The 223,947-nt window shown below is 40.4% G+C and overlaps 10 protein-coding genes across 14 annotated transcripts; 8 read left to right on the top strand and 2 right to left on the bottom strand.

Moving 5' to 3' along the window:
- Window positions 1–10,478: 10,478 nt before the first annotated feature.
- On the bottom strand, window positions 10,479–25,311 carry LOC311486011 (switch-associated protein 70-like). The gene is made up of 12 exons (XM_084541756.1): window positions 24,577–25,311; window positions 19,990–20,130; window positions 17,117–17,290; window positions 16,788–17,006; window positions 16,520–16,666; window positions 15,324–15,432; window positions 14,999–15,180; window positions 13,590–13,697; window positions 12,951–13,117; window positions 12,418–12,616; window positions 11,961–12,057; window positions 10,479–11,709 (listed from the first exon to the last, which is right to left on the bottom strand). The coding sequence occupies exons 1-12, from the start codon at window positions 24,670–24,672 to the stop codon at window positions 11,582–11,584; spliced, it is 1,767 nt and encodes a 588-aa protein (XP_084397882.1). The 5' UTR covers window positions 24,673–25,311; the 3' UTR covers window positions 10,479–11,581.
- A 963-nt stretch (window positions 25,312–26,274) lies between these two features.
- Window positions 26,275–39,920, bottom strand: ipo7 (importin 7). Its single transcript, XM_084541755.1, has 25 exons — window positions 39,644–39,920; window positions 37,115–37,196; window positions 34,553–34,706; window positions 34,304–34,462; window positions 34,049–34,205; window positions 33,831–33,920; window positions 33,623–33,717; window positions 33,452–33,536; window positions 33,201–33,335; window positions 32,782–32,881; window positions 32,614–32,690; window positions 32,388–32,504; window positions 32,184–32,273; window positions 31,914–32,079; window positions 31,637–31,797; window positions 31,076–31,204; window positions 30,474–30,540; window positions 30,202–30,327; window positions 29,984–30,081; window positions 29,783–29,878; window positions 29,452–29,672; window positions 29,026–29,234; window positions 28,711–28,920; window positions 28,461–28,577; window positions 26,275–27,755 (listed from the first exon to the last, which is right to left on the bottom strand). Exons 1-25 carry the CDS (start codon window positions 39,725–39,727, stop codon window positions 27,658–27,660), a joined length of 3,123 nt encoding a protein of 1,040 aa, XP_084397881.1. The 5' UTR covers window positions 39,728–39,920; the 3' UTR covers window positions 26,275–27,657.
- A 1,760-nt stretch (window positions 39,921–41,680) lies between these two features.
- Window positions 41,681–50,930, top strand: tmem41b (transmembrane protein 41B). The gene is made up of 7 exons (XM_084540992.1): window positions 41,681–42,203; window positions 44,125–44,242; window positions 45,316–45,444; window positions 46,270–46,363; window positions 47,485–47,589; window positions 48,118–48,256; window positions 48,344–50,930. Exons 1-7 carry the CDS (start codon window positions 42,107–42,109, stop codon window positions 48,511–48,513), a joined length of 852 nt encoding a protein of 283 aa, XP_084397118.1. The 5' UTR covers window positions 41,681–42,106; the 3' UTR covers window positions 48,514–50,930.
- Window positions 50,931–51,706: 776 nt separating this feature from the next.
- On the top strand, window positions 51,707–84,463 carry dennd5a (DENN/MADD domain containing 5A). 2 transcript variants are annotated; one of them, XM_084541554.1, is made up of 24 exons: window positions 51,707–52,045; window positions 62,745–62,816; window positions 63,617–63,726; window positions 63,970–64,654; window positions 68,267–68,454; window positions 69,410–69,721; window positions 71,133–71,348; window positions 71,436–71,670; window positions 72,081–72,170; window positions 73,387–73,537; window positions 74,205–74,298; window positions 75,155–75,286; window positions 75,878–76,030; window positions 76,146–76,224; window positions 76,312–76,399; window positions 78,607–78,735; window positions 79,195–79,316; window positions 79,415–79,560; window positions 80,030–80,148; window positions 80,236–80,417; window positions 80,621–80,703; window positions 81,499–81,622; window positions 82,160–82,328; window positions 83,025–84,463. In XM_084541554.1, the coding sequence occupies exons 1-24, from the start codon at window positions 51,946–51,948 to the stop codon at window positions 83,206–83,208; spliced, it is 3,963 nt and encodes a 1,320-aa protein (XP_084397680.1). In that variant the 5' UTR covers window positions 51,707–51,945; the 3' UTR covers window positions 83,209–84,463. The 2 variants fall into 2 exon arrangements, with proteins under 2 accessions (XP_084397680.1, XP_084397681.1); XM_084541555.1 differs by lacking the exon at window positions 72,081–72,170.
- A 527-nt stretch (window positions 84,464–84,990) lies between these two features.
- sinhcafl (SIN3-HDAC complex associated factor, like) lies at window positions 84,991–90,083 on the top strand. The gene is made up of 6 exons (XM_084540810.1): window positions 84,991–85,134; window positions 86,211–86,377; window positions 86,488–86,587; window positions 86,671–86,785; window positions 87,470–87,620; window positions 87,710–90,083. The coding sequence occupies exons 2-6, from the start codon at window positions 86,250–86,252 to the stop codon at window positions 87,891–87,893; spliced, it is 678 nt and encodes a 225-aa protein (XP_084396936.1). The 5' UTR covers window positions 84,991–85,134; window positions 86,211–86,249; the 3' UTR covers window positions 87,894–90,083.
- Window positions 90,084–90,693: 610 nt separating this feature from the next.
- Window positions 90,694–108,241, top strand: scube2 (signal peptide, CUB domain, EGF-like 2). The gene is made up of 23 exons (XM_084540838.1): window positions 90,694–90,930; window positions 91,371–91,487; window positions 92,104–92,229; window positions 92,511–92,645; window positions 93,390–93,515; window positions 93,631–93,747; window positions 94,852–94,941; window positions 95,587–95,703; window positions 95,805–95,927; window positions 96,296–96,412; window positions 96,577–96,699; window positions 97,031–97,147; window positions 98,005–98,094; window positions 98,230–98,352; window positions 98,934–99,101; window positions 99,423–99,626; window positions 103,538–103,708; window positions 104,640–104,807; window positions 105,170–105,331; window positions 105,453–105,650; window positions 106,022–106,174; window positions 106,283–106,362; window positions 107,272–108,241. The coding sequence occupies exons 1-23, from the start codon at window positions 90,843–90,845 to the stop codon at window positions 107,416–107,418; spliced, it is 3,060 nt and encodes a 1,019-aa protein (XP_084396964.1). The 5' UTR covers window positions 90,694–90,842; the 3' UTR covers window positions 107,419–108,241.
- An 898-nt stretch (window positions 108,242–109,139) lies between these two features.
- On the top strand, window positions 109,140–114,354 carry tmem9b (TMEM9 domain family, member B). Its single transcript, XM_084540766.1, has 5 exons — window positions 109,140–109,355; window positions 110,669–110,760; window positions 110,844–110,952; window positions 111,226–111,360; window positions 113,242–114,354. The coding sequence occupies exons 1-5, from the start codon at window positions 109,284–109,286 to the stop codon at window positions 113,395–113,397; spliced, it is 564 nt and encodes a 187-aa protein (XP_084396892.1). The 5' UTR covers window positions 109,140–109,283; the 3' UTR covers window positions 113,398–114,354.
- A 126-nt stretch (window positions 114,355–114,480) lies between these two features.
- Window positions 114,481–160,256, top strand: dennd2b (DENN domain containing 2B). 2 transcript variants are annotated; one of them, XM_084540765.1, is made up of 20 exons: window positions 114,481–115,363; window positions 129,630–129,728; window positions 134,367–135,650; window positions 136,863–137,008; window positions 141,031–141,152; window positions 142,016–142,231; window positions 142,621–142,717; window positions 142,892–142,936; window positions 143,317–143,501; window positions 144,260–144,369; window positions 144,851–144,920; window positions 146,755–146,832; window positions 147,924–148,064; window positions 148,196–148,344; window positions 155,181–155,358; window positions 157,292–157,333; window positions 157,737–157,848; window positions 158,597–158,836; window positions 159,097–159,183; window positions 159,696–160,256. In XM_084540765.1, exons 2-20 carry the CDS (start codon window positions 129,655–129,657, stop codon window positions 159,728–159,730), a joined length of 3,411 nt encoding a protein of 1,136 aa, XP_084396891.1. In that variant the 5' UTR covers window positions 114,481–115,363; window positions 129,630–129,654; the 3' UTR covers window positions 159,731–160,256. The 2 variants fall into 2 exon arrangements, with proteins under 2 accessions (XP_084396891.1, XP_084396890.1); XM_084540764.1 differs by lacking the exon at window positions 114,481–115,363 and adding an exon at window positions 120,433–120,553.
- Window positions 160,257–165,621: 5,365 nt separating this feature from the next.
- Window positions 165,622–180,285, top strand: trim66 (tripartite motif containing 66). The gene is made up of 17 exons (XM_084540763.1): window positions 165,622–165,634; window positions 166,274–166,487; window positions 167,978–168,107; window positions 168,429–168,545; window positions 168,706–168,820; window positions 169,116–169,262; window positions 170,056–170,173; window positions 170,418–171,229; window positions 173,778–173,984; window positions 174,865–174,994; window positions 175,087–175,165; window positions 175,253–175,421; window positions 176,292–177,196; window positions 177,296–177,419; window positions 177,514–177,588; window positions 178,466–178,618; window positions 178,733–180,285. Exons 1-17 carry the CDS (start codon window positions 165,626–165,628, stop codon window positions 178,967–178,969), a joined length of 3,741 nt encoding a protein of 1,246 aa, XP_084396889.1. The 5' UTR covers window positions 165,622–165,625; the 3' UTR covers window positions 178,970–180,285.
- Window positions 180,286–187,670: 7,385 nt separating this feature from the next.
- Window positions 187,671–201,302, top strand: stk33 (serine/threonine kinase 33). 3 transcript variants are annotated; one of them, XM_084540881.1, is made up of 14 exons: window positions 187,671–187,734; window positions 191,522–191,591; window positions 192,080–192,193; window positions 192,299–192,403; window positions 192,563–192,701; window positions 194,539–194,621; window positions 195,340–195,427; window positions 196,221–196,296; window positions 196,384–196,496; window positions 196,616–196,701; window positions 196,789–196,861; window positions 197,385–197,506; window positions 198,259–198,345; window positions 199,178–201,302. In XM_084540881.1, exons 2-14 carry the CDS (start codon window positions 191,547–191,549, stop codon window positions 199,412–199,414), a joined length of 1,368 nt encoding a protein of 455 aa, XP_084397007.1. In that variant the 5' UTR covers window positions 187,671–187,734; window positions 191,522–191,546; the 3' UTR covers window positions 199,415–201,302. The 3 variants fall into 3 exon arrangements, with proteins under 3 accessions (XP_084397007.1, XP_084397005.1, XP_084397006.1); XM_084540879.1 differs by having other exon boundaries at window positions 197,385–197,563; XM_084540880.1 differs by lacking the exon at window positions 187,671–187,734 and having other exon boundaries at window positions 189,137–191,591; window positions 197,385–197,563.
- The last annotated feature ends 22,645 nt before the right edge of the window (window positions 201,303–223,947 follow it).

Here is a 223,947-nt window from a genome sequence, read left to right as displayed (position 1 = left end):
CACCTGATGCCACTTGGTCGTCAAGTAAAGAGAACATAAAGGCAGAGAGGAAAGGGGACAGTTTGATTTTCTTATTCTATACCCTCTGTTTGGCTGGAACCCTTTGTGTTTCCCTGTATTTGTCATAATTTGTTTTAAATTAATGAAGAAGTTGACTGACTGGAAGGCCAGTTTCTCAGCTGGTTCAGCTTTAATTAAAAAAGTTATTTGTTTGAATCTGATTCTTAGTTCATTTTAGGGTTATAGCATTGTTTGTAGTTTTTCTGTTTTTCAGCTAACAAGTATTGTTTCAGTCTACAGTCAGTCTTTCAGAGTCAGTCGGCTGTAAAAGTGTTTCATTGTCCTATTTTACCCAGAAGATCTGTCCCCTCCGGTGAATGTGTGCTGTCGCTCTATTCCTTATCTCTCCCACACAATTGGCCTCACCTACTTGATGTCTCCTTATTGAACTGCATATGACAATAGACAAACCATCCATGACGTCACCAATAGGATTCACAAATAGTGGTTTCAAAGTGGTACTGGGCGACGCCATCTTAGCAGTGCCTGACTCCTCCCTAACTCCTGGCTAATTCAGAACTGGACAAAGAGGTGGAGTGGGAGTGGAGCTGAGGCGGGTGACTAATGAATAGGCTGACGCTGGCTACTTTATTTGTAACTCAAAGCAGCCATGACTTTAACTGTGCAAAACTTTGAACCTTGATGAATTTAAAGGAGTAAAGCTCACCCAGATTCGTTATTATAAAAAATAATAATCTGTGCCATGTGTGTATCCATTGTGGAGAGGGCACAGTCTGTCAGTGAGGCAGCAGCACCAGATAAAAACAACTGGGCAGCTTACTACTTTCAGTACTACTGTGTTTAAATCTCTCCTCCATCCTGCTGGTATAGTACAAAACTTTGCCTTTAATTTTATTTTATTGTATAGTTTTACATTCAGTAACATAACAAATACTGCTTACCAAATGGATGTTTATATTTAGACAGGGACTTTAGCTAGGCAGCTAGCAGAGTTACATGCTCCGCCTTATGCTAGCTAGCTAATAGTGAATCCTCCAAGCTAGAAATATGTAGCCATTATTTGTCACTTTTTGCCTGATTTAGTGTAAAGATGTACTGTTCCTTACCGAAGTTTACCATAAAAAATCAACTAAAATTGAATTATTGTATCAGTGGCTTGATTTACTACTTTTTTGTTTGACCCAACTTTTTTACTTTTGCTTTCCGAAAACATCAGCAAAGAACTTGTGAGCTCAGACCTCTCCAAAAACCTTCCAGTTTGTGAGAGGTTGTAAATACCACAAGAGGGGGCCAGTTCATGTGGAGTTAACTTTTGAATGCAATGCCTTTGTACGGAATTCATTACCAGACTCAAATTCTGATAAGAATGTAGCTTAAAATGTATCAGCTGTTATGTTGACGTGGCAGCTTAAATTTGGTTAAGTTATAATGTATTAAATGCTACATGTTTACAGCCACCTAACTGCCACCATAGTTTATCCCAAATGCCTGAAAAAGAAGAGATGAACAGGGGGCATTTGGTTGGTTGTATTGGTGTATTGGTGATTCTAAATTGGCCGTAGGTGTACATGAGTGTGTATGGTTGTCTGTCTCTCTGCGTTAGCCTTGCGATAGACTGGAGACCTGTCCAGGGTGTCCCCGCCTCTCGCCCGATGACAGCTGGGATAGGCTCCAGCAGACCCCGCGACCCTTCACAGGAACAAGCGGTTACAGAAGATGAATGAATGAATGAATGAATGACTGAACGGTCCCCATGAGATAAATTTCACTGATGTTGGTATTTGGACGGTCGCATCCTTTAGCCATTAACACATGCCGACCTTACAGTTTGGTACAGACATTCATGTTCCCCTCAAGATGAATCTTGATAATACTGGTCATCCTTTTCATTCACCATCATCAGGTCAATTTTGAATACCTTCAGTACTTTATGTTTAAAACTAATTATCTTCAAAACTAATCACATTCAGCCTCAGCTCTACTTGGGTTTTAGAGCTAATAAGTAGTATGAAACACGATAAACATAAATTCAGCAGTGAGTTGAATGCCAACATTGGTATGGACTCAGGGAGTTCCTAACGTGGCTGCAGTCTCTTAGTCTTGTTAGACAATGGGTCACATGATACAGGAAGAAAACTTAAACCTTTTGTAATTGCCACGTTTTTCTGGCCTCTTTTGAACACCTCATCTTTAATAAGGGTTTTCTCTCAATGAAAGGTAATCAGACACTGCTGCAACTCATGTTTTTTTCTTGGAGCTAACAACGAGGCTTGGAGAGGATGATGATGTGTGTCTCACTTGCCAGCAATGAATATGGGGACTGGGCAAGAGCCCCAGCTGAGGCTCAGTGGCGCCTGGTTGGCGGTGCTGAAAAGGACTCATGCGGTCCCTCGAAGCTTTGAGTCTGAGAGGAAACAGAGGTCAGAAAAATGAAAAAAATAAAAAATTAATAATTGCAGAGATGTGGTGGATGTTTGTCCCTCAGTGCAATCTCCCAGCTGGCTTGTAGCGGCAGCAGGTGCAGAGCAGCATTAGGCCAACATCTGGGCAGAGCCTCTGGCACTTCACTCCATTTTTAGCCCAATGCTTTGGGTACGGAGATTAGGAACTCTGCCCGTGAGCAGAGGGATGCAGCGGAAGTTCTCCAGCAGGACTGTGTGGAATGGTATGATAGGAATCATTTTCTCCAGAAATGGAAACGGTGGTTTCATTTAACAGCCATTTTATTCATTTGTTGAGTTCACATTGCTGCATTCCTGTGAGTGGATCACACCACATTTATATAATTAGCTCTATAAGTTCTAGGAGACGAAAGGTCGTTACATAACGTGGAGTTGGGGTACATTACAGCCTCTGCAAGTGAATCCTGCTCTAAAGTTTGAAACAAATTACTAATAGATAATAGATAAAAGACTATATTATCCTTGCAAACAGCATTGTATTAAAACTGTGGCTGTGTAACAGGATCTTGTGTAACTTGGCTATACTTCTTCTGAGTTCAGTGTGATTAGTCTTGGTTAGCTGGAAGCGTGCTGCTCTTAAATAAAAGGACAAATCAAAAGCGGTCTACAAATTAAAGATTTCACATAACTGTTGGTTTTGGATCCTGCACTCTTCATGTGCAGTCACAGCTGCAGTAAATGTTTTTTGTCTGATAAAACATCCTGAAAAATAAGATGATTGGCCTTCTGCAGGCCCCAAAAATACCCCAGTGACAGATGATACTGATTTATTTTATTGGTCCTCCAAATCCCATTATCCATGTAGGCCTGCGGCCGCAATGAATGCAGGCTATGTAGCAATTTCCATTTCCTGGGTGCCTCTAAAATGTAGGCGTGAGAGTTGATTCACTCCTGCTGGGGAGGGGGATGGGGGTGTGGGGTGGCTTTCTGTTTCAGAATCCCGTGGCCCCTCAGCAAGCACCTGCTCCGAAATTCAACAAAATTCCTCCAGACGCTAATCTCACACTAATCTTCAAGTCCCACCCTAGAAATCAGAGTGATGTCAGCTGCCGGCAGCACATGGGGGTCTACTTGGAAAACAATTAAATGCATGAATCACCTGAGCTCCAAATGATCTTATCCAGACACATTTGGCTCATCCACGAATAGAAAAGCACACAAACATTTGATTTGTAGCTTTAAGTAGTAGTTCTGAGTTTCTAAAGTTTGCATTTAGGTCTTTTTTGTTGGCCTCCTTCGAGGTGTTTATCTGAGGCCCTGATCTTTTTCACTTGTAAGTGACCCGCAGTTTCCCTGCACAGCTAAACCCCGAGTCCATTCAACCATGTGAAATGCTCAGGACTCTGAGGTCATCTAACCCAGACAACAGGCATCCTCCAGACATTTTTCACCAGCAGACAATGCCATAAAATGTTCCAGTTTCAAATCAGTTTTGATGAGCGTGTTCTGGACAGGAATCAGATGAATTGGTCATGGGCATTAGGATAGTTTGTCAGCGACATGTGGCGAGGGTGAGACAGCTAGAGATATCCTCATCGCTGGAATGTCGAGGGCTTGTGAAACTTTGCTACGGGGATGAAAAATTCTGAGAATAGTATTTGCAAAAAATAAAAAATAAAGGGGGGGGGGGGGGGGGGGGGGGCATCACTTCTTTCTCAGATTCTGGGATAAAAATACCTCCCATGGACGAAATATAAAAAGCAAATCAGTTTTTCACACACTAGACCACAATTCCTGACACAATTTGAACACAGTTTTAAAATCTTTCTTTATTACATCTATCTTTATTGCCTTCTTGGTGCCCTGCCAATAAAACAAAAATAAATGTCCATAAAAGGAGAATCTATGTGGATTACAAATACATTCCAGGTCACAGTATTTGGTAGAGATTTGGGTGATCTGTCTCTGTTTCTGATCTTATCACTAAGCCGCCGGTATAAAGAGACAAGCACGGTGCTGACTTTTCGATCGATGCATGAATGCAGGTCCTTATCTCATCTCCTGCTCTGACAGCTCTGAACTCAAAATGAACTCTCTCTTTCCTTCCATCTTCTCTCTCTTTCATAGGACAGAGTAAAGTGGGTTTCGAGCTTTTATACCTGAAAGACGCTCATTGTGCAGGCCAGGCTGGCAGACAAAAGAGTACCAACAGCCTACAGTTACACCCAGTTACAATGTTCCTGTAGTTTCATTGAAACATGAATGTGGGGAAGACAAAGGTGAGGTGTACGTGTGAGAACAGTGGTCCTTTGTTGCACAAACTGATTTGTTTTGACATGGAGACGCAGCAAAACTGAGACTTCACTGCTGCATGACACGTGCTTCAAGTGTGATTCATCTTGTTTTGAGGTTACTGGAACGGTGAAGTCATATTATAAGACATCAACAGACCTGTATATAGGACGTGCACTGATCCAAGTCTTTCTCTCTGATATTGATTCCAGTATCTGCCAATAAATAGTCTGATACCAGCTCACATTTCCCAACTTTAAAATTCTGTGCGGAGGTTCTTGGAGAAATGCTGTGTCTGATACTCGATCTTCTTAATCTGATCACAATCAGATTGACGTGTTCCCAGTGCAACACTTCTTAGAAATATGAATGAACCCTTCTCAATGGAAAGATAAGGCCTTAACCGTCACCAACTCAGCTGCTAACAACAACAATGTCCTGCTGCTTCATAACATCATTTGGCTAATTTGAAGTAGAATCTATAGAACAGCTTATTCTACAGGAGTGAGGACAAGCACAGGCAACACTGCTCCTTTCAGGCAAATTTGGCGATCAGCATCACCAGGTTAAAATCTGAAGCCGTCTTTAGTTGAGTGGATATGCTGATCATCCTAAAACATCCAGAAACATTCTTTGCGTTTCTTGCCCTTGTGTTTGTCTGGTTTCGTTGATGGAGGCTGTCGCATGAACAGCAGCACGGATGCTCCTCTCAGTTTGGATCATGTTCATATGGTGACACCTGGTGGACACTGCTCACAGACACACAGTCAGGTCCATGTTCATTTGAACGCAGACACATTTGTTGCTGTTTTAGCTGTTTGTGGAAATATTTTAAAGTTATGCCATGAATATTATATACTGCAGACTATAAGCTTTAACGTTAGCATACACACATCCAAATGATTGGAGGCCATCCTTAGGCTGCAAAAACAGAACAAATCAATCAGAGAGACAGCAGGGGCATTACAGTTTTTCGCTAAGAAGCGCTTACCCATACTTCAGATACTTTTTCTAAACTCTTAACACAGACTCACACCTACAAAACACAATTGGCCAAATGGATCATTTTCTTCTCAAAAACCCATTTTGTTAAATATATACTAACTCTTCATTTCAAAATAGAACACATCTTTCTCTGCACACACAAAGAATAACACTTGTTTTCACTTCACAAGGTACATGCAGTCAAAGTACACCAGGTTCCAAGATACTGGCTATTGTTGACATTACAAAAACTGCATAGATTTTTATGTTTCAGTTTTACAGGTATTTGCATGCAAAACATGCAAAAAAAAGCACTGTATCTAATCTCTGCCATCTTCAGGGTTAGGCCACATGTTTTCGTCAACATCGCATCTGATATTATCCAAGGTGATGCACCTGGGATAAAACCGCTTGGTATGTCGGATCCACCCTTGGCAATCATCAGCTGTGATGTCCCTGCAGCCAGCATCCATGGCTTCAAGGAGGGACATCTGGTCATGTGGCTAATGGTCATAAACCTTCCACCTCCATGCAGAAAAGAACTCCTCTATGGGGTTGAGGAAAGGTGAATAGGGTGGAAGGAAGAGACGTACCAGTCTTGGGTGGACTTCAAACCATGTTGTTATTGCTTGCGAATGATGGAAAGCCACATTGTCCCAGGTGATTACAAAGGTCCTCATGTTTTCACCCTCCTGATCTTGGTCTGGAACCAGGCGCTGGTGGAGATCATTGAGAAAGGCAAGGAGGCGCTCAGTATTGTAGGGCCAACCTGACATCTGTGAAGGAGTAATCCTGCATTTGCAATTGCTGCACACATGGTAATGTTTGCCCCTCTCTGTCCTGGCACATCAACTGTGGCCCTTTTTCCAATTACATTACGTCCACGTCCACGCCTTTTGGCCAGATTGAATCCTGCCTCATCTATGTATATGAATTCATGAGGGGCCTGGTTGGCCTCCAATTGAAAAAAACTGTATTACAGTTTTTTTCAATTGCTAAAAAAAAAAAAAAAACCTATTGTCTGAACCAAATGCTCAGTTGCCTGAACCCACTGATTGAATCAGTCACTCCTTTGGCAAAACCATAACCACTTTTCACCTGTTTAGACACAACTTGCCAACACATTTTCATTGTGATGCACCTGTGTTGCATAATGGTGAGCACAGGTGGCAAAAGTCAAACACAATTAAAACACTGGTGTCACCGGTTGAACACAACTCAAAATTGATTACACCTGTGGCTAATGATGTGAGGGAACATATATAAGCCAGTTCAGAGAGCGCTGGTTTGTGAGGCACTACAATGGATAGAAATCTGAGAGGAGTTTGTGTGAGAGGCGTAAATGCACAAGATTTGTTTATTGTACTTTTTTTTTTTTCGTTTTTTACTATGTACAAGTGCTAATGCACAGGTTTTTTGTTTTGCAACATGAACAATAAACATTCATTTCTACAGCTTCATGTCCTGAGCATTGTGTTTTCTATTTTTCTATGTAGTGTTTAGTGACTGCTCAGTAGTGTTTTTAATTTTGATTGACTCGGGGCACGATTTGACAACATAGTTCAGTTTCGAGCACAGATTAAAGTGTTTTGAGGTGAAAGTTTGGTTTTGCAAGAAGAGTCTGAGGTTTTGTGACTGTGGCTTGGAAACTCGGTTTTGTGTTCACAGTTTAGAGAAAAGGAGAGCTGCTTTCGAGAAATGTGTCTTAGCAATCAAGAAAAACTGTATCAGATGAGATATATTGTTTTTGAACTGATATCATTGCAGAAGCAGAGGTTTTTATACTGTATCTAAGGTTTGGAATATTGTTTTTGCTATTGTGGGATGTTGTGTGTCAACATTTGTAAATAATACAAAAACAATCCATAATTTTGTTGGGAAGTATAGCTTGTCTGTTAAGAAAATGTAAGCATTGTGGAAATGTGTTCACTGACTGCATATTGTGTGGAAACGACATGAAATGTGTGAATGGTATGGCCACAAAAGACCGATGCTGTGCTAATTGTGTTTAGAGTTTTGAAAATGTCACAACTGGTTGGACAAACGCTTGTTAGCGACTGAAAAAAAACTGTAAACAAAAGCGTTGCTTTGCACTTTAGTCGAAATTCTGCAACACACTTGCCCCCTTTCTGCAACACACTACACACTATTTCATACATAAGACACTTAGTTCAAAATTGAAATCTCAGGGTACCGTTGGGAAAACACATCTATTCAAAATACAACACACATTGGTTAATTGAAAGCACTTAGACACACACCTGAAAATACTTACTTAGAAAACTGAACACCATTCAGCCAGCTACAAAAAGACCTCAGTTAAGCCATTTTGAGAACTTTGCAAGCATGGAGGCAGGGAGAGCTAGAGGAAGAGGAAGACGGAGAGAGAGAGGAGGACGTGGTCGAAGAGGCCATGCAAGGACCATTATTTCGGATGACATAAGAGCAACTTTGGTGGACCATGTCATAAACCATGGCCTGACTGCGAGGGACTATGTGCCCTGACTATGGACAGAGAGTCCTAATCTAAGCCGTTTCATCCATAATAAGGACATTCCGACTGGAAAACAGGTATGTCCTCAACTCTCTACTCTACTCAGACTGTATCTAGAGTATTTAAAGTACTGTACCATATCACGTTACCGTATCACATGTACTGTACTGCAGGGTGGCTAATGCTCCTTTTTGAACAAAAGTGGTGGTTTTGTGAAACATACCCTGATAATGTGTTGAGATGTTTCAGTACTGTGTATGGTAAATACAGTACAGTATATTCAGTACTGTAAAAAAAAAAAAAAAGAAGCAATCAATAACAATTTGTGGTTGCATTTTTCTATAGAATGGCTAGAAGACCTACTGGGGTGGACACCAACAGACGGCAGGATCCATAAGCCCACTTGTGCAGAATTGTGTTTTTCTGCGTTTACAGTAATGTATTGTTTTATTTTTGCTTTAACTGAATTTACTGTACTGTAAAATACACTACTGTAATGTAATGATTTTGAGTATTTCACTTTTTGGTTGTTGTGAAAACTTTCCTTCTGTGGAACTGAATAAAAACAGTGAAAACAAAAGACTGCTGTGTTTTATATAAAGCAGACTAGTGTGTTGCTGCTGATCTGACAGTGTATTCATATGATGCATGTGGGTATCATTTTGTCATCAGAGTGACATTTTCAGGATTGTTAGGTTTTGATAGCAGAGTTTCAATTTGACATCGATGTGAATGGTTTATTTCCCAGTGTTGTGTCTTATTTTTTTTTGACACAGTGAGCCAAGTTTTGCAAAACGTGTTCATGCAATGGGCAAAAATTGTAAGAAAATGTAAGCATTGTGGAAATGTGTTCACTGACTGCATATTGTGTGAAAACGACATGAAATGTGTGAATAGTATGGCCACAAAAGACCGATGCTGTGCTAATTGTGTTTAGAGTTTTGAAAATGTGACAACTGGTTGGACAAACGCTTGTTAGCGACTGAGAAAAACTCTAAATTAGTTTTTTTCGGTTGTCACATTTTCAAAACACAATTAGCACAGCATCGGTCTTTTGTGGCCATACTATTCACACATTTCATGTCGTTTTCACACAATATGCAGTCAGTGAACACATTTCCACAATGCTTACATTTTCTTAACAGACAAGCTATACCTCCCAACAAAATTATGGATTGTTTTTGTATTATTTACGAATGTTAACACACAACATCCCACAATAGCAAAAACAATATTCCAAACCTTAGATACAGTATAAAAACCTCTGCTTCTGCAATGATATCAGTTCAAAAACAATATATCTCATCTGATAATAGTTTTTTTCAATTGGAGGCCAACCAGGCCCCTCATGAATTCATATACATAGATGAGGCAGGATTCAATCTGGCCAAAAGGCGTCGACATGGACGTAATGTAATTGGAAAAAGGGCCACAGTTGATGTGCCAGGACAGAGAGGGGCAAACATTACCATGTGTGCAGCAATTGCAAATGCAGGATTACTCCTTCACAGATGTCAGGTTGGCCCTACAATACCGAGCGCCTCCTTGCCTTTCTCAATGATCTCCACCAGCGCCTGGTTCCAGAGCAGGATCAGGAGGGTGAAAACATGAGGACCTTTGTAATCACCTGGGACAATGTGGCTTTCCATCATTCGCAAGCAGTAACAACATGGTTTGAAGTCCACCCAAGACTGGTACGTCTCTTCCTTCCACCCTATTCACCTTTCCTCAACCCCATAGAGGAGTTCTTTTCTGCATGGAGGTGGAAGGTTTATGACCATCAGCCACATGACCAGATGTCCCTCCTTGAAGCCATGGATGCTGGCTGCAGGGACATCACAGTTGATGACCGCCAAGGGTGGATCCGAAATACCAAGCGGTTTTAGGTGCATCGCCTTGGATAATATCAGATGCGATGTTGATGAAAACATGTGGCCTAACCCTGAAGATCGCAGAGATTAGATACAGTAATTTTGTGCTTTTTTTTTATCTGGGCTTTTTTCTGTTGTATTTTTTGTTCAGAATGTTCTTGTGTGTTTCATGGATATTTTGTTCACTGTAAGCAATATTGTAAAACTTTTTCTGTTCTATCATACTGTAAACAGTATTTCTACTGTGCCTCCTGTAGTAAACAGTAAAGGGAAAAAAAATGATTTTCTTTTTACTGGAATGCTTCTGAATGTGAACATTACATGTGGACATACAGTTCCCAACCAAGAATTTTAGTGTACAAACGGTGGATTGCATGTTTTGCATGCAAATACCTGTAAAACTGAAACATAAAAGTCCATGCAGTTTTTGTAATGTCAACAATAGCCAGTATTTTGAAACCTGGTGTACTTTGATTGACTGCATGTACCTTGTGAAGTGAAAACAAGTGTTATTCTTTGACAGAATAATTTCATTTTGAGTCAGATTTCCAGTGTTTTGGGTAAGCACTTGTTAGCGACTGAAAAAAACTGTAAATACTTTATTTTTGTCTAATTACTTTTGAGCCCCTGATAATAGGGGACTGTGTATATGAATGCGTTTTTCTTCAATTTGGATGTAAATACCCTCCAACTAAAGCCAAGAGACTGCACTTTATGCCCATATAACTGTAACTTTAAAATGTTTTCATAAACAACATTAATTATGTCAGTGTCCAAATACTGTACATGTGAATATGTAATGGTACGTGAGTCATGATGGCTTGACTGCAAGTTTGGAACCAATAAAATAGAAACGGTTGTTGGATTGTTTACATTTATGTGTCTTTATTCGTAAAAAGGCTTATGAATGGAATGGAAGAATTGAAATCACAGAAAGAACTGAACTGAATGTTAGTAAAATAATTCCCTTACTAGCTTTTACTCTGGGGCTTCGTGTCATGAACTCTTGTATGAAATTGTCACAGAGATGCTTCACAACAAATCATCCCCCGAACAGAATGGGAGAAGCTCCAAAAAAACTGATTATTTTCATATTTCAAGATTATTTTGTCAAACAAAACCACTTCTAGTGCCTGGATATGATTTGTTTGTTACAGAAGAAACTAAACTGAAATGCATTTAAACGCTGCACATTTTAAAGCAACCAAACAGGATTAGTTTTGCAACTGTTACGCGGCTCAGTCAGTTCAGCAACTATCATGCATGTTCCTCAGATGTTCACTATAGTCGGAGGCTGTGTCCGAAATCACTGCCTAGTCACTACACAGTGCACTACATTTACTGTTCGCCACTTAATCTGTGTGTGAAAATGAATCCTCTGTAGATGCAAAAAGTACAAGAGCTGACATACGTGTCAATTCACTGCTCACTACTGAGAGAACATACTGTATAATATCTGTGAGTGAACAAGGAGGTGATTTTGGATACAGGCAGAGTTTTCCCAAACAGGGATACATCTATGATGGCGACTGAGCCCGAGCTCCCTGGTTCTTGGTCTCCTGCCATGTTTTCTTCCTCACCTCTAGCTCGGCGTCAGTGAACGATGCTGGACCCCAGTTGGTTATCCGCTGAGGTGCTTTATCACCTAAAAAAAAAAATCAGGGCAAAAGAGAAGAGATAAATGTCAGCCAGTGCCACCATCTAAACTGGAGCGATAAGTCCTGACTGCAGCTAAGAGCACAGGGTGAAATCATAAATATTCCCTTTGCTGTATGTCGTCCCCCTCTTTCATCCCATCATTTCCTGACTTCCTTAACGTAAAGGCATAATAAAGGCCAAAAACAAAGAAAGAAACTAAAAAAAAAAACACCAAAGAGCAGCCAGCAATCCTCCTACCTGGCTGAATGAGACGCACCAGCCCCTCATGTTTGGCCACCTTGTCTTTCCAAGTCTTAGTCTTGTTGGATGCTCTCTCAAGTTTCCTCGACACCTCCTGTGTTTGAGGGTGAAAGACAGAGACAGATTCTGACCACATTCACTGATGTTAGCAGAAAACATATATGGATGAATGGGACATACTGAAACATTTTATCATTAACTTGTTTTGTTCCTTTTCAAGAAACCAGTCAGATTTAATGGACTCTGGTAAAATAGTATTTTTGCAATACTGTTTTGACAGAATTTAGTTTTGACTCAGCAGTGTTTTCAGTGTATTTTAAGATTTATATTGATTTATAGTGTATGGCTTTAGTGTAAACATTAAGTACGCACTTAGTTGGCTGACAGTTGGGGATTGTGTAAAGACAAACACTAAAAGCATTCAATTGTAGTTTTTATTTATTATATTCCTGACCTCATACTGCTGCAGAGCTCCACGCCGCTCCTGCTCCAGTTGCTCCAGGTGCTGCATGGCTGCGTGCAGGTCTCTTTCCTTGGCCAGCTGCACGGCCTTCAGCTCCTCTTTCTCAGCCTCTGTCTGAGACAGCGCCCTCTGCTGCTGCAGGTGGATCTGCTCCAGCTCTGCCCTCTTTGCTGCCTCTTCCTCCAGCAGCCTGCCACACAGCAGCACATAAAAACAACAATTTATTATATATAATTTATTTCAGAAACTTTTTTTACTCAGTTACCAGCTTCTTGTCTGGCTAGAGGGCAGAGAGGAGTTTGAGACTATAATTGTGGAAGACTTGGAAGTGTGTTCAGCTCAGTGGATAGCAGTGCAAGCACCAAGGCGCAAGCCCAAAATCTATATCTGCGCCACAGTTTCATAAATCAAGTCTGGTCTGTCTGGTCTGTTAATCTGGAGGGTAATCCGGGTTATTACTGCGTCTACTTCCAGTATTTATCCACATACTGTCCAGTGTAAGTGAGTGGGCGTGTTACTGAGACCTGGCCTGCAGCTTTCTCATGGCCTCCTCATCCTGCTTGGCCTGCCTCTCATCCTCTAAGGCCTCCTCTAGCCGGTGGTACATGTCCTCCAGCTCTCGGACGCGCTGCAGGTACTGCTCCAGTTCACTGGACTTCTGAGCCACCTGCTCCTCCATCTGCTGACGCACCTGAACGAGTGAACACACACACATGCATACATTCTCACATGACAGACTCTTTCACAAAGCGCCAGTTTCCTACAAGTCAAGTGTAAATCAGCATCAGCCTACGTGTTGCTGCAGTGGTGTAATGTAACTTGATAATCAACAATACTCAACAATAAAGTTTTTGTTATCCTATGAAGAGATCAATGAGTGTAGTCATTCAAAGGATGATTAATTAACATGCTCATCTGACATCAAATATGACTCCACATCATGGGAAATTTAATTCCATTTATTTATTTTTTTTCATTTTTAGTTCCTGTTTCCAGGAAAAGCAAAACCACAGGCTTGTCATGGTGACTTAATCAGAAACTAAAAGGTCAATAAAAAGACAGTTTACTGGAGAATTAGTTTCATTCTGTACTCATGACAAAGCCGTCACATTATTAATACAAAAGAGCAAAGCTGTGGGAGGGAGACTCAGCACAGTGGTTACCATTTTCTCTTTCTCCAAGTCCAGTCTGTAGCGATCCTGCAGGTCTAACTCTTTCTTCTTCCTCCTGAGCTCCTCTAATGAGGCTCTAGCTGCAGCCTCTTCCATTTTCTGTGACACACAATAGAGGAAAGGGCTGTTACTTATGTGTTCGCCTGTAGGCCACATCAGGGCGCAAGGAAATCCTTTTCAGACAAGTCTTAGTAAAGAAAGTTGGGCTTTGTTAAGAGAAATCTGTGGCTACTTTAAAAGAGTATTTCTAGATAAAATAACCAAGAACAATAGCGATGAGAGACTTTAGATGTTAAAGCCACCTGGCATATTGAAAAGAGAAGTGAAAAGTCACCAATATCGACAGCTTTTGAAATTAGTTCATGCGTCACCTTCACTAGACGCAGCTGTTGCTGACTGACACATCATGTCGTTTGCATAGCAAGTTTTGGTTCCCTGTTCTGTTGTATTGTGTGTGCGTTATTTTGGACTACAATACGTGAACATAAGCAGAAGTGGACAGCAACTCAGATCTTGGTCCAGGTTATTGAGTTACACTGAACTACTGCTTGCATAACCTCACATTATGTGGTCATCAATAACATATATTCAGACATATTTGTCCCTAACCAATGAGCCCACACAAAATCTACTAAATTTGCACTTTGTAAAACATGAAAAAAGCAAGAACTGACAGTAAAATTAAGGTCATTTACAAAACCACTCTTTACTTTTTACTTAATTTCATTTACTTTCAAGGAGACTCCTTATGCGTCTTACTCCATTTCTCAAAACAAACTACAGCGGGTTGAAATAATGCAGATATATAGCACTATAAAGCCATCCAGCAATGAAGAGCACATTTATGAGGTTTATCACATCAAGGAGGCCTTGATTTAATGGTGATTATGTTTAGTTAGTTTGTGGTCTTGTTATAGGGGATATATTTATTATATGGATTATATATGGATAGTGTTACCATGCTCTTACAAAATAAATGCTTAAAAAAATGTAAGGTCCAAAGACATGCTCGTTAGGTTCATTGGTGATTCTAAAATTGGCTGTAGGTGTACATGTGAGTGTGAATGGTTGTCTGTCTCTCTGTGTTAGCCCTGCAATAGACTGGAGACCTGTCCAGGGCGTACCCCGCCTCTCGCCCGATGACAGCTGGGATAGGCTCCAGCCCCCCCGCCACCCTTCACAGGACAAGTGGCTACAGAAGATGAATGAAAGAATGTAAAAAATGTAAGATATTGGATTCAATATTTCACCCAAGGATTCATTCAAAGGGGACCCCTACATTTGTTTGTGAACACAGTGTGACCTGATAGAAAACTCATTTTGACATTTGAGCAGTGCAAAACAAAATATTCCTAAGTCTTCCTTCTCCAAGTCAAGTTTTAAGAGAGTTAAGCACAAACCATCCTCATGGCCTCCAGCTGTCTCTGTTTGTTCTCATTGGCTGCCTGGAGCTGCTTCATCCTCTCCGCCAGGTCCTCCTCCTCCGCCTGCTGCTTCTGCCTGAGCTCCCTGCGTCTCAGTCGGGCCTCCCGGTGGGGAGACAGCATCCCCAGCCGCAGCAGCTGGATGCACGTTTGAATGGCTGGCACAAGACGGAGTGAGGGGGGAATCGTGACTGATTTAACAGACATACTCAAAATGACATTCAAAGATTCAAAAGGCAATGATGACGAGACTCTTTCTGAAGAGGAAGTCACAGAGCAGTGGAAAATGACTAGTCAGTACCTTGAATCCATTCCTGCTTCTTCTTTTTGTCTGATGCACTGATCTCAAAGCTTTTATCAAAGCACTTGATAATGAAAAGGCATTTTTTCCCTTCTTTGTCTGGTAGAGACTGTGGGAGAAAAATATCATGGCACTCACACTCACATGGCAATAATGTACAACACCAAACAGTCCTGACTAAATCAAATCCTCCCTTAAATGTCACATATAAGGTGGCGGAGAGAGCTCAACCAACTGCACTTAAGAAAACTTAGATAAAGTAGGAAAGCATCTTCATCACGACGATGCAACACAGGTAAATACAGAAACGCAATGCAAGTAGCACAAGCAGCAACGGAACTGTTTCCAGAGGACCTCAAAAATTGGTGTAAGGTGTTGGAATAAATGTTATTAGTGCCGTTAGTTGCTTATTTCATCTGATTATTTGAACTCTAAGGCTACTGTTACACAAAAGCCTTTGAAAAAAGGATCCAACACCACTGACGAGTAACAACGTCAATAACTCCAAGTGTCAAAAAGCTTTTAACAAGCATGTCCAGGCAACTTCCTCTGCTAACGAGGTGAAGGAAAGAAATATCAGAAAAATTAACCTCTTAACGCCTAGTGTTGCGAATTCGCGACGCACTGTTTCCGCTCAGACTGCAGCCGAAATAACGCATGTAATACTCCAACGTCGGTTTGTGCACATTCAAAAAATTCCTAGGAACCTTTTGCAAGCACTAGTTTCTCGAAGGACCAGTCGAAGTGGAAAGCAAAAACACAAATAATTAATTTCTTTATATAATTGAAAAATCAATTCAGGCATTAAGGGGTTAAGACATCAGGGTCATCATGAGCCTGATGAAGGCCACGAGCTGAAACGCGTCAGTCTAATAAATAAAGTTGTTCCAATTGCTGCTGGAGTCTTGATCTTTTCATGTCCCAGCCAGTTTTGGGCCACCTGAGAAGCATTTGCGTTTGCACGGCTTTGTATTGCGTTTCTGTATTTGTTTGAGTAGTGAATATTTGCAGCACATGATTTGTCAAACAGATGAAGATGTTTTCTTATTTTTTCTATTTGTATGCTTTTTCTTAAGTTGTAATGTGCTGAGCTCTCTCGGCCACCATACAGGTGTGATTTGGGGAATACCAACAGTTTAGTCAACATATCCTAGGAGTGTGACCTCATATTGTACATTATAAACAAGATGATTAACCTCCACGCAGCAGCTCTGGTCAAGAATTATATTTCCCTTCTTCTCCTCAAGGTCTTCGCTGACATAGTATGACAGGGAGGTGGGTCGAAGGACAAACCAGCGCTCGGTCCAGTTCTTCCTTCTGTGGCCCTTTTTCATCAGGTATTCCTTCAAAACACAGTGTGGAAGTAAACAAACTTCAGTCAGCCAGTTAGTCTGACACCATAATGTCAGATACAAGCGAGTGTCAAACTGAAACACCATAAACAAGATCATCATCCTGTCTGACCTGCTTGAGCACATCCATTATGAGCTCAGTGAAGACCTCATTGATGCCCATCGACAGGGTCTGACGGTTCACGCCCTTGCAGAAGTAACCCATGCCCACCAGTTCAATCAGCTCCCAGGCAGTCAGGCAGCTCTTGGTGTTCAGGTGCAGCTCTGCAAACCTCTCCTCGCTCCATCCAGTCCCCATGGCCTCCGTCAGCTTTCGCAGGAAGTACTCAATCTAACAAGATAAACTTGTATAAAAACCTTTGAAACCTTTGGTCCTAAAAACTTAGGACCGTGGTAGAGATCTAGATCACATATAGGGGGAGGTGCAACAAAATTTCTCACCTCTTCAGTGACGATGACTAGTGGGTATGTGTCTTCTGACAGAAAGTTGAATATGCACCAGACTTTGAAAGAATCTCTGTCTGAGATGAGTAGATTCTGAGTGTGTATATTTTTCTTGTAACACAGCGTCCAACACATCCTGTAGAACTCCAGAACATCGAAATCCTCCTGCACCTGTTAATGAAAAGGCTTCCTTTGGTCAGAGTCAAACTGGTCGGCACCACTGAGCAGTGTGTTTACAAATGCTAAGCAGGAGACTGGCGTTTGTTTGCTTTCAAATCCTCAAGTCTGCAGGATGTGAGGTACAAACATGATGCAATTGAAAGCCTCATTTTTATTCAAGTCAGAGCCTCAAGAGAAAGGCAAGAAAACTGCTTCCAAGTACAAAGAGTGAAACCGGAGCAGAGAAAAGAGAGTTTTCTAAAACTTCCAACTCATGTGTTTGTTGTTCTTTACACTGTGCTTATAAGGCTGCAAAGCAAAGAAACAAGAACACACTTTTTCAGAGTATAAAGATGTATTCACATTTATTATACTACCACATAAAATAGTAGACATAAAAACATTGTTACAACAGAGAAGTGCTTGAAACTGTTTCCTCTTCCACATACCAAACAGGTCACAATTACTCATCTTAGTCTGTATCATGCAGCTTTGAGCAGAAAATATGTGTTTTGCTAGGTTACTACTATTTTAATTTGTTGCATAACTGACCCCTTTTTCCTTGATTTTCAATTTACATTTACATAATTTTCATCATCTTGTTTGCATATTCGTTGAACAGAGCATTCCTGATTAAAAGTTAATTGTGTAGAGCTCTAGCACCCGTTTGCCTTGTGTATTCATTACAATAAAATGCTACAGTTGCTGAGTTGGATATTATTCCACGAGTTGGGTTCCCTTCTTTTCATTCACTACTCCCTTTATAATAAATGCTCTAATTTTTTCTCTGGGGTTGATATATAATCTAATAATATAACATCTCTATCTGTAAAATGTACTACATAGTTTCTGACACAACCACTGTCACTTTAAGTTGGGTTTCTGTCAAACCACCAGTTGGTTTCAGATGAACATTCTGTTGCTAGTACCAACCTCTAACTGACAAAATTCCCTCTGCCATTTTGTCAGAACCTAGACTGCTAAGTGCTAAAGCATTAGCAGTCTTTATTAACATTAGCACATTTTATCAGACTACTACCTAAATATAATAAATGGTCTTGTATTTATATAGCACTTGTGTCACAATGACACGTGCCATTCGCTCACACAAGCACACACATTCACGCACCAGTGGGAGAAACTGGGGGTTCAGTGCCTCGCTCAAGGATGCTTCGGCATGTGGTGTGTACCAGGAATCGACCCGCTAACACTCCAGTTAGCGGACAACCTGCTCTACCTACTGAGCCATAGCTGGCCTTGTTGGAATTAATCTCTAGATATTAGTTTATTGTTATATAAGTTTGTGACTGTTTTCTGATTTAGTTTTCCAGCCAGTTACTTTTTCACATTCAAACTGGCAGTGGCATCAAGCAGCTTGCTGTCTTACGTTAGCATCAGGGTAACCTTTTTAAATCGATGTAGCCATCAGCTAGTAATTGGTGAGCCTGTCTGTACTTTTGTGACCTTGTTTCCTTGTTCCTGTATTATTTTAGTTTCAATGCATACCTGGTTTTGACTCACTCTTGATTACAGATACTCATATTGTTCTGTTTTTTAATCACTTTTACAACTACTTTGAGTAAACACCGTCACTGAGACACGTTCTTGTTTCAGCCTCTACTAAAAGTATGGTCTACATTGCTGAGTGAGAAGAACTAAAGTACCAAAAAAACGAAAAACTCTTTGTCCCCACCTCGTTGGAAACAGACCAGTTGAAGTAAGGTGTGTAGCCCTCACTCTCTGTAGTAAATGTATAACCTTATATAAAACTGAAAGCACTGCATTGTGGGATTGTTAACTGAACACAGTGCAGTGAAGGTAACAGCAGAGCCCGTCTACGGAGAGCCTCGCCACTCTCTATTAAGTCCCATTGTAACGAACAGTTCAGAAGCCGGAAGTTCACTGAGAGTGGAACTTCTCCCCTTATTAGACATTCTCTGGTGATAGGCACTGTGTCTGTAAACCAACAGCTGGTTTCAGGTGAACATTCTGTTGCTAGTAGCAACCTCAAACTAACAGTGTGCCTTCCACCATTTTGTCAGAACTGAGATAAAGGAAATATTTGCACATTTTATCAAGCTACTATCCAAATATCCTTGTTGGGGATTATCTCAATGTGATGAAGTGTTTTGGGGCTGTTTTGTGATTTAGTTTTTCCAGCAAATTACTATTCAAAACATTACTTATCTTATAATTTTGTAAATATAGTGTATACTTTTTGTTCTTTTTTTAGTTCTCTATTTTTTTTTTTATAGTTGATTTTTAGCTTTTGTTATATTTATGTATGATTGAATGCCTGTATATTGCTGCTGCAACAGAGAAATTTCCCAGTTTGGGATTAATAAAAAAACTATCTATCCATCCATCTATTCAAAACAACAATGACATCATGTAGCTTGCTAATTAGGCTAACATGTTGCTAATAGCAGAAAAATTACTTTAGCATAAGGCCATTTAGTGATTATAAACAATAGTAACTGGTTTCTTTCTTACTGAGCTAATCTGTTTTATATCTTAATTAGTCTTGGCTAGCTCTTGATTATAGATACTCATTTCTATTATTTTGAGTTTGTTTCCAGAGGTCTTGTGTCTTCTCTGTTGCTTCCACTAAAGGACAAATTCTGGTCTGAACCTTTATTGGAGTCAGCATTACTGAGTGAGAACAGGAGAAAAAGATAATACTGAAGTATCGAAAAATGTTTTGTGCCCACCTTGTCGAGAATGAACTTGTTAAGGTAAGGCATGTAGCCCTGGTTGGACAGAGGCCCTTTATCGTCATCTTTGAAATGCTCTTCAAGGGCCACGGGGTCATGAGGGATCTTCATCACTGTGCACAAGTTGTGAGACAGCACCTACAAATGTACAATAATTTAATTAAAGACCATATCTTGAGTACTGCATGTGAAGTGACTAATATACAGTTAAAATGACACAGGAGAATAACACAGGATATATGAGGTTAACGCGGAACCCAAGTTTAGACTCACAGTTTTCAGGTTTTGCTGCCACACACGCAAAAACAATGTCTGACATTTAAAGCATCACTGACCAAGCGTCACATCAGTTCATGGAGTTGAACTTTACTCTTCAAACTTCAGGTTCTCGCTTGGTTAGTTCAGCTATCGTAATGCAACCACAATGTTTTATTTAGTGTTCAGCCCTGTAAGTTCATTCCAACAAGCCGATTCAAATTAACCTCCACTAAAGCAGTTTCCTCTGACAAACATTTATGCTTCCCCAAAAATAGGCCTTTTTATCATTTTCCTGGCCACTCTAGTGTGAAGAGAGCATATGTGAGAGATAAGGTTAAACATAGGTTAAAAAAAAGGTTTGGTTACCCAAAACTGAAAAATTCTCAGTTTTTCTCAGTTGCTAACAAGCGTTTGTCCAACCAGTTGTCACATTTTCAAAACTCTAAACACAATTAGCACAGCATCGGTCTTTTGTGGCCATACTATTCACACATTTCATGTCGTTTTCACACAATATGCAGTCAGTGAACACATTTCCACAATGCTTACATTTTCTTAACAGACAAGCTATACCGCCCAACAAAATTATGGATTGTTTTTGTATTATTTACGAATGTTAACACACAACATCCCACAATAGCAAAGACAATATTCCAAACCTTAGATACAGTATAAACCAGGCCCCTCATGAATTCATATACATAGATGAGGCAGGATTCAATCTGGCCAAAAGGCGTCGACGTGGACATAATGTAATTGGAAAAAGGGCCACAGTTGATGTGCCAGGACAGTGAGGGGCAAACATTACCATGTGTGCAGCAATTGCAAATGCAGGATTACTCCTTCACAGGTGTCAGGTTGGACCCTGCAGTACCGAGCGCCTCCTTGCCTTTCTCAATGATCTCCACCAGCGCCTGGTTCCAGAGCAGGATCAGGAGGGTGAAAACATGAGGACCTTTGTAATCACCTGGGACAATGTGGCTTTCCATCATTCGCAAGCAATAACAACATGGTTTGAAGTCCAGCCAAGACTGGTACGTCTCTTACAGTTTTTTCCGATTGCTTAAACACAATTTTGCAAACTAGGCTGGTTTTATCAAAATACTAACACAATTCACCAAACCACACACCCAAACTGCAAAATACCTCATATATCCCGCAAAATGAAGCACTGCAACCAAAATCAAACTTTTGGACCAGATGCCACACACTTCACTCGTATTACAGATTTTTGTCTAACCAACTACACACTGTTGGGCATAATGAAAAGCACTCTCATCTTTAGCATGCTTTGCCATAATACTAACATAGTTCAAACTGTAGAGAATTCTTCAGATTGTTCACAGAAATATTTGCAGATACACACATGTGCTATTGAAATATTTATTTTTTTATTTTTCACCAAACAAGTCAGTGCAACATATGCACAGCAGATATATTTACATTGGAGTGAACTAAAATATGCTCACAAAACAGTAAGCTGAAAAATACAATTGCAGAAAAAATGTGCAGAAAATAAATAAATAAATAAAGAGGAAAGCAAAATAATTAGACAATTAGGCCTGGCCACAACGCCCCGTCAACATCGCACTCTCACCCTCTCTCTTCCTCTTCCTCTTCCTCTCTCAGCAATGTCTTCCATTGTTGTTGTAAAAGAAAAAAAGATGCTCACCTGTGGTCTTTTATTGCTTACTTCATGATTGAAGTGTTAACAATTACATAACACCTATTTGGACAGGTAGCACATATAGTGGCCAATGAGCTCATGTAGTGCGTCATTTTAAATGGCAGTGTTTTCAAATCGTAAACATGTGACTTTATGTCAGATTGTTGTGTCTTATGCAGAGAACCGCGTTCAGTACACTTAAAAAGTGCCATTTCGAATTGCAAAATGTGTGTAAAGCAGAAAATTTGTTTAAAGTTTTGGAGATTTGAGATGAGGTTTTGCTCCCTATGTGTCAGTTTAAATATTTGCGCTATCCATGTCATTTTAGTGTGTTAGCAACTGGAAAAAAATTTAATTCCACCCTATTCACCTTTCCTCAACCCCATAGAGGAGTTCTTTTCTGCATGGAGGTGGAAGGTGCATCGCGTTGGATAATATCAGATGCAATGTTGATGAAAACATGTGGCCTAACCCTGAAGATCGCAGAGATTAGATACAGCAATTTTGTGCTTTTTTTAGCCCCCCCCCTTCAGAATGCTCTTGTGCGTTTCATGGATATTTTGTTCACTGTAAGCAATACTGTAAAACTTTTTCTGTTCTACCATACAGTCAACAGTATTTCTACTGTACCTCCTGTAGTAAACAGTAAAGGAAAAAAAATGATTTGCTTTTTACTGGAATGCTTTTGAATGTGAACATTACATGTGGACATACAGTTCCCAACCAAGAAATTTAGTGTACAAACAGTGGATTGCATGTTTTGCATGCAAATACCTGTAAAACTGAAACATAAAAGTCTATGCAGTTTTTGTAATGTCAACAATAGCCAGTATTTTGAAACCTGGTGTACTTTGATTGACTGCATGTACCTTGTGAAGTGAAAACAAGTGCTATTCTTTGACAGAATAATTTAATTTTGAGTCAGATTTCCAGTGTTTTGGTAAAGTTAGTGTGTGCAGAGAAAGATGTGTTCTATTTTGAAATGAAGAGTTAGTATGTATTTAACAAAATGTGTTTTTGAGAAGAAAATGATCCATTTGGCCAATTGTGTTTTGTAGGCGTGAGTCTGTGTTAAGAGTTTAGAAAAAGTATCTGAAGTATGGGTAAGCGCTTGCTAGCGACTGAAAAAAACTGTAAAGCTGTTCTGCAGCAATGAAGGTTGAATCAGCCTTGAAAGCTGGTGCTACTAATTCCTACAGGTTTTCCAACTTTTCTTGGTTATTTACAACCCCCTCTGTCTGCATAAAAGCAGTGTTGGAACACACTGTGGTACCAGACCCTCATGAGCATCAGGTGAACAGTATTGTACTGCAGAAAGTAGTGTGTTGCTACAAAAATGGCGAGAAAAAGGCAATTAACAATGGAAGAGAGACAGACCATCGTAACAGGACAAGTTTCTGAGAGTTAACAGCTTGCGTGATAGGTGGCTCACAGGACAACAGCTTCAAGTACAGCTTAGTAGTGGTCGTACTAAGCAAGTCTCGGTTTCAACTGTGAAGAGAAGACTTCGAGCTGCAGGTTTGACAGGACGAGTTGCAGCGAGAAAGCCATTGCTAAGATGTCAGACTAAGACAAAGAGGCTCGCCTGGACCATGAAACACCGCCATTGGACTACTGAAGACTGGAAGAAGGTATTATGGACTGATGAATCAAAATTTCAAATCTTCGGTTTATCACGCAGGATCTTTGTACGCCGTCGAGTAGGCGAGAGGATGGTTCCACAGTGTGTGACATCAACTGTCAAACATGGAGGAGGAAGTGTGATGGTCTGGGGCTGTTTTGCTGGATCCAGGGTCGGTGACTTGTACAGAGTAAGAGGCACCCTGAACCAAAATGGCTACCACAGTATTCTGCAGCGCCATGCGATACCCTCTGGTATGCCCCTAGTTGCTCAGAGGTTCATCCTACAGCAAGATAATGACCCAAAGTCCAAGCTATGCCAGAACTACCTCAGGAAAAAAGAACAAGATGGTGAGCTTGAAAACATGGAGAGGCCAGCACAGTCTCCAGACTTAAACCCCATCGAGCTGGTTTGGGATGAACTGGACAGAAGAGTGAAAGCCAAGCAACCTACAAGTGCCACACATTTATGGGAACTTCTGCAACAGACTTGGGAAGAACTTCCTGAAGAATATTTGATTTCTGTTGTAGAAAGAATGCCACGAGTGTGTTCAGCTGTTATATCTGACAAAGGTGGCTACTTTGATGAGTCAATAGTTTAGAATACATTTTGGTCTATAAATTGATTCCATGATTTCTTTTTCAACTCAAATTGCTTATTTGTTCTATGCTTTCATTTCAGAGTGCAATGAGACACTAAACTGAATAATTTTCAGTAAAAAACTGAAAAAAGTGTGGTGTTCTAAAACTTTTGACCGGTAGTGTGTATATAAATATATCATAAATTTATGAACATATTTACATGTTCTATAAGTGAAGCAATGCAAGCAAAATCCTCAATTTATATTTTACAACGCAAGAAAGTCTATTTTATGCAATAACAACTGAATAATTATTGACTGAACAGATTAAGCTGAATTAGCTGCTGTATTTTTGTACAGTTAAGAGTAATATGCGTGCACCCAAGACACTGTAACGCCATGCACGCAAGTTAGTTTTCTGGGGAAAAAACGACACAGAAAAATAGAACCAAAACGCACCTTTAACTGAGATTTGGAAACTTTTCCGCGATGATCCACGTCCAGGGCTGTGAATGCGTACCATACGGCTTTCAAAAGCTCCTCTCGAGACCCCATTTTGTTCCTCGACAGCACCAGAGGTCGGTCTGTCCGTTTGTCCGTCTGTCTGTCTGTCTGTTGGGTTGCGTTCAAGTCAAGTGTGTGCGATTTAAAACTATCCGCCCCTTAAACAAGCGCTGTACTGGAGATGCGGAAGGGAGAAGTGGCGATGGTGATGATGATGATGATGATGGCGCCACCTGATGTTCAGTAGTACACATAACTACACTCACCGGCCATTTTATTAGGTACACCTTGCTCGTACCGGGTTGGACCCCCTTTTGCCTTCAGAACTGCTTTAATCCTTCGTGGCATAGATTCAACAAGGTACTGGAAACATTCCTCAGAGAGTTTGGTCCATATTGACATGATAGCATCACGCAGTTGCTGCAGATTTGTTGGCTGCACATCCATGATGCGAATCTCCCGTTCCACCACATCCCAAAGGTGCTCTATTGGATTGAGATCTGGTGACTGTGGAGGCCATTTGAGTACAGTGAACTCATTGTCATGTTCAAGAAACCAGTCTGAGATGATTCGCGCTTTATGACATGGCGCGTTATCCTGCTGGAAGTAGCCATCAGAAGATGGGTACACTGTGGTCATAAAGGGATGGACATGGTCAGCAACAATACTCAGGTAGGCTGTGGCGCTGACACGATGCTCAGTTGGTACTAATGGGCCCGAAGTGTGCCAAGAAAATATCCCCCACACCATTACACCACCACCACCAGCCTGAACCGTTGATACAAGGCAGGATGGATCCATGCTTTCATGTTGTTGACGCCAAATTCTGACCCTACCATCCGAATGTCGCAGCAGAAATCGAGACTCATCAGACCAGGCAACGTTTTTCCAATCTTCTATTGTCCAATTTTGGTGAGCCTGTGCGAATTGTAGCCTCAGTTTCCTGTTCTTAGCTGACAGGAGTGGCACCCGGTGTGGTCTTCTGCTGCTGTAGCCCATCCGCCTCAAGGTTCGACGTGTTGTGCGTTCAGAGATGCTCTTCTGCATACCTCGGTTGTAACGAGTGGTTATTTGAGTTACTGTTGCCTTTCTATCAGCTCGAACCAGTCTGGCCATTCTCCTCTGACCTCTGGCATCAACAAGGAATTTGCGCCCACAGAACTGCCGCTCACTGGATATTTTCTCTTTTTCGGACCATTCTCTGTAAACCCTAGAGATGGTTGTGCGTGAAAATCCCAGTAGATCAGCAGTTTCTGAAATACTCAGACCAGCCCGTCTGGCACCAACAACCATGCCACGTTCAAAGTCACTTAAATCACCTTTCTTCCCCATTCTGATGCTCGGTTTGAACTGCAGCAGATCGTCTTGACCATGTCTACATGCCTAAATGCATTGAGTTGCTGCCATGTGATTGGCTGATTAGAAATTTAAGTTAACGAGCAGTTGGACAGGTGTACCTAATAAAGTGGCCGGTGAGTGTATATTATTATTCTATATATTATTTTTGTTTCTATCTCGCTGCCAAACGTTTACCTGAACTGCAAAAAGTAACTTTGAGGAGTAAAAACTGAATCAGTTTGGGCCTAAGCCGGTAGAGATGGCACCAAAAATAAGCTGCTGAGGCTCATTTCCTGGCTAATGTGTAATAGTTGTTATGCTACAAGACTTTCTGGACACAGACGTTTTCGGTTGTAATTTAATCATAGGCAACCCTTGAATATACAAAAACAAGTTCAAGACAGGAACACAGGTAATTAGCAGGGCCCATCCTAAAAGGCCCTTATCATTGTCTCTCCATGTTATGTTAAGGTGTAGTGGTACAAGTTCCACACAGTTTGAATTAAAACAAACCAGATGCCCTCCATGTAACCCCTGTATAATAAGGGACTCCTGCAGGCTGCATCAGTGACAGGATCAAATAATGATGTACTGACTGCAGGAAATGATTCCGTCATTGCTTGAGTGCACTGCTAAAAGTAAAGCCTACTGTAATTCATCAGCCGCTTAGAATATAAATTGACAGATATGTGTCGGTTTAAGGAAACACTCATGGTCATGAATTCCCTTAGCTTTTTTTTTTTTTTTTTTTAATATGTCGTTGTATATATAGATGGTTCATCCATACACCAACCAAAAGCTTGAGACCTTCACGATAAGTCCAATTGTACATGCTTCAATGATGTAGCCAATTGCACTTCCAGTGCTCACAAACACTTGTCCTGTACCCAGACTGAACACCAAGAGCATTCTCTTTTCCTGAAATTGATGTTTCCGCAGATCTACTCTGTAACCAGATGCGTTACAACCAGCCACTACAGAAGTCACTTGCAAAGTAACAAAGTTACAGCTGTTTTCATTTTAAATAGTCTTCAATTTAAAAAATTTGCAGTCTGATACAGAAGGCTAGGAGACCTGAACAATATGAAAGTGCTAGTCATTAATTTACAGAGATCAGGCATCACATAGTGCTATGAATTATCCAATATGCTACATATGAATACAGCTGTTGATACCTTACAAATGCCTCTGGTTGTTTTTCAAGGCTACTTGAAAAATTAATAACCTTGGCTTGTATGTACATAAACATGAGTGTTTGTTTATGCAGAAAATAATGTAGATTTCACCACTACCAGAGGTATAATCTTATTATGGCCATTTGGCCACAACAATGATAATGAAATATTAAGTCCCATTATCAATTCAAACTGTTAATCCCCTAATTTTGTTTCAGTGGGAAAAAAAAAACAAAACAAAAAGAGTTGCTGTCAATGTCTTCCCCTCCACCGTGGGCTCCAATAGACAGCGTTGTTCAGAGCTTCTTCTCTTGCATCGTGCTCAAGTTCTTGGTTTGTTTTCCCCAGCCATTGGTTGCATTTTGGTTGCTCTCCCACGTCTTCTGGTGCTATTTCCCATTTGACAGATTGAAGAATGACTGAGAAGAACCAGTTCTGGAACCACTACTTAAGGGAACAACACAAGCTTTTTTTTCACTTCACTACAATCAGTCACATAGTAATAAAAAGTAGAACAGACGACTCAATTCATTCCTGGAGCGGTGCCTCCGAAGTTGAAAGTAGATGGCACCACTGGTGCTGTGAACTTGTATCCGCCGTGTTTCTCGATCATCTTGGATTCTGTAATTAGACAATAAAACAGTCAAGTTTTACTGCTGCTCACCATTTATTTAGCATGCAGCTTATGCTAGGCAGCCGGACTCTTAAGATTTTCCAAGTGAGAATCCATCCTACCAAACTTCAACCTATGGACTTGTGGTAGGCCCACAAAGAGGTAACTATTCAAAAACCACAATGGCTGTTATTAAAGAGGCTAGTGTAGATGGACTGTAATATCAAAACTGGAGTGTATTTCGGCATTTGTTATTGATTCTCATGCTATGTCATATGGTTAGTTGAAGTTAGCCTGTGAAAGGTGATGACTGTCAGTGTCTGACCTTGTCCATTTGGTTTCAAAAGGTTCTGTGCAACAAACCACCCAGCACATAAGGTTATTTAACAGTGGAGATATATCAACAAATGAGAGAGACTTTCCAACTAGAGTCTGTGGTTCATTCTCATCCCTTAAATTCCCAGGACACTACTTTGGCTCACACACATTGTCAGAAGTCATGAAGGATGATTTCAAAGTGCTGAGTGTAAAGACTCTGGGGTACAGGCTATGAATGCAACAGTATTTTTTATTCCAGATAGAGATATTAAAAACAGTAAAAAAAAAATTAAAATAAAAAAAGTCCCATGTAGAAAAATTGCTTTATTGTCAGACTGAAGAGCAGCATCAGAGTTTAATGGGAAAATTCAGGCATTGTCTTGGCTGGTGCTCACCATGTGCTGCCCGTCTCTGGTCTGCAAGTGTGCCAATGTCCTGAAGCTGTTTGCCCTGTTCCTCGTCAAGGGCTTGTGTTAGTGCCTGGTACCACGCTGGGTCACGGCTCTGGATATCTGAATCACAGCGGAGGGAGATCAGTGAATGATGTCAACATTTTTTTCCCCCTCCCACCTTCTTTGCTGAGCCAATTATTTTTGATTGACAAGTGATTAACGCAAGCTTTCCATCGATAGCTTGTCATCTTACTCTGTAGTATGGCTTTGAAGATCTGATACTCGTCCACTAAGTTATCTTCATCATCTACAGCTGTAGTGTAGCCCTCGAGTGCCGTCTCTTCAGCATCATCCTCCTCCCAGTCTTCATCATCTCCGTCTTCTCCTGCCTGCTTTGCCAGCATCTCCAGGTACTCCTGACCTTCCTCATCAATATCATCTTCATCACTGCCGAGCTCAGCCGCTAAAAGTTCAAGAAAAACCTTTCAACAGCAGTCTTAGCTTGCCTGATAGTGTACTACTGAATTTGTCTCATGCAACGTGAAAACATCGAGCACTAGTGTCTTACCATTGTCCTCCTCATCTTCACCATCTTCGTCATCGTCCTCATCATCATTCTCATGCTCTGCTCGGCAGGCGTACGCCCTCTTGAGGCCGCTGAAGAGTAGGATGGCTGCTGGAAGAAGCTGGCCAGCCACCTGGTTGACAGCCTGAGGCCTGTGCTCGAGGTCGATGAGAGCACACAGTCCTAGAATACACATCTTCCTGTCATGGAGGCTGTGAAGAGAGCAAAAAGTTAGCAGGTATATTGATAAATACCATCACTACAATCACTAATGAGAATGACAACAGCTGAGTGAACAATATGCTGGAGGTTGCTACGAGGTTTTGTCAGGATTGTCATGTGGAAAATGGAGCACAGATGGGCTTCTTTCTATTAAAGAGCACCCTCAGCCTATGCTGTAATCTGCAATACTGAAAACCTAAATCTTACCCAAGGAAGCAGTCGACATCTTTCAGCCACTGGGTTATGAAGTGGTTAGTGATTGGCTCAGTGTTGTTGGGGAAGCGGAGATTCTCCAAAGTGTTGAGGAGAAGAGGGGGGCTGTAGTAAAGTGCAGCGATGGCCACCTGCAGGCACATGGTCCTCAGCTCGCTGGTCTTCACCTCCCGCGTCAAACGCTCCAGTGCGGCAGTCACAAACAAGGGCACAACCTGCAACAATAGTGGGTTCAGAGGTTTTAAAAAAATAAATAAATAAAAATTATAATAATAATTCTCTGCTGCAAACAAGAATTACAGAAATAGATTTATTAGACACCAACCTGATCAATGCCACGGCCTTTGCACTGCAGAATGATCACCTCTAACAACTTGGCTGCATGGCACTCTGGGTCCTCACCTGGATCTCCTGTCAGGACCTGTGCAAAGTCACAGTCAAAGGTAAATCTCCTAATGCACACTCAAATTATTTAGCTAGAATACACACATTTTTAAAATATCTAGTATTAGCAGCATCCTTTTACCTTCTTGCACATGCTATAGATAATCTCCAGGTATTTGGTGTCGGATAGGAGGGTGTCTGTATCAACTGTGACATAGTTGTGGAGAAGAGGCATCATATCTGAAACAGAAATGCAATATTATGCAATTTACCCACTGATCTCCACCGTTCATCCAATGTTAAAAAAAAAAAAAAAAAAAAGGCTCACTTTCTTTTATTATTTTCCCAATATACACATACCTGTGAAGTAATCAAATCCATCCTGCTGGAAGACTTCATACACAAGTGGAAGAAGCTGCCACATTTGTGGCGACACCTGCTGGCAGGTCAGGCTGTGGGCCAAGGACAAGATCTCCTCATAGAATTCTGGGTAAAGAGAAAAGGAGAAGTAAGGCACAAGCTAAACGCTGCATGTTTATCATCAATAGGACTCTCTTCAGCCAGCAGACAAAGAATTTTAGTGCAACACAAAGATGGAATGTGGACGCTCAAGAGGAACCAGTCTTACTCACCCAGTACATGTTGTTGCAGGACAGTGCCAATCACCTGCAGACAGATGCCCTCCAGCTGCTGAGTGATCTGAAACCACACACGTTGAAGGAAATGAAGATTTAATTATACATTACATAGCACAGACCAAGAATAAACTGATTTGTTTTAAGAGGAGTAATTCTTTTTTTCCCCCGTGTACATCATGAGTTGAACAGGTTAAATAAAAATAATTCCACTTCTCTGTAGGAAAGTGACGGTATAATGCGGCCTCGATGACCGAGCTGTTATGCAATCAAAAAATCCTCAATGCTTGGTCAAATGTAATGGCTTCAAGCAGCATCGGTGCCATGTTTTCCTTAGACATGATGGCACCATGCCCCGGCACTATTTCTAGCGTCTGCCTCAGCCTCTGAGTCATTCTGAACGCGGTGAGAACAGACCGTGTTCCCAGGAGTTGGTGGGTGGCTCAAGTGTGTTGGCAGGAATGCAGTAGCAGACCAGAGCTGCTTCGACAGAGGAAGTGGCACCGAGATGAGTGATCAGCCAGGAGAGACAGAGTGTGAGTGTGTGTGTGTGTGTGCGCGCGTGTGTAGGCAGCACAGTTAGCGGCTTCGGTGCTAACCTCTTTGTGGTCCTCCACCACACTTAGCAACGTGTCAATGGTGTTGAGGATGCCCATAGCAGTCACAGCCTTGTCATCCCCTCCCTCCTCATCAGGCCCCGTCTGAATCACCTGGTTGAACGTCATTGCCTGTCAAAGAGAGAGGGAACAGTTAGTCAGCTCAATGCTGGGACAAAACCTATACAATGTATCTTGTTTATAGCAGCCATGGCGTCGTAAAAATGACCTCCCATTTGGGAAATTGCATCATCCAAGGACCACATGAGCGCACCATTATAATCCTGGAAACCCAACTTGAATTTATACTTGAGCTTTGGTCAAGCACTTTAAAATTGATTATAATTAGACTCATTACTATCTCAAGTTACATGCACTCCATCTGAATCAAGTCAAAGTATCAGTAAATTCTTCATTACAATTCAAATATTTGTTTTTCTTGTGGGATCAAAGCTCTCCTGATTCGTAGCAATCAAAGCAGGGGGATTATTACTTGGCCACTCTGTGATGTGATCATGTTAAACAGTGAGATCAATGTGCAGACTCTACTTTGATTTCACTCACCAAGTGCTGTGTCATCTCCACTGCAATTGGAGTGACCTCCTCGCTGTATTCGCAGATCATCTTCTGAATGACATTGGTGAGGTCATCATTCTCCGTCTCCCTGACTATGTGCAGCAGTGCCTGCATCACTGGTCGGATGAAGGGGGTGATGTATTCTTTGGCTGAACGACACAAAACAAACTTTTAGTTATACAAGACTAGAATAAGACTTCATAAAAAAAAAAAAAAAAAAATTTTGATAAAACAAAGCATGAGGTCTACAACGTGTCTTGCTCACCTTTCTCCTGGTTGCTGATGAGAACCTGCAGGGCAATAGCAGCCTCGACCTTAACTGGCATCTCGTTGTCATTGATTAGACAGAGGCGGGTCAGCTCAAGAGCCGTCTGCAGATTCTGGTCACTTTTGAACTTCACCTCGCAGAAGTAATGCAGCACCCAGCAAGCCTATGTGAAAACAGAGAGCTTGAGAAGATGTGGCAGGACGTACTAAAGCCGCATGGCCAAGTGCAGCCTGATGTGTGTGTGTCTGTCAGTCGGTTATTCCTTACTCTGGCTCTCATGTAACCCAGTTCGCTGCGGAACAGGGGGAAGACGTGATTCTGCAGCATGAACTCCATCTGATCCTTGTATATCTTTTTCTGTGTCAGGATTGAAACAAAAAGGGTCAACTTCCTGTTTTGCTCAGTGAGAATGAAAACACGCACCTTTTAATCTGGTCAGAGAAGTAAACTAATCAGATGAAAGAAGTATACCTTCAGCAAGATTTCAGCCAAAGAGCCTATCATGTGCAGGGCGCCATCCTTTTTCCTGGGGTCAGAGGCCGGATCAGTGAGAATCTGGTAACAGAAGCCCATACTCTTTTGCAGCACCTATCCAGAGGAAGAATATAGGCACTGTTATTCACATGCAATGTGTCTGGGGAATCCCTTTTATTTTTCCATTTTGGGATAAATCTGCAAATAAATTACTCCAGCTCACCTCTTTCCTCTTGTTGCAGGCAGTGAAGAGGAGGGTCTGGGCAGCCGTTGTTGGAGAGATGAAGTCCTCGAATACATCTAAAGGGAGACAGCACAAATGAGTAACGGTTAGTCATCACACAAGCACTAGATTCCTTTAGGATTACAGGGACCAGCTTTCTCTGCTCACCAAACTTCATGCGGATGTATTCATATGGATCCTCCTGCCACAGTTCCTCGTCGCTATCGGTGTAGCACATGAGCGGGAAAACCACATCCTGAATGATGCCCTGAAAAACAGAAGTCACAATCGTGGTTAATATGGCAGATGTCAGGCAAGAACACTAATAATCTTTTTTTAAACTGAAACTAGTAGAGTTCATTAATTTGTTGTTCAGACAGCAAGCTAGTCATATATAAAAACTGCACTTCAAATAGTATTTCTACTTTCAGCAGTGGATAAAACAGGACCAGCCAGCAATGCCTTTACTTAATACTTCCTACAGTGACCATGATAAGACCAACAATGTTGACAATGCACAACTAATATATTGCTATACGGAGAGTTGTCAAATGTTTACAGGACATTTGAATGTTTTGTATTCGTACCTGGATGTGTGGTTTGAGGTTTTTCCACGTCAGAGCGTGTGCTATGCCCTGGTTGATGTAGTTGAGTGTCTGTTGGAGAACTCTGGGAGCCACGTATTGCTTTTCCTTGTACTGGTATAAGACTTTAAGCAGCACCTAGCCGGAAAATGCATAGGGGGGGGAAAAAAAAAATTGTGATGTTCACTTCAAAAACAAAGTCCTATCTGATTGGAGAATGGCTGCTTACATTTTGATCTTTTAAAAGTTCTTACCTGCTGTGCACCAACTGCATATTCTTTTAGGAAAAGGTCAGCAAACTCTGTGTACTCTTTGGTGGTGTTGCCTGGGCTTCCGTATCTGCAAACGGGGTTTAAGAAAAAGAATGTTAAACACGCATGTATGGTTTACTAAACAAGACACGAGAACAAAAGTTCGATTTTTACCTCTCAAAGAGCCGAGCCAGGATGTGAAGAGCCCACTTCTTACACTTCCACCATGGCAGCTCAGGCCGCTCGTCCTCGTCTATCTGCATCGTCTCCTGCACACAAAGAACAACATCGACGCGGTCAGCTTGAGGAGAAGTTAATTGTGCACATTTTGTAGAGCGGTTTGGCAATATTAAGCCAGTATGAATCATTTTTGTCTCCTTACTGGAGGCACATCTCTGTCCACTACTGTCTTCAGGATCTCCATCCACTCCGTCAGGTTCTGTCTGTTGATCAGCTCCAGAGGGAGATTGTACTGTGGAAAAGGACAAGAACATATTTTGAAAAGTCATATCTTACTGCAATACAACAAAGTATTTAGGTATGATCGTTCCACTGAATCGAATAGATTTTATTTAATAGACCTAAAGGGTGTGACAGTACCTGGAAGAGGGCATAAAGGATTTTGAAGATCTGTTTCTGTATGAGGACAGAGTCACTGGAGTGGTCAGGGAGCAGCTGGATAAAGCGTTCTTTCAGCATGGGCATGAAGATGTGCATGGCTGCCACGAGAGGTTGACGTTCTTCCGGTTTCTTATATCTGTTTCAGACAACAAGCCACACAAACACAACGTTAACCCTCATGCCATGTGCTACAAGACAATATTAAATAAACCAAGAATGAGAACTCTGGCTTACTCATAGTTTTTGACAAGCTGGTAAAGGCAGAGCAAGATTCCCAGCCATCCTGCACTGTTGTCTGACTGCAGGTAAAAGCCAATCTTGTCCACAATGGCCGTCCACTTGCCAGGGTAGTCGTGCTTGATCATGTGATGGATACATGTCGTCAGCTGAACCCTGACAAGTTTTTAAAAAAACAGAACGATTTAAGTGAAGTGGACAAGGGTAAGTAGAAGCACCCCTCAACCAGCCAGGGTTTATGGTTACCTGATGCGCTCGGGGGAGTGGATGATGGCCTCCACTATGTTGTCTCGGATAAACTGCCTGTCTTCCTCTGGGATGTTATTAATAGGCGTCTCTGTACCAGAACCGTCTCCATCACTCCAGTGCTGGGTTATCATGTTCTTCAGGTAAATCACGCCTAAACACAAAGGAGAAAAAAAAACAAACGTCAGCCCTTTATGAAAAACATCACAAAGATGATAAAATTACTAACATCAACATCAATCACTTGAGTTTTGTTAACCCTAAACCTATTTAAGATGAATAGGCATCTGTGACTATTACTTAATTGTTGTATATCATTTTATTATAAACCCCGATACCGTACTGTACACATTAGAAGGCTCTTCCTAACTACAAGTGATCCGAGCTGCTCTATTGTTTTAAAATGTGCGGACATATGCAACTTCCCGTCATACCGCCTGCATCTACATAATTATAGCTCTGTACAACACTGCAGTGTGAATTTAAAGCCACTTAAAGCCTAAGATACAGAAATAAATTCTTCCATCTGTAGTTCAGTAATTTTGAATGTGGCACCATGGTGTCAGCTGGGTTCACATCTACCAAGTGGGGCCCCACTCTGACTTCTGTGGCTCGCAGGGAGAGGCATCTGAGGGAGCGGAGCAGTGAGGGCCGGGGGGCAGACGTCAGACTGCTGACACAAATGTCTACACCACCGGCGAGGCAATCATAATCCAGCCTATCAACGCTGACACAGGATAACCCCCCACCCCACACCACCACTACACTCCCCTACGCCCATCACCACCAAACTTAACTACTGGCCAAAGCCGCAAAGCCACTAAGAATTTGCCACATAAATGAGATTCATGAGCAGGAGGAAAATTACTTCTTTAATGTCTGGATTAATAAAACAGCTCCAAGCTTAATCTATTTGCTCAAGTATCAAGCTTGCAAATGAAACAGGAAAACAAATATCGTAAAAATGCAACTTCAGGTGCGATGACAGATGCGCTGAGTTGCTGGCGGTGCAGAGACCGCATATGTTTTATATAACACACAAATACAAACCAATTATTTGTGGTTCTCATTTTTCGTTGCTTTCAGAACCACACAAACTTTCCTCTATCTACTTCGTGCAGTATAAGCTGTGGTTTGGGGATTTCTGTTACTAAATTAATACACTCAGCCATCACTAATTCAAATACAACTTTAACCCACATTCGTGGTATTAGAGACAGACTACTATTATTGCATTTGATATATTTCTTCAAAGAAGCTTTTTTGGTAAAAAATAAGAACATTAAAGAAGCAGAGTGAGAGCTTCTGGAGGAAAATCATGACAGTATTTTTCTACACAGGCCCGTCTACCAGCATCAAGCCAGACACGCTCTGAACAACAACAAAAAAAAAAACAAAAAAAAACTGGCGATCCTAAGTGAATGACTAAGTGCCAGCACAGTAAATGCACGTTTGTAATCAGCTTCACTTTTGAATTTATTCCAGCAGCTTCTGCGCAGTCTGGAGGAGCTGCTATCCAATTCTGCTCCCTACAGCTGGAAAAGTAATTCATTGCACTCAAGCACAGCTCTCCAACAGCTTAATTTGCTATGAATACTTGGGAGGTTGATACACAATGATTCAGACGCTATCTACAACAACTTTTGGTCAAGATTTTAACTTTGGTCATAGACTGTTTCCTCTTTATTAACACCTTCCACACAGAGCAGCATTTGACTAAAGCAAAACAAGCTATATTTAACCAACCCCTCGTGTGTACTTCACTTCAGCGTGGCACTTTAGCCTCACAAAAAAAAAAAAAAAAAAAAAAAGAGTGAATCACATATCTCTAAATGAGCCTTTTTTTTTAAAAAAAAAACTATTATATAACCAACCTGTTTAACTCAAGACCACAAAGAACATCTAGTCAACTTCACAGCTAATGCCGAGTCAGATGTAGGATAAAATGGTAAAGTCACGAAGTCAAGCACCCCTGTGTTAATCCAAAGGAACAGAAAGTAGAAGAGGATGCTTCCTAGGCCAGTGTTATTTTTCATATGCTCACAGGGGCTCCACTGTATTGATTCCGAGAGAAATTCGACATGATGTTGGATCAGTACAGCAACAGATTAAAAAAAAAAAAAAAAACACTATGTGAAAGTATATTTATGTAAGTACAAGATATATTATTTACTATAAGATACAGATTATACAAAAGGTTCCGGGTTCAAAGTGAAAGAGAGCTGTGAGCAGTCCATCTGTGCGCTATACCTATGTTATCCTGTAGAGGGTAATGGGGTAATAGAGCATATCTCAAGTGGCATTGGGTGAGAGGCAGGGTACACCCTGTACAGATCACCAGTGTTTAAAGGTCTGCAGTGAACCAGAGACTTGTAGTTCAGGGCACTTGTGACCACATGGTATGCACCTTGGGTCGAGTTTTATGTAAAATCCAATTCCTGACATTCACTTGGGATATTCAGTCTAAATCCATTTGGTTGAGTCAAGAATTAATAACACTGACAAAGATATTACTTTTGTTTTGTTTTAGGACTATTGTTACCCGTCACACTTTAGACTCACCTGCTTGCCTGACAGGCAAATCCAGCTGATCAGACATGGTGACGCGCAGCAGAGTGGACACAAAGTTTACCTGGGTGTGGCCCTGTAAATAAGAAATGACAACAGCCTATTTTAAACCTGTTAATAAACACACATAATAAACACACATGCACACAATATTTGTTGGATGCTGAGCATACAGTTTCCACACAAGCAGTCGTCAATGGCCTGCGGCCTCTCCCACTAATATGTCCACCTGCACAGCAGTTCCAGGCATTTTACAGTTAATGGGCTGCCCATTAGCACTTTAATAAAACCTAGTTAGAATGAGCAGCTATTATATTACAGGAGGTATATTTTCAAATTATTGTTCTTTGTCATTTATTGTATTTATTGATGTTTTTACTAAACATTTTCATCGGGAGAAACAGAATCATGCTTTTTATGTGTACAAATGGAAGCTGAATCATAAAGCAAAGACAAATAAACAGTTTTAAATAATGAAATTTCACTTTAAAAAAAAAAAAAACATGGCATGTAGTCAGCTTCAAGTAATTTTTCATTAAACCTTTGAACTGCCATCAAAGAAAACTCAGAAATTATTTGTTTTTTTTGACATAGTATGTTGCACAGGCATATATCAACACCAATGCTAGGCAACTGACAACAAAAACAGACAAAGACATGCAAGACTATGTATAATTTGAGTATTTGTGACAGGTTTACATAAAAAAGTTGTTTCATTTAAAAATAATAATAATCATAATTAGGCTCACATAGTAACTAAATGTAGTATTAAATCACAAGATGACTAACTCATACATCAGATGTTTGTACATGTACAGCCAGTCACTAATAAGTATATGACAAATACCAAACACCACACTGGTATGCAGAGCTCCACAACAAACAGCACTCTCTCCGGCTCTAATGTACCAGTACATTTTATTGTGTAATGTATTATCAGTCCTTGGACTCCTTTTCATTTGCCAATTTTCCATGAAAACAGAGTTAGAGGTTATGACTAAGCAAAGCACTGTATTTAAGAAGCACAGATTTACTCCATCCTCCTCCAGAAGTGGTCCAGCAGGCTGTGGTGTGAGAATGCTCTCTAAGCTGCACCGTTCAAAGTGAACCATCACTATCAAATCATATGTGGGTGTATATATATTTTTAATGTAAGCCCATTGCACTGCTAAAAATAAATGGAGAAAGTGCTACTCGATTGGAGCATAACATATTGAGCATTTGTGTTATGACTGGATTATTATTATGATGACGATGATAAAAGATAAATAAGCCTTTGTATGTTTTAGGTGTTTTACAGGGCTACATGTATGAAAGAACAGTGGTTGTTTATTGTGGCTTTTTGACAGTCCAATACCATCTCTCACACACAAGACGGACTCTGCAATAAATTTAAAATCCATAATGTTGCTCATGAAGACTTCACCTTAAAATAATTAATAAGTCATTATCTCCTGAAAAGGATGTTCAGAATGATAAGTTAGAGGTTTCAAGCTGTTTAATGCAGGACACCGTCAACATTAAAATCATTTTGGGGAATACTATTTATTATTTCCTACATGTAGTTAAGACTAAAGTAAAGTTATAGTGAAAATCATTTTAAATCTGAGTCACTTAATAGCTTTCCGTGGACATTGCGCAAATGAATCTAATATGAGGCGCCTGGATACATGATTAAAGGTCAAAAAGACAACAAATAACTGGTGAAAGAGGACAACTCCAACTACACGACTGCTGCTGCTTCAACCAGATAATACTGCTAAGTTGGTTAACATTAGCTCACATGGTACTCGGCTAATGTAAAACACGATTTTATCATACACTTTGTGAAATGGTTATAAAGTCGGGGTTCAGATATTAACTATAGCAAAGATAAACGCCACTGAAAGGCTGGAAAATGTCATTTTTACTCCGTTGTTAAACACTGTTCAGTTCGGGGCTTGTCACAGTGACACGTGAGCAGCAGCTATGTAGCCAAGCTATGTCAGCTCATCCAACAAGTAGGTAACTTAGCTAGCCGACATTAGCCACACGGCTAAACATCCGTATCCTGCTGTTAAATACCCCAACTAGGACATGTCCCACATTCACTAAGCTACACTTGTTATTTAAGCCGCCATCCGTTTTATTCTGATGCCGTGTCAACGCCGAAATTAGTCTAGACTGTATCGAAACAGTATGTGACGAGCTAAGAAATTTCTCTTGAGCCATGGTTAGCTTGTTTAGCATTAGCGACACAGCTGGCTCAAGATGAAGCTAACGTTGACGTTGGTTCCTGGCACAGGAGTGTGTCATAAATGTAACAAAAAAATGCGATTTTTTTTCTTGTGGCTCCAAATTAGTGACAAGAATAAGGACAGTAAGACACAGTGTAAGAGTCGAGCGAATTTTTTCGCCGGATCTGTCAAGGTAAAGGCAGCGGAGCCCAGCCTGCGTGATCGCACCATCTTGATGTTGTGAACGGCCGAGGCCGAGACCGCGCCACAACTGCCATCACCATTAACAGCTAATCTCAACTTTTACCTCGTTTAGCTGTCGCTCCGCGGCCTCCCGCAGATTGGGGTCCATCGTACCCCGAAGGGCCTCGACCAAAGAATCAGGATCCATCACGAAAACTCTGTTTACGGCTCGGATTTTAATATTTCACAGGTCTATCAATTCCCAGTCACTGCGCACATGGACGCACGGCTCTCCGGTTACCCGGCGCGAAAGGAAGCAGTGAATGAAGTACCCGGATAGATCAGCGCCAAATTTGTGCAACACGAACATCCGGTTACGACCGCAGGCCAATGGGAGTTGTAGTTCTTAGCAACCACCTTCTCTTATTATGTGTGGTTATTCTTTTATTGTTTTAAATATCCTAAACGTAAGTCATTCTCATGCATAAATCACACTAGGTCATCCAAATCAGCACATGAAATTTATACGTTCATATTTATAAATAATTTATGTTAGATTTCATTGTATACAATGACAGCTGCAAATCTCATCCATATAAGGCAGTATTTTTTGTACCGATGATGTGTATTACTGGTCTATCCCCCCTGCTAAAGACTTAGACTTAGACTTAGAATGTGCATCAGCAGTGCGCATTAGAATGAACATTTATTTACAGACATTTGTGTATAAAATGTATGTATATTGTTACAGAATCTGAATGTTCCACTGCAGACACTGTAAAACCTCTTCCCAGGGACTGGCAGGGAGAACAGTCCATGGTGGATTAGTGGGGTTTTGTTGTGTGCTTCTGCAGTACTGCAAATTTCTCCACAGACTAATAATGGATCATCTTATATTAAATTAAGCTAGGTCTCATTTAGTACTCAGCTGGACAGGTATTACTATGACAGCCATTAAATCCACCGGAGCATTTTGTAAGAAGGCCTCAAACACCTTCACACTGTGGTAGCAACCTTCAAATGACTGTCATATTAAATCAAACAGCATTTTAGACAAACACAGGAATATATAGAGTCCCGTGGGGGGAAACAAAATCACAGTCAAAAGAAGTGGTAAAAAAAGTAAACATGAAGTGAATTGGCCAGAATTGAGGTTGTATTAATACTGGTAATAAACTAAAATAGGGACGGCAGTTCAGCTTTTAGTGCAAAAATAATAGAGATTAAAGGTAACAGTCTGCGGCAGGTTCAGGTATTGACCCAATAATAACAAACGTTCTGGTAGAGAGATGTTTCTTTTACAATAGCTATTATAAGGTGTGTGTAAGGGGATGTGATGGAGGCTACTGCTTAGTTCCTTAGTCTGTTACTTAGTGCTTGGATAGTCCTGTATCTTTTTTCCAGAGGGCAAGATGACAAAAAGCTTATGGCCTGCGTGAGGCTGGTTTTTACTGATGCTGCTGGCTCTCGTGTGTAGGTGGCTAGCATACACAGTGTCCAGATCTGGGAATACAGTTACCACTATCCTCTGTGATGTTTTCACCACAACATGCCACAGTGACACAGGGCGTTTTTTCTAAGGTGCTTCTAGTTCATCAGCAGCTGAGGACGTTGAGACAAATACTGCTGGTGTCCGTCTACGGCTGCACTTTCGAGAGCATGCAAACTCCACCTGTACGTGGTTTGCCACCTGGACAGTAGCAGGGAGGAAACAACACAGGGTCGTCACCACCACCCGGAAGATCATCGGCTGTCCTTCCTCCTCCCTGGAAGACTGACACAGTTGAAAAAACAAACAAAAAAACAAAGACCCATCCCTTCAAGGACACTCTCTGTTTGAATTGCTGCTTTTTGGCCAAACATTACAGGACAATCAAAACACGAACAAACACACTTAAAAAACATTTTTCAATCACGAAATGCTGCTATATGTAAGAGTATAATTATTATTATTATTATTTTAAATAGTTTTTAATATTTTTAAAGGTTTGCTGTGTTCGCACTCTCAGGGTTTGTTATTGCAAACAGCGACAATAAAGGCACTGTATTCTATTCGATTTAATCTTATTTTGACCTGAGGAAGAAAAGCCTCTGTTGGAATTTCTTCAGAGAGGCTTCCGCTTTGAGAGGTGTTAAGAGCAGCTTGATTTTCAACTATCTAATATATTCAACTCTGCTTTTCTTAGGAGATGCAGTGAATTGTAAGATAAAATAAGATAGGCTAATCCTTTAATTTATCCCGCGGTGGGTTGAGCATTTTGGTCTAACGACAATGAGGCATGTCCATCCAATATGTGCATCATAAACAACAGAACCATATGACGTCCATGTTCCTGAATGACATAGAAGTTGTGTCTCTGACCAGATAAAGGCTTACCGTGGCCTTCACAGTTACGGCGCAGAATGCGTCTCTTCCCCGGCTGGGTGCGCTGTGGTGCGGTGTTGTCTGCTGGACGTGGAGGTGAAAGGTCAGCCTGTGTAACGTGTCATCAGGCTGTCACCACACCGGTGTCACTCCACCCGCCGGCTGTTGCCGCTACACAGAAACTCACCCGTCCCCATCCCGACCTCAACCATATTTTAGAAAATGGCCAGAAAGCGGAGAGAAACACGGGAGACTGACGGGCTGTCCTCGGCACAGGAGGAGCTGAAGGCGACGGCTGACGACTCTCAAGTAGTTAAAGGTATGTGAAATATGGTGGCTAACCGATAACATATAAGGACATGAAACTAAATAGTTGTAGGCGTTACAGAAAGATTGGGCAATACGACTTCTTGGCAACGTCCTGTTTTGCTTCGAGCTCTGTGAGGATTTGGGAGCTAACGTTAGCCTGCTAGCTAAAATTAGCCCACTACGACATCCATGGTTAGCTCAAAGCTAATGAAAAAGCTAAATTTAGTGGGCAGAATACAGAATATCCATCATAGCCAATGTTAAAAGCAAAGCATAACCTTCAATTTCTGATTCTTTAAACTCATCCAGTCTGATAAATGATTGGTCAACAAAGGCTGTCCTGTGACCAGCTGTGGGGGAGCGTTCAGATCATCTAGAAATATTTAATCAATTGTAAAAGGACGTATCGTCTCTAAAATTAATAAAATTAACAAAAATCAATGTTCTCATTACCGAAAAATACGCCCTTTGATTACATATTGCTGATACATAAACATGTAAATAGCATTTTGCTGTTGTAGTTGGTACAATTTCTATACACTATATATCATTTTGATTATTTATATTTTTAAAACCGAACTAAAAGTACAATGTTTACCTCATAAATGTATCAGAATAGATTAGTTAAATGGCATGGCTTACTCCAGTGATGTGTTTTTCCTTTTGAACTTTACTCTGTCTAGTTGTCAGAATGGCCAGTTCAGCCGCCCCAGATAAGACTGAGGCTGTGGACCAAAATGTCATGTATCTATATATAAAATGAAATAAGGTTACAAAGGTGAACAGGACAGCAGTGTATAAGAGACAGACAAAATAAACTTATTAGCTGATGGCAAAAGTTTGTTCAATAGCTGCACCAACCCACACACAAATTGTTAGATTAGATTACATGTACTATTTCTCATAAAGTACTAACTTGTTGGATTAAACTGGAAGTGTTTTATGTAATTTAAGATAAATATCCAAAGCACTGGTTAATTTAAATAACTCAGTATCTTGACATACATTTTACAACCTGGATGAATGTAAAAGTCGTGACGCTCCCAGCCGACAGTCGGCAGATTTCCGGCGCCAGTGTCTGTGGCCATGGTTTTTGCAGTGTGTGTTGGTATTGTCAGACCTCGGTTGGAAGCTATTTGGCATTGGCGGCAGATTCAGCTTTGTTTGCTTTTTGGTCCAGATATAGACACCTTAAGGGGATTTTACTGTTGGCCTTGTTGATGATAGTCCTCCAATGTCTGTTTGGCGTATACCTTGATGGCATGACAAAGATGTGTATGATTTAGTGACTTATAGTGCAGAGGTTGCAAGTGATTATACACCAATAAAAACACAGTTTAAATACTGTCGTCCTTTAATAGAGCACCCTAAATCCTTCATACTTGTCATTTAACTTGCCACAAGTATTCAATGGTAAACTGGCAATTCAGCGTATGCAATAATGTCACCACGTAACAAAGTTGTTACACGTGATTTTTCTTTTCCTCCTCCGCGCATCCTGGAAGCAGGTGATGTTCTGCCAGAAATCCCGATGGATTTTGTTAAGCAGTCATTAGTGTTAATTTATTATCCATAATTTACCTCTGGCTGCCTGGTTTGTTTCTCCTTCCTATTCTTAATGTGCTGCAGCTAGTTGTTAAGTAGGCAAATGTTTAAAAAATAATATTCCCTTCAGTGTAACATAACATCTGTAGCTGACACTTGAAATTGGTAGATGCTATGGTTTCCCCTTTCCAGTGTGTTTATTAAAAGCATAACTACAAAGACAGCAAGAGACTGTCTCATGGGGAAGACTTGGTTCCCTGTAGGGGCTTAAAAAGTGATGCAAAACACTTAAGGAAGTTACACAGGGCTCCCTGTTAGCCAGCTTCTCTGTTTTTGCCGTAAACACTTCATGTATTGAGTAAATAACTTATCCTCTTTCCCCACAGAGGCTCAACAGAATGTAGGGGGCTCGGCACGCATGTCTCTTCTGATTCTGGTGTCCATCTTTGCCTGCTCTGCTTCAGTAATGTACCTGGTCTACAGGAACTTCCCAGAGCTTTCCGAGTAAGTTTCTTTATTAAGCTGGGTTTGAGGGGTGACAATGTCCATCATTGGAAATTACAAAATGATTTGTATATGGTCCATTAAAGCAACCTGTTAATTTTGCATGAAACACTTGTCAGATCTGAAGAATTATTTTTATTTTTGCTGTTATGCATTCAGATCTGCTGTTTCCTACAAAGTGATACTTTCACAGCAGCAAGCCAGAAAACCTCACTTTATTTTAAAAAGGACAATGTCAGAGGTTGTGATGGAGGTAGTTTTCTACTGAAAGTAAAACTGTCATTATGAGTTGAGATTTTGTGTGAGCTTGTAATGTTTAGCCAGAAAAAAAAATCACTGAAGACAATTTAAATGTTAATAGGTCACCAAACACTGAAAGGTAGTCACTCGTGCAGCTTGCAAATAATGTTGGTAAAACCTTGTGATAGAGTTAAGTGGAGGGCACTCTCTCAAATCTTTGGGCTCAATGAGCTACTGATCTTGGCAGATACCGTAAAAGTCATATTTTGTATCTGCATTCACCAGTAACTAGGCTTATTGCCAAAACAATAAGTTGTCATTTATCAAAATGGAGACCAGGACATAACAGCACATGATTAGCTTTTAATTAAACATAAAAAACGTTTTGTTCGTCCATAATATTAAAAGCCATGTTTGTGCAGTTTAACAACTACACACCATGGACGGTATCCAAAGGACGACGACGAGAAAGCTTCTTAAAAGTTGTCTCAGTTCACGTAGTTCTCACTATGGTTACTATATCTTTGAAGTATTAATTTTTATGTTAAGTTTAGTTTAAAGTAGTTATCTCATGCTATATAAACAAGAAGTGAATTCATGATTAACTTTACTTTAGACAGTGAAAGGAGAGTGTATAAAATGTTATCCATTGTATACACCTCCCATTTCCAATAAGCATGTCTCACTAGTGTCAAAGGCAACACGGATTTTGAGCAGAAGCCTTTCTTAATAAATGTAGAAATTAGATTGGAAATAGTGAAATAAGGTCGAAAAAAAGGATTCTGTGGGATATAAATGACTGAAAATTTGCATTGCTTTTTCTTTTTTTGCAGTGATGAAATGGAGAAAATCAAGATCCCCAAAGACATGGATGATGCCAAAGCTTTGGGAACTGTGTTGTCCAAATACAAAGACACCTACTACACCGAGGTGTTGGTGGCCTACTTTGCAACATATGTTTTGTATCCTTGGAGAAAATGTCCATGTGTTTTCAAAGCTGAAACATTAACGTTAACCTCAGCAGTGACTGATTTGCTATTAACTCAGATCAGCATTTTACCATTGTATGTAAATTGTCAGTAGTATCACCTGAAGGTTCTTGATCCTTAGAGGCAACCTTGACAAACACTGACAGTCAGAGTTGATTAAAGCTTGATGAAGGGGTCAAAGGTTAAATAATGTGTGGTTTATGCTTCTACGTTAATTTGACGCTATAGCTACGACGACAGCCCAAACCCTATGCACACTCTAACACTGTAGACCCCAGAAATGTAGCGGTGCAGAGCTGTGATTGGTCCGTTTGGTAGTAGCATATTTCTGCTTTGGTCAGTCGCTGTTGTTGAAAGTGAAGCAGGAAATACGAGCAAAAATGAACACAACTGGCAAAAAAGACACAGCTCCGACATTGTGGGCAAACAAAACAGTAACATCTGAGTCTGCGAAATCTGCCAATTCATCTCAAGCTAACAATTCTTTGTCTTTTGCTTTCTCTCATGCAAAGAAGTGCATGTTCTACATTATGTGGCGTGTAGACAGACATTTCCACTGACAGTGATAATAGGAAGACGAGTATTGTATAGATCTAGTTGGGGGACATTTCAGGAAAATACTATTTTCATGTTGTCTGTTAGCTTTACATTCTGCAGATTCAACAGTAGATCCAACAGGACAGGGTGCTTTGTCTGCCTTTTGATATATTTATTAGTGATTGTTTGTTTTAAACATGCATATGTTTGTGTGATAACGGTGGGTTTTACTGCGATCGTTTACCTTGACTCATTTATCAGCCTTCAGACATTTGCGATCCCCGGATCAATCTTCCTCAGCATCCTGTCTGGATACCTTTACCCTTTCCCCTTGGCTCTTTTCTTAGTCTGCTTGGTGAGTAAAACAGTATGAAAAGATTTATTAAAAACAAATGGTACATTGTATAATGAACTGAGCACTGAGATCAGACTCTCTAAGGATTGAGTAAAACTCTTCTATAGTGAGGACCTCAAATCTTTTTACACAGATCAGACAATGCTCTTTGGTCTGCTCTGTCAATACTTATGTCTTTGTTGAAAAAACATGTTGAACAAGAGTCCTTTTGTTATGTTTTTTTTTTGTTTTTATAACAGCACTGTACTAGCTGAGGGTCACCAGTTTGACATCAACCGTGTACATCATATGATGTGATTGCATTGCATTATAGTCAGCTGTGGATAGTCTTAGAAGGATTTTTTCTTCTTTTGTGCAATCTTCGTTTGTTATTTTGACCGCAAGCACAAGATGTTCTTGTTCCGCCTAAAACATGATGTCTGTCCCACGACGACCACAAAATGTGATGATTAAAGAGTGGAACACCACAGTAATTGCTTCCAGTGTTTTCACCATACACCCTACCTCTGCTGCTAAAAAGATTAAATGGATATTTAAATATCTACGTATTTCTTCCATTGTTTACACCAAATTATGGGGTGGAAGAAGTATTCAAATGTATTGCATTAATATTACAGTTAAAACAACACTGACACGAGCTATTCAGTTTACGCTGATCAGCCACAGCATTAAAGCCACTGATTGGAGAAGTAAATACCATGGACCATCTTGTGACAATTCAGTGTTCTGCTGGGAAACTTTTGGACCTGGCATTCATGTGGATGTTACTTAGACATGTACCACCCACCTAGACCAGACCAGACCAGACACCCCCACCCCATAGCAATGGCACATTCTGTTGCCAGACACCACAGGACACCCTCAGAAGGCCCATGTCCATTCTCAGATGAGTCACAACTGTTTTGGAGGCACAAGGGAGCTTCACAATACTAGGAGTATTGGGGTCATAATGTTATGCCTGATCGGTGTATTACTGAGATTTTGATCATGATACTTTTGATTTTTTTGAATGTAGGATTTGGAGTAAATCAACAATTTATTATCTCACATGGGATGTAAATAGTGTTGTCTTTTATTATTATATGCTGCACCGAATCATCCTATGTTTTGTCTCTTGGCAGTGCTCTGGCCTGGGTGCTTCCTTCTGCTATATGCTGTCATATCTGGTTGGCAGACCCATGGTCTACAAATATCTCACTGAGAGAGCACAGAAATGGTCCCAGCAGGTGAGAAAAGACATTTGGTTTCAGCTGTCTTATTGATTTTGTTAATCTGCGATAATCTGTTGTTAAGATACATCTGTGCAATGCCCAAAGCTGGCTGGCATCTAATGATTATATTCATTACTGGCTAATGTGATTATTTTATCCGAATAATAGTGTAGAAATTATGATTAAAATCCTGTCCAGAAAATATATATGACAAAGAAACCTCATACAGGTCACACCTGAGAAGCAAAAGTTTGTATTTTTTGATGACAAGATGCATATTAATATTCTGATGAATTGATGAATGGCAGATTCAACAACTAACAACAAACAACAACCTGCTGCAGCTCTTTACAAACACATTGACTCTGTTTTATTCTGTAAAGCTGCCTTTAATGATGGTGTTGTATTTCTAAATTGAGTGTTGTTTTCTGATATTCCACAACATATTATTAAAAGCTGCACTGCTGGGATGCATTTGAGTTCTGTTGTATTGAATAACAGTTTTTTGCATTAGTGTAACTTCATGACTTCTTCTTCTGCCAGGTTGACAAACATAGAGATCATTTAATCAATTACATCATCTTCCTGAGGATAACCCCCTTTCTTCCCAATTGGTTCATCAACATCACCTCCCCCGTCATCAATGTGCCTTTGGGGGTTTTCTTCGTTGGTACTTTTCTTGGTGAGGTTGCATTTCTTCTCTTGTATTTTCTCTTTGGTATTATTTGTTGACTCTGACTCGCCTGTATTCATTCTGGCTGATCCACAGGAGTCGCGCCGCCGTCCTTCGTGGCCATCAACGCAGGCACAACACTGTACAAACTGACCACAGCTGGCGAAGCTGTGTCCTGGAACTCTCTTGCTGTGCTCGGTGTACTCGCCGTGCTCTCTATCTTGCCCGTGTGCTTCCAGAAAAAGCTGCAGCAGAAACTAGAGTAGCGCACGAAACACCTCAGCACCTCATCTGCTGGCTGATCCCGTCATCCCTTCCCTTTGGCTCAGGAACATGCAGCTGTCACTCAAGCTGCTCTGCATCGGTCTCAACTGCTAGTGTGCTGTTCGTAGAGGAACCTCTGAGCACTGGCACATCAAGCACTCATTGACCACAGAATGCATGCAGTGGTGGTTCCTGATGTTAAGTCAATAGTGGCACATCATGTAAATAGGAGAAACTGAGTTTTTTTTATTTAAGTCATTTCTCATTATTTTCTAATAATTTAAAGTGCTACTTGTAGGATGATTTTATAGAGGAGCTAACAGTTATTCCATATGGCCTACTGTGTTTCAGTTTTCTTGCTAGAAACTACTGAAAATTAAGTCATCAGTCATCATCCCACTTCTGTCTTTTAAATTACTGGAACTATTTTCTTCGGCAGTAGCATATCATTTACAACATCCATGTCGGTAACACCTTTAACTCCTACTCCCTTTTTAGTATTTATTTGAACATGCTTATGCCTAATTTCCTAATTAAATCTACCACCACAGCAATAACAGTCCCACTACTCCTTGTGTTTTGATACTTGGTGCTTTCTTTGGCAAACATATGCATGAGTGTGAGGGGTGAAAAATTAAAATGTGGGCTGACATGTGGCTGACTTCCCATGTTCTTTCTGAAAATGGTCCTGGATCCACTGCCACACAGCCTCTTGTCACTTGACTCTGTCCAGATTTATAGCCTAAAGCAGCACTCGCAAAGAACAGATTAAGTTGATGTAATATTTTCTCACAGGACATCCAAACTGCAGGATTTTAAACTCTTGTATTTTTTAATTAAAGTGTAGATTATTTAAATTCATTGATGTGTGTGTCAAGATGCCCGTGACCCAGGAAAAAAAAAAAGAAAAAATAATTATTCTGTTATTGGAATTAGAAAAATATTGGGGAGGAGTTGATAATGATGCAATTCTGTGTTTACTGTGATTGTGGGATTTGCTATGCTAGTACAAAACTTGTTATGATGTCCTCATGTGATACACCAGTTCCCTCAGTTAAGAGTGCCAACAGACTGTGAGATATCCAGGCCTTGCCTTGCTTTTACTGCTTCCATTTTTCACCAGAGGAAATGTATTATAATGCCTGATTTATGTAGCCAGCCTGCGTTCTTTCAGTTGTTGGGGACGGCTAACTCTGTGGCCTGTGATATGAAAGCTTACTGGGTTCGTTTAGATGTGTTGTCTCTGCTAGGGTAACTTGTTGCTGCTGCTTAAAAACCTTGTGGTTTTTAGACATCGATGCAGTGAATGTCCATGCAGGAATCAAATCTTAAACAAAAGACTTAAACCTCATTGTTGTGCATTTTGAGATTTCCTGTTTTTATTTTAATGTCTTAATACACAATGGATTTACTGTACTACTGCAGGATTATTATTGTCAGATTAGCTACGACTCCATAAACATCCAGTCATTAAAAACTAGGAAACAATGATGTTTCTATGGTTCTTGCTGTTTTATCTAGATTTTATTTTCTTTAGAAAATGGACCTTGAGTGGACGGTAAAATGCTACAAACGGAGTCCTAAAAATGTTGGTCTTTTTATTTAAATAGAAGCTGTGATTAACTTCTTGGTACTCTGTTATGCTAATTTTGCCAAGATTTTTGGTTTTGTGTTTGCTTAAACATGAAAACATAACAAATACTTTAACTTTCTCAACATAATGTAAACTCGAATATGCTTGTTTTCCTCCTTTAACTCAATCAAAGATCTGTGAACATTTCAAAAGGCAGTATTATTTTGTACTAAGCAGTGATGTATTGCAGTATGAAGTGTTTACAGGTTTTATTTATGTCCCATCTAAACAGATTTATTTTGTTGTGTTTTTTAAAATATATTTATTGAATCATTAAAGTGATCTTTACAGAATACGGGATTCTGAGAATGATCTGTAAAGAGCTCATGATTCATTCTAGATGATCCTCGCTATGATCCATTAGGTTGTGGATAAACTAGCTTCTCTTTCACTGTTTTTGGACAGAACAAGCAAGCATATCAGACAATTGCTAAACCAACGCTGACATCTTTGTATTTGTTATACTCAACAGAAATATCACATAATAACAGCAAAATAACAAAATCAGATCTCCTGAAAACAGAGTGAAGGGTTAGTACCACCAGGTGGTGCCATTGTAACATCGGATCATGTTCCAATTTACTGTGGCAAGTGTGAACACTTATAAAATATATTAATCTAGGGAATATTTTAGGAAGTGTAGTAAAAGTAAAATAAACAACAAAATACAAAGCACTGAAAATAGAGGATAACTGGATCCCTCTGTAGATATGTATGAAAGTAGCTTTATTTGATTTGATTACCTGCCTGTGAACTTTACTGCCTCAGACTGAAATTAAACCTACTTTGTGATTGTACAAGCCTGTTTGGTTTCTATTTTATTTTTTAACACATGAACTCGTCATTCAAGCTTGTTTTTCAAGGGCTGCTATGTGACTGTAGAAACAACACTAGTTGCTGTGATATAAAGTCTTCCTGTGTCAGTAGCCACTATTACAGTAAATACTGTCATGTTATTTTACTGATTAATTTTATCTGAACCTTTTCCACGAATGTTCACAAAATATTAATTTTCCTGTGTAATGTACTCAGGAACAAAAAAATATGTAAAATTTGAGGGCAAGGTTCTGATGCTTCACTAGAAATAAAACCTACAAGTAATCCATGGGGCTTATTTGCTGACAGTGGGTCAGAATAGAAAATAGATCTATTTTCAGAGCGCAGTAATAATCCTGAGCAGTTTAAGAATAATCCCTGCCATGCACAGACGATATCAAACACCTCAACCTTAAATCTAGAAATTACTGATTATTAAAATTACATTGGTAAATGAGGAAGATTACTCTCAACTCCTGGTCTCAATATTAAGTCACTGCATAAAAACTATGTTATTATGTTATTCTTCTCTTTAATGTGACATTTTAGTGTCAGTGTTATTTCTTTAGACGTTATTTTGTATTACTGTTTTCTTGAAACACTACAAAAATGTATAGTAGTGTAATAGTATATTTCACCTCACTCAATATTTTTCTACATACTGTTATGCAGTTTTATAATAAGTAATTTTTGTGTTTATTAAATCATTTGTATTTAGTTAATTAAATTAAATAACGGATGCGTACTTTGTTGCAAAAAAAAAAAAAGTTGTTGTTTTATTCTGAAAGACACTTTATTTTGAAGGACCCGGGCCGGATGTGTCGTGGCCGTTGCTGCTAGCTGAACAGGTTAGCTTGGTATCGGTTGTGATTTTCGAGCTTCGCAGAAACGTATCACCCCTAATGGCAGGGAGAAATCACTTCCCCGGGCTCCTTTAATATGCTCCCTGTTGAGGGGATAAGGGAACCACCGGACCAGTCTCAAAATGACCACCGGCTTCAGCTCCGGTTCCTGCCGGTTCGCAGATTATTTCGTGATCTGCGGACTCGACACCGAAAGCGGTCTGGAACCCGACGAACTGTCCGGTAAGCACATTAGCCGCTGGGGTAAATGTCGGGGCTGATGCAGGGGTAAAAAAAAAAAAAAAAAAACAACAAAACAAGGAATAGGGTGTTATAACATCCGGACAGCGTTATTATTTTGTCCTTTCTGTGTCTTAATGTGTGTACAGTTTATTAAGTCCTACATCATATGGTATTGGTTATTATGAAAAATACACAGCGAACATAACGTTAGGCCTAGCTCATCTTCTCTCAGCCCGATTATTTAAAATGCTCGGCGAGTAGCGAGAGGATTACTGGCTTGTAATGCCTCTTTAACACACTGACATTTAAATTAAAACATTGTCAACACAATTTTACACCTCATGTATATGTAAGTGATTTAAACTGGTGCTGAAATGTATGTTTTATGTGAGCAGTGCCCGCAGTTAATTGTGGCATTGGTGATGGTTAGTTGACTGACACTGATGTAGTTGAATATAACGAGTTTGTCACGGTGGCTGCTAGCTGTCACAGATATGTTGATATGTAGAGAAGATCAGGTATCAAGGTGGAAACGCACAAAAGCGGATTAACCTGTCAGATGCCCCAGGGGAAAAATGGCACCCTCCCTCTCGTTGGCATCCTCAGCATCCACCAGAGATCCACGATGTGAATGTAACACTTCCTCATGGGGCACACCCTTCACTCATATTAATAGCCTCAAAGATTTAATACAGTTGGCTGCGACGCACCTGGAGTCTCTTATGATCTGTACCTGCACGAGCATCTGTGCCTGTGTGTCAGCGTGTGAAAAAAAAAAATCTATGGCTACAGCCACAGTGAGAGATGACAGAAAGTGTTTGATATCACAAGGACACGTCTGCCCGTTTGTTCATATAAGCGCACACACATTCACACACCAGTGTCAAGCTCTGGGAGCTAATCAGGGTCCAGTGTCTTACTCAAGGACGCTTCGGCACGTGGTCCATGGTCGTAGTTCACGAGGTACACTAGTGAATATGAATGCATTCTAATATAGCAGTCCTGAACTAAATCTCCCTTCATGCCTATTATAATGTTCAAAAGGTGTTAATTCAACCGTATGATCATTCTGGAGGACGTACTTTGTGATGCTGTTAAACTGGATTGAATTAAACATAAAAGCGTTGTCATTAAGCCTAGCCTAAAATGAGGTAGTCAAAATAATACAACACGTGTGTAACACACATAACACAGTTCAAAAGTACTACAAACCACAGCCTCCAACATGAAAGCACAGTTGAATCATCAAATCTCACAGTCATTCTTAACCAAAGCTGAACGTCATAACTTTCATGAAGCTAAGATATTTATTAAGATATATTAATATTGCAGCACTGTTGAATTAGACCGTGTTTGTATTCACTAGTGTACCTAATGGCAACTGAGTATGTACTGAGAGAAAATACCAGTTTCTCTGTCACAGAGAGATACAGCATGTAGAAGATATTTTACCATGTTGTATTACCTGGTATTTTTTATTAATGTGATCTGATTTTGTGGTCTGAGATTTGTTACATTAAATACAAAAAAAAGGTAACGCATTTTCTAATGGAAATGCGTTAGTGTCATAATTGTTTTGGATTGTTTTAGAGCTGGCAATAGGTCGGAACAGTCTACCATTGGAGGGTTGCTAAACTGTGTTGCAGGTATTTTGCGCAAAAAACTAAAATCAAATATAGATACAGACATTTAAATATGAAGATGAAGCTGGTTTCATTTTAAGAGAAGAAAAATCAAATTGCTTACAGTAAATTGATTCTTTTAATGAGCAAAATCAGTCTGTGTGGGCATATATATTGGTCGTTGGCTGTTAAGACTTTCACTTCAACAAAACAACAAACATCTGCTTAAATACTGAAATGTATGAAGGCATGTACTGGCAGTGTTGTATATTATTTGTTTTCCTGTCTCTATTTGACGTTGGCAAGGCCTTGGTGTTTTTGAGGTTGTTTATCAAGAAGTGTGCTTCCACTTGGGGGAAGTTAAGGAAGTAATAATTAATACTCTTTGCCACATGGGGCTGACCCAAGATGTCTAGGTGGAGGTTATGTTTAGACTTTTGACATTGAAGGTTTGTGTCATTTGGAGACTATGGGCATTATCTGGCAGCTCCATCTTTTCCCTCATATAATGTCAGGGTTTTCTACAGAACCACCTCTGCTCACTAGATATTCTGGGGAAGCCCTGAATACTGAAAGAGCAAACAGTGTGGTCAACTTAAATGTCATTAAAATCTGAGCTGATGTATTACAAAATATTCAGCCAAAACTGTCCTCGTGCTACACTCAGACTCCTCCTCGTGGTTCTGTAGGTCATTTGAGTGTAAATCTACCGATGTGATCTACCGTTTAAGCTTGCTGGAGTCACTATAAGCTCTTGTTGACAAGGTCTATTCTACTTCTGGTTTCATAAATCCAGTTAGTTTAATTAGCCTAGTTAAAAAAAAAAAAAGTAATTTTTTTTCTATGACAGCCTGCAGAGCTGCTCTTACTGTTGAAAAAAAGTTCTTTCCTTCTTAAAGCAATTACCCAACTAAAAAATCATTTTACTTCTCAAAGACCCGGCCGCTATACTTCCTACTTTTACTTCCTTCAGTCAAGTTCCTGTTTGCAACTTAAGAACAAATTCACTTTGAACATGCACCGTTCTGCATGTAACTGAGAACAGACACTAAGGAAAAGTCCATAGTAATGCAGTTGCATCTGAATATAAAGCCTCGTCTCTTTGTTTTTAGCTGTCCATGCACAACAAGCTTTCGTTTTCTACTTTTCAAAATAAAGCTTTTACAAAATATTCAAGTGTGCGAACACCGTCAATATTAGTGTGGATAGAAATATTGGTGTGTTGTCAAATCACCTTTAAAGCTGGCTTAAAGGCATGAGGATGTATATTGTTTTTCTTGGCAAGTGACAAGGTTTCTTTTAAGTCTCTTTGACTTGACAGAAATGTAACCGACTGAAACTTTACACAGTCGCATAAACTGACACTCTGAGGTCAACCATCACTGGCGTTGCTCTACTTACTGCCTGTTGATGCTGTTTACTGTCGAAAGAGGTTAGGGGGTTGCCCTTATCGACTGCTTCAGTTATGAGTTGAAGAGAGGAAATGGTGTGGAAATTCCACTCTTACAGGTTACATATGATTATGTCAGCTAAACAGCTGCTGTTGGTATACCTAGAAATTTACTTGGTATTCATAAATAATGAAAGAAACTGGATAGAAGGGTCTCCTAGTATTGTCTTCACTGACAGCTCCAGTGTGTAATCAATATACAGTGAGTATTTCAAAATGCAGTAATGTTTCTGTTTATGTGTCCATGTGTTGAGAGTGGTAATAAATACGGCATCAAAGTCAACACTTTTAACTTCTAACTTTGTTACTGCAACCAATCACATGTATGTGCTTTTTCCAACTTAATGAATCTTCGAACTACACCGCTGTGTAGAAAGAAGTGAATTAATCTAACTATTAATCAACCAAGTGACAGACAATCAATCAAATATTCAAACAATTCTCAACTATTTTGATAATTTTTTAACGTGTAAACATTACCTGGTTACAGTTTCTCATATTTGAGTATTTGATGCTTTTTTTTTTCTGTCAAACTGAATATCTTTGGGCTTTGGAGATATAAACATAAAACAGACATAACATGATTTGTCAAATGTTCTTACTCGTTCACTGTTTTTGGTGAATTGGTTCCAGTTATTTTAAGTACTTATTTCCTTTGCCATATATGAAAGTATACTGAAAATCTAAATCTAAAATGGGTTTTGACTGATGGTCATCATTTAAAGAGAGAGAGATTCTGACCAGACAATTAGCCATTTAAACTGAGACAAAAACAACATATGAATCAATATTTCTATTTATAGGTTTACTATTTCCTGACTTTTTATGGACAAAATGGGTAAAATAGTAAATACAAATAATAAATACTGTAAATACTTCATTGCAACAGTTATTTCAAAACAAATTATTTATTCACTGAAATTTGAGATTTGGGCATAACAAAAGATGTTATGAAACATCTTCCTCTCCTAGACTAGAAAGACCAGATGGTAAGAACGGGTAACCTTGGAGCTTTACTCTCTTACTAATTATTGTAATTGCTGAACAGATTACAGCACATTATTTAGACATTACACACACAATGATTTAAGGGTTTTAAATTAGTTCAAGCCTAAATCTGACAGATCTGTTGACGGCAAAGATACTTTCTGCCATGAATGGAATGGGCCTAATCAAACTGTCCAGTGGTTTAACAGAACCGCAGTATGTTCCTCACTTTTAATATGATTCAGCGGTGACTCACGTACAGTGAAACACAAAGAAATGACCAAAACTTTCTTTCAGTGCAGTGTTTGGCAGCACAGCGCGGACCTGATTAGCATATGCATGACCCTGCAGCCTCACAGGCGGCTCTGGAAACACAGGGAGCTGAGGGACATAAGTACACTTGCAGACAGGCTCCACTTATTCAAATGCTAAACATCCTTTTGAATGTCCCAGGCAGCCTCTCTCCCCCAATCCTACTCAGCAAACAAATGAGGATGAATGGCTCAACATGACAGCTGGCTTTAAATGCAAAATGCGCTCTTTTCATATTTTCCCTGAGAGATGTTTACGTACAGACCTGTAGCAGGTCTGTTTTTTTTGGAAATTATCTGTGACAATTTGGATGCATTGAAGGTTTATTGGACATCTCACAGTCCTTGATGAGGGTCTATAGTGTCATGATCTTTACACTGTTAGAAACAGAGGACCTCGCTGGGCTCATAGAAGAACTGGCTTATGATGCGGTGACTAAAGATTTTCTTTATTATACACAAAAGTATTGTTTGTTAGTTAATCAGTTCATCAGAGTTTTTGAAGTTCCAGAAGGAAACGTCCAATTTCCCATGAAGACCATGAAGACAAAGGTACAAAGCTTCAGGCTTTGTCTTGAAAGCCAAAGATAAAGTATATATTAAATCCGGCTTTCATGTTGAGCCATTCATCCTCATTTGTTACACATAGGATTTTTGCTTCTTTAGAGAAGTTTACTACAACCGCCATGGTGCATTTAGCTAGAAATAACCAATCACAGAGCTTAAAATTCATGACACACGCCACTAAAGGCGGACAAGAGCTGAGGATTATAGCGTTGAGAAAACTGACAACACAATCTGCAGCTGCTTAACTCAATTTTGGATCAAATCGGCAGCTCATGGTTCTTCTCCATGGCAACAGCAGCTGAGACTTGTGGTTACTGTAGTGCCGTGCCAAATGATGGATGAAACACAAAACCTATATCTTGGGACGGCTATGCTCCAGTGATCATAATAGTTTGTCATGGTCTGGGGTTTTTATTTATTTAATTTATACACAATCTCCTACAGCAGGTTGTATTTTCATATTCATCTCTGATTGTGTAACTGCTTAATGTAGTTTCTAATGTGTTAGTTTGGGGTATTTATTTGACTGTATTCAAAGTTGCATGTGGTCTGATTTAACCTCTGTTTATGAGTTTGATTTCCCTACATAACGGAATAAATTCACTGTTAAGAAGTGCCATGAATGACAGGCTTTATGACGACTCTCAGGCTCCAGTGTGGATATCTTTTTCAATGGTGACAGTTTACATTCTTCCCGGTCATGGCAGAACAATTAAACCTGCACGGTCTTGTCTAAGAGACTGTATGTTGACTGCAGGTCAAGTTTCTCTGCAGTCCAATCCTCTGGCTGCTAACAGATGTTTTTTGACCTGAATCTTCAAGCCCTCTTGTTACGCCAAAGTATTGTAAGAGTTAAACATTTCTATTCAACAACATCTCCCTGTTAGCTGTAGACAACCGAGAAGAAGACGTCTAGCTGGTAGTTTTAATTCTCACTGGCACTGCTTCATATTAAAGGGCCAATCTGTATGTTTTGGTAATAAGGTTGATGAAGTTGAAAAAGGTTGACATATTAAATTTAGAAATTAAGCTATTTCGCCACAGTTGGTCTGCATCACAGGGCTTTTTAAGTTGACTTCTAATGCTGACTTCAAATTGAGTCGTGTTTACTGTGTTCAGGAGAGGAGACCGTCTTCTCATGGTGTTTATGGCCTTTAAATTTTTGACAAAGGTTTGGGTTGGAATATGTTGCTGATGTATTAGATATGGCAGAGGTGAATGGTAAGTTGATATATTGTAGTATATTTATATAGTTAGTAAAACCTTGTAGTTTTATTAAATGTATGAGTAAAATACAGATATCCCCCGTGTCCTCACCTTTTCGTTATGCCTTTACATTTTTGACATTAAGTTACCTGGTTGTTAGCTTGCTAACTTTTAGCCTCCGTGCCCTCAGGTTTGCAGCGGTTGCATTGCAGCTGTGGTCTCATGACTTACAGGCAATGTTACCACTTGTCAAGCCTTATGCATAGACAGCCTCCCATGTGGTAACCACAAGCTTGCGAGTTCCATTTGAAGGCAGAAAAAGTAAAGCACAGGGGGCATTAATACCAGAGATCACTACTGTATGATGTTTGGTTGAGGCAGTTCCAGGGCACTGGAGTTGGTTCAAGCATGCAAATGATTTACTGGGACAAGAAAGCATACTACCAAGCAGGCAAATTGTTTCCTAAAAAGACTACCGATGCAGGATGTATAATGTAAATAGAGTGTGTCAGTGTTGGACGATGGTGGTTTCGCTGTAGAGTTGGGATTACAATGCAGTACTTGTTCAAAGGAGCAGTATTAAATTTCAAAGTTTAATTACCGTACCTTTAACAAGGGACTTTGGCTGGTGTACGACTCTTATGTCTGCTTGCCGTTGCCAGCACATCCATACTTCTTGGTACAAAGTCAGAATTATTAGAGCTTTCTGAATAATTCAGAGTCAAAAGTTGATGACATGAACATTATTTACAAGTGGGAAGCTTTTAATTCCAGTAACTTTGACATGTCATAAATTGTAACAGAGCCAAAGTTACATTATTAGGTAAACCTGTTCTCTTTTTAGTGTGACGAAATGTCCAGGATGACAGTGTGGTGAAACTTATCACACTTAGAAATACTTATCACACAGTATATATGTCTTGGTCGTAGTAGTATCTTACGATATGTCTATTTTGATTAGGCTCAACATCTTTCTACACTGAACAGAGATTGTTGCCACAGTATTTGTACATTTGTAGCTTAAAGGTAGTGGTGAATGAATCTAAATAATCCAGTTATTATACATTCATTGATTTTTACTACTGAGCATGTACTTCTCTCTCTCTAGTGTAGTTTAGGTAATCACTTGACGTTTATTTAAACACCCTTAAACCAAAAACTACCCAGGAACCAATTTTGGAAGTTTGCCTATATTTCAGTGAGGTGCCAGCTTAGAAGCGTTCTTGTCGTGATAAGATTCTTTTCATTCAGCACAACCCACATTGTTTCGGCTGTGACTATGAGCTGAGCTGTGAAGACAGTGAGTTTAAGCTGTGAGCGAACTATCATGTTCTGTCATTGTCAGGTCCTCAAGGTGAATGAGCGTGGACGTTTTTTGCTGCCTAGCCGTTTGAAAGTCTGTATGCTACATTTTACTGTGGACAGTGGAGTTGAGTCATGGCTCGAATATAGCGTTCCGGTCAGATAGGCGCATTTATGTGTCGCCTGAAGGACCACGCTACAGTCTGAGCGAGGATGTAAGCTCAGGGGGGTGCAGAGCTGTGGGTGGTCCCTGGCTCACGAGACGAGGAGCCAGAACTCAGTGACGCTCCACTCCCACTACTACCGGTCCACACTGTCGTGGCATCACAGTCCATTTGTCGGAGAAATGAAATATTTACTCTGTAGAGTCCGTTAGTGCTCTCATCAGTAAGTGTCTTCTCCTCAAGGCGATGCAGTTAGCTCATATTTAGCCCTAATTATCAGGTGAAGATGTTGTTTGAAGGGAACACCTGTGTTGTCTCAGCCAACTGCACTTGAGTCTGATTCAAGATGTGACATGTCACCCAATTTGAAAAACAAGGAAAAGAGCAGGGAAAGAAGTGGAAGGGTGAAGAATAATTTTATCAGGATTAAAATGCAACTGAAGATGCTCCTGTGACGTGAGGAGCGTATTTGAAGCTCAGTGTGTCATCGCAAACTTTTCTTTGCCTGAGTCGGCCTAACCAAGGAATACAAAAATGACCAAAGAGGTCATCAGACAGCTAGGGACCTGTGAGGCTATGCATCTATCGCTCAAAAGTAGCCAAATGGATGAATGGAAAAATTAGCTAAAGAGGCTATAACCGACCAAAACCTAGCTGTAAACATGTTTGTTTCTGTTTTAAAGTTTAGCATTTTTACATCTATGGGGAATGGCTCGCTTTTGGAGCCAGTCTCAAGTTGAAATTTAAGGAACTGCAAGACAGTTCTTGGCACTTGCGCCTTGGACCTTGGTTTAAATGTAAACATTTGCATTCAAAAGTGCATGCTATAGTCTTTTCATTTAACTACAATAGAGACTTTTTTCCATTTTAGGATTTTACATTTTCATACTGTCTTTCTCTATTGCACATTTAATTATAGCCTGATTCTCCTGAATTGTACCTTATATACTGTATACTATACATACTATTTATCCTCCATAACATTATCCTCCATAAATATGCATGTTGTCATATATGTTTTTACAGAGAGCCCTTTCAAATCTGGTGACACAGTTTTGTACATGTACATGAATTTAAACCTTTTAAAACCCTGTTATTCAACAAAAATAACATGAATGTTTTTTATTTGCTTCTTGGGACGTCCTGCTGGTCATGCTGTGATAAATATCTCATGGGTTGTTTCGCAATCAACAAACTATATCCTGTAGTAGTGTAAACGTGATTGTGGCTGTGAATTACACAAACCATTTACACTGATTACGTTAAAATATCTGAAGGTGAGCCAGATGTTTCCAGGTGTTTGTTGTAATTCAGAAAGAGATTACAAATAATGTCGGTGAAATTGCCACACTTCAAGTCTTCAAGTGTTTTCAATAACTGCCTTGGAATTTGACCTACATTTACATGCCAACACCAACATCAGTTTGTTATTTCAGCTTTGCTGTGTTTTATACTTTATACTTTACTTTACTTTGTAAAATAGGTTTCTTAAATATATAGTTTAAACATTGATTCTCCAGAGATCACCAAGAACTGAATAGTCTTCCTCATCCCAAGTCATAATTATTTCACTGTCTGACCTATCTTTGGCTGCTGACGTTTTTGTAGTCTGAGTTGTGTTCCTGGCCTAGTTTCTTCCCTGTAGGCTTTTTGGATATGAAAGAAACCAACAGATTAATCCACTCAATCCTTAATACTTCTATTCCTTTGCCAGGGTTCATTTCACTGCACTCAAGACTTTATTGTGAACCACTGCATTGCTCCACTCAGCACTTCTATTACTGTTGAATTTGGAAAGAATAAGAAAATAGAATTAAGGGGATTGGGAGTCAAATATTTTCAATTTCCTACCTGATTTAAAAACACAACTTTCATCATCATTGTCAAAAGTTCAACTAAGTTGCAACAGACAGAATTGATGTAATCACCAGTCTTGAGAAAGTGACTGTTTCACGTGAGAGAGCTGCTCAGCACAGAGTCACATTATAAATGCAAAGAAAATGGATTCATAAAAAGTCATGTAAGAAAAGTCGTGGCCACGTGAGCCTGAGAGCAGCTTCAGTCTGAAGCCGACGTGAGGTCGCTAGAAAAGAGTCAATGGCATGTGTCACATAGCTTATTATCAGCCTTGACACGCTGCATGAATGTGTTTTTGTGCCAGCAGGACTGTTTCACTGGTGCTCTGCAAATGTCTTGCATGAAGAAGGCAGCAAATAGCATTGCCTCGCCGCAGAGGATACAAAGGGTCTTTTTAAAGTGAAACGTTAGATAACCTAACTGAGCTCCAGGGCTGCAGTGCAAGAGCAGTCATTCACTGTAGTGTAACCCATGACTCTGTACTGATGTGATCAGCATATTAGACCAATGAGCCACATCGTGAAATGTTTATCAGCATAAAATTAAAATGTTGGAAATACTGTATTTAATTTTTAAATACTTGTGCGTTACACACCTTGTGTTTTTTTTTTTATGTTAATGAGAGAATGTGTCAGCTCAATAATGTATTTTTATTTTATTATTTATTTATTTATTTTTGGATAACTATGAGCCAAACGAATGAGCTGTCAGGCTTTGGCTACGCAGACCATATCTGTTACATGATAGATTTGTTATGTTTAAATAAAATGGCAACACTTATGATGACATGTAAAAGAATATTCTAAATTATTCAGTTAACATGCAAAACAACTATTAGTATGCTAACATGCTAAATTGAGGTGGTCAATGAGGTAAACTATAAACTGCAGCAGTTATTGTGCCTGTTAGCTTGCACTGATAACCTTTTAGTTCAAAGTAATGCTGTGCCAATCAGAGATCTGAGATGCTAGCATAAGAAACATAAACTGAGCAAGATGGATTTGCATGATCTCTAAAAGAAAAGGAAACTGTGACACAAAGAAATGATGCATCCTTGTATCATAATCCCACCTGACAGAGGCATGATGATGTCCTGTGCGTGCGTGAAGCTTGTTCTCAGAGCAGAGCTTTGAGTGCAGAGCTGCCACGATGTGTTTGCACGAACTGAGAAGTGATGCGCTGCCCATCGAGAACAAGGCTTTTAATTATATTTTTGCTTTATTTGTTGTGTAGCTTTATGCCAGTATATAGAAGCTACTAAATTCAGAGATGGGGCCAGAGGAAAATTGGCGAGTGCAAATGAAGGTAACCCTTCCATCACACACACTCCTTTCCCTCCTAACTTGAGCTCAGCTTCAACCCTAAACCTTAAACCTGGCACACCATTTTTCTTTTCTTTTTTTTTTCTCAGCAGCCCTCATTTGTTACTTAAAGTCTGAGTTTTCTCAGTTATTTTCTGTGCGGGGACTTGCCATTTCTGTTTTGCGCACTCTTGATTTTTCTGGTTTCTCTTTTTTCCTCCTCCGTATCCCTCACCTCCTTCAGCAACAGCTGAACAATGAGCTGATGTTTGACAGTCACTGCTTCTGATTCTCACGCGCACACACAAGTCCAGTGCTGCCTGCGCTGGCATTGCTTGGTCAATGTTTACTCTCCCCCTTCACTCTGAATGACTTTTCAGTACTGCCTTGGTGTGTGCATCACTTCTGCTTTACTCTGGGTTTAAATCAACTCAATTTGTGCTTCTACGACTGATTATTTTTGTGTCCCTCTGTATTGCCATTAAAGCTGTCAGGAGGCATTAAGATCCATGAAGTTAAGTTAATTCTTTCCCCCTGATAAATGATCAGACGCTCAAGTTTGAATATATAATTTATTTTTCTTACTGGAGCAGGACGCAGATGACAGCTTTATATGATGCAATACAGAATTCCTCTCAAGACAAATATGCTGATTTGCTCTTTTCGCTGGAGTTGTGCCTGGCACTTTATGCCTGCCTCTGATGAGACTGTTCTTTTTTTCTCCCGCGTCTACACCTGCAACTCTGCGCTAACTGTTTTCCCCTTTGTTTGTTTTTGCACTCTCCCTATTTGTTTGACTTCCAGGTGAGAATTTTGAGCAGAGTCCACTGCGGAGAACCTTTAAATCCAAAGTCCTTGCACATTATCCAGACAATGTCGAGTGGAATCCATTTGACCAGGATGCGGTTGGCATGGTATGATCTCTATTATAACATAACAACTTTATATCTTTTAAGAATAATATAATGCCTGGTTAATGCCTGGTTTAAGTCTGTATTACAAATGTAAAACTTCAAATTAAAAATTTCTGCTTTGTATCATGGCAAAGGTTTGTAAAATACAGCGAACTGGACCAATAATTTAAATCTGTTTCCCTCTGATTCCAGTCTTCATTAGAAGGCTTCTCTTTGATTCCTTTTCTGTGTGTTCATCCGCAGCTCTGTATGCCAAAGGGTCTGGCATTCAGGACACAGGCTGACTCTCGGGAGCCTCAGTTCCACTCCTTTATCATCACCAGAGAGGATGGCTCTCGCACCTACGGTTTCGCCCTCACTTTCTTCGAGGAGGTGACCAGCAAGCAGATTTGCAGTGCCATGCAGACTCTTTACCACATGCACAACGCAGAGCAGTATGACATCTTGCACACTTCCACCTCCCCACATGGCCCCGAGGACCAGCGACACCAACACTCCCAGCCTCGTCCTGTGCTCCACGCTGCGCCCTCCATCTCCCGTCTGCAGCGCTTCAACTCGTATGACATCAGCCGCGACACGCTGTACGTGTCAAAGTGCATCTGCCTGATAACACCCATGGCCTTCGCCCAGGCCTGCAGGAAGGTGCTGCAGCAGCTTCACCAGGCTGTCACATCCCCTCAGCCTCCGCCCCTTCCGCTGGAGAGCTACATCTACAACATCCTCTACGAGGTTCCCCTTCCACCCTCCGGGCGTTCCCTCAAGTTCTCAGGCGTCTACGGGCCCATAGTGTGCCAGAGGCCGAGCACATCTGAGCTGCCGCTGTTTGACTTTGCCATCGGTGAAATGATTAATTTGCTGGGGGTGGAGAACATTCTTCAGCTCTTCACCTGTGCCCTGCTCGAGATGCAGATACTGCTCTACTCACAGCGTAAGTAGCTGGTCTGCTACTGTTACTCTCAGTTCTTTCATGTAACCTTTAGAATCCAGTCCCATGAGGTTGCATTGATTGAAGACCATCTGGCTCACAATGTAACCATCTTAAAAACACAGAGGCAAACAGTGAGGCCTGCTCCCAAATCATGTTTAGTATATACACACTTTAACAAAACAATAGATATTTTATAAAGCGCTGGAAGTGGGTGAGTAGGAGCAAATCATAATTTAACCATAGCAGCTGTTTCTTTGGGAATCATGAGGTCATGCGATCTGTTAGTAAAGGCAGTCTCAAGAGATTTCCCTGTCCCTGGGAGACATATCAGTGTCATGACATGAGACAAGATACTATCTGGGGACCTGGTTGTTACAGGCTGGTATAGCTTTAAGGGCATGTTCCCAATATTCCTTTCCCCAGTCTAACGTCAAAAAGTGTGTGTTCAGGGGGTTAGGGAGGCTGTTTGACCATCTGGTAAGCTCTTAGATTAGTATTAGATAACGTTCCTTGAGAAGTTTAGACCAGTTACATCCTTGGGAGAGCAATTTGTTCAAGAATATTTTTTATCTTGTGTTAATCCTTCCCTAGGTGCCACTGAAATACCTTGAGTGTGTTATGAACTGGTGCAGAATTAGTTTGTAGAAAAGGTGGCATTCGGGTCATTATTCATCAGTGGCAGAGAAGATGTGTGAAAGTAGAAAATCACTTAAAGAAGCAGGGTTTAGTGCTGTGATTGGATCCATTACAAATGCAAGAGAAGCCAAATGGTTTGAAAATCGGCAGGGGCCGGGGGGAGAAGCTCATAAGGGGGAAAGCTGTGGTGTTGCTAGGCAACCCGGAGACAGGGAGGATAGCTGTGATGCAGGATGATTATTATTGGTTGGAAGTGACATCATGCCTCCCTTCACCCCCGTGAGGCTCATCACTGCAGAACATGTGAAGGGTGTTGTGTAGAGTTAAGCCCCGGCAATCTTCCGCTGAAAAGAAATGAGGGGTTGCTACGAAAAGACGCCTAAACACACACGCTGAGGAGAGGGGACGCTCTGCAAACAAGGAGATGACTGTGTTTGCCGCGTCCTAAAAATAGCACCGGAATTCATAACCGAAAGAAGAAAGAAGTCCCTGGCCGGCATCTTTTTACATGAAGCCATGAAAGAAAAGACGCTGTCTGTCTCTCTGTCTCTTCTCCTGTCATTCTCAAACAGGAAGCTTGTCATATGTCAACGATTGTGACAGGCTACAATCAAGCCATGTTTTGTTGCAATTATTCCATGGGCATTTTCTGTATTAATGTAATTTTTGCAGTTGAGAGTGACAAGACAGTGACAAGATTGGGGCAGACAGAGGTGTGCGGGTGAGATCATTATTTGTGCCGCAGAGACAGATATCAAGGTTAAAAGCACACATTTGAGGTCGTTCCTGTGCGTGTTTGGCTGTGGCCTTAATACACACAATCAAACTGATGTTTCAGCCATCATCACTAGGGTAACACATCTTAATGATTCCAAATCAGAGGGAGTAATGTCAAGATAAGTTTTTTGTTTCATATCATTTTTTTACATAGGAAAATCTTAGCTGATGCTCTTTGATAGTGTGATGACCCTTATGCGCTATATCTGACATTTAAAAGATCTTTCTTTGTTGATTAAGAAAGTTATCCATAGGAAAATACCAGCAGGTAATTAAATAATTAAAACAATCATCAGGAAGCCCAAAACATATCGCTCCATTTTTCCGCTGTATTTCTAATCCAAATGAAATATTAATGGGTCAGAATCAGTATGTTGTTTTGATCAGAACAGCGCCTAGATGTAAGTTTCACTTCTGTGTGTCCACTGTATTTTTAGCATCCTAGACTGCATAATCTACACTCTGTATGTAAACTGAATACTCAAAGCATAACTTCCTGTCCAGACTGCTACCAGCTAAACATTTCTAAAATGTTCATTGCATTCAGCAGCCACACTCGGCCCGTTGTTTCTTGTTACGCTGGCCTACTTTAAAAGGAGACTGGTGATGTTAGTATTCTTGTCCCCATCCTGGGAGAGGAAGCCTGCTGAGAAGAGGGACGAGGGGGGAGGCCCAGGCTGGGGTGAGACTCTCTTCCCATGGGCCAGCACATGACCAAATGAAGGAATGGTATTTCCTTTGGCACCTTAATGGGAAAGGCTGAGCTGCAGCCGAATGTTCAGTAGGTGTCAATGGGATAGAGCAGGAATCTGGATGAAGTGGACTGGACACATATTTGCATGTAAACCAGTCAACACAAGTGCGAAACCCTGAACATGAAGGAGTGCTGCTGTGTGGTGTCATGATAAAGGAATTTAACGTTAGCCAGGAGGTCAGCTGACTGCGGTCTTCAGAGGGCTTGCTTCTCACTCAGGCCAAAGCTAATTGCGTGTTGAGGAAGCGAAGAATTTTAGAAATGTCCAAGTTTATCACCAGTACGGTGCCCTTAAAGCAGTCCATACAGCGTGAATACCAAGTGTAAACAGGGCCATGTTTAGTCCTACCAGATTGCGGCTTCCGTTCTCAGAGTTTCCAGTGTAAGTGGTGATATTTATAGTGTCATTACCACAACGTAAAAATGCTACTTTACCAAAATACCAAACATTATCCAGTGTACTGAGGGCTGCCAAAGATTACACTGACTCTGCCGTCCAAAGACTAGGGTTCCTTCAGCCATGTTTTGGTCTTTCAAATGGGACAGGCCCTGTCATTCTGGTACATTGTGTTTGATCCACAGATATTCACAGGATCCAGTTTCTAAATTTGGACATAGCTAATTCCTTTAAGGCTGGTCATCAATCCAGCTCCCCTCCTACATGTACTGAACACTGAGTGAAGAGTTTGTATTGTAGTAGGATTAGGTGTTGTCTTTTGTCATATCATGTTAGTCCTCTTTGTGTTCACAGGGTAAAATCTGCTCTCTTAATCCTGAATCTTGAATCGCACAGAACAGAAGACTGCTACTGTGCTGCTTTCTGTGCCTACAAGCAGTCAGTCATGTTGTTTGGCTTCAGCCAATCGGTGGCTCTGTGGCAAGTGGTTCCTGCCAATGGTTTATTTCCGTGTTAACTCATACATCCGAAGATGTAGTCGGCAACTCTTAATAACAAAGCAAATGCCAGTATCTTAGAAGAAGCCGCGTGGTTACGATACGTATCAGGGTTCACTATCATGTCATGTGGCGCAGCTGATACATTTCAAGCTCAAGAGAGCAAACAGAGAAGCAGGGGAATCAACAATGTAATCCCATTAAAAAAAACAGACAAGTTGCACAACTCCTCTGTCATGTGCTGTTTACTGGCTCAAGTGCTGTGCAGGGAGTAAAACACGAGGAAGGAGTTGTGCAACCTGTTTGCCTGTTCGGTAAATCTGTCACAGGTCACAACATCAAAAGAAAATTTACATTGACACGGATAATATATCGCTATGTTGCCTTGGGAACCAGTTGGGGCAGAAATGTTGGAACACAGTGAATGAATTATTACACTCACCAGTGTTTAAAAATTTGTTTTAAAATTTAGATTAGCAGATAAACCTGAACTGAGCCTCGCACATCTTTCCCCTGATAATGGTTGTCTTTTGTGTGTGTGTCTGAAACAGATTACCAGAGGCTGATGACAGTGGCAGAGAGCATCACAGCCTTAATGTTCCCCTTCCAGTGGCAGCATGTGTATGTTCCCATTCTCCCCGCCTCCCTCCTCCACTTCCTGGACGCTCCCGTGCCGTATCTCATGGGCCTCCACTCCAATGGACAGGATGACCGCACCAAGCTAGAGCTGCCACAGGAGGTGCAAACACACAGTCTTCTCTTCCTAAACTGAGTTTAAAATGTCTTCATGTATTCTATTGGTATATAATTAAATAGCTGCTTTGATGTTGATTGTCAGGGTAAAATTGCAGCTACATTTATTGTGTGAACTGCAGAGAGAGTAGAAGTAGAACTGGCCGACGGCTAAAGACAGGTCGCCGCAGAATATAAATTAAACTTCATGTCTGTACACAAACTTTCTTTTGACTCTTCGTGTGGTTAAAAAATATCAAACATGTGTCATTTAATTTTCTTGGACACACGCTTTTTACGTCTGTTGTTTCTGTCACAGTCAGGGCAAGATTGTTTACTGTTGTCATCTTTCTTAGGAATGACTTTTATTGTTTTATCTGACCCAAGTCATGGAGGACAGTTTTCCTTCTTGTTCCTCTTCTGGCTGCATTATTAAGCTGCTGACGCATCTAGTTACTTCAGATATTTTGAGGTTAATGCCCTCTGTGCATTGTGCAGTCTGCTATTGCTCTGGGAATAATGTGCAAGCTTAATGTCTCAGTCATCGGTCATCTTATCAGGAGCCAATGTTTTTTCTTCCCGTCTTTTGCACAGACGAGGGGAAAGCGTGATATCAGGGCGGCACTATAGCTCACCTGCTTGATGGGATGCCCCATAAACTGCGGCTATGGTCCTCAATGACAATGACACAGTGCATGACCAATTCAAGCCCGTGGCTTTTGCTGCTTGACGTCCCAACTGTCTCTTAATTATCACTTCCCATCTCTCTATACAAATAAATGGTCCGATAAAAGCAGCCAAAAAATAATTAGCAAAGAAATGTCATGTGATGTCGAAGAGATATAGTTTTTTTGGATTTGTAATGATGCTAATGTCAGGAGTTCTTGAGAATATCAATAATTTTTTGTGCATTTGTATTGCTGTGTTGACCTTACCTGTCTCTGTCCCTTGTCTTCATCCAGGCTAACTTGTGTTTTGTGGACATTGATAATCACTTCATTGAACTGCCGGAGGAGCTGCCCCAGTTTCCCAACAAGCTCGAGTTCATTCAGGAGATCTCAGAGGTGCTCATGTCTTTCGGTGTGTCTCCAGAGGGAAACATTCACTCCAGCGACAGCCAGCCCAAGTACCGGGGCTTCAGGTCTGTTGACATGGTCTCCGACAAACGTAACGGCAACCTGGCCTCGCCCCTCAACTCCTACCTGTTGAGAGAGAATGAAACGATCGCCAGACTGCAGGCTCTGGTGAAGAGGACGGGTGTCAGCCTGGACAAGGTGAGAAATAATGTAATCACATTAATTAAAAATGCTCAAATATTGTTGGATCACATACTGGGGCTTAAATTTAAACATCAGGTTGAATAATTAAATCTTACACGGGTGTGCAGTTTTATTCCAGATGTATGTATTCCATTGCAAGATGAATTTGTTATCACCTGGATTTTCATGTACTCTCACAGTAATTCAAAGTGTTGAACTGCAAAGTTGTGAACAGAAGTGGGACAGTAATCGATCGTCATGAATTGACATAACGCTACTGATATTATAATTTGTTTTATGCTCAGTTGTCACCATTATTGTAGTAGGGGACACTGAACTAAAGGGGGCGCCCCTCTTACACCACAGACTGAACTCCCATGCCTCAACATTGCAGAAAAGGAGGAACCAGATGTAGTTTGTATTTTTCACATTAAAATGTAAAACTGTATTATTTAGTGTTCATCCTTCATCATTAGGTACACTAGTAAAAACTAATTCTCTACAGGTTATGGTATTTAGCATTAGTATAAAATAACTGAGAGAGCTGTTGATTCACCTGCGTTTTCATTTCGGAGCCTGTGGTTTGTGTAGGACTACTGAATGGTACTGTGTTGTACTGAGACATGTTTCTATTATTTTGGCATCCCCGTTTCATCAAAACGATGACCTGTATACTGTAATTCAACATAAACTGAACATTACAACAGTAATTAAGGGGGTATTTACTGCAGGACTGTTATATTAGAAATCATTTGTTATCACTTGTGTACCTAATGAACTGGCAAGTACATCTCAGCCACACTAGTGTGATGTCTCGAAGATGTTTTGTTCTCCATCCAAGAGGCTTCATCAAATTAAAACATTGACTCCAGTTTCCTTGGAGGCTCTGCTGACCAATATATCACAGCGGGATGATAGAAACCCTTAATAGACATTGACATCAACAGATGTTGTTGACATCCATCTCATTTCCATTTGGCTTGATTAAATGTTGCGATGAAATACTCGCTCCAGACTGATAGATGGACAAACTAATTGGTACTCAGAGAAAGTTGCTATACATCCAGTCTAATCAGCTTATTCTCCAGCATTAGCTGGCCATTAATGGATTAGTGTGTGTAATCTGTGTGTAGTTTTCCAGTGACAAGGTCAGACCTTGCTGATAATTATTCTATCCTCACTGTTGAGTTTCTGTTAAAGTGACAAGCCAGTGATTTGGGTCATAACTCACAAAGCATGCCCTTGACTTTCTTTTCCATAGCCTCTCTGTTTCATCAGCAGCTCGAGATAAAAGTCAGATAAGATGACATGAAAAATATACGTTTTCCTGCTTCTCCCTTCCTGCATCCTTTTCCCTTCCCTTGTATTTGGTACTCCATCAAAATCAGCAATTACAAAGTGTCTTAAAAATGTTTGTACACATCAGCTGGAGGTGAGAGAAGATGCCAGCAGCAACAAGGACACACGGGTTCAGTGTGACGAGGAGGAGCTTAAGATGCACCAGCTCAACATCCAGGTGCGCGAGGTGTTTGCCAACCGCTTCACCCAGATGTTCGCAGACTATGAGGTGTTTGTCATCCAGCCAAGCCACGACAAAGAGTCCTGGTTCACCAATCGAGACCAGATGCAGAACTTCGACAAGGTAACGTTTTGCAGATTAAGTTTAGTGAAAGCTGTTATTTTCTAATAATGTTTGAATTTCATGCTTTAAATTTCTGTGTGTGTACAGGCCTCCTTCCTGTCTGACCAACCAGAACCCTACCTGCCCTTCTTGTCACGTTTCTTGGAGACCCAGATGTTTGCCTCCTTCATCGACTGTAAGATCCTCTGTCACGATGACGAGGAGAAGGAGCACACATTGAGGGTGTTTGACTCCCGCGTGGATAAGATTCGCATGCTGAATGTCCGCACACCCACTCTGCGTACCTCTATGTACCAGAAATGCACCAACATCGAAGAAGCAGGTAAGGACAAAAACCAATGCTGAAAATCCTTGAAAGCCTTGTGGATTTCAAAAAGATAATAAAAGGCTTTGGGGTCTTTTGAACATGATTGCATTGCTTGGGATAACCACCTCTCATCCTGAGGTAAAACTCTGTGATTAGACTTTACTTTGAAAGTTAATAGCATCACCATAGCATCCTGATTTGAGGCAGTAAAAACTAGATCTCTGTAATGTTAAGTATGACCCTGTGAAAAGCCAAAACATTTCAATTTAAAGTTTTGAGGAATGGAATTAACTCCTGTAAAACTCATTTACTTTGAAGCCCAAAGTGAGTGTTGTCGTGAGGTGATTTAATCGTGTGGACTTCTGACAGAGTTTTAGGTTCGCTCTGTTAAGTTTTCTACCTGGTGACTGCTGTCTTGTTTGCAGAGGACCTGTTTAAGAAGCGATATGAAAATGCCCAATTTGTCGCTCCCGGACCTCATGTCATAAGGCTGGAGAACAACAAGACAGACCTTCGTAATATTTGTTCTCATTACCTCAAACATCCCTGGGTGGCAGCTCCTTGTGTGTGCAATGCATTATTTTAGGTACACTCACAGAGGATTGATTACTTCGGCCAATATAACGTACCATGTATAATTATTTTATGCGGAAAACCTTCTAGGTTGGTGTCATTTTCACATATTACTATAAATCTAAGATTCTTCTGTGAGATCCTCTGTGCATTGCATACACAAGTTTTACAATTCTTGGTGGACCTGATCTGTTTTACAACTAGATCCGGAATCATTTATGGAGCATGTAGGTGAATGAATGATGATTAATTCTTTTAACTATCTGTGAATAGCAGCTTCAGCCAGTATTTTTCCAGCATTTTCCTGCTTAATTTTTAAACCTTCCGCACATCTCGCCATATCTGTGTTTGCATCACTCCGTGGACTGTATGAAGTACTCAATATTGAGGTTTTTTTTTTATTTCTCTCACCACGTTGGCACTTTTGTTGACATAGCCCCGCATGTGGGCGTGTTGTTAACCAGAAAATCTCTGTCTGAAGCTGCATTCATAGGGACTCTGGGGCTGATTCCTTTGAGGGAAAAGAACATCGGTTCTGGCGCGCTTTCTTTGTCAATTCTTTTGGTTTTGTGGGTGTTTGGGAGGAAGTGGGTTCTCTCTTTTTCTTTTTAACTTTCTTTCATCTGTCACTTGTCACTCAGTTTAAATGAAAAGTTCTTAGTCATAGTTATCCTGACTTCTTGACATGATTTTGCCGATTTATTAATTTTTTTACATAAATGATGAAAATGTTATTTAAAAAAAAAAATCCCAGTTTCTGACTGTCAAGTCAGGATATGACCATATTTTATACATCATTTATGTAAATGGCACAGATTTTCCTTTGTATGATGATTATGGGATACTTTCACATGAGAACAAGATATTCACCTGGTAAAACATGCAGAATTTCTTCCCTGATAACCATACATTACAATTCTTTCTTCACCTGTCCCGAATGATTAGATACACGCTTTTATAATTTGTCAATATATGCAATCTCATAAATTGTAATTGTTACTATTAAGATTTTGTCCCAACCCAAAGCATGTTGTTGTGCCAATGACATTTATCGCACATGTCTTAACAATCAAAGCACTGCAATAAACGAAAACGAACAAAACGAAAATTATGAACAACTCCTGTAATCTCACTGCTGACTTGTGCACATCTCCACAGAGAAAGCCATCGAAATGAGAGTTGTAAAGATCGACCACACTGCCTTGCACCCCCACCTGCTGGACATGAAGATCGGACAGGGCCGCTACGAGCAGGGTTTCTTTCCACGACTGCAGTCCGATGTGCTCTCCAGTGGGCCCACCAGCAACAAGTGAGTATTCCAGATCATTATCATTCACTATTTACATATACACCGATCAGCCACAACATTAAAACCACTAATAGGAGAAGGGAGAAGTAAATAACATTGACCATCTTGTGACAATACAATGTTCTGCTGGGAAACTTTTGGATCTGGCATTCATGTGGACTTAGACATGTACCACCCATCTAGACCAGACCAGGCACCCCCACCCCATAGCAATGACACTCCTCGATGGCAGCAGCCATCTCCAGCAGGATGCAGCCTGACACAGGCACAGACAAAAAAACAGTTTAGGAACAACTCAAAAAACATGAAGAACAGCACAAGGTGTTGACCTGGCCTCCAAATTCACTAGAACCCAAACTGATCAAGTATCTGTGGGATGATCCACAGAGGCCCCTCCCCTCAACCCATAGGACCCAAAAGCCCCCACTAACAACATTGTGTTACCAGACACCACAGGACACCCTCAGAAGGCCCATGTCTATTCTCTGATGAGTCACAACTGTTTTGGAGGCATAAGGGAGACCTACACAATATTAGGTCATAATGTTGTGGCTGATTGATGTATATTTATAGTAAATCTTTGTTGCCTGGATTGAATCTCTGCTTGACGACTGACAACGACATTTCTCTGTGAAGGTGATCAAAGATGTGTTGTTTTATGTCACAGATGGGCTAAAAGGAGTGCCCCAGCCCAGTGGAGGAGAAGGGATCGACAGAAGCAGCATGCTGAGCACCTTTATTTGGACAATGACCAGAGAGAGGTGAGAGGTCCCTGCGGTGTTTTCTTTTCTCAGCTCATTCATACAGACTGACTGCCTGTGCTTTGTTGTCTTGGTTCATTTTGCATGACCTGTTCTCTGTTTGCTTTATTTTGACTTGGCTCTCACCATCTTGTCTGTTCTCTCACCCTTACTCACACATCTGGTCGCTGTCTTTTTTTCCCTCTGTGTCTCTGCCTCTCTTGCACTCACGCTTGCACACTCTCAGCATGTAGAGTGTTTGTTTCCGGAGCTGCAGCTCCTGCTGTTTCTTGACTACTACTGGCTCTCGCAGTCCTTCAAGCCCTGTCTAAAGTCGGTGACTGTGGACGTGGTATGTGCTGGTAGTCACACAGGACCGCATGACCTGTCCACACATGTGGTCTTTACCTCCCTCTGCCTCTTTATCCTCCAGCAGCTGTTGCTTTCTATGCCATGTCATGTTTGGGATTAGGTGAGGTGGAACTAATAAACATGAAGTGATTTGAGTTCAGTTTATTTTATCTATTTTCTTCAAAACTGTTTTTTTTTTTTTAAATATTGTAACATATTTAAGTTTGATTGGATGGAGACTGTTATTAATCATTTTAGTTGTGTTGTGTCTGATTTTACTGTCATACATTGACCAACGGTTTTGTTTTTTTTATTTCAGTTGCTTTAACACAAATTGAGACTACTAAAATTATGTCAAAGAACATCCATTACACTCTGATAGTTATTCTAGTATTTCCCTATCAATGCTCTAGAGTGAGCTCAACTTTGTGATTAGACAAGTGTAGTATTTAATACATTTAATGACCCCCTCTCTAGTGACATGATGATTTCTCTGACTGACTGATTTTTCTCTGTCTTCTATCAGAAGTACATCCAGGAAGCAAGAAACTTGGGCACCACCATCAGGCAGCCCAAACTCTCCAACCTGTCGCCTTCTGTCATCGCTCAGACTAACTGGAAATTTGTTGAAGGATTGCTGAAGGAGTGCAGGAACAAGGTATGTGTATGACCGTCCTCTGGGTCATTAGTGTGTTTTTTTGATTGATTTGACTAATGATAATCTGCACACGTATAAAGTTTTTAGCATGGACGTTGTTTTGTGTAAAGAGTGACTACTGCAATGCAATAAAGTTAACAGATAGAATAAATGGTATTAGTAAGTTACTGCAAACTTTGTTACGCCCACGTGTAGTTTTAAAATATCAGGTTTATTCATTTATTTTTATGCATGAACATTTCTACTGTCTTGGCAAAGAACAATATCTTTAAAACCAATTTGACAAGCTACTTCCTGGTGTATGCTTACATTTGATTCTTGTGGTAATTACTGACAATAATTAGATTGTAATATGATCACACAGAGTGGCTGTGATTGGTTCATTGAAATAACAACAACCAAAGTAACAGAACCAACAGACACTGTGTATTCCTACAGTAGTCTTCTTCTTGTGAATCACTGTTCCTGCTGCACAAAAATGATTATCAAAACACAGCTAGGCTGTCCACAACCAGAGCACAAAATAGAATTATTAGTTTATTTGTGCATTTTTTTTGTTATAGTTTGTGTGTCTGTTGTGTTTCTTTGCAGACAAAGCGTATGCTTGTAGAGAAGATGGGTCGGGAGGCTGTGGAGTTGGGCCACGGAGAGGTCAGCATCACTGGTGTGGAGGAGAACACTCTGATTGCGAGTCTCTGTGACCTCCTGGAGAGGATCTGGAGCCACGGCCTGCAGGTTAAACAGGTCAGGAAAAAACAACTGATTACTGGCACAATGCATCCGACTGATCCCCAACTCCTGCTTGGTTTATAGTTCTCTCAGGACAAATGATAGCTAAAGAGTGTGTTTTGTCTTTCAGGGTAAATCTGCCCTGTGGTCCCACCTGTTGCACTACCAGGACAGCAAAGAGAAGACTCCACCTGGTCTAGGACCTCCAGGTAAATGCTGAAATCAGTTCACCTGATGAACAAAATCTATTATCAAACTGCTTTTGCCTCATTTAAACTTGGTTTATTTTCTACCAGGTTTCATTCATAACACTGAGAGACGTAAATCTGATGGTGGTGGCTCTGCCATGCCCCCTCTAAAAGTCTCCCTGATCCAGGACATGAGGTGAGGAAGACTGCAGTATTGAGTGAGAGAATACAAGCAGAATACAATCTATTTACATCAACCAGTGTACCAAAGACACTTTTACATCTAGTGTTTATCAGCTGCTGGCATATCAGCTATGTTGGAATAATACTGCCCCCCTGTGGTTGACTATTAAACAAAACCTACTTCGAGCATTATCAGTCTGTAGATCCTCCGGGTTCTTCAAAGGATTTACACTGGGTATGACTATGAGTAATAAATAAAGTTACCCCAATCAAGTCTCGCATAAAACCGACTGATTTTAATATAGGTTACATTATTAGATCAGCATCTCCATAGATATAGAGAAAACAATTTAATAGTGAAATTATGTCTTAGACAAAAGTAAAATTATGAGTTTTGTTCCAGTTTTGGTTTTGTGACTAAAACATTTGGGTGTCAGTTTTTCATAGATTCAATAAAATAAATATGCTGGTTCACTGTTAATTAGCTGTATTTAATTATTGTTTCCAGTAAAATAAGAGGCTCTTGCAGAATATATCTTCAGAAACTATTGTAGGCCTGACAATAAAAGTTTTCAAGAGTGACAATCCAGATTTAAAGTCTGAGATTTTTGGAAATGCCGTTCCATAGCGGCACTGTTGTTACAGAAAAAGTGCCTTCAAGCCTGAGCATCATGCCGGAGCCTTAGGTCAACCTGATGCCCCGGTATTCCCCAAATATTATACTCTGGTGTATTTTTATTCATTAAGACTATCAGTGACAACTTTTGTCGGAGCAGGAGAACGCTACCTACTATTTGCTACCCGTCCGAATGCAGGAGTCTGGGCTTGTGTTGTGTGAAGAAGACGCAGCATGAGTCTGTGTAACTGCGTGTTACTTCCAGCCTAATAAACAGACCCCCCGCCAGTCTGACTGGGAGAAGAAGAGGAGGTCAACCCAGGCCGCAAACACACAGCTCCACTCTGTACCGAGAGACTGACAGACAGACCCTCCTCCACACTCATGACAAATGTCTGATGGCACACTCGTAAACACACCCTATCACGCAACCGCCGGCCTCCAATAATTTATTTTAATAACTGATAATATAGTCTTAACTAGCAGTTAGTGTGATAACAGAATTCCTCGCATTTTAAAGCTCGTTAGATGTGATGGCAATGACTCTGCCGGGTCCAGTAATAGTAGATGTTTTCCAGTGTTGCCATGGAGATAACGAGCAGAGAAAACTGGGTTACTTGGTGTAAGTGAGGGTGGAGACAGGGAGCGGGGACGGAGGGGGGAGGAGGAGATGTGGAGCGCGTATGGCACAGGTGGAGTGGAAGGGAATGTGTCTGGACATGAAAGACATGATAGTGGCTCGGGGCGATGACATGGGACCGACTGGCACACTCAAGAGAGTCGGCCATGGTGAGGAGGACACCGCACAGAGGCAAACCGAGACAAATAACAAATACACTGAACAAATACACTTGTGCAGCTCTCAGGCTGTGTAAGCACTTGTCTTCAAGTTTGTCGGTTGATTCTCTGAAAACCTGTGTTCAATAAATGTGAATTAATTGCTGGTATTAATTTAGGTGCTCGTATAATGAAGGTGTACACTGATCAACCAAAACATTATGACTATGTGTAATCCCCTTTTTTTTTGAGTCCAGTTCTGATGCTCACGTTTTCTGCAGTAGACAGGGATCACCAAGAATACCCTGACTGGTCTCTGCTGTGCTAACCCCTTACAAACTGTGATGCGCTGTGTTCTGACACTATTCTATTAGAACCAGCATCAGCATGAACCTTTTCATCAGTTTGAGCTACAGTAGGTTGTCTGTTGGGTTGGATCACGCAGGGCAGCCTTTGCCGCTCAAGTGCATCTCTTGCCGGTTCAGTGCTTTTACTTCCTTGGACCGCTTCTGATCACTGCTCGCTCTGACCACTGCAGGACAAGACAAGAGCAGCGGTTTTACTGGAGACGCTCTGACCCAGTCCTCTAGCCATCAAAATTTGGCCCTTGTCAAAATTGCTCAAATCCTTACACATGTGTCCTGCTTACCTGACCGGTGGTAATATATGTTATTTACTTCATCTCTCGGCAGTCATTATGTTATGGCTGATCATTGGTTATGCCCATTCCGTGATGATAAGGAAACGCAACTGTTCAGATTTTTCCATGTGTCATTACTAGTTCCTCTCACCCCTACTGATCCCTGAACCTGTCATTTTATTTGCAGGCACATTCAGAACATTAGTGAGATCAAGACAGACGTGGGCAAGGCCAGAGCCTGGGTTCGCCTCTCTATGGAGAAGAAGCTGCTTTCCAGACACCTGAAGCAGCTGCTTTCTGACCACGAGCTTACAAAGTAAGCAAAACAGCACTCTCTGTACGCTTCTGTTACACTTTTAGTAGAGAACAACTGAAGACCACCGAGCATCCTTTCCTACCTCTCGTTTGTTCCCATGTTGACCTGATTTCTTTCTTTCTTTCTTGTGGAGGAATCTCCATCTCATATAAAAACAAGATGACCTTGCCATTTATAATACATTAACTCTTTCAAAATTGCAGAGCATCATACTGTAGTCGACTGCTGCATAAATTATTCACAGCCTTCTTCATAATTGATATCTGAGTGGTGAATTGGGTCAGGGGCAGAGGGGGTTCTGTTTGCTTTCATAACCTTACAGTGTCATTTGTTCTTCCTAATGCTAAACATTTTGTCATTCATTTGCCTTTACTGCTTTTGAGTAAAATAAATATCAGAAATCATTTATTTTTGTGGCTCCAAATATTAATATTTACTTTTCTCAAACAATCCTGTCAGAAAACTGTACAAGCGCTACGCCTTCCTGCGCTGTGATGATGAGAAGGAGCAGTTTCTTTACCACCTCCTGTCCTTTAATGCTGTGGATTACTTCTGTTTCACCAACGTCTTCACAACCATCAGTGAGTGCTGTTTTGATGCCAAAGCCATAAACTATCATTTTTTTTCAGTGGTTGATCAGAGTTCACTGTGTAACATTTGTTTTCTCTCTGTCTCTCAGTGATCCCCTACCATGTGGTGGTTGTTCCGAGCAAGAAGCTGGGTGGCTCCATGTTTACAGCCAACCCCTGGGTTTGTGTTTCTGGTGAACTGGCGGAGACCGGAGTACTGCAGGTCCCCAGAAATACACTGGAGATCACTTTTGAGGTTTGTATTGATCCTTAGATAAAGGACAATTCCACTGTTTTGTTACTTTAGTCAGCGTTTCTGATGATATATGAGCACTCACCCAATAAAGTGCTGCGACCACAGAATATGACTATATTGCTACAGTGTGGCATAACGCTGCGATTCACTTTTCAGCACCTTTTTGAATCATCTATGTCACCTGTGTCAGACAAACAGGCTTGTATATTAATCAGCACAACTGTCTTCACCTTTAGTATATATATCTTTGTGTGGGCTCAGATATCCATTATCTGTTATCCGGATATCCTCTGGCTTATCATCCGGATATCGTCTGTTTTCCCAGAGGCTGAGTCACAAGACTATGACTCCCCATATCGACAATTTATACAAATGATGACCAGAAGTCATAAACTGAGAATCTTCTTTAATATGACCTAATGTCTTTTGTTTTGAATGTAACCTTTGGTTTGACATTTTATTTACTCAGTGCCAAAACCTGGGCAAACTCACCACAGTGCAGATGGGTCACGATAACACAGGACTCTACGCAAAGTGGCTTGTGGAGTGTGTTGTAGTCCGCAACGAGATCACGGGGCACACGTACAAGTAAGAAAACCTCATGAAGAAACTGTTCCTAATATTTATTTGACCAGGTGGTTGTCAAAAGATGACCTTAATGTTTTTGTCGGACAGGTTTCCGTGTGGCCGGTGGTTGGGGAAAGGCGTGGATGACGGCAGTCTGGAGAGGATCCTGGTTGGAGAGCTGATGACACCCAGCACAGAGAACGACGAAAGGATGTGCCGCACTCCCCCAATGCAGCAGTCTCCCGGGATGATGAGGAGATTTGTTACCATCTCACCAAACAGCAAACCAAGTACGTTAATTAAGCTGTTATTTTAAAAGCATGTTCAACACATTTTTGGACTCACTGATGTTTGAAGCTTTGTTTGGGATACCTGCTCCGGTTAAAAACAAAATATGAAATGCACAAATGGGAAAATACAATGACAAATAGATAAAACCTGCATGGAAATTTTCACCCTTTTTGTGTTGTCTCAACGCATCTTTGTCATCCAGAGCTAAATACAGGTCAGATCCAGGAGGGAGTCGGCGAGGCTATCAACGGGATTGTTAAGCACTTCCACAAACCGGAGAAGGAGGTGAGAGACGGCAGTCTAGACAGGCCTGAACATGTAGTTCTATTATTCATCACAAATGAAGAAAAGCATCTGTCTGCTCTGGTGGCCCTTGAACCCCTCAGTAACTGCAGGCTATGGGGTACAGTTCAAAAATAATAAAGAAGAATTAAGGCTGGTGTTTGGAAAGTGACTTTGTTATTGATCACTTTTCATGAGACGATGCATGTTATTTTACCTTTTCTATAGGGATTAATATACGACACTGATAGTTGTTAGATACTAAAGCACATGTTGTGATAACCGCAACTCAAAGGAGACCCCTATTAAAGATTATCGTAACTTAACTGTTCTTTATAGGCTTTAAGAATCATCCATTGTAGTTGAATTACAAAGGATTTTACAGGGGAAATCCCTGCACTTGTGCTCCACCTCTTTAAAGTACTGAAAGAACAATGAAGAGTATTCTCTTGTGTGTGTGTGTGTGTGTGTGTGTGTGTGTGTGTGTGTGTGTGTGTGTGTGTGTGTGTGTGTGTGTGTGGGTGTTACTATTTAGCCAAATCTAAAAACAGTTCCCTCTCTTCAGGATGATTTAAAGGTCATATTTAATTTTTTTCTTGAATTTAAATTTGACCTGTGAGAGGGCTGTTCTTACAGTGCAGACCTTGTCCAGCAAGACATTTGGAATTTTTAAAGGATATTTAGACCTGAAGCTGTTAAGATGAGTGAAGACAGGTGCTCCATTAAATCGCCATTTGTAAGAGAACAACAGCCTTTAGTTTATCATCTCTAACTATGTCCATGTTTTACTCTCCACAGAGAGGCAGTCTGACCCTTCTCCTCTGCGGGGAGTACGGCCTCGTCTGGGCTCTGGAGCAAGTTTTCCAGCATGGTTTCAAATCACCCCGACTCTTTAAGAACGTCTTCATCTGGGACTTCTTGGGTAAGAATTTCTGCTCAGTCAAACACCCCCTAGACATGAAGGGTGAACAGTGAAAACTTTGTATCTTTATGAACAACTACGGCTATGGTCAGCTTACATTAAAGCCAGTTACCCTGAATGAAGCCTTAAAAAAACATCAATACACCCATTAAGTCATTTTCCAGAAACACAATCCAGTTTATGATCAATTAATCCATACAGCTGGACTATGGAGAATTGTATTTTGATCCAAGAATGGTTTTGAAAAAATCCATTTAATTCTCTCTTCTCAAAAACAGTTTTAATCTTTACATAACATTAGTTAACAACTAAGCCATGCCTATTTCACCTGAGGAAGGTCAGGAAGTCAGATTAAAAGCTCCACAAATGATGATGACGTCATTTAATGTGCGACATTTAGTTTTTTCTTCTAATCAGTGCAAACATTTTACAATCACCTGTCATGGCTGGTTTGTCAGTCTAAAAGATGTTTGGTCAATTATTCTTTGGTTTTGTGACAAACTGATAACTGATTCCTCTTTTAATCACCTTTAACAGAAAAGGCCCAGGTGTACTTTGAAAGTGCAGAGCAGCGGGAGGTGACTCCAGATGAAAACTGGCAAACCAGAGTGCGCCACTTCTGCCGCTTCATGCGCGCCATCAACAGCACGTCCAGAAACATTGGCAAAGACGGGAAGTTCCAGATGCTCGTTTGTCTGGGCGCAAGGTAGGCAGGCTGCGCTCAGAATATAAGACTAGTCAAGGACGTTCAGTGATCAGAGTGTAGTTAAAGTTGTCGTAGCACTTGTGACATAAATCAGTCTTTCCTGTTGCACTCTCTTTAGATAAGACTCTGAGTCAATGAAACAGCTGTGGATGCACTGCCCAATGTTTTTGATCCCTCATGGTGGCCTTCAATGAGTCAAGTTAAAAGTATTTCTGTTTTGAAGAGTCTTTAGTTCCTCCCTGTTGAAGGGTGTAGGTGTCTCCAAACCTCTTCAATGGGGATGACATACAAATCTTATTTTATTTTTTACTATTTATTCTGTGTAAAACATTAGTACTGTAACTTTTAATTCATGAAACATTAGGTTGATAGACCAACAAATTACACACAATTTTGTAAAAAAAAAATGTTTATAGATCAAAGAATGCTAAAAAGTGACTTCTTCCAGCTTCTTATGTTCTTATGTGGAGCTTTGCTCCTTTTCTTGGTTGTGTCTTTGACTTTGTCAGACAAGAAACAGACATATTTTGACGACATCACCTTAGGATTTTACTATTATGTTGTACAGACAAAACAGGACATATTATCTATAATAAAAATAATAATAGTGTAATGTGGTTTGCTTTTTCACACTTTTGAGTTACTATTGGGAAGTGATCTGTTGACTCCACATATGTCTGTGTCCTCCTCTATTAGGGACCATTTGCTGCATCACTGGATCGCTCTGCTCGCTGATTGCCCAATCACTGCTCAGATGTACGAGGATGCCGCACTGATTAAGGACCGTTCGTTGGTTAACTCCCTGATCAGAGTACTGCAGACTCTGCAGGAGTTCAACATCACCCTGGAGGCTTCACTTGTCAAAGGTGTTGGTATTTAACCGATTTCCCATCAGTTTCACCAGGACGATCACCAGGGACGACTAAAAAGAATAACCTTTTATATGCAGGAACAGACTTGAACAAAGGACACTTTTCTGGCTTATATTAAAGCTACTGTTACATTTGCCATATATTAAGTGCAATGAGCCTTTCAAGATATGTTGTTATTTTTATCCTCAATGGTGTTTCCATTAGATGTTAAAAATATGTTTTCTATTATAAACCATGATTTTCACATTATTGACAATGACCTACTTGTGCTATAATGTTTTACTGAAAGCTAAATATTTTCATTGTTATTGTGAACTGCTGACAATGGCTATATTTAAGGAAGAGTGAGGATCAAAACTGTTAATATATTTTCAGAGAATAACAGTATTATTTTGTTAAATCAGTCACGTTGCTTGCTCTGTTGTCAACTCCGATTACAATGTCATAACGCAGAGCTTAAAGCAAATGATGTAGAAGTATGCTTTATAAGTATGTGTATGACAGGGAGGTTTGTAAAGTAGATGATGATTCACTCACATAGGAATAAAGACGGTTGTTACATTTGGGCCTTTCCTGACAAAAGTATGCAAATCTTTTAAATGGAATCCCTTCAGTGGAGAAAATGATCCTGATTGCATGATAATAAGTTGGATAAAGGAAAATACCCCACGTTTTGTGTTTCAGACACAGGTCACAAGATGCTTTGCGCAAAGTGGATCACGACGACAGCCTTCATGTAAATACCTCTGACTAGCTCTTTCCCCTACCATCATCCCAACCCTTACACTACGTCTCTGAACAAAAACAATGTGATTAAATGAGTAGACTCCTTGTGATGAAGGTTGACCCCCTGCTTCCCATGTAAGGAGAAAAAGTGGCTGCTTTCTCTCCCCTCCTGATTTTATCATCATGGTTTCTTGCTATGCAATATCCACAAGAAAAAATTCAGCTCTCCACAAACTCCACATCGGGGTGTCTTGAGATATTACCGAGTCCTCCTCTGTCAAATAGGTCGGACTTTACTGTGCAGGACAAAAGATTTGATATGTGATGGACTTCTTTTCTGTGCCAACAATGTCTGGAATGACTGTGTTGTACTCATCTGTGTACAACCCACACATGAGCATCTTGGGAGATATATATTTTTGTTTTCCAACAAGGTTGTACATTTACTGACATAGCTGTGTAATGTAGTGTTTACTAAGTGAGCAACGGTGTACAGTGTAAAAATATATTAAGAATAAAGCATCTGTTATGCGTTCAAGTGGATTTAATTGTGTGTAACTCTTTTTTTTTTATTGTTTATATTATCTCCTGACAGTTTTCACTTCTTAAATGTAAATATTTATGGTTTTATTAGTTTCACTGATAGTAAGTACATGGTTTCTGGGCAAAATGTTGGTATGCAAATATTGGCTTTGGGAAATAACGATTTTTATAATAGTATCTTACGTCTAGAAAAATTGATTACTTAAATTATGATACAGATACATTGTTTATGAAAATAAATAGTAATAAAATATACTTTGTATATTTATATTCTCCGCTGAATACGTTTTCTCGGCCGAGGAAATGTAAACAAACTCTTTCGCGCCATGTCAAATGGCTGTTTTCTTTAAAGCCGTTGCCCAGGTGCTTTATGGGATTTTGAGTTTACAAGTAAGCCGTTAACAGTTGACGGCACAGCGGTCTCCCGCTCGTTCACTACGCCTCCCATCATTCATGCCTTGTAAACAGTATGTGAGGATTGCGGCGATTGGTTGAATCCAGGTTCAAACCCAACGGCTGCACTCCTTATATGGTCATTGTACGTACAGCCCTTTCATTCCGGCTTTCCATGTTAATGATATTCTAATGGCCAGCTGTATGCAGTAGTAGTAAGAGCATGCGCAGTAGGTGAAGAGAACACGGCGAAGATTCAAAGTTTTTGTTCAGTAAGTGCACTGTTATTTATTTATCTTTTACGCAAACTACACTTATGATATTTCACTGTTTTGTCATGTGCGATGAGACTGGTCGTAATGCTGCATAGCTGTAACCTGACGTGTGTGTTTCCAGTTGTTGCGAGCTTAACGTACAAAGACTTAACCGACAATGGGATAACGTGGAAGTGAACGAGAGCGTGGCGTGGTAATGGTAGCGGAGTCGGCTAGCTAGCATGCTAACAGCTAACAACAATAAGCCATATTTGGCGCTCTAGCGGGCAAAAGTTTGAATTTAAAGGGAAGGCTCTGGCTATCGCAACTTATTGTCTTTACTTAAAAATTTAACAGCATGCATTAATTGTTCCAAGACGATACGCATATGTTACTTAGACACGAGTAATTCAACGAATAGCCGGGTAGCTTTTTGTTTCTTGACTTCAGAAAGCCCTGCTGCCCGCTTTTTGTTTCGGATCTTCCCCGCGAGCAAATCCCCGGCTAGACATGGTCTAATAACATATATTTTCACGGTACTTGTGTTTGTGAAGATACAAAATGTCCCCTATATGCACCGGAGTTATAAAAAAATAACATTGACACCAATTGCTGATAGTAAAACGGTACTTCTGTTGTGGGTGTAACTGTGATTGTTCCCACGCTTAACCGTACGGAGTGTTTGAAACTTTAAGATGCCGATCCAGGACTTAACTTGATAGTTGCTTAAGTTTTGTTTATTTGTCAGCACTACCAGACACACCCGGTTATAATATTTGTGTAATGTCTGTTTTGTGATGTTTTGTTTCCGATATTTTTTTTTATTTTTTTTTTATTCCTTAAGATACTTCTGGCTTTACCCACATTTCTTAGGCTTAGTAGATGTTTTCACATAGTTTAATGCACGTTACCTAAGAGTAGTAGGTAGTGATATATAATTGTGGATTTAAACGGTTTGGTTTGTATGTGTATGTGTGTGCGTGTAGGGACCGCCCCCTTTCAACAGTAGAAAGCTCAACTGTCTGCACACATCCATGGACTGTTATTGCGGGGGACAGGGGCAATTACCGACCGTGTGTTTTTACATTTTTCAGGGGTTTTTTTTGCCATAACACTGACCAAACACAGAGACTATGTTTGGATTTCACAAGTCAAAGATCTACCGGAGTAACGACGGCTGTTGCATCTGCAAGACCAAGTCCTCCAGCTCACGCTTCACAGACAGCAGTCGATATGAAGAGACCTTCAGGCTGTGTTTTGGGTAAAAGCTCCCATTCATTAATACTGTGCAATTGTATCATGTTACTTTGTGTATTGTTACTATAGTGTATGAATGAGATTATATCCACACTTTTCAATTCATTTGTTAAGGCTCTCAGAGGAACGTGTTGGAGACATTTGTAATGCTTGTGTGTTACTGGTGAAGAGGTGGAAGAAGCTGCCCAATGGCTCCAAGAAGAACTGGAACCACGTAAGTGGTGTCTACTTCCATATTTGTCTGTGCACCAAAGCTTTAGATGTGCATTCTGACATGTTCTATGCGACTTGACTCAGGTGGTTGATGCCAGAGCTGGTCCAGGCTTAAAGATGACAAAACCTAAGAAGATCAAGAACAGTGACGGGAAAAAGAAAAGCAAGCTAAAGAAGCTGCACAAGTTAAAAAGGCAAAGTAAGTTGTTTAGAAATATTTCCTTTTTGTTATAAACACATTTGTACCTAGAATAAAATTAATTATTTTCTGTTGACTTTGTGGGAAAGTGTGGAGGATGCTCTGAGTTTTAATACTGCGCTTACACAGACACGCGCAGTTGCACTCTGCCAGTTTTTGGTTTGATTTTCCTTCTCAGCCTTAACTTACTGTCTGATATAAAAATGACTGTTTAGCAGCATCTTGTGGCCCATTGTGCTAGGACACACACCGTAACTGCAGTAGGATAAGGTTCGCATTAGGGCTGAAACGTATAGTCAACACTGAGCTTTTCATATTTGGTTTATGTTTGGGTTTTGGGCTCTTGGCTGGGCAAAGCAGATTAATATTTCTAAAACCAAAACACATTTACTGTAACATAATGAAGAGTATAAAAATCTTATATTGCACTTATAACCATAAATTGTAATGATTAACCAATAATTCAAATAGCTACTGGTTGATTTCCTGTAAATTGTCTAACAAATGAAATGGCTGATTTGTGCAGTTTCATTTGTTCTTTTTAATTGATAGTGAACAGCAATGATGTTCTTTGACTTAATGCTATTTTTTTTTCCATTATGAGTTTGCATTAAAAAGTGATTCAGCTGTGTCATGCTGGTGTTTAACTTTTTTTTTTTTTTTTTTTTTTCTTCCCCTGAGCAGACTCTGACGCCCACAGCACAACCTCCAGTGTATCTCCTGCCCAGTCTCCCAGTTACAGCAACCAGTCAGATGATGGTTCAGACATCGAGTCCAAACAAAGACGCTCAACTCCCTCCATCTTCTCTTTCTTGGACCGTTCCTACTGGAGAAGGCAAGCTACAGTGTTTAACTTCATGACAGAACTTATTAAACAATATCTTTTCAATATGATGAATAACTGTGGATTCTTTTTCTTTCTAGGCAAAAGGTGTGTTGCGGGATTGTGTACAAGGGTCGGTTTGGAGAGGTGATCATTGATCCCCGACTTTTCAAACCCTGCTGCAGTTCCAAAAAACAGAAGACACTGACGTCCACACAAGTGGCCACGCACTTGCCGGACACGCTCCCTCCACAGCTCCCAGAAGACATAAAAGAAACCTGGTGAATGCTTTCGTTGACTCTCGCTGTAGGGTTATCCATGGCATCCTCCTGGATTTGTCTCCAGTGGCAGACTTCTCATTTCCACTCTCCCACCTATTAGATCAGTTAGTTAGATGTTTCTTTGCTACGTTATGTTCCTTTTTATATGGGTATTTTTTTAACTTTTGTATAGAGTTGATTTTCTTTTTTTTATACAAAGCAAAAAGAAAAAAAAACATGGGCATTAGTATTATTTATAGGATGAGGAGACAAATTTTGACAAAGCTCCATTTGTGATTCTGAATTGTTTTGATTATTTTGTACTAAGTCATCAGCTTTTTGTAAATATTCTTGTCACTTTTTCATACATATCAGGACTGTTTTATGTTTTTTCCTTATTTGTCAAAATGTAATTGTGCATATGAAAGACACCAGCTATTTCCTAATGCCAGCTTTTTTCTGTGTTGGAGTGGCACTTCAACATGTTGCTGCAATGTTTTGTCCTATGTGTTTGCTCCATACATACAAATAAGTGAGTCTGTTTTGATTTTTAGTGCACAAATGGTTTGTGGTGACACCAGGGATTGATAGTACAATTGTCCTCTATGAATTTAATTATCTTTTAACGTGTGTATATAGATGCATTCTCTCAAACATGTACACAGCTTAAGCATGCCACACGTTTGAAACACTCCTTTTTAATTTGTTCAGAAGTGTGCGCACATTGACTCAGATTAGGTTAGACCATGCATGCAGTATACCCCTCTGCCTTTTGGAATGACAAAAGTAATTTATTTATTTCTTTTGTACAGACTCCAATGAAATGACAACACATGTATTCAAGCAAATGTTTTTTAAAAAATGGATTTTGTAAATACAGCATTTTTGGCTCTTGATACACGCAAGCCTTTTTAAATTACGGGAATGGGAAACCACTACATCTGTTTAAAAAAAAAAAAAATGTCTGGGTCTAGAAGGTGCTGAAAACATGTGCACTGGGCCAGTTTTATCACATTTTCACATCTCATTTTGTCAGACACATTTCTCTAATGGTATGCATTGCATATGCCTGTGCAGAAATGTGTAAACTGCAGGGACTAGTAGAAAGTGCAAGTTGAAATATTGTTTCTTTTTGAGTCCCATTGTCATACAGAAAACACATATGTTTTGCTTTAAAGTTACTAATAATTTTTAGCCAGAGAAATGTGTTTGTAATTGTCATTGCTGCAACTGTCAAAGTTCAAACTATGCAGACATTTTGAATGTGATCAGTGCTCTGGGTCTGTCTGTCACTTTTGCTATTCTAGTGGTAAAGTGATGGATCCTTATTCAACCAAATTGGCTTGTAAAAAGCATCCATTATTTCAGCAATAATGTTACATTTCCATAATAAGTCATTGTGTCATGTATGTCATATTCAAATAATGCTCAGATTGCACACTTTTTGCCACGGTGCATACTGTATCAAATTAATACTGCAGTGACAACGGTTGCTTTTCTATTTTATACATTTTTGTAACCAATCTAAAACTGAGTTGACAGGCAATTCTCTGTAAAGTTGCTTAATATATAAACTTTCTGCGGCAGGGTAGTTAAATGCTGAAGGCATTTGATTCTTACTAAAAGGAGAAAAGCTGCTTCCTTTTAAGCTGGAAAATAAGCTCATTTTTGTTTGTCCTTAGGGAGTTGCCATATTATTTTGCGAGGTACATTTTGGGATGTGAAATGTGCCTTAATGAACATGATCTTTCCATTATGATTCTTGTAATTTATATTTATTTATTACAAAACATTTTTTAACTGAAATTTTGAGATAACTGGTGTAGAACCTTTCAGAAAGTCTGTTTTTTAATTTTGTGCACTTCCTTTGAACATGCAATGTATTGATTTTTTATGCCTTTTTTTGTATACTGTAACACAAAGTAGATCTGTATAATAAAGAACAAAAAAAAAATGAAACCTAAGATAAAATAGTGCCTGTGATATTTATTTCAACCAGTAGGTGGTGGAAAAGAGCTACAGCGACGCGGTTACATAGCCTAGATAGAACATGTGGAAGAGTTTTGTATTTTTTTTTCTGGCCGCCTCTATTAAGCTTGGTTCTACAAGTGTTGGTTACAAACATTTAAATGAATGAACATTTGAATTCTGGGGTAAATCTGAATGAAGTGAGCCTCTCTGAAGACTTACGGACACATCCGACTGTGAAAAGGACTCCATAGGCATTCCCACTTTAACTCCGGGTATGTTTAACTTACACAATGTGACGTCGTAATGTTTGAAGTAATTTGAAATAAATATTTCGATGTACACACCGAAGAAAGGAGAAGAGGGGCCTTCTTTGTGCATTAACGATGTGACCCTAACGTTACACAGGTTAGTTGAAACTTAGACCTGGGAAATTGTGTGTTGCCTAGCAACCTAACTAACGGCGCTCTCGCCAGACTAGCCAGTTAGCTTAAAGGAAACTAAGTGAGCTAACCAGCTGTCGTTGAATAGGATGCTGCTCCTGCGCTGCTGTATATGTGCATTTTCTCTGCTAATCACAGAACTGTGTCACAGTCGAAATTGAAAAGCTTTGTTTTACAAAGCCGAGACCCCCTAATTTCACGTTTACCACAGAACTTCCGGACATTGTTTTCAAAATAAAGGCCTCTTCGGCGAAAAGTTGCTGTTAATGTTTTGCGCATACTCTCGACACTTCCGGCTTTTCATAGTCTTTCTGATTGTCTTGACGCAGCCCTTCTTCAAAAGCGTTTTCACCCCCACGTGTACGCGCACGCACACCCTCATTCTCGCTGCCTTTCACACACACACACACACACACACGCAGAGTCACACACTCCTTTCTCTTTTCAAAAGCCCCTTGTGAAGCAGATTGACAGGCTAGAATGAAAATGAGGCGGACGCTCGGTCACGACTTCAGTGCGTACGCGTCCTTTTGAGAAGACCTCTAAACTTGGATCATATCACCATGGGAGCTATTTGGGCTGCAAGGGACTTCTGTTTGTTTTTGCTCTTGTTAAATAGTCGCCAAAGCGCAGCGCTTCCAGAGATTCGAGGTGGGACTGTAGTGAGTGTGCGAGCATGTGTGTGTTGTGTTTTCCAGTCGTGGAGAGTGCTACTTTACGCACGCTTTCAGGAGTGCGCTCTTGTTGTTTCCCCAGCGCTGACTTTTACACTTTCCTTTAGTTTGTAGCTGTATAAAAAGAAAGACTGTTGCCTTGGCAGTTTGTGCCTTCCGTGTACACACAAGTTTGGAAGACTGATTTTGTTTGTAAATTATTAACTTTTAGGTTAGTGTTCTTTGGGACCTTTTTTTTCTAATTGCCTGCTATTACTATCGCCAGGGACGTTTACATTTTAGTGTTTGTGGTTTTCTTTCCAGTATATCCTCACATAAAAAGTCAGCTTAAAAGGGCATGTAAAGCACATGACACACAGTTTGACTTTTCCAGTGTGTTTTGGTAAAAATGAGTTATGATCATATGGATTTCAGCAGATCCGTGCGCAGAGGGAAGTGATGGCTGTCACATTGATGCCATTTGTCAGACTACCCAAGTCTCGTACAAGTGCACGTGTAAAGCAGGCTTTAAAGGAGATGGAAAACACTGTGAAGGTAATGTGTCTCCTTTTTGTTGAGCTGTTAGCCAATACCATAGGGATATCAGGTCAAATCATAAAGTCTGGATCCTTAGCCACACATTCAGATTCATGTTAATCTAGTACATGTTATTCTATCATAATATTCTTTAATGTACAGAGCAATTACTTCTGAATGTGGGCTTGAAGTTTTTAATATCTCTATGTATTTATTCTTTTCCCGGTTTTACTAGTGAACACGAATTCATTGAAATTTAACAGTCCATGAAGGTTATGGTATTCAGCATTTGTATATGATAACTGAGAGTATTGTTGATTAAACTGTGTTTTTATTTTGGAGGCTGTGGTTTGTGTAGAACTATTGAATTGTATTGTGTTGTTTCTATTATTTTGACACCATTTATTCACCATTTTTAGTGCTAGGCAGTACCACAAACTACATCCTCCAAAATGATCCTACAGTTGAATTATCACCTTTCAGACGCAGTTTCAGCATAAATTTCACATTATAACAGTTATTAAGCTAAGATTTAGCAAGCAAGCGTATATGTTACATATCTTCGTTTTGCAATCACTTCATACTTTTCAAAGACTACGTAGGTGAACATTCTTGTGTGTTGTTTACTTCTTAGATATTGATGAATGCGACTTGGAGTACAATGGTGGTTGTGTACATGAGTGCAACAATATACCCGGCAATTATCGCTGCACTTGTTATGATGGATTCAATTTGGCACACGACGGACATAACTGTCTAGGTAAGACCAGCTTTAAACCACATACTGAATTGCCTTCAGTTGTAGACAGAGATTTTGAATCATCAACTCTGTTAGTGCAAAGTACATGTTTGTGTGGGCCGAAGGTAAAGTTTTGTCAACCTCATTCAGACTTTAAAAGACATTAATTACATCTTCAGTGTTTGGAACAGTGGACAAAACAGCCTCATCTGTTTTTGAATAAGTTAAAAGCCCATTCATGACTGCGACAAATACATTTCCATCCTTCTGTTTGTTAATGCGATGAATCCACCGTCCCGTAGACGTTGATGAATGCAAGTTCAACAATGGCGGGTGCCAACACACTTGTGTCAACACCATGGGCAGTTACGAGTGCCGCTGCAAAGAAGGCTTCTTCCTCAGTGACAACCAGCACACATGTATCCACCGTTCTGTGGGTGAGTGTATAATATAGATATATAGTGTATATAAAAAGGGCCTATTTCAGTTAAGAATGAGAATTTGAGTCTGTGTTATCTGTATGTTTTTGTATGCTTGTATGTCCTAATTGTATGAATCCATGAAAAAGTGATGTAGCAAATTCTCCCCTAGTCACATACAAATCAGAGGTTGATGGCACAATAAAGGGTGACAGCTTCAAGCTGGCTCCCGTCACAAAGCTTTTATCTGCAGCAGCAACATGCTGTGGGAAAAGAGTCTCTGTGTCCCTGAGAACAAAATAAGTTAATAACTGCAACACTCTGGTCTATGTGGTCTGTGTCACAGATTAGTCTGAAGCGCCTTTGTTTTGTCTTCTTGACTGAAGTCAACTTAAATGCAAGTACTTTCCAGTCCATCGGTTCTTGACAACCCTTTTAAATCCCCTTGGAACTATCCACTCAGCTGTGACCCATCTATATAAATGGTCCTACATCTCATCTCAGTTTTCAGCTCAAAGCATTATGAAGTAGTTGTAAGTCCTAGAAGAGTTTGAGGAGCTTTTTTTTTCAGGGAATGAAAGTTTGACCAACTTCAGCTGTGATCATAGAATATTGGATGTTTTTGGATTGTGTAAGGCGTGAGAACAATCAGTGTCTTTGAGGATGCCAAACTAATCTCTCAGTGTGTGTGCCTTTGTGTGTAGCCGGTCAGTCACTGTAGGAGAGTTTCATTGTGTACCTCTCTCCCTCTTTCTATCCCAGAGGGCCTCAACTGTATGAATAAGGAGCACGGCTGCGCCCACATCTGCAAGGAGACACCCAAAGGAGGTGTGGCCTGTGAGTGTCGCCCAGGGTTTGAGCTGGCCAGGAACCAGAGAGGCTGCATCTGTACGTGCAAACGGCATGAAGCTAACCTCACACAATACACCTACTGAGCCGCACTTTTGGCTTCATGTGTTGAACTGATTATTTGCCTCATGGCTGCACATTGTTTACCCTGCAGTAACTTGTAACCATGGCAATGGAGGCTGCCAGCACACCTGCGAGGACACAGAGAACGGCCCCATATGCAGGTGTCACGTCAGATACACTCTGCAACCAGACAAGAGGTCTTGTGTAGGTAAGCACGCCGTTTGTAGACTGATAACTCGGGGAAGGTAAAAACATAACACTGCAGTCATTTTCCATCATCTTTCATATTCTCACTTCGATTTTGATAACATGTGTCCAAGTGGTGTTCAAGAAAGTTCAGTCATTTCAGACTCCAGCTTTGTTGCCAAACAGTGTTCAAACTCACACACAAGGAAATCCAAACGCTTCCAATGATACCAAACCAAGTTGGTCTAAATTTTGGAGAAACACAAATGATTCACAAAACCTGTGAAGTTTTTGTGAGTCTTAGATGAGCGGGAAAGTTCAGTGTTGACCTTGACAAAAGTAGACTTTAACACTAGATGTTAGAACATCTCACTAGCTGACTCTTCCTCAGTAATGACAACTGAACAATATTTTGAGATGTAGTTGTACACTGCCATGAAGAGCTTTAGCAAAGACTTATTTTTTAGCAGTTGGGGTTAGCTAGTGTGTGTGCACGTTTAGCAGCGGCGGAAAGAAGCAAATAGTGTACATTACGCTTTCTGAATGGGCGGAATATGAATTAAATCAATAAATGGCTAAGAAAATAAGAAAAAGGCTGTTTTTAGTAGATTTCCTGTGTGTCTGTCATTTTTCCTTTCATTCATTGGGCAATAAGAACATCATGAACTACTGTTTTACTGAATTCATTCCTACATGAATTAATTTCACAATATAACAAAACAAGATCTTGGCCCGAGGATTGCACATTCCTGTAGCAGCTTACAGTATGTTGGACTTTGTTTCTTTAGTATCTTGATGAATGGATGAAAACACAGTAATTGGAAGCATCCCACTCTATCAGTTCTCCTGTTAGGCAGTGTGCATTTTTCCACACAATGGTTGTGACGGATAAGGATCAGCTGTCAGATAGTGGGGTAATATCTCTCCCTCCAGCCGCAGTGTGTGTGAGGTCCAGGTGTATAACTGCAATGTTGTTTCCAGATCCACCTAACTGATGCGGTGTGTTATCTGACACACTCCAAGCCACTACAAGCTCAGTATCTCGAGAGTAAAAGTGCATTTGGTTTCTGAAAGGTGGAACAAACATTGTCTGTGTGCTTATTTACTTGTGTTTTGTGTGTCATAGAGCGAGATGAAGCCACCACAGAGTCTGCAGACCACAACTCCACGTCCTTTGCGGAGGTGGACAAACGGGTCAAGAGAAGACTCCTAATGGGTAACAGTGACACTCCTCACACACTAACAGCTTGAATATGGGTCCTGAGATCTGCCGGTGTGTTGAGCTGCCAGGAACCACTCTCTAGGAGAGAGGAGTAATGTCTAGTACGCTGATAAATTCCTCAGTCTTTTAAGCAAACTGTGAAATGACTGCACACTCACTTTCTCGCCCCCAGTTTCTCCACTGAAATATATGCATTTGTGACAGTGTGGTACATTTCACATTTTCCTTCCATTTGGGAAGGGCAGCATGTGAATCTTTTCTTGTGTAGTTAGTATTTATCAGTTATGTGATTCTGTGTCACTCTGTATATGTAAGGCATTGAATCTTTGGCATTTTATCAGGTACGTGGCTCACACATGAGCTCTGGATTCTTGTCGTGTGTTATACATAGAGCATGCTGTCAGTGTAACCCTATGCATCCACATGTACCTAACCAGTGTACCGATTCTTCATCCAGTTGTGCAACTGTGCACCACACAAATCAGGCATTAGAGCCTAATTTGTCTGCTTCCCTCGGCATTTATAGATCTTTAAACATGTTTTAACACAAATTGTATATTTATGATATTACATGGTGTCCACATTTTTTGAATTCATCTGTCATTGACATACAGTGACGTGGTGTGTTGTAAATTTCAGAAACCTGTGCAGTGAACAATGGGGGCTGTGACTGCACCTGCAAAGACACATCCACAGGCGTGCGCTGCAGCTGCCCCGTTGGCTTCACTCTGCAGCCGGACGGAAAAACATGCAAAGGTCAGACTTCTAGTTCACCAAGACAAACAAAGGCCGACAGATAGATTAGATGTTAGATTTTTGTAGGAAGTGTTGTCAGAATATGACCTGTTTTCCCACAGATATAGACGAGTGTGAGCTTCACAACGGCGGATGCGACCATTCTTGCAGGAACACCATAGGCAGCTTTGAGTGCAACTGCAGAAAAGGCTTTAAGTTGCTGTCGGATGAACGTTCTTGTCAAGGTAGAATTGTCTCCTGAGCTGTTTTCTTCACACTCAACCGGCAGTGATTAGAACAAATATTTTATCTGCATGAATGAAAGAAGAGGAAGATGTTACAAGGTGTTGCAACTCTATAATCACTTCTTATGCTTTTTTCAAGTATAAAGGCTTAACCTGTAATAAATACAGATAAATTTAAGTTATCTCAATGAACCACTGCTTTCTTTTTTTACCTGTAATTACTATCAAAAGCTGGCATTTTACCTGATGTAGCACAGACACATTTCACTGAGTAGGAAAATGTGTGTTTTTTGGGTGGGAAATTCCTGTTGATTAGGATTGCAACTGACTGCTCTGCTATTATGTCATCTACCTGATTTTGATTACAGATATAGATGAGTGTTTTTTTGAGCGTACATGTGATCACACGTGCGTGAACTCCCCCGGTGGTTTTCAGTGTCTGTGCAACAAAGGCTATACCATGTACGGACTGGCCCACTGCGGAGGTGAGACTAAGTTGGGTGGAGTGGCTTTCACATAGCAACTTGAGCAACACAAGGGCCCAATCTTAAGATGTGGTCTTCTAAATACCAATGCCAAACATACAAATCTTGCCCACTGATGTGTTGCAATTTGTAATTATAATAATGATTTTCTCTTTTCATCGCAGATATAAACGAGTGCAGTGTGAATAATGGCGGCTGTGAGCAGGGCTGCGAGAACACCATGGGTGGATTTGAATGTTTTTGCCGTCCTGGCTATAAGCTACACTGGAACAAAAAGGACTGTATTGGTAAGTCGGTGCCTTGTCTTGTATGCGAGGCACAACTGTGAAGCGTTCCCGTCCCGTCTCTCTGTTGAAAATGTGAAAATGACATCCCACATTTTAGACTTAAAGTTGGGGATCAAAAACAGGAGATACTTTGAATTGTTCTCTTTATTTCTCTTTAATCCTCTGTCATCTGATTTTCTTGTGCTTGAGTAAAACATCCAAAATGCGACGTTGCTTTTGATACTGTCAGGATTTTGGATTTTTGGTGCCTCATCTTCATGTGCGCCTTCCTCCTTGTTACGGTCAAACATGTTCTTTTTCACCTTTGAGTTTTGTTGTGGTTTTTATCTAGAGGCTGAGGGTTTACCACCTGCAAAACCCCCCTCTAAACCTACATTGAACTGTAGCAAGCAGGAGGGAGGGGACCGCTGCTTTCTGACCTGCCAGTCCCAAGTTCATATCAGCAGTGGTGAGTTGGTTGAGCCAGATATCTGTAGAGCATGATTTACTTGTGCATCTGCGCCGACTGCTCTTGTTTTTGACTGTTTTCGTCTCATGGCCTAAAGCTAAACTTAAAGCTAGACTACATTACATAAATAACATGGCAGTCACCGTCAATTTTATTTTATTCCTGTGCACTTTCCTGCTCTCGTAAAACAGATCATCATCACTGTGATCTCACTTTTTTGTAGTATGTTTTAGATGTTCAGGTGCAGAACACTCGAGATGTAGACTAACTCTTCAACTCTTAGCGGCTCACCTTTGTGTCTTTTCAAATGTCTCATCAAAATGCATTTTCAGTTGCTCCTGTGTTCCTTAAAATGTAACATGAAGATCATAGTTTAGTTCACATATTCTCTTTTCAACTCCAAATTTGAAGTGTACCCTCACATTTCAAAAGAGTCAATAGCCAGTATAAAGTGAGGAGGAGGATGCTGAAAGGCTGTCACTGGTGGTAATTTTCCACCTGATAGAAGTGACTCAGATTTTAAATCTGTATATATTGACATTCTTTGTTTCACATGTTGTAATGGAATAAATGAACCAACTTTATTGGAGCTTTGACAAAGCATATCAAACAATGGAGCTGTCGTATTTTATATGGTCAATACCAGTCATTTCTAAGATGGACAGTGAGGTGAAGGGTGGAAATGTAAATAATCAGTGAGTCAAGCCGTTCTGGTTGTGTGAACAACAGTTGACATCAGTTGACAGAGTGACTCTTCATGTTCCTACATGCTTCCTGTTTGCTCTCTTGCTTGGCTTTTGTGGCCCTAACTTTAGTCAGCATTGGTCTGTGTGTCATGGCCTCTTGTGTGTTTTCAGGGACGGAGGATTCCTACACGGTGACCTGTGGAATGCCTCTGCCCTGCTTGGCTGATGCACAAAAGAACAACTCTGGCTTGTATTGCTTAGGCGAGTACAAAACTTCACAGATCTATCTTTGCGATCTTCCACACAAAAACAGTAACTCAGGAATGACTTACGCTTTCCTTGTTCTCAGTTGATATAGATCAAAATGACGTGATTTTCTGTTCTTCTCTCCTGCAGGTCCAGAAATGCCCGTTGTTCCACGCATTAAGACCACAGCTACTTTTAAGTCTGGCACTGGCAAATGCAACTTAAAAAGAAGTCAGGAGAAACTCAGGGAGAGCTTAAACTCAGCGCACTCAGGTACAGAGGTTGCCACACAGGAAGCTGAACAATGCCTCAAAACACACGACTTAGATTACACATAAACAAGGATTAAAATTACAGCTCCTTCGTGTTACTGGTTAAAAAACATTTTGGGTTTACCGAGAACTGCCAGCATCTAACAAAGATAAAGCAGACCTGAAAGCCTCTTCAAAGAAAACCAAAACCAAGGGCAAATGTGAAAGAAATTTGTGTTGAAAGTGATGTGGTTTTGAGCGTCTTGAATGTCTCAGCGCAGCACTTTGTCTGGCAGTGACAGCGGAGGATGTAATTAGCCATAGCATGCCTTTCAGTTGAGTCTGACCTAGCCATCAATCAAACGGTTGTCTGATTGTAGGATTATTTTGCCTCTCCAAAGGAGTTCATCGTGGTCTTTACGTCCTTCGCAGTTACTGAAAGGGAACATATTTGTTTTGTGACATAAAGGACATTATTTCAGTGACATCCTGTCTTTTTCAGCATTCCAGTTTACATGACAAAAATTAGACAGTGTATGCAATGGCATCTGTTATCATGTTATTTACTTCACATAATAAGGGCTGTGATTTTGTCTTGCACAGGTAGCAGGTTTCTCTTCACTGAAAATGTCCAGTTCAGTTATGTGAGCCTGCGCTGCTCCTCGTCCGGACAACGAACACGCAGCCGCCACGGCAGGAAAGCTGCCGAAGAGGACAGCTCCTCGATCACAGCTGAGTTTGAGCTGGATGTGAACCTAGAGGAGGTAACAGGTTGGTCTCTCTGCGCTTCCTGCCTGCCTGTGACCTTCGCTTTTTACTCTCTTTTATCTGTCTTTCGCTGCTGTCTGTCTGTCACTAAACAAACCACACTGTTAAAGTATCTCCTGTTTTGACTTGGCTCTGGTGGTGGTGGGCTCTAGGTTTTTGGGCGAGGTGTATTTGTTTTACTTCTGTGATTTCTACGTGAATGCTCTCCAAGGGGGGTTTTATTTTCTTGTGAGGTGAGCATGCGGGAATCGAGCCATGGAATGACTATATGTGCGCACGATTTGCTCTGGAAACAGCTGTGGTATCAAGTGCTTCTCTCAGCAGAGAGTTGTGACCTGAACTGCGTGCGTCGACGTTCAGAGAAGAGGCTCAGGAAGACCATCCGGACCCTGAGGAAGTCCATCAACCGGGAGCAGTTCCACCTCCACTTTGCCGGGGCTGACTACGAGCTATCCAAGGGTGTGGGCCAGCCTTCAGAACTGCCAGGACACTGTGTGGCAGGACAGGTGCCGGTGGGCAGGAAATGTGGTAAGTAGGGTTAATATGTGTACTTATCATTCACGACCAAAACTATGTTAAAGGTCAGGGTGTGCACCGTCCAGCCAGGCGTAACGTCTACTGGAAATATTCCTGCTTTTCATCTTTCCAACCGCTTTGTTTTCAAGCAATGGCTGTGAGTATGCCACACACACACTGTAGACTCATAGCCATGTCTTTAAGTAATTGAAATACCCCATGCCAGTAAGATATATTTAGACAAGTTGGTTTAATGATTGAATTCGGAGCAGGTGTTGGCCAGATGAGTGCCATATTTGGTTTGCAGACATGCTGTAATGAGCTAGCTGGTGGAGAGAGCGAGTTTGTGTGGAAGAACAGAGGGACTGTTGTTGGCCCTGCAAGGTATGAGATCTTCCAGCATCTCTGTGGGATAAGAGCACAGCAATGGCAGTTCTCCTGGTAGCTGTTGCCTCACAGTGGAGATTTATATACAACCTGTGATGGAGAAAATGTTCATTATAAGAGACCGCACGCTGTCAGTGTTAGGGAGTGGAAAGCTGGTTTGTGTTTTCTCTGGCTGTTGCGACTGTGCGCCCCTACTTTCAGGCCTCGCCCTAAGTTTGCTGCCTGCTGCATTAGCGTCTTAATATCAGAGAGAGGGAACTGGTGCCTTTCGTCTAAATATTTATTCAGACAGTGTGGCTTTTTTTAATACCAAATATGTTGGATCTGCATCCGAAGCCATGATAAAAGTGTTACTCATCATCTTTGCTGTTTACCTTGGACCTAGAGCTATCCTGTAGCTTATTGAAGAAAAATATCTATTTTACTTTCCGTTCATCTCCTTGTTAGACCACAGTTTTTGGAGTTTTCATAAACATTTAGGCTGTTTCTGCTTTAAATCCGAGCTGACATGATTTAAACCCAAACTGCTCTTGTTCTTTATTTCCATCTTTCAGTAACACAGGTCTTAAGTGTCTTGATTCCTTAACTCCCCCGCTATGCTTTCAGGTCAACATTAAGCAGTCTATTGGCCATGGCAGGGGTGTAGACATGTAATTTGGGAGAGGATGGGGGGGTCTGAAAGGCATTCTTCTTAACCTCCAGCTCTTTAAAGGAGCTATATTTTTCCCCTCCTCCCCCACCTCCCGCTCTGGCTTAGCTCGGAGTGCAGTTTAGTCCTTTTCAGTTTGCCCACTCCATTGAAAAGCCCATTTGGGGCTCGTTCTCACTCCTTTTAAAAAAACGACAACTCAGCCTTCTGTGAATTTGGGGAAAATACTGTGCACTGCCTAAAACGTTGTCCCTCTGATTCTGTGGTTTGTTTGGGTTACTGCTTGAAGTGTAGTTTATAACCCAAGACGTGGTTTCTGCCTAAATAACTCTTGTGGCATTTTTGAATTAAGTCTTTTATCTTGATTTTTTTATTTGTTTGAACTGTAGGTTTGGGAAATTAGAAGATTTCTGGACATTGCAATGTATTGTGTGCACAAATACGTGGAACATGTCAATCAAGAGGGTCCCGAGATGCTGTGAATGGTGCACGTCCACGATTTCACGTCTATTTGAAATCGTAATCGACTTGTTTGCGTATTTGTTTTAACATTGAAGATGTTTAGGAAGTGCTGTTGATTCAAGCTGGCAGTTTGAGTGCTGTGTCCCCCCCTGCCCCCCAGCTGGGGCCACTTTGCATGACCCCCAGCCACTAAACTGCTAAAGAGAATTGACTTCAGCCACACCATGGGAATCAATTAGCATCAGCTGTTTGGGCCCCTGCTTGATGGGCGCGAGCAGCGATTGGGCCAAGCAGAATGGGGGGATTCAGAAACCTGACCCCTTTTATTGGGTTCAGCTCCTTACCACTGTGATACCGTAGTGTTTTCCTATGTCATCAAGTAGGCAAAAACTGGGGACTTGAATAGAGGTGAAAGGTCTTTTAAACCTCTTTGGGGCCATCAATTCGAGGACTCTATAGAACCGTCCTTTGCATTTGAAAGGCTTCAAGGTTTTTTTCTCTTTCACTCTCACTCTCTCTCTTCCCTCACTGCTTCCCTCTGTCAAATAAAAGCTGTTAGGGGACAATACAATGATGGCTCCTCATGGTCTTTCAGAATAAACAATAGGCTTCAAAAAATGAACTGCTCTTGAGAGAATTACATTTTCTTTCTTTGGCGGAAAATCTAACAATTTGCTGAGACACATATAATGGATCTATGTTAAAGCCTTTGTGTGTCGATCTTTTAAAGATAGCGGCTCTTTGCTTGCGGGCAGCTTAAAGGCTTCAACTGAGGCACATTTTGCACTAAAGAGTAAAACCAGGGATTTCATTGATTTATTCTTGTGTGAGATCAGCTTCAGTTTTCAAGTCGTGTTCGAGACTACAGACACAGTAATTCCCAAATTAATTACAGGCATCACTCTGAATGAGAAGAAACCAAAGCAAAACGGTGTTTTGGTCCCTTTAATCTAGACTTTGAGCTTTTGTGAGATAAAAGGGAAATACTTCCTTTGATTTGCCTGTGTGCGTCTGCTTTTAAAAGCAGTGAGGGTGCTTATGTTGGTTTTAAAATTTCCTCCCCGACTTACAGCCATGTTGGATCAAGTATTAGGACATGTCAGATGTAGGGCACAAAGGCAGTAAGGGAGAAGGCTGGTGCTCCTTTGTCTCTGTGATTTGGTTTAAGTTGGTTTGTTGAAGCATTTTAAGAGCTTAATGTTGTTTTTTTGCTCACAAAGCATGCATTTGCTTAAAAAGTTATGTGTGGGAGTGGTTTGAATGTACTAATGAGTGAATGGATGAATGAACTAATATTTTACTTTGCTTTATACTTGTGTGTAGAGGGCAGCTCTTTTGTGGTGGCAGTTTAATTAAGGCTGTTGCTATAGTAATTTTAGCAACAATTTGCTTGTAGTAAATATATATGTTTTTTAACTTATCCTTTCCAAGTTAGTTTGATTTGAATATACATATTTATCACAATTAAGCATTAAGCTGTAACTACAGCTGTATTCAAGGTTGCTGTCAAAGTATAAAAAGTAGTACATATTAAAAAATAAATGAGGTAAAAGTTTGTTCTATCATTAGTTTCATGTGTTTTTTTATATTAACAAGAATGACTTGTTATATAGTATACAGTATAGCAGATGTTATATATTTAATGGAGAGTTCAAAGCTTTACCAAACCATCAAGCACAGTGTGCCGCTCAGCTGTACAATAACAAGCTCAGTGGCACTTTTAGTGTTCATTACCATGTAAGCAAAAATCTGTCAACAGATTGATAGACTGAGGATCAACAAATGTCTGTGATGTGTTAAAAATGTTGAGTAGTTAATTCACTGCTCTTCACTGTGTTTATGCATTTCAAGTGTGCACATGGCCCTGTTTGATTACTCTTGAGAGGCAGCTGAAGCCTGGGTCGCTTTACTTCAATGGTCTCGTCATTCAGTTTAGCTGCTGTATTTATTGTGTATACCCACGCCGTGGTTAGGACTGTGTCATTATGTGCAGCCACAGGGCAAACTGCTGTATTTGTTGATTCATGTCTGCCTGTCTCATTGTCTTTCTTTGGTTTTTGGGCACGAGCGCTACTTGACACTGTTCCATCTGCCATATTGATGTGGATTACAAGTTCAGACATATTAGTCTGTTTTGGGTATCTTAGCTTAAGTGTTTGTTTTTAATTCAAGAGGAAAACCTTTGATTTTGGTCCTCTTGAACAACTAAATTGGTTTCATCTTCATATCACAGTATTGTTATGGAGAAAATAACACGTGTTCAAGAAAACATGGTATTATTTTGAAGGCAGGACTGTCGACTAGATACAACAAACATTGTGGGCTAAAAATCAGCTTTTCTTCAAGCGCCGTCAGTGTCTTACTACAAATAATCACTAGAATAACTTTTAATCTATATGGGTGTCATCCTCCACTCCTTTGTTAGTGAGCTGCAGTGTTGGGACGTTCTACGACGGCGATCAAGGCCGGTGTGTGCTGTGTCCAGCTGGAACGTATCAGGATGAGGAGGGACAGATGTCTTGTGAAGTTTGCCCTGGACCAGAAGGAAGAGAAGTCTCCAAAGTTGTTGGAGCTCGAAACATGTCAGAGTGTGGAGGTGAGACAAACCGAGGCTATCATCATAGTGTATCCAAAAAAATTAAATAAATTAAGAACACATAAACAAGATTGTCATAACATTTAGATTTTTATTATCTAAATAAACTGGCCGGTCTTTATCTAAAGGATTTATAATTAAGACAGGCATTTCAAAGGACTTGGCTGAATCTATAAATATTTGAATCAAGACGTGGTTGTAATATGGACAGCACAAAGCCCTATGCATACAGTTGAATGCAACTCTGGACACATTCCATATTTTTGTTGAGTTTTCAAGTGAAAAGAAGTAAATACAACCGCTGCAGCAAACACACATCAAGCATGAGTTCTTCTTGGAATGATTATGGATATATTTCCTTTTATCTCATGAACTAGCACAATACATCTTTGAATGAAACTTAAAAATAATAATAGACACTGTGCATATGAACCACACAGGAAGCAATGGTGCCTTGATACATATCGCTCCGTGGCAGATGTTCTGCTTTGTGTAAACCCAAAGAAGCTTGAGCTCAGATGTGAAAGATGCATTTGAATTCAAAAGGTGAACTCAGCCCCGAACAAAAGCTGAAGGAGCCACCATGTTTTGCTCTCCACCCTGTGCCGTTATCAGAGTCACTTTGTGGCTGAATCCCTGATCCCATCTCCCCTGACAGACTAAACAAGCGGAGCTATCAGCAGATCCCCCCTGGCATCCAGTTTGTATTAGTCACCCAGCAGTCACACTCTGTGAGCGGTAGAGATAAAACATGGCATAATTCCACTAACATTTGGCACCTATTATATTTCATATGAAACAATAAAAGTAAAAGCTTGAAATGAACTAAGCCAAGTGGTGTGTCTCTAACAGTGTTTTAAGCGAGTGGAGGAAAATTATGCCTCTGCTTTTTCCAACAGCTCACAGTCTAACTTGACGTGTGTGTATTCAGGTCAATGTTCCCCTGGTCAGTACTCCCAAGATGGCTTCACCCCCTGCCTGTCCTGTCCACTGGGAATGTACCAGCCAGAGGTGGGCCGCACTTCCTGCTTCCCTTGTGGAGGGAACCTGGTCACCAAACGCAGTGGAGCCGTCACCTTTCAGGAGTGTGAGACCAAAGGTGTGAAAGTCATCTGTTGCAGAACAAAAACCTAATAACCTTGTTAAATTATTGCTAGCACAAATTGACGGCGCAGATAATTATTTAGAGCCCGGGATGTTTATGAAGAACATGTTGCACAGACTCCTTTAAGGTGTTGACAAGAACTCTGCTGCCCTCTGCAGCTATTGTATGGTTTTACTTCAGGGGAAAACCACTTTACTTTGATAAGATTGTATTTTTATGTATTATATAAGTGTTTTTTTTAGCACAACATGGCAAACAATTTTCTAAAACTTTTCACTGACAAAATGACTGAAATCTTTAACCCTACTGTGGATATTGGTAGCATTATATCAGCTAACAGTCCTCTCTCACTACAGTCCAGTGCTCTCCAGGGCATTACTACAACACCAGCACACACCGCTGTATTCGCTGTCCCATGGGCACTTTTCAAGGGGAGTTTGGCCAGAACTACTGTGTCACTTGCCCCGGAAACACCACCACTGACTTTGATGGCTCGACTAACATCATGCAGTGCAAAAGTACGTTTGTCTGCACGCAATAATGACAGTGACAAAAAATTATGACAATTCAGCTTGATAAACCAAGAATAATAATAATAATAAAAAAACACATATTTGACACACCTGTGTTACTTTCTAGACCGACAGTGTGGGGGAGAGCTGGGAGATTTTACTGGCTACATCGAATCTCCCAACTACCCGGGCAACTATCCAGCCAATGTTGAGTGCACATGGATCATCAACCCACCGCCCAAACGCAGGATCCTTATTGTTGTCCCAGAAATCTTTCTGCCAATTGAGGATGAGTGTGGGGACTACTTAGTAATGAGAAAAAGCTGTGAGTTTTAACTGTGTGTGTGTATTAACTAACAAATACAAAATCACCAAGAGGTTATGCTTTATGTTTATGTAGCAATAGGATTAGTAGTTAGAGTTAAGATTATGATGAAGTTTATCCTTTTTAAAAGTAAGTGTAATCTTCAGAAGTGATATGAACAAGCGTGTTTATAGTCTCTGTGTGTAAAGTAGTATTAATGTAATTTTACAACAGAGTGACCAACATGGTCTAAAAATATTATCCACTTGAAGGAGATTATACAAAAGTGTCGATATCTTGTTCATCTTCCAAGGATTACAACAGATGTCTTCCATTGATGCTGTAAGCTAATTATAGATACCATCCTGTGTGCTTACATAATTACTTTGCAGCTCTAGCCAACTCTGTGACAACATACGAGACATGTCAGACATACGAACGCCCTATCGCTTTCACTTCCCGCTCCAAGAGGCTGTGGATACAGTTCAGGTCCAACGAAGGAAACAGCGGCAAAGGCTTCCAGGTCCCATATGTGACTTATGACGGTAAGAAGAAGACATATGAACTTTTGTCTTCTAAATTTGACATTACTCCTATCTCTTTTTGTCAGTCACAAATTTGGTTTCATTTATCACCAACTTTATTTGTTTCAGAGGACTACCAAGAATTGATAGAAGACATAGTCAGAGATGGAAGATTGTATGCATCAGAGAATCACCAGGAAATTCTGAAGGTATCTGCATTTTATAGCCATTGTATACAAATGTTTAAGAATAAGAATAAGAAAAACCTTTATTTGTCCCACAATGGGGAAATTGCATGCAGAAATGACAGAGATAGAATAGATGATAGACATATTGCGCAGACTGGTGTTATTACACCATAAGGTGTAATAATATTGCACATATTAGGAGTGCTCGTTGTGCAGCCTAACAGCAGCAGGAAAACAAACACAAAGTATTTTAACCTGAGGACCTCTAAAGTTGGCCAGACATGGTTCAGTTAAAAAGTATTCACATAAAACTGATATTAAGTAGAATATTGGTGCTATCTTCTCCTGGTCTATTATTACATGAAACATACATTGTCCACATCCCTTTTCTAAAGGCCCGTGGAGAATGTGATTCTTTCCTTTACAAAGATTTCATTAATGATATTACACCAATTCTCTATTGATGGTAGGGTTTGGTGTGGGTCATTTCTTTGTAATTGTTTTCCTACCATTCCACTGGATGTTGAATGCAGAAGCATAAAGAGGGGTTCTTCACAATTTCAAGTATTTTTTGGTAAATAAATGTGACTACCTGTTCGGTGTAGTCTTGTATTATTCTATTACATAGGAAATATGTTTCAGTAAGAATAAGACATGCTATTTTTAAAATGATATACAACCAACTCCTGTGTGTTAAGAAAAAATGAATGCAATACACAAAATGAAGGCAAAAAAAGAGACTTGTAATGTCTTGTTATGATTTTAGATCAGTAATTTCCTATTCTGCTTTATCCTTTTTGGATCCAGTTGGCATGTAGCGCCCTCTTTTGGAGACATGCAGGAATACAAACTGCTGCTCAACAATGACTGTGTTTGTCACATTCTGCATTAAACTGTGCTTTCCACTAACACAATATATTTTCCAATCAGGACAAGAAGCTCATGAAGGCGTTGTTTGACGTGCTGGCTCACCCTCAGAACTTCTTTAACTACACAGCTCAAGAGTCAAGAGAAATGTTCCCGAAATCCTTCATCCGCTTCCTGCGTTCCAAAGTCCTGAGATTTCTTCGTCCTTAAATGCCTGTTACTGCAGGGTTTCTATGTTTTCAATTTCAAGCTTAGATTAGATACTGGCCACAGTATCTAATCTGTCTGTTTTATCCACTGGCCTTCTTTTAGAGTATTCTGTAGTTACCTGTTTCCACTCAGAGCTTTACCGGAGTGGACCACATGCTTGATGAAACTGATCCTGAGGGGAAAGTTGACAACTGAAACAAGTGGACTTATAACTGGAGCTTTATGACAGAGCGCTGTAGTGGTACAGAGTGTAAACCTAAATGGGCTGTCTCAGAAAGGAATCTCTTCACTTTGTCTGGAAATATATTTTTAGCAACAGAAGAATTGTAATGACTTTATACCTTCTTTTAGATTGTAAAGTCAGGATTTAAATCCAAAGTGCATGTCTGTATGTTTAAATACTGCTAAATACATGATATGTTGTCATCATGGGACTCTTGCTAATAGCATTGTGATGAAAAACAAATAGTAGCTAAACAGATATATACTGAATGTCAGTGATACTGTATATAGAGTGTGTATCTAGTTTTAACATAGGCTACTTTCACAGATAGAGATGAATTATTGACAGAATACTGCAAAATGTCAAAAACAAATATAGCACAAATGTTTTCTTGGGAACATTAGCACTGCTAAAGAAGTAGTCCCTCCACAAAAGCAATTATTCTGATGAATGTTTTGTATATGATGTAAAAAGTTTTAGGTGAAACCCAAATGTATTGTAGTTACTGCATATGTTTTGAGAGAGTTCTGATCATTGAGGGTGTCTGGATGAGTACTGCTATTCTTATACAAGAAACTATTAAAAAGAAACTGACATTGGTTTTATGCATTAGACATCAACTGCTTCAGGAAAATGACACCAGTATTGTGGACTAGCAACCAAAGATGACTGATCACTCTGCAGACACTAAGCGCAACCGAACGATGTGGAGTCAGAATACATAAAAATAAATTAAAATTCCTGTAAAATACAATTGACATATTCACCTCTTTAGATGATACATGTATGTATATTTTTATGGTTTTGTACATCTAATATGCTGTAAATAAAGATAGGAAACTTACTTGGACTTTTGATTCCCTTTACCCACTTATATACACCGTGGATGCTCTAAACACACCAGTAAGACATAAACTCTGTGCTCCAATCTCTGTTTAGATATGAAAAGATACAGTGATGTTGCCTGGCTAACACTATGGCCATGAGCTGTTAATTTTAGATGTACAGGTAAAGTTACATTTGGGTTTGTCCTTTGATTAATTTAACATTTAAACATACGTGTTTATATCACATATATAAATATACATGCACTTATATCTGTTTTTCATATCGTTAAATACAATATTAAAGTGTATATTAAAGCGTTTCGCTCTTGTATTAAGTGTACGGTCTCTTCGTGTTGCCCGGACCAGAGCTTTGGCACCCCGACTGTTTACAGTCATGTCGAACCAAAGGATGCGTTCGATTCATACACCAGGCCAACACAGTTCGCGCTACTTGAAGTATTTTTCGGAGTTTAAGTAAATTAATTGAAGGTAATTTATTCATATAGTTTTTCGACGCGAAACATATTTAAATACATGAGCAAAAACGAGCTAATTCGTTAACAAGTAACATTATCAGACATTCACCGCCCGCCAGTACCTCGTTTATGTACTTGACCTAACACACATAACCTGCCCGGTCCCGTGTGCGGAAGCAGCCGACCGCCATCTCCGGAAACTACAAGTCAGCTGCTAGGAAGCTGAAGCTGTTTATCCTCGAATTAGCTTGATGGCTAACGCTGTCACTTGTTAGGAGGCACTTCCAGCAGTTGAACGGACATTATTTGGAAACTGGACACCCGCAACAGGCCGTGAAGATGAAGAGTGTATTTGTTCTCCAGGCCGTCTCTGTGGCTTGTCTTGTGCTGTTGAGCCAAGTGACAGCGAAGGTAAGGCTAATGCTAGCCTTGTTAGCTAGCAGCAGAGAAAATGGTGAACTCAAATCTCTTCTCATTCAATGATAAATTGTCCGTTTGGTGTTTGGTGTCACTCAGCTATGCCCCGGGATATCTTAGCTAACTAACATAGTTAATTGGCTGTATTCGAGTGTCAGTGTATTTGGTGCCTAGTTTCACTATAAAAATTTACATTATTATCTCCATGGTTATTCGACACTCACTTGCCAGTTCATTAGGTACACTAGTGGAAATGAAAGCATTGTAATACAACAATCTTGCACTAAATCTTAGCTTAATGAAGGCTATGGTATTCAGCATAAGTTTCAAATAACAGAGAGCTGTTGATTCAACCGTGTTTCCATGTTGTAGGCTGTAGTTTACATTTTGAATTGTATTATGTTTGTAGTGGCAAGTGTTTCTTTCATTTTCACAATCCCCTGTTAAGTCAGTGGGCTAGGGTAAATAACAGAAACACCGTGTGCCAGTTTAACAGCACCACAAATTACATCCTCCAAAATAATCATCCAATTGATTTTCCACCTTTCTGACACTGTTTATACAACATTATAACAGTCATGAAGAAAATTTAGTACCCAGCTGTTATATTAGATTGCATTCATTTTCACTGTTTTTAGTGAAAGTTAGTGGTAATACCTAATAAAGTGGCAAGTGAATTATATTGTTTTTGCTATATTAGTTGCATACACAATGAACTGGTAACAGGAAGAGTTTTATATATCTGTTGGTTTGTTGATATTATGTGTAATTAACCAGTATTATGATCCAGTATTGAAGGCTATAATTTGGTCTTGGTATACACTGTTACTTCTAAACAACCACAATAATGGCTTTGTGTGTAGAACACTTGCACAACATAAAGGCATAAAAGTGCTTCACATGATTTTTGAAAAAGAGACCACAGTAAGATTAAAATCATCGTAAGAAAAAAACAACAGTGTTTTAATAATTGAGGATGGGGTGTTACTCTGATTAGTGACAACCTTAAAACCACCAGCATTATGCATCCTGGTGCTACATGTTTCCCAGTTAAGCAAAACACACACACACACACACACACACACACACACACACACACACATACATGGCCACCCACAAACAGATTCATCAGAACAGGCCACCTTCTTCCATAGCTCTGTGGTCCTGTTCTGATGCTCATGGGCCCCTTTGTAGACACTTTGAGCAGTGCACAGGGGTCAGCATTGGTCCACCATGGATCCTACCTCAAATGCCTAAAAGACAAAAAAACAAACAAAACAAAGATGTATGTCATGTATCTGTTTCAGAATTCTGAAGACATCCGCTGCAAATGCATCTGTCCACCGTACAGAAATATTGAAGGGCAAATCTACAAACAAAATGTGTCTCTCAAAGACTGGTATGTTGAGAAATGTGTCGCTGCACTTCCCTGAAAAGTATGAGTTGTCCATTTCCTGCTGCTTAATTCTGTCTTTTTGTCAGTAACTGTCTCCATGTAGTTGAACCCATGCCGGTGGGCGGGAACGACGTGGAGGCATACTGTTTACGCTGTGAGTGTAAATATGAAGAGAGGAGCTCAGGGACCATTAAGGTAAGTCCATGTAAAAGCATACATTGTGTCTCAGGGTTGTTGTTTTCTTTTCACCCCTACTTTGTTTTAGGGCTGCATCTAGTATATATGAACCTGTAATGTTAATATAAATGAGTTTGTAAAATGACAGGAAATGGTACTTACCCTTAGTGTGGTGTTGTTACATCACTTATTTTGCATAAAGTTTAGTCACTTGTTGCTCAATTGTCAATTGTGCATATTGTACCAGTGTCACTGGAAATCAGCCTAAATGTAACCTTTCTATATCTTTAGTTTACTATCATAATGTACCTGTCCATTTTGGGCCTGCTGCTGCTCTACATGTTCTACCTGACTCTCCTGGAGCCTATATTGAAGAGGCGTCTCTTTGGACACTCGCAGCTTATCCAAAGTGAAGATGATGTTGGGGTATGTGTTTTCATTTTACAGCACTACAATATTGTTTTATATTATGGTAGTTGCTTCACTGGGCTGCAGAGCAAAGGAGAGACTCTGTACTCTGCCTTGTCATAAGAATTTTATGTGTTTAAAAAAAACACTGTTGCACAAAATGTCATGTGCAAGTTTTTTTTTTTTGTCCTTAGTAAATTTTATCAGGGTTATGAGTCTCAGTAATCAACTCTTGTGTGTGGAAAGGCTGTAGAATGTGTGCATTCATTGAAATAAACAGAAATTTGAGATCAGTTTCTTGCTGCGGCTGATCTCATCTGAACATACGCTTCAAGGAAACACCAGAGATTACATTAGTAACCGCAATCACAGGCAAAACAATATAGTTGGGGAGCTCTCTAGCTTTAACCATTTTCTGTGCACAACACACTTATGTCACGTGTAACATTTCTCCTGGTTGTTCGTGAGAAAATGTGCAGGACCAGGAAGTATGGTTATGGCACTTGACATGAAGATATGTGTCAGAACAGCAAAAGTTCATCTGGCACAGTTTCCATTCTTAATTATTTCACAGAAAGAAGCACCATTAAAATGCTTAAATTACTTACACAAATGAAACCATTTGGTCTCATTTAGTATGACACAGTGTTTAGATGTTAACAAAAGGAAACCGTTTCTGCCTTAGCCTGGGGGCTGAGGGGGAATTGCAGCTGCTTTGCTGAGCACACTCTGTTTTGACTGGCAGAGTTCAGTCAGGAGGATGACTTACATGAGAGGGCCCTCAGATAAAATCTTGTGCTGTATGAAAAGAGACTCGGTAGAAGAAGACAGTTAAAATAAGCTAATGACGATTCTATCCAGAGGCTTTGCTCAAAATTCAGACCTAATATTTGTCTCCTTTGCTATAACGATGACAAAAGCTGATAGGGGGAAAATGTAAGCAGAACCAATAAAACCGGAAGTATCACTGCTAGATTAATTATACAGGAAATGGTGGGTTTGTTATCTCTTGTCAATCTTTGATACAGAGAGGCTGCCTGACTGATAATGCTCACACAAACACAAACTACAAAACAAATCTAAAAGTTTCCACTTTCAGCCCATGCCTTGAAGGGGAACTCCATCAGTTTTATATCTCTGTGTCTTTTTCTCACGCTGCCTATAAAAATGTTTGCCCCCTAGTATGTTTTCCCCTTGAGTTGCTATAAGAAATGGAATCAAGTTCAGTATAATTTAGCTGATTTGACAAGTATTTACAAAACAGCTCTTTACTGAGAGATTTCTACAGACTAATGTCAATTTATTGAATTGATTGTTGAAGTATTCACCTCCTTCAAGTCAGTATTTAGTTGATGACCACAATCACAGTAGCATAGTGTCTGTGTGGCTAGGACGCAGTTTGCACATTTGGACCCTGCAGTTTGTCTTTGCCAAACTGTTTTGCCAACTCTTTGTCAGGTGAACATCACTTGGCTTTGACTCTGCCTCTCGAGAACATTCACCATGTTGTCTGTGTAGCTGTGTAGAAACGTGATGCTGCCACCACCACGCTTCACAGTGGGGACGGTGTATTTGTGGTGATGGGCAGTGTGTGGAGTCCACCAGTCATAGCCTTTAGTCTGATGAGTTGTTAGAGTAAACACCAGATTTTAGAAAAGAAAAAAGAATGAACTAATAAAAATGTATTAATCCCAAACTGTCCATTGTGTGAGTATTGTTTTAAAAGTGAACAGTAAAATCTACTGTAAAACATCCACAAACATTTAAGCTGTATGTAGAAATGCTGATGTCGGGGTTGTTCACATTTTCCTTTTTCATCTTGCAAGGAGTCTTACAAGATTGACTTGTGTTTGGTATATGTCAAATCTTTCCCGCTCATTGTCTTTTCTGTGTACCCAGGATCAGCAACCTTTTGCCAACGCTCACAACGTTCTGTCCCGTTCACACTCTCGACCCAACATGCTGAACAAAGTGGAGCATGCCCAGCAGCGCTGGAGGAGGCAGGTCCAGGAACAGAGGAAGTCTGTGTTCGACCGCCACGTTGTTCTCAGTTAAACTGCCCTGTGAGGTACTGGTGGAGCAAACAAACAAACAAACAAAAAAAAAGACATCAAGAAAAAAACACTGTGACAGAGCCCTCAGTTTCTATCAGTTCCTTTTTCTCATTTGTGGAGTGTGGTTCATCTGAGTTGAATTCTGAGGTATATGTAGAACGTTTCCAAAAGCAGAAATCAGACTAATAAATTCCCAGATTGCGTCCGATCGGTCCAAAGCTGTCCAGTCTTTGGATTTTACAGTTGAAACTGGCTTTCAAAGTAAAATGTCCAGGTGTTGGTCGATTACTGGACCAGTCTACTGACTGCAGTAATATTATATTAGCATTTAAATGGTGAGTATTTTCCTCCCCAAAACAAACGCGAACAAAACTTAACTACTGCTCTCACCACAGGAGGAAGGAGCTAGTGTATAATGGCAACCTTTCACCCTTCTTCGAAATGCATGTTTTATAATATCTTTTTTATAAAAGTGTTTTCAACAATCCTTCATTCCTACCAGATGTTTAATGTCTGATAACTGGTGTAAAATTCATCATTCATTCATTACATCAAATTTGATATTTTAAAGTAGCTTCAATGAACCTCGTTTCAGAAATCGATGCAGTTTCTTGGTGATGTCATAGTGAACATAGCTGTGCTATTGATCCTCATCTGTTAATGACCCTATTAAAATCAGTGCCCTCTTCCACTGCCTAACAAATCTGTCTTTCATTTTGGCACCTTTCTTTTTTTTTTTTTGTGCTTGGTCTCACATCAGTTCCACGATCAAAGAACTTGCTGTCTGAGAGACAGCACTGGTACGACAGAGTTATTCTCAGCTCAGACAAGTTGGTTTTGTGTATAGTTGAGGAGAGAGCGGACAAAGAGCCACTGCTGGGAGACCTATGGAAGTGTTCTTAACTATTGTATATTATGTGATACCTTTAACTTTGAAATAAATTTATGTAATATTTGCGACTCTTGCATGTGTAATGTGTATACTGTTTACTACATTAGCCACAGGGCTTATGGATCTTGGTGTACGTTTTGTGGGGATTAAATGTTGCATCAGTGTGTTTCTCAACTCTATTATGAGAAATAATGTGCAGACAAAAAAAAGACATGACCTACTCTTTGTTTATACTGTGACACACACTGGATTTGACCAACCTGCTCAGGTAACCTTAGTTGGCACATTCATACACTATAATGTCTATCCTAGACTGCTGCCATGACTCAGGTCATGTTTGTCATTGAGAAAATATACCATGGGAGCATCATATAAACTAAAATACTTAAGAGGTTAAATCTGGATTTTGACACAATATCCTTCTTATTAGACAAATAATGTCTACAGGAGCCAATTCCAGTCCTAATTGTTTCAGTTTAATCTATTTCTGTTTTTGTGGTACTTGTTATCAAACTATTTTGTAGTTCGCAAAGCAAAAAATAAATAAAAAAGTTATATGTGTTCACTGTGATGGCAACGATGCAACATTCCCAATGAGAAATACTAATTCTGGGGCTCATCTGGGCTTTTTTGGGCCCATGCATCCATACAGTACATGCTTTCTATAATAACTACAGATTTTCACAGATTAAGTTTGTAAGTAAATCACAGGAGCCTGACCCAAGTTCTTAAATTACTTTGATTAACTCACAAACATCTGGAAACCCCTCAGAAAAGCCATTTAAACTCAGCGATGCAATCTGTTGAGCTAAACTCAGTTGTCTGCAAATGTTCTGATAATCCCAACCATCTTCTTTTCATTTTACTAACTGATTTCCATACGGCTGCGTCATCGTTTCCTGTGCAGTCCACTTTTCCTTTTTTTCCTCCTCTTTTCATGCAGTTTTACGGAGGAGACTATTTTCCCCCAGAAAAAAAAAAAGAAAAATCAGTTTTCGAGCTGCACGGAGAGAAAGCGACAGGGGCTCAGTTTAAGAATGGATCATTGATCAACTAAAACAACGCAGAAAGACGGGTAAGATTTTTGTGTCTCCTCCTTAAATGCTGCAGAAATCTAACGGAATTGTTCTCTGTTTTTTTTAAAAAAAAGGAAAAGTAAGTTACAGCATTTGTTGCACATCAAGAAGATGGATGTGTTTATAAGAGACGAGTCGAGTCATTTTTTTTATTTGCTATATTGTTAAATAACCGACGTGACTTTAAGTTTAAAGTTGTTCATAGACTTTGATCGATCTTAGTTAAATGCCTCGTCCGCTGTTTGATGTTTGGTGAGGGAAATAGTTCTCAGCTTTACTGCTGCATGTGCTTTGGTTAGCCTACAGGGGGCGCCTCAGCCTTTGAATTCGATCCATCCAACAATGAATGCACTCATGTGTGACTGCTTTTTACCTCAGCTCCCATCAAGCCTCACTTCAGATTTTATTATGTCTGTCTGAGAAATTTTGCCAAAATCACCTTACACACAGTGACACAGTTACAGTGACTTACATTCATTTCGCGGAGACTTACCCTAGCTCCTTAAACCAAGTCTTCACCTTTAAATGGGCTAATTTATGTCAATATGATTGTGTAAATTGGTTTATGTCCTCACAACATACGTAATAATAGTGTGAAATGTTACACCATAACCTTATGACCTTCTTCAAGGTTTCTGAGTCATCAGTCAGACTGATGTTGTGGCTGCTGTGTGGTGAACAGCTAAAATTGTCAGAGATAAAGAAATGTCCTTGAGCTAAACTTTGCTCCTCCGGCACAGCATGTTGTGAAACTGTGGCTGCAAATATTCAGAGCATTTTTAGAAACGCCGTTGCTTGGCATTGAGAAAACAATGAACAAAAACTGTTCATATTTTTTATTGTTCCACCTGGTCACTCACCCCTTGAGCCTTGAGCAAGCACCTAACCCCCAAATTGCTCCCTGGCCGCTACCCAAATGGCAGTCTACTGCTCTGAGTGAACGAATGGACGAGTCAAATGCAGAGAAAAACTTTCCTCATGAGGGATCAATAAAGGAGTGATTCCAATTTTGTGCACATGACGATCCCGTCAGCAGATGAAGATAAAGTGGCTGGTATTATTTAGTTTCTATCTTCAGTTTTCTTAACGTGACAAATACAGCAACAGTGGGCCTGTATAAAAACAAACACGTGATATGCAGCAGCACAACAGTCACAGCAGGTTTGAAATGTGTCTGAAGCTGTAAACACTCGAGAATGTAAATAATCGAACTGCTGTCATTATTCTCTGTATACAACCGGGGAATAGCTGCAGTAACAGTTGCGAGCGGGGCACAGAAACGCTTAAAGTGTCTTATTTTAACTTTAAATACCATCAAAGAGGCACCTCCAGCTGATTAGTTCATCTTTAAAGAGGAGAGGACTTCTTAACTCGACAAGTTGTGTCTTCTCCCTTGGTGCTGTCAGACTGGATCTCAGAGTGTTGACAAGGCACGTCAAGGTAATCCTGGATTTAAAGAGCTGCCTCAGGTCTGCTTCTGAAACCCAATGAGCTGTTTATTGCTCCAAATATATTATTCTGAAAAATGAGGCAGATGATTGTACGGTGACTTTTTGTTGCTGTTCTTTTATTATTTTTTTTCTCTCTCGTGACCTGTTGACCCTGTAGAATGTGTGGAAGCTGACAGAAAGCCCCAGAGGTGAATTTTGAGTGTAGTTGACAGAAGTCTCGGGGAAATGAGGGCCCATATCACCTACTTCTGCAGAAAAAGGTTTGTATGAGGTCATTTTTACCCATGACTGTATCGCCAGCAGGTGTATAGACAGTATGATAAAGAATGATTAAGCTCTGTGGTCAGTACTGAAAGTGCTGGTGTAATGTAGGGTCCCTCCATGGCTGGAAGAATCCCATGTATGTATCTGAGTCAGTGCTTTGATGCTTCCATGTCATGCAAGAAGAGGATGTGGCTTTTAATGAGAAGTCCAGATGGCAATACGATCATTGGAACAATGAATTCCACGAGTTTAAACTGAGGTTGCGTCCTGGTAAAACACACAAAAAGCAGTGAGCGCCTCTGTCTTTTGTGCTCAGTCAGAGCGGACTTGGAAGTGTTTTCAGGAAGGACAATCTTTACGAGACCTTGAAAAGGTTTTCGACTGGGTCTCGGAGAAAAGCAGCGCAGTGGCAGATCTGTTGGCTTCCTGCTGACTTGATGTTGCAAAACTGTGATGACGGATGTCTGGGTTTTTGTGACTTCCTCCCTCTTCCCGAGCCTGTGGGATGATAAGACACCTCGAGAGACTGAAAGGAGCTGGTTTTATGGATGAGCAGTACTTCAAGATTCAGTGTAAAAATGTTACGTGCTGCAGCACAGAAAGATAACAATGAATGGAACAAGAATTTCTAGAACAATAGGTTGGAAACTGCTTTTTTTTTTTTTTTTTTTTTAACCAGAATTGTTTGTTTAGTTGCCTTAGAAGTGCAGGTCACTGAAACACTCTTTGTGTTATGTTTTTAACTGGACAGTTTCCATCAAGTTGTAGTTGTCAAGGAAACAAAGCCTTAACTGTCATCTGGATTGAGTAAAAAATGCTCCAACTCAATGATAATCAGGGCCATACAAATGCAGATCATTTCTGTCTCTTAGCAGGAAATTCCTTCTCTGAGATGATCCATGTATCCCCGTACAATGCAGGCATGTTTTGTTTGTAACTAAACGTGATGTTTTGGATACCGTTTAATGGGTAGTGACCGCTTGACCACTGAGAAACATACCATAGAAGCTTTGAATTCATGTGGCTGTCTCATGATGCAGTCTGGTATAATTTAATTGAGGTATTTGAGGAAATCTGTCTAAATGAGAGTACGCGGAACATAGTCAGCAATGGTTTCAAGATTGAGGAATGCTTCGGAGCCACAGCATAGGGAAAGTAGCACTGTTTAATTTGTCAGGAGTAATGATTTAAACGCATATTATGTAACCTTATTTTTTAATCGCTTCCAGTTTAGATCTGTGGTTCAGCTGTAGACAGTGGTCGAATGTATATGCACATTTAATGGATCACAAAGGGACCTCACATGTGCCTGAAGAAAAAAGAAAAAAAAAAAAAAGATATTTAATTGTCACCTCTAGTTTTTCAAGCCTGTTTCACTTCTGCCTGTGCACTGGTGGGTGCAGCTGGGTGTCACTTGCAAAGTTAGGTCTCTGCTGCCCCTGTGATCACACCCACAAGTGATGTCTCAGGGTGTTTGACTACAAATACACATCACGGCAGCGGTGCAGCATGAACAGTTAGGTTCATGTGAATTTTACATTGTACTTTTGCTCCGCTACATGTGTCAAAGTTGTAAATTCGGCCTTATCTGACAGCTTTATCTGGAAATGGAAATGGATATCAACTTCAATGGCCAAGTATACACACACACACAGAGAGAGACACACACACATACAAGGAATTTTGTTCTCTGCATTTAACCCGTCCATTTGTGCACAAAAAGCAGTGCCTGGGGTGCAGTTTAGTGGTTAGGTACCTTGCTCAAGAGCGTTTTTTATGCATAACAATAATGCTAAAGGTTAAACTACCCCCTCAACCAGGTGGTATTTACCATCATTTATAATTGATGGCCATTTTTTTTTGCTGCTTGTTGTATAGAGAGCATGGCACTAAAGTAGTACTTTATGGGAGACTTCCATGCCACTTTACATTTGCTTATCTACAGTTAACTGCCACGTTTCAGGTTAAGACTTTAATGCAAGTCATGCCATCGTCAAATATGGCGCAACTACAGCACTGTGTAAAAAAAAAAAAAAGCCAGCTAGCCTCATCTGTATTTAGCTCCACAACATTAAAATGCTGCTCCCCTACAGTAACACAAGAACATCAGGGCCCCTCCCATGCCGCATTATGAATATTTTTATTTGATGTTCTTAACATATTTGCTCATGATACTAGTATATACTTCTGACTTTCTGCCATTTTATCCCTCTAATTCACTGCATTTTAGAGGGACACATTGCACTTTTCATCTTTCAGATTAAGTGCAAACCGTATTGTCTCACCCCAGTAAAAAGTTAAAATTAGCTTCACGGCTATAAAAGTGCTGCTTAAATAACAGACAGGGGCCATTTTACTGCATAATGAGTACTTCTGAGTGCTTAAAACATGTATATATACTTAAGATGTTACTTTATTTAGGGAGACAAAAGCATAATTTCATGACTCAAAATAATCATTACACATTTAAATGTAGTCACAGATGCCAGTCTGGTGCTGCTGCTGCTGCTCTTGTTCATGTTTACTATCAGTCTTTCATGTAACATCATCAGCTAGGTCTTGTATTAGTACTACTATTACAGTCCACATGTACGTTTTAGTCAGATGTACGGTTATCTCGTTCCTCCTGCTGCTCTCTTCTCTCTCTTTTCTGTCTCTACCTGACCAGCCTCAGTCAGATTGGTCCCTCCATATGAGCTGGGTCCTGCTCAAGGTTTCTTCCTGTTAAAAGGGAGTTTTTCCTTGCCACCGTCACCATAAAAAAAGTGCTTGCTCTGGAGGTCTCAGGCCGGGCTTTGTAAAGCGTCTTCAGACAGCTTGTATTATTCTTGGTGCTATATCTATACAATTGAACTAGATACAATAATGCATTTGTAGGTGTGGATTCAGAGCCTGGTTAGCGTTGCACATTCATCTCTGACAAATGAAAGACATCTTTGTGTGTGTGTGTGTGTGTGTGTGTGTGTGTGTGTGTGTGTGAGAGTGTGTGAGTGTGGATGCTGTCCCATTGACAAGCGGTCGACGTGGTTTCAACCCATCAGCAGCCTTCAACTCCTGAATATTCATCCACGCTCCTTCAGCCTGGCCTGACAATAAACAAGAGACAGAGGCTGAATGCCTGACTTAGGAGGGCCAGGGCGAGGGTGAGGGGAGGGGAGGCAAATCCCAAGAAAAGTGGGGGGCAAACAACCCGTTTCCATGCCAACAAGTCCAGCCTCTGCACTCTGCAGCAGGCTGTGAGAGGAGAGGGGAGGCTGGGAGGCTTTTTTTTCCCTTTTCTCTTTTCTGTTTTTTTTTTTTTTTTTTTTTTTCGGTTCTGGTTGGAAAGACATGAGTCGGACTTTATTGAGTAGGGCAGGTATCCGGCTCAGCCAGCCAAAGTTTTTCAACGCGTAGACGAACCAGATTTGCGCGTCGCGAAGGGATTATAATCTCCAAATGTCAGCAGCCATGGACGTGAGGAGAAACTCTGAGGTAAAAAAACAAAAAAAAACAAAAACAAAAAGCCGAGTCCTTTTTTTCTGTGAACCGTTACAGACGAGCTACAGCCGGAAGTTTAACTTGTAACATAGCGGCTAGACGCGCTCACAAGAGGCTGAAAATAACCTTAAAGCTGCGTAAAGGTGCGTTAAAACGTCTCCATGTGACCATATTTGGTCATCGACATGTTGGACGATAAAGTGCAGTAAACTGAAACACCGGACTGCTTTCTTTTTTCCTTTTCTGTCTTTTTTTTTTTTTTTTTTTTTCTGCCGACCCTTTGAATGGAGAAAAATGTCCCAGCGGATACAAGCTGTAACTCTTGTGGGTTGTAATTAGACCAAGTTATTATCGCTTAAACATCCAAAAAGTCAAAGCAGATAAGCGGAGCGACTCTGAACTGAGCTGTGTCCTTTTCCTGTTGTAGTTTGGACTTTGGGGGAGATTTCTTGTCCAGGGAGAGAGGAGAGACACACGAACCTTGAGTGTGTGTTGTGTAATTCATCATTTTACTCAGTGTTTAGTCTAGTTTTAGTCGTTACAGCATGGGCTACAGGTAGTAGCTGTTCTCATGCAGTAATTTTAAGTGGCCATAAATTGCAAAAGACAAAACACACATGCACATTCCGTTCATTTGAGTGTGTAGTTTTCTGTAATTTATGTATTTAATTTCTGTCAGAGGGCTACAATATACTTGTTTTCTTGTCATTTTTTAGCAACAGTTGTCTTTTTCTGTGCAGATCCATGACTTTTTTTTATGTTTAAGAGCTTTCTTATGACCTCTTGCACTTACTTGGGTAAAAAAAAAAAATCTGCCTCATATATCATGGTTGCTTGTTGCCATGTGGACCTTGGCACAGACCTAAAACATCTAATTATTAACGTAATCATACACTTTTAGAACAACACTGCCAAAAGCTGACTCTCGCTGCAGGTCTTTGTAGATTAAATATAGGGAGCTTTGTGTCCGTCTTGAATGTTTTCGTGTCGTGAATATGAGTTTTCTTAACAGATTACAGACTAAATCCTTATGATCGTATCTCATTCTGTATAATGCAAACCCTATGGCGGGGACTGGCTTTCTTTAGCTCTCCCTTTTTTCCCCCTTCCACCCTTTCCATTGTGCAGATCAAACAATGACCTTCCCCTGTCGCTGGACGGGACTGTCAACACAAAGCTATTGAGGAAGTTCTTCTCTGTTCTCCATTCTGTTTAACAGGACTGAGCATGGCCTGTCACCAGATGCTTTTTAAGGGGCTCTTGTTCTCTCGGCGTCACAATCAAAAGTTTCTTTAAGTTTTATCGTGTCCTGCTGGTACGCTGGAGCCTCTGAGGGTCTGACACTGTTGCCTGTAGAGCAGCTCTGAAGGTTTCGTTCTTGCTCAAGGGAACCTCAACCACAGATTTCCCAGTGATAACCGTGCAAGTCACAAGACGATATGCCATAACGTTACCCCCGAGCTCTGCTAAAGTTATCCACCGCCAAGAGAATGCCTCCTTTGAAACCAAGAAAATCTGCTTCACATCTCGATGCCTTCAATGGAAGCATGTGAGCTGATGTGCTCGTACATGAAATAGTGAGAAATAACAGATTTCCGGCAATACTGGCTTTCAGTCTACTTAAAAGAGATGATACCTGTGCCTGACTATGGCTTGTGGCTGCTCACGCTCAGTTTCACATAGCTTAAAGTCGCACACCTTATTTCACACCTGCACTGTTTGAGAGCATCTCTCCTAAGTAAGCAGGTAGAATACCAAATAGTTCAGCCTGGAGACGAGGCCAGTAGACAGGGCTGATACGAACAGTTATTACTTTAACTGATGAGTTATGTGGTTAACTTACCACTAAATAGTAAAACATAACTTCTGTACTTTCATACAGGTATTGTCTCATCATAGCATATTTAACATAAAATAGATGAATGAAGGAACCATTTCTAACTGTAACTATAACTTTTTGCTAATTCGCTGTAGATGTTTTATTCATTGTAGGTGTAAGCATATTTTGTACCATGCTCCGTCAGCATAGATAGTGTTAAGTGTGATTTAACTTAAATGGCTTGCACTGATTGGAACTGGAAATTCACTTTTATTATTTATCTGTATTATTTGTTCCGCTCTCAGCATGATATTAATGGGAATCTACATTGAAACAAATTGCTTACAACATGTCAATGCACTGGAAAGCAGCATTGCCATGTATTGGTTATGATAATCCACTCTCTTTTTTTTAATTCTTGTCTTAAAAACATATTAGAACAAATAGTGTCTCCCAGCCACTGAGCACCAACCAACAATCAGATAAATATAGATGTTGTCTTGTTGTTTTGATGCTGTAAAGCCTGCGAATTGACCCATCGATTACACTGACGTGTCGTCGCAGCCCACTTATACGACAAATGGTCGCTCTTGTAGTAGAGCTCAAGTGCCGGAAGTTGTTTCTTTTTAAACTGCAACACTACCAATCCACTTCTGACATGACAGAAGACTAATATGTCTGGCGTTCATTTCCCTCCAGTCATCTGACAGACATGAGAGGGAGTCCACACAACGTACTTGCGCGGTCACATGTTGAACACTTGTATAACTACAGTGAAACATCTGTCCAAGCTTACAACATCTGCACTTTAGGACTTCTGTGAAGTAATGATAAGCAGACAGCTGTGATGTAATTTAACCTCTATATGTAACATTCTAAACAATTTATTATCTCCCTGCTGACTGCGTATTTAGTGGGTTTTAAAGATTTTGTGGATTTTGCATGCCATGTCATCATAACGTGACACCCGTTTGTCTGACATGCCATGAGATGTTCTGCCTTTATTTTCTCAGGCTGTTGGTTGATCTGAAATTGCTCGCTGTTGATATGAGTTGTGAATTCAAACACTGTCAGCTGTGTTTCCAGCTCCTAAACACTTGTCAGAACTTGTTGATACCCGGAATAAATGGAGCAGTCTCTGCATTTACAAAGCCTCTTTATAAAGTAGACAGCCTATGACCTGTAATGAATTGTCGGCGGCTTTGTCTTGGAGTGTGATTTTTGTGGTGCCATTAATCAGCACACGTGCAGTTTTTATTGAACACAGACAACTGAAGAACTGATAATCTCAGTTGTCATGCTGAGCGCGTTATGGTTATGTTTTTCATGACATCATGTCCAGTCATCTTATAAATTCCCTAGTGGTGACTAGAGGACAGTCTCAAGTGAATTTCCACTCTTTTGTTTTTCCTTAACATTTTGAATTTGTTCATTGCAGTGGATCATACACTTTAACAGCTTCTCAAACAGCTCATATGAAGTGTTTTTTTTTTTCTTAAACTCTCTAGTGAGTGTGTGGAAACATCGCATTTATGGTTAAAACAAACCAATCTCAACTGCTGCTAAGCTTTTATGTCTGGCTGAGGGGGACAAGTGTATGCACCGTCTTCAGAATATTTAAACAGTTGTTGTTTTTTGTTTTCTTACTCCTGAAGAATTGATAATGAAGTGAGATTTTAATATGAATTTTAATGGCATCAGTCGCCTTCAAACAGTCTGCTTGAAGCTGATTGAGACTTACAGACATGCTCGTAGTGGATACAGTGTCCAAATACACAGGTGCCAGTAGAACTAATCTTTGCTTTTGCGTACTTCAACTCAGACTTTAAGGCAGTGGCAAACACATTTTTGGAAAAGTCAAAAGACTTTTGTGTCAGAGGTCGACTCTGTGACACAAATTCTAGCCCCCCTGCCGTACGCGCAGATGGATATAAGCCTGTTTTCCACATGCCTGCCTCTGCAGCTGTCCATGCTCATATCTAGGTTACACAGAAGGGGTTTTCCTCTTTTCCACAAAGAAAAATATGCCATGATTACCCTGAAAAAAGGCCAAAACTGCTAAAAAAGGAGATTCCAAGTATTGGTTCCACCTGGTCAATGGAGCTATATAGTGGTAGAATGGCAGACCATGTGGTAGGGTAATTATATAGGTATGGCTATGTGCAACTGCCAGTAGCTCTGACCTTGGTGGTTTTCTTTTACAGAAAGACACACAGAGGCTGTCAGAGGCTTCAACTACTCTAGAGTCACATTATGAACAGAATACATACGTATATCCTGAATATACCCCAATCTTTCTTTTTTCTTTCTCACCATGTTTGGCCTGTAAAACACGAGCCTGAACACCTCACATCCTCGATCTCTACGTGTATTAAATATTTTTATGTATCCTACAGCCAGTTGAATAGAAAAACATGGAAACCAAAGGACATTTATGCAACTCAACTCCCACACTGCTCTGCTGACATGATTCCACTCAATCAGCTCAAGTCTCTTTTTGTCCGCCGGGGACAAAACGTGTCTTTCTGCAGATATTGAAACAATGCTGTGGATCAGTGTGTGGGCTCATGCTCTCATGCCTGCCAGTAAGTTGTGACGTCTGGAAAGGGTTGGGAATTTGCAGAAATCTTCACTCTTCCTTTTCCCCATTGCTTGTTGGCTGCCTGCAAAAGGCCGTGGTGGTTTTATAAAACCTTGAAGTCAGGTTGCTGATCAGCAGAAATGGAGGATCAGAAAAGCCAAGTAGCAATAGACGGGAGACTTTCAGATTGAGGCCTTCTCTATGGAAGCTATTGTGCCTGCTGCTGCTTTGGGATATAAAAAAAATCAACCCCAGTTGCAGGAGGTCAACAAAAGTTTTCTATGTGGTCTAAACATAAATTTATTACATAAAGTCATGGTGTGTTCTTACAAACTGAACAGCAAGCTCCAGGTGCTGAGCGTGTGCATATTTGTATAGTCTTTGCTGAATGGGAACAAAGCTCTTGGCTTTGAGTCCAGGTGTCTCTGCCCTCCTTCTGTGCTTTCTTTCATCCTCTCAATACATTCTTGAATATTTTGAATGCGGCCACGGTCTGATGGATAGGGCAAATATTAGAACATTCCTGCATGTGGGGGCAGATCTGTCAAACGTGACAAGGCCAAGGACATGTGGACACTCTTTAAAAGACATTTTACCTAATAGAGTCTCTCCATCCTTCACACACACACACACACACACACACACACATACACACACACACACACACACACACACACACTCTCTGATAAAAGGCTTACTTTTTAACCATCCTTCCCTCTCAAGGACGTACTGAACACAAAGGGCCCTTTTATTCCAGGCCAAACAGCCTAATGGAGACACTGTCATAGTCCCATTTCATCAACATGTTCTTGTTGCCGAGGAGAATATGCGTCACTCTCTCTTGTAATCACTTAGTACTTGTGGACATTACCGTGACAAAAAAAGGAAAAACCCTTAGGGTAATTAAGATGATGGTGTTGAATATCATAAAGTGACAGTTTGGCTTTTAGGATTTATTTTGATGTCGGAGCCAAAAACTTTTTCATCTCCGTGTCGAGTTGGGAGTTTTGGCAGTAATTGCCAGATTAAGCAGTAGCTCTTTTTAAAACCCCTCTAAGGCTGGATGTCCTGCTTTCAAAGTTATAAGCGCTAACAGAGGAAGTCAAGCCAAAGTCCAGTGTGTGGATGTGCAATTTTGGCAGCAAGAGTTATAAAATAAGGAGTGTTGAAAAGCAGATAAGTGGTGTAACCGGTCCAGGTCTGATGCACGCACACGTCACCGGTGTGTGCAGAGCCAGAATCAGAGGATTAAGGGTTTCCTGACTTGCATCATGCGCTGCCAGTGTGAATTCCCCTTGACCTGATCGATCGCATATATTTTCATCTCAGGCCATCAACCGTGGGTTCAGGCAACTGCATGAACTCAACACCAAAAATACAAACAAGGCTGCCCGAAGCAATTATTCTATACTGACCAATGAACAAATGGGGGGCACTCAAAACAGGGGCCAAACAAAGCCCTGAAATCACAGAGAATTAACATCTGACTGCAGCACTATACTGAGCTTTTTACTGTCTAATTTGTGGTTAAGGTTTCGCAGCCAGTTACTTTAATGTTTTTGTTCAGCCACGCCATTGTTAGTGTGAGCTGTTTCCAGCTTTGCCATCCACTCTAAAAACCCACATACTGCTTCGCCTCAGCAGACAGACACAGTTTGTGGATAACTGGTGAACATAGGGTGGCATTTAGAAAATTAAGACCCAGGTATTTCCCGAAGTGTTGCAAGAAACAGAAAACAGGGCTAAACGGAAAGAGAGCTTTTAATTTGGACACATCAGACTGGTTAGTGTGGTTCTGTGTCCATATGTGTCCTTTTACAAACTAATCATTGTTAACACCAGTCAGTGGCCTGGGCACGGCATGTGTCGTCAGTTGTTGACAGTTAGCTTGCCTTTGGCTCTGAAATCTCAAGAGAAATGTTGTCTTGAATCTGGTTGAATGCACTTTAAAGGTACTCTAGAGCTTTCTTAGAAGTGGTTGTTTACAGCCTGGGATTTTGTGTTGGGAGATGGTATCAGACCTCAGGAAGTCAGTTGGCTAACGCCTTGGTGTTTACACTGCAAAGTCCATCTTATGCCTCTCTGACCCATTTCTATGACATGAAAACATGAAAAAAACACTAATCTCATACTAATTTGATCAAGGCGTGTAGTGCTGACTTTATTTTATGAATTTAAAATGCTAACTAATTATTTTTTCTGATCCTCACTCCTTTGCGCATTCTGCTTTAAGGTGTTAGACGAAATTGAGAAAGATTCGACCTTCCAAAAAATACCATATCCTTCATCAGGTATGAACCAGTGGTAAAAGTGTTCATAGCTACCAGTGTGTCTGAATATTTTCATTTTGTTTAATTTAGACTATGATGAAAGATCTCAAGTTCTACCTATGTTTGTTCTCATTGGCATTTTTTTGTTTTTGATTTGGGATGATTTGTAATGAATTTGCATTATTTGGCTAATTGCTGAATCGATGTGAGTGTTGTCATGAATGATCTTCAGTTCAATCAATGTTTCTTGCCAGAGATCTGATCTATAGGAATTATTTGAGAATTGCTCTTAGCTTTTGGAACAAATCTCACTTAATGTATGTAAAGAGACTTTTATGTTTCCATTTCCATTCCTCACTCCCATGAATGCCAGTCTCTTCAGTCATCTCTTTATTATGGTAAAAAAATCTAGACTTGTAGATACCTCTTCTGTCCTGTTTTGTATCAATATCCAGTTTAAATTCATCCAGGGCAACACATTTGGAAGTTATTTGCAACCCAAGACAACATCATTCTTTGTGTTTGAATATAATGAAGCATGCCGCGTCTTCCTAGCACGGTCCACAGTTACAGGAAATAGCTGACAGCAGGAATGCTCTCTCTCTCTCCTCATCTGTCTCTATAGGAATCAGCTCCACTACTGGTTGGCTGGCTTCTTCATACAACAACTTCCTGTAAACAAGCCATGCTGCCAAACACCCTCCTATCCTCCACCTCTGATCTCTAGGGATCTCCATTTGACCTCCTTATAGACCAGAACAATTGCTTTGAGCCCTCTTGAAAGAGTCAATGCTGCATTTTCTGGGGCATTGGCCTCTAGTTTGAAGGGAGATTTGAACTGCTGATCTAATTTGAGATGAAGTCCAGGCAAAGCTTATTGTTCTGAAGATGTTTTGTTTTGTTTTGCTGCGTGGATTTTTAATAGTATTTAAAAGGGGTGTTGCATAAAGATGATTGAATGACAGTGAAGAAGTAGCACGCTCAACAGTATTCCACTGTCACCCAATTATGTCTATGTCAGCGGATAAGTAACAGGAAATAACAGTTTAGATGATTCATAAATGTAGTATTATTACTAGTATAGACAGTGTCACCTTTAAATTGTATTGCAGACGAGTTCTGACAAGACCAAACGTAGGTTCTTTGTCCCTATTGTCTGAATATGACCCATCCAATGTCCAATGTTGGGTCGGCCTATCCATCCACCCTGACCTCCTCCATGCACAGACCTCTGCCTGTATAACTACAAAAGCTCCACTTAGCATGTGTTGTGGACACAATTCTTCTTCTTTGTGAATATACATAGTGTTCTCCCACGCATATGCTTTGTTCAGCCTCTGCGCTCTTCCTTCCATTTCTATGTGAAATTCTTATTTAAATGAGTCGATATTTTTCATGGTGTCAACTGTGCATTTTCAGCGCTGTCTGTATTGCCTGTCTCTGTGAAGCATGTATCTCTTTCTCTGTAAAAGTCTGATCCTGGTTTGTTTTCTTCATTCACAAATCCTTTGGGTTACAGAAGACGAATGAATGAATTAATGAATGTAGTTTTATTCTTATACCAAATATCAGCATTGGCCTCAGAAATACTGTATTCTGTACTACATGTATGTCCCGAAAAGTGAGCAAATGTTTTCCTTTTCTTTTTTGAACTGATTCTTTAATGTTCATAAGGAGACATATTTCTGAATGGAGTTCTCTGATGATGAAAGGCACATTTTCTAGGCAGATAAGTAAGACTATGCTGGGATTGCCAGAGGTTCTCTGGCATAACACCGTCTGCATGCTGTGTTTTTTATGCCACTTGGGTTTGGTTTGTTCAAAGTCATCTGACGTGTTTGCACGTGGTGAAGGGGGATGAAAGGTTGTTTACTGCAACAGTTCATCCTGTACTCCAATGTAAATCTGTGATTAAGACAAGAAGACTTAATACTGGAGAGAACTTGTGTCGAGTGAAGGTAACATCCACTTGAGGTTTATAGTAATCTTTAACCAAGTCCATGAATCCCTGTAACAAATCTACTGTTTTAGAAACGTGTTGTCACCCGCTGATACCATAGACCCACATTGAACTAAAGCAGTAAGCAGGACTGTGCAGCCTCTTCAGGTATCATGAGTTTGCTCTATGAGCATGTTTGGTCCTGGGTCCTGGCTGTGGTTTAGAGGAATCCGGATTGTCTGGTTTTTGATCTGACTCTGGATTAATTAAATCTGTTTATTGTACTATTGGATTTATTGTGTTTCCTTTATTCGATACATTTCCCAATAATACTCACTGACAAGCCCAAACGTTGTGTGAAGAGTTGCTGATTGCAGTGTCTGTCCATGTTTTTGTGTTTTCTGAAATGCATGTAATGCAGCAGCCTTTCAGTGTTTCCCATCCTTGTGTCTGTTCGTCAGGTGAGCGGGCGGTTTGCAGAGAAACATGACTGCCAACAAGAGTTCGAAGGCTGTGCCTCATGCAGGAGGGGGTAAAGCTCCCCGGGACATCCCTGACAGGTCAGTGACATCTGGGACAAGGTGGACTATCTGATGTGTACTTCCAGTCGTATCATGTGTTTTCAGTTGATCCGTCTGGCTGAATCTTTGTGGATCTTTTAATTTTAAACAGAAATAAGTGCTTTACTTAATATACAGTAAGTTCATTCATTTTCAACCATTTCTCTTCATCAGTGATAGTCTTATTCTTTCTCTCACGGGAAAAACAACAAATGATTGTCAATCATGATAAGAGTTCCAAAGCTTTTACAAGTACAATCCTGTTTCCTGGACAAGGGCCCCATCCACGTCTGAATTGTAAGTACTGAGCTGAAGCTTGTGTTAGCATGTTGAGAGCTGACAAGGTCCTGCTGGGAAAGGGAAAAATGGAAATGTCATGTGATATCTAGACTTCATTCGTTCAGTTCACCAGTCTGTCCATTTTTACCAGGACCGGTTTGACCTGTATCCAGAAAATTGGCATACTAGTAACAAAACACAAAAGTCGTAGTATGATGGCTGATTCTGAGCACGATGATTGTTGGCACTGGTGTTGCTGTTGGTATTCTAATGCGTTAATGCTGCTGTTTGACTGGGGGTGTTGCTCATTCACTCACTTATTTCTTGTGCTGATGGCGACAGTGGTAAACACACACAAAAGTCAGCAACCTGTGGCGGCTGGTTTCTCTGATTGCTTGTGGTGTACTTGAGGCTTACTGGAAGTGCCAAACTACATAAATCAAATTACAAATTTTATGACATCGTTAATCTGCTGTCAAATGTGCATGTTTACCACAGAGGAATATACAGCATTCCCCATGGTGTATATCTGATAAGTGATCAATGTTATTTACTCACAAAGCTCTATCACTATTCCTCTCTCATGATAACTGTGCATTTAACCTGCGTCTTTTTTAATTAAGTGAATTGGGATTGTCGAGCATCGGCAGCTTGTGGCCCTCATGGGCTCCTGTTACTAGAGAATCTTTAGCTAAGCTCATGAGACATGAAGCAAAGATACATTGCAGCGCCATGTTTTAACAGATGGAGTGGGTTTATTTGTGTTGGATAGCGCTACACAATGCATTCCCCCCTCAAACTAAGAAATTAAGCAGGATTCAGTTTCCTGGACAAATTATACCTGCACTCAACTTCATAGCCTCAAGAGACACACATGGCAACACACACCAATGTAGCTGCAATATCTGGATTCGACTCTTGCTCTGGGGTCCAAAATAATACAGAAGATGTAGCCAATGTAATGAGCATCATATATATATATAATCAGAAATGCACATTCATTTTTTTTACTGAAACATTCAAATCTCTCGATTTTGTTCTTGATCACAGCTGCAAATTAATAAGTGACAGATGATAAATTTTGCACATGCTGAACTGCAATAGAAATGCTGGTTCTGTGAGCTGTCTCCTCTCTCCATCCTGGTCAGTAACGGGAAGTGGCTTGTGGTTAGCATGCCCTGCAAGTCTGAGTGGAACCCAGAGGCCAGGTTGTGACTGGCATTCAGCTCTTTGTACACTACTGTATGTGAGGTCGGACCAGCTGAAGCTGACTAAACTGGGCTTATTTTTACAAGTGGGATCCAGACCGCTGAAAACCCCTGAAGTTCCCCACGCCCTGAATAGGCAGAGCTATAAAAATTTGGTTTTGTGTCTAATTGAGAGTCCTTCATGTTATGGGAGTAATTCTAGCCAAATGAGGCCATCAAATCCTAATGAATATTATTCAACGACAACATGTGTTATGTAAAGTATGTAAATGTAAATTGCTCAAATTGTAAAAGCAACCATTTCTGTTCAGTCACTCGAGTCAAACTAGCATTTCACAAGACTCTTCATAATTTAATGTGCTCTTAGAGGTGGAAGAACTCAGATCTTTCACTGAAGCAAATGTTCACACAAATCTCACTTTACTAAAAGTTTATGAGTGTGGATTATAATTAGAGATGCATAAGCATGTCTGACCGAGGTAGAGCTGATTTTACTCATTTTATAAACCTTCAGGTTAGTTAATTGACTGTATAACAAGTCATATATTCATTATCATGATTCAATAAAAAATAATGACAGCTGTCAGATAAATGTAGTAACAAATACAATGTTTCCCTCTGAAATATAGTGTAGTAGTAGTAGCAGTGTTACACTTCTACTGTACAAGAACAATGGAAGTGTAGTTAGCTTTAGTATGTAATCAAATTGTCTTAATTGCATCACGCCACTGTCATTAAGTGTGTGCAGTACGTATAGAATAAAACACAGATGCAGTCGACATGAAGCCATACCAATATTTTCTTATACATAGTCTTTTTATTGCTTGTCTTTTCACTTTGGTGAGCACAGAAACACGATTGCTGAGTGTTTGGTCGGTTTGCTACTAAAACGTTCTTCAGTCATTCTCCTTGGCACAGGTTTTGTTAGGAGATTGCCAGGAAAGCAGTGGGATTTAATTTGCTAGACAAATTCTAATAGCTCCCCTCTGAAACGCTGCAACACATGCTGACTGCTGATTAACAACAGCGTGCTCAGAAATGATTTTATTCACCGTGTGGTCTGTTTGACTTTTTGTGGGTTTTAAATGTGCAGGGCTGGAAAGCGACTAAGTACATTAACAATTTGAAGGTATTTGTTATTGTGCTTCCATTTGGTCCTTCTTAGACTGTGCTGCATTTAAGTCACAAATATTTTGAGTGCTTCTTCAAACACTGTTAATACGAAAGTCTTTACAGGGGGGTGTCCTGTAAACTCTGTTCAAGCCCAGGTCAGTATATATTTGCGTTACGACTGTGAACAACGTTTACAAGAACAAGAATCAGGCTTTATTACTGGCATGTATGGTACATATGCAATTAATTCATAAAAAAACAACAGTGTACATCCTCATACGAAGTAGCTGCAGTAACTACTGCTACTGTTATCTACTGTTAACATTTATAAGATATATGAACATGCAATGAATTACTTGAAACATGTAGTTGTAAGTGTTTATATATATATATATATATATATATATATATATATATGTATATGTATGTGTATGTATATATATATGTATATGTATGTGTATGTATATATATACGTATATGTATTTAAACATTACAACTTTAACTCTTCTTTGGACACCAGCTAAATTTAATGATTGACCGTTTCAGTCATAAACATTTTAAATAGTGACAACAACATTGCAGTGCAATCGAATACTAACTAACTAAAAATGAAGTGATGAGACTCAAGTACAGCTTTACCAAAATAGATTTAATTTCTGATTAATTATTTTAGATCTGTGACTCAACAAAAGCCTGACTGGTGTTTTAGAAGTGGGTTGTTTGCAGTGGCTGATTGTACGCGTTGAGATTAGGACAGATGACAAAGTTCTTTGTTTGCATTGTAAAAATAATATGTTTGCTTCTCTAAAAAAAATCACTGCGGCATTATTTTTAGGAACTTATTAACTAACCTGGGGACTGATTGTATCTATGTGTGGATACATGAACACATATACTTTTTTCTTTACATGAGAATGAGTGATTGCAAAAGCAATACTATTTTCGCATGAAATGTTTTCTGACGCAGTATCATGTTTGGTTATTCTTGGCTAAATCATGTTCGCTGAGTTCATATATCAGCCTGATTAATCGCAACATTGCATGCATTGTGTGAATAAACATCTTTTCAGCTAACTGTAGAGCACTAGAAGCCATCAGTTAGAAAAATGAAGTCCAGTCTTGAATTTTCATACTGCTGCAAGGAAAGTAAGATAAGATACATCCATCATGCTCTTAAAGCTTGAAGCTCTTATCTGTTGTAAAAGTCTCTCCACCCTGGAGCTGGAGGAATGAAACCAGGGAAGGGCAGATAGGTGTGAAGCCGGATCTGTCCCAACCTGCATTGTTGTATCACACTCTGCAGCCCTCAGCTTCCTCCTCCCATAGCTCTTGTTATTTTAACCACGACTATGACATCAGATCTCCCAACGCTTCACTTTCTCAGGAATTAGTCACATCGTGACACCGTGCCTGAAAGACTATGAGTGGTAGCTCTGCAGTAGATGTATGTGGAAATTTTGCCTCTCTGTGGAAATACTAAAGGAGGTGAGCACTGTGAGAAAACTTGTGTGCATGTGGTAATCGATGATAGAGTCAGCAGCAAGAGTGGGGCTACAGCTGCGCCTATTATCTCTTAGCTTCAGGAATCAGTAAAGGCTTTGAGGCCCAGAGAGCAGCAGTGAGACTTCGACAGGTAAGAGCGTTGTAGTAAATCTCGTTTGGCATTCTGTTTTCTGTGTGAGGTCCGCGGTGATTCTCCTCAAGTGATTTGATTATGTGGAAAAATCCACAGTGGCATTTTAATGTAGTCTGTATTTCCTTTGGCTTTTATTTTGATCTCATTCTGCCAAAGACAGAATACTTTCCTGTGGTTATTCTGAATTCATGGCTCAGGTTTTCTTTCTGTCTTTGATCTTGGAAATTAATTTAAAACTTTCAGACGATTCTTTTACTTTTCATGCTGTTCATGCGGCAGGGTTGGGCGGAATTGTTGGCAGCTTTTATCACTCGCCTCTTTTGGCTTGTTAATGTTTGATTTTTTACAGAGAATCCTATGATTGCTTACCTTTGTTCACACCTTTCTTTGTCATGTTTTAAGGTGCCAGTCTACATCACCGTGTCCTGCTCTCTCTGCCAGCCAGGGGCAAGGCCAGCAGCCCCTCCTCAGCGACAGCGAGAACTCTGGCAAGCAGAGTCGGTACGTCAGGACTGACGGCAGGTTTCTGTTGCGTGCTGGACGGAATAGCAAGACAGCAAGCCTGTGCAGTGGTGCATCGCTCACAGGTGAAACTGAGTCTCAAGGCCGTCTCACCAAGTCAAAGAGTATCAGCTGCCTGGACAACAGGCTCTCTATTTACAAGCCCCCATCTCAAACCAGGTCCTGTCAGGAAAGTCAGGGCATCCAGGAGCAGAAGGAGAAACAAGGGGATCTCTCCGCGGGAGATGGACATAATGGTAGGCCCCTGAGCTGGAGTACACTTTCACTGGGACCTTCCTCTAACCAAGGCCACAAGCGCACCCTCTCTCTCACCCGCTCAGTGGTAGGTGTCCCCCCAACAACAATCCGCAAAAAGATCTCAGAATGGGAGTGCAGAAGGGTATCTCTACCTAGGATGAGCTTGTGTCTGGATAAAAGAGGAGGTGAGCGTGTTGGCGGTAGTGAGGGCTGCCCAAGCCTCCTCTCTTCTCCCTGTAGCGAGAAGACTTTTGACTTTAAGGGAGTCCGCAGGATGAGCACAGCGTTCTCTGAATGCTCCTACACAGAGACAGAAGAAGAGGAAGGGGTTCCAGAGAGAGATGGCCTAGGTCGTTTTCAGAAAAGGATAAGTAAGACGGAGTCCTCAGGAACATTTGTACGTTCCTTGTCTGCTCGTAAAGAGACATCAGCAGTCCTCAACAGGATACAAAAGATTGAGCAAGCCCTGAAGGACAGTCCCAACCCTCTCCCTCCACGTTATCTGAGTAACTGCTATGCTCCAGATAAGACAAGACAAAAATCATTTTTGATAGGTGATGACTTGGACAGTACATGCACCAGTAAGCGCAGCAGCATTTGTTCAGTGGCCACTGAACCAGATACTGTTCTGGTGTCTGATAAGCTGTCTAAACTCAGACAAAGGTTCAGTGTGAGTTCAGCCCGGTCTGAGAGCCCAGAGCCACCCAGCCAACAGACATCAGTTGGCACACCAGTCAACCCCTTACCTAAACCCAAACGCACTTTTGAATACGACGCCAAACGGGACCAGAAGGGTGTTTTGCCAGCCAATGGACTACCTCCAGATGGAGCCTCTGAGTCTCCACCGCCTCTGCCCTCAACCCCTGCACCTGGCATGACACGAATGGCTAAGAGCGAAGGGAGCACTCCCACGAGAATCCAGGACAGGTGAGGCAAAAACATCTGCATATTATATGTCTCTAATCCTCGAGGTGAAAATGCATGATATTTATTGCAGTCAGCTCGAACACAGTTAGCAGTGTCAGTTTGTTTCCGACATTTTCACACAGTAATACAATAAGTCACACAACAAAACATCAGCGGCTATGGATTCGTTTATCTCCTTTGAGGGGATTTCTTTTCTTTGAGGCACTTGTAGAAGTTTCGAACATGTCTGAAATTCTTGTAAAGAATTTGGGTTGCTGATTGTGGCTACTTGCTTTGTTGATGTTGATGCTTAATAAGTTACTGATTAGTGTGTCTGGTTGCAGCACTCAGTTTGTTTTAGTGAGGTGTCATTTTTACAAAAGTTGCAGCTTTTAAGAAGAATTCCCCATGAATAATGTTACTATAGGTTTATCGTGTAGTAACCGGCTACTGCATAAAAGCTGCTCACACTAAAAATAACAGATTTTTTATAGTTTTACTAGCTAGCAGCAGTGATAGATAAATCAAATATGTATTTGCCAAATCTTTATTGCCGAACGCTGCTCTTTTATAACACTCAGGATTAGACATACTCAGTATTTTGTGTGAGGGTGGGGCGTCTTCACATCTAACTTATGTGAAATGGGCATGAAATCCTTAAACATCCATCCCTTGGACTCTGTGTTTAACATTCCTGTGGCCCTAGCAATTTCAGACCAGGCTTAAAAGCCACAAGCTGTCGATGGCGCGACATGACCATACTGTAGATCCGTGCACTAATGTAGCTCAGTGAACAGTTTCTGCAGTGCTTTGACATGTGATGTGTGCCTGACACTGTACAGAGAACACGCAGAAATAGTAAGATATCTGCATGTTTACTTGTGACTAATCTGGAATTTCCTTGTGATTGGAACACATGTTGATCATAGTGTTTTTGGTTTTATCGCTAATACTTTTTTTATTAGAATTTTTTAGAAAAAAACAGTGACTTGGATTTGAGATAGGAAGGTTAGAAGAGCCTTAGCCACCTGTTCAGTGTTTCTCCGTGTCACTACGAATGCTGGAAGTCTGCCTGGACTATTTTTAAAACCATCTTTATTTTTTATGTCTTCTCTTATCTGTCTGCATTCTTTAAGTTATACACTGACGCTTATCGGCTCTTCTTCCCTGTAATTTTGTGTGTTCGACCATTCTACGTCTCGGCTTATTTCAGCTTTCTTCATTTCTCTCCAGGGAGTCGTGCGAGTCGGAGGATGCTGCAAGCTTGCCGTCTTCGTATCCGTCCTCACCCACAGAGAATGGCGCACTGACCACAGATACACGGAGTCGACCCAATTCCAAAAGCACTTTAGAGGAGAATGCCTATGAGGACATAGTAGGTAAGCGCTCTGGTTTGCTGACTTTGAATAGAAGAAAGTCTGGTTTCTGTCTCTGTCATGATAATTTGATCAAAGTTAATGTAATTTTTGTGTCAAAAGATGACAACATTTTTCTGGTCTCTGCTTCTTGAATGTGCATATGTTCTGGTTTTCGCTATCTACCATGGATTTGGGTTTTGGACCAAACAAGGTAGCTTGTATGTTAACAAGAGCCTCGGGAAGTTGTGGATGTTCATTTTTGACTATTTTATGAACTATAAAACCAATTATTCACAATTCACTATTAATGAAAACAATTACAGTGATCTTCATGAGGCAGATGAAATTTTTCCATATATTGTGTATTCATGTTTTTATGACTGCATTTTACTCAGATAAAACCAGAGGTAACATAAACTGAAAGCATCGATGCACAGTTTTAATAGCTGATGATAGTCACCTGTATTTAAAGATGGTAGACAGTAGGGTGTCAGAGTTTAAAGTTACGCACAGTCAAGGGTACTGTCCCTTTGAGTGACAGGTGGGTGGCCTCACACATTGCTGGACGCCACTTTCCTGCTTCATTTCCAAGTTCCCAAGACGGTGGTGGCAGCCAGAGCCACCACATGGACCTTCGAAACCTCTCTTCAGGAATCCTGTGGGGGAAGTCACAAATGGTTCATCTATCTGTATATGCAGTCACTGATTCAGAACCTTCCACAAAGAATAAATACACACATTATTTGATCACTTTAATTGCAACGTAAGCCTTTAAAAGAGTAGCTAAAGGTTTTAGGGGATCTTGATTGTGAGGTTGGCTCCTCCTCCTGCATCTGCCCCATGTGGAAATGTAAGGTATAGAAGTAGCACTCAGCCTGAACTTAAGATTAATGGATAACATGTGGCTGTGAAGGTTGTATTTGATAGTCTGGTTATCTACATTTTTCACACGCTGCTACCCAGTACTCCCCAAACACATGTTCATAAAGTGAGCGATAGAAAACTCTCACACCGCACACTGTACGTCTCACGATAAACAGGATCAACTCAATAGTTTGTTCTCTGAGATAATGTGTGTATGAAATGCTGGACATGCTGAGGAGCCAAATTCCTTTCCACTAGCAAATGACCCCCGGCCTTCTGCCCAGTTCAGTTGCCAACTCCCCCGGTGCATATTTAATGTGGTGAAAATGTGTGTCAGTGCGAGTGCAGACTCATGATGGGGCCTGGATTTCACATGCAGTAAAGTTTTCACACAGTGGAATATTTTTCAGGATAATTACTCAGTGATGACCAAATAAGGGCTGGATTTTAAAATATAAACAAACCCAACTTTATCATTTTTTAATGGAATCAGGGATTTGTGTTAACCTCATAAGCCTTTTTTTTTTTTTTTTTTGGCTGAAGATGTGCAGTAGTCTCAGAGAGAGCATCAGGGCATGACGGATTTTCATGTGAATCCCAACAAAGCCCCCATTGTTCATCCAGCACAGTGAGTGTGGAGTTTGCAGCTTTGCAACACACTTTTGCCAGGCTTTGTTAGGTCTTGACAAAGACGTTGTTTCTGAGTAAGTCCGAAACTGCTCAAGCAAAATCTGTTAAACCGAAATTCTCCTAGAGAAGAATGAAGGGTTTCACTTGGACTATGAAGTGGTTACAGGTCTGATGATTCATTTAAGAAGCTGCCTCAGTGTTAGACAGACAAAATCCTGTTTTTTGGCACCTATGCTAGACGACAGATGTTTAATTCAAGTCTTTTGTAACCTGTGCCACAGTTTTCTACACATGCATGATAGATAGTGTTATTAGGGCACTATTTAAGTGCTTGTGTTGATGAGTGAGCCAGTGAGTGATGTGTTTACAGGCAGATGAATCACATCTTGTGCACCGGTGACACCATGATTCAGCCGTCTGCTCTTGTGAATAAATCTCTGAGACGGTCTGGTACATGTGATGAGTGTTACAGTTACACTTAGACAATTACATACACAGATGCACATATTATTTGGTGCACGAAATACTGTGCATTCTTTCACATAACATCTCCAGTGCAGGTCATAAATGATGGAAACACTGCATGGTTTACGGTGCTGCCAAGTGCTCTTGCAAACTATAACCTGTTTTTCATCTCTTGCACATTTCTGTTTGGAACAGTGCATACTGTAGCTCTCTATTTCATAGGGCTAACTGACACTGACGTCGTTGGTATAGTTTGTCCTGTGCCTCACCCTGCCCAGAAGGGCCTTTGTTAACACAAAAATGTACAATCACAATGTGCCGCTGAGGTGTGTTCACTCCCTGCATAATACTGAGTGTCTGGGAGTGTGTTAGAGAGAGATCTGGATGTTTGTAATCAGAGGAGTAGATTAGTACCCTCCAGTACATAAGCAGCTGTAAAGACATATCATTTTCCCAGCAGGCTGTCATTACAGTATTGCTCGTGTTTAATGGAGTAGCAGCCCAACGTGGGGTCAGACTGAGCCCTCTTATTCTGCTCCTCAGCTTTAATGATGCTCAGAAAATTACTCCCCTAAGCTAATTTACTGCCTGACACAACATAACGCTCTAAAGGCAGTGTTCCATGTCTGTATATGCATGCATGGGTGTCTGTACAGGTCCAATAATTAACCTAAAAATAGATAACCGAACAAAGCTCTGTCTGTATTTCAATCTAAGGTGTTAAGAAACACTTACTTATTGTTTGAGAAGCAGAGTTCATCACGTTTTAAGCTAATATCCTCAGGAAGAAGGAACACAGCTACCAAATCGATTCTTGTTTTTCCAGCCTCTCCTGACAGATAACACTGATTTTCTTTCTTTTAAAAGTTCCCTTCATGCATTTCGACGCCATCTGGCTCTGTTTTTATTCCTCTCTGTGGTTTCTTCTCTTTCTCACAACCTTTTTCAGACCCTGCCAAAAAGCTATTCTCAGAGCACATGTCTGAATAGACATTGAGCTGCGCCGTTACACAAGTTTTCTCTTTATTGAAGTTGGTCCTCTGCCAGGTGACATCACTTAGAGCTTTGCAATGCTGTGTAATGTGCTTTCCTTTTCTATAGAACAGTAGTCTGTGGTCAGTAGTAAATAATTGAACACATTGTGTGCAAATTATCTGTTTGTTAAATCTTATTGCTTACAGCTTATTTGAAATTCCACATAATGTTAAAAATGATTTAAAACTTGTTGAAATACTCAAAAATTTACACTTACACCGACCAGCCACAACATTAAAACCACTGACAGGTTAAGTAAATAACATTGAGCATCTTGTGACAATTCAGTGTTCTGCTGGGAAACGTTTGGACCTGGCATTCATGTGGATGTTACTTGGATATGTACCACCCACCTAGACCAGACCAGACACCCCCCAAATACAAGGTGTTGACCTGGCCTCCAAATTCACTAGACCCCAAACTGATCAAGTATCTTTAGGATGATCCACGGAACCCAACCCATAGGACCCAAAGACCCCCGCTAACGACATTCTGTTGCCAGACACCACAGGACACCCTCAGAAGGCCCATGTCCATTCTCTGAGGAGTCACAACTGTTTTGGAGGCACAAGGGAGACCTACACAGTATTAGGAAGGTGGTCATAATGTTATGCCTGATCAGTGTACCTAGGTATAAGTTATATATGTCATTTCATGTCTTGAAGCAGTCTTTAGATATTCAAACAGTAAAAGAATCAGTGAGAAGAAGACCCACTTATCATCTCTCACTTGCATGCCTGGACAGTGACTCATCAGCGTTGTTTCCAGTGTCCAGAAGTTTCAGCTGGGGCCTGTGGGGCCCGGTGCCAACAGTAACTGTGTTGAAGAAATTGACCTTTGACTTACCTTTGTGAGTGATCTCTTTTTGGTCTAACCACAGGGAGGCTGTTATGTGCTCCGGACACCCTCTGCTGCCCTTTGTTTAGCCTCTTTGACCCCTCAGCCTCATCTGTCTTCTTCCGTCAAAACAGCCTCTGTCCCTGAAGATTACTAGCTTTACTGCTACCGTTATATTTGAACTGTACTGAATACTCACTTCATCTCCACAGAGAAGGAGAATCCATATGAGGATGTTGACCTGAAGCGGAAGAGTTTGGGTCGGAAGCCTTGCCTGTCAGAGAGCAGCAGGTCTTGGAGCACCATGGACAGAAAGCTGAACTCTCCACCTCAGGTAAGTCACTTCAGTAAGGCACTTTGGATCAGCAGCACAGATGTGTTTTCCTATTGTTAACATAACAGATATATTTTCCCATGGTAACGTACATCCACTCTCTTGGTGTTAGTGCTGAATCCTGGATAAGATCTCTCAAAGAATCTCACACCTCATTTGTGTGGCTGCAGGAAACAGTTTGACATGTTTAGACCAAGTGATGTTCACAGAAAGGCCCATCTGCAGATTTGGCTTCTTCAATTCAACACTGAAACTTGTTTCACTATAAAAATAAAGAGAAGGGGCCTTTGGTCAATACTGCTGAAAAACAATCCTTAATCTGCTACTTTGTAATGAACACAACAGAAGAAGAACTGCTGAATCTGTTTACAGCGCTACCAAACAAGCTCATGTTGTTCTCATAAAGAAGTCCATCAATAAGTGGATTTTTTTCCAGTTTTTGTTTCCTATCACCCTGTAAGCAAATGACATCTGCTTTCATGTTGCACACAGTGGTGTTTTCTACACAACAGAAAGACACAAAAGCGAAGCCACTGGAATAGTTTTAAACCCGTCAGCTGTCACAGATTTAGAAATCAACCATTCTTGTTTTTGAAGAAGCATTTTTAAAGAGATCAGTGCTATCCTCCAAAATTAAAATAAACTTTGTGTTTCCTGTGACTGCTTCTCAATAAAAGTCATCCTGTGTCCCCCTGGCTGAACGCATTTTATGTTCAGTTTGCACTGTTTAAGTAGCTTATTACACTTGAGATACTGTCGTAGGGAGAGAAACATAAGAATTATGCTTTGGTAAACAGTAAGCTCTAAAAGCCATGGATGTATAACGTGTATCAAATTTTCTGTATTCTTTTCTCTGTAACTAGTTGCCTTCCAAACCCAGTAGCCAGTCCCTTCGCCTCCCTGGTCCGAGTGACAGGAAGAGCCACCGGATGTCACAGTTGTCCAAGCGCTACAGCCACGATGAAATGCTGCTCCTTCCCCAGATCGGTGTATCAACATCGCCTTGTGGTCTGCTGGATAATAGCCTCTGTAGCGGCAGTGATACCCTGGCCTCACACAGGCACTGGAGGATCCCCAAGGTACACAACGCTGGATCCTATACAAACACCTACACTAAGTCCTTGCAGATCTAAGACCGTGTTGTCTTTCCGCTCCTGCTTCACAGACAAGCTCAGGTTTCTGTAGGGACCAAGTCAGGCTCTGGATCACTTGTAATTCCTCAGTTTAGAAAAAAAGATTTTTAAAACACAGTGTCTTGATGCATGTAATTACTGAACAAATTTCAGCCCTTTCTCAAGAACTCTTCTCAAAGCCTTTCAGTGTTATTTTTCTAACCCCTAACACACATGTATAGTATTATACGCTGTTACTTTTGGCCAGGTACAACCCTGCTTCCTCTATACTTAGGATCAAAAGAAACTAAAGTTTACTTTCCTCACAGAGAATTTCCTCTTTCCTCTGTTTATAGCTGGTCCAGAGGATCAATTCCATTTACTGCACTAAACGTGGGAAGAAGAGGCTGAAGAAGCTGTCCATGTCCAATGTTGAGACTGCATCTTTGAGAGGTAAGGGTTCTCTTTATTCCCTTAATCCGCTGGCCAGATGAGAGAGTAAATATTTGTGCCTCAGCCTCCCACACAGAGTTCTCGCTGTGGCCCTCTCATGACATATACGCATGTTTGTGAAATTGCCCTCTGACCCATAGAAAACCTTCTTGTCTGTCTAATATCTGCCTCCAGATGACAACAGTGAGAGTGAGAGTGACTCTGATGACAGGTTCAAAGGTGAGTGACAGCTTTCATACTGCACTGGAGAGATGCTATATTTCACAACTTTTCTCTTGGAGCTCTTTTTCTCTGTTTAGAATTTAGCAGGTGACCCGGCTCGACCGGCCAGACCGCAAAACTGAAACTGAAACATTTGCCATATTTACAGATTATCACCAGACCATACACCATTCATCACATATCTAAATGCAATAAGAGGAATAAACTGATTTAGTCATGGTTTCACCCTGTGTTGGGCTCTTACGTTCAGTAGTGTTGGTAAATACATTGCAGCAGTATTTCATTTCCTGACAGCCTTGAGGTAAATACCATGTGAACTTCGGATTTTTATGCCGTACCATGAATTTTGTATGGATTATGTTCTCTTGCTTCCTCAGCTCACACACAGAGGTTGTTGAAACTACAGTCCATCCTTCGACGAGCCCCTAGCTACCGCACACTGGAGCTGCAGCTCATTGAGTGGCAGGAGAGAGAACTCTTTGAGTACTTTGTGGTTGTTTCTCTGAAAAAGAAACCCAGCAAGAACTCCTACTCCCCTGAGGTCACATACCAATTCCCCAAGGTAAAACTCATAACTGAATCCTGCTGCTGGTTCTCAACTTTTACACCTGGCACAGGCTGAATTGTTTTTACACATCAAGCAAAAATCCATGTGTCAGTGCACCTCGAATATAAAAAAGGAACTGTCCAAAATACTGCACAGATACAAACATGAAGACAGCACAAGGTGTTGACCTGGCCTCCAAATTCACTAGATCCCAAACTGAACAAGTATCTGTGGGATGATCCGCAGAGGCCCCTCATGGTCATAATGTTGGATGTCACTGTTGAATGGTTTCCAAAGCTGAAATGGATCCTAACCACATCATTACCACTGTTTAATGCCTTTTAAACACACTTGTGTTACTAGGGTTATTAGGCTGTTTTTCCCATAGTTATAGCATTAAGTAATTTAAGCCACAAATGCCAGTGCATACTCTGTGGGCACATGTGAATGTTCAGTTTGTTGATAATAATTGTTGTATGGGCATTTACAATTTGTCCTTTTAGTTATTAAAAAGTATATTTTGGAGTTTTTGTTTTCAGCAGCAGTGTCCAGAAAACACTAAATGTGTTGTTGGGTTAATGAGGGCTGGAGGGAGCAAAAGTTTAACCTTGAATTGGAGAAACATTAGTCTGGGTATTTATAGGTCACTCAGACATCCATGGGGATTTTTAAAAAGGGATGAGAGAGTCATCTGAAGGAGAATGAACTGACTGAAATCCTCTCCTCTCCTCTCCTCTCCTCTCCTCTCCTCTCCTCTCCTCTCCTGATCACAGCTGGAAAGGCCCACCAAGCAGATGAGGGAGGCAGAACAGAGGCTCAAAGCCATTCCTCAGTTCTGTTTCCCAGATGCAAAAGACTGGAGTCCTGTCTCAGAGTACAGCAGGTATGGCCAAGAACCTCCAACATAGGATCAAATTCATTGTTCTTGTATGTCAGGTCACTAATCTGTCTCATCCTTTGAAGCTGAAAGGGACGTAACACAGCTGTTTTCACTGTCCTTTTTGTGTTGTGTATATTGACCTTCCTGTGTAAAATCAGTAGAGGTTTTAGCTGTTACAACATGCAGTATTGATAAAAGTGTAAATTAATATTATTATTTTATCATAGCTAACACAAATGTTCCCACAATCTATTCTGAAACTATTCTTATCAGTAATTCTTTTCCGGTACTGATTATATTTCAAACACCTCCACCCTTTTTTTTGCCAGCGTGTAGGAAAGAAACATTTATAGTGCATACATAGTGCACCTGCTACACTATTGCATAAATGTGAAATGGGGCCAGGCCCAACAGAAAGGTGCTGTGCAGTCCTAATTATGTCCTCTGCCTGATCCTCATGTGTGTACATTTGTTTTGGCTACAGTGAGACTTTCTCCTTCATGTTGACTGGAGAGGACGGCAGTAGGAGGTTTGGGTACTGCAGACGCCTGCTGGTGAGCCACCGTTCAGTTCCTCTTCATCTACTCCCCGTCCACGCCCTGCTGAGGCCCGTTTGTTGTGACAGGCGTTTCTATTTGAACGTGATGCAGTTTTCCTGTGGTGCCGTTAATGTGTTGCATCAACATGCGCCGTGGTAACAGGAAAGAAATCATTAAAAAAAAAAAAAAAAAAAACAGCAAACAAAACAAAACAGTTCAAAGCTGAACTGGGTGTGAAACCCTTTTTAAAAATCGGTGGAAAAATATAGATGCTGAAAAAGATTATCCCTCTTCCTGTTGTAGCAGCAGATCTGCATTAGTGTAAAAGAAAAAAAAACATCTGAAATGGCAAACATCTAAATCACACATTTCAGTCTGCTATAAAATGCATGAAAGTATATGTGTTGTGGTCTTATATTTCATTGCATTAATAAATCTGTCATCATAAATGCATTTTTAATTTGAAATAATCACATGTGAACCTTAAAATGTGGAAAATTACTATATATTATCTGAAAAGAGTTGATGGTGATAGTTAGAAAATGCATAACAACAATATCATAATTGAGGATAATAACCCAGCTCTCAGTTTCTCAGTAGAAGCAAGACAAAGAGAAACCATGAAAAATCCAAACTTTGTCATTCTGGAGCGTTTCCTCTCCATAATGAGGCTGGGGAGGGCTTTGAAGTGTTTAGCTGAGCTTCCCATTTAGCGTGTGGGTAGAGAGCATGACTGTGTGGGATTCTGTGAATGTGGTGGTGATTTTGTTCCCCATTTGGTATTTTTGAGTTTATGTTGCTGCAATGTGTGTGCAAGTCTTTGTCCGACAGAAATGTTCCCCGCTCCGCTCTCAGTTACGCTTGATGTGCTCTGTTGATCTGGGATTCCTCTTGACAGAAACAGATTTTAATGAAAGTACTGTCGAGAGAGAGAGAAAGAGAGGTGAGCAGCTCCCCTCCAGTAACTTTGTTTCCTCCCTGCTGTCTGTCCAGCAGTTGGCAGCAACCGAGCATTCCTGAGGACTTGAATCAAGCTCCACATAGTTGATTTAATCATCCATTTGGAAAAGCGGAGGAGAAACAAGAGGAGAAAATTGTATACCTAATATGGACAAGTGGATTGGCGTTTGTTGAGTGCCTGTATTCATTTGTGTCTACGCTGTTTGAGGGTCTGTGTCTGTGCCTCCGTTGCTTTGAGGCACATAATGGACTATGAGACCACAGAAGACAGTAGATATGATCAGCAGGGGCAGATAAAGCACCTGTGTTTAGAAAGGAGGTATCCACATGAAAGCCTTTCACCTCAGATTGAATTAAAGACTTCCGCTGCAGCATTTAAACAACTTATCTTCATATTATGTTATCACTGTGTGCCCGTCATGGTGGCATTTCCATGACCCTTCATACCGTATATTTGTATCCATATTTATTTTACACACCGGGGTATTCACCCCGTGTACAGAGAAGTATAATGTGACTCTGTAGGAGTCTGAAGAATAACCCTAATGAGATCATTATTTTAGCTTGGGCTTACAGACTGCAAATCTCCAGGAGAAGTGTTACAAGCTGCGGTGTTTGAACGATGTGAATGGTTACCAGGCAGAGAGATTCAAACAAAAAGGCAGCTGCAGTAAGGGATATGCATGATCCAGAGATTTGGAGGCTTGGCTTAGCTAAACGTCCTCATATTATGGCCTCTGCAGTCTCAATTTATAATCTGCCTCTTGCACGGTACGTTCCAAAATTTAATGGAAGTGTAATGCTATACGGCTCGTTGGTTTTCAGCATATTTGTAAATGTATCTCTTCATGTGCAATCAGCCTGTGTTTTGGTTTTTTTTCTCTTGCAGCCGACTGGGAAAGGACCTCGCCTTCCAGAGGTGTACTGTGTCATCAGCAGGCTGGGCTGTTTTGACTTGTTCTCTACAGTGAGTTCAGTCTTGTCCTCTAGCCTCACACACACATGCATGTGAACACATAAAGAGAGAGCCAGCTACAGCCTGCTAGCTGTATGTGGTGCTGTAGCTGTGGTTAACCCGTTTCACAGCTGAAGGAAATGACTTTCAGCAGAGCCTCTGCGCATGTTCATGGGTAACCCTTATTCCGGTCTCTGTGTTTTTTATTTCCCAGAGTGATTGTTTCCTTCACGTTTGTCTCACTGCTGCTAACACAGAGCAGAGCAATCACTCTGTTTGACTTTTTCAGCCTTATCTGATTACTTTATTAACTCAAAGGGAGTGAATCCAGACTGTTGAAACAAGACGGCTGCTATATGACATGAAAATAACACAGATTCAGACACTGTGCATACACTATGTGCTGTAATCATTGTTAAATAAGTTGGGCTGAGTGCAGCCCTTGGAGACTGCATGGGAGCGGTTTGATGAAAAACCTGAAATCTGTATTTATTAGATGAGTTAAAAAGGAATAAATCCACCACTTAACCACATTTAATTTATGAACAGCTTATTACCAGCGCCAAAGATTGTCTAGTTTGGCATCATATGATATGTTAGGACCTTCAACACATACCAGAAGAGAAGCGAGCAAGAGAACGGCTCAGATGTCTGAACTCTGAGAACAGAACAGCAGCAAACCTCTGATAAAAATGAAAGGAGTACTGCTTTTATAATTGCTTCCATGATAAAGGAGGATGGCAGAGTTTGATTTCACAGGGAGTCTGTGTGAGAGGGAGACACACAAACACAGAGATGGAGAGAAGTGGGGTGATATCATTTCAACTTTCCAGACAGGAGGCAGCTTGGAACAAAACAGTCAGACAGGCACATTGGGTGGAATTTTCCAATCACAAAAGCATGGGAATAGATATTTTTCAAAACAGAAAATGAATACTGAGTTCTAGACAGCCATCAGTGCTCAAATACATAAAATTTAGTTTTTTATATATTTCAATACAATGTCACCATTGTAAATAATCTTGGAGGCTGTTTGATTTGAGGCAGTTGAGATTTATTTAGTTGAAATGTGTAAAGAAAACTGTCTTTGCTCCCTTGTTCAGATCCTGGATGAGGTAGAGAGACGGAGAGGCATCTCAGCAGCCCTGGTCTATCCCTTCATGAGGAGTCTGATGGAGTCGCCCTTTCCTGCCCCAGGGAAGATTATCAAAGTGAAGACCTTCCTGCCTGGTGCAGGAAACGAGGTCAGAGTTTCTGGCAAAGCAAAACACAACTGCCTTGTTTTTCACTGCTTTAATTGGGCCACACTGTAACTGCGGCGGAAAATGTGCTGAGAGAATCAGACTTGATGTTGTGGTTCTTCGCGGTCACGCAGGTCATCGAGCTGAGGCGGCCTACTGACTCCAGACTGGAGCACGTGGACTTTGACAGTCTGTTCAGATGCCTCAGTGTACGCCAGGTGATAAGAGTCTTCGCCTCTCTGCTGCTGGAGCGCAGAGTCATCTTTGTGGCTGATAAACTCAGGTCAGTTTTTTGCCACTCCCAATGCTCTGAGTCATGAGTTTCATGTTGTGAAATCTTGTGATGTAGTGGATGTTTTTAGTATCTAAATTCTCTGTAACGATTACAGAATAAGAAAACTGATTATTATGTTATTGACAGTATGCAACAGTTGGTTTGTTTCAATGTGTGAAATTCTGTCAGTGACTTTGTTTGACCACCTTCCTAATATTGTGTAGGTCTCCTTTATGCCTCCAAAACAGTTGTGACTCATCAGAGAATGGACATGGGCCTACTGAGGGTGTCCTGGTGTCTGGCAACATAATGTGGTCTCTGTGGATCATCCCACAGATACTTGATCAGTTTGGGATCTAGTGAATTTGGAGGCCAGGTCAACACCTTGTGCTGTTCTTCATGTTTTTTTTTTTAGTTGTTCCTAAACCGTTTCTGTGTGTGTGCCTGTGTCAGGCTGCATCCTGCTGGGGATGGCTGCTGCCATCAAGGAGTGTCATTGCTCTGTGGTTGGGGTGTCTGGTCTGGTCTAGGTGGGTGGTACATGTCTAAGTAACATCCACATGAATGCCAGGTCCAGAAGTTTCCCAGCAGAACATTTTATTGTCACAAGATGGTCAACGGTATTTACTTCTCCTGTGAGTTGTTTTAATGTTGTGGCTGATTGGTGTATTTTATAGAAGTGTTGCCAAAACATATTGGGTTTGCCAGAAATATTTTAGTGTCTGCCCCTAGGAAACCCTAGGAACTGAAAGGAGTCACATGATATACTGGCAGTCTGAGTGTGGCATTCTCCACTTTCACTACTAAAAAAATGAATGGATATCACGAATGCGATGACTATGATGACAACTATTATGATTGTATAGATTGCCATTGGACTTTGTTAAGTGAACTCTAGTAGCCGTGACGTTGTCTGTGTTTTCCACGTAGACTTGTGCGATCTGATGCTCTCATAAACCACCTCTTCCAGTCAAAACTACTTTAATAAAACTGGATGTAATGATTTGTGAACTGGGCCTTTAGCCTTGAGTCGAGGGCTTTGTATCAAGGCAACCGTATGCACAACTAATCATGTGATCACATGAGTTCATCTAATCTGTGGAGAGAAATGTGAGTCAGACTGTGGTTTGTGATTTTATCCCAAACCATCGTCATATGATCTTTTGGAAAGATCGCCCACCTCTGTTTCCAAGCTTCCAAGTGATCTCAAACTGAGGAATAAGAAGGGTTTTAATTACATTGAGGTTCTGTCTACAGTGACTTAACAGATGCACCATCTAGTGGATGTTCATTGTGATGTTTTATGTTGAGGTCAGTCAGCCAACTGCCAGTTTTTATACCACAAATAAAGTGGGTCACACCAGTAAGAGTCACTGCCAGAGAAAAGGGTGGAGCTGATAAGTCTTCAAGGACTCAGTGTCCCACTCTGTCCTCTTACAGATGATTGGTACTTTTTGATTATTGGAGGCAAGGGTGGATAGGGAGGAGATTTGAGTGGAGAAGTAATCTCTCCATGTATCAGAGCCCAGTTTAAACAAACATCAGTGGGGGCAGTGACTGTGAGGGGAAGGAATGCACTTCCTGTGTGCGCGACTCTGCCCTGTGTGATCTGTGGCTCAACTGTCACTGTTTGACTTACGATGCCACGTTTATTCCCTGCGCATGGGCGACCTCGCTCTCTGTGTCCCTGGAGAAAATGCATCATAGCTGCTCATTAGCAGAGGTGATAACATCAAGGAGTCAGTGGGTGGGACTCATGAAGGAGCTCACGATACAATGTTAACATGACATGTTGCTCAATGCTAGAGAATTCTGCAATGTCGTGACACGGAAATAATCCATGATGTACCTGTAGAGACAAACACACATTAAAGGGGCTAGTTGCCAATTCCTTTGTGTTTTCAGATAAAATTTTCGGAAGCAAAGTTCATTCATTCATGGTTTTCAAAGGAGGAAACCTTTTCTTTCTTTCCACTCATCTTACATTTTCTGTACTGCCACCATGGAAGTGACATTTTAAGTGAAATAACATAACATTCTTATCCCTCTCAGGATGATTTCATTTTGTGTTGTTCATGACCAGATACCTGCAGAACTAATGACATTCCCATCTGCCTTAGCACCCAGTTTGTGTTTACTGCTAATTACCAACTGTTGGCATGATAACACGCCAAACCAAGACTGTGAACACCTGCCTCAAACACAGGCTGGCAGATGGTTAAATTACTGTGAAGTGGAACATCAGTCAAAATGTCTGCAGTAGAGGTAATACACATAAAGTAAATATGCATTCAGTATTCCTGAGTGATGCCTACAACAATAAGATCTGCTGCCATGTGTGTGTATGTATGTATATGGATTTAAAGTACATGCAAGGCTCCTGTGTTTTGGTATATTTTGAAAACCAGGGACAGGGCCTCACTGCAGCATTAATGACTACTATGATAAAAGAGCTGCTCCCTCTGGGGCTCTGCCACATAATCCATTCCCAAAATACCTCAGCAGTAGAGCATGATGTATGTTTCTTCCCCCTGAAATGTATATCCAACATATGCAGGAACTGGGAGGAAAAGCCATTTTAGGCAGTAGTTGAAGTCGATTGACTCTTGTACTGTGACACAGAAACCTTTTGTTGTTTTTTCCAGAGATATTTTGCTTCGTCTACATAAAAGTATGCACAGAAGATTAAGCGATGATCCACTATGTGATGCCTGTAATAACAACAAGTTGGAGCCCTAATCAGATAAACTCATCCGCAACTATGTCACTTTGTAATTGTTCAACTCGATTGACCCGCGGAGGCTGAAGGAGCTTTGCTGTGGACTTATGTAAACAGTCTCTGTCAGTTCTCAGGCCGGAACTGAAAAAAGTTAGCATACTAACTGTGCAATGCTATTATTTGTTAGCATGTAGAAAATTGATTTTCATAATGAACTCCATTGTCAAGAAAAATATTTCTCCTCTGCCTCGCTTTGGAAAACATCCAATGAATAAATCCAATAAACTGACTGAAACTGATGTTAGTATGAATGTATGTCACAAAACACACAAGATCAAATTCAGAATCTTTCCTGCTTTGGTTTAATTTGATTTACCGCGATCAAATAGCACATGGCTGCCGAGATGCTTTGTTTTTGTGATTTGGTGATTGAGACAGGAAAGAAGAATTTAATGAAACATGAGAAGTCTGTGTTCGAAGAGAACGAGTGAGAGAGGAGGAGACTATCGGAGGAAACTTAACAATGGCTGAAAGCTTTTCTCACAGTTATGGCGAATTAATCAAGGTCACTTTTCCGTGGTATAGCAGGCTGCTTGAGTTTTGCAGAGACACTCATCCCCTCTTCTGGTTAAACTACATGTAGAAAATATTAAGTTTCTTGTGTATGTTCAGTATGTTCTGTTTTTGTAATATTCCATTGTCTGAAAGTGATGCATCAGCAGTGTGGTCTGTTGCAGCTGCAGTTTTGGGATCAGTGGTGACTGTCCTCAGACAGGTAGAATTATTGGTGCAGCTGCAGGCAGTTTCTAATCAGCACCTACGTTAGCTTGCTCATTTCATTTAGTCCATTTAGTGTTATTCTCAGACACTTTCTCTAACACGCTCTACAGAGCTGGTACTAAGCCAAAACCTCTTTTAGCAACTCAACTGGTTTCCCATGTGGTATAACTCAGAGGTAGAGTGAAATTGACACTGTAAACATGTTTCTGTTTTTCAAAGAGTCTACAAAAATGCGGCTCTCACCACAGTCTGACCAGCTGATTTTTACATCAGTGTTGCTCTCATGGATGTATACATCCACCTATAGACGCTTATATTCTTCTTCTTATATACACAGACACCTGCTCATATTCTTTTTGCTCTCTAGACAGATTCAATCAAACATCACTGTGGTTTTAATAAGAACTTGTAATAGGGTTTTCCTTCAGGAGGTAATTCCTCATTGTAAAAAGCCTTCTGCTGTTAGACAGAGAGCTGGTGGCTTGAGATTCTTATAGACAGGAAGTGAGGGAAATTCATTTGGGGACTAAGGGAGCAAGCAGAGAACATTCTATAAAGGATAAAAATACACCGTGTGTAGCTTTCCATAGACGCCCTATAGATCTGTACACACTCTGCTGCTGCCACTTTATGATTTCTAGTTGTAACACTGAAGAATGTATTTGTGAAGCTTTGCAGCACAGCTGGTGTCTGACAGCTGTGGTTCAGGTTGCTCTGTCTAGTCCTCTCTGTCCTCTGTCTGTGGAATCAGTCTTAGCCATGCCAGAACTGGTTGACACTGTGCAGAGCTGCATTTGATGATACAGGCTTTTTTATCCTCCTCCTTCTCTCTCTCTTGGACACTGACGTTCACCCTTCTCCTCTGGGCTTCACAGACCAAGCCTGCTGATCCCATGTTTCCTGGAGTATCTGCCAGTTCAGCCTCGCACACATTTAGCCAGGCCTGGCAAGGGGGAGCTATGAGAGCTAATATGTCAGGATTAGCTCCCTAACCTCAACACACAACAGCTCTGCACTGCCTTCACATCTCCAGTATTTCTTCTTCTTTTCCTGTCAGTGGTGTCATACCTTTAGATTACTTTTAAATGTGGTACTTTTAAATGCATTATTTCGTGTAATTTATTGTTTCTTGGCATGTTAAAACCTTATTTTCCAACCAATCGAGATTGTTGCTCTGGTTTTCATAAAATGATTACTCAAAGTGGCACAGAAACAAGGAACAGTGGATTAATGTTGATGTCCTCCTATTTTGCTATTAAAAAAAAGTTTTGCAGACAAGCAAGGATCTCAGGAGATAGTATTATGGTACAGTGGCTGCTGTAAGCTAAATGTTAACCTCAACAAACTAACATGCTTACACTGCTGTGCTGCTATTATATTTGATAACTACTACTGGATAGTATGGCTGATGGGAATGCTGCTGTGCTTACAGCTAATTGATCTTAAACCAACAAATTGAAAAAAAGTTTATGACTAGCCATCCAATAGTTTTAATCTCCACCAATATTACCTCCTCTAGATGCAGTCTCTATGCATATCTATAAAAATAGTCTACACTAATTAAAATATTTATTTTAAGCTGTTTAATTTTCCTAATCTATTACACTTAGTTGACATGGTGGCTAGGAAACATTTTCTCTTTTTTATGACCCATGTGTGTCTGATGTTTTGGTCTGTATCTAACAGGAATGTCCCTTTCTGTTTCCAAAGTTGAGTGGCAACCTCTGGTAGCGCAGAGTGTTTTCATTGCAAGTTCATTTTCTCCCAGGAGTGTGTGGTTGGAGAATGAGTGTAATCGATCCTTTTGGTATCAGTGGAGTGTAGGGCCATGCTTAGCCTCTGGCGAAGGTTTCCTGAGATCTGTGCCCCATCACTCCCTGTTGGAACTCGTCAAACCCACGAGATGGGATCTGTTAGGAATTATCAAGCCCTCCTCAGGCAAATGGAAATCAGACTGGCCAAAGTAAAGCTGCAAGTGCTTCATGTTTTGTGTGAACTGGAAAAGGCCTAAAAAGACAGAATGCTGTGGTTTTTGTAGCCTTTGGGTCTCGCTGGTGTAATTCTATTTTATCCTGTCAAGAAAACGCATTTTAATCTTGGCAAATTGACTCATGGGAAGTGAAGATGAAAAGGCTTGTGGCAAGCATGTAGCCCAAAAGAATATTGTGGAAAAGGCAGTGGGAGTTTGTCATTTTTCTCAACACACACTGATTATGGTACTGATCTCACTTAACTGTACGTTGCTCCAAAATTTAGTCAGTAAAGCTTCTCTGCGCTGAAACAGATTGAGGTCACATAAAAGGGAGTAACTTCTGTTTACTTGACTGTTCTGTGTGCTGTTGATGACAACGACCGTGGAAAACATTCCTCATTAAAAGTGTATATATCTTCAATAGGATGTGTTGCATACCATGTTTGATCCCTGGTCTTGTTCTTTATCCATACTGATTTAGTGGTCCCTCGCTTGTGTGTGTGTGTGACTGGACCCACAGTTTATTTTCACTCTCTTTGTGTACGTGGACTGGACAGTATGTAGAAGACAGAGGGGAGGAGGGTCAGCCACTGTCAACAAGCGACGGATCGTGAGAAAGGCGGGCTGCTATTTGTGATCTTGATGTTATACCACAGCTGTCGGAGTTAAACCCAATTGCTGCTTGTTGCTATTGCGTCAACAAGCTTCCAGCTTAACTATAGCAACATGTCAAAGTCACGCCACCCCTGCAGACAAGAATAGAGTAATGTCACAATAAAGCATTTTATTGGGCTCCCCCTTGCTCACTGTGGTCTGCAGTAGATGGTGTTAAACTCTTAAGTGGGAGAAGTGGAAATGCAATAGATTAAGGCATTCATTTGTTTTTGTGACGTGCAGTCTTTCAGAAGAGCGTCTGTTGGAGCTTGCTGTACGTAAGATGAGCAGCTGGAAGAACAAAGAGTCAAAGTACAGGGTACTTAGCTGTGCTGTTATGCCTCATATAAAAGCAACTATTTCAGAGAAAAGAGGATCAAATAGTCATTTAACTTGAGGAAAGAACTCAGCGATGGAAATACACTGTTTATGCTTTAATAGTTTGGTATGTGTCCCAGTTAGCGATTCAGTAAGAATGATTCAAACATTCTGAAAAACAAGATATATTTTTTAACTTTGCCTGACTGCAGCAGGGGATATTTTTCAGGAAAATCTATTAACCACACAGCCCACGTCTCCCACGTCCTAGCCTTGAAAGAAAATAGTGAAACATGTGCCCTGTTTTGACAGTGTTGGCATTAATCTGCTGAGGCCTCTGCAGAGTGCAGTTCTGTACGTTTAAAGATGATTGATGTGAGTGTCTCTTTCTCTCATTAACAGTACCCTGTCCAGCTGCATGCATGCAGTGGTGGCGCTGCTCTACCCCTTCTCCTGGCAACACACCTTCATCCCTGTGCTGCCGGGGTCAATGCTGGACATTGTCTGCTGTCCCACTCCCTTCCTGGTGGGGCTGCTGTCCAGTTCGTTGCCTAAGCTTAAAGATCTGCCGGTAGAAGAGGTGAGTACCCGTCTTTTGTTGTCTCTGTCTCTGCCTCTGATAGTATTGCATTATCCCACCTCTGAATTTCACATTTCAGACTCATGTCTCCAACACAGTTGATAGAAATGATAGTTCAGTCCAATGTTCCCTCTAAGCTGCGCGCTTGCGCAATCGCGCACTGCTCGCACGTTCTCCGCGCACAAGAAAATCTATGCAGCGCATAAAAAAATCCAACATGAACTGTAAATAAATTAAACAAGTAAATTATTTGTTTATGTACCATTTTGCAATGTAACTCAGTGAGTGACAGCTGTCCAGCCAATGGTATGATGCGGTTCACTTACGCTGCCAATCATGACAGTACGTGCCCCCCCATATCCACCGCGGCGCCGGTGTTTTGCAGGTTAGCTAACAGTGCGGCGGAGTTAAGGCAGTGGCGCATCCACTCACCAAGACAAAGTAAAAATTAAATGTGGTTCTTTTAAGATGGAATGGCTGTCGGAGTGTGTGCAAACAAAGAACCAGCGGTGACACTGGGTAAGATTTTTCTTTTTCGAGAGAGAAAGGTCTGCTCTGCAAAACTTGGGGTTGCCAACAGTCCCTTGAAAAACAGAATCGTTCCGTATTTAGAAACAAAAGTACGCGTCCCGTATTGAGCTGAAACAGGACGCACTTTGTCCCGTATTACCGTGAGAATCAAAAGTAGCGTGTAAAATGTCAATGTAATTAATGAGTAACAAGGCGCTTTATAGGAACATTTACGGTAAACTGTGACCAATAAGCTGACAGCGGGAATCCTGCTCATCTCATTGGTCGAGGTACTGTTGCTTGTGAAGAAGATACCAGAAGACAACAAAGCTACAACTTTTCCTCAAACTTTCTGTTTGAACTTTTCTTATTGCGCTATTACAAGAGGAATGTTCTGCTTTCTATTGTTTTATATTCATTTATACAGTTAGACTTAGACTTCTTTAATGTCCATAAAACTTACATAAAATGGAAAATTGTCTTTGACAGTGGCATAAAGACATACAAGCAACACACACACATCACAGACAGCACTATGCGCAATAAATAGATGAATATAATATATAGGTAAAAAATTACTGCTATAATGGGATTCTTTTGATAAACTATGTAACTTGCTATGATCTCAGGTTTTGGACAGGTGTGATACTGGTGTGTGGCCCCAGCGTGCACGTGTGATGTTGCTCACAGTGGTCCACAGTGTACTCACAGAGTTTTTGTGTATGCCCAGACACATGAAAAATTAGAGGGAACATTGGTTCAGTCTCTAACTTTTTATTCTTGTTGTTCCCTGACCAACACCTGTTTCTTTGAGTATTTGATATCATTGTCTTGGCTCATGAGTTAAAACAACACAAATGCATTAAATGGTATTATAAGATAGGATTATAAGGATTCAAAACTGCGGTCATGTTTAAGACAATACTTTTCAGTCAATAGTTGGCATTCATTTTGTGTGTGAGAATTTAATTTTGAACAAATAAATTAACCTGTTCCACCTCCTCAAATATGAATACTTTCTGTTTCTATGATCTTGTATTTTTTAATAAACTGATTATCTTTGGTTGAATCAGAGAATACAAAGCAGTTTACAAAGACACCACTGGATGGATTTTCTTGTGATTTGATGAAATGTTGCTGAAAAATATATTAATTCAAGAAAATAGTTGGTAGATTATTGTTGCAGGCCCACTACAAAACAAAATGTCACATAACCTGCAATTTTCTTGATCATCAATCTACTTGTTTACATGAAATAGATACATGTAGATAGATAGAGATAGATCTTTGCTGCTATTTGCACAGACTCTCAACACATGATCTCAAGTAGTCTTGGGATGGAGCATCTGGCCTCTCTTCTGATTCTATTTCTATGTTTAAACCATTAATCTAATACTGATATGCTCCTCTTTCCTTTTTACAGGCTTTAATGGTCGACCTGGGAACTGACCGCTTCATCCGACAGGTTTGTCTTATATCGATGTTTAAGTCAGACTCTGTCTTTGACTGAACAGTGGCTTCTGTGCCCTATAGTGTTAACTGTACAATACTAGGAGTAGCCTTTCATTGCTCAAGATTTTCTTGAGTTATTTGATTTAAATACACTGAAAGACATCATGATGTTCTATGGCTTTAAGAGGCCAGTTCTTCCATTGCAGTATAATAGTAATCCTGACTCAAATTGTAATACATAGCAGCACATACACAACAGAACGATTGTGTTATTTCTTCTCTCTGAAGTTACACAGTCTCTCTCTAAAGAGGTTGTAAAACATGCGGTTCTCTGTTGTAAGACTGAGCCTTTGAAACTTGCTCTCCAATCACTGTTGTTTATCACTGGTGACTGCAGTGTTTCCAATTGTTTATAGATGGACGACGAGGCCTCGCTGTTGCCGCGGAAACTTCAAGCAGCTCTTGAGCAAGCGCTGGAGCAGAGGAATGACATCATCAACCAGGACTCTGACAGCGAGTCAGACGAAGGTGAATAAGTGACACATCATCTAGCTCACAACGCAGGCGTTTTCCTTGTTAATTGGAGAAAGAGATTGCGCAGTAGAACATGTTCAGTCCGTGTGTCTGTGAACCTCGCTGGAAAAAGACATATTCTGTACAGACCTCTCTCGCAGTGAGTCACAAAACTCGACTCAGAGGTGAGATAAAGGTGTGTCTCGGAATGAAAGTGCCTTTCCAGCTGGCTGCTTTTCATGTGTTCCATGGAAAGTTAATTTCTAAGCTGTATGGGGTAAAACAACAAAACGACAAACGTCAACAGAATACCATAAAATTTCTTCCCGTGAAAATGAAATTACTATAATTATGTCTTGAAAAGTTGCATCTGTTGGTGGAAGTACAAGAGCATCTCCCACATGGGCTATTCAACTGCTGGTATGGGGACTACGCTTTTTAAAGGTCCCTAGTAATATAAAACAACAACCTAGACAGCAGTGCTTATGGTGCATCTGCTGGACGGCAATCACAAATTTTTTTCTCTAATGTGACAACCAAAATAAATCTGTTGGCAGAAAGAAGAGTTTAAACAGTGACTTTTCACAGTAATTCTGAACACAACAATTACTCTTCTTCAGCTAATATGAGAGGACTATATTAAACAGGAATAATATAATTCATCAAGGGACTGTGGGAAATGAGTAAAAACCGGATAGATTTTTGATGACTCTTAGCAATTCCCCTCAGTTACAGTTCTGGTTGTCTTTTTTTGTGCCTGCAGAGTATAACTCCCTAAACAGCCTGGTGTCAGAGGCCTTCATCCGCTTCTTCCTAGAGACTATCGGACATTACTCTCTGTTCATTGCTCAGAATGAGCGCGGAGAGCGCGTTTTCCAAAGAGAGGCCTTCCGCAAGTCTGTGGCTTCTAAGAGCATCCGTCGCTTCCTTGGTGTCTTCATGGAGTCTCAGATGTTTGCAGGGTTCATTCAAGATCGGGAGCTGAGAAAGACGCGGGCTAAAGGTAGATTTTTGTTCTCTGAGTGCCTGTGGTTTTTTATGAATGTTCTTTCTTCCCTAAAAGCTTTCATGAAAAGGCGGTGGGTTTTCACCATGGGTCCCCACCCCTGCACTTTCAGCAGAAAGTATTGTACTTATACTGACCTCTAGTGGCTAAAAGTTTTCATCAGCATGTTTTGTCACCACATCACAGTTCTTCCTGGCAGACAAAGTAATTGTTCCATCCTGAAACACTGGAATTTATTTCTGTTGTCTCGCTGACAGGTCTTTTTGAGCAGAGAGTGGATCAGTATCTGGAGGAACTGCCAGACACAGAGCAGAGTGGGGTCAACAAGTTCCTCAAAGGCCTTGGTGAGTTCTGTAGTAGACATACTTTATGTATGAGGCTGGTCTCTGATTTCAGGAATATCAAAAGTTCATTAGAAATATAATCAAGAAAGGGCACAGTCTGTCATGCTGGGTTTTACACTCAAATGCTGTTTTAACATTGACCTGCTGAGGGGGAATATTGTACTGTGTTCACCTGAAATCCTTACAACTTGCTTTTCCATCCATTCATCTTCCTTTGTGCAAAATCTGACAGTGCACATAAACTGGGAACTGACTTTTCAGTGAAGTAGGAGACGTCTTGTGTCCAGCAGCTAAGCATCTAGTATTTGTATAATTATATACTCTATAATTATACTCTATAAAAACTATGTTAGACCAAAAAAAAAAAGGAACTGATATATCGATATATTTAAATACTTAAATATATTATAATTTCTAACTCCAGACAAACCAGCCAGCATTAAATGAGACTGAGCCTCATGAAGTATCAATGCATTTTACACACTTTAAGTGATTGTTTTTCCATTTTTCAGGAAGTAAAATGAAGTTCCTCCACAAAAAGAACTGAGGTAAACACTGAAGACCTGGATGTCTCGTGTCTCTGCATCAAGATGTTTTTTCTTTTTTTTTTTTTTTTTCTTTTTAAATGAAAACTTGTACATATTATTTCACTGTAAGCTGTGATACTCGTCAGTTTATGTTCATAGTACCTTATGAGATAGCAACAGCAGGACGGTACACAGCGCTAGTGTAACCACTGATGTCCGGGTATGCTTGTGAAGAGCGTTATCAGAGTGTGTGAGTGTAATGCGACTTTGTACGGGCATAGATGTACAGTTCATATGTTTTCATTTTGCATTATTTTACAACTGTGTGGTCCTCTGTTTAAGGAGTGTAAAACCTATTGGAAAACTGTACATGAATCAAGACAATGAAGAAAAAGATTTTTACTCTTCGTAGAGTCTTTTGCAATCTTTTCATAAAAATGGTCATTAAAGTGAAAAGTGAATATCTGAGTGTAAAGTATTAAATTCACTAATATCCATGTTCAATATTTTTGTTGTTAAATTCTGGTTAATATATTATTTGACGCACCTGCCATCACAATTTCCCTTTCTTTTTTTAACGTTATCCGATGTAACACCAATGCGCTCCACAACCTGTTACTTTGTTTTATCATTTCACAAAAGCAAGGGCCAAATCCTTCACATTTGTGAACATAAATATGTATTTCAACTTTTTGCCAGATGACATGAAATCATCTCTTCTCACTCACATCCAAACATCCCAATGACAACCTCCCCTAAAGCTGTGTATTCAGAGTAGCTGGTAAGATCCCAAAAGGCACAGTAGTCTAGCACCAGCTACCACATGCTGCTGCTAACCTAATTACGTCTGTGCACATCACTCTGGTGGCTGTCACTGCCATGCTGTTATTAGCTCTTCTAACTGAGGGGCTCACTGTTGATTCCAGGTGCCATGTTCCTTTTCCTCTGCCCGTGTCCTTTATAGCGATTAGGAGTGACATTTAATGAGAAGTAATTGTGTTGTGTGTCTAGGATATAGGCCCTAAACACCTGCAAACTGGTGGTGAAAAAAGTGTCCAGACCCTTAACTTAATAATAGTCCATCACTATACAGGTACAGTCCTACATTAAACAGTACAGAGGCAATAATATTAGTGTACTTTAAGTAGTATCATTACTCATTACACTAAAAGAGTGGTCATTTCAGAGTGGTATAACAATTTTCAGTGGCATTACACCATGCACATACATACACAATGTTACTAATGAGTTGTGGAGAAGCAAAAATTTGATTGTGTTACATGTAATTTTACAAACATATCTTATTTTCTTGGGACATATATCATTATTTTTCTCTTAAATGCCATGCTACTGATTTTCAAATTGTGATGATGAGCGTCGCCATGTTAGCACGCCTCTCTTTCTGCTGCAGTGTGGTTTAGACTAACACTCTGTACTTCTCGATCTGAAATGTTTTGAGTTACTAGAAAGTACATTAATCCCTTTTATTGTAAATGTAGTTGTGGAGTATGAATATAAAGCAGTAGTTGTAAAGAAGTATTTCACATTTTCACTCAACTATTATACTTGTACTTAGCTACCGTCGACCAAAACAAAGATTATTATTGTACGTCCTTTTTTTCTCTTCTTAGAGGCCAAGTTTAATCGAACCAAAAAATAGCGTGACATTCCTAAGAATACACACTTTGTTCTTTATGCAAAACTGTTCATGCAACTCCACAGAATTTTATCAGGTAGTACATGCCTAATCATTTCCTCCTTTGCACAGTAAGAATTTACATTCATTCATTTACATGTCCAAGATAAATGCACTTACGCTAAGGGCTGCAACAAATGTGCCATTGATACTAGTCTTACTGCAGCATTAAAACACACACGTTAATGCACCAATGATTTAAGACCATGAAGTGGACGATTCATCAGTGTAAGTACTGCTTTACTACTTATTTGCTGCTTTTATTTTTAATTTTATTTGGTACTTTCCACAAAGTTACTGACTTCAATTTCAAATAGTCATGTTTGAGATGCTTAACTCAAACATTATAGAGTACCAAACAGAATATACAATATTCAGCTGAGCTCGTTGCATTACTGCTCAAATAATGTGTCGGTAATAGTTTGATAATATAATAGGTGTATACAAATATGAAGCTGGTAACGACCAATCTGATGCACCATACCGGTGGACATTTTTTATCATCCAGTATAATATTTAGATTGTTAATATGATTTGATTATAACGCCCATCACTATTTCCCTGTGATAGAGGAAGTTATATGTCATTATTTCATGTCCAACTTCTCATGAATATCCAAACCTGCTCACTAAGAGTCACACTTCAGCTCTGAGACGTCAGAAGTATCGCTCGTTCTCATGCGCTATAAAATCTCACGATTAACTACGAGACTTTAAATCTCCAAAATTTTGTCCGGGCCAAAGAGCGACATCCGATGGGGGGATCGACACTCGGAGATGCGCGGGTCAAGGTAATAAAACAAACAAACCCAAACTCTCTCGCTTTGTGCGGCCACACACCGCAGCACACACGACGTGATTGACAGGCCGACAGAAGCAGACTTTGTCGGCAGACTGTAGCCTCGTTTCCTCTGGACCGAAAACAACACACGCGCACTCTCTTGTTTACCTGATAGGATGTTCTGCATGAGCCGTGCGCTTCACGAGTGGAATTAATTTGCACATAGGCGCAGTTTTCTCATGCTCAGAACACGCAACTGTCCGTGTGTCGACTTTGTGTTTGCGGGCTGTCCTCTTGTGTTGTGGATTGCACCATGATGCCATGATAGGGGCGTAATCTCATGCGCACTTTCTAAAAAATAATATCACGCTCAGTGATGCGCTGGAGGCTCAGCTGCGGATGCAGAGGCAGGCTGTGGATGCGGGGGCAGGTACTCTGCAATTTGACTGACACGCTTGTTGTTATTAGCCGGGAACGCGTTAATAAAGTGCTGTCAGGCTGACACATCCATGAACAGATGGAACAGGTAGCCAAACGTGGAACATGCCAGAAAGAAAATAGATAGAATTCCCCAAATCCCATAGCTTTATACTGTGAATAATATGCCACAAAGGTATGGTGGTGTATTAGTGGTATGCTCCTTAATGCGAGCTACCCCATAAATTCAGTGCTATGGTCTTGTTTTACACTGTCTAAAAACCAAATCATAATACTTATTGTAAAGTTAAAGCCCAATTTTAAACCCACTGCAAGAAGGAAGTTACTAAATATTTATATAGACATTTCATTAAACTTCTTGGGATAGTCATAAGTTGTGAGTTTTGGGTTGGAGTTCTGGAGGTATTTCGCTTTCTATGAATTTTGATCCTGTGCACCTGTCAATAAAACTTTATGTTGTGCACATGGGGGATTAATATTATTTCATTAAGTTCTAAAGAAAGCAGTGATAAAAAGATAATCCCTCATTGATCCTGCAGTGGGGAAATGTACAGTTTTACGGCAGCAGTAACACAACGGAACAGTAATCCTACCTAACTCAGCTGTAACACAGTAGCACTTCTGTTTAATTTACTTACCCACTAAATGTTGTTAATTGGAGCTCATTTAAAGTAATATTATAACCTAATTATAAAGATATTTAGTCGAAAAAGAATCAGAATCAACTTATTACTCTCACCATAATTGGAGAATGTGTGCCCTCCTTAGCCCTTTATAGGGCACTCCTTGAAATACTTGGAAATCCAAAATTTCAACCATAGAGTGTTGTTCTAGGACATAAGAACAGATTTTCAGGAGAAAATCAGGATTAATGAATTCACCAAATATGGTTCCTTGCCCAATAAAGCGTTAAAACGTCTAATGATCCGAGAAGAACCCGGCCTCCTCTGTGCTGTACGGTACAGCACATCCCTAAACTGCAATATATTCCTTTGACGATCATGGCATATTGCAGTGCACCTGACTTACTGCAGTAAAATATTATAGATTTTGCAGATTAAATTTTAAACGATCAGAGATATAACATAATAATGCTGTGGATGATTAACTTAAGGTTGCTATAATGAATGTACTCTGTATATACTAATTTCTATGTTACTATTGAATCAAAAAACTTCCCACAGTAACGGAAACACCTGTCTCTGCAGCTCTGTGGCGCTTTGTGAAATTTCAGTGAGTCTTTCTGCTCTCATTAACTCCCTGCATGGTCCTTGTCCAGTGGTAAGTTTGAAAAAATAAATACATTAGGCCATAAGAACTTTATGAAACAATAATATGTCAGAGCTGTTGGTTATGATTAATTTGAGATTATTTTAGATCCATAACAGTTCAAGCAGCCCCGAGATAAACATGGTGGGGGAAAATACTTCTTTAGAGTGTTGTTTCTATGCGAAACAACTGAAGCCAGCTGAGTTTTTAATGAAGGAGAACTCCTCTGGGGGCATTGTTTTGTTATTTTCTCCTTCTTCTGAAGGTTTTATTTGCATGTAAATAATAGACAAGAAAAGATGTTTCTCTCCCGTTGATGGATTTCTCTGCAGAACAGAGAGTAGTAGGAAAGTTGCACGATAACCTAAGAGCGGTTAAAGATAATCCCGCTTTCGTCTTTGACCTCGTCACCTCAGTGTTAATAGATGTCACACAGAAGGTGCTTTCAAGGGAGGGAGGTTTCTATTATTGTGACGTCTCTTGAGGTGGCATGTGTATGAAGTGCTATCTTAGCAGAGCGGGGAAGGTGGCGGGAGATTTCGGTGTAAAACATAAATGGCGGGAATGTGCAGAGAAAGCAAGTGCACAGTTTTAAAATTCCATCTGAGTGAAAGAGACACAGGGTGCACCACGACTGACTAATTGTGTTTTAAATTGGGTCTTTGAGCACACAATGGGGAATGGGATTTCTCTGAGCTCCCCGCTGAAGCACCCAAGGATGAGAAAGTTGTCAAGATTTGTAGGTCAGACTGCAGGGGTTGTTGTTAGGCAGACTTGCTCATAGGTCTAGATGTCACAGTGGTTTAATTCAGTGCTATATTTAATAGTGACTGTTGGTCTCAAAGTTTCGATTGGTTTCAACAGTAGCCTATTCCCCAGTTTCTTTTCTCAGCTTTGATATCACCTTGCAGCGTTTTTTGTTCACAGTCATGAAGTCAGAGTATTATAAATATCCATTCTATGTGACTACATTTTCTCTCTTCTCACGGTGTATGAAGTGCATAAATCTGTCAAGTTAAAATCTTAATTGATTTCAAATTGTTAAAGGGAATTGCAGGAGTATATCCTAGTCCCATTTGGAGCTTATCAGAGCCTGACCCGGTTTCGGTGTGCTGCGTTAGAGTGTAGCTCCTCTGGGATCTGTCCCATGCTCATGCTGACAAAGGGAAGAAGGCCACAGCTGGCCCATCCTAGCCGAGCCCAACATAGCCTGACACAACCTTAGTTTAACGTCAGCTAATCCTTCCTAACGCTGCCTGCTCCAAACTACCAAAAGGTGTTCACACTATAATTTCTCCCTCCTTCCTCATTGTAGGTCACTTGGTCTTCCTTCTTCCATTTTGAAAAAGGCTTGCGGGGATATTTTGCCCTACAAAAAAAATAATTATGTTATCTCCCTAATTCCCAATTATTATGCACAGGCTTATTTAAGAAAAAGGATTAGATTTTCTCTCCTTTTTGTGGCTGCACCAGCGAGCAGAGAACGGATTTGAACATGACACTCCTCTCCTCCGCTGCAGTGAGGGGTCCTACACTTGGATGAACTGGGGGAGGAGAGAGCACAGTGGGGCTGTCATGTAAGCCGTCTCCTCTGGGGCCACCTCTCGGCGCGTACTGCTTCCTGCCTCAGGTAGAAGCTTCAGTGTTTCTGCTGCTGAGGCGTCAGGCTGCTCTATCTCCTCTCTACTGCCTCCCACTGAGCACGCAACACATCCCCTCTTAAGGCACTGAAATGGAGAAGGTAAGGTTTCTTTCAGTTTATTATCTCAATTTTAACATTATGTCTTTTCTGAAAAAGCAGGAGATTGTTTCTTTTGTTTGCAGATCGTGCCTTTCTGTGCAGAGTTGGCATGCTTGCTGTGTTTGTGTTGCGCTTGTCTCAGAAATCATGTTAGATGTTAGGAATTCCCCAGCCTTTGCCATTGGACAAAGTGCAGGGTGTGCTCGTCCTGAACTGCACTGGATAAATGTCTCAAGAGGGATAAAGTGAATGTTAAATTGCTAGATTGCTGTTGACACCATCTGTGCTATGTTGCCAGCTGATATCGGAAACCAAAAGGGGAGGCAAGCACAACTGACTTAGACGACTTCAGATTTTATGTTAAGATGTGCCATTGTGTTTAGAAATGCTTAAATCATCTTGGTTCATATCAGCATTGATGAACTTAACAGCTTATGCTCAGTCAGGTTTAGTTTTACATGGAGTTTACACGTCTCTGAGGTGTTTGCAAGGATGAGAACAAGTTTCTGAAGTGTGATTTCACAACACACAAATGTTTCTGACATATGCCACCTCATCTTTTTGTCACACACCCTTGTGTATGTGTGTGAAAGTGCGCTCATTGTATTCTTTAAACAGAAGACCTTCTTCTTCTTTCAGAGCTGCTCAGAGTGCACCGAGCCCACACTTGCACAGAGTCTGTGTACGCTCTGCAACAAGTGGTTGTGTTACCAGTGCACAGATGTGCATCAGCATCAGAGAGCTCATATGGCTTCCCAGTATGTCGACTTGCACCAACAACAGAAATCCACTGCCACCCAGTGTCCTGACCTGCACCAGAGGGGCTCCAGCTCCCTGCCTCCTACTGGACAAGGCAAGATTACCTTGTATTTTACACCAAGACTCTGATGCTAGTATGACAGGTTATTAGTGGAGCTACACTTTGTCATTTGCATGCCTTCTTGTTTTCCTTTCTGTTCTATGGTTGTTATTGTTAATCACATTTCAGCTGCAACCTTATAATGAATAATGCATGGCAGTGGCAGTGCTTGATAATGTTGTTCCTGGAGATCCATGTGTTTTATCACACCTATCTTTAACACTTGGCCCAGATTCTGAGGAGCTTGGATGATTTCATTTTTGCTAATATTAGTGCGCTGCTATTTAAAGCCCCTCAAGTATGCCCAGCGGCTTTGTTGCCAGCTGCTTTAGCAGGTCTGCACTGCACAAGTTGTCAAATCTTAACAAGTGCATCCAAGACAGTTTTATTGTGATGTGGGAGAGTTACTGTTTGGTTTGCTTACTTGTGAGAAAAGCTGTGTGACTGCGCTGTCAGACAGGATGTGGTCAGTGAGATCAGGTTGGTGCACACGGGGTGATGCTCAGCTCTCTACCACAGAGATCGCTGATGATTTGCAGGCAGGAGGGGGTTGACTGGGGTGAGCAGTCCAGCAGAAAGCAGTGGGGTTCATTAGCCATATCTAGATATTGTTAGATAGATGTTCTGTTGATTGATCTATTTAGAAAAGTGTGAGTAGTAGTTTAGAGAACATGTATCAGTATGTTTGTGTGTGTGTGTGTATGTGTGGGGGGAGGGTGATGACACTGCAAAGGCTGAATACGAAATATTATTAACTTACATCTTAACACAGCCTTTGCAACCCAAGTCAACTTGAGTCAATATCACAGGACAGTTAACTTTAAATCACCCACTGGTGCAAGGTACACATATACTATGTACCTGCACAGCTACAGACAACAGTTAGTTGTAGTCTGCAGTTGGAAACAGAAAACAATTACATTTGCTGTCCTCAAGGATAAAAATCCAGCAGCCAGAACCTCTAAAGCTCCCTCATTGATGTGTTGCATGTGTAGGTTTAAGCATTTTAAAAAACAAAGTACATAAATAATGTTGCTCTTTATGTTGGTTACGTGTGGGACTGTTTATTGGCTGGGGCTATAACTATAATCAAACTTCAAATCAAATCAGCTCTGTTTGTCTTGTGTGAATGTATATACATACATGTATTGTATATCTGTACTCTCATTTATGTGTCTCAGTTTCAAATAATTTTGGTCAACTTAGGGGAAGCTTTTAGATTCTTTAAGTATTTTTATTTTTAGTTCACACTCTAACAGTGAAGCATGTAAATGAGCAACATAACTGTAAGGCCATTCTTCAAAAGTGGTGCTTCCTCAATTAAGGTTTAGCAGGCGCCAATGTACTGCTACATGTCTTTGTCTTCTTCTGTTGCATTTATTTATTTTCAGATCTTCTACTATAATGCACCATTCCAGCTCTGGGTTTGAATCGCCTGTTGACTTTTGCCAATGCCCCCCCCCCCCCCCGTGTATGTCTTTCAGGCCCAGGGTCGTATCCTTGTTCCTTCCTCATGTGCCACTCTCACAGACAGGAGCCCTTGGAGCTTTTCTGCGAGTCATGTGACCTTCTGTGCTGTAGCAGCTGTCACCTGTCCTCCCACAAAAACCACAGGTCAGTCCTCAGATAACACAGCACACAAGGACACTGCAGAGAAGGGCTAACCGCAGGTTAAAAACTTCCTCTGAGCTTTTTAACTGCCTTGTCACTTTTATCGTCCGCATCTGCATACACTACCCTTGGCCAGACTAACATTCATTACGTATTCATACCCTTTTGTTTTCTGTGATGTTACACTACAGTAGCCGCCTCGAAGGTCACCTGCATAATGTCTTGTCCTCAGGGGAAACAAATTTAATTCTGGTGTACTTTGTGCCCAAAGAATAAATTAGTGAACTCTCTGCCGTTGGACACTTTGGTCTCTCATGTGTTTAGGGTGGTGCAGATCGGGAAGGCCCTACAGGACCAGCAGTGGCTGTTTGAGAGCCTCATGGTGCAGGTGGAAGAGAGGAGGTCTGCAGTGGAGAACAATGCCAAACAGTTACAGGACAGGTTGGTTTCACCTCACTCAGTCCCAGTTCTGAGCAATGTCTGCCACAACACTCAATCATTTAGCACTATCAAATATAGCATGCTAACGAACGAATATATATCTGAAATGCTGCTTTCCACTGCTTCTGTGAGGGACATTTCTGTCTTTCTGTCTGTGTAGACTTCATGGAGTAAAGATTGCACACAGGAAGGCAGAGAACCAGATTAAAATGGCAAAGATGATTATGATGAACGAGCTTAACAAACGAGCCAACCTATTAATAGAGCAACTGGAGGTAATTACTTTCTCTTTCTTTCTTTCCTTCTTATCATTCAGCCAGCTGTGAATCTACATGCAAAGAATCCCTAAGTCCCATGATGTAATCAGCCAGGAAAGCCAGGGAACATGATCCCATAATAATGTGCCAAAATTGCTTAAACTAGCATTAACAATTCAGAAAATATATCTGTCCAAAAATGAGGGGTTGATGAGCCAACACTGGAGCCACAAATGCTCTCTGTGTGTCAGTAGTTGCACTTAATGCATTTCTCTGAATGCAGTTATTTATTTATTTATTTATTTATTTGCAGAAGATTTCAGAGGGCTTCCAGCAGCGTCTGGAGGACCAGCTGCAAGGGGCAATTGAGATATGTGGCCAGCTGGACCACATTCAGAAGTTCATCACCTGGGCTACGACCCATCACTGCAGAGGCCCGGTGCTCTTCAGCCGAGCTCTGGTATGCAAACAAGACAATCACCAGACGGCCACTCTTCTGTTGTGAAACACACACACACACACATACGCACCCACCCACGCACACAAACACACACACACACACACACACACACACACACACACACACACAGAGTGTGTCCTGTAAGGCAAGTAGTGTACATCTTTTGGGAAGTAGAACAAGTGTCATGTCTGATTGTATCTTCTATGAAAAAGGAACTGTACATCACATTTATATTTAAACTGGGACTCAGATTGTACTCCTAAGATCGTACTGTTCAACCTGTGAAACTCTTGTGCAGTGTCCTCTGTTCTCATGGAGGAGCTTTGTTGTAGTCAAAATTGCTGAAGTTGCATCACTGGCTTTATTCCTTTATTTTCAGCTTAGTCTCAGAAACTACTAAAAGTACTGGGAGCTTGGGCTTTGAAATTGTAGAAGGGGCAAAAAGAATATCTTGTCAGAATATCTTGGACTCTTTGCGTCAGTTTGATCACATCTATTTACACTGACTCTTAAAAGAAAAAAGAAAAAAAAGAACTCTTTATTTTAGATCTAAGTGAAACTTTTGAGCAAGGTATTGATTAGTTGTATTACTGGTATTTGATTTCCAATTGCTGGATTTCTAATACATTTTTGAGATGATCTTTGTCAGTCATCATTATCTTCAAGTGTCTTTTGAACTCTTGTTGCTGCTTGGTCTTTGCAATCCATAAACACAGTAAGGAAAATACATCCTGTTTTCCTTTATAAACTGCAGGCTAATTATTATTATTATTATTATTTTTTTTTTTTTCAGATTTCACTCCAGATGCAGCAGCTGCTTGAGGCGTCGCTTCATTCGGAATCTTGGAGTCCTGTGAAGATCAAATTCAACTGGGATGCCAGTTATTGGACAAAGCAGATTTCCTCTTTAGGTAAAATGAATGTTAATGAAGCATAATGATTACATAATAATTTAATATGCATTTGTGAAAATGAACATAGAAATAAGCACATTGTACAGTAAATGTTGATGTCACTTTTGTTTCAAGGAGGTACCTACCTACTTAAAAATATTTTTGTACAACCGAAAACCATTGGCATCTATCTGTTTATTATCTTCCCTATTATTTTTATGGATGATATAAGATCTCATACTGTGACTCTGTTGATCTGCAGGCCAGCTGACTGTTGAGGGTGGAAACTGCTCTTATCCTCCGGGACTGGCCTGCTCCAGTATTATGAGGCCCCAACCCGTCGCCTGCTTGGCTCTGCCACCTGTGTTTCACAGAGGACAAGAGCCAGGCTGTGGGTACCAGGCCTGCTGTGAGCCCCAAATGTGTTGCCTGCATGGCATTCCCTCTCAGCCAGATATGCCTGTTCTAGACAAAAGCCAGCTGGAAGCCACACTTTATAACTCCAACTGTGCTCAGCCTGCACTTATATCTGCCTCCTTGCACCAAAACCAGCAGCTCCAGAGGTGCTGGGACATGGAGAGTTCCATGCAATGCCTTCCCGCAGCATCACCTGTCCCAGTCATCGGCCCCATCCAGCTCAACTGCAGCCGAAGATCTGCATCTCAGCCACAAGCTGCTGACTCCCAACCCCGCTCTCAGTCTAAATCCTACCGCTCTTATCGCCAACACCACAGAGAAGTCCGTCCAGACAGCCAGGCTCAGCTAAGTGCAGGCCGTGGCCGGCCAGGCCCGTGTCAGGGGAAGATGTTGACCAATGCATCTCTGCAGCTGGAGCTCAGCCACACAGTTGTGGACCGAGATGTGATGACTGAGGGAAGCTGGGAGGAGAGATGCAGAGTTGGAGAGACTTATGGACAAACAGCAGCTGTTGAATGCATAGAGTTGGTGGGGCAGGAAAAAAGGAAGCGCAGTCCTGTCCAACTGCAGCATCAGCTTCAAGTTTCAGCAGAGATGAGAAAAGATCAGCAGAGGACGAGACCGCCAATGATGCTCAGAGACCACAGAGATAGCAGGGTGAGAGATTATGTAATAATACTGGTATATACATCACAAAAAGCAATCGGAAATGGGGAAAAGGGAAAGAACAATACTATGAATTAGGGGTGGGACTCTATTAAAAAAAAAAAATTATCTAATTAATTAAAGGCTTTGTAATTAATTCATCTCGATTAATCACATTTTAATCGCATAACAATATTTGCCCCAAAAAGCACCATTTTTTAATTTAAATGGGTTTAAGTGGACGACTGAATCAGACAATAGACACAGACATGAATATTGTAAACTCAAACTCTTTTAATGTCTGGAAAAATGCATTTAATTGCATTTCAATTCAAAACAGTAGAAAAAGAAAGACAATATCCCTGGCATAAACTGAACAGACCTAAAGTTAAAGTGCCATTTTAAGTACTTAAGTACTTTTTCAGAGTAGTATTGACTTTAAATGGTAAAAAAAAAAAAAAGTTTGGGCTGCTGACCCGTCTTGTCCGTACTCGGACCAGGACTGCTAGACTAACAGCTCTGACAGTTTCTGTGCTCACTGCAACGTGCTTTGCATTTAGGCGACACCTTTGCATTGAAGTGCTTCGGTAGTATGCAAATTACCATGTTCATACCATGTTAATACCCAAAATTACTATCAAACAAAAATAGAGTACATTTTAGGGACATTTCTTACTTCAAAGCCCGGTTATAAGTGACAACTAAACTTCTTCTACAAAGGAGTTAAACATCAGAGTTATGCTTTTGAAAAAGTTCAACCTAGTTAATATCCTGTTTGTAAAGAAACTATGTGAACTCATAATATCCGAGTCACACACTGTCTTTAATACAGTAGAGAATGTAGTACATACACTGTAACATACAAATTCACATTATTTTGACTTATGAAAAATAAAGGGAGATTCTTACATAAAAATAAGACATGTTTAATTCCTGATAACATTGTTAGCAAAATCAGTAAATACTGTAGGTCTAACTATGAACTTCTGCTTGAAAACAAGGTTAAAATGTCATGAGGTAAAGCAACAGTGTTCACACAGTTTCGACGTTTGTCTTGAGATCAAAACATGATATGCAGTGGGGTTTTGTGCACCTCAGTCTTCGGTTTTTCATTTCACATGTGGTTCTGCAAAGTTTCTACGTGCTCCAAATTTGTTTTTAAAAGTAACTCACAACTCATCACATGGTAAACCACACAAAGCTGTTTATACACACCTTGCAAAAGCCACAACTGATCGGTCAAGCTCATTTCCTCTGAATACACAGATGTTCAAACACTTGATCAAACAAACTCAAACACACAAAGACAGTAAAGTCTGACTCCGAAACTGTATAACGTAGTGACATTAAAGTTAAAACAACTGCCAGCAACAAACATACTTAGGAAAGAATTAGTGTATATTTCTTAAATGCTGACATGGTGAGGAGTGCTTTATCTGTGGCAGTATTCAGTTTTAATTAACATGCACTGATGACTGAAACTAAAAGTAACACTTTATCTCAGTGCCAGAATGATCACTTCTTGCAGTTGACAGCTAGCCGGAAAACAGATGGTGCATCAGAAACCTGCTTAAAAAGAAAAGATAATGGGGACAAACAAAGAGCTGTTCTGACAATTAAGGCTGAGCTGCTCAAAGCCATGGCTCCCCAAAATCCACAAGAGTACTGTTCATCATAATCACACTTGGTTCTTGCAACTGCATAATCACCTCTCTAAAAATTCTCAAGATGCATGATTACAAGCACAGAGATGTATTTTTACATTTTCAAGTCACAGCATCTGAAAATGATATAAAACCACTTGGGCCCACTCATTTATGTACTTAACCTGTCATTAATGAGGCACTGAGGGAATAGCGGGGGCTGCCAGATAGATTTCTAGCTATGGTTTGCACTGCGGTTTGCACTGTGGTAAATTCATCCCAAAAAGACAGATTATAGTCTGTTTTCCCCTCAGGTTTGAATCCTGCATACATTTCCTAGGGGTTACACATCAGCTAACTGTTTCAGTCGCATGATACTTAGGAGCATGTGCTCAGTGTCAGCTTGGCCTGAATGTATAATGGTGTGCTAGAAAAAGAGTAAAAATGGCAGAAGAACGTGTTAAAAATTAGATTAAACGATGAGTCAGACCCCTACTTACACTAACTAACGACACAGCCGAGGAGTTTTCGAAGATTCATGGGACACGTGCATCATTCACACTGTATTATATGTAAGAGAGAGGAGAGCATAGTAGTATGTGATTTGCAGTTCTGGCTTAATCAAAAGCCCACACTGAAGCCCTGATGTTTTAATTTACATATGATAATTGGTGTGGTAACCAAACCTTTCATTGCTTGTACAATACCACTAATATATGCAGCATGTTTTTAAGGACGGAACTGAATTATTCCCAGAATAGGCTCTGAGTGATGTTTTTGTTCATTTAGTCTGTGTCCACTGCTCACATCACACTCTTGTTCTCTCCTTTCAGTTGTTAATGGCATGAACGGGTGCATTTGTGCATGTGATGCAGCTTGAAACCCTGCTCACTTGTGTATGTTTATGTCTCTGACAGAGATCCACATCCCTGGAGGTGTCAGTGACAGCCAACGACTGTGTATCTGACGTGCCGAGCAGCAGGCTCAGCCCTAGTTCTGCGTGCACGAGGAGGAAGAGGCGCTCCCAGAGCATCCCAGCAGAACTGGCAGCCCCGTCCACCAGCCATTGCACCGAAAGGCCCACAGGATGTACTAACAACCCAGTGGCAGGAGCTGCGAAGAAGGTAACCCTGCATACGAATATAATCACACGAGGCAAGTGATCACATTTACATGTGGGTTCCTGACATTGTAAAAAATGTGAAATGACAGTATTGTTACTTCCTGTCATACACTATTCCACGACGAAAATACATTTCTCTAAAACCAATGTAGAACAGGGCAGTAGAAGACAACACTGTGCATGATACTTACAAAGAGATGCTCAGCTCTCATGACATGGCCAGTGGAAAATTAGACAGCAGTTTAATGAGCAGCTCCAGCTGTTGATGAAGATAATGTGGTATGATCATAAGGTTAGCTACTTAGTAGACCTCAGGTGAGTTCTCAGGGTCAAAGAATTTTCAAACGTAGTTTTGAAGCCAATACTTCAAGAAACATTTGCATAACATTTATATTTGGAGAGTTCCAATCTTTGGCATTATACTTACTTTAAAGTGGAGTCGTATCAATTTTATAAAGTACGTTTATAAAGAGACCTCATAGAGAACTCGTTCCTTTATCTCTACACTAGCTGCTGCAGGCCAACACACCTCTGAACTGTGATCTCTGAACTATTAATGTTGAGTAGTAGTGTGGTTAATGCAGGGGTCCGATTTGACAAGGAACTGAAAATGAATAAAGTCACCTTGGCTTCTGCAACATCGCTTTTGTAATTTAAATAGAAGTGCATTGCAATTTGGTGCAGTACTCTTGTAAAGAAAAAAGAAAAAAGGAAGAAAAAAGAATTAGAACAATCAACCATTTCAATAAGATCCCTCAACTTATTACTTTTATGAATAAAAGCATAATGGTAAAGTTACATATACAAATATATTTAAGCCTTTTCCAGTGGTAGATGTTTGTGCCCTAATAAGTTTTAACTGATGTTTACTTTGTTCTCAGTGTGAAATTATGGATCCCAGACAGAGGAGAGCTTCAGATGGCGTGCTTTGTGTTGTTAAGGAAACTTTATCTGACGCGGCCCCATCCAGAGGACACTTGTCTCCTTTGCTGTCCTATAAGATGGAGCCAGGTGCTGTAAAATGCCATTAGCTCATTTCCTGTGTTCTCAAATAAACAGAATGCAACGTTTCTGACTGCATATCTATCTTTGAATTTTTTTAGATCATCCATTCACTTATGTCAGTGAGATTGATTATGAGGCCAAGGAGAAACACAGGATGTCAAGAAACGGCCACAACAGGTGTGCAACGGCTGACATGTCAAACATTTGTCCGTGTGAAAATCATGAAAATAGTTTTTATCATACATTCTCTGCTTCCATCTAAAGTAACAGACTGAAGGACGCAGAAAGGCCCAAGGTTCCAGTGGTTTGCTTAGAGCGTCTCAAAATACTTGTGTCTCAACTCCCACCCCATGGGCGACGACAGAGTGACCCTTTACCTGCCAGTGGAACGGACAAGAGTGAAACTCTCCCTCAGCAAAGAACCTGGCACGGAGTATGTCTTATTTCTTTTTATTCATTACAGGAAAGGTGATGTTTTAAATTCCATGGCTTAGCAATCTAGCAGTCTTCAGTGCTAAGCTAACTTTTAGTAGCAACTTTATAGGCGCACACAGATGTGAGAAAGGCATTGATCTTCTCATCAGACCCTTAGAAAAAAACAAATACCAACATACAGTATTATGTACTGTACACAGATGAGTCACAACATTGAAACAACTGACAGGACAAGTAAATAACATTGACCATCTTGTGACAATTCAGTGTTCTGCTGGGAAACATTTGGACCTGGCTTCATGTGGATGTTACTTAGACATGTAGCACCCACCTAGACCAGACCAGGCACCCCCACCCCATAGCAATGACACTCCTTGATGGCAGCAGCCATCCCCAGCAGGATGCAGCCTGACACAGACACACACACAAAAACGGTTTAGGAACAACTAAAAAAAACACATGAAGAACAGCACAAGGTGTTGATCTGGCCTCCAAATTCACTAGATCCCAAACTGATCAAGTATCAATGGGATGATCCACAGAGGCCCCTCCCCTCAACCCATTGGACTCAAAGGCCCCCACGAACAAAATTCTGTTGCCAGACACCACAGGACACTCTCAGAAGGCCCATGTCCATTCTCTGATGAGTCACAACTGTTTAGGAGACACAACGGAGACCTACACAATATTAGGAATATACTATACTGTATATATAGATCCCATGTTCAGCACATAGGAGTAAAATGCACAGATGGTTACATGCGCAGTTCTAGCTATCTCCTCAAAGCTATCTCTTTATGCATTCTTATTATATAAATAACAGTTATTCTCCTCTCTTCTGTCTCTCTCTCTCTCTTTTCAAACATAGGGTATAGCTGGAGGCTCTGAGACCAGGAGGACCACCCACTCATCCACAGCACCAGCATATACAGAGCCTCAGTCTCGTAATCAGTCTACCACACACTCAGCCAGCAGTGACTTTGACAGGCACGACAACAGAGAGAGATTCAGCTCTCGTAAAGAATCCACACCGCCCTCCACCGACTCTAAATATGGGCCACCGAGTTACTCTGCTCTGGATCTGGACTCTGACTCTGATCCAAGGTCAGTCTCAGAGGATGCAGTTGTTTCTCAGGTTGGTCCAGGTCCACAGCCAGACTCAGATGGATCACCTGATTCTGACCCAAATACACAGTCTTCATCTGAGGCAGAACTTGAATGTCTGCCTGAGGAGAACCCAGGGGATGCAGGAGAGATGAGGCAGTGTGGAGATTCTGAGCCCAGTCTTGAATATGAGGCAGACCAAGAATCAGATGCAGGAGCAGGTTCGGAGGATGGCCAAGGCCTGGACGGCGATGCAGAATCGGGTGATGCTGAAACAGAGTCTGACATCCAGCCTGAGTATGATCCCACTTTTCAGGCTGAGACAGATTCTGACGCTTTGTCCAACCAGCCTTCAGACTCCCAGGGTTCTGCGGAGTCTGCGCTCGACATTGAGTCCGAAGCTGAAGTGACAGCTGACGACCCACAACCTCTTCGCTCTGACCTGGAAGAGGATTCCCACATTGATCCTGGTCAGAGACCGCTTCTCATTGCAAACCCTGTTGCTCAGAGAGACACAGAGGAAGTCGAGCTTGAGCACGACAGTGCAGAGATGGAGAACGAGGACTTCTGTGCTGTGTGTCTGATTGGTGGAGAGCTGCTGTGCTGTGACCGCTGTCCAAAAGTCTTCCACCTGTCTTGCCACATCCCGCCTCTGCTGAGCTTTCCCTTGTAAGCTTCTTATACCTAAATTTATGCACTCACCTCCTCACCTCCTATTAAACAGATTATTTAAATTGCTAACCTGAGGCTCTGTGTTATCCTGCTTAGGGGAGATTGGGTGTGCAGCCTGTGCAGAGATGCTGAACAGCCAGAGGTTGAATACAACTGTGAGAATGAGAGAACATCTGAGGAACACACATCTGCACAGGGATTGTCCTCCTGTGACCAGAGAGTATGTCTTCTCATAGCAGCATTAACATTAACAAAGACTAGACATTTTGGGATTTTTTTCTGACTACAGCACATCTTGTTTTTGTTGATTGCAGAAATGTGAGCGCCTGACTCTTCTGATCCTCAGTAACATGCTCAGTGCTCCCTTCCATGAGCCTGTCAGTCCACTTGTAAGTGATTACGATTTTCTTACATTCCAGTTACTATTCTCATTTCCACAGTATAATTTATTTTTTATTATACTATAATTGCTCATCTTTACATAAACACATTCTATTGCAACACTGATTGTTGCTATATTTATATGGCTTTGAGACTTCAAGGTTCCTCCATGGATTTTTTTCACATTCAGTTTTTCTCACCAGGCCATAATCCTTAGGGCATCACGGTAGTATTGAATGCATCTTCCTCTCCATAAAATATTTACAGAAGAGTTTTTATTATATATTATTTAGAGACATTTATTGTTAATATTCCTTTATATGATCTATCAGCCCTCTGTTCCTGTAAAGCAGCATCCTCGGTGCATTACCACCAACTACTGTTAGTGCATATGAATTTCTCAGATGCAGAGATACAGTTGGGTCTATATATGTAGGCACACTGACACATTTTTGGTTATCATCTGAAAACAGGGCAATGTGTCTAAAAATGGTTGTAATTCCTGAACCCTTCTTCTGATTAGGATGTGAATACACATAACACATAAGAACATTGCTTTACTGGGAGTGGTCAGAAACTCCTGACAGGGTTCCCTGTATATTTATACTTACGGTTACTTCCTGTTGTGTATTACAGTTTGAACATATTTATAATGGATAACTAGGATCTAAGATGCGTGATTTGTATCAAGACTATGTTCCCAGCAATTACATAGATGGAGGCACATTTGCCACACTGACACATAATGGTATTTATGGAACATTTCTTTTATGGATTTTGAAGGGGAACGTGCTTTGAGGTAATTAAACTGGAATGAGTTTTAAAGAACTAAAGCTGCTGGGTGGAAAATACAGAAGCCTTAAATGTCACTGCTTTTTCCTACAGGCGCGCCATTACTACCAGATCATCAAGAGGCCAATGGACCTGTCAGTGATCAGGGCTAAACTCAATAAGGGGCATACCCGGCATTATCACTCACCAGATCAGTTCGTTGCTGATGTTTATCTCATGTTCCGCAACTGTGCAAAGTTCAATTATGTGAGTTAAAAATAGGGTTTTATCTCACAATCACTATGAATCTTTGTCCAAAGTGTCAATGTAATCATCATCAGCCAGTATTTGACTTGAATTTTTTTTTCTCTCTGACCACAGCCTGACTCCGAGGTGGCCCAAGCTGGCCGCAGCCTCGAGGCCTTCTTCACCTCCAAGCTGAAAGAAGTTTTCCCCGATATTGTTTTTCCCGTGGTGGAGGCAGACTCTGACAGCGATGAGTATGATGAGGCCTACAGGACCACTGAGAGTGGTTTCCCCTGGCCAGAAAAGAGGGAGCAATGCCACAGGAAGAGGAAGAGGAGACCGTCTCTCAAATCGAGAAGACACCACTTCTAAACAGAGGTGACTGGAGCGCTACCATGGTCGCAAACCAAACATGGTGGTTTTGTGTGTAATTATACAGTTTTTATTTAGCAGCCCCTGGGAGTGCAACAGTGTTTTCTTTCTGTAGTCTAAAAGAGGCCAAACGTTCTCGTTTGCAGCAGTGTGACAGTGCTGCCATCTGATGGCAGTTGAACATATTGAAACTTCAAATAAGAAATACTGGAACTATTATTATCCTCGCAGACTGGTTAGATGAGCAGACAGTGTAAAATATAAAATGATTTTAAGTCAGTTACTGGAATTTGTGTTTGTTGCATTGCTTCTGCAGCCATAAAACCTTTTATAGTAAAGAGGTAATGCTATAATTGTTACTTTTGGCCACTCTTAATTTGCTTCTGATGCACCGCACTGCTGACTATTTTAAGTATTGACTTTTAATTCTTGCCTACCTTGAGTCATATGCTTTCTTGTACAGAGAAGACGCTGTAGCTGAATGTTTCTAATCTCACATCTTTATCGTGTGGACTTGTGTACTTTTTTAGGCGTATTTAACAGTTCTTTAATATTGGTAGATATGGCATTATCATCACCGTTGAACATATTTATACACATGTAACTGTATAGAGCTTTATTTTACTATATGTGTCATTTTAATTACTAAATGATTGCAGGCAATTATCTTTGGTTTGATTATTGATATAATTACATTTCTCAGTAGCTTTCTTTGAAAAGCAGCAACAAATCCTTTCGACTTAGTCCAGAACAATACAGAATGTGAGCGATTGTTACCATAACCACTGTTAAAGTGGAACAGTATTATTAGAGTGTTTATCATCCTGACCAAACAGTAGATGAACATTTCAATTTTACATTTAATATGAATTTAAGTCGTATGTACATTTCCGTTTCACCAAGCAAAATCTTTTAATGTTTAAATATCTCAGGCTTAATGACAGTGTAAGGTATTGATATCATTCAGTATTGATTATTATAAAAATGTCCTTGTTGTTTGTAGAGCCACACTCTTTAAGGAATCCGTTTAAACTAACGCTGTAGCTCATTTCCTGTTTTTAAATCTACTTTACTTACTTCCTGCAGCTTGAAATAAACTTAAGTCGACTTTTACTGTAATTACTGCACAAAAGAGTGAATGTACAGTATGTGTAATGTTAATTGGTTTAAAATCAGTAGATGTACTAATACTTCCTACTGTATCAGGGAAGATTGATAAACTATAGTAACGTCACTGTTTCAGGAGAACGGGTTCGGTTTTCTCACCACCCTCTTTTGTTTTCTTTTTTTCTTTTTTTACGGTAACAGCACGGCAAATACACATATCAATATCAATAAATGCATACAAAAGAAAACATGTTTTCATATTATTTCTTTTGTGAATGAATATTCACATGAATATCTTGTGAGTTCCACCTACTGCTCATTGTGTCTGTTCTGATTAAACTCACTGATCACGAGGATGATGGTTTAAATATCCTAAGCTAGAATCCTCCTCTGTTGTACTGAGATAATAAATCCAGCATGTTTGTGCTGGATGAAAGAACACGGCTTGGCTCGCTGGTTGTTGCAGCAATGGAGGCCATATTGGAAACTGTTACTGAAAAGAGCACAAACATGATTTGCGTAGATTTTGCAGAAAACTCACTACCACAGCAAAAAGCTCTTTGTAAATACTGTGGAAAATAACACATTGGATTCATTTTTTAGAGAATTTTGAGCAGATAAGCAGATACAATATGAAATGAAATTTAGAATCTGTTAAATACACGAATACAACATAGTCAATACAATACAAAGACAATACAGTCCATTGGTTATGGATGTAATACAACTTCATTATGGGTTTATGCAGAGTGGTGAGTTGTTAAAATTCCTCATGGTACAGTAACATCACATTTTTATTGTGAGCTTAAGAAGACTAATGAGAGTTTCACCATATGGTATCTCACAAAAGTGAGTACACCGCTCACATTTTTGTAAATATTTTATATCTTTTCACGGGACAACACTGAAGATATGACACTTAGGTACAATGTTAAGTAGTCAGTGTACAGCTCGTATAACAGTGGAAATTTGCTGTCCCCTCAAAATAACTCAACACACAGCCATTAATGTCTAAACCGCTGGCAACAGAAGTGAGTACACCCCTAAGTGAAAATGTCCAAATTGTGCCCAATTAGCCATTTTCCCTCCCCGGTGTCCTGTGAGTCGATAGTGTTACAAGGTCTCAGGTGTGAATGGGGAGCAGGTGTGTTAAATTTGGTGTTATTGCTCTCACATTCTCTCATACTGGTCACTGGAAGTTCAACATGGCACCTCATGGCAAAGAACTCAAAAATGAGGATCTGAAAAAAAGAATTGTTGCTCTACATAAGGATGGCCTATTAGAAGATTACCAACACCCTGAAACTGAGCTGCAGCACGGTGGCCAAGACCATACAGAGGTTTAACAGGACAGGTTCCACTCTGAACAGGCCTCACCATGGTCAACCAAAGAAGAGTGCACTTGCTCAGCGTCATATCCAGAGGTTGTCTTTTGAAAATAGATGTATGAGTGCTGCCAGCATTGTGGCAGAGGTTGAAGGGGTAGGGGGGTCAGCCTGTCAGTTCTCAGGCCATACGCTGCACACTGCATCAAATTGGTCTGCATGGCTCTTGTCCCAGAAAGAAGACTCTTCTAAAGATGATGCACAAGACAGCCCACAAACAGCTTGCTGAAGACAAGCAGACTAAGAACATGGATTACTGGAACCATGTCCTGTGGTCTGATGGGACCCAAATAAACTTATTTGGTTCAGATGGTGTCAAGCGTGTGTGGCAGCAACCAGGTGAGGAGTACAAAGACAAGTGTGTCTTGCCTGCAGTCAAGCATGGTGGGGGGAGTGTCATGGTTTGGGGCTGCACGAGTGCTGTCAGCACTGGGAAGCTACAGTTCACTGAGGAAACCATGAATGCCAACATGTACTGTGACATACTGAAGCAGAGCATGATCCCTCCCTTCAGAAACTGGGCCGCAGGGCAGTATTCCAACATGATAACGACCCCAAACACACCTCTAAGACGACCACTGCCTTGCTAAAGAAATTGAGGGTAAAGGTAATGGGCTGGCCAAGCATGACCTAAACCCTATCGGTAATCTGTGGGGTGTCCTCAAACGGAAGGTGGGGGAGCGCAAGGTCTCTAACGTTCACCAGCTTCATGATGTTGTCATGGAGGAGTGGAAGAGGATTCCAGTGGCAAACTGTGAAGCTTTAGTGAACTCCATGCCCAAGAGAGTTAAGGGAAGTGCTGGAAAATAATGGTGGCCACACAAAATATTGACACTTTGGGCACAATTTGGACATTTTCACTTTCACTTAGAGGTGTACTCACTTTTGTTGCCAGTGGTTTAGACATTAATGGCTGTGTGTAGAATTATTTTGAGGGGACAGCAAATTTCCACTGTTATATGAGCTGTACAGTGACAACTTTACATTGTATCAAAGTGTCATATCTTCAGTGTTTTCCTGTGAAAAGATATAATAAAATATTTACAAAAATGTGAGGGGTGTCCTCACTTTTGTGAGATACTGTATGTAATATCTCCTTTTGATATTTTATGTCCTTTTTTGGCCCCTCACACCAGACTTCAACAAAGATAATCCTTTAATTGATCCCACAGTGTTGGAAAACAACATGAAAAACAATTAGCCTGTGGGCTTGCACCTCCTGGAAGCCCTCATTCAGGGAAAGGAATAAAACTTTTCAAAAGTTTAAAAAAGCAACACAGGTGACTCAGTTACACGTGTCTTCTTTAATTCGTTTTAATCAGTTTAGTTTTAATTTTTCCGGGTTGGTGATTCTAAATTGTCCATAGGTGTACATGTGACTATGAATGGTTGTTTGTCTATTTGTATAAGCTCTGTGCTAGACTGGTAACAGGGTGCACCCTACCTCCCACTAGATGACTTCCGAGACCCTCAAGAGGACAAGCAGAGGAAATGCCTTCCTTTAAAAACCTCTGCCTACAGCTGAAAACAGAAAACAGAACAACCAACAAATCTCACAACATATAAACAGATAAATCAGCAGAGGCATGACATCACCCGCCTGCCTCACGTCACACACAGGAAATTGTTGACAAAAGAATTTAATATTCGAAGAAAACGTTTCTTTGCAAGTAAAACAGTAATTTTTCTGTTTCAGAAATTTGAGGGGAATAGTTTAAGAGCACTAACAATGGAGCAAAATTCCTTCTAACTGGATTTTGTGTGTCTGGGTATCTGTTTTAGATTTATTCAGACAACAGAATGGGTGGTTCTTCATAGGTAAATTGATTAGTGGAGAAAAAAGAACATTCCAGATATGTCCTTGGTGATAGGGCTGTAAAATAACCCCCTCATTACAGATGCTGTCCAAGATGCTGTTTGAACTCTCTTCATTTTTTTGGTGGCCCATAAAGCTTCTTTACTTATATTGCGCTGCTCATTTTCTTCTTGAAGGTTTTTGAACTTTAACAGTACAGCAATGAGTGCTTATGTGTACACACTTTTGGTCAGGGGGACATCTTGCTATGTTTTATTTGTGAACAAGGTTTGTGACCTTTCAGTCAGCAGACCTGGAGTAAAACATTACATGATAATAATGAGACACTTCTGTGACCTTTGGCGAATAACGAAAAGGGCAGACAGAAAAGCACTGTGAGAAAATGAGAGCTGGCCAGAGAAGCAGTCTGTCAAATCAGAGTTTGGGGTCTTTTTGAGCTGCAGGGGGCAGAGAGGGGAGAATAAATTGTGTGCCTCACTGAGGTCAACTGGCATGTTACATTACAAAACATCTGCTGGCATTTTAGACTCTAGGCAACATGTCTGTGGTATCACCAGGTTCTGGGCATCCTAACATCCTCACTACCCTTCCTGACATTTTTTTTCCCGTGAAGGAGAACCTTTATACTCAGAACTAACATTTCCGTTAAAATTGTACTGTCAGATCTTGTAACAACAAAGGCAGATTTTTTTATTATTATATTGGTATTTATTTTATTATTTTACTTTAAGAAACATGTTAAAATGGTATGTGTGAAAAGTATCAACGAAGGATGTTTTTGGATGTCCTCGTGGCACATAATTTACAGATATCATGTATAATTTATAATAATTTTGTTGAGGGAGAGATATTTTGTTGATGATCTGTTGTCTGTCTGCTACTTTGCTTCAGAATTCCTAAGCTGTTGCATTTTTTTATGTTATTTCAGAAGGTCTATTCCGTCATCATTTTTCTTTGTCTTACTTTTGGACTTAAATATCAAATAATAATAAAAAAATTCAGAGATCAAGGACACATACACTCTCAGAAGATATTTAGAAACAATTTGTATGATGGTTTTGCAAGGCAACAAAGTGCTGTCTGTTGTGGTGTGAATAAATCCATAAAGTTCAAATATCATGGAGTTTTCACTGTGTTTCCATTGGCTGCATACTAATTACATTGTATAAATTAAGTGTGAATCAACAAAACCTCCCTTTTCAGTCTGTTTGAGTTTGGAATCAATGATGTGCAGTTTGCAATTCCTCAGTGTTTGACTTACTGTAACAGATCGCAGGGAGGTATAACACTTTTATCCTTTTCATTTCTGGTCGAAATGAATTTGCTTTGATTGCCCCATCTCAACAATTATGCATCGCATGAAATATAGTTATCACCCTCTAACACAGCATTGTGTATTTCACTCTCCATTTGTATTAATGTTCATCGGTTAACATTCATACCATATAGCAAATATATTTAATTTGTCTTCATTCATTCATTCAATTCATCTTCTGTAACTGCTTGTTCCTGTTAAGGGTCGCGGAGGTCTGCTGGAGCCTATCCCAGCCGTCATCAGGCGAGAGGCGGGGCACACCCTGGACAGGTTGCCAGTCTATCGCAGGGCCAACATAGAGAGACAGACAACCATTCACACTCACACACACGCCTACGGCCAATTTAGAATCACCAATGAACCTAATGAGTATGTCTTTGGAAGGTGGGAGGAAGCCGGAGTCCATTGTCTTCTATGCCATAAAAAATTATTTAAATGTTACCAATCTGAATGATTTTCTTTTCCACCAAAATATAAGTCCGCCTATTTTCTCTGTTATCACCATCCTTGTTTGTTTTTTTGTCCAAGGTTTCACCACAAATCTCTGTACCTTCCACTGTTTTCTGCAGTCGCGGAAAAAAGTATCCTATGTTTTAAAATTGTCATTCAGCCTCAGATCAGCCGATGTGTTCTCCACATCCACTTTTGCTGTGTCACAGTGGAAGCAGCAGATGCATCCTGGAGGAGCCTATGAACTGGGCAGATGGACTGGTGGTGATGTACAGCATCAGTGTCTGAATTTCCTTCCTCCATGCCAAAAGCATCCCGTTGCAAGATCAAAGATGACCTGGAGGAAAGCAGTACGGGGTGAGTGACCATGGTCAGCTGGTAATGAGGCTGTGGGATTTACTTTTATGATCTAATGAGCTTTATTCCTCACATGAACGTGTGAAGGCCAATCAGAAAGAGGATCAATGCACTATGTTGTGACTTATAGACTAGATTCCAACTGGATGTACAATGAAGAACAGTTTCACTGTGTAGTCAAGCAGAGCAAATGAACTGAAGCACATTGCAATGAGGACATTTAGTTTTGACTCTGTATCAGAAACCTCAGAGCACTTCCAAGTTAATTGCCTGGATAAATCAGTTATATAATCGTATATAATCATGGTGTTAATTGAAAGTGAATAAAATATACATACAGATTTTTATTTAATTAATCCTTTTGTAAGTATGGAACAGTGGAAGAATGTATTATAAGTATTGTACAATGGTAAACATAGCAACTATCTTAAGTTAACAAGAAAACATTATGCTTATGTGTGTATAAGTGCAGCAGCTTCCTACAGAGAGGGCCGAGAATTTTGAATTATTTTTGAATTTGTAAGGCTTCTATCTTGTTGTTTCAGTCAATTTATGGTTGGGCATCACGATTATTATCTCGATTGCCTTTAGCACCTGCTTCCTTGTTGTTCATTTAATCTTCTTAGTGGGGAACAAACAGGTCCTGTGTGAGGGACGACCCTTGGCTCAGGAGGAGTGCTGCCAGTATCTGCAGCAGAGGAATATTCGGAGACATCCAACCTCTTCACAAAGCTCATTCATCATGTGATGGATAACCTTAAGCACTGCAGGCCGCAGACAATACAGTGGCTCCAAGTCCAAGGCCAAAGTCATCAATAATATCTTTGGTAAAAGGCGGAAGTCTATCCGATGGAGGAAATCAGTGGTTAGCAATTATAATTCATGTACCTAAACATGCTGTTTGTTTATCTGAATACGTTCAGAGGCGAAACAAACATAATTTGCTATGTTACCACAAGACAACAGGCAAATGGGGTCAAATGTTAATGCTTTCACAACTGTTTTTGTATTTTTGTAATAGGCTACAGCATGTAATATTTCTCTGTCTCTGTCCTGAGAGTAATTCCTGTCGGTCAAACCATGTATATGAGTTATATCATTAGAGATTCGATTTCGTTGTGCATTGTGTTTTACGGCAGTCTTTGTGTAATGTTAGGGGTTTTGTAACAGCTGTTGTATTTAAACATACAATGAAACAATAGTTTTTAGCTTTTTCCTGTGACCTTTAGTAATCCAGATACACTCACTAAATCTATGACATCAAAAATTCTGTATTTACAGTCATTTTATAGCACTCCTAACATTCTCACACTTTAAATACAGTTGCAGTTAAATTGAAACCCAAGATTAATGTTCAGACTGCTTAAAAACAGTTAAGTCTAAATATTTACAGAGGTCTCTCTTCTGTGGATTACTTGGAATTGCAAACAACTGCTCAGTTTTAACTTAAATTGAACTGGAGCCTAATTTAGTTGAATCTGTTGCTCCGCAATCTGACAAAAGGGGGGTAAAAACCAACTCCAAACTTAGAATGATAAACAGTGTTCGAAGAAATTAAATGAAAATCAAACAGCATCAAAGCTGCAATTAAAAAGGACTGACAGTGGTTTTCTGATTTAGAGCAGAAATTGTTTGCATAAATTTATATTGTGGGAATATTGTACTAGTTTGACATGAAATGCTGATCTAAATTTAACAGCAGCAAAAAAAAGGATCTTAAACCGAGTAGTTAAAATCTGACATCTGTGTCAGAAGGCCGTGCACATCCTAATGTATGTCTGAGTTAATGCCTTGGTAAAACAAGGTATAAAAGAAAGAAAGCTTAAGAGTAAATTGCTACTCCAATTCCATTCCTAACCATTGATGTTTAAAACACTAATTTAAAATCATATTTCTCATCGATTCAATTAATTGTCTGGTAAACTGGCTGATGGTAAACTCTCCAAGCTGATGATTATCTTAACAGATAACCTTGATAATGATCTAAAATGTCAATTAAACACAAAACCAGCAACTCAGAGAAATCTCTCAGTTTCTCCACTAGATGGAGACCAAAGACCAAGAAAAAAAACACGGTGCCACGAGATAAAACCGCTTTCTCGTTTGGTAGTATGTAAGAAAAGGCATGGTTCCTGTGTAGCTCTTAAAACCCATACGTAGTCACGTTTATCTTTAAGTGTTTACTTTACGTCAGGTCGTTACGCACACGACAAACCCCTGGAGAAACCCCGTTCATTTATCGGAGTTTTGTCCTTTTTCGCTTTCCCTAGTCACTCACCGAAAAAGTTTTTGCTTGAACACCAACCTGCTGACTGTAAATAATCTATTCCACGAGGTAAGAAACTTTTGGTAAATTGTCTTACAGCAGTTTTCAAATTGTACACACGTTACAGCCGTGTGCGTATCTTTTTAGTTGGTTTTACTTGTTCGTATCTTCATAAGAGGAACCGTTTGTTCAACGTGACGTTTCGTTGCCTTGACAACGTATTCCATGGGGAATGCAACAGTTACTCTTCAAGCTTTTTCTGCACTAATTTAAGTTTTAATTAGAGAAGAGTTGACTTAGATAATGTCTTGTATCGTTACACGGTTCTCAGGAGCAGTAACAGTTATCATCTCTCTCTACAATAGCTGCTTTTTCGTTATCTTAGGTTTGTGTAGACGTTAATTAGCTATCTAACATTACTTGCTAACTAACTTGTGTGATTAACTAGTTAACTAATTAATTTAACGGGCGATTGTTGTTTGTCTATACAAAGGGATAAACAGTCAAAAACAGGAAGTGTTATCACTGTCAAAGTTGGATAATCACATGATTAATAATTGACGGTGTGGACATATGTGTATATTTATGTGCCGAGTTCTCTCCATGTTGTCACTGAAATAAATGTCTTCTTGTTTCTGCAAAGGCCTACATTTTTTTTTTTTTTTGAATGCCTGCCCTCCTTGCTTCCCAAGGCTGAGCCCAGCAAGGGCAGAGATTAGCCTTAACCAGGATTAAACCAATGAGGAAATTTGAATTTGTTGGCCCTTATCTCCTAGCAACATGTGGAGTGCCCTGAGCAAAAGGCAGAATTTGATCTTTTGCTTCCTTTTGGCAAAGCATGTTTTCTTGCCAATAGACACTTATCAAACATGACCGTTGAAGACGGGAGGAATTCTTGTAGGAGGCATTTAAATGATTTGTTTACAGAAATAGTGCATGGATTTCTTGTTTGCAGTTTAGGAGTAGCATCTTAAAGTAGCGCCTCTTGTCAGTCCTGTTAGTCCACCAGTGGTCAGGTACAGTATATTTTTACAGCTCTTTAGTAAGTCTGTTCTTCGCTTTAATGACTTAATGTTGATGTACTCTTGGTGTATTAGATTTAGGCCACAAGCTCTGATAATCTCACAGCATAATATTAGGATTCACTCCATAGCTTAGTGAAGTAGATGGGATATTCACATTCTAAACATGCAATTTCTTGCCTCATCAGGTAATGTAATTCCACACTTCATTAGGACTCTGAAGTTTATCATTTGTCATCAAAGCCAAGCTGTCAATAAATGATTAAGTTACACATGAGTAAAATGTAATATTGGGGCTCAAGCAAAACGGATAGCAGTGTACATTTTAATTGCAGTTAGTAAGATTTTGTTTTTGTATGATTTTCAAACTACAGGCAATGTTAAAGAGCTTAAGCCTAATTTATTCTGCTATTTATGCAATTAAAGATAGCAAACTTCTAAAGGCTCTAAACAATAATTAAAATGCTTTAAGATAGTTTGGTTGAGATTGAAATGTGGTAACTCTTCGTGACATTATTTTTTGCAATATTTCTCTCTGGGGTAAAGTCCCTTTATGTTCCTTAATGTTGTATGCTGCAGTTGTTCCACAGGGCAGTACCACTTAGTTATGACATTAGGGCAGCACATACTGATTATTTCCATAATTGATTGATCTGTCACTTATTTTTACATTTAGTAGATAATTAATGAAGCTGTAGATTAAATATTGAGTCTATGAAATATCAAAAGAGAGTGATACATATCAGACATAGCTAGGTAATATCTTCACATATCTTAGATAGATTCTTTACAGGAGTCTTAATGGCACTGAGAGCGTGGGAAAGAGTAAACATACATTACCTTGAAATAATGAAAGACAAGCAGGTTTAAAGGAAGTACAGTTACAAAGGATTGGAGTCCATGCTTGTATGTCCCCGCTCTCTTTGTTCTAAAGCGACATTGATTTTGTGCACTTAGTTCTTGAACAATGGTCCCCCACACACTTGTAGTCATTAGATACAATGGACATTTATTCTCCTAGTAGTGTAAATAAGCAGAAATTGCTGTCTGACAGAATGATGGAAAGGTGAGGCAAGTATGGACTTGACCTATGATGAACTGACGGCTCTAATTACTTCCTGCTGAAACTGGAGATGAGGCAAACTCAATGTAAAAGGGTTAGGGTGGTTACTGATGTTTGCTTATCTTTCAGTCTATGTGCAAACAAAGATTATGTTTTGATATTGTTGAATGTGTTGTTAATTTGTGTTGTCTACTACTGTTATGTCATTATTTGACATGGTCATTAACTATTCATTCATCTCCTGGCTAATGTATCTGTATTGTATATGGAAATACAAAAAAGTGATACAAACGCTGAAAATCTGAAAGGACTCAATATGGACTGCTTCACTGACTTGGACCTTTGAGGTTTTGAGATATTGCATGTTTACTCGTAATTTACAGGTTCCATGATTATTGCAGATAGTCCAGCAGTCTATTCATGCAACAAAGACAATTGGCCATGTTTTGCAAGCTACCAAATGAAAGACCCTCATTCCTTTGTCATCCAATTCTTAAGGACTGTTTGGAGCAACTCCACTAAGGAGTGGTGGGATTTGAAAGAAATTACAGAATCCTCTTGCACGCTCTTGTTGAATTTCCTTACTGGTGCTGACAAAGAACTTGTAGCTTTCATGAGTCGCAGTGCTATAGGTGTAGAATATACAGTAGTTGTAAAGTAAGTCATTTGTTCTGTGTTTTGGCTTGTAGTTTGACCTGTATTTTTAGAAACACAGGTCTAAAGATTGCTGCACTCCAAGCTTAAAGCAATTCAAGATCTGTGACCTTTTTAAGGTCAGATTTCTCACCCCAACCTGACCTTGATATCCTATTTCCTTTGCATCTGAGATCTGGGGCCAAGAACCAGGCACCTCTACCCGGGAGGCATCTGAGGTGTGCAAGAACCTCCTCCAGTCACCTCAAATGTTCAGTGATACACTCATCACATGCCTCTGTCTCCCACAAATGAGGTGTGATTGAGGTGATTGGAATTTCCAGTGGCTGTCACAATCGTTTTGATTGGGAAATAGACGGGAGATAATGGGAGAGACAGGCCTGTTATGAGAACCCTGTCAGGGCTAAAATAATGCATCAGAGTGAAGAGGTTAAAGACACCGCTTCCTTGTTAATAATTAATTGCTGTGCGTGTGGTGGATCCACTTCATCGCTCCCAGTCATCACTTGATAATTGCTTTACATTTAATTTGGCTTTAGAGACTATTTTTCAAGCTGAGTAAATTGTGCTTAAAGTGAATATGGGCTCAGACAGAGACAGCAGTTTGGTCATAAACCAGAAATAAAAGTGACAAGTTGGACTAAGAGAAATAAAGTTTCTGTGATTCTGTGCACTGCTTGAAGACTAAACGAAAGATCTTGAAATTTTGAACAAACTCAGTCACTTAACAAAATGCTTGTATTTGAGAATATTTTCTTTTTTCAAAATATGCAGTGTGTTTCTGTGTTATCACTGCAAATGTAATGCCTATAGGTTTTGTACTCTTGGTGGTCAGTATTGTCTGGGCACTGATTAGAAATGATGTTGTTTTTTTAGTGATTTGTAATTAATGCAAAAAGATGGTCACATATGGAACAAGAATAGTATCAATAATATGTGTTGATCTTAATGGAAGTAGATATTGGGAAATCACGTTCCACGATATCCACAGTAGTAGTAAAGAAACATAAAAAAAGAATTGGTCAGTTTAGAATGACTTTTGTCATGGAAGTGCCTGCTTTCCCATGGCTTGATCAATGACAGAGAGATAATTTCTCCACTCTTCTTTTATCTCTAGATGACACAATGATAGTGGACTAGTCATGGAGTTGACTGTTAAACGCCTGGAGAGTGATGCAGACCTCAGGGTATGGAGAACTTCTATTCATGGTAGTGCTATGGGGTCTTCACTGAAGTTACACAAAGTCACTCTATGTGCGCCAGAAGAGGATCAATCTCTACTGAGCTGCAGTATAGCACCTCTTCATTGGGGAATTGGACTACTCCCTTTGCCAAATCCAAAGCAGCCAGTGCTCAGTCTTGCATGCACACAGATAATAATCAAGTTAATTAGACCTGAGATTGAACGAACTGCAGCAGCAACTTAATCATTTGTAACTTGATTAAAATACTGTATTCTGCAGCACCAGTGGCCAGAAAACATGGGAGTTTATTTGGAGTATTTAAGTAGAGTATTCATCTATTTGGTTAAGAAATAATATTTTTTCAAAAACAAAAGTGAAGTCATCCTACAGTCTTAAGCTCAAGCACAAGGGACATCTCATGTAGTATCTGATTGACAGTTACCAGGTGTAGATTACAAATGTGCTAATATTCTCTTTTCTATCCCCCACAGGACATTTATGAATTCGGAAAGAAACTGGGTCAAGGTAGTTTTGGAGTTGTTTATGAAGCCACTCACATTAAGACACAGACAAAATGGGCTATCAAGGAGGTTTGCAGACCACCGGTGAGTGTATTTGGCACCCCTTTGGGAACCCTGTTTATGTGATAAAATTAAGAGAGGGCTGTGTCTGGAGAAAAACAAATACTGCTGTGATTTCTGTCACATCAGGCAGGAAGTTCAAAAGTTGAGATGCTGGAGCATGAAATAAACATTCTCAAACAAGTGAATCATAAACACATCATACGTCTTGAAGCGATCTACGACACGGCTATGGTAAGATTTGTTGTTCTTTAAGACATTTAAGTCAAAGTAAGCATAACTGAGTGTATACGTGTAATGCATGTAACATGTCATAAACTTCTCTGCATAAATAATGCAGACAAGTACATAAATTGACTATATAGTAAGATGCATTTCTCTCCTTGTTTCTAGATGATTTATTTGGTTACTGAGCTGTGCAAAGGAGGTGAACTGCAGCAGCTGTTGCAGCAAAAAAAGTACTTTACAGAGGATGAGACAAAGAATATAATCTATAGCTTAGCCGATGCTGTTGCCTACCTTCATAAAAAAGGTAATGTAAATATACAGATCGACAATGTGATGGTATTACAGTGTATCCTTTCTACCCTAATTACACTCTTGAGTGGAACATGTAGTAGTGGATTATGTTTTAGTCTAAAGTTAATTTGTGTCAGTGCCATTCTGCCATTGTTATATTCAACTGTGTTACCTTGATTAGCTTGAGATGCCTTTATCGCTTTCATTATAGAAACATGGGTTAGTTTTATAAAATGGCAGTAATAAACAGCTGGGACAAAAACACAATATAAACTAAACATGTTCATCTGCAAGTTCTGTATGGTCTTTGGTTAAAGGTTATTGCGGACATTTTTGGCAATGAGGGATCATTACATCGGGCTAATGACAAATTTACAACAAGCTTGGGAGTAGTACTGATTAGCAGGTGTTTTCACATGGAAAGTCCCTCTGTGCTGGTCTTCCTGGCTTTGCAGAGACTAATAATACTAATGAGAATGTGTCAGCTTTGAATTAGGTTTCCAGAACCCTTTTTGTCACATGACTAATCACTGAAAGCCCCTCGGCTGAAATTTGTTCAGTTATTTATTTTATTTTTTTTCAAATAATCACACTTTTGCTGCCCTTGGTCAGACCCAGCCACCGTTCACCACATTCAACTGTGCTTTGAGCTTTAATGCTAATGCCTTCTGGTAACAGCGTGTAACAATTTTCCATGTACATGCAACAATCACCTTTGCACATTCAGATGTTTTATGAAAACTGTATTATCTCTGATTAAGTTACCTAAATGCTGAATACTGAGACTAAATTTGCCAAAAAAAAATTGATATATGTATATTTTTTAATCTCAAATAGATCAAGGAAAAATAATATTTCAGGTGTTTGTTTTGTGTACACCAGTTGGTCTAACTTACTTTTCACACACCACCACCGCCACTGTTGCACTGTATAATTGGTTACTTCAAACAGTACAGTGAAAAAGACTGCCCAGGGCAAATTGTATTTTTCCTCCTGCCTTCCCCCACTTCACCAAGTTTTGTTAACGAGGCCCTTCAATCTGGCCTGCTGAAGCAAGGTAAACAGATCATTGTGTTATTGTGTACGAAAGAGTTTATTCTGCTGACTGACCTTAGCAAATCATGTTACATTTAACTCTTCTCAAAGGCGTTTTTCTTCTCAGCATAAACCAAATGCTTAGTTTTCAAGACAATAAAAAGAAAGCTGACTAAATCAAAAAAAAAAATTATTTTCAGTTGATGATTGATAGCATATTTTTGTCAGGTGACTTTTCAAAACACCTGTTCCAGTTTCACAGTCCAAGCATAGCAAAGTTAGTTGCTTAGCAAAGTTGGTCTTTATTATTCCTAAGGGTACATTTGTCCTCTGCTTTACTACTCTTAATTATTTAGGAGCAGTGAGGAGCATGGTTAACATGCTTGCCTGTGGTGTAGGAGAAGACCCAACTTGACACAAAGAAAACATACAAACTACTATGATTGGTGATTTACCCATGAATTGTGCGATAAATATCACACAATTAACTCTTCTCATCACTAGGAATAACTTTTCTGCATATCTGTTCCTCTTTTGATCTAAAAACTACTCATATGTATATTCATTAGAGCACCTCATCCTGTAAATTTGTATTGTGGTGTCACGTTGGTGTTGTGGTTAGCCTTCCTGCCAGCCAAACAGGGACTTTATGTGTAGAGTTTGCATGTTGCCTGTTTGCTCCAGCTTCCACCCACAGACCAAAGACATGCATACAAGAAGTTACAGATAATGAATGAATGAACATTCTGAACATCCATGTTTAAAAACGTATTCAGACCCTTTTTGTCTGTAAAAATTCTCTTCACATCCCACAGATATAGTGCACCGGGACTTGAAACTTGAGAACATTCTTGTGAAAGATTCTCCTGAAGAAAATAATGACAAGATCGATATCAAGGTAAAATGGTGACGACAACTGTTAAACTTTCCGTCCCTGCTTCTTATCCATTCTTCTGCTGGTATGAGTGCTGCTATTTCCTCTCCCACTGTCTCCTATATAGTTAGTAAATGCTTTAAATACTACCTCATTATGATAGACCCCCTCTTGTCTTCCTTCATATTTCACTGTTGCAAAGAGAGAGTGAACTGTGTCTTTAAACAAATTACCAGCTGAGCACAGCATGGTGCGTGCATTGACGATGAGCCAGCCAAAGCAGGTAGCTGGTGTGTGAACTTAAACAAGCCTAACATCCGTGTCTTTCTTTCTTTGTCTTGCACAAGACATACACCGATCAGGCATTACATTATGACCACCTTCTTAATATTGTGTAGGTCTCCCTTGTGCCTCCTAAACAGTTGTGACTCCTCAGAGAATGGACATGGGCCTTCTGAGGGTGTCCTGTGGTGTCTGGCAACAAAATGTTGTTAGTGGGGGACTTTGGGTCTTATGTGGGGCCTCTGTTGAACCCACAGATCCCTCAGATACTTTGATCAGTTTGGGATGTAGTGAATTTGGAGGCCAAGTCAACAGTGCTGTTTTTCATGTTCTTGGAGATGTCTTTCATATCTGTATGTGATGATCCCTCGGGATAAATAAAGTATCTATCTATCTATCTATCTATCTATCTATCTATCTATCTAATGTCACATTTTCTTAAGTGTCATTCTCTACCTAGGTGACAGACTTTGGCTTATCAGTGAAGAAAGGTGGTGTAGGGTTTGAAAACATGCTGACGGAGGCCTGTGGGACTCTTACCTATATGGGTATGACACTCTAAGTTTGAATGTGTAGTGTAGCAGCATTTAGTATTTTTACAGAGACATTTTTACAAACAGTGGTTTTAATTGCATAAGCAGTGAGTGTAATTCTTTTAACATATCATAGTAACGTTTTATATAGACATATTATTATGTTCTTAGTATATCTTTGTATATATTGTAGTACAGTGTGTCTGGTATAGTTATCAGTTTGGTTCATTAGCACCTGCTTGGTATAATTGCTCAATCATGCATTAGGGTATATGCCAACAAATTCCTTTTGTTGCTCTGTTTCCTTCTCACCATATACAGTTAGGTTCATGTATGCTGGGGCACTGACACATTTTCCATTCCGTACTTATAGCTGTTCACCAAAACACAGTGAAGCTGCTTTCGAGTCAAATGTGCAATTATAAATGTGCCGTGCCGTGTCGTGTAACCTGTGGCGTTATCAAGTAATATTGGTTCAGTTTTTGGCAATTTAGTTCAGTTTATTTAAATAGCATCAGTAACAGTACAAGTTCCAGATGCATTACCGAATCCAGAGCCTGAAAGTGGTGCTGAGGCGCTATTATGACAGGTGTTTTTTTGTGTGCATCATAACTTTAGTGCGTTTACTCCATGTATCACTTTACACCTGTGCTTATGGCATAGGACACACACAATGTGGTATTTGCAGAATGAAATGTGGCTTAGCAGGACCACTAGTGGTCAAACTAGTTTTAACCAGTACTTTTATGGCCCCTTATGTCAATGTCTCAAAGAAAGCCATACACTTGCACATGTGTGTCATTTTCAGCACCTGAAATGTTGAGCGACCGTGGTTATAGTGAGTGGTGCGATGAGTGGAGCATAGGAGTCATTATGTATATGTTGTAAGTAGACACGCATGAACTATTTTCATACATACACTATACGCACATACTGTGAATACAAATGCTTGAGCGTGTGTGTCCCTGTAGGCTTTGTGGGGAGCCTCCATTTGTGTCCAAAACAAAGTCAGGTCTACTTGAAGAGATTATGAAGAAAAGTGTCCCATTCACCCAAACCATCTGGAACCAAGTCAGTAGTGCAGGTGACAACTAATCTTCATTCTTTTTCATAAATAAAGTGCAGTTGTTGCATACATGCAGTTTTACCTGGCATTTCAGACTAGTAACAAACTAATCATCTGGCTTGTGTCTGTTTCAACAGCAAAACATATACTGAGTAGCCTTCTGAAGGTGGACCCCGCCTACAGAATTTCAGCTAATCAGCTACTAGAAGTGTCTTGGATTACAGTAAGCCACTGATTTCTTCCAGCTGCATTTATAAGCTTTACAAATTGAGTCATATGAAGAGCTCTTATGGGGTGCTTTGTCCAACAGGGCAAAACTAATGAGTCTGCTCAACTGCCCAATGTGCTGGATATGATGCGTGACCACCTGGAAAACAAAGAAAGTAATGACAAAGATGAATTCAAGTCTTCCCAGTCATGATTTGACCATTTTAATGAACGACATGACGCAAGTGATAATATATGAAAAGATGTTTTGATATATTAGAACAACAGAGGTAAAACAAAATCTGTTCAGTAGTTAGCGCTGGTAGCATGAAGCATTTGTATTGTTGCTATATATAATATACATATATCATGTATACAGTATAATATAATTTGTGTATTCATTTACTAATTGCTAAAGTACTACATTTTTGTTGTCTGGATAAATAATACAGAACAGTCACTCAGTCTCTTGCCAGGAATGAAAATTGGAAATGACAGTTGTCTAATTACATTTGAGACAATATAATAATAATTACATTAGTAAAATGCACAGAAACTGATAGTAATATGTAAATATAGGGCATTTAATTATCATAAAGTGGAAATTACTGAGGGACAGAAGCAGAGGAGCGAAGTACAGAGAGATAATAAACCAAAGATATGATGTGGAGTTACTTAATGTAGATGTTATTTAAATAGGAACACAGTCTCTGGAGGTTTTGTCCCTCCCATCTTCTGAGGACACCCTGGAAGCCTTGCTAGTCCCCCAAGAAGTTTCAACAGAAACAGGAACAAACAGCACCTGCAGGAACCATGATGAGGTCAGCCAAGAGCCGAGAAACAGAAACTCCCATGCAATATCCACCTTTGCCAAACTGGTACTGCATATCTATCAAGCTCAGCTTTACCACATTTTGACTTTACATGATGCATACATACAAACTACATACTCTTCTGTATGTAGTTTGTATAACTCTTGCAGTCTCTTGACTAAGTCCACAGTTGCTGTTTTTACAAAGTTTATTTAAATGGTGTCTATAATTCAGAATGGTTAATCATTACAACATACTTATATTGTATTGGGTGTTTGAGCACTTGTTTTTACATTGCATTTGGTAGTTGTTAATATCAAAATATTTGGGGAGCCCTCATGCAGAGTTCTTAGAAGTTAGTGTACTGTTTTCTATAAAAGCCTATGGCTATAACTGCTAATTTTAATGTCTCTCTTTTTTTATTCTTTTATGCTAGTTTTAAAGTCTTTATATTGTTTTATGTGCATTGTAGCACTTTGAGGTCATTGCTTTGATGTAAAGTGCGTTATAAATAAAATTTATTATTATTATTATTGTTCTAGTATATGAATATCATTCATGGTGATAATTGCTAGTCTCAATAATTAAGTATTACAGAAATCAGTGTTCAAGAGACAGGCTAAAAATGTATGAAGGTTAAAACAAAAAGGAATTTTCCTTTTTTAATCACCACTCTTTAGGTCAGTCCTTATACAGTATAGTTTGTATGAATATAGAGTTCAGGTATAGATCCCTCAAGTTTCACCTTTGGGTTGTCCTAGGGTCCTGGATTAAAGACTCAAGAGAGTGGTGGCCGTCAGAACATCATGACCAGTCATGACCCACCAGGACAGCCGTCTACCACACAGGTTTGTTCAGTTTCCTACAAGTGAAAAATGCAGTTTGTGCTTTATTTTAGATTTTCATGTAATATATATATATATATATATATATAATATATATATATATATATATATATATTATATGAATGTACACACACACACCGATCATACACAACATTATGACCACTTCCTAATATTGTGTAGGCCTCCCTTGTGCCTCCAAAGCAAAACTGTTCTGACTCATCAGAGAATGGACAAGGGCCTTCTGAGGGTTGAGAGGAGGGGCCTCTGTGGATCTGTGGATCAGTGGATCACGCTTGTTCCAGTGCATCCCCCAGATACTTGATCAGTTTGGGATCTAGTGAATATGGAGGCCAGGTCAACAACTTGTGCTGTTCTTCATGTTTTTTGAGTTGTTCCTAAACCGATTTTGTGTGTGTGCCTGTGTCAGGCTGCATCCTGCTGGGGATGGCTGCTGCCATCAAGGATTGTCATTGTTGTGGTGCCTGGTCTGGTCTAGGTACATGTCTAAGTAACAGCCACACGAATGCCAGGTCCTAAAGTTTCCCATCAGAACATTGTATTGTCACAAGATGCATGGTCAATGTCATTCACTTCTCCTGGCAGTGGTTTTAATGTTGTGGCTGATCGGTGTACAAACTTCTACTGCTTTTGGTTTTAAACTGACTATTAAGTTACCACTCTGCCTTCATATTGCTTTTCATAAACAATCACCACTAGATGGTGCCAGATTTACCTCTTCTACAAGACGTTAAAGGTGTAGCCATGCAGCAGTTTTTAACATGAATGTCATAGTTAATTCTGTTATGTAAGACGAATATGAATCTTACCCCTGCAGTCTCATGCTGGTGTAAAAGCCTCCACACAGACAAGTGGCAAGCAGCGCAGGCCTCAGGACAAGAAGGACACAAGTACAGGAAAGAAACTGGCCCCCATCCTAAGTAAGGATGATAACCAAAGACTTTCTACCTCTGGTAAAAAAGATGTGGTACCTGCAAACCACCATCTAGTTCGAAGACCAACACCCATTCAGAATAAAACTAAAACACGAGCCATTTCTCATGGGAAAACATGAAAGAGAGAAAAACTGAAATAGAGATGGCCGTGGTGGGTATACACCTATTGTGATGTTTTTCATTTAATTTTTTTATGCAGCTGTGTTATTTTACCATTGATGTGAATGTAACTAATTTAAATGTTGCCACCTTTATGGTGATGGCTGGAGACCAAGCAGTGACAGCAGTGTCAAAATAAATGGGCCTTGTGTGCAGGTGTGAAAATAGTACAAGAAGTCCAAAACCAGTGCTGGGTTCAGCTGTTTGCCAAAAAGAGGGCCTTAGTCTGAGGCAAAATAAATGCTTACTGTTACACAGCCAACTATGTGAGAACACCAAGCAGCTTATAAACATTCTCAGATAAAAACAGAGATTGAATGAGTTTGTCAGATGTTACTGATGTTTTTATCTGACAGCCACGACCTAGTTAGTTAGTCGAGTAAAGACAGCGACATGGGAGAATTCAGCACAGCACGACTCATTCCTTAATGAATCTGTTATTTAGTCATCAGCTTACTGCTAGCAGCATATCTTATTATTAATGTCATTTCCTTATTTATATACTCTGTTGTGCATTTTACAATTTATACAGTCTTAGGGTCTTTTGCTACAGTACACACAGACATAGTAAAAAAATTTTAAATGCGCCATATATAAAACACCAAAGTTTGTATTGTTTTATAATCACAAATCTCAGAGAACATACTCGGAAAGATTAAAGGGGATATAGCTGAATGTAATTTCTCAGGACCACAGTAAGAAATGGGGATTTTCTTTTTCCTATTCTGACCTCTCAATTCCAAAATGTCCTATATGCAGTGACTGCACCCACTCAGTGTCAAAACAGAAAAACTGTCACACAGGCTGGTTACGCTCCATCTGAATGCAGAGGATTGGGACTGAGGGCAGCCACGGGTCTAATCTCGTTTGGAGGCCATTGAAAGCAGTAGGAGCTACTTTGAGGGCACTGGCATTCAAGCACAGGTTTTTCCGCTGTAGAGAGAATAATCCCTAGCATAGATACAACATTAAAGTATCCAAGCATAGCACACAGAGGGTGAATTTCAAATCCACCCATTTGCATCTTGAAGTGAATGAGTGCCAACAATGGGGCCCTGTGTTGATGTACAGGCTCTGTGTTTTAGTGTGTATTTCTAAATGTAGTTTGCTTTAGAGTTAAAGTTCATCAAATTCCTTGAGGGCACATATACTGGAATGATCCCGTGTGATGTTTTTTAACGTAGTGAGCAGATAGGCAAAACAGTTTTCACTATATTTTTAATATTTATTACAAGAAGGTCATGTGAATGAAGAAATGATGTGTGGTAATTGTTGATTGAAGCTGTTTCCCAAGAAAAGTTACATTACTGCAACATTATTGACACAATGAATGACTCTAGTTTACTCATGCTGCTATAAACAGCTGATGGAGCCACAGTAAGTTGCTGAATTAATTTCCTGGAATTAATCTGACAGGAGGGTGTTGTCTCTAAAGCTACCTATTTTTGTTGCATGAAGATGTGTAATTAGAATTGATTGCTTGAGCCACTGCCTAGTAAGCTGTGATTTCAATGTAATGTGTCTCTAAATAATATGTTGTATGCGTCTTGATGGTCCACTCTGACATGCTTCCTTTTGGGTGCTGTCATGTGATTTTGCTGGTTGATAGATCTAAGAAATAAAAAATGAAAAAACGAGTCCTAATTAGGTAAACTCTTTCCTTTTAGACTACCACACTAGATTTGTTTTTGAGGAGCTAAGATTTCAGCATAAGAACTATACTTTATGTAAAACTATGTACTGTCTATGCAAAAATGTGGCAGTGGCAAGTTATAGGGGTGCTTGTATATGCCTTGGCATGGAACAAATTTAAAGAGACTGATCTACATCAAGACAATATGAAAAAAAGAAGCGGTGTATATTGACAGGAGGTCAGCTTGTGTTGTTGAAAGTGAACAGGGAACTCCCATTTTAGTTTTACTCCTTTTTCCAACTCAACAGAGAACAGAGTGGGGATGGAATGAGAGGCTGTATGGTGGATAGTTTAGGGGCGGTGAATTTGGGACAAAGCATGGAGGCAAAGGAAATTAGAAAATTCGTCGGGATGGAACGAGGGATGCGCCCCCTGCCCCCCATAACCCTCCCCCTTTTCCTCCAGCAGTGCCTCTGACAGATGGAAGTAAGGGTGGGTGGGTTGATGGGCTGAAGGGATTAAAACTCTGCAGCCCCATTTTGTAGCCCGAAGAGAGTGTCACTCCCGGAAAGGTGGGGTGCAAAGAGGCACTTGTGGCGAGAGTCGCGGGGCGTGTGAAGTGGGCGCACGCTGGCTAATGTCAAAAGAGGCAAGGATGCTTCCCCTCCCTTGGGCCCCCCTCTGCGCCATCCACCTTTATCCACTGAGGAGCATGGAGGGAGCTGAGCAGAGAAGGGGGAGAATGGCGGTGGTGGGGTGCATCTCAATAACCTTAATAGAGATCCCTTTAATTAATCAGCTCATCTGCAGAGGCCCGATACCTGCAGCTGACCCCCTCCCCACTACCCTCCATCCTCACCCCGACACAACATCCTCACACCGCTGCTGTGACATTGTGGTAATGAGGTAACACAGCTACAATGTCATGGAAATGTTGCAGAGACGTTATCTGTGGGAGCTCATCACACATGCTGATGTTCCTGATCCCCTTCAGTGTTTGCTGAGATGCGTGTGTGTTCCATCACAGTGCCCCCCCACACACACCCCCACCCCACTCACAAAATAACAGATACATATGGCCAAATGGTGGGAGGAAACCTTGATGCCTCTATTACTGCAGAAGAAGAGGGAGGGGTTGGGTCTGCGTCAAGTAAACATTCGAAACAGATGGCAATTTGAAAGCAAGCCTCATCAATCTTTGTTGACACTACCCCTTTTTTTTTTAAAACTACTCTTATTTGGGATATTTGCAATTATAATACATACAGTAAGCTCATTTGAATATCAAATTAATTACAAAACACACAGGAGTAAATACCTCTTTTATAAGTCCTTGTTAAAAGTGAAAAGTTCTTGACTACGGTTGGATGGTGTGTTAATTTACAGTGATATCTAATCCCAAGTTACTTCACATAAAAGGCATTACTATACATATTTTAATGGGGAGGTGGTTGTTTTCCAAGCAATTTTCTGCTAGAGTACATTTTTAATTTATTCATATTTAATTTATTGGTCTCTGCATACCAGCTCAGTAAAACTAATCAACACCATGTATGGCCCTCTTAAAGCCACATCTCTCTTTGGCAGGCAGACAGCCAGCCTCTGCATTAGGATAAGCTCTCCTCTGTTGTGCACACAGCCGGGTGAAATGCCCTGCATTCAGTCAAGCAGGAGGATGCCACCTCCAAGGAGACTCTTCAGTCCCCACAAACAACCTTTTAATCAGAGGGAAAAAGGATGGAAAATGAAAAATGTGGCCAGCCTTGAATGATCCAAAACACTGCAATTTCTGTGGGTAGTGACCATCGTCACTGCTGTCACAATACAGTCCGCTGGGGACAATGCCTTTCCCCCTCTCTGTCTGAAACTTCTTACCCTCAAACTCATCTGCCCTTGAATTGGTTTTATGGCGCTTTGGCAGTCATTTAGCACAGTATGACTGGAGTTCTTATCACCTGGCTCCACTATACACTCCAAATATCTATCGACCCATTGACACACCTTGAGAAGAGATCTACACAACCTTACACATGGAAATGATTTCAATTAATTACCATTCCCCTTTGACAAGGCAGACAGGAGGGGGGAAACAAAGGAGTCCAGACAACAGGACATTTCTCTGGTGTAATGTGCACCATGTGTAATGAGCAGCGGAAAGGTCATTTGACACATTTCTGCCAGAATGAATTCATTTATTTCAAGCACTTAATTCTGCAGTCACCTCATTGGTGCACAGCTTGGCAGTGCACTGAGAGGGTGCATTACCACAAGTGGAGGCTTAGATTCCTCCCAACAGCTAGTAGTGACCACAGGTCTGTGGGAATGCCTGAAGAGAAGAGAGATGGAAGCGGAGTGTGGGAGATCCAATCACCTCTTCTATCATAGGAAAATCACCTCCATCACCTTCAACGTAATTGGAGCATTCATTACAGTTCAGTAAAAATGCAGGTCGCCATTAGATGAGCAATTTAAAAGTAGGCTTCAGGAGAATGAGAGACTTGAGGGGTCACGATACGGGGTCGCAGTCAAGTAAATAATGGGAATTGGTCCCGTGAGGCTTGGAAAACCACAAAGCTCATGGTCATGCACCAAAATACAACTTGGGAAAGGTGGCAGGAATTCAATCATCAGACAGAAAATAAAACGCCCCCCTGTGCCTTCTTGACATCACAACAATTAGAATTAGAAAGCCAGACTATGAGTTGCTGTCATAAATGTACTCTAAGCTGATGAATCTAGAAGCAGCTATGAAGCCAGTGTGACAACTTGAAAAGTGTAAAACCTGCATTAAAGATGTAGAGTTATGGGGAAGGGTAATAGTACTGTGCACCAACCAAGGTGCCATGGCTGCATGTACTGTATGTACAAATGATAAAAGATAGATCAGAAGAATACCAAATTCAACAAATACCCTTAAACCGTTCACTAATGGAACCGTATTAAAGTTTAAGAGAGGCTTTAGTGAGGAGGATGTTGCCTTCAGCTGCCACTAGAGGCCTCAGTCCAGCTGAAAGTTATTCCACTTTGTTTTTACTTGTGCTGTTTTACTGCTGCTCATGTTTTGGAGCATTTTCACATTTCTCTACGGGGAAACATTTCACTGTAAGCTAAAGCAGAAATGCTAGGTTGATCAAAGGAAGCATATTTAGTATGTTTAGGTTTGAAAACAGAGTTTTTACTTATGTTCAGAAGGTTATTTTATAAAACTTTGTTCTAAACAAAGATCATAACAATAGCTGTTCTGCTTCGCAAACAGCAAACATGCCTGAAGTCACAAATGATAACATGATTTTAGATTCTCTTTGAGAAATTTAAACACAACACAATCTGGTTATTTATTTCTTTGTGAAGCTCTGTCTAATTACTAAGTTTTTTTTTTGTGGGAGAAAATGCTTCTGCATTAAATATGAATAAACACATCATGATGAAACTATTAGGCAATGGTCCTCTGTGTAGCTGGTTTAAGTATCAGGATGTCTAAAAACGGTAATAACAAAAACAAAGCTGCAGAGTCGTGTTCACCAATTAGCCTAACTTCTTGGGTGGAAAAGAAAGTAATTAGGGAGTTCTGCACCGAGAGAAGCCGCAGAGGCCCCGTCTTGCCAAGGCCGAACCTTTATGACTGATGAAATAAGATAATAATCAGTGTACGATCACCGATTGGAACAGGTGCCCAGAGGTTCATGGTAGGATGACACACGGCCTCAGAGTCAGGAGCTCTCACGCAGCATATAGGGTTTGCTTTCCTCTCAGCCCTTTTACCACTCAGGAGGCAGATTGGACTTCTCACTCTCAGCTACTCCGCATTATTGTCCATTATCACACCGTGGTCCATGTGTAAGGTGACAGTGGTGCTCTGATGGAGAGGCGACAGGGGGACCTAGACTGCAATAACATATTATTAGCTTTTTTCACAGCTCCACTGGGCTGGATTTACACTGGATATCCAGAGACCTCTGAGGGCAGCCCACTGTCACAGCGGGGTCCACCAGCAGAGCAATTGCCAGAGATACACAGGTGTGTGTGAGTGTGTGCACTAAATAGCCATGCACCCACGCGAGACACAGACGGGGCACATGTACACGTGCACACGCAGACACACTAACGGTGTACGTCTGTGAGTGGGTAATCAGGGACCGACCCTTTCCAATTAGCCTCAGTGTGCTGTCATTGTTTCTTTGTTGTGTGCTATTGTTGTACTACATGTTCTTTTGTTCTGTAAACTGTAAACACATCTGCTGCCATCACTGTGTTGAATCAGTACAAGGAGATAGATAGATAGATAGATAGATGGATAGTATCAAAGTGCATTCAAATTCCATTTAAAGGAGAGTGATGTGCTCCTCCCTTTTAATGCGGTGGTGCTCTTGTCCTTGGTAATGTTAACAGTCTCCCTTGTGACTGATGCCTCTTGTCCCAGCCCTGTTTATAAAACAGTCAGAACTTCGTTAAGGGACAATAACATCAGCCAGGCTCAATTATGGTGACATTTTGCTGACATGCAGATTGCCTCCCCTCAATCTTTTTTTTTATTTTTTTTATGTAAAATACTGGACTGCCAGTCACATATGGATGGATGAACTTTGGAAGAATCAATGGTATTGATGAATCATAGATCATACGAGTCAACAAGACTGACACCAGGAGAGCGAATTCATTGCACACGGAAAGTCAATATTAAATTGTAATCATAATCAGACAAAGTGAGTTATGTGTAATCAATAGCACAATTATGATAGTATGTAGGACTTGTCCTTGTAATACAGACAATAAGTGCATTCTAACGGGCTGCATTGTTTTTCTTTTGGTTTTAATCACAACAAGAGCTTGTGTCTTTAGTTTTTAATGGCAGACCTTATCTCAGGCCACTGATAAGACCAAAGACTTCTATCTTAAAGACAATTTACTGCATACTAATATATATATATACCAGTTTTGTTCTGAATATAGTGCAATAAGACTAAATCCACTGAGATTATGGCATTTGTCCTTTGGTGTGGCCTGAAATACTGGAAGGATTGACAGGTGTTTCACAGGAGTAACACTCAGCGGCTTCATCTGATGTTGGCGGTCCAGCAGTGGTGGCAACTAACCAAAGAATATACACCAATCAGACATAACATTATGACCACGTTCCTAATATCACATAGGTCTCCCTTGTGCCTCCAGAACAGTTGTGACTCATCAGAGAATGGACATGGGCCTTCTGAGGGTGTCCTGTAGTTGCAACAGAATGTTGTTAGTGGGGGCCTTTGGGTCCTATGGGTTGAGGGGAGGGGCCTCTGTGGATCATCCCACAGATACTTGATCAGTCTGGGATCTAGTAACATCCACATGAAAGCCAGGTCCAAAGGTTTCCCAGCAGAACACTGAATTGTCACGAGATGGTCAATTTCTTCACTTCACTTGTCATAATGATATGGCTGATTTGTGTAATTTACATAAAGAAAATTAGTCTTTAAGACAATGTTCTCCATATGTGACTGATTATATTCTTTAATTCTATTATCTGTTCTATCTCTGTCATTTCTGCATGCTGTTGCAAACTGCAATTTCCCCATTGTGGGACAATTAAAGGTTTTCTTATTCTTATTCTTATTATTCTTATTATTTCTGCGTAATGCCGGTCATCTGGGCCATTCATGCCAAACAGTGATGGGAGACACATAAACTTCAAGAAACTGATGAGGTTGTGATAGTAGCACAGTGTTAGAGTAGCTGCATCACAACAAGGCGATGTGATGAACCTTTCTTCTGACTGAAAAGGTAAATAACTCTTATCAACATCTGGTGTCATTTATGCACAATGACGGTGGAGAAGTGCCCCAAAAATAAAATTCAATTTCAAATTCTTCAAATTGAAAGCCTTTCCAAACGTAGAAGGAAAGAAATTTAGAATGGGATCTTTGATTCTTTCTTGAGAAGACATGTTGGATGTTTCAAACTAAAAGCAAAGTCCTCTTGTTAGCACTCTTAGCCGGATGGAGTTACTTTTTCTTACCGAGCAGAAAACTGCTTCTTTCCACCCGCTTTCCTCTTTCTTACATATAGCACAGAGTTAATGGATGACATTTTCAACCTGCTCCTGTTGCATATTTCCTTTTTACATAAAAGTTTAATGTTTAATCAAGTTAGAGATCTGAATTTAAGATGTTGAAATCGAATATCGGCCTTCATAGCTGTCTTGGTTTAAATGCTGCTTAGATTAAGTGGGGGAAAAAAAAGTTTTTCTGTGTTTCGGCTGACTGCATACTTTAAACCTTACACTGTTCTTAATCTAGGCCTTACATCAAGCCGTGACTTCACTGTCAGTGTTGAAACAATTCTCTCTCAAGAATTAAATACTCCCAGCAGTACCACATCCATGCATGACTTCATGGATATATTATGTTCATTTCCCCCATGACTAGGCCAGCCCTTTCATGTCCAAAACAACTCTTTGTAGCGAGCTCTGCTATCTGACTCAAACTCAGTAAGGCATGAGAATGCTTCAGGCTTGGGTCACTTTGGGTTTGGTTGTTTTCTAATGTAATCTCTTAAGATTTGGATTTGTCTTCCAACTGTTTGCGTCCACCTGTGTCATGTGATGCAGGCCAATATGCAAATGATCGGTGCAGAGGCCTTGTAAGCTATGTGATGTCTCAAATTTGAAACATTTAGTCAGGATTGGTATTGGGTCTTAAATGTATGTTTGGATGTCAAGCTTTCAAAATGATCAAAATATTTCCCTATATTTAATAAAGCATAAGGTATTTATGACCAGTTTAAATGAAGTGTTGATTTTAGTCGCTTTTTGAGACAAAAAAGTGTTTAAGTGCTGCTCTCTCTTGACTCTCTCACACACACACACATGCAAAGTAAATACAAACACACAAGGATTTTTGCGACTCAAAGAGATATTAATATTTTTCTGAGGGTGAATATAATCATCAAAACAAGCTCTCTCTTCCTCGCCTGCCTGTGACTACAACAATAAAAGGCATTACATATGACTCACATGATGTGAGGCCCCTTTTTCTAATAAATTCTCTGGAGAGTGAGACAGCCTCTGTCATCTTCATTAGAAAATGGCAGCTTTTCCCCATCAAAAAGCTCATCTTAAGAATGTGTAAGCGCTTTGAATCAGACGCTGTAATTGCTGACCGATGAAAACACTCAAGGCTGTGCACAAACAGTCTTCACTGAGGCCTCATTTTCCATTGTGTTGCATGGATTTGGCTACAAGGTCCAATAACTTCAGAAACCTGACAGATGCACGCCCTGGAATTCATTTTCCCCTCTTTTATCAACTTTTTTTCTTCATTATTTCCACTTAACTACTGACAGCTTAAAGGCCACAGCTTTTTCCTTTTATTCTACCTCGATTGTTCAATGGGCAACAGAACATTAGAGGGACAAGACATGGGCTCTGCCACATAAAATGAATGTAATATCCATTAGATAAAAGGAGTGCGAGGTTGAAGACCTGCACCTTAGATTCTGTCCATTAGAAATCCCTTTGCCCTTCACTCTGTTGTCTTTTATTCACTGGCTTTTGTTGATTAACCATAATGAGGTGACTTACTATATCCCCCCCAGTTTATCCTCTCCACCCCCCCTTAACCACTTAGTGAGGTGGTAAAGATAAAAAAAAGTCCATCCAGGCAACGTCATAGGGGGTCAGCGCAAATCAGATGGAGGGGCTTTCTTGTGTCTGGCAGCCGACACTTTCAAATGTTAATGGATGGGGGCGAACAAAGTTGAAGTGGGTCTGAAAATGCTAATTGTCCCTAATTCATGTAAATAGGTTTCTTAATGGAGGAATTAAGCATTTTAAATATGCAATTGGAGGCAATCAGTCCTTTCATTTGCTGGGGTGGCACAGGTGTAGTGGATTGAAATTCATCTTTCACACAGGGTGGCTCATTTTTCATTTGGCTGTGTTCAGGCATGGATGACGGGGACTGGAAGAGAGGTCCTTGTGCACTGTTATGTACAGATATCTGTGAGTGAAACACGCTGCAAAACCTATAATTACGTTGTTGTTGACCGTATCAAGATAGAGGGAAAAGCAATTAACGCAGAGTCCAATCAATACTGGTAAATACAGGGAGTGCAAAAATATAATTTGTTCTCCCAACCAAAAAAAGAGTCACAAAAAGCACACAGATATTTATACATTTTTACTGGTTATTATTTATATTTCTTTATCTGGACCTTATACATAAAATATATTTATACCCCAATCATTTTTGTGACTACTCCGTAGTCGTGTTGGTGGAGTGTCGTGTTAAAAAAAAAAAGAGTGTAGCACACAACAAAGGAAGGAGACCTACCTACATCTCACAGACAAAAGAGCAGAGAAAAGACAGCTCTGACTTATTATTCTGATCATCTCAAACAGACAATAAACCAGGAGGTCATGCTTCAGCATGTAATAACATGGTGTAGCGGCAGGACCAGAGACAGAGGGAAGCTCGCACACAACCCCTATGGGCTATGAATCAAATGGGCAATGCATTGTCTCAGAAAATGACTTATTAGTCAATATAGAGGAGGATACTGTGTCTTTGAGGTGTAAATAGCCATGGCTCTGCAGAGTAGTGGAGGCAGCAGTGGTTAATGAACGAGACAAGAAAAACCATGTTTAAAAGGACAAATCAGATCACAAGATTTCAAACCCATTAGCTGCTACTCACACGGAATGATAATAATGATAAAGGATGGTAGGGCCCTTTGATTTCTGAGTAGCAAACTGTGTTGTCTTGGGAAAAAATCTTTTCCTGGAGGAGAATCAAAGAGCAGTTCATTTTCACACTGACCTTCAGGGCTCAAGGCGGCCAGACAAGGGCACAAACAGATTGAGAATTAATTGGTGCAATTAACATTTTGTGATTATAAGGACTTCAGATCAATACCCTATGCAAATAGCAGTATTGATGTGCAGCAGAAACCTTGTTAATTGTGTTTGGCGAACAAACAGGCCCCTGTGTTACTATTCCATAATGGAACAGGAGGCACGGACAGGTTCAAACTGCTGACCACTTTAGATGCATAAGGACGTGCAGCAGTTTCTCTCTCCTCCATCCTACCTATCCCCCTTCACCCTCCACTCTGCTCAAGACTCTTAAGAAAAGTTGCAGAGTTTGATGATCCTGGCTGCTTTTAAGTTGGCCTTTTAGTGGCTCTTTGAAGAGGCTCTTAAAAGCCGGATGAAGATTCTTCAGTGTTTCTGTGATCACCATGCTCATGTCAGGCAGCAGCAGATTACACAAATGGCCTTCTGCCTCCTTTCTTTTACAATTTTAGGAGTTGGAATGGGCATGTGAGGAAGAATTGAAACACCCTGCGCCGACAGCCATTGAAATGAATTAGTTTCAGCTTTATTGCTAGGGACTGGATTTTCCACTCTCGTTATTAAACTGCGTTAAAAATGCACTTTCATTTCAGATAAGCACCAGTCATCCTGTTTGCAGACCACAGCAGATGAAGTTAAATATAATTTAAGCAGAAACGGAAACGAGTGGAACAATGTAATCACTGAAAGTGAGATTGAAGTGATGCTATTCTTATCATTATTAGTATTTTCATTATTGTCAGTGTGGAAAGACACTAGTGAGGGCAGCAACAACAGCGAGCAGAAGGTGAGAAAAGCAGAAAAAAAAAGATCCATCCAATAACTATCAAAGCCAATAAATCCCTGCTCACTACTACCCATCTCACTTTTTCCTGTCTGCGACAATTGGCTTGCAGATTGTTGCACGTTACATTCTGTGGCCTTGAAGAAACACAGAGAGCTGGCAATGTACAAAAAGCACAAAGCTACTGTTAATTAGCTGAGTTTACAGGCTGAAGAAACTGTTAGCGGGGTCTTTTATGTGCTGCACTGCCTGCCGTAGCTGTGGTGTTGGTGTAATGATGCTGTGCTTGATGTGGGCTTACCTATCGTTAGGTGTTGTGTCACGTTTGCTGAAGGACACAACATAAAAGTCTGCCAAGAACAGAGCAGGGCTGTGGGAGATTTTATTTTTTATTTTTTTTTAAACCAATTTCAAATGATTTGTGTTAAGACAACTCTCAGTGCCATTCGGCATAATTTAAAATGAGGTTCTCAAGAGTAAGATTACAGGTTATATAATAAGAAAATATGACAATTGCCTTCGTATTAGCCATTTGTTAGCTTGCTAATTACAGTTAATTCTTTTCAATTTTGGGCTGTGCTCCTTTAGGCATTAGCTTTAATCTCCCTGGTGATGAAGTTGGTGTATTAAATAGGAAGCACAAGAGGGAGGGGACAGTGGACATGGAATTAGACCATCACATTTATTTAACAAACACCACCACTTATAGAGCTGTGATTTGACATTAAATACCTCCTTATAAAAACATCTGTGAATGACATTATAAATAATTAAATGAAGCGCTTACACTGTTAAAGTGATGGCTTCCATCTTGAAAAAAAAAAAACGATGATATATAGAATAACTGTGTTAAATCTGATGTGTAATATCTGATGTTGAATTCTGATAGATCCAGGAATATCAAAAGAAACCAACTTCCTTTGTACTGGAAATCATAGCATAATTAATGTGGACACTGTTCACACAGCAGGGGCACGTTGTGACCTTTTGGCCATGTGGTTTTATAGAATCCATTCACAGGTTGATGCAGTTGCCGCCTGATGAACTTCCTCTTTCACCGGATCAATTCATGTCGACAGTGGAGAATGTAAAAATCCAGATTTAATAGAACTGCAAATATATAAGGATGAAGATCAATCCACAAGTAAACACCAGTGATAGAGGACTGAAGTGCTGAAGGTGGAGGCTAAAGCTCATGATGAAGTCAACATTGCTGGGATGAGGAGGATGATTGTGGTGATGATGACACTGATTCTATCTACTATTGTGCCTTTTATATATATAAAAAAAATGTCTCTTTGCTTTGGAGGAGGAGAGATGAGTTATTCTACCTAAGCAATCAAAATATAAAGGATACATAATGATGACATGTGAACCATTTCCCAAACACTATTATAAAGACAAAAATAATGCAGATAGTAAATCATGGAACCAGTCAAAATGCCTATCTACGGTCAGGCTGTGGAGAGCAGGTGAAAAATACACAATGGTATTGCATTTTTAGACGTGGTTCAAAAAGACCTTGTCAAGATTGATGTCCCTCCTGTAGCTATAGTTAATAGTAAGGGAACACTCCTGAAATTAGAATCCACTTCTTTCTAAATGCACCACCTGAGAATCGAGGACATCTGAGGAAAAAAAAAAAATAAGAAAAAGAAGAAGAAGAAAAAAAAGAAGGGTACATGTCATTTCTATAGGTTTCCGAGACGCAGGGAATGGAGAACAGCCAATCTGTGAGGTGTAATGGATATGTCAAGAATTGCTAAATCATAGGTGTCCGAGGCAGAAAGACAACTAACCCAAACATAATGTCATTGTGGAGGCAGAAAAGGAGGCGAGAAAGAGAAGAGGAAAATAACAAGGGTGAATAAAGTATTGCATTTAAATTTGGGGATCCAAAAATGAGAAAAAAATATTAACTGTTTATTTTCCTGCGTACTGTTCTTTATTATTACCTATTTGGCATCTCTGACTGGGTGCATTATGGAAATGAAGTAATGCTACTTTGCTTAACAATAACACACTGACTTTGAATCCTCTTACTTAAGGTTTGATTGCTTCTTGACGGTGGTTTTAAATGAATTGTGTTGAGGAGTGATAAAGAGCTTATTGCCAGGAATAAAAGCCCAGAGCAATGAAGAAAAGCTACACATGGAGTGGCTAGGCGATACAGGCTATTACGGTGAGGGAATGGTGTCCTTGACTGCCAGGACGGCTTAGAATTTTATTTCATCTTGTTTTGCTGGCTGCTGACAATGATGCGTGACTCTGGCACCGGAGGATGAGGGCAAGCATGAGAGCCATTTTAGATCTCATTTACATATAGTGTGTCTATAAAAGCATGAAAATAACTGTGTCGTGCATGTGCACAATATGGACATATGTGCACGTTTCATTCACGTACATTCAGGTGTGTTTGTGCGTTCAAGAATTTTAAAAGTTTATTGGGATTTTCTCTACTGAGTGGTGGGAAAGTTATAATTCTCCCAGTGTTGCATGTGTTTGTGAATACAGACTCGCTCTGACCTCTATCACTCACATGGGCTGAAGCCCCCAAACCTCATGTAAATTTGGACAGTGGAGGACTTGGGGACTCTGGGAATTGTTGTTTATCAGTGCAGTGGAGAGAACAGTTGAGCTGTAATGGCTCTCCAGTGGTTTCAGTATGCAAACTTCTCTGTGCAGCAGCAGTTTGAGGCCTCCCCTCTGAGCTGCACATCTCCGTGTTATTTTGGTTGGTTGCTTGATTTGTATGGGACCAGTTCATTTGGAGGTTGTTGCTGCTTTGTCAAGGTGAGTCAGTACATTTGTGTTGCATGCACATTCTAAAATGAGGCAGGAGGAAAAACTTATATTTTCTCTTTTGTTTCTGACAGCAAACTCTTGGTTAAAAAAAAAAAAAAAAAAAAAACCTCCTTGTTTTCAGCTTTTAAAATATTAAAATTGTGGAGATGGATAGAAGAGAACAGTGAGGTAGTAATGCACTTCATCTGAGCGTCATGGAGCTGAATTTGTTTACAACAAAATGGTTTTGTTTGGTTGTTTGGTTGTAGGACTATCCAATTGTGTGCATATCTGCTTTGGTTTTAACACACCCTATAATGAAATCCAAATGGTGTGTTACTGATAAGGTTTGAGCTAGCTCTGCCAGGCTAGTGCATGGCACAAGTGCTGCTGGTTTAAATAAAGATGATGATTTGGTGTTGGTTGCATGAGCATTCGATAGGGTCGTGTTTCAGTAGCCTTGACTACTCAAACATGGAGCCCAGCAAAACTTAATGCACCAGAATCCTGTAATTACCAGTTGTGACCACAGAGGCCGCTGTTGCCACACCTTGGCAAAAGTTAGCTAATGTCAGTTTAATAAATCAAACATAGACTTTTATGACTGAGGGTGCCAAAGCTCACCATAGTCACTAATTACAAACTAAGACTTGACAGCTGCTGTTTGGGGGCGGTGGTTTGTGAACAGCCAGTTGCGTTCATTTATTCAGTTCAGTTCAATTCACAATACAAATTGTCTCAAGACGCTTTGCAGAACCCACAGCATGAACTCCCAGAGCAAGCACTGGTGACGGTGGCAAGGACAGACTGCCTTTTAACAGGAAGAAACTTTGAGCAGAACCCAGCTCAAATTGGGACACCCATTTGCTTGAGGCCGGCCGGGTAGACACTCTCTAATCATCACAAGACCCTACAGGAGATCAACACAAGCCATTTGGTGGAAAAACTGCAAACATTAAACTGTCTTCAACGCTGATTTAAAAATAAATGTAATATTTTAAATTGCAGTAATGTTGTGTAATTGATCCCACTGAAGGAGAAATTAGAGACTATTGTAACGACTACATATACTGTATCTTGAAAATCAGACATATGGTGATGAAGAAAATCATCAAGAAAGGACATAGTTCGTTCTAGGCAACAAACTCAGTGCTCTGACTGCTTGACTTGGTGAGTCATGCATGCCAAAAGCTGTTACTCTTTAAGTAAAGTATATGGCCAGTAATTATCTCATAAGACGCGGCGTGTTTTCAGGCATACAGAAAATAATGATTGTGCACCACAAAGTGCTTGAAAAATTGCAGGGGTGAAACTTCTCCCACTGATAGGTTTAGGCATTTCAGACGTTCTTTTCCAAAGAGATTTGGTCAGAGCTGTTCCTCCACTTAAACACAGAAACACTGAGGATCAATTTGTGGGATTAGTGAACACTGCTCAGATAAAGTTGGTGCTGAAGAAGAGGCCCACATTACTATCGTCCCCCCAGTGTCCCGCTAAAGTCCTCTTAGCTCCATTCTTGGCCACAGACTAAGCCTATCCAAACCCCAAATGCAATCACAACTCCAACTCACTCTGGCCCCTCAGAATGATCATCTCCAACAACACACGCCTAAATTGCAGCTGAGTCCCCGATCTGCAGCCCTCCCTGCCTCGTCTCCTCCCAGAAATTTATTTAATGAGTGAAGTTTTGTGGTGGGTGTTCAGGGGTCTCACACCAGGCCTGCTGCAAAGCAGGAGGCATTTTCATAAACCATGGGTGAACAAATGGGATTTAACACACAAGAGGCTCTGATGGCCTATTAATTCTGCTTTGGCTGGACTCCAGAATGAGACCAGCCTCTCTCCTAATTCATGGCTAATTTCTATCAGAGGTATCAGGAGACTTTTTTTCTCTCTCTCTGTGCAGGATGCATCCACATAACTTTAATGGATTCATTCAAGGGCTACAGCACGCAGACATTGATTAGATTGCCTCTGAGGCCCTGCTGCTGGTCGCTTGACATAGGCAGCAAATGAAATGTGACCTCTGGTAAAAGGCCTGAACCAGCCAGCCCCAGTCTAATCCATTAGCTCAGAACCTTTCCCAATCCCATTTAATTAATGTAGTGATTTGAAAAAGGGTGAACATTTACCAATCCCTAGAACTGGAAAATAGCAGACATATAAAGTAAGTGAAACGGGAACAGCCACACAGACAGCAAGTGAGAGAAAAAAAACACAAAGTATAAGCAAAAGAGTACGGTTGCAGAGTAATCGTTTGCTATGGAATATTATTCCAGTCTTGAGACAAGAAGATCCAACCACAATATACATACAGATGTGAGGTTGTGAGTTGCGTTGAGAAAAAGTCAATGTATTAACATTTGTCATATTGAAACAACGGCATCATGGGAGAGAGGAGTTAATGAGTGAAATGTGAAACAGAACAGTAGAAGATATTTTCTACACTGTGTTCAAATAAGCTTTCTGGCATTCACATCGTCTGCAGCCGTTCCCTTCTAACGAGGATCCCTTTCTACACCTCTTTATTAAGACAGCTGGAATAAGGAGCTGTGGCCCAGTGTTTATCCAAAGCAAAACCTCAATGTCAAAAGAAAGACAAACACAACATCTCTGTTGGTGCATATGTTACATTACTTATTTTTCTAATTGAATTCATTTATTTATTTATCTTCAATTAATAATTCATGATGCAACACACAGTGGTATGCAAATGAACAGTTTAAATTTAATGAGTTTTTAATGACCAAACAAATAATTAGTAGAGCCTGATGTGGTGTGCATGTAATTTGAGGAGAACTGAATTTGAGAGCTTTGTTCAATGTTTGAGCACAGACAGGCTAATTTACTTATAGAGCAGCTTATGCAGCAAAAGGACTGTGTGGTATATACAAAAGCCTTGTAAAGTCTCCAGAAGGCCAGCCGTTGTGGACATGTAATGCTTTAGAAGTAATGTGAACCATTATATTCCACACAATCACAGCAAATAGCAAAATAGAGGCGCACGCTCGGAATATAACTCACACGCTGACAACAGAAAAATCCACTATGGATACCCTAAATATTCTAACTATTCCCACTGGTGTGGGAGAAAAAGGCAGAGGGCTACATGCCACTGGAGCCAAATGGCATTTGATAATGGCTTTTTTCAGCAAACCCAAAAGACATTGTTAAGATTTACATTTTCAAATATATGCTGACCTTTTTTCCCCTCCTCTCCTCAGTTCGCTTGTCATCAGCAGTGTAATTGAATCAATATATTTCCTGATCAGCCCACAGATTGAATAAGGTCACAGGAAGCCATGTGTGGACATTAAAAATCATTATTCTACTCAAATTGAGCAGAGATGGTATGGACCATTCAGGGTTCAAAATGAAATTATATTAGAGTCTATTACACTTTTACAATTATAGAGACGTTCCAATATTACAACGGGAAATTAAGTCATAATAAAAAGCCCAGGGGTGTATTACAAAGAAATGACCCAACCATTTTTTTCACTTTCACACTGTTATTGAATTGATGAAGAGAACTTGGTGACATTACATTCACTGATAAGTGACCTTATTCATGAAAAATAGAGGAACCTTTTTTCAGTTGCTCCATTTTCTTACTTCAAGTCTGCCGTGGAGCCATTTTCTACCTACAAGACCGCGAGTCGGCACCACCGTGTGCACAATTACTCTCCTCAAAGACACTTTCCAGGAGAAGTGGTGCTAATGTAGCTGCTAAAGTAGTTACTGCTTTAATTGCCTTTAAGCATACATTCATTTTAATTATTCATTTATTTTCTGGGATATGGGATTTTGCTTTATGCACATGTCTGAGCAGCAGCTAATTAAATATCCCAATTGGAAGACAAAGTTTCAATCCTTTTAATCCAATACTCCAGAAAAAAAAGTGTAAAATTAAATTAGACCATACTATTAACTGAAAGTTTTCAGTCTAAACTCTTGCAAATTACGTCTAACTATCAAATTAGATAAAACTCCCTTTTTAATTGGCTTACTCATTGTAATGAATAACACTTATCTGCGATCAACTTATCAGCGCCGCCTGAAATGGAAATGAGCAAGACCAGAAAATAAAAAAAAAACTTTCCTTCTGGGTTTACAGTCATTCTTATGGTCCAGTTTCCTGAGGTTTCCACATTTAAAGATCAGACTCACTGTATCTCAAATTAGACAATTATATGGCTTCACACATATAAAGCAGCGACCTGTGATTTGTCTCCGCTGTCACGTCCATCTGCAGAGGAAGAGAATAATTTCTCAGATGTTATAACTCTGTTTCACTTAAGGCGCAGCCCCACTGGTCAATTAGGCGTGATGGTCACAATGTCTGCAGAGCCCTAACGGTATACTCCTTAAAGCCTGTCAAATGACGGTGAGCTGTGAAGCCCAGTCGCCTGGAAACTATGCCAGCTCCCACTGCCATCATCATCATCGCTGGATGTAAATAGCCTTTCATCTCAGGTGGAACAGAGCCATTGAGCGAGCACATCTACACTGCCCTGTTTAAACTCTGCATACAGAGGGATGAATGGTAATGAAAGGGCCATTTACACCGTCTATTCCACCTCCACCTCTCCAGATTTTTTGAATATAAAACCTCAGAGTGGAACGTTTATGAAACACGTAATGACAATCTAAATCGGTGGGCGGCTTCACTCTACAAGGATTAGTGGGCTTGATGTAGTTCAACACATGAAGGCATACTTGTCGCCTTATTACTGTGAGAGCTTCAGAAGTCCTCCCTGAAGGAGTGCATGAGGGAGGGGGAACACTCAAGTATAGCACAGAACTCAGCAAATTAGCGACTGTGTTATCCATTCAGTAGTGAAAGAAGAGGCTGCAAGATACTTCAGGTAGAGAAAAAAACCCTCTGTGATAGATTTTACATTGATTAAATGCTCAGAACATTACTGCCTCCACATGGCCAAGAAACTCTGCTCTTATGTACACCAGTGTGTATTTGGAGCTCACATCATAGGGTCAACAAATTGACAGAAATAATCGACAACATATGTCAGAAAAACTAAATAAAGTCGTATAAAAAGGACTATAAAATTTAAATGTTTACATTGTTGGTTGAAAGTTGCGGTCACACATTATTTAGGCAAAGGAAATTTGGGTCACACTGCTCCACTCATGACATGTTTATATTCTAAGAAGTCTGGTTTAAAGACAGGTTTCTGAGCACAATGTAACTTTCAGTTAACAGCAGTGGATTGAAATGATCAGGGAAACAATCTCTCCCTGAATGTCAGTGGAGAGCAAAGACCAACCACTCATGATCAACAGGACCCCAGTGGAGAGGGTGTACAGTTTCTGGAACCACATCATGTGAGACCTGTCATGGTCCTGTCGCATGAACACCGTCTCTGCCACCACTTAATGGACTTCAAACTGCCCTCTCAGCTGCTAAGAACCTTCCACACATGCACTGTTGAAAGCATCCTGATAGATAGCGTCACATCCTGGTTTGGGAACAGCACCATGCAAGACAGGCGAGATCATGAGCTCCTTGACCTGGAGTCAATCTACGCCCAGTGTTATAGGACCAAGGCCAGGAAGCTAGTGATGGACCTCAACCACCCGAACAATGGACTCTTCTTACTGTTGAGACTTGGGAGGTATTTTTGCTCCTTGAAGGCAAACACAGAGAGAATGATTAGGAGCTTCGTCCCACAGGCCATTTGGACACTCAACCAGGGAACATCCAGTGCTTGGACTCTTTGCACATCTATTATTATTCTACATTTTTCTATATTTTGTCTGTTTCTGTCTATATTATTGTACACTATCTCCCTATACTGCCTGGTATATTCCAATATTGTTGTATATATTCGTATTGCCTATATTTCTCATATGTTGACTTATCCTTTTTATTATATTGTATCTTCTTTTCTTCATCTTTCAATGAGGTCAGTCTTAAAAAGCGTTTCACTACATGCTGTACTGTGTATGACTGTGCACATGACAAATAAACGTGAACATAAATTTGTATCTGTTCTTAAATGATCTGTCTCTAGTATGCTGCTCAGCTTTTTTTGTGTTTCTTGTGTATTGCAGTTCAGTTCTGATGTTCTGTGCAATTTGCAGTTTTTGTTACTTCCATATTTTCTGTAATTTGTTATGAAGGTGTTTATATATTTTCGAATGTTTTACTTATTTACAATCCTACAAGTCTTACATGTAAGTCACACACTTTTGGACCGCATGAAGTTTTTCATAGTTCCAATAACTACTGGCAGCAGCATGTCCCTTTTTTATGTCCTTTTTTTTTTATGAACAACAGGAAATGAGAACACTTGTAGTTGTTAAATCTCAGTTTTACGGGTCCTTTTTAGCTGCTACTTTAGGATAAGTACTTTTCCTTCAATAACGTAAGTGTACATTGATTGGTCCCATTGTAAGTGTATGTTGATTTGCCAAACGCATAAACCGCTGTTTAAAGCAATTGTGTAAACTCTGGTAAGATTTTAGAAGACAACAGAAGAGAGAAGGAGGCCCACCTTCTTTGCATTTAACCCATCTGTCTGTACACACTCAGAGTAGTGAGCACACTCTGAGCAGCCTTGCTCAAGCTGTGTATGTTGAGGGAAAAGCCAATAGCCTGTAGTCATAGTTAGCCCTTAGCCTTTAAATGGAACATGTACAAATGTGAAGTCCTTGTAAGTAACTGCCACCAAATGCAAGCAAGCTTTAACATCCCTTCAGCTTTCCCTTTTTGGTAGTGAGAATGTAAACAGGTAAAAAGAAATCTTTGAAGTTACTGTATTTAGATCTTGGGGAGCTCCCCAGTTACCATCAGAGTCCTCTGAGCTGTTGGGTCTGTCCATGCAATGACCACGAAGTCACCACAGCCAGCTATAATAATGTATAAAAGACAGCACATCGAGATGTGTGACCAATGTATGCACAAAGATTAGGATGGATATTAACTACAAACACACATGAAATCTTCAGTTCACATGAGGTGCTGTAACTAGCCGTGATCTGCAGTCCGATCATCTCCACTCTCAGCCAAACTGGCTGGCTCGCTCTGTCACCCTGGTTTGTTGGAGGCCCGATGGTGATGAATGTCTTTTCCTTTTTGTGAAGTCCCCTTTACTGCTACAGAACGCCGGGCAGAATGAAAAACAGATTAAAGAGGCAGGAAACCGACACAGAGAGGATGTTTGGCTGTTGGCTATTGAGTTATCAGCCCTTTTCACACCTAATGAAACAACTTTCAGCACTGCAGCTTATTAAATATCCCCCAGTCACTGGGCAGAGCTGTGGACTTGCCAGGCCCTGAGAAAGCTACATTAGATTTTAATTAAAAACAAACAAATTACCCAGAGCTCATGCATGCAGGAAATTTAACTCCATTCAAAAAAGACCCAACTTTCACTATGGAATTATTCCAGTAAGAGGTACAGGCAAATATCTATTAATGCTGAGATGGGAGTTAATACTGTACATCAAAGGACTTTATAGATCAAAAACATGCAAATGGGCCACGATAAGATGGAAGGAGGCCGGGTCCAAACATCAACAAATGCATCCTGTGAGCCCAGCAAATCACTGGCCGATTTATTATTTGATAATCAATCTAATCTCTTTAACCTTCACTGTGGACACTTCGTTGCATCAACAATGACTCTGAAAATTAGACTTAAAAGAGGTTAGTAATGTGCTCAGAATTCGATTTTTATTCAAAAAGCCAAAGATGACATTTAAGGTATAAATTCCTCCATAGGGTTTTACATCATAGATGTGTTCCATCTTTAAAATAGGAATATAATCCACCCCTTATGGCTGTACATGTTCAGAATGGTGTTTTTAAAAAATGCTTTTGTCGCTGCATCACTTGGTTCAATTGTTTCTCCGTGTGCATGTCAAGTTGTGTGTGCTTGGATTTGTGGTCTACCTCCAGTCTTATCAAAGAAACCCCTCCACATGTGGCTTTGAAGGGCATCATCTCTGTATCAGGGGCACCGTTTCTTTGAGCACTGGACACAGAACAGACCTTCTATGTGAAACAGATTCAGCTCATTATTGAAAGATAGATATGAGGTATTGAATAAATAGGCACATTAAACGTTTTTCTTTGTCAGTGCATTGCAACATGAGACAAGTGAAGACAGAGTGGAAGCAAGGAATCGGCTGCAAGGCTGAAGGGCATCTGTCCCAGGCAGCTAAACCACTGTGGACTACTTCCTCTTCTCTGGGCCTTTTCCTTTCAACACCGTTCCTTTTCTCCCTCTGGATTTCTGCTGTCCTCCAAGTGCACACATAGTTGGCTTGTTCGTTTCATTTGGATTTGACCCCTGCTTACCTTACTTCCGAGTGGGCTTCATTAAATGTCTTTCTGGCTCTTTCAGGGCCTTCTCTCTCTCTCTTTCTCTTACTCTCTCTGTCTCAGAGACACTCACTAAGTGGAAGAATTGTAACAAAAGGAAAGCCTCCAATGTGCAATTCTCAGTGGAGAGGGTGACCCCAACTTAAGGGAGAAAAAGAACCTGAGGATAATAGCAAATGAAGCCAAGGGCTGCTTTAATGGGCAGACACAGCACACCAAGTTCCTGGTGCTGCTTTAACTGACAGACATGTATATTAATACTCAGCACTTTTTTTTTTTTTTATCAGAGTGGAAGAAATATGAATATTCATCCTCATTTATATTTCAAGGCATTTCCATTCCTGCGGGGGCCTTGGTAGGTTTTGACCAATTTCCATCCCCATTACGAAAATGACAGCTCTCACTCTTGGGCCCTGACAGAGGTCTGCCCAATGCACAGGAGGTCCTACGAGGAGGGAGCCTGCGCCCGTTCCCAGCTGTCCACAAACACTCATTAACAGAGGAAAATATCCAACGGAATCTCTGTGAGAATTTTTAATCACACAAAGGCCCTGCTAATTAGGCAGCTGATGGGGCATGGAGAGCACAAGGACGAATTCTTTAAACAAAGGACTAGAAACTTTAGGAGCCTTAATTACTCGGGCAAAGAGTTCATTCCAGAATGGCAGAGCACATCATTCCACTAATGAGACCAAGTGGCAGCACATATTAGTGAGAAATAATGTGGAAAGTTCAATTATATTGTGCTTTTGGAGCCTTTTCCCTCTTTCCCTCCCTGCTACTTATGCACACACATAAGACAAAGCCCGGGCCAGCACAGGAAGGAGGCAGGGGCGGAGGACATGTAATCACTGGCACCAGCACTCCGTTCCTCACGTGTATCTTGGCAGGCTTGATCATCTTAATTGCCCATTAGAATGTTCTCCTGTTTGAAAATGAATATCATTATGACACCCAGTTCTGGCCTCTGCTGGAGAAAGACTTGCTGCAGTTTCACCATGCAACACTGCGCGTGTCTTGAATTCTAAACACACAACTGACTGCCAATTTGCAAAAACCAAACCCTTAGAAATGTTACGAATTAGAAGGGCGTAGGTAGAGTTAATTACGAAGATGTAACGTTAACTCTTTTTCCATCTACATGGACGAATAATCGCAAAGAACACGTTGTACATGGCCCTGTTGTTGTTGCCTGATCTGTTGAAAATTCAGACCGCTTGCACCACATGGAGTGATTGTGTCTTTAGTGACAAGAGAGACAAGGATTAGAAAATCACTCTTTTATTATTCCTCTATTCTGCGCATGAGGATTTGGTTCTATTTTGTGCTTTCTGAGTTTTCAGTTGATGTTATTATGATTGTGGGCAATGTGGGCACAAAGATAGGTCCACTTGTATTTAGCTAATAACATTAGCTGCAATCTTTAACTTCGTTTCACACATTGTGAGGGTAAATAATTGTGAATGACAATCAAATAATGTGCTACTGAAAGGGTAATATATGCACATTCTCACCTGTGTAAAAGATTGTATTAAAAATCCTAATGCCCACATCAGGAGGTGCCTACATACCAATTACAGCGAGCAGGAAGCAAATTTCCCGTGAAATAAAACAGCTAATGGGAAACGGAGGGCGGCAGGCAGCATTCCTTATTGCCCACTATGCTGGAACAAGAAAAAGAGACAGCCAGAGCCAAATGTCCACAACTGGCCTGGTTTTAACCACAGCCAAATACATCATATGGGCTATTGGAAATGGGGCAGTTAAATGTGCCCCTCTGAATGAAGCCACTTGTTCTTCTGTATTAAACGTCATCTCTAAGCTCAGTGCTGAATTGTAAAATGCTTTATGATGAAATATATGGATCATTTGTTTAATCACTGAAAATAATTCATTGATATAGTTTTGTTCTAGTTCCTCATTGATGTAAAAAAGAATGCACACATGAAAGACAGATTTAAATCCATGATGTTATGACTATGATGCACATGATTTGAAGATCATTGAAAATCATTAGTCTCTCAACAAACCACACCATAAGCACAGTCACATAAATTTTTTTTTAATTCTTTAGCTTTGCTGTATTTATTTGTGTATAACTTGATT

The sequence above is a fragment of the Chelon labrosus genome (assembly GCF_963514085.1).
Source record: "Chelon labrosus genome assembly, chromosome: 3".
NCBI classification, from domain to species: domain Eukaryota; kingdom Metazoa; phylum Chordata; class Actinopteri; order Mugiliformes; family Mugilidae; genus Chelon; species Chelon labrosus.
This window is presented reverse-complemented; position numbering and strand designations above follow the sequence as displayed.

Coding starts and splice junctions, on each gene's coding strand:
- ipo7 (XM_084541755.1), bottom strand. CDS start 39,727: ATGGATCCTGATTCTTTGGTCGAGGCCCTTCGGGGTACGATGGACCCC. Junction 37,197..39,643: donor CGGAGCGACAGCTAAACGAG/GTAAAAGTTGAG, acceptor TCTTATTTACAG/GGCCACACCCAGGTAAACTT. Junction 32,080..32,183: donor TGGGTTACATGAGAGCCAGA/GTAAGGAATAAC, acceptor GTTTTCACATAG/GCTTGCTGGGTGCTGCATTA.
- dennd2b (XM_084540765.1), top strand. CDS start 129,655: ATGACTGCCAACAAGAGTTCGAAGGCTGTGCCTCATGCAGGAGGGGGT. Junction 144,370..144,850: donor CCTGTCTCAGAGTACAGCAG/GTATGGCCAAGA, acceptor TTTTGGCTACAG/TGAGACTTTCTCCTTCATGT. Junction 157,334..157,736: donor CTGACCGCTTCATCCGACAG/GTTTGTCTTATA, acceptor AATTGTTTATAG/ATGGACGACGAGGCCTCGCT.
- dennd5a (XM_084541554.1), top strand. CDS start 51,946: ATGACCACCGGCTTCAGCTCCGGTTCCTGCCGGTTCGCAGATTATTTC. Junction 75,287..75,877: donor TGAAGGAGTGCAGGAACAAG/GTATGTGTATGA, acceptor GTTTCTTTGCAG/ACAAAGCGTATGCTTGTAGA. Junction 76,400..78,606: donor TCCCTGATCCAGGACATGAG/GTGAGGAAGACT, acceptor TTTTATTTGCAG/GCACATTCAGAACATTAGTG.
- tmem41b (XM_084540992.1), top strand. CDS start 42,107: ATGGCCAGAAAGCGGAGAGAAACACGGGAGACTGACGGGCTGTCCTCG. Junction 45,445..46,269: donor TACTTTGCAACATATGTTTT/GTATCCTTGGAG, acceptor CTCATTTATCAG/CCTTCAGACATTTGCGATCC. Junction 46,364..47,484: donor CTCTTTTCTTAGTCTGCTTG/GTGAGTAAAACA, acceptor GTCTCTTGGCAG/TGCTCTGGCCTGGGTGCTTC.
- scube2 (XM_084540838.1), top strand. CDS start 90,843: ATGGGAGCTATTTGGGCTGCAAGGGACTTCTGTTTGTTTTTGCTCTTG. Junction 96,413..96,576: donor CGGACTGGCCCACTGCGGAG/GTGAGACTAAGT, acceptor TTTTCATCGCAG/ATATAAACGAGTGCAGTGTG. Junction 105,332..105,452: donor TAACATCATGCAGTGCAAAA/GTACGTTTGTCT, acceptor GTTACTTTCTAG/ACCGACAGTGTGGGGGAGAG.
- stk33 (XM_084540879.1), top strand. CDS start 191,547: ATGGAGTTGACTGTTAAACGCCTGGAGAGTGATGCAGACCTCAGG. Junction 191,592..192,079: donor AGAGTGATGCAGACCTCAGG/GTATGGAGAACT, acceptor TATCCCCCACAG/GACATTTATGAATTCGGAAA. Junction 196,497..196,615: donor GAACCAAGTCAGTAGTGCAG/GTGACAACTAAT, acceptor CTGTTTCAACAG/CAAAACATATACTGAGTAGC.
- trim66 (XM_084540763.1), top strand. Junction 173,985..174,864: donor TGGCAGGAGCTGCGAAGAAG/GTAACCCTGCAT, acceptor CTTTGTTCTCAG/TGTGAAATTATGGATCCCAG. Junction 177,197..177,295: donor CCTCTGCTGAGCTTTCCCTT/GTAAGCTTCTTA, acceptor TATCCTGCTTAG/GGGAGATTGGGTGTGCAGCC.
- sinhcafl (XM_084540810.1), top strand. CDS start 86,250: ATGTTTGGATTTCACAAGTCAAAGATCTACCGGAGTAACGACGGCTGT. Junction 86,378..86,487: donor ACCTTCAGGCTGTGTTTTGG/GTAAAAGCTCCC, acceptor TCATTTGTTAAG/GCTCTCAGAGGAACGTGTTG. Junction 86,786..87,469: donor GCACAAGTTAAAAAGGCAAA/GTAAGTTGTTTA, acceptor TCCCCTGAGCAG/ACTCTGACGCCCACAGCACA.
- LOC311486011 (XM_084541756.1), bottom strand. CDS start 24,672: ATGGGGTCTCGAGAGGAGCTTTTGAAAGCCGTATGGTACGCATTCACA. Junction 17,291..19,989: donor ACAAGTTCATTCTCGACAAG/GTGGGCACAAAA, acceptor TTTCATTAACAG/GTGCAGGAGGATTTCGATGT. Junction 12,058..12,417: donor GAGCTCTGCAGCAGTATGAG/GTCAGGAATATA, acceptor CCTCAAACACAG/GAGGTGTCGAGGAAACTTGA.
- tmem9b (XM_084540766.1), top strand. CDS start 109,284: ATGAAGAGTGTATTTGTTCTCCAGGCCGTCTCTGTGGCTTGTCTTGTG. Junction 109,356..110,668: donor TGAGCCAAGTGACAGCGAAG/GTAAGGCTAATG, acceptor TATCTGTTTCAG/AATTCTGAAGACATCCGCTG. Junction 110,953..111,225: donor GGAGCTCAGGGACCATTAAG/GTAAGTCCATGT, acceptor CTATATCTTTAG/TTTACTATCATAATGTACCT.